We start from the raw sequence: 288,358 nt of genomic DNA, 5'->3' as shown, positions 1-288,358 counted from the left end.
AAACTTTTGCTAAGTTATTCAAAGAAAAATGAAGACTCAGAAAATAATATAAGAAATATAAAAAGCAATATATAGATGTATCAGAGATTTTTTAAAAAGATAATACTAGGAAAAATTTATGTCAATATAGTTTGAAAATTTAGGTGAAATATACATTTATTAGAAAATTATAACACCTTTTTAAAGATTTTACTTATTTATTCATGAGACACACAGAGAGAGAGCAGAGACACAGGCAGAGGGAGAAGCAGGCTCCATGCAGGGAGCCTGATGTGGGACTCGATCCCGGGACTCCAGGATCATGACCTGAGCCCAAGGCAGGCGCTAAACCACTGAGCCACCCAGGGATCCCAAGAAAATTATAACTTTTTTTAAAGGAGGAGGAAGGCAGAGAGAAAATCTTAAGCAGGCTCCATGGCCAGTGTGGAGCCTAACGAGGGGCTCAATCTCACGACCCTAAGATCCTGACAGGAGCCAAAATCAAGAGTCAGATGCTTAACCAACTAAATACCCAGGTGCCCCAGAAGATTATAACTTTTTTATTTTTTTTTAAAGATTGTTATTTATGTGAGGGAGGGAGAGAGAGCAAGTGAGAGTATAAGCTGCAGGGGAGGCAGATGGAGAGGGAGAGGCAGACTCCCTGCTGATCAGAGAACCTGATTGTGGGGCTCAATCCTAGGACCCTGAGATCATGACCTGAGCCAAAGGCAGACGCTTAATCAACTGAGCCACCCAGGTGCCTTGATTATAACTTTTTAAACCATCTTTCGAATAAAGAGAATATGAGTAAACCTGTAAGTATAGCAGATAAATAAAGGGAAACAACCCAGCATTTATCCTGCTTTCCCATACAGGTTTTACTTCAGATCTGAATAGAAGATGAAGGCAAGTCTGCCTACAGAAGTAGTCTAGGTGATCAATGAAAAAGGAATGCTAAAATTAGAACACCTGCATTTTGCAGCGCAAGCACATTGTTCATTAGGAGTGGCTAACATGACAAAAAAAAAAAAAAAGACAACTATTAACATTTGAAGGACACATTAAAAAGTGAAAAAGTATAAAAAAAGTCATCTTAACAAAGAAACGGGACCTGAAATTGAGCAAGTCACTTGATTCAAGCTCTTATTTGCATATAACAATTGAAGGACAAGCTGTGACAGAGAGATTTCTAGTGCGTAAGGTTCCCAAAGGTGCACATTTCAGAAAATGGTTCCTCCAAGGACTAGAGTCCTAGAAGCTGGCTAGAAGTCAGCCAGGTTCAGGCAGCCAACATAACCAACATAACCTGCTGAGGAGAAAGGCCTGATGCAGGACTGATGGGCAGTGGAGGCAGAGCTTGAGGGAAGCTAAGTGTCCAGCTGAGCAGTCTATTTTATTCTATTAAAAATGGTGATTGGACAGCCCCGGTGTTGCACTGGTTTAGCGCCGCCTGCAGCCCAGGGCGTGATCTGGAGAACCTGGATCAAGTCCCACGTCGGGCTCTCTGCATGGAGCCTGCTTCTCCCTCTGCCTGTGTCTCTGCCTCTCTCTCTCTCTGTGTCTCTCATGAATAAGTAAATAAAATCTTAAAAAAAATGGTGATGGAATGTCATTCAAGGATTTTCATCAGGAAAGTAACACAATCGTATCAGTATTTTAATGGGATCAGCCCACTGGCAGGATGGAGGATGTCTTCGAGCAAGACAAGACTGCAGGCAGGAAGGTCAATTAATTTTAATATCAATTGTATCTTTAAATTTAGGAAACACACCAATATCATCAGCCATATTCTGGGAGTGGAATAATTTCCTGGGGTGAAATATACTTAGGTCTAATTTTGCACTCCTTTTAAAAAATTAAGATAATTGCTGACCTTATCCCTAAATTATATGGACCTTTTAGAATCTTAAGCATCTACTATCGAATATAGAGTTGAAAAATGTGACATTAAATAAATACACATTAATAACTTCTAATAATAGGGGCTCCTGGGTGGTTCAGTCAGTTAAGCATCCAACTCCTGATTTCAGCTCAGGTCATGATTTCAGGGTTGTGAGATTGAGCTCTGTGTCAGATGCTATACTGGGTGTGGAGTCTGCTTAAGACTCTCTCTCTCTCCCTTCCCCATGCTCTCTCCCTATTTTAAAAAATATATACATAAAATAAAATTATATGAATGATATCTGTAAATACATAACATAATAAAAAGAATAAAAATACCATTTCTTGTGTTTCTGCCCTGGTCTTTTGACCAGGAAGATGTACAGTCTGGATCTACAACTCACTAGCAGTATGACTCTAAGAAAGCCACTGCTGGGCACCTCAGTTTCATCTGTAAAATAAGAGAGCAGGGATTATTTTATTCACTGATGTGTCTCTAACACTAGCATGGTGATTTACACATTGCTTCTGTCAATATTTATTGATTAAAGGCATTTATTGGTTAAAGGCATATCTACTCTACAGAGTTGCTTTGATAATGAAATGAGAAAAAACTGTGAATGTTCCTAATACAGTTCTTAACAGAGACATTATTTTAAAAAATATTTTGGGATCCCTGGGTGGCGCAGCGGTTTAGCGCCTGCCTTTGGCCCAGGGCGTCATCCTGGAGACCCGGGATTGAATCCCACGTCGGGCTCCCGGTGCATGGAGCCTGCTTCTCCCTCTGCCTGTGTCTCTGCCTCTCTCTCTCTCTCTCTCTGTGTGACTATCATAAATAAATAAAAATTTGAAAAAAAATATTTAAAAAATATTTTATTTATTTATTAATGGGGGGGTGCAGAGACACAGGCAAAGGGAGAAGCAGGCTCCGTGCAGGGACCCCGACGTGGGACTCGATCCCAGGTCTCCAGGATCAGGCCCTGGGCTGAAGGCGGCGCTAAACCGCTGAGCCACCAGGGCTGCCCTTAACAGAGACATTATTAAGTGGCTGCTTTGTGCCAGGCACTATGCCAGGTGCTCGGAACACGAATATGAATAAGACAGCATCCTTACTTCTGGGAGCTTCTGTCAAGAGGAGCTCTGTGAAGTATGTGTGATGGAGCCCATGGTACCATGAAATGCAGAGAAGGTGCTCAGTAAACACTGAATCTCAATTTTTATGATACTTTTCAGTTTATAAAGCACTCTCCACGAACATTATTCTGTTTGAAATAACAGGTACTCTCAGTCTTACAAGAATAGAGGCATTAGCAGGCATTTAGCAGTGGGGAGGATGATCTGTTGGGATAAACAGGCACAACTTCATTGGGAAGACAGAATTTGGAATGAGCTTCAAAATATGGATGGATTTTGACAGGAGTGAAAGATGGAAGGGTGGAAGTTTTTTTTTTGTTTGTTTGTTTGTTTGTTTGTTTGTTTGTTTTTAAGTAGGCTCCACACCCAAGGTAGGGCTTGAACTAACTACTCTGAGATTAGGAGTCATGAATTCTACAGGCTGAGCCAGCCAGGTACCCTGCAGATGGGAATTTTATAAGATGGGGAAATATATAGGCAGAAGCTTTTCCTTAGTAATTCTATACTGCTTTTTAAATCTGTGTTCAGGCATCACAAGTTTATAAATCCCCTCTGGAATACTGCTGAACTGATATTCGTAATCTTTGGAATCAACCCATAGCCATCTTTGAAAACCAGAGATCATTTTTTCCATTTCTAATTTTCATGTAACTGCTTCATGAATTGCCATGATTACTAACAGAAGTTACATGACGACATTAATTTATTCATAAATTTTTACTGACCACATGATATGCTCAAAGCTCTGTAATTAGTAGTATGGGGGCTACTAAGAAAGAAAAATGTATACAAACTACTCCACCAAGCACAAAGCTGGAAGCCCCATAACCCACCTGAAGTTGGATTTGTTGAGAGGAGAGAGAAGGTCTGCACTCCCATCCTTTCCCATTTTCTTCCTAGAATTCATCTCACTTTGAAGATTTGATCTCATATTAAAAAAAAGTAACTGTTCTTTTACAACTTCCTTTTTCCAAATACTTGTTAGGGTTTGTTGTGCCCTTTCTGGCCTGAAAGTCTTTCTCTTTATGGGAAAATTTAGGCAATCTGGGAGCCAAACGTCTGCCCTCTCTCTGTGAATCAGGTTCAATGCCCAGCACACACTGTCTCCAGAAACTACTCAGGCCTATACTTTCTTGCTCTGAATATTCTTCAAAAATCCATTTATTGTGTTTAGCAAATCTGCAATATTCACTTGACTTTGGCCTTTAGCATCTTTAAAGATGGCCTTAGGGAGGGGGCCCAGGAAGTCATTGCATTAATGTTTGTGACGCACTATGCCATTGTGCCTCTTTTTCTGTAACCCTCAGAATGGCCCTGGAGACTGGAACATCTTATCTGTACTGAAGTGTTTTGGAAACTCTGATCCTCGAGGAGAAGAATTTATCCAAGGTCTCAGAGTCAAGAGTGGTAGACCTTGGATTTGAACACTGATTGCTACTTCTGACCTTAAAGCCCATGCTCTTTCCACCATAATGTATCAATCAAGATAACATGTATTTCTAAATTCATCCTTCTTGGGTTTTGTAGAAGCCTTAAAAAAAAAAAAAAAAAACTCAGTTCATCAAAAAGTTTCCAAACTCATGGATTTCATGCACTGAACAAGCATTTATTTACCGTGGATTATTAGCTGTTTTCTCCAGTATCTTCGAGTTTGTTCATTATTGCCATCGTTTATAGTTTATGGTCATTATTGTTCCTCTGGGTATGGAGTCTGTTGGCACTGTGAGGTTTCCTACTGTCCTTTGCCAATGCCCAGATTTCCCTTTTACCCTAATTCCAACTCGGGGATGATAATCGCCTACCTTCGTTTTTGTTTGAAAGGGAGGAGGAGAGAGAAGTGCGTGTAACAGAAGTGGTGTTGTTCCCTGTGAGTCGTTTTATCTTATATTTCCTTTTTTTTTTTTTTTTTTGCGGGGAGGGGGTAGGGCTTTTTATTTGTTTATTCATGAGACACACACACACACTGAGGCAAAGACTTAGGCAGAGGGAGAAGCTGGGTTCCCGCCGGGATCCCGATGTAGGGCATGATCGCAGAACCCCAGGATCACGACCTGAGCTGAAAGCAGACGCTCAACCACTGAGCCACCCTGGTGCCCTCCCCGTATCTTTCTGTTGCACGTCGGGCTTTCACCATTCATTCCTCCCGCACGCCCACGAGCACGGAGGTGCACCGAGCTGCGCCGAGCTGCGCCGAGCTGCACCCAGCAGGTGAGTCGGGACCCCAGGCGCTTCGGCCCGCGCGCAGCCCCGCCCCCTCGAGGCCACGCCCACCCGGGAGGCGTGGGAACCGGCAGCGGGAGGCACCGCCCTGGGGGCGCCGCCGGGTTTATAGGTCACCCGGAAGGCGCGCGCAGCCCGCGGCCGCCGCACGAACAGGCCCCGCGGGACCCCGCCGCCGCCGCCGCCGCGCTCCTCCCCGCGGCCTCCCCGGGCGTCCGGCCCGCCCGCACCCGCCGAGCCTGTCGCGGCCGCTGCCGTGCGGCCTGCGTCGCTTCCGGGACTCACCCGACCTCCGGCCATGGCCGCCGCGGGAGTCGCCGGGCTCCTGCGCGCCGCCTTCCTGAGCGTCGGCGGCGCTGCCCGCCGCTGGGGGCTGCTGGCCGGACCCCGCGCCGTCCCCGGCCGGTGCGGCGGCGCGGGGGCGCCCCGGACGCACAGCGCGTCGGCGCCGGCGCGGAGCAGGTGAGCGCGGCCCTGCGTGCGCATGCGGGCGGCCGGGGGCGCGGGCGGGGGCGCGGGCGGGGGCGCGGGCGGGGGCGCGGGCGGGGGCGCGGGCGGGGGCGCGGGCGCGGGCTCGGCCGCCGCTTCCCGGCCGCCGGCGTCGCGGGTGCTGTCCGCGATCGCCCGGCCCTCGCCCGCGGCGGCCCTGGCGCTGCTCGGGGGCCGTGGCTCCCTTCGGGTCGCGCCGCGGCTTCCTTCCCCGGGGCCCGGCCCTCCCTTTCCCAGCGCCCCCGGGTCCTCCGCGCGCGGCCGCCGCCCAGCTCCGGGGATTGGCGCGGCGCCGACCTTTGCTTTGCCCGCAGGCTGCGGTGACCTTCGTAGGATGCTCCCCCCGGTGTCCCGGCCGGCAGCTTTCGTCCTGGACCTTTCCCCGGCCCCGTTAGGACATTGTGTGTACAGCTCCCTGGCAGGGGAACGCCTGTTTAGAATACACGCGCCCTGTGCCCTTCAGGCCCTGGACGCCCCTCCTTGAGCTCTAGCGGGTAAGAGCCTCGCCTTGGACTGGCAAGGCAGGGTTTTAAGCGGGATTCCCGCACTTGATGCCTAACTTCCTCCATCACTGTAGATCTGAGTTTCCCCATTTGCTGTTGTTTTTAAGACTGTTTGTTCATGGGAGACACACAGAGCGAGGCAGAGACGTGGGCAGAGGGAGAAGCAGGCTTCCTGTAGGGAGCCTGATGCGGGACTCCATCCCAGGACCTGGGATCACGACCTGAGCCAAAGGCAGCCACTCATCCGCTGAGCCACCCAGGTGCCCCTCAGTTTCCCCGTTTGTAACTGGAGCATAGCACTAGTATAGGCCTCAGAGGGTCATTTGAAGGAGTAGTCAGGTAATACAGGTAGCCTTGTGCCTGGCAAATGGGGTGGGCCCAGAAGATGCCACTGTTAGCAGTAGCTCCTTAAGCCCGCAGTGCTCTGTTTTGTGTTAAATGCTGCAAGAGATGTGAAAAAATTGCCCCCAGATGTCTTGAAGCTTTATAGTTTGGAGATATGTTTATTTTTCAAATACACGATCCCCTTCGATGTAACAAAGAAAATTTACTCATCCTTTCAGAGTGTGGCAGTGTGGCAGAGCCTCATGTAATGCAGGTCTCTGAACAGCTCTCTGATCTCTTGCTGTCATGTAGCAGGATAGAAGAACTGGAAGGAGAGAGTGTTGGGTTTGTATGCTGCCTTGTCTGGGTTCTTGATAAGTTCGCTGAGAACTTAATCTTACTATTAGGTAATGTGTTCTCAAGAAATTGTCGTTGAATGGACTATGAGGGAGATAATGGAGAAGGCAAGCCAGATTTATTTGTCCCTATTTCCCTGAGACTTCCCTGCCTTGACCTCTCTACATGCATGTCTTGCTTTCTACAGTTGATACATTCTTGAAAAATTGTGTATAAATTGGGACATATATCAAACATATTTAGAAGCTAGTATTTAAAGGGAATGTGGGGATGCCTGGTGGCTTAGCGGTTGACCGTCTGCCTTCAGCTCAGGGCCTGATCCCAGCTTCGGGGAACAAGTCCCGCATCAGGCTTCCTGCCAGGAGCCTGTTTCTCTCTCTGCCACTCTCCCTGTGTCTCTCATGAATAAATAAATAAAATCTTAAAAAAATAAAGGGAACGTGAATGCTTTTGTAAATGCGGGACTGTCTCCCCCAAATTTATTAAGTTTGAACTTGGATATACCAAATTGTTTTAAAGGGAATCACATCTGTTCTATTCCCTCATAACCTTGCTTTCGTCCTCATTGGCACAGTTTCAACGGATGGCCTTGTGCCTTGTATCACAGACTCTGGAGCTACCACTAGACTTTCCAGCTCTTACTATTGAGACTTGTGTTTTCGACTATGGTTAGTCGAAATGTGGCTATTTAAGATAATGTAAGTTAAATACAATGAAAAGATTCAGTATTCCAGTTGCACTGGACACATGTCAAGTACTCAGCAGCTACATGGAGTCATAGCAACTGTATTGAACGTTGCAGGTATAGAACATCTTTTTTTTAAGATTGTATTTATTTATTCATGAGAGACACAGGCAGAGGGAGAAGCAGGCTCCTCGCAGGGAGCGGGATGTGGGACTCCATCCCGGGTCTCCAGGATCATGCCTTGGACTGAAGGTGGCGCTAAACCACGGAGCCACCAGGCTGCCCAGTATAGAACATCTTTGATTTGCACAAAGTTCTGCCGGATGGAGAAGCCTGGAAGCTGTAGTTCCGTTTTGGGAAGTTCAGCATGTAGCTAAGTTATCAGTAACTGAGAGTTGAAGAAAATCCTTTTGCTCCAGAATACCCCGACACAATACTTTATATTTTGTAGTGATTTCAATTCCAAAGGCTTTTCACAAAAATTGTATTTCACTCTCAAGAAAATTCTGGGAGGTAGGTGGGGTAGGGAATACAAATTTCATATTAAGTAGCTGGCAGACTAGGAAACTACAACTCCCGTAGTTTTCACTTGCTTTCTTGAGTACCGTAATAGTTGACAATTCCTTAGCCCATAGGGTCATTTGGAAGAGTTATGGTGGCTCTGAAAGTAGGGACTCATGAAGGGGCCCTTTTCTTGGACCAACTACCCCCTGGGCCACTCTGTATGGTGAAAAGGTGGGTATCAGCAGCTATCACTCCCCCCCCCATGAGAGGTCTCTTACAAACTTAACCACCACAGTCCATGACACCTTTGTTAAAGTGTCTGCTGTGGTTGAGCAGAATAAATGGCAGTAGGAAAAGGTAGCAAGTGAAGGGAAGAGTTGCTTTGATGCTGACTGATTAGTTGATGATGGTAGAAGATTTAGAAGGATTGTATTTATTTCTCAGTGCATGAAGTCCTATTCTGGGGAACAGCTTTTTGCTTAGTTCTTAGAATTGGGGGAAAAATATAAAACCCACTAATGCCAATTGCTGATAGCAAATGGAGAATGTTTTTTGGGCAAAGTACCCGTGTATGATGCTTTAAGGAACAATGTTTCCCCAGACTTGACTTCCATTGTCTCAAGAGTGTGGTGAAGTCACTGTTGTCCCCATCTCATCCACTAGGCAGTAAGTGGCTTCCCATGGTCCTCTCATGCATGTGTCAGAACTGCAACTAGAATCCACATCTGATTCTTGCATTCCATACTGTCGACTGCAGGATTACCTTTCCTCTCTCGTTTCTGCTTCCTCTCGGATCCTTTGGCAAACCTTTTATTGCTCTTACTCTGCAGTATTTTTCTGGGGATGGTACACCTTTAATACATAGGTTAGGCTTTTTAGCAACAGCAGGATGGAGGCCTTAAAGTTCTTAATCAGCATTTGTTGAGTTCTCCTCTGCGTGAAGTACCTTGCCTCCACTGTCAAAACTAGAACCTAGATGTTACGCTGGTTTTACAGAAGAGGCGTCTGCTATAAAAGAGATTTCCATGCCGTAAACTTAACTGTATAGTGTTCCAGCGGTAAGACCTCTGGCTTTCAGTGGTACACATCAGTGATGGGATTCTCACAGCTTTAGCCACTGGCATTTGTCAGTGTCCGATCCCTAGACTGCAGTGCTGGACGCAGACCCCTATTTCCATCTGGCTTCCACACATTCTCATCTGTTTTTTATTTTTTTAATATATATTTTTTAACTCAATTAAAACAGATTTAGACCTGAACGCCTTTCCATCTTCCCCAGAGCTGTTCCGTCTCTGTTAAATCTAGGTTAAACCGGGGCCCTGGGATCCCTGGGTGGCGCAGCGGTTTGGCGCCTGCCTTTGGCCCAGGGCGTGATCCTGGAGACCCGGGATCGAATCCCACATCGGGCTCCCGGTGCATGGAGCCTGCTTCTCCCTCTGCCTGTGTCTCTGCCTCTCTCTCTTTCTCTCTGTGTGACTATCATAAATAAATAAAAATTAAAAAAAAAAAAAAAAAAAACCGGGGCCCTTTGTGCCAGAGCTGGAGATTTCAATGTTTTCTCCCTCTCTCAGTCTTCCTTATATAGTTGGTCACCAGAACCTCCTATTTCTGCCCCTTGCATGTCTCTGAGGTCAGTGTCTACTCCATTTTTAGTCTCTACTCTTCTAGTAACCACAAGAGTGGTCTGCCCCTGCCTCCAGAGTATCTTCATTCTCAGCCTTCGGCCGGGCAGAGATGCCACTTGTCTAGTTGGAAACCATGAATAATGTTCGGGAGTACTCACTTGTAAAGTATTTTTTGGCTGTGAAAACAAGTTGGAGAGCACAGGCCCTTTTGGAGGGGCATTCTCTCTCTCTCTCTCTCTCTCTCTCTCTCTCTCTCTCTCTCTCTCTCTCTCCCCTCACTCACTCACTCACACACACACACCACACACACATATGATCATTTCTAATTTGTAGAATTTTCTTTTTTCAGCATTGAATTACCAGGGAGGGCATTATTTGAAAGGGGCTTTCAGTTGCTTCATTTGTAAAATAAGATAATTGGACTTGATAATTTGGAATTATATAATTCTAGGCTTTTACTTACATTAAAGTTTCCTTTGATGGATTGTTACCATCTATTGGCTGTAGTGAAAATTGCAACTAATTATTTTAAGCTGAAGTACATCTTTTCAGTTACGAGGTAAAAATTAAAAATGACCAATGGTGGATGACAAGCATCTGGCTGTTTAATATTATTTCTTTTCCCAGATTTTGGAATGATACTTGTGAGAAGGGAAAGGAGTTTAAGTCCATTGGCTAACTCTGATGGATAATATGATATTCTATAATAAAACATGTAAGAGACGTTATATCTATCTTCCCATTGATTCAAACAAATACAAATCTAAGTTTCTTTGATTTTTGAGTACATGATGTGGACCAAAATGAGATACTTAAATGCTTAGAAAATAATCAGACTGCTGCCTCTCAGCAACAGTGCCTGTCAGATACTTGTACAACAGGTGTTGTATTGATAGCAGAGTGATTTGCTTTTTAAAAGCTCTCCATTACCATGGTCTCATCTTTTAGGGACACTACATAAAGAGATGTTACTTTTCAGAGGACTGTGTAAGAGCAACATAGATTTCATGATTGATGATTGCTAAATGTTTTCACGCGACTGATATGTGACCGTGACCCTTGGGGTGACACAACAGGTGGCCTTGATAGGAATGTAGTTGCTCTTTCTTTTAAGGTAGTAGGTAGAGCTTCCTCTTTGCTAGATTGGTACATAGACATCCCTCTGATTTGTGGTGTCTCCTCAAATGGAAAGGTAAGAAAATACTATAAAGAGCATATTTGCATATGTGCACCTATGTACACACCCTATTTTTTTGGCCTTACAAGTTCTGAAAACAATTATTTTCAAGTATCTTGAAATCACTAAAAATAAAAACGACTGCTTCCTTTTCCAGCTCAGAAGATAAAGTAACAGTCCACTTTGTAAACCGTGACGGTGAGACGTTAACAGCCAAAGGAAAAGTTGGTGACTCTCTACTAGATGTTGTGATTGAAAACAATCTAGATATTGATGGCTTTGGTGAGTATGAAACATTCCTTAAAATGTATAAGTGAAACCATTAAGTAGGCTTCAACTTTCTGGGTTTTTTTGCAGAATTTTAACTTAGCATGCTAAGTAAAACATTAAAATTCAAAATGTGTTAAAATTTTAAAATTCAGGATTGTTAGTGTTAAATTCTCATTTATAAAGAATATGAGTGATGCTGTGTTTCTCTTCTTTGTACATTTAATTAACCATGTGCCCCAAAGTCTGTTGCCTGATTACTGATGATGACTTGTGTGCCCTAAGCTGGGAGTGGAAAGTGGAGTTGAAAGCACCAGGTTAGGGCAGCCCCAGTGGCTCATCGGTTTAGCACCGCCTTCAGCCCAGGGCGTGATCCTGGCATCCTAGGATCGAGTCCCACGTCAGGCTCCCTGTGTGGAGCTTGCTTCTCCCTCTGCCTCTCTCTCTCTCTCTCTGTCTCATGAATAAATAAAATCTTTAAAAAGAAAAAAAAAAGAAAGCACCAGGTTAGAGATAATGAATGTTGTATCACAGAAGAGTAGTTAGTTTTGACTTAGATTTTTGGTTTTAACTTTATATTTGGAAATATCTTTGTTCAGAAAACAATTTTCCTATATAATCTTTGCTCACTTCTTCCGACTGTTAACAATTTATATTACTATGGTATAATAATCAAAACACAGAAATTAACATTAGTTGAATAACTCAAAAACTCTAGACTTAATAGAATTTTCCCACAAATGTTTTTTCTGTTTTAGGATTTGATCCAGGAGCCCATGTTGCATTTAGGTATTACATCTTCGGTCTGTGACACTTCCTTAGTCTTCTTTTGTTTTTTACAACCTAATAGTTTTGCTCAAGCACACTCTCTTTCTGGAGTGGTGGTTCTCAAAGGGGGTTCCCTTTACCATTAGCATTGGTGTCACTTGGGAAGTGCAGATCCTCAGGCCTCACACCAGGCCTATAGAATCAGAAAGTCTGCAGGAGGGCCCAGCAATGTTTTGACAGGTCCTCTGTATGATTATGATACGTGTTAAGTTTGAGAACCATTGGTCTGCAGTAAGGCCCAAGGAGTATATCTGATGTGCTTCTCTCAAAGCACTGTTCACATCGCATTTTTAAGAGAGCTTTCCAGACCAGAATTACTTCTCCTCCTCCTTTTTCCTGTCATATAATAAGCATGCCTGTCTATGTTAATGCTCATCACAGTGTTCCTTTTCAAGGAGAACGCCCCTCTCCGGTATGAGATGGTGAGCTCTTGCTTAGGTACCTCACAGAGCAGATTTTGTTCAGAGTTGATGGTGCATAATATTTGCTGAATTTCTAAATTTAACGTCAGTTTCAGGGTTAATTATAACAACTGCTCTTCAAGTGCATATGACGTTCCAGCATATGTCATCTGTTTTTGTAACAACTCTGAGAATTAGATTTGTTCTTTTAAACTTCTGTCTAGGGATCCCTGGGTGGCGCAGCGGTTTGGCGCCTGCCTTTGGCCCAGGGCGCGATCCTGGAGACCCGGGATCGAATCCCACGTCGGGCTTCCGGTGCATGGAGCCTGCTTCTCCCTCTGCCTGTGTCTCTGCCTCTCTCTCTCTCTCTCACTGTGTGCCTATCATAAATAAATAAAAAAAATTAAAAAAAAAAAAAAAAAAATAAACTTCTGTCTACAGATATGGAAAATAAGGCTCGGAGAAATTAATTTTCCCTGGGTCATACATGGAATCAGTGAAAGGATCTAGGACCCAAACCCAAGCTCTACCTCCCAAAGCTCCGCTTTTTCCTTTCTGCCATTTCTCCTAAGAAAAGTCTTTCCTGTGTGAACACCTGTCACAGAAATAGTTGAGAAAGTTCTAATTATAAGGAATTTTTTAGTCTAATGCAGTAGTTCTTGGTTGGGACTGAGTTTCAGAACCTCTATAAAAGTTTTTTTTTTTTTATTTTTTTTTTATTTTTTTATTTTTTTTTTATTTGTTTATGATAGTCACAGAGAGAGAGAGAGAGAGGCAGAGACAAAGGCAGAGGGAGAAGCAGGCTCCATGCACCGGGAGCCCGACGTGGGACTCGATCCCGGGTCTCCAGGATCGCGCCCCGGGCCAAAGGCAGGCGCCAAACCACTGCGCCACCCAGGGATCCCTATAAAAGTTTTAAAAATGCAGACATCTGTGTTCCAAGGCAGATGCTTAACTGACTGAGCCACCGAGGTGCCCCTGTAGTGACATACTTTAATATCTCTGACTTGACAAAATCACCAACCTTCCCTGTGTTTCAGTTTCATTATCTATCAAATAAGGATAATAATGGTACTAACTTCCTAGGACTTTCATGATTAAATTAATATGTGTCTTCAGAGTAATATCTGATATTAAGAAAGTGTTATAAATATTTGCATTAGTCTGTTCTATATAAAAATCTGTGTACATGATGAGATGCCACTTCACATCCATCAGGATGACTGTTGTCAGAAAAATGGGAGAATTACAAGAGTTAGCAGGGACGAGGAGAAATTGGAGCCCTGATGCCTTGCTGGTGGGAATGTAAAATGGTGCAGCTGCTGTGGAAGACAGTTTGGCAGGTCCTCAGATAGTTACACAGTTACCTTGTGATACAGGAGTTCCATTCTAGGTATATCCCCCAAAGAATTGAAAGCAGAGACTCAAACAGATACTTGGGATACTTGTAGGTACACGTAGGTACAGGAGTGTTCTTAGCAGCAGCATTCACAGTGCTCAGGTGAATGGATAAACAAAATGTGGTATATACATAAAGTGGAGTATTATTCAGCCATAAAAAGAAGTGAAATTCTGATACAATCTGCCACGTGGATGATCCCTGAGAACATTTGTGCTAAATGAAGTAAGCTAGACAAAACAGGACAAATACTCTGTGATTCCATGTACATGAGTTACCTAGAATGGGCAAATTCAGAGAGACAAAGTAGGTCACCAGAGACTAAGGGAAGAATCTGGGATGAAGAGTATCTTCTGGAAATAGACAGTGGTGATGGTTGTACAGCATAATTAACGTACTTACTGCCACTGACTCGTATACATAAAAATGGCAAAAGATGGTATATTTTATGTTATGTATATTTTACTACAATTAAAAAATTGGGGTAAGAAATAAAAATCTGTATAAACACAGAAAGTAACATTGTTTTATGATTAAAAAATCAATGTATATCCACTGTAGAAAAGTTTGAAAAATTTAATAAACATGTAAAATAAAATTCATCCATTATACTACTCTGTGACTACCAATAACATTTCTATGCTTTTTAAGACCTATATTGTGGTTACATTTTATGCAAACATGAATTACATAAAGTCAGGGTGATAGGAAAATATTGAAGTTTCATATTCTATGCAGTGTTTGAAATTGTGTGAATCTATCCCCATTTTTAAAATGTGAAGAGATTCACTTAATTTTAAAGCTGACAATCATGGTGAATTATAGACTGTTGTTTATGCTAATGCCATATGGTTGGAGCCACTTCAGCAGATAAATAGAAGTGTTTCCTGATCTTTGACAGGAGCAGGTGAACCATGCTGTTACTTGTGTGCATTGGAACTTGTAACTTTTATGCTGTTGAAAAACTTGAAATCTTGATATCCTGGCACAGTGTTCACTAACTCGTCAGGGGATGGTGTCATACTGGAACGCACTCCCAAACCAGTAACTCTGGAATGTCTCCCCTAACATTCTGTGCTGTTAATTTAGGAGTAGATGCTCTATAAGCAAAGGTGCTTAGAAAATAGGATTTTAGGAGAACCTGGGTGGCTCAGTGGTTGAGCATCTACCTTTGGCTCAGGTCATGATTCTGGCGTCCTGAGATTGAGTCCCTCGTGGGCTCCCTGCTCAGCGGAGAACCTGCTTCTCCCTCTCCCTCCACCCCTCCCCGTGCTCCTACACTCATGCACACTCTCTCTCAAATAGTCTTAAAAAAGAAGAAAAAAGGCTTCCCATCCCACCGAGGTAACCACTAGAAGAATCTTTTCCCCTTACCACCTAATATAGAAAATTTAATGCCACAATCTTGGGTAGTTTGATGAGAAGTCTGCACTCACTTATGTGGTCTCAGGAGAAAAGATTTAAGGATCAATGACCTGAACATGTCCAGAAATTTTGGCATTTAAGTACAAACTTGAGATAAACTAAACTGGCTTCACTACAGATAGAGTTAAGCTTAAGCCACTTTCTAGAATAAAGATGAAGGAAACGAGGTCAAGAAGCCTGGGGACAGCTGTTTGGTTAATTCCTGATGTTGAAAATGGAGACTCTTTCAGTGTTGCCCTTGTCGTAAGTCCTACAATAGCGAAGCTGACCACGTACAGAGTCCTTTTTATGTTTCTCCCCAGGTGATCGCATCCCTCTGTGACCCTAAATCCTGTGTAGATGTCCATAAAGTCGTCTTCCCTTTACATTGTTAGCTCACCTCTCCCCGAGCCCTGGACTTAAGATCCAACTTTCTACTTGACATCTCTTCTTGGAAATTACACAGGCATTTGAAAGTCAACATACCTAAAGAGCTTTTGATTTTGTTTCCTTCCCCCAAAACACATTCTTCCTCGGGGCTTTACTGTTGGCAAGGAGCATTGCTCAGTGGTTCAAGACCAAAACTGGAGAATCTTACTCCTCCTCCCCAATCCCCTACCTCCAGTGCCATCAGGAGCTCCTGTCACTTGTGCCCCCAAAATCTAAGTGGGTCCCACTTCCTGCATCCCTGCAGTCAGTGCCTGGGGCCAGCCAGCCACTGTATACCAGGACCTGTGCCGACCTTCCCTTCTGGAGCCCACCACTTGGGATTTGTCCTAAGGCACATCAGGCATGCTGTCCCCTGATTGAAGACCACAAATAACCTCCTGTGTCACTTAGGATAAGTCCACATTCCTTACTCCAGCCTACGAGGCCCCATGGGCCTTTTCTCAGGGGCTGTACTCACCAGAAGTTTTTTTTGAGACTTCATACACACTATACATACATTTTCTCTGCCTGGACACCCAGTCTCTCCTCCTGTACTTGGGGTTTTCATCCCTCCAGGCTCAGGTTATATGTTACTTCCTCAGTGAGGCCTGACCAACCATCCTTTCTGAAGTAGGACTCCTCTCACTGCCCTGAACCCATTATTCTCCATCACAGCATCCTATTTCTTTCACAGCTCTTATGTATTCCTTCATTTACTTGTGCCGCTTCCTCCTAAAAGGCAGTAATAGAGGAGAAAATCATTCCAGTTTTATTCCTCACTGTATATGAAGTAATGAACTATGGTATAAATGAGTAAAAAGGAAAAATGGTAAATTTTGGAAGCAACACATAAGCATGCTTATTTCCAACTATTTTTTTTTAACTTCAAACTTTTATATTGATCTAGATCTTTTGGAAGATTTTGTTTTCAGAGTGTATTGCAGTATTCCGTCACTAGGGGGCAGTTATACCTCTCTGATCAAATGTACCTAGTTTATTACTTCAGATCTTGTTTATTTCTGCTACATCATCTATTTCCTTCATGTCTCTTTTGAGGAAAATTATCCAAATTGGGAGATCCTGATAATGTTCACATAAATCTATATGCATTCCTATCATGTTTATCGATTCCCTATTGGTATACTGTATTATTGGCTGTGGTAGATTAAACTTTACTCTAGAAAATTAGATTTTCTATTTATATATAGTTTCACATTATTAATATATAATAATAGTTATACTCCGGATTTTTGGGAGGAAGGGATTAGGTCGATGTGGGCAATCTTTCTTGTTAGCATTATATCTGTACAAAGTAATATTAATATAAGATACACATGTGCACAGATAAACACAAAATTATCTTTTTCCTGTTGGCAAACACTCAAAAAACATGAAAGGAGCAATAGTCTGTAGATCTTTCTCTGGGAATTAATATTATGGCAAGAATTTCTGAGCATTTGCACAACAACTTAGTATCATTAGCCTTATTTAAAAAAAAAAACAAAACTAAATCCAGGGGTGCCTGGGTGATTCAGTTGGGTTAGTGTCTGACTCTTGATTTTGGCTCAGGTCATGATCTCGGAGTCATGGGATTGAGCCCTGAACTGGCTGTGGAGCCTGCTTAAGATTCTCTCCCTCTCCCTCTCCCTCTCCCTCTCCCTCTCCACCTCCCCCACTAAAAAACAAACAAAAACAAAACTTGATTTGGAGAAATTTTATTTACTACCAACCTTGAGATAAGGCAGTGATCATACTTACTTATTCTTGAGGTAATTTTTAAATTATGTGAATTTGAAATTTTGCAGATTAACAGTATTAAAGGTCTTATGCTAGCAAAATCCAAAATACCATGGAAACCAAAACTTTTGTCAAGAATCCCATAGGTTCCACATGACAGCCTGCGTGAACTATAAATTTTACATTTGTTTTTGCAGCTAAAGTGATACCACTTTAACTGGCAAACAGATACCTGCCATCCTTTGTCTCTGTCATATAGATTGCTATTTATAGAAATCTGAATGTGTGATTTTGTTGACTACAGTGTTGAGATATATATATATATATATATTTTTTTTTTTTTTAAGGTTTTATTCATGATAGAAAGAGGCAGAGATACAGGCAGAGGGAGAAGCAGGCTCCACGCAAGGAGCCTGACGCAGGACTCGATCCCAGGTCTCCAGGATCACGCCCTGGGCTGAAGGCTGGAGCTAAACCACTGAGCCACCCAGGGATCCCCTAATGCTGATATTTTAAACTCTGGTTATAATTTAGTATTTTTAAAGCCTGTAACTATTTCAGCCAAGCAGTCATTAAGTGCTAATGCTGAAAAATGCATCTGAAAATCAGTTATTTTGGATTAGAACTTAGATGTGACAAAAAGCTATGAAGAAAGCCAAAAATCTGTCATGATATGTATTACTGTTAATTTAGGAGGACTCTTAATCATTAGCCAGAGTGCCGACAAAATAAAAGCTGCACTAAAGCATGCATACCTTTAAGTTCATGAAAATTGTTGTGTAACCAAGCAAGGATGACAGATAAAATGCCAGCACCAGGGGCGAATACCAATGTGGCTGTAATATGTCCCTAAATCTGATTATTGTCTGTGCTAAGTAGTTTCACTTATTTGAAAGGTGGATATAGTAATGTAAAAGGTTTTACTTGAAATGTTTTTCTACCCAAGTCTATTTTATTTTATTATTTGTGTGCGTGTATGCGTGCATACACATAGGGGTGGGGTGGGGGACAGATGGATAGGGAGAGGAGAAATTCAAGTGGACTCCTTGCTGAGGAGGACCTGGAGGTGGGGCTCAATTCCAGGACCCTGAGGTCAAACCTGAGTTAAAACCAAGAGAACCTTGGGGGCAGCCTGGGTGGCTCAGCGGTTTAGTGCCACCTGCAGCCCGGGGCCTGATCCTAGAGACCTGGGATCGAGTTCCACATCCGGCTCCCTGGGTGGAGCCTGCTTCTCCATCTGCCGGTGTCTTTGCCTCTCTCTCTGTGTCTCTCATTAATACATAAAATCTTAAAAAAAAAAAAAAGAGAGAACCAAGAGTCCCATGCTTAACCCAACTGTGCCACCCACGTGCCCCAACATAAATGCATATTAAAATAAAAACGTGATAAGATTAGAGATTGATGAACTATTTGAACCCATCTCTCTATTTTACCTTTTCTTGAATTATGAGACCAACAATTTCCAAAACCTTTGAGAATACATCCTTCATAAAATGTGATCACTTTATGCTTACGTATATATACTTGTGTGTATCTATATATAAAAATGTAGAAGGTGTCTGGGTGGCTCAGTCAGTTAAGTGAGCCTTTGGCTCAGGTCATGATCCCGAGGTCCTGGAATGAGCCCCATATTGGGCTTCCTGCGCAGCGGAACCTGCTTCTCCCTCTTTCTCCACCTTTCCCCGTGCTTGTGGACTCTCTGTCAAATAAAATCTCAAAATACGTATATAGATATACATGTACATGCATATTTATATGTACATACACACACACTCCCCCATTAATTTACTCCTATATAACCAACCACTTAAAAAGACTAAAAGCTGGCAGCTACTGATATCGCTGTGGGGTTGTGTGAAAGCAGAGGTCACATAACTTTTGCCCCTTCAACCTTCTCTCCCCTTGTATCATTATATTAATGCTTCCATATTCTGATCAGCTATCAGTTTTAGATGGAAGGTACTATAGTTGTTCCTTCTGTATGCTTTTTCTTTTTATACATTGCCTCCCAGCTCTTGTTTTGTAGACTTGGTCTCTGTGTGTGTGATAAGAATAAGCAATAGGCACTCCCCATTTTATGAATAGGGTTTTGTTCTCCAGATCCATTTTCAGATCAACTATTTGGCATTTAGGATTTATTTTCCCATGAAAATAATAATATACATGGTAGCTAAATTTTCAAGCGAACCCGCAGAACCTATTTCTTCACAACTAATGTAATCACCATTTACAGGCTGGCTTCTATGAAAAAGTATGCATTGTGACTTCTGACTCTAGATAAAAAAAACTCCCTGGACCAACCTGCTGTGCACATGCACACACACACACACCATAACACACACATTCACTATAGGGACTCCTTTGTCCACTTTGCACCTCATTCTGGTAGTGGGAACATATGCACTGCTGATTTTCAATAAAGATGGTTTCCTGGAGGCCTAGAGCCTGGGAATTCCATGATGCTGGAAAGGAGTTAGAAGATAAAGGCCCAATAGGAATGTCATCCACTTTGTTCCTGTCCATAGCTGTTGTCAGTTTGGGTTGTGGCTCTAGTGGAGTTGGGAGCTACAGAAGTGTTCAGTAAGGATGAGAACTGTATGTCAAAGGGGGATATAGAGTTGATGGCAGCCTCCATGTTTTAACCTAAAACAAGTAGGCAGCACCAGATCAGCTCTAGTTGTACAAAATCAGGTGTTGATAAGGGGCAACTACAAAAGCCTACACCTGACATGCTTAATGGTGAAAGATGGAATGCCTGTCCCCTAAGATCAGGAACAAGGCAAGGATGTCTAGTTGTAGCATTCCTGTTTAACATCACACTGTAAGTCTTAGCCTGTGTGTGTGTTGGGGTGGGGGTGGGGGGACAAAAAGAAAAAAGGCATATAGATTGAAAAGGAAGAAATAAAATTGCCTCTGTTTTTGACAGTGATTGTTTACATAGAAAATCAAAAGGAGTGTATAAAAAATCTTAGAACTAGTGAATTTATTTTTTTCCTAATAGGTTTTAGCAAAGTCCGAGGATATAAGGTCAACACGCAAAAATCCATTATATTTCTATATACCAGCAATGAACAACTGGCAACCAAAAAAAAATTTTTAAAGAACATTTACAGTAGCTCACCAAATTGACATTTTTAGGTCTAAATCTAACAAAATATAGCATCTCTCTCTTGGAAATTATAAAAACTCTGAGGAGAGAAAATGAAGACCAAAGTAGCAAAAAAGCATACTCTGTGGATTAGATGACTTAACATAGTAAAGATGTCAGTTCTTGTCTGAAATTAGAGGAAAAGCTTTTAACCTTTAATCATTAGTTATGGGCTTGTCATTATATGGCCTTTATAATGTTGAGGTTTGTTCCCTTTGTCCTCCATACTTGTTGAGAGTTTTTATCATAAAAGGATGTAGAATTTTGTCACATGCTTTTTCTGCACCTATTTATTTTTTCAAGATTTTATGTATGAGAGACACAGAAAGAGAGAAGCAGAGACATAGGCAGAGGGAGAAAGAGTCCTCTGGGGAGCTCTATGTGAGACTCGATCCCAGGACCCCAGGACCCCAGGATCACGAGTTGAGCCAAAGTCAGATGCTCAACTACTGAGCCACTCAGGTGTCCCTGCATCTGTTTAGGTGATCATATGATTTTTATCTTTCTTTTTTTTTTTCTAAGTTTTATTTATTCATGAGAGACAGAGGGGGAGAGAGAGAGAGGCAGAGACAGGCAGAGGGAGAAGCAGGCTCCATGTAGGGAGCCTGACATGGGACTCAATCCTGGGTCTCCAGGATCAGGCCCTGGGCTGAAGGTGGTGCTAAACCACTGAGTCACAGGGGCTGCCCTTTATCTTACTTTCTATTAATGTGGTGTATCACATTTATTGATCTACATTTGTTGAACCATTCCTGCGTCCCCAAAATAAAATCCACTTGATCATGATGTAGGATCCTTTTAATGTGCTATTGAATATTTGCTAATATTTTGTTGAGAATTTTTACATCTGTAGTCATCAAAGATACTGCCCTGTAGTTATCTTTGCTTGCCCAGCTTTGGTATCAGGGAAATGCTGGCCTCATAAAATGAGTTTGGGAGTGTTCCTTCCTCTTTAGTTTTTCAGAAGAGTTTGAGAAGGATTGGCATTAATTCTTCTTTAAATGTTTGGTAGAATTCACCAGTTGAACCATTTGGTCCTGGGCTTTCCATTGATTACTAATTTAATCTCTTTACTAATATTGGTCTGTTCAAATTTTCTGTTTCTTCATGATTCAGTCTTGGTAGGTTGTATGTTTCAAGAAATTTTTCCATTTCTCTTAGGTTGTCCAATCTGTTGGTATATAATTGTTTCATAGTATTCTCTTAGGATCATTTGTATTTTTGTGGTGTCAGTTTTAATGTCTCTTCTTTGATCTGATATGCATTTTTTTTTAGTTTTCTCTCTTTATTAGTCTAGCTAAAGGTTTGTTAGTTTTATCTTTTAAAAAACAGCTTTTAGTTTCATTGATCTTTTCTATTATTTTCTGGTTTCTTTCATTTATTTCTGTCTGATCTTTGTTATTTCTTTCCTTCAGCTAACCTTGGGCTTAATTTGTTCTTTTTCTAGTTCCTTCATGTTTAAAGTTTATTTGAGATCTCTTTTTCTTAATGTAGGTATTTTTATCATTTTAAACTTCCCTCTTAGAACTGCTTTTGGTGCATTCCATAAATTTTGGGTTGTTGTATTTCCATTTTTGTTTGTTTCAAGATTTTCCTTTTTTAATTTATCTTTGGAGTTTTTCTTTGACCAATTGGTTATTCAGGAGTGTGTTTTATTTTCACATATTTGTGAATTTTCCAGGTTTTCTCCTGTTATTGATTTCTAGCTTCATACTATTGTAGTTGGAAGATACTTGATATGATTTCAGTCTTCTTAAATGTTTAAGACCAGTTTTATGACCTAACATAGGATCTATCCTGCAGAATGTTAGTGTGCACTTGAGAAGATTGTGTATTCTGTTGCTTTTGGGTGGAATGTCTGTTAGGTCCATTTGGTCTAAAGCATAGTTAAGGTCTAAGGTTTCCCAGTTGATTATCTGCCTGGATGATCTATCTATTGTTGAAATTGGGGTATTGAAGTCCCCTGCTATTGTGTATTGTTGTCTTTTAGATCTGTTAGTCTTTACTTAATATATTTTGGTGTTCCCATTTGAATGAATATATTTATACAACTATTACATCTTCTTGATGAATTGACTCTTTTATCATATAATTGCCTTCTTTATCTCTTATTATGGCTTTTGAGCTAAAGTCTATTTTGTCTGATATGAGTATATTTAACTCTGTTTTGGTTTCTACTTGTATGGAGTATTTTTCCATTGCTTCACTTTGAGCTTTTGTGTATCCTTGAAGCTGAAGTGAGTTTCTTGTTGGTAGCAAATAGTTGGGTCTTGTGTTTTTATCCATTCAGTTACACTATATCTGTGAATGGAGAATTTAATTTATTTACATTTAGTGTAATTATGATAGGTAAGAACTTAATAATGTGATCTTGTTCATTGTGTTCTGGCTGTTTTGTAGATCCCATATTCCTTTATTTCTTTCTTGCTGTCTTCCTTTGTAAATTGATGATTTTACATAGTAGCATGCTTTGATTCCCTTTATTCATCATGTATCTACTGAGGTTTTTGCTTTGTGGCTACCATGAGGCTTATATAAAACATCTGTAGTTATTACTGTCTTATCTATTCTGATAGTTTAACTTTGATCACATGCCAAAAAACTATACTTTTTACTCCCCCCTTTCGGTTTTTGATATCACAACTTTATATTGTGTATTTATTAACAAATTATTAAAGCTATAGCTATTTTTAATACATTTTTTCCTTTAACTTTTATCCTGGAATTAAGTGGTTAATACACCACCATATTATAGTATTAGAGTATGCTGAATGTGACTTTGTACTTACTTTTACCAGTGTGTTATATATTTCCATGTTACTAATTAGCATCCTTTCATTTTATTTAGTAATCTCTACACCCAGTGTGGGGCTCGAACTTACAACCCTGAGATCAAGAGTCACATGCTCTACTGACTGAACCAGCCAGGCACCCCATGTTCTTCCACTTTTTCTTTAAGGATTCCTTTCCTCAAGGCAGGTTTAGTGGTGAAGAACTTCCTTAGCTTCTGTTTGTCAGGAGGGTCCGTCTCTCTTTCAATTCCACAGGATGACTTTGTCAGAGTATTTGGCAGGGTGGTTTCCCTGCCAGCATGTTGTATATGTCATCCCAGTGTCTCCTGGCCTGTAATGTTTCTACTGACAGATCCACTGAGGGCGTTATGGGGATTCCCTTGTCAATCACCAGCTTCTTTTTTTTTACTCCTATGAAGATTCCTTTGTCTTTGGTTTTTGGCAGTTTTATTATAATCAAGAAGATCTCTTCAAGTTGAGTTTGGGGACCTCTGAGCTTCATGAATTTGCATGTCCAAATCTCTCCCAGATTTTGGAAGTTCTCAGCCATTATTTCTTTAAATAAGCATTTTACTGTCTTTTCCCTTTCTTCTCCATCTGGGATTCCAGGAATTTATGGATTGTTTGTTTTGATGGTCAGAACACCAGCAGATCACATAAACTTTCTTACTCTTTTCCATTCCTTTTTTTTTTTTTTCTTTCCTCTGACAGGATAATTTTAAAGGTCCAACCTTCTAATTTGCAGATTCTTCCTTCTGCCTGGTCCCTTGTGTTGTTGATAGTCTCTGTTGCATTTTCCATTTCATTCATTGTCCTCTCAGCTCCAGGATGTCTATTTGGTTTTCTTTTATGATTTCTAGCTCTTTGTTAAACTACTGTTAGACTACTATGTACTATTTTGTACATGCCTCATTTTCCTGATTTCATCGAATTGTCTCTGTGTTTTTTTGTAGCTTATTGAGTTTCCTTAAAACACCTATTTGGAATTCTTTATCAGGTAAGGAGCAGATCTTTGTGTCTTTAGGGTCAGTTATTGGAAGATTATTGTGTTCTTTTGGTGGTGCAGTGTTTTCTTGATTTTTCACATTCCTCAAAGTCTTGTGATGCTGCCTTCATATCTGCAGTGGCAGTCACCTCCTCTGGTCTTTGCAGACTGGGTAGGGAAATTTTTGTCAGGCCTTCAGTGGATTCACCTGCTGCATGCTTGCTCCCTCTTGTGGCACACTTCTTAAGCTTATGTGCTTTTTGAATTCTGCAGAGCAAGGATGTGTGCAAACAACCTCCCTTTTTACTTTTCCAAGGGCAGTCAGTCCTCCTGGGCTTGCAGATTCAGGCTGGTGTTGTGCACATGCCTACTAGTTGTCTGTATAAGCTCATTGCTGCTACCTTTGGGAGTGTACCTGGGGATTTGGCCACCAGGCCAGAGGGGAGATGTGTGGGTAAGATGTGTGGAATGCTTGGGGTATCCATAGGCCATTCCTGGTGCTCATAGGTGGGCCTCCCACTACAGTACATGACATGGTTAATAAAATTCATGTCCTGGGAAGCCCCAGTAGCTTAGTGGTTTAGTGCCGCCTTCGGCCCAGGGTGTGATCCTAGAGACCCGGGATCGAGTCCCACATGGGGCGCTCTGCATGGACCCTGCTTCTCCCTCTGCCTGTGTCTCTGCCTCTGTGTGTGTGTGTGTGTCTCTCATGAGTAAATAAATAAAATCTTTTTAAAAAAGAAATAAAATAAAATAAAATAAAATAAAATAAATAAAATAAAATAATAAAATAAAATTCGTGTCCCTTTGATAATATTGCAAGACCTGGCTGCAAATCTCTTAGCCACTCACCGCCCCCTAATCATTCAGCTCAAACCCACTACTCTGAATGAGGCAGGAGTGAATGGGCCTGTTTGGCAGTGTCTTCTCAAAACAGCTCTCCTCGTTCTGGGGCTGCACCGGAGTTTCAGTCTCCTGCCTGGATCCCACAGCTCCCACAGAGGCACTGTGTAAAGGGGTGCCAAGTTGTCATTGTTGAGGGTGGGATATGATCAAGGCACATCTTTGTTGTCTATCTTTCTGCTGTCACTCTCTCACCACAGTGAATTTTTAGACATTTTCATTACTCCAAATGGACATTCTCATTACTCCAAAGTGACATTCTTTACCTTTTAGCTATGTCTCCCCCCCATTCTGCACCCCTAAACAATCACATATTTACTTTTTATATCTATAGATTTGCCTATTCTGGATACTGCATGTGAATGGAATCATATTATAAATCGTCTTTTGTAACTGAGTTCTTCCATTTAGTATAATATTTTTTTTAAAGAGTATCCTTTTTTTCTTTCTTTTTTAAGATTTTATTTATTTATTCATGAGAGACAGAGAGACAGAGAGAGGCAGAGGGAGAAGCAGGCTCCATGCAGGGAGCCCGACGTGGGACTCGATCCAGGGTCTCCAAGATCACACACTGGGCTGAAGGTGTGCTAAACTGCTGAACCACCCAGGCTGCCCTAGTGTAATATTTTTAAGGTTCTTCTATGTTGTAGCATATATCAATACTTCATTCCTTTTTATGACCAAATAATATTAATATTCCATTTTAGGGATATACTGCTTTTTGTTTACACTTTCATCCTTTGATGGATATTTGGATTGTTTCCACTTCTTGGCTATGGCCAAGACACGAAGGCAATTAATAAAGGAAGGATACTCTTTTCAATAAAGGGTGTAACGTTGGAGCAATTGGACATCCATGTGGACAAATAAAAAGGAATCTTTTTTTTAATGAAAGGAATCTTGACCTATATCTGATACCTTATACAAAAATCAACTTAAAATTGATTTGGATCCAAATGTAAAATTTTTATTTTATTATTATTTTTTTCAAATGTAAAATTTTAAAACTATGACACCCTTAAAAGAAAACAGGAGAAAATCTTGGGACCCAGGTAGGCAAAGGGTTCTTAGATATGATGCTAAAAGCACAATCTGAAAAAGAAAAAATATATAAATTGGAATTCATTAAAATTAAAATTTACTCCACCAATGATATGGTCAAAAGAATGAAAAGACAAGCTACAAAGTGGGAGAAAATACTTGCAAATCACATGTCCAATAAAGGACTAGTATCCCTAATATGTAAGGAACTCTGAAAACTCAACATTAGGGCAGCCTGGGTGGCTCAGCAGTTTAGCGCCGCCTTCAGCCCAGGGCGTGATCCTGGAGACCCAGGATCGAGTCCCACGTCGGGCTCCCTGCATGGAGCCTGCTTCTCCCTCTGCCTATGTCTCTGCCTCTCTCTCTCTCTCTCTCTCTCTCTCTCTCTCTCTGTCTCTCATGAATAAATAAATAAAATATTTTAAAAAAACCGTCAACATTAGACAAGCAACAACCTTATTAAAGAATAGGTAACAAGGCAGCCCCAGTGGCTCAGCAGTTTAGTGCTGCCTTTGGCCCAGGACATGATCCTGGAAACCTGGGATCGAGTCCCATGTTGGGCTCCCTGCATGGAGCCTGCCTCTCCCTCTGCCTGTGTCTCTGCCTCTCTCTTTCTCTCTCTCTGTCTTTCATGAATAAATAAATAAAATCTTTAAAAAAAATAGTTAACAGATATGAACAGATACTTCACCACAGAGAATATAGAGATGACAAATAAGCACAGAAAAATATATTCAAGGGCAGCTGAACTTGAACTTGTACATATGTACAACTCTGGGCCATATAGAGCTTTCTCCTAGTAGTGCAAGAGACAGATGAGGCCATTCTCCCAATGGCTTTAGAAAAATTTATGGAAATCCCCTCATCTCCCCTCCCACCCCCTCGACCCCAGATATTCAACATCTTCAATTTTTGGAACAAATGCAAGTGAAAGCCACAATGCAATGCAAGAACATACCTGCTAGAAACAAACTGTGCTACATCCACACAGTGGAATACTTGTCAGCAGTAAATAGAAATGAATTGTGGATGCACAAGACAACTTAGATGAATCTCATAGGCATTATGCTGAGTGAAAGGAGCCAATCTCTAAAGGTCACGTACTGTATGTTTATATTTATACAACATCCTGAAAAGACTAAACTGTAGGATGGAGACCAGATCTTTGGTTGCCAGGGGTTAGGGATGGGGGAGGGTGTGACTCCAAAGGAGCAGTGCAAGGGGATTTTTTGGGGTGATGAAACTGTTGTGTTTTGTGATTGTGGTGGTAGTTACACAAACTTAACATGTGTGTTAAAATTCATACGACTATATCCCAAAAGGGCACAATTGGAGAACTATCTTTAACTACAAGACCCAGTAACATAATAAATAGGAGGAAATAGCCATCATGTGAAATAATCTTTTATTATATGAAAAAAGAACAAGAAAAGGAATAACTTTTTATTCTGAAATAGCCTCTTGTTCTTCTCACAGTTTTAGGCTCCTTTAAAAGATGTATTTTTTCCTCCTAAATACTTTTTTTCAGGGATATGTCTTCACTATTTTCTATAAGTCTTCCTGTTTTTTTTTTTTAATAAAACATATGGGTTAAATCTCAAAAGAAAAATACCATTCAGATTGTCATATTATCTTGGAGGTTTTGTAGGATTGTTTCTTCTAAGTCTGATTGATGAGATCTTATGAATCTTTGCTGCAGTTTTTTTCAGAAGTGACACTTATAGCACAATAAGACTGTTAGGTTAGTCTGGTGCCATGTTTGCCATCTTATACAGGTTGATTTGATTTCATGCCGAGTCTAAAAGTCTCTATTATATTTGATTTCTTCCTAGCACAAAGAATAGGAAAAGCACACCTGTTGACAGCTTATGGCAGACAGAGTTTGAAAGGGACCATGAAATAAGGGGTGATCATGAACATAGCATATTGATTTAAAGAGTAAATACAGGACTAGAATATATAATAGGAATTTAGCTTGTAGGAACCAAAAGTTAATCTTCTGTATATACTTAATATTTGTCAAATCCTTACTAGAATCCTCTTCAGCTCTGAGCTTGGCAACTTAAGCAAGATGTGGAAACAGTTGGCAAGTTTCCTGAGAGGGCAATGAAAATTATACTAGAGAATGAAAATAAAACCTTTAAGAGAAGGTTAAAAGAATTCAAGTTTCCTAGGGAAGAGAGTTGAAAGCATTATGAAGAGCTGGAACAGGGATGGTAACTCTTCATTTCATATGACCAGGTGGTGCAAAAAGGAATGTCCTAAATTTTTCCAGAGGGATTTATTGGGCATATGAACTTTTCTCTCCATTCCAAGATGATTGAGACCATATTGTATGCACTCTCCTCTTCCCTGGGCTTTTCTCACATCGCACCTTTCTGGCTCTCTCTCCACCATTTGGAACATTCTTATTTTGAATCCCTTTCTGGGAGGGGGTCTCTCCTTGGCTCTCTACTGGTAAAATCTCATGGTTTTTGCTTCTTTCTTATTCATCTCAAATCATTCTTTATACAGAGCCACAGGTGAGATCTATCCAAAATAAAACATGCCACATCACTTTCCTGCTCAGAATCCTTTAGCAGCTTCCCATAACCCATCCCAGAGGTTCACAAGCACCACCTCTCCACAGGCTGGATCTGGGAGAGGACAGCTGAAGGGACAGGTGTCCATAACCCTCTAGCCACCCTCATCTCTGCGGCATCCCATCATGAGAGACAGTTGGATACCTGAGCATGTGAGTTACCCACCCAATGTTTTAGGAGACAAGGTGGAGAATATTGGGTGTACAGAACAAGTTGGAGCTCCTCTGGAGGATAGGGAAGACCTTCCATATCAGATCCATTGTTCCTGCAGCCTCCACACACCCCATCTCGCCCAGAGATGTGAGTTCTGTCTCACACGGCCTGCAGTTGTCAGGATTTGGTTTTCTCAGTAACAGAACTCTGAAGGGAAGGATAATCTCTTTAACTTAAGAAGGTTGCTTGAGACATCTTACAAGGATTGTTTGACTTACGTTTTAAAGACAAAGGGAGGCTGGATTTCTTGATTTTTGTCCTACAGAATCTCTTGAGGGATTTGCCATTTTGGTGTTGAGTTTGTCTTGACTGGGTACTGGTGGAGTGAAAATAGGAATCAAGAGAAGTATATGGGGCAGCCCCGGTGGCTCAGCAGTTTAGCGCCGCCTTCAGCCTAGGGTGTGATCCTGGAGACCCGGGATCGAGTCCCACATCAGGCTCCCTGCATGGAGCCTGCTTCTCCCTCTGCTGGTGTCTCTGCCTCTCTCTCTCTCTCTCTCTCTCTCTCTCTCTCTCTCATGAATAAATAAATAAAATGTTAAAAAAAAAAAGAGAGAGGGAGAAGTATATGTTTATTGAACAATCCTGAACAAGCCCATTGAGAATTGTGGTTCTTCTCTGTGGGACCATAGAATACCAGAGCCACAAGGCCTTCGAGATCATCTGCCTTAGTCATTATATGAGGAAATTGCCTAGGACACAGGAGACAGTGTGGTAGGTCTTCAGGGTCACACTAGAACATTTTTCCTTTTAGTGCAGGAATTTTGAACGCAGGATATACATATGAAGCCCCCCTCCTTTAAGTAAAATATATCCATTTACCTTTTTGAGTGACATGTTTGACTTTGCACAAAAATAGAAAGGTCAGCTACTTGTTCAAACCAATTGACATGTGTATATATATTTGTATATCATATATGTGTGTGTTTTTTTTTTTAATGTACTCGTTTGAGAGAGACAGCATGTGGGGAAGAAGGACAGAGAGAGAGAGAAACTCAAGCAGACTCCACGCAGAGCATGGAGCCTAATAGAGCCTGACTCGAGGTTCAGTCCCAGGACTGTGAGATCATGACCTGAGCTGAAACCAAGAGTCGGATGCCCAACCAACTAAGCCACCCAGGCATCTCTATGTATAGATTTATTATATATGTTTAGATATATTTAAGTACAGTAACTTAGATTATGGAGTGGCAGGAACTAGTAATCTTCAATAGTGGGAAACTTAGCTGAAGCTATGACTCACCTTTAACTACCAGTATGATCTTCATTCATTCAACTTCTTGGCTTTGATTCCTGTTGTATTTAAAAAGAAAGTTGAGGGCAGCCCAAGTGGCTCAGCGGTTTAACACTGCCTTCAGCCCAGGACGTGGTCCTGGAGACCTGGGATCAAGTCCCATGTCAGGCTCCCTGCATGGAACTTGCTTTTCCCTCTGCCTGTGTCTCTGCCTCTCTCTCTCTTTTTGTATCTCTCATGAATAAATAAATAAAATCTTAAAAAAAAATAAAAAAGAAAAAGTTGAATTATTTTAAGATTCTTTATAACTTACAAATAATAGTATTGATATGTAACAATAACATTAATACATGATAAATAATAATAAACTTGTATCAGGCTTACTACCTATATGGTATGGTTGCAAATGCACATGTTAAGTAAACACTCATATGTAATTCTTGCAACTACCATGTGAGGCTGGTGCAGCTACTGCTGAGGGAGCCAAGGTGTGGGGGTAACGTACCTCAGGGTGATGCTGTTCATAAAAAGGAGCAGGGACTGAAGCCTGAGCATCTGGCTCTGGAGCCCACCTGTAATTCCTGTACTTCACTGTAGGGTCCCTATCCACTTCATCCTGTTACTGCTTTGAATTAGATTTAGAAAGAATGGACATTGAAGGAAGTCTCTTGTTTTTTCTTGATTTTTTTAGATAATAAAATGTGAATAACAAATATTTAAATTATGAAGAAACAACTCTTATCAAAATAATTACTTAATGCAGAGGATAATTAAGCAGATAATTAGTTATTGATAATAGTTATGTATTGTCTATTGACCAAAAGAGAATCTAAATCAAACTGAAGTTACACCTAGGACTCTGAATTATTTTTTTTAAGATTTTTAATTTATTTATTCATGAGAGACACACAGAGAGAGAGAGAGAGAGAGGCAGAGACACAAGGCAGAGGGAGAAGCAGGCTCCATGCAGGGAGCCCGATGAGGAACTCGATCCCAGGTCCCCAGGATCACACCCTGGGCCGAAGGCAGCACTAATCCACTGAGCCACCTGGACTGCCCAGGACTCTGAAATTTTTAAAGTTGTGTAGAAGCTTTAAAAATTATGAAGAGGAAAAAACAAGAATAACTTTTACAGGCAGAATTTAACCAGAACATGATTCTCCATGATCCTGTTTTGTCAGATCCCCCTTTAGATGCCCAGTTTCGACAAGCTCAACCAGGCTGGGGGTTAGGATTTCTGGCTGTTGTGTGAGACAAACTTGAGAGTTTGCCTGGAGAGGGAAGGGCAATCTCAAATGTATGTAAAGCTGCTGTTTAGAAGAGTCACTAAATAAGCAGTTAATAAAATTTTCAGAAAAACAGAATAGAAGAGGGACACCTGGGTGTCCCAGTGGTTGAGCATCTGCCTTCAGCTCAAGTCGTGATCCTGGGGTCCTGGGATTGAGTCCTGCATCAGGCTCCCTGCAGGGAGCCTGCTTCTCCCTTTGCCTATGTCTCTGCCTCTCTCTGTGTCTCTCATGAATAAATAAATAAAAATCTTTTAAAAAAGTAAAATAAGAAACAATAGAGTAATTGCTGGCAGGGGGAGAGAGGATAGGGAGAGGTTGGTAAAAGGATACAAACTTAAAGCTGTAAGATGAATAAGGTCTGAGGATTTAATGTGTAACATGGTGACTATAACTGATAACACTTTGTTGTATAACTGACATTTGCTAAGAGAGTAGAACTGAAGTCCTCACTAGAAGAAAACACAAAAAAGATAAATATATGAGGTGATAGTATATTAATGAATTAGGTGTCCGCAGAAGCCCAGTGCAGAACTGGCGGCTTATGCGGTGAGCTTTCTGAGGCTTAGGTGACCAACCGCTGGGATGGAGATGTTGCAGAGCAGATCTAGTCATGGTGTGGTTGGACTCAATGACTTTTCAGTTCCCTTTTTGCAGTACCTGGCATAGAATAGGCACTGTCAGTAAATAACTGTCAAATTAGTAACTTAAAAAAAACAGGGTGGGAGGAATATTCTTATTTCATTATTTTAAAACCAGTGTAACTCTTTCAATGACTTATTTGATTCTTTCTTTTTTTTAAGATTTTATTTATTTATTCATGAGAGATATACAGAGAGAGAGAGAGAGGCAGAGACCCAGGCGAGAGAGAAGCAGGCCCCATGCAGGGAGCCCGATGTGAGACTCGATCCCAGGTCTCCAGGATCAGGCCCTGGGCCTAAGGCGGCACTAAACCGCTGAGCCACCCGGGCTGCCCTGATTCTGTCTTGATTATGAGGAAGGAGAGAGAGAGAAGAATATTTGATTTAGACATATGTTTGGTTGCTTTCTGATTCCTGTCATATACCACAAGGCTTCATAAATTGTGTTGAGCTCTCCAGAATAAAGGTAAATAACTTATATAGCTATTATATGAATCATTACAGTGTAAGTTTAAAAATGCACACATTGTTATTATGTGTGCATGCCTGAGTTTATTGACTTGTAAACTCTTCGATATTAGGATTGTGTGTTTTTGTGTTTCCCTTCACAGCACCTAACCTAGAACCTTTTTGAGAATATGTGAAAGTGATTTCAAATTGTGTGTGTGTGTGTGTGCGAGGCAGGGGGGCCGGGAGGCAGGGGAGCAAGGGGGGGGGGCGTTGTCCCTAAGTTTCATTATTATTCAGAAACAAAGTCCTATCATCTCTGTTTGCTAATGCTGATTCTAAAATTTAGAAATACTTCACTTTGATTAATTCAAACTAGATTTGAATTGTATTTAATGTAGGGGAGAGTGTGTTCAATTTTTGTTGCTTTTGTAGGTGCGTGTGAGGGAACCTTGGCTTGCTCTACCTGTCACCTCATCTTTGAAGAGCACATATTTGAGAAGTTAGAAGCAATCACTGATGAGGAGAATGACATGCTCGATCTGGCGTATGGACTAACAGATAGGTAAGATGTCAGGACCACTTCAGCTTGACCAGCAATCTGGGAAGATAAAGTTTTTAGTAGTTCCTATCTGAGACCAGACACACACATGTGATAGTGGTCTCCTGGCAAAGATAGAGAACAGTCACAAACCTTGAATATCAAATATGTGACATTTCTTTTAGTTTTCACTCTTCTACAATTTTCACCCTTATGAGACTTTCCTTTTTGCTGAAGTTGAAAATCAATTGAAGTTATTGGCGGTGTAAGTTCTGGATCCTAATAAATCTTCTTTAATCTATATTTATTCCAGGGATTAATATTTATCACAGTTGGGATTCAATTTAATGCTTTTTATGATGTTCTTAAAGGACAGATTTGATAATTGGATGAAATTATCATGGGAAGTTTTACCTACTTGAAAGAATAGAATTTTTAAAGAAACTTAAGATATGATAATAACTATATTAAAATGAATAGTTTTGTTTCTAAGTGTACCTTATACCAACTTAATCAAAGCTTATTCTTGCTATTAATAATAGGTAGAATTACTCTTAAAACTAGTCAGATTTATAGTAATGAGTGATACTGAGTGATACTTTATTTTTAAAAATTTTTAAAGATTTTATTTATTTATTTGAGAGAACAAGTAGGGGGAGTGGCAGGCAGAGGGAGAGAGAGAAGCAGACTCCCCACTGAGCAGGGAGCCCTATGTGGGGCTCCATCCCAGGAACGTGGGATCACCACCTGAGCCACCCAGGTGCCTTGAATGATACTTTATTTTTAAAAATTACCTAGTCTTTGGTTGGAGTTAGAGGAGGTAGTTAGTTGAGTTACTATTTCAATGGAGCCAGATCATGAGGGCTTACTTAAGGTTGGCTCTGGTGTTTAACTTTAATTTCGTGACCCTCATGATAAATCAGTTTAAAAATAAAAATAATAGTAATAGTAGCTTGATGCATGTATATTATATAGTCATAATTTTGTTAAATCCTTGATATAAACCATCTTATTTAATCCTCACAAAAAAGTTTAGGTCATTAGTATTTAATTAGAGGTGAAGAATCATTTTATTCCCTTTTGTGGTTTATTTCCCCGTTGGTCACCGTGGGACTGATACCGGGGCAGAAGCTGGGAAAACAGTATCTCTTTAGGCTTCAGAGCAAAGTGGATTGTAGCTGCTATGTCCCCGTCCCCTTTACATGTTCAGGTGCCACATTCTCTGTCAATGCCTTTTTTTGCTGCAGAGTAGCACACAAAATGCACTCAATGAGTGGTTCAGGGAAAGAAATTAATGCTTCTCATGGGCAGCACTTATAAAACACTGGGGCATATCTGGAATGAAAATAACTTTGCTCAAAGCCAGGAACTACATGTAAATGATTTCAAGGGTACCACGTAGTCCGAAACAAGGAAATTCAGTCTTTGGTTTCTACGTTATTTAAAATTAAGCACTATGTAAATGTCTTTATTTTTAAGATAAAACATCATTGTTTTCATGTTTATTATAGGGTATTTTTTAACCCTGATTACTAAAGGACTGGTGATACACGGACTCATATGGCACTTACTCTAGAGGTTACTGGTCGGTTTGTACCTGTATTTCTGGGGCCTGATTCACAATAGGGCATCATCACCAACTATTTATGGAATTAATGATTGATAGAAGGAGAAATTCAGGAATTACCTGTGAATCTGTATCTGATGATAGTCATTGCCTGGTGCCAGCAATTTCCAGGAATAATATGTACAGAGGCCTCAGTTTCTGTAGTTGCAAGATGAGAATAATAATGACACCTGTCTTATAGGGTTGTTGTGTGAAGCTCTTAGAACAGTATCTGGTGGAGAAAGCATTCATTAAATAGTTTTTAGCATTGTGATGATAAAAATATCAATTTATATGCTGGATACTTACTATATTGCCTAGGTACTTGACAAAAATTATTTCTGACATTCAGGGTTAGGCAACATCATCACCATTTTGTAGGTGGGAAAATAAGGTTTAATTTTGAGATTTGCTCAAGGCTGCACAGCTAGAGAATGACAGAGCCTTGATTTGAATCAGTTGTGTTGGGCCCTAAAGTCCTTGGATCTTGTACTTCTCTGAATTGAAAACCAGCTCTTAGGAGTAAAATAAATACAACCGCAATGCGTTTCCACTGTAGGTAGATATGGCACAGGTGACTGGAGAAAATACCATCAAGATTTGTGATGTTGGAATTCTATGGAACTCATAGCGAAATCAAGGCCGCCTTGTGCTCTGTCTCCGTTTCTGGAGATAGAGTCACTTCTCCACTGGGTGGACTTGCAGCAAGGAGGGTATAAAAGAGCCAGAGGGCACCACTGCCTTGTCTTCCCTGAAGCCACCATCCCTGGGCTCCCATAACACACTTTCTGTTCTTCACTGTGCTTGCTGCCCCTTTTCAGTGACAGCTGTGCCATCTCTGTCCCTCTTTCTAAATTAAAAGTACCTTGGTAACTGGCATTGTTGAGTCTTTATGTGAACACCAGGAATAACAAGCAGTCTCTCTAGGACTCGCCACAGTCCAGATGCATTGGCCTAAATGAGCTTGCTGCATTTTCTCTCTTGCAGACAAAGATTAATGCATAATTGAGCACTGTTAAGCCTGTGTATAATCAACAAATAGGGATTATTGGTAGAAGGAAATTTTTTCTATCAGAAATCAGTATTTCTTGTGGTTATACTTTCTCTCCTACTCAAAAACTTCCCAGTGGTGCCTCATTGCTCCCCAGTTAAAGCCTAAACTCTTTCACTGGTGTTCCAAGCTGTCTGTGGCCTGGTGCCCATTCTAGCCCATCACCCTCCCTACATAGTAGCCAAGCCAAGCTGAAGTCCCATATTGTCTCAAATGTGCCTTGAATCCCTTTGCCTCAAATGCTTCTCTCCATTATCTTTTATTAAGTGTCATATCCTTCCCATCCTTTAAAGCCCACTCTAAGCACCATCTCCCCTGGCCAGAAGTAAGTGTTTTCTTCTCAGATCCTCTGGCTTTCTTTCTTTCTTTTTTTTTTTTCTTTAAGATTTTATTTATTTATTCATGAGAGACATACAGAGAGAGGCAGAGATACAGGCAGAGGGAGAAGCAGGTTCCTGGTGGACATGACCTGAGCTGAAGACAGACGCTCAACCATGGAACTACCCAGGCATCCCTCTCGCTTTCTCTCTGTGGTATTGGTCATGATCTCACATGTTAATTATGTGCAGATGTATCTCATTTCTTCTATTTGATTGAAACTTCTCTCCTTCATACTGATATTTGGTAATTAATTCCCACAGCAATCCTATGAGGAACGTGCTTATTCTTCATCTTTAGGATTAGGTGAGGAAACTAGTATGTGGTGGCAGGGTTAAGACAGTTGCCTGTGAATATGCCATGTTCAGTGCTGGATTCTGGACCATTGGTTGGTTGGCCCTGAGCCTGATGCTGCCTCCTTACTGCATCCCTGGCACCCAGCACATAAAAGTGTTCAGTGATGGAAGTGAGTTGCTGTTCTTTGCATACCCACTGACATTTAGTGCTGGGCCTTTAGATGCTCAGTAAATGCTTGATGGATACATTAATGAAACCAAGACCTGCATGCCATATTCCATCCAATTGTAGACAACTTGACTGTAACATTAATATATTTGGTTTTACGGGCCTCTAAGAAAGACAAAAGGACTGCTGATTAAAATACTGGTACCAAGTTATCACTTAACATTTTGTGCATATTAAAAGAGCTATTTATACTTGTCTGACAGATTTGCACATCACTGTTAAAAAAAGTAAAATATAAGTAAAATGGTAGTAATTCTGAAAAAAAAAAAAGAAAATGGAATTATAGTTCTTCTTCCAATGACAAATATCAGGTTTATGTCCTGCTATGTATATTTTGTATTCTTAATTTTCATAGGCTTTTTGGACTTATTTCACACATGTAGTATTAACATCCTTCCCATAACTCAGTTGGAGAGACATCTATCAAACATTGTCACTGAGTTCATGGCTCTGATGTGACCGCCACCTCCCAGTGCAGCTGGGATTGCAAGAAGCCATTGATTTTAAGATGCATCTCAATTTCAGAGACGTTAAAAAATGTGGCAAAAAATACGCATTTGATAATTGATGACTTAAGTCTCTGTATTTATTTCATATTTCTTGTTTTAAAAGCTTTAAAAAAGGGTAAGCTTTCTTCTATAGTCCATAGGTTTCAATGCTCTTGGGATTGATGAATCATTCTCTTGGTATTGCTCAAATCTCTCTTCTCTTCATTGTCATGCCTTCTGATTATTTCATTGCTTGTCAGCCCTTTCACCAAAAAACAGTAGTTGTAGTAGACGCTGGAAACTGAAGATGAGCTTTTTGTTGGTCACATTTACCTTCTGTTACCCTCTAGTTATGAAACTGTTGGGTGTATGTTTTTGATGTAATGGAAATTGAAAAGGTAAGTAAATCCCTAACTGCTTTGGGTAAGAAAATGTCCTATCATCAACTGCAGTGCCTTGTGAGTAACACATACTGAATCCTAAACCGTACTTCTCGCTTTTTTCTGCAGATCTCGATTGGGCTGCCAAGTCTGCTTGACAAAGGCTATGGACAACATGACGGTTCGGGTACCTGATGTTGTGGCTGATGCCAGACAATCTGTTGATGTGGGCAAGAACTCCTAAACTAGAATAAATCGGAATATTTTCACAAAATTTTACCTATTTTTTATAATTATTATTTCTTAATGTAATTACATGAGAACATGGGTGAAGGGGTTTATTATGATTATTAGCTGTACCACTTTAATCGACCTTACATTACTACTACATTTTATAGATTTCAAAGTATGCCATCTTTATTTTGGTTAAATTATAAAAAGCAAATCAAATATTAGAAAATAGTTACTATTCTAGAATCATACATATTATACCTTATGTTTGCTAGCAAGATGTTTTCACATAAGTCTTATGTCTAATTACCTGTAAGTTAGGTTAATAAAAGGTATTATTTTCCCTGTCAGATGTGGGTGAAGGCAGAGATCTAACATGGCTTGTCTGGAGCAATAGAGCAAATTAGAAGATAATGTACTAGAACTCGAATCTTCTTATTACAAGTTATATGTTCAAATTGAAACTAGAGAAATTATGAATATCTTATTTATAGCAATAATTAAATGGACATAACTAATTGCTCAAATTTCAAAGATTATTGTTGCCTTCTAAATAAATATTTCAGAGTTTTGATTCACTGAAAACTCTCTGGGCTTCCTCACAGCATGGTGGCTGGTTTCTGCAAGCCAGCACCGTGAGAGGGAGGCCTGTGCCAGGCGTGCCCTAGGTATAAAAGTCACACAGCATCATTTCTGCCTGTTCTTTTCATTAGGAGTGAGGTACTGAGTCTGGCCTATCACCTGAAGAGGGTGTCCGGGAACTTGCAGACATGATTTAAAACCACCACAGTAACCATTATTTTCAAGTTAGCTTATTGGCACATTATTGCCTGAGAAAACCAGCCTTTTAACTAAAGTGTTCTAAACTTTTCAAGAAGGGCTGGATTTTGCTCTTACATTGAATTTTGAAAGATTCTGTGTCTTCTTTATTATGATGGTTCATTGGTTTTATTCTGTAACTCCCAACAGTTTTCTTCCTGACAGTTGTTTAAAATGAGAGGGAATAATGGTAGGTTCCCTTTCAATGCTGTATAATTTTAGTTTACATTTCTCTGCATTTTGCCATCAAGAAAGGCAGCTTCCTTTGGTGTAATAGTATATATAATTGTTGGTTACATGCTAACATTTAATATTGTATTTGGTTTTCACAAATAAAACCAACCTGTAATTACGTAAGTAATTCAGAACTGCTGAATTAGTTTTTCAAATGAACAATTCTAAGAATTTTGAAAACCTTTTGCCTAACTTTTGCTGTGAAAATGTTGTCTAATTTGTCTTAAAGGACAGTTTTCTTATTTTCTTCATAACTATTTAAGTATCGTGGTGATCCATTTGGCTTCTATCATAGTCATTTAGCATTTACTAGAAGTTACATTTCGTTTGAAAAATTGTTTTCTAATGGGGAACTTAAATTCATTATATGTTTTTGCATCTTTTTCTTCTTTTTCTTTTTACCACTCTTTTAATTGCTTTTCTTGCTCTTAAACTCCCTGAAATTTTGTAGTAAACCACATTTTGGATCAGAATTTGTTAGATGGATTTCTTATTTATAGGTTAACTTATCACTCTATAAATTAAAAAGTAGAAATAATGTGTTGCATGTACATTTCTAAAAATAGTATATGAAACTTTATTTTAAGTGTAAACTATTCAAAGGTATTCAAACATACACAAACTTTGTTTCCTAATAGAAAAATATTTAAGAATAGAAATATGATCTTGGTTAAGCAACAACGGGATTCCTTTCATGTGTCAACACATCACATGATATCAAGTTGTTTTTATCGATAGATTTTCTTTTGTTTATAAGTTTCTAGAAACTTAAAAATTAGGAAACCAGCTGGCAGGAGGAAGGCATGATCACTTGCAGACATGGAGTGGCTATTTCAGAACAGAAACAGAGTTAAAAGATAATTTAAATCTACCAGAGGCCATTGAGTAGTGAGGTAGATGGGAAAGATCTCTGTAGTGAGCATTACTTCTGCAGAAACTGTTAGTAATAAATCATCTAATCAGTGCCTTCATTCCCATTTCCTCCTGACTCTCAGCTGCTCATCTTACTACCTGGATATATAATTTGTCTTTTAATTTTTAGAATTGATTTGATGTTATAAAATTAAGCAGACCCATCGTGCTTTTTTGGTTTTCTTTGTCTTTTAGGCATTGCTGACCATTCCGCTTGATTGAGTCTTTTTCCTCCTTCATATCTGCCCAAGTACTCTGCCTCAGACTGCCCTTTACAGCATTTACTACATATGGCTATTATTACATGTAGTGCCCTATTTGTCCCCTAATAAACTAAGCTTTTTTAAAAGTTTTTTTTCTTTTTTAAGATTTTTATTTATTTGACATAGAGCAAGCAAGTATGCACGCTTAGTTGAGGGAGGGGCAGAGGGAAAGCAGACTGCCAGCTGAGCAGGGAGCCTGACGTAAGACTCAATCCCAGGACCCTGGGAATCATGATCTAAGCCCAAGGCAGATACTTAATTGACTGAGCCACCCAGGTGCTTTAGACTAGGCTTTTTTTTTTTTTTTTAATTTTTATTTATTTATGATAGTCACAGAGAGAGAGAGAGGCAGAGACACAGGCAGAGGGAGAAGCAGGCTCCATGCACTGGGAGCCCGACGTGGGACTCGATCCCGGGTCTCCAGGATCGCGCCCTGGGCCAAAGGCAGGCGCCAAACCGCTGCGCCACCCAGGGATCCCTAGACTAAGCTTTTTAAGAATAAGGACTAGGTTGTGTTCTACTTTGTAACTGCAGTGTCTATAACGGTATTTATCCCACAATAGGTACATAATAAATACTTGAATTAAAACCTGTTATAAGGATTATGCTTCCAGCATTTTGCTCTGTGGCAGTCTTCTGTTAGGGATGAGACTCATGAGCTCAATATAGGCATGTATACTGAGCCTGCCTCTTCAACTTAACAGAAATCAGGACACAGGTTTTCCTGAGAAATCAGATAATTTCCACTGTATTAAAAAGGATTGTTCAACTTGTCTTCTTTTTTAAACATACCTTGAATGAAGTAGCTTTTTGGATGACCCAAAGCTGAGTCCCCCCTCTGCTGGTCTTAGATCTTATAGATAGTTGGTCCTGTAGGTGCTACATGGTTTCTGTCCCCTCTGTGACACTATCATGACCAAGCCTCCACATGGGCGGTCCTCCATCCTGTGAGTGTCCACCTGCCATCACGTAGTTCAGAAGGCCTCAGTGGTTTCTCATTAGTGTTAGGCTTCTCATTGGTCCTAATGAGCATTCCTTAAGGCAGCGAAAAAAGGGATAGGTAGTTAGTTTGAAGACTATTTTCCCAAACCAAGCAAACCAAAGACAGAAAAATTGAGAAACACACTCTTCCTAATAGTTTTAATGTCCTTTAAAAACTAGAGTCTTATTTTGTTTAACTGAACTCCAAAGACTGAGTGTGCCTCAGAGAGAAAACAGGGTGAGCTCTCCTTTGCAGTGAGGGAAAAGCATGGGGTTTATTGTTTGAAGATCTGGATATGTTTTATAAAATTATCTAAAATTTGGAAATAAAGCAAAAATTACTGCAGGTCACTTTAAAGTGGTACTTAGGGGCACCTGGGTGGCTCAGTGGTTGAGCATCTGCCTTTGGCTCAGGGCATGATCCGGGAGTCCTGGGATTAAGTCCCACATCGGCCTCCCCACAGGGAGCCTGCTTCTCCCTCTGCCTATGTCTCTGCCTCTCTGTTTGTCTCTCATGAATAAATAAACTCTTTAAAAATAAAAGTAAAGGGGTACTTAGAGGATTGTCTAATGGGGCACCCAAGGATCACCTGATGTTCTAAGACAGGAACATTAGCAAATTATGTCCTAGGGGTCAAATCCAGCCCCCCACCTGTTTCATGTCAGTCAGCCTTACTGGAATGCCCCATGCTCATCCAGTATTTATTGCCTATGGCTGCTTTCATTTGACAGAAACAGAGTTGAGTAGTTATGACAGAGACCAAATAGCTTGTGCCACCTGAAATACTTGCTATCTGGCCTTATATGGAAAAAGTTTGCTCATCCCACCTCCAGAGGAGGTAACTCTGACTTAGTACTTATTGGTCATTAGGACACAGCCCCACTAAAGTTAGACTTTTTTTTAAAAAAAAGATGCATTTTTTTATTTGAGAGCATGTGCTAGAGGGGGAGGGGCAAAGGGAAGGAGAAACAAACAGGCGCCCTGCTCAGTGGGGAGCGATCCCAGGACCCTAAGATCATGACCTGAGCCAAAATCAAAAGTTGGATGCTTCACCGATTGAGCCACTCCATCGCCCATTCTAAAGTTAGATGTTAAGTAACTTAGAGAAGATTAAGTTGCAAAGGTTTTCTTGTTGGTAGAAAAGGGAACTCTGAGAGTTATGGATTCCTGTCTTGTAGGGCATTATCATGTTTTTACAGTGACCTGTGTGGTCTCCATCCAGCGCTCTTTCCCACTGTGTGCATGTATGCATGTGTGTATTCGTTTCTCGTGTCATCTTTGAGCTGGGTTTGTCATTCTGCTGGCCTACACATTAATGAGCTAAATAAATCTTTGACATGTGCTCACTATGTATTTGTATGAGAGCCCTTTATAATTCATAGAAAATTATACAATGACCTCTTGACACCTATCTGTGCCTCCTCACAGATGTTCCATCTTGAGGTAGTCAAGCCTCTGGTTACCTATCTGGTAAGTAGAGATACTTTTACCCAGTACCTCAGCCAAACCACTCTCTCCTTCATGTAATAATAGCCACTGGACAACATTTTGTAGTACTTAAATTAAAAGATAATCTGTGTAAACACTTTTAACTATAAAGCACTATATAGTTGTTCACTGTTACTTCTTGACAAAAATCTCGACCTTAGGTAATAAAGTAGAGGTGGAATTCTTATGTAGGAATTGCAGACCGAGACTCGATTCTTTGACTTTCCCATTTAGAATAGTTATTTTTAAAAAGCAATGTACATAAGGGTTAATCTTAAGCCTAACTACCCACCTGATGAATGTGCTAAAAATGAAGGTGCTATATTATAATCTTTTTTGTTTGAAAAATAGTCCATCGATAACCACATATATTAAATCCTCAAGAAGTAGTGATGAGTTGAAAATTTCTAGCCTGTAATAACTACAAAAGGAAGCAGATAACAATGCAGCTGTGAGTGTGAGCTGGAAATAACTCATTGCCTTTTTATTGGAAGAAAAAAAAAGGAGCAATTCTAATAAAAGAAGTACCTGTGGCTGAAAATGGAAATATAAATTGTTTACTTTTTAGAGCAACATCAGTTCTTTCAAACCACACAGTTCCTTGTAATACTTCAAAACACATTGCCACATGGAAACCTGCTCCGAAAGGAAGACGAGCACTCTAGCATGATCAGCTTACTGTCTCCTACTAAATTGAGATTATACATAGGAGTTTAAGTATATTAAACTTAAAGCTCAGATTTTATTTTATTTTTTTTACATATTTCTTGATAGCCCAATCTGATTTTTTAAGAGTATGATCACTGGCTAGATATTGCATGATAGATAAACCACTTCTTGAGCATGAGTGAAAACATTTCGAAGAAAATTCTAACAATCCCATAAGGGTGCCATTTAACCTAACTCTGCTGTGGGGAAATACTATGCTCTGACTGCTCAGTTTTGAGCAGTGTCCTCTACAACCGAGTGAAACTGCAAAAAAGATTGCCATGTATACAGTAATTTCAACTGATATGGTCTACCTAAGATCAGGTTTGAATTATGAAACCAAAAGTGACAGTTCCTGTAGTCTTTTATTAAATTCCAGTCTCTTTTGTTCATGTTACATTCTAAATGCTTTGAGGAGTATCTGGCACATAGTAGGTGGTCAGTCAATATTAGTTGAATTTTTAAATGAATCTCCTATGAAGAGACCTACGGACCTGCCTACCACTGTTCCCTAAATGGCTTCTGGGGTAAATAGCAGGGGCTTGTGAGAGGAGAAAAATCTCAGGTTAGAGCTTTGGATTAATAAGTGTAATTACGTTAAATGAGTCACTAAACTAAAGAAAAGCAAAAAAAAGCTTCTATACCATTGACAGCTTCCAAGGTTAAAGTCTTGGGTTATAGCTCTTATCAGGATGATGAGGAGACAAACTTTCAAGTGTTTTTAAGTCTGTTACTTTTGCCAGACAGTTGAACTCTTCAGAAGGACAAAATGATTATTTCTTTTGAGAATGCTGCCAGATGTCCTGAAACTGAAAATAAAGTGCTCATTTGCTCGGCAGTGGGGTGGGCATACTTTGACCTGGCGCCCACCTCTGCCAGCTTCTGCTTGTGTGTCCTGCACAGCGCAGTGCTCAATGATCAGACTTTCGAGTATGGAGGTTTCTAGTATTGTAAAGGGCAAAGAGACGGTGGCCCTAGAAAGCTGACTTTTCTGGCTTTTTCTTACTCCACCAGAGACTAAAATGTTTGTCTAACTGTTGCACCAGCTCTCAGCCAACCAGCTGGTTGCATTTGTGCAGGAATCATGCACAGCCTTGGAACCCAGCCAGATGCCCTGTGAAACCCCATCCTTGGGGGTTCGGAGCCTCATCTTGATGTGGTTAATGCACACACCTCAAAATATCCACCATCAAGCCCAGAATACATGCCAAGCAGCAGGATAACAGAACTTACCACAAGGCATTAGATTATGAAACCACCTGTTGGCACTCATGTGTCTCCATTATTACACAACATTTTTATGCCACAAGTCCAACTTCGTGAACTGACTAGTCTTCCAAACCAAAAGTTGTTTGGAGAGAGAGCAAAGGAAAAGCTAAACAGGAAATAAGTAAGCCAACAGTCATCACCTAATGCAACTGCACAGAAAAGTTGAAAAATATTTTAAGTGTTTTCAAAATGTTTGTAGATATCAAAGAGCCAAACCATCTGGGTGAAACATTCCATTACCCTTAGCTCTTTTGTAGGGGACATTAGTTTTGAACTAGAAAAGCTCACCCCTGCCCAAGGTAACATACTTTGCACTTCACACCTCATTCAAAACTTCCAAGCATGTTAAGTTCTAATTAGTAATAAAATTTAGAAGTGCGTGGCTATTACTGTTTTTCTTTTAAACACTTGTCCATGAGGCTTAAAGAAGAAAGGAATCTCCCCTATCCCACTCCCGCCAGGATGTTAATTCTGCTCTCTCGCTCCTCCTGTCTGCCCTGCCCTCCCTCTTTCACATCCTTCCCTTGTGATATTCAGGAAGCTCCTTCAAGACTTGCAGCTTTGAAGGAGCCAGATCATATTAGAATTCTGATTCTCAGGGGTGCTCTGCCTCCTACTCCCCACCTGACCCTACCCTTCCTCTGTCTGCCCCTTTGTGTAGTACCTGTTGTGTCCCTCTCCTCCAAGACACCTTCCACATCCAACCAGGTACTAGCTCTGAGTAATTAGCAGGAGAGAGTTTACTGGTGGAACTGGTTAGTCTTGAAAGAATTTGCTTATTTGTTCACCTGATAAACCCAGGCTGGAGATGAGGGACCATGGTTTTGAACAAAGAGGATACATTCAGGACAAGTTAGGGTCAGCTTCTGAAGCCTCAGAGGTCACCTGTAAAAGCCCCACGTAGGGACTGGCATATGAAACCATGTCCCGTCTAGGGGAGGAGGGGACCAGGAGGATGGCAGTAGCTGTTGTTCCTCTCCGGCCAGTTTTGTTGCCAAATAGGAAGGCAGGCTGGTATTTTCAGATTTTTTTTTTCCCCAAGAGAAGCTGGGACCCAAATTTGTATGTGAAATCTCCTGATTGTTGTATGTTTGCAAGGATTTTAAGTTTGGTTTCTTTTTAATGTTATATGTAATGAGTAAAACAGCCATGAGCAGGAACATTGGACTGCCATCTTGCGACGTCTGGTCTACAGAACCCTGGATTGTTAGGACTGTATACTTAGAAGGCTCTGACATGTCCACATGGGTCTCCTTCCGTGAATTTCATTGTCACGGTACTTTAAAATTCATTCACCTGCTGAGGGATTCTTTGGGCTTTGGAGGCTGGCCAGACTGGAGGCGAGCCTGTAAGCCAACCGTGGACTGGAGCAGATGGCCCAGCCTCTCGCAGCTTCCAGGCTTCCTGGGTTCTAGGCTTCCTGAAGGGTCCACATCCTCTCCTGTCACCAAATGGAAAGAGCCCATTGTGTCATCCAAGATCTCACCAAGTCTTGCTGTAGTAGTTGTAAGAAACCTTTAACAAGCCTGGACTAAAACCATCCTCCATTAGGATGATCAATCTGAAAACAGATTGGATCTGTTTGGATCTGTTTGGATGATTGGATCATTTCACATTCCACAGGCGAAGTCCAAGCCCCTTGCTCTAGCACATGAGCTCCTGAGCCTCATGCCTTACAGTCTAGTAACACAAAAACCCCTGTAGTTCCCTGAATACATCATGCAGTTTCGTAACTCAGCGTTTGCTTAGCCTGATCCCTGGAGCATGCTCCTGCCTCTTGGCTCGGCTAACTCTTGATCCTCTTTTAGACGTCTCTGGGAAATGTCCTCTGGGCTCCCAGCTGGGGTGAAGTGCCCTCTTCCTGGGGCCCAGGATACGGTTCCCTCTTAGCATCTGCTATATCAGTGTGTACTGAGATTGGCTGTGGGCTTTGTCTCTGCCACCGAGCTGTGAGCACATGCTGTGTATCCCACTCAGAGCTCGGTGCCTGACACACCCGTCTATCACTAGATACTTGTACTGAAATGTTGGAAAGCAGGTGCATCATTTGTGTAAATCTCAATAAATGTTAATTTCCTTCTTTGTCCCAGGGTCACACACAAAATTAAGAAAAAAGGCAACACTAGGGGCGCCTGGATGGCCCAGCTGGTTATCGTCCAACTCTGATTTCGGCTCTGGTCGTGATCTCAGGATTGTGAGATCCAGCGCTGCATTGAGCTCCACACTGAGCAGGGAGTCTGCTTTCCTCTCTCTCTCTCTCCCTCTTCCTCCCTCCCTAAATCAATCAATCAATCAATCAATCAACCTAATGGGGAAAAATGGCAACACGGATAGACCTCCACCTAGCAGCACTTAACAGACTCCTCTCCTTTTCCCCCTCCTAGCTCTGGTTTCAGTTTCCTTATCTTTATTTATATGGAGCCTGTTGGACTGATCTCTAAGGCAATTTCCAGTTAGAAAGTTCCTTATTGGTTCTACTTTGACTTAGACATTTGTTTATACCCTCTTAATGACCCACAGAAGCTGTGCACACATGGGGCTTTCTTCGGTGCCCAATGGGTGATTTTGGAGGTTAAATGCCACTATGACATTCACTGTGACCAGGGCAGTGGTCTTGCCAAAGGGGCACAGTAAAGTGCATCCAGGAAGGTCTTCCAGTTTCTGAAGATGAATGTAAAATACAAAATGTCACCGCTTCCCAAGCGCTGCTGGAGTGATCCTGCCTCAAGTATGTCAGCCTTATTACTTTATAATTACCTTCTGACCTTTACTGACTCTGACAGTTGTGAATCTTTTAAAAAAGGATTCAAGAATATTACCATTATGCAGTTGCCTAGAAACAGGGCCTAAAATACATCTGGCTTTAATAGAAGAGCTAAAATGAGTTTTCATTTTTTGGCATTGTCTCTCTCTTTCCCTCCCCGCTCCTCCCCCCACCCCCCTTTTTTTTGTATCAACCATGAATTGCAGTCAAATTCCCCTCTAATCCTTTCTGAACTGTCTGAAGCCAAAATGCTTAACATAGGGAGCATTTTTTCATCATGGAAAGCTTTAGCAGCACTAACTCAGTATTAGGAAACCTAATCCTTAGTCCACTTACATACGACACATATAGAATCTGTGTTGTCAAATCACTCACCACTCTAGGAGGAAGCTTTGGCCAGCACTCCCGAGGAATGCCAAGAGGAGACAGCATTCATCTCTGCACCAGGGCATGTTCTAGTACAAGTCTCCAAATGGCCACAAACATACTTTTCTGACCCATATATATCTCTGTTCACCACTCCCAGCCTCCAGGACCCATCCTGTCTTCTCCTGGCCCTCTTACCGGGCTCAGTGGAGAGCTAGTGCATGGACCAAGAACAAGCCTATGTAACCTAATGAAAAGGAAAAAACAAACCGTGAAAAAGGAGGAGAAACAGAACACATTCCACTTCTTCCATCACCTCCAGGCTGTTTTTCCAAATTTGCTGAATCCTGAGAGCCATCTGAGGGCTTGTTGAAAGGACTCATTCGAAGCCTGTGCCCTGAGACCGAGGCTGTAGGCCTGGTGTAGAATGGGAAAGCAGTTTCGAACAGTCACCCTGTGTGTGATTTTTATCAGGAAAGCTGAAGAAGCACACAGGCCAGCGGGGTAGAGCCCACACCCATTAGAACTGCAGACGAAGGGCAGCCCCAGTGGCTCAGCGTTTTAGCGTCACCTGCAGCCCAGGGCGTGATCCCGGAGACCCGGGATCGAGTCCCACGTCAGGCACCCTGCATGGAGCCTGCTTCTCCCTCTGCCTGTGTCTCTGCCTCTCTCTCTCTCTCTCTCTCTCTCTCTCTGTGTCTCTCATGAATAAATTAACAAAATCTTAAAAAAAAAATTTGCAGACGAAGCTTCTGTGACTTGCTCCAGATTCCACCATTCCTTGCTCACGCTTCTGGCTCCTGATGTAAGGCCCCACAGGCACCGCCCTGCTGCGCAACGCCAAGCTGTGCACACTGCCCTGCAGGCCACACATCCTCTCCAGCAGGCTTCCTGTGCATTAAGACTCAGTCGAGGTATCCCTTCGTTGTGTTTCCAAACACCCTGCCCTGGCTTCTGACACAGGAACAGCACATTTCAGTTACCAGCTCACAGGCCACCATCCCAAGTCCTGCTTTCTCTAGTTCACGTCTACCTCAGACTCCTCAGTTGAAGGCAAGGGACCTTGCATGTTCTACGTTCGTGTATGCCCCTCTCTGGACACCTGGCAGAGAGCCTGGCACCTGGGGGGTGCCACCCCTGGGGGTTGCTCCATAACTCTTTGTAAGCCTCTGTGACTGTGATCCCCTCTGCAACCCTTGCACCTCATTCTGTGCCCATCACAGTTGAATAAATTATTGAGAAATCTGACCTTATAACCAGGCTCGGGTCCACTCAGGACTCTTAGAGGAGGGGGGATGAAAAAGATGCAACTTTGCAAGGGCAAAAAGGGGCCAGGTAGGGGTAAACCGCAGAAAGCTGTAGAAAAATAGAGGGGAAGGAGACATAGAGAGAAGAAAGGCTGAGAGCACAGGCTTTGGGATGAGATAGGTGTGGTTTGGAGATCCTGCTTTACTGCTTCTACATAGGTGACCTCAGGCAAGTTACTTAAGCTCTCTGCGCATCACATCCTCAAGGGTAAAGTGGGGACAATGGCTGTTGTTTATTGAGCATTGACTATATGCTGAGCACTTTGCACCCATTAGCTTGTTTGAGCCAGAAAGCCATCCTATAAGAATACCACCCATATACCCATCACCCCGTTTCAACAAATACCAGCTCCTAGTGATCACTATTTCATCTATAACCTCAAGCCCTGCCATGCCCCTACCGCCCCACACACACCCTACCCTGTATTTTGTCAAGCAAACCCCAGATACAGTATCACTTCATCTGTCAGTATTTTTAATAAGATTTTGGCAGCTTCACCTACACCTATTCTAATAATTAAACAAACTTGGTTCTGGAAAGAAACAGTGGAACACCTTGCCTGTTGTTGCCATTCTTGTCTTTCAGTTTCTGGACCACCTTTCTCAGCCCCCTAATGAGCCGATTCGGCCCTGGGGTTGGAGGGCCAGGCGAGGTGCCAGGTCAGCACGTGAGAGGGATGGGCCAGGGGACTGCATAATAGGACATTTTTTTGTCTTAGCCTCGTGAGGATTGACTGGATCTGAAGCCTGCGGTGATGACCCCGACCATAGCCAAGCCCGCTCTCCCTGAACACACTTGCCGCCGTACCTAAAACTGTCCACGTGCCACACTGCTACAGTTGCTTAGAAGAAAGCAGCGTGCTCTTCTGGGGGCTACTCTGAGGCCACCAAGACCCCCTTAGAACTGGTCTCCTTTTAGCAATAATGAACTTCAGCAGCTACGGAGGCAGAACCGCAAAACCATCTTGACTGAGTTGTCACTTAATCCTGTGACATCAGGCTATCATTCTGGCTAACTTGCCAAAAGTTCTTTGCAGCCTAAATCTGAAAGAATTCTAAAATACCTGAGCTCTAAGGTGAGCAGACAACTGTCCTGAATATTAATCTTTTTTTTAAAGATTATATTTATTTACTCACGAGAGACAAAGAGAGAGAAAGGCAGAGACACAGGCAGAGGGAGAAGCAGGCTCCATGCAGGGAGCCCGACGTGGGACCCGATCCCGGGTCTCCAGGATCACACCCGGGGCTGCAGGCGGCGCTAAACTGCTGAAAAAAGAAAGAAGACTTTCTTTTGGGCATGAATGCCTTTGCCATTCTGAGACTAAGGTGCAGTTTAAAAGTTCCTTTTCTCCTTTTCTCCCAGAGCTCATGTGGCTACTTAAGCAGTTGGTTATAAATAGATTGGATCACCGTTTCCCCCAGAAGAGATTAATCCTTGTTTAAAAGGAAACACGGTCAAGCTGCAACCTCCAAATTCTCTCTGTCGATGAATATCAGTTCCTCTTGAAGGGGACTCCGACCCTGATGGACTCTCCTAACATACTCTGCGATGGCTATGAGGCGGCAAATCTAGGTAAGCCTAGAGCCAGGGAGAGCTTTACTTATTTACTTATTTTTGGAGGCCTTGCTGATATTCCTATTACACTCTAATTTCTAAGGGAGACCTTGTTATGTAACCACACTTCAGATAAACACCACCTCCGGCCTTTCTGCTGAGGGAGGGCTGCTCTCTCCTCCTCGGTAATGAGCTGGCTGTTGTCCGTGATGGGCAGGCAACTACCACGCTGCTTTCTCCTCGTGGCAGAAAAGTTTTGATGTCACCCCCTCTCAGCATGAATGGGAAACCAGTATGCCTCCTTATCTGGGTCTGCCTGAGGACTCTCCAAGGTCTCCACGCCGCCACGCCTGCCCTTCAAAGCATGGTGAACTAGTAGGTGATAAAGTTTTCATTTAGAGGGATTTTGGACACTCCTGTTCTTTCTTTCTTTCTTTTTTTAATTCAGTTTGCCAACATATAGTATAACACCCAGTGCTCATCCCATCAAGTGCCCTACTCAGTGCCCATCACCCACCTACCCCATGCCCCCATCCACCTCCTCTTCCACAACCCTTTGTTCGTTTCCCAGAGTTAAGAGTCTCTCGTGGTTTGTCTCCCTCTCTAATTTTCCCCACTCAGTTCGCCTCCTTTCCCTTATATTCCCCTTCACTATTCCTTATATTCCACATATGAGGGAAACCATACAATGTTTGTCATTCTCCGACTGACTTACTTCACTCAGCATAATACCCTCCAGTTCCATCCATGTTGAAGCAAATGGTGGGTATTTGTCCTTTCTGGTGACTGAGTAATATTCCATTGTATATGTAGACCCCATCTTCTTTGTCCATTCATCTCTTGATGGACTTCGTGGCTCCTACCACAGTTTGGCTATTGTGGACACTGCTGCTATAAACATTGGGGTGCTGGCAGACATTCCTGTTTCAAGACATCATTCATCTTTTCACAGAAAGGCTGCATCCACTACCTATGGGTATAGTTTGGTGGTATCTGGAGTTCAGTTTCACTTGTACTTCAGACAAATAGAAGCACAGAGGTGGTCCTGGGGGCTCCCTCTACTAGTTAACAGCACCTGATGACCGACAGCCCTGCTTGTCCTGCTGGACTCAGCCTCACACCAAGGACTGATTCTCACCCGCACTAGGAGGTTTGGCTACACTGACAATATCAACAGTAGCTGCCCTGCCAGGGAAAACCTAAACCTCAGTGACTTAACACAAAAATATTTATTTCTCGTTTCCATGAAGAAAAATGTGGGTTGGGCTGCCCCCTCTATCCTGCAGTAGGACCACCTGAAACAAGATGCTCCAAGCAAAGAAGATGAGGAGGAGCTTGGCTCACAATCCATTGGCCCGAATTGGTTACATGACCCCTGCCTACCTTCAAGGGAGGCTGGAAAACAAGAAATGGTGAGCATTGGTTTTTTTTTTCCCCATCACATTGACTCTCTGACTCCATGATTTTCTATTTTCCAGCAAGTCACTGACACAAAGGTTGAATAAGTTGAAGTCAAGACAAGAGCCCTGAATATACCATGAAGCACTTTCCTTCATGTTTTTTGGTTCAGAAAACACCAACATTCATGCTCCGAATACCCAGCTCCACTGTGGGCTTCAGGGTAGGCTCTGGATCCCAACAGGGGGACTTTCAGGGGATGCTGGGGCACTTGTCCTAAAGGAATGCAATTCTGCACAAGAGTCAGGGCAAGAAGGATGCTTTCCTTTGCAAGTAACCAAAAACCATTCCTAGAAGGAAGGGACAAGGAAAAGAGGCTAGGCTAGTTCTCTTTTTGGTGGCTGAAGTGTATATGCTCATTTTGCTCCTCCATTGAGATAGGGTTCCCAGGGTACACCATTAGCTTGGAGGGATGATGGTTAGGGGGATGCAAGACTTTTACATCAATCAATGTATCAGAAAGGAACCTAAATTTAAAAAGAAGGAGGGGCACCTGGGTGGCTCAGTCAGTTTACACTCTTGATTTTGGCTCAGGTCATAATCTCAGGGTCATGAGATCAAGTCTCACATGGAGCCTGCTTATGGTTCTATCTCTCCCTCTCTCTCTCTCTCTGTCCCTTCCCCTGCTCATGTTCTCTCTCTCTCTCTTTCTCTCTCTCTCTCTCACAACAACAAAAAATTAAAAAGAAAGAAAGAAAAATGAGAGGAGGAAGAAAAAGAAAGACTTCTATAACTTCATAGTTAGCAATCTTTCAAACCTGAGTATGAATAGAAGGTGACCAAGTGCACATGTATCATTAGTTGCTAGGAAAATGAGTTGTGATCCAATGCTATAAAGCCTCACATATCACGTGGAATAGAGGTGAACAGATTTTCTGAAGTCTGGTGGCTGGACTTTTATCACTTTTATCATTCCAGATCTGAGGTGACATGGTCAGGGGGCTTTCTTTCTCCTGGAAGAGGTTTTCAGGCTATGACCCCAATGTCACTAGAAGCCTTTCTGGCCTTGAGATCTAAGTAATATCTTTCCAGAACATGTTAACATGCTAACGCAACATAATAACATCAGTTTTACTGCCTAGGGAGGTCCACTGAAAAATTTCTACCAATTCTTTGGGACTCACCTTCCCATAGTCCTGTGCTCTTGACTCCACACATGTTGCTTTGGCCCTTACTGTGTTGGTCAAAACATGAAACAGCCCTTTCAATAGTTTTCAAATACACACACACATACATGCACATCACAAAACATTTATGAGTATGTATTTACAACTTTAAGACTTTACTGAAAAACTGGGTACTAAAGTGAATGCACACCAAATAGCATTTAAAAATATGTTTTGTGGAGAGATTTGTTAAAATTGTTAAAATGCCAATTCTCCCTAAATTGATCCATGGATTCAAAACACTGCTAGTCAAAATTCTAGGCGGCTTTGGCTTTTTTTGTGTATAGAAATTCACAAGCTGATTCTAACATGCATATGGAAATGCAAAGGGTCTAGAATAGCCAAAATAATTTGAAGAACTTTGAGAACTTACAGTATCTTAGCTCAAGATGTATTATAAATATACAGTAATCAAGATGTTGTGATACTAAAGATAGAGATATGGATCAATGAAACAGAATACAGAGTCCAGAGACAGACTCACATGTATATGGTCAGTTGATCTTGACAAAAGTACAAAGGCAATTTGGTGGAAGAAAAATGATTTTTCAACCAATGGTGCTGGAACAATTGGTATCTATATGCAAAAACATGATCTGTGATCCATGCTTGCTCTGTGTGCAAAAAACGAATTCAAAATGAATTATAGATTTAAATGTAAAATATAGCCTTGAGTTAGGCACAAATTTTTCAGTTATGACACCAAAAGCATGATCCATAGAAGAAAATAATAAATTGTACTATATCAAAATTAAGAACTTCTGCTTCAAAAGATAAGGTAAATAGAATGAAAAGTCAAACCACGGGCTGGAAGAAAATATTTGTAAATCCATATCTGATAAATTACTTATATCCAAATTTATAAATAACCCAAAACTCAATAAAATAGCTCAGTAAGAAAAATAGGGAAATACATTAATGGACACTTCATCAAGGAAGTGGTAAATAAGTGCATGAAGAGAAGCTCAACTGATTTTATTAGAAAAACATTTATTTTCAAATGTTAAAAATTTAAAAGACTGACAATATATGTGTTGGCCATGACCAAGTAGGATTTATCCCCGGGATGCAAGGCTGGTTCACCACTCATAAAACAATCAATGTGATTCATCATATCAGCAAGAGAAAAAACAAGAACCATATGATCCTTTCAATAGATGCAGAGAAAGCATTTGACAAAATACAGCATCCATTCCTGATCAAAACTCTTCAGAGTGTAGGGATAGAGGGAACATTCCTCAACATCTTAAAAGCCATCTACGAAAAGCCCACAGCAAATATCATTCTCAATGGGGAAGCACTGGGAGCCTTTCCCCTAAGATCAGGAGCAAGACAGGGATGTCCACTCTCACCACTGCTATTCAACATAGTACTGGAAGTCCTAGCCTCAGCAATCAGGCAACAAAAAGAAATAAAAGGCATTCAAATTGGCAAAGAATAAGTCAAACTCTCCCTCTTCGCTGATGACATGATACTCTACATAGAAAACCCAAAAGAGGGGATCCCTGGGTGGCGCAGTGGTTTAGCGCCTGCCTTTGGCCCAGGGCGTGATCCTGGAGATCTGGGATCGAATCCCACATAGGGCTCCCAGTGCATGGAGCCTGCTTCTCCCTCTGCCTGTGTCTCTGCCTCTCTCTCTCTCACTGTGTGCCTATCATAAATAAATAAAATAAAAAAATTAAAAAAACAAAAGAGAACTTAAAAAAAATAAGAAAAAGAAAACCCAAAAGACTCCACCCCAAGATTGCTAGAACTCATACAGCAATTTGGCAGTGTGGCAGGATACAAAATCAGTGCACAGAAGTCAGTGGCATTTCTATACACTAACAATGAGACTGAAGAAAGAGAAATTAAGAAGTCAATCCCATTTACAATTGCATCCAAAAACATAAGATACCTAGGAATAAACCTAACCAAAGAGGTAAAGGAACTATAGAACTATAGAACTAAATATACCCTAAAACTATAGAACCCTAAAAACTATAGAACACTTCTGAAAGAAATTGAGGAAGACACAAAGAGATGGAAAAATATTCCATGCTCATGGATTGGAAGAATTAACATTGTGAAAATGTCAATGTTACCCAGGGCAATATACACGTTTAATGCAATCCCTATCAAAATACCATGGACTTTCTTCAGAGAGTTAGAACAAATTAAGTTTTGTGTGGAATCAGAAAAGACCCTGAATAGCCAGGGGAATTTTAAAAAAGAAAACCATAGCTGGGGGCATCACAATGCCAGATTTCAGGTTGTACTACAAAGCTGTGGTCATCAAGACAGTGTGGTACTGGCACAAAAACAGACACATAGATCAATGGAACAGAATAGAGAACCCAGAAGTGGACCCTCAACTTTATGGTGAACTAATATTTGACAAAGGAGGAAAGACGATCCACTGGAAGAAAGACAGTCTCTTCAATAAATGGTGCTGGGAAAATTGGACATCCACATGCAGAAGAATGAAACTAGACCACTCTCTTTCACCATACACAAAGATAAACTCATAATGGATGAAAGATCTAAATGTGAGACAAGATTCCATCAAAATCCTAGAGAAGAACACAGGCAACACCCTTTTTTAACTCGGCCACAGTAACTTCTTGCAAGATACATCCACGAAGGCAAAAGAAACAAAAGCAAAAATGAACTATTGGGACTTCATCAATATAAGAAGCTTTTGCACAGCAAAGGATACAGTCAACAAAACTAAAAGACAACCTACAGAATGGGAGGAGATATTTGCAAATGACGTATCAGATAAAGGGCTAGTTTCCAAGATCTATAAAGAACTTATTAAAGTCAACAGCAAAGAAACAAACAATCCAATCATGAAATGGGCAAAAGACATGAACAGAAATCTCACAGAGGAAGACATAGACATGGCCAAAAAGCACATGAGAAAATGCTCCACATCACTTGCCATCAGGGAAATACAAATCAAAACCACAATGAGATACCACCTCACACTAGTGAGAATGGGGAAAATTAACAAGACAGGAAACCACAAATGTTGGAGAGGATGTGGAGAAAGGGGAACAATCCTAAACTGTTGGTGGGAATGTGAACTGGTGCAGCCACTCTGGAAAACTGTGTGGAGGGGAACCCTGGGTGGCTCAGCGGTTTGGCGCCTGCCGTTGGCCCAGGGAGTGATCCTGGAGTCCCAGGATCGAGTCCCACGTCAGGTTCCTGGCATGGAGCCTGCTTCTCCTTCCTCCTGTGCCTCTCTCTGTCTAGAATAAATAAATAAATAAATAAATAAATAAATAAATAAATAAATAATCTTTAAAAAAAAAAGGAAGTTTAAAAATAAAAAAAGGAAAACTGTGTGGAGGTTCCTCAAAGAGTTAAAAATAGACCTGCCCTATGACCCAGCAATTGCACTGCTGGTGATTTACCCCAAAGATACAGATGCAATGAAACACTGGGACACCTGCACCCCGATGTTTCTAGCAGCAATGTCCACCATAGCCAAACTGTGGAAGGAGCCTCGGTGTCCATCGAAAGATGAATGGATAAAGAAGATGTGGTCTACGTATACAATGGAATATTACTCAGTCATTAGAAAAGACAAATACCCACCATTTGCTTCGACGTGGATGGAACTGGAGGGTATTATGCTGAGTGAAGTAAGTCAATCAGAGGACAAACATTAAATGGTCTCATTCATTTGGGGAATATAAATAATAGTGAAAGGGAATAAAGGGGAAAGGAGAAAAAATAAGTGGGAAATATCAGAAAGGGAGACAGAACATGAAAGACTCCTAACTCTGGGAAACGAACTAGGGGTGGTGGAAGGGGAGGTGGGCGGGCGGTGGGGGTGACTGGGTGGCGGGCACTGACATGGGCACTTGATGGGATGAGCACTGGGTGTTATTCTGTATGTTGACAAATTGAACACCAATAAAAAGAAATTTATTAAAAATATATATATGTGTTGGCAAGGATGTGGGAAGAATCAGAATTCTCTAACGGGTAACGGGCACTGAGGAGGACACTCCTCCCATGAGGAGGACACATGATGAGATGAGCACTGGGTGTTATACTATATGTTGGCAAATTGAATTTAAATAAAATATATTTTTTAAAAAGAATTTGAATTCTCATAGTTTCTGGTACAACCACTTTGGAAAACAATTTCTTAAAAAGTTAAACCTAAAATATGACCCAGCCATTCCACTACTAGTGGAATGAAAGCATATTTCCACACAAAGACTTGAAAAGGGATGTTCAGAGTAGCTTTATGTGTTATAATCTCAAACTGGAATCAACCTGAATGTTCATCAGCAAGTGAATGATAAAGAACTTTGAAATATCAATACAAGGCAATACTTCTCAGAAATAAAAATGACTATTGATGTGCATTAAAATGTGAATGAATCTCAAAATAATGACACTGAAAGACACCAGACAGAAAGAGTACGTACCGTATGATTTCATTTATATGAAATTCTAGAAAATACAAACTAATCCATAGTGATAGAAAGAAAATCTGTGGTTGCCTAAGGTGATGAGAGATTATAGAAAGGCATGACAAAAGTTTGGGGGTGATGGATCTGTTCCCCATCTTGATTGTGGTGACAGTTTCAACTTATCAAATGATACATTTTAAGGATATACAGTTTACATCAATTATCCCTCATTATAACTGTTGTTAAAACCCACTGTAGACATTCTTGTTCCCCAAAGTCCTATTTTAGGGTTCTCCACAATTGGAGAATCTTCTCTTGGCCTTTCTTACATCATTCTTTGACTCTTTTCTCCCTACCTTCTGTTCTTTCTCCCCATCCGCTTTCTTTTGCTTCAACCATGAATTTCTGAGCACTCTCCCCTCATTGCTGAACTCTGAACCTGTGACTCCAGCTCAGACCTAAGCCCTTGGCTTGGTCATCCAACTCATGGGAGGCTCAGACCTCATGTTCTGGAACCAGAGTGCATGGATTCACCAACTCTACTCTCCTGCTTCCTAGCTGGGAACTTAAGCAGATTATTCATCTTCTCTACATCCAACTGTTTGTATCTGCAAAATAGCAGTGACGTTAATGGTACTCTTCTTATCAAATTTGCTGTGAGGGTCATGTGAGTTAATAAATACAGAACACTTAGAAGAATACTTGGCATCTAGTCACTATTCAATGCATGTTAGCTGTTATTACTTCTAGGATTTAAAATCATTTTTCTAAGTTCAGACAATTCTTTCCTTAAGAGGAATTATGACAACAAAGAAGGAGTTAAATAAACTATGGTCGACCCACTCAATGGAATATTACATGTACCTTTAAAAATGATCTTTCCTATGAGTCTAGAACAATTTGGGGAAAATGCTCATTTAATAAAAATAAAGTAGGCTTCGTAACCCTTCCTGCAGTGTCATCTCAACTATACTCAAAAGTCCAAATGAAAATCATGCAAAGACTAAAGAATGTAAGGAATTACATTGAAATGTTAACAGTGTTATCTTTCATAACAGAAAAAAAGAGTTTTGTTTTGTTTTAGAGAATCTAAACTAGAATCTAGTTACTAGTGAATACCCGGGGTGGGGGGGGGCCCGATGTGCACATTATATACTTTTATTAGTTAACCTCTTATCTAGTCACACCTTGAGCCGGAAGCAGTGCCAGGCAACCCTGGGTGGAGGAATATGTTAGAATGGGAAGGGAGAGGGTAAGCGAAGAGATATGCGAAAGAGGGAAGAGGACACTGTAGGGAAGATGGAAAATGCCAAGGAAATGTTTGCTTTCCCATTGTGCCTGGAGCCAGAAGCATTCACTGCCATGCCCCACTGGCATGGTGGCATGTCCATCCAGCCTACTGCTGATAATTATTCTGCTACCATCTAATGGGGAGACCCAATTATACCATGATGCCCACTCCCATAGTTCTCTTAGGCTTGAGGACTCTGCCTATGGGAAAAGGTATTGCTCATTCATGATGATAATCACCGAGACCATGATTAAATTATTAATAAGCAGCTCAGATAATTTCCTGGTCTTCCATCCAGAACAGAAATTTAACTTTTGTCACGCTGACAAAATTTTGATCCTAGTTCATGGTTTAGTTATACATATTTAATTGCAGGGAGAACACAACCTTCCTCTTTTCTCCTTTCTGATTTTCTCTTACTTAAGCTGTGATTTTCTGGGGTGAGTAATTTGTTTTCGCAATCACATGGAACTCACAGGATGAGGCAATGCAAGGAGTTATCTAAGTTCTTGGGTGCTGGGTTCTTTGTCATCTGGATGGGCTGGTAATTTTAGCTGAATGCCTCTCTTCGTCATACTAATTAGACCCTCAGCACTGTGGGTGGGGAACAGGGGCCATGAACCCATGTCCACGAGTTCTGCCAGGGACTCTAGCTATCAAATTTCTGTCTGCTAAGTACACCTCCAAGGCTAGGGAACTAGAAACAACCCTAATGCCCATGGGCACCCAGTCACTTTTGCTCAAGAAATCAAGAAAATCGAGCTACTATTATATAGGCTGTAGGCTAGGAAATGTAGCCTCACTCTTTGAGGGAGCCAACTGATAAAAAAAAAAAAAAATATTTGGAGCATTCCCATGGGGGCAGCCTGGCTCTAAACCCTCCAAAGAACACTGGTGACCAGCCTGAGAGGCACCTACCCTGTCTGTTTGTGGGCAGCTTGGGTCCAGCTAGATGAGAAGGTCCAGGCTGGGGAGAGGGTTTTCCCGGTCCCCATTCTGCCACCTCACCTATGAGAAGTCTCCACTAAGGGCAATCTGAAACTGCACGCTTTTAAACAAAGTTATTTTAATTTTGCCTGATTATTAAACATGAAGTCACATGGAATTGGAAAATACAGAAAGAAAGAAGAAATCACAAAACAATTATTTTGGAGTATTTTAATATTTCATTGCCCTTTTTATATAGTTGAGCACATATGATGTATCTGACTCTTATGTCCTGCTTTTATTACTTTACATTAGTATTTTTTATAGTGTTGGAAATACTTTGCAACCATCAGTTTTAATGGTTATTTAGTATTCTCTCCTGTGGTTTCGTTAGCCATTCTTCTGTGGTTGGACATTCAGGTTGTTTACTATTTTTCACTTTTTTTTTAAGATTTTATTTATTTATTCATCAGAGACATGGGGAGGAGGGTGGGGAGAGAGACACAGAGACACAGGCAGAGGGAAAAGTGGGCTTCCCGCAAGGAGCCCGATGTGGGACTTGATCCCAGATCCTGGGATCATGCCCTGAGCCAAAGGCAGATGCTCAACCGCTGAGCCACCCAGGTGTCCCTTATTTTTCAGTATTTTTTCAGTGTTAAGAATTGTACAATAATGAACACATTTAATGATAAAACTTTTTCATATTTCAGGCTATTTTGTTTGCACAGAATACCAAAAGAGAATGCTAGGACTGTAGATAATAAAATGCATTAAGTGCCAGGCACTTTATATTCATTAGATAATTTCACTCTCATAATCCTGCAAGATCTCTATTATTATTTTCATTTTACAGATAAAGGAAGGCTTTGAGCATCACACACCTATTAAGTGGCAAAATTGGGACTCAAATGCTGGTTGATCTAGTTCTAAAATGTATTTGTGATGGTTAATTTTATGTGTCAGCTTGTCTGGGCCCCAGTGCCCAGATATTTGGTCAAGCATTTTTCTGGATGATTCTGTGGGAGTGTTTCTGCATAAGATTTATGTTTAAATTGATTGGTTGCTGAGTAAAGCAGACTGTCCTCCATAATGTGGGTGGGTCTCACCCAATCAGTTGAAGGCCTGAATGAGGAGGGAGGAAAAAAAGACTGACCTCCCCAAACAAGGCAGTTTTGCAGCAGATGGCTTCTGATTTGAATTGCAACCCCTGGCTCTTTCCTGGGTCTCCACACTGATAACCCTTGAACTTGAATTGCAGCATTGGCTCTTTTGTGGGTCTCCAGCCTGCTGGCCCACTCCATAGACTTTGGAGTTGCCAGCTTCCGTAATTGTATGAGTCAATCCTTAAGATAAATCTCTCTCTCTCTCTCTCTCTCTCTAAGAGAGATGGCCTCTCTATAAGAGAGAGAGAGAGAGGGAGAGAAATTACACATTCTATAAATATAGAGATATATATATAAATACACATTCTATCAATTGTGTTCCTCTGGAGAATTCTAACAAACATTCTTTCACTAGAATATGTTTTTGGTGGTTATTTTCAAATCGCTTCTAAAAAGGCTTAACAGTGAATACTGCCTCCAGCAATATACGAGAGGACATGAGCTGACAATTCCCAAAGAGGAAGAGTACAATGTGTGAGTACCTGTCTTACCCACACCATTGGCATTCATCTTTAAAAAATCTTTCCAAAAAAAAAAAAAAAAAAAAAAAAAAAATCTTTTCCATGTATTATATGAAAAAGGGCGTCTTGATGTTACTTGAATTCACATTTTCTTTCTTGACTAGTGTAGTCAAGCATTTCTTTATAAATTTTTGAACAGATGAATATTTACATACACCTTTTTTCTATTTTTCTTTTTTAAGGACTGAGTTTCTTACATTGAAAATGCTGGAGTTTATTTTGGTGTAGAGTGTATGATGAGGATTTGATCTGGTTTCTTGGTTCCAAAATGGTTCATATATGGATCTAATGCCTTTTACTGTCTCTTCCGTGGGCTGTGGTTTTCACATTTGTACAGTGAGAGATTGAGTCTAGAAGTGGTTCTCAACTCTTACTGCACATTAGAATCACCTGGGGATACTTTCCAAAATCATAGTTCTTGGGCAAGAGTTTTTGTGTCAACTGGTCTAGGTCTGAATTAGAGATTTTTTCCCCCCTCTTTTCTGGCCTTTTAAATTATTTAGTGTGTAGCCATGTTTTAGAATAACTAGCCACATGACTACTGAGGTCATACCACCTCTAAAATCCAGATATGATGTGAAACTACTGTGACACTAGGGGCCCCTGCTCTCTAGGCTGGTGGAATTTAGGGAACATGGCGGGGCCATGGGGATATCCCATTTCCCTCTGCCCTGCTCCCTGTGCACACTTTCCAGAGCCTGCTGGTCCATGAGGACATTGACCCAGCTCTGCTCCCTGTGAGGACTTTCAAGCATAGAACCCAATGATTCCTCAGACTTGCATTTCTATAAAAACTTTGCCAAAAAGAAGTCAGTAGCAGAGCAAAGAGCAAAGCCATGTATGTTTCCTGTAGGGAAAAATCAGGCTCCAGTTGATTTTGCTGCTGATTTTTGGCCCACTGCCTGTCCTTGCCCACTTCTAATCCAGGGATTGTCCCTGGTCCAGTATTTTTGCCAGAACTTTGCCCTCACTCATCCCAACCAAGACACAGTCTCCTTGGGAAGTGGTTTGCAAGCTTGGCTGCACATCAGACCCCCTTGGGAAGCTGTATAAAATACTGATGCTTGGGCCCCTTCTCTGTTGATTCTGAGTTAGTCTGTGGAGGGTTAAATGCATCAGTGTTTTTATAATATTATATAATATTTATAATATTTTATAATATCAAGTGTAGCCAGATTTGAGATCCACTGCCTAGTGTTTGAACTCAAGCTGCATTTAGAGAAATATTCTTGAGGAAGAATATCTTGGTCAAATTAATTTTTGTTTTTGGCAACAAGGGGCAAGGGAAGTGAAGTAGAGGCTCTTGTGTGGATAAACCATAATGAAGGGCCTCCTAAATCTGCAAGCAGCAGAGCATGGGCTCCACCCACCCCTGATGGCAGGAGGCATCCTCTCCATGCCTCTGTTCTGGGACTCAGGGGAGCAGTCCGGGGGTACAGATCAGGTCTGCTACTCATACTGCGGGAGTAGGGTCTGCAAGTGGTTAACGGTGGGACAATTTCTGCCAGATTACTACTGATCCCAGATTACTAATCTTCGTGGGTGGACAGAAAGCGGTATTCATTCCTCACTTCTCTCAGCCCCTCAGCTTCTACCCATGAGAGTGGCCCCTGAAAAGGGTTCCTGAAAGGGAACTGCCTGGTGTTACCTGCTTTGACATCCACAAGGTCAGCTAACCTTCAAAGAGGCAGGATTTTCCTTCAAATGCACATGAAAAGTTTTTCCAGTGCCTTGATAACAGTTTGCATCTTAGCCAACTACTTCAAGGATTGCTTTCCAACTTGGAAGAGGATTTCCTTAACTTTAGAAAAGCTGGAATGAGCTACTGCCAAAGCAACCAATAGGCAGCCATAATAGTTGGCCTCATCCATGTTAACTGTGCCCAAGTCAATTGGAGGGGGTTACAGGGAGGAGGGAACCAACCTTTCTAAGTAGCTAATCTCTGCTTCCATCTGACCACTTCCCTTCTGCTCTTCAGGTAAAGGCAATTTATTACATCTGACAGCTGGCTCTGCAGCTGTGGTGCAAACAGACCATTTCCTCTTTCATCTCACGGTCTGAGACTGCTCCCTTATGAACTACATGCACTGATTCAGAGAAATGGAGCTTTAAAACAGGCTTTCAGGGAAGTTCAGAGAAATCAGTCTTCCCCCATCAGCTCTTCTTGGATCATGGCAATAGCTCTTGACTGGCTTCTCTGTTGCCATCCTTACTCTCTTACATGCCAGGCTATTCAGAGCTCAGCCAGTGAACCTTTAAAACAATAATCATGTCATGTTACCCCTCCCGGCTTAATTTCCATTTGTGGGTTTAAAAATCTCAATCAGGATAAAATCCAAGCTCCTTATGAGAGAGGCCCATGAGACCCTGTGACCTCAGCCTCACTGGTCCTCAGCCTTAGCTCACACCATCACACCACCTCCCCCAACTAGCCCACTCATACCTTCCTTTCTGTTCCTTGTTTGACCATTTCATCCAGTCATTCCTGGCTCACCCTGATCTGAGTGTTGGTGATGCCGCTACAAACTTATACTCTTCTCTGAACCAATTAACTCATAAAGAAATTCTCAGGGGCTTCATTGAAAATTCCAACATTGACAGATATGCCTGAGTCTGTCAGATGACACAAAATCTGGCCTTTCCATGAGATCTTCTGGTACTGTGAAAGATGGGAAAAGAAAATGGGAAGATAAAATGGGAATCTTGGGGGACAGAAAATTGCAGAAACTGGATGCACAAAAGATATGATGGGATTTACTGATAATATAATATTGTAAGATTTAGTCATCATGTATGAAATGGTAGATTAATTCTGGGTAGACTGTGATAAGAAACAATATTGTATTCCCTACATCAATCACTTAAATACAGCAAAGAGATATAGGTAAAAACCAATAGAGGAAATGGAATACAAAAAAAAGATTATATTAATTAAAAAATTAAAAGACAGGAAAGGAGGAAAAAGAAATAAAGAACAGATGGGAAACAAACAAAAACCAAGATGGCAGACCCAAACACGATTATATCAGTAATTATAATAAATATTGTATTAGTTTATTAGCCCTACCATAACAAAGGACCACAAATTAAGTGACCTAAAACAAGAAAAATGTACTCTCTCACAGTTCAGGTGGCCAGAAGTACAAAATAAAGGTGCTGGGCAGCATTGGCTTGTTCAGAGGACTCTGAGGGAGAAGCTATCCTACGTGTCTCTCCCAGCTTCTGGTGATTCCTCAGCTTGTTTCTGCATCACTCTCATTTCTTCACAGTCTTCTCTCTGTGTCTCTGCATGTCCTCTCCTTTTCTTATAAGGATACCAGTCATTGGACTTAGGGTCTATTCTGATTTGGAATGATTTCATCTTCACTATCATCTGCAAAGTCACAATTTCCAAATAAGGTCACATTCTGAGGTTCTAGGTGGACATGAATTTTGTGGGGACACTATTCAACCCACTTAAATACTAATGGATTAAACACTCTGATTAAAAGGCAGAGATTATGGGATTAAAAAAAGCAAGACTTCACTATTTGGCATTTATAAGAGATATACTTTAAACATAAAGACATATTAAAAGTAAAAAAGAAAAAGAAAAAAATACCATGCAAATTGATGTGACTGTAATAATATAAAAAAAAGTATTCTTCAAAGTAAGGGATACAAGATAAAGAGATATATTTCATAATGATAAAAGTGCCAACTCATCAGGAATACATAAAAATACTAAAAGTGTGTGCACCTAATAACAAAGCTCCAAAATATGTAAAATAAAAATAGATGGACTGGAGAAAATAGACAAATCCATAATTGTAGTTGGATATTTCAGTGTTCCTCTCTTAGTACATTATGAGTAAACTAGTAATGATATGGAAGATTTGAACAACAGTATCAACCAACTTGTTCTAATTTTTATTTATAGAACATTATATTCAACAACTGAAAAATCCAAGTGCTTTTCAAGTACATATGGAACACTCACTAAAGTGGATCTGGGTGATAAAGCAAGTCTGTTTTTAATATGTATTTTTTGATGACTAATGAGACAACAGTTTTTAATATACCTTTGACTATATTCTCTGGAAAACTATTTTTGTGTCCTTTCACAAGTTATTTTTGGGGGTGGTGGTGGGTGTTTAAGCTGCATTAGCCATTCAACTTTGAGCTTGTTATTTTGTCTGAATCTCAATTATTTTTTCTATAAATTGTATGCTCGTTCTTTCATTCCTTCATTCCTGCATCTGGCAAATATTCATTGAGTACCAATATGTGTTTCTGTTCTAGATGCTGAAAATACAACAGTGAGCAAGACATAAACATCCTTTTTCTCATCAAGCTGACATTCTGATGGGAAAAATAACTGCCTATCTCACAGGGTGATGTCATGTCCATGAAAGTATTTCTGCACTATAGAGAAGAAATTATGAGTGGTTATGATTGTTACTGTTTTATCTTTCAACAATGGTGTGATTAGGAGGACACTAAAATATCCTCTGTGTCTCTAAGTAGCAACTCCAATGTTCCTGCCTTAGACTTTATATTACTGATCTCTTTATGACAAATCATTTTATATAAGAAGGATTAAAGACAAAATTTACTAAGATTACTAGCTTATTAAATGAACCATCATCCAACAGGACTCTTAACATACTTAGGTATTGGTCGAGTTTAATTTTTATGTCATGAAAAGGGTCCAAAAAAGGCAAGAACATGGGAATTGCCAGTGAAGACCAACCTGAGAATTAGGGTAACACACAACACCCTGATCAGGGAACTGGGATGGAAGAGGGAATAGAAGACAGAAGTCTTTACCCTAAAAGCCAAAAATCTCCACTGGACCCTTCAGTGAGACTGCAAGCCTAATGAAGGCATGAACAAGATGGAATTGGATATATCACTGTATTCCCAGCACCAGCCATGGTGCCTGGCATACAGCATAGCAGTCACTCAACAAATATTTGAAGCATTATTTAAGTGCCTCCAGTCCAGGTATTATAGTTCAGTGTTAGCAGAAATCCCCCTGTGGTGCTTATGGGGGGAGAACAGATAGGACTTCATATCTAACTACAGAAAACTGCACATGTGAACCAGATAACCAGTCTTTCTGGAAAAACACACAAACTACAAACTATCTTTAAAAGGACTTTCTATTTTAGGGTCAAGTGTTTTAAGAGGAACTAAATTCCGAGAGACACAGTAACATCAGAGATAGAATGAAGAAGGTCCCTAGGGCCCAGGAATTGAGTTTAAGGATGGATATCAGAGGATCGCAGTTTAGGGGGTTCAGTTCCATTAGGTTCCATTCACCACTATAAACATATACATCAGGAATACTCAGTGAGAGAGAACTCATGTTTTGTTGTTTGCATTTGAGTGAGAAAAATTGCCTTTCGAAAGTTGTTAGCCACTTTTCTGCATTAGTAAAGATATATTACCTTGGGAAGAAACCTTGAACACTGCCTTTAAATTATTCAGTTACAAATTATAATGGGTAAGAGGGCAAACTTTCTTATTAAGTTAGCAAAGTCTGTCCCCCAAGACTCTAGGGAGTGAGCAAATTTGCGTAAGAACCAAGGAGCCCTCTGGGAGAAATAATTAGAAAACTTCACCCCCCTCTTTTTTTATATAATAGCTTTATTGAGATATACTTCACATAACATCCATGCTTTTTTTTTTTTTTAAATGGTTATTTTTTTTTAAAGATTTTATTTATTCATGATAGTCACAGAGAGAGAGAGAGAGAGGCAGAGACACAGGCAGAGGGAGAAGCAGGCTCCATGCACCGGGAGCCCGATGCGGGATTCGATCCCGGGTCTCCAGGATCACGCCCTGGGCCAAAGGCAGGCGCCAAACCGCTGTGCCACCCAGGGATCCCACATCCATGCTTTTTAAGTATAAAATTCAGTGGCCTTTTTCTATATTCAGAGAGTTGTACAACCATCACCACAATCTAATTTTAGAGTATTTTCAATACCTCACCAAGAAACCCTAGACTATCAGCATTCACTCCTCATTCCCCTTTACCCTAGCACCAGGTAGTATGAATCTATTTTCTCTACCTATACTTTTGCCTGTTCTGGACATTTCATATAAATGGAATCATGCGCAACATGGCCTTTTGTTTTCATGCTTCTTCAACTTAGCATGCTTTCAAGGTTCATCCATGTTGTAGAAGGTATCAATACTTTTTCGTTTTTTATAATAATTTCTTTGCTTTTATTCATAGTCTTATCAATCAAGTAAGATAGGGACTACACTCCCTAGACAATACTGTTTTATTTTGCCTATATTTTTATTGTGGTAAAATATGCATAACTTAAAACGACCATTTTAAGTGTACAGTTCAGTGGCATTAAGTACATTCATGTTATTATGCAACCATCACCACTATTCATACCCTAGAACCTGTTTATCATCCCATACTGAAATTCTGTACACACTTTTTTGAGAGAGAGAGAGAGAGAAAGAGAGAGCTAGTGGGGGGTGGGGGGCAGCAGGAGAGGGAGATAAACAGTCCCAAGCAGGTGCCACACACAGTGCAGAGCCTGACACAGGACCCTGAGATCATGACCTGAACAGAAACTTGGATGCTTAATGACTGAGCTACCCAGATGCCCAAATTCTGCATCTATGTAAAAATAACTTCCCATTCTCCCTTCCCTCTATCCCCTGTGACCACTGTTCTACTTTCTGACTCAGTGTATTTAACTATTCTAGGTACCTCATATAAGTGGAATCATACAATATTTATCCATTTCTGTTGGGATTATTTCATTTAGCATAATGTCTTCAAGATTCATTTGTGTTGTAACATGTATAGAATTTCTTTCCTTTTTAAGGTTGAATAATATTCAATTATGTGAATACAATACATTTTGTTTACCATTTATCCATTGATAGACATTTGGATTAACTCCACATTTTGGCTATTATGAATAATGCTGTTATGAACATTGGTGTACAGATATCTGTTTGAGCCCCTGCTCTCAATTCCCTTGGATAGATATAGATGATATAGATATAGATATAGGTATATACAATGTCAATATATATATTGATATATATATATATTTATGCTTTAAGGTTAATCTTTTAATGTATTAACATTTTCACTTATAAACATACAATTTGCATATACAGAGAAAAACAAGTTCTGTGGACACAAGAGAATATGAGAGACAGGGAAGCAATCAGAAAATAGATCAATTCTAGGGGGTAGAAATGGAACTGCATGCCATGCCTGTGCCTACATAAACTTGGGAAGGAGAAAGAAAAATGAAACAGGATCATAACCAATGTAGAAAATATACTTGGGCCATTTGTCTCAACTGTGCAAACGTCTTGGGGGTCCTGGCCTGGCCAGGACCTATATGTATATACACATACATATAGGAGTGGAATTCCTGGGTAATATGGCAACTCTGTGCTCAACTTTTCGAGGAACCATCATACCATTTTCCATAGCTGCTGTACATTTTACATTTCTTTTTTTTTTTTTAAGATTTTATTCATTCGTGAGAGACAGAGAGAGAGAGAGAGAGAGGCAGAGACACAACACAGGCAGAGGGAGAAGTAGGCTCCTTGTGCAGGCTCCATGCAGGGAGCCCAACGTGGGACTCAATCCCAGGTCTCCAGGATCAGGCCCTGGGCTGAAGGTGGCGCTAAACCGCTGAGCCACCAGGGCTGCCCCCATTTTACATTTCCACCAGCAATGCACCAGGTTTCACTTTTTTCACATCTTCACCAATACTTGATACTTTCTTTTTTTTTTTTTTATAATAATCATACTAATGGGTATGAAGTAGTACCTCATTGTGGTTTTGATTTGCATTCTCCTAGTGATTGTTGCTGTTGAACATATTTTCATGTGATTATTGGCCATTCATATATCTTCTTTGGAGAAATGTCTATTCAAGTCTTTTTACCATTTTTGAATAAGGTTGTTTTGCTGTTGTTGAGTTGTAGGAAGGAAGTCTTTATGTATTCTGGATAGTAATCCTTTCTCAGATATGTGATTTGCAAATATTTTCTCACATTCTGCGGGTTGTCTTTTTGATAATGCCTCTAATGATAGTGCATAAAATTTTTAATTTTGATGAAGCACAATTTCTCCACTTTTTCTTTCATTTCCTTTGATGTCATAGCCAGGAAATCATTGCCAGATCAAATGTCATGAAATTTTTCCTGAGCTAATTTTGCAGAATCTTTGTTCTTTGTCACAAACAGTCCCTGGATACTCTGCACAGTTGCCTTAGTGTTCAGCTAATGACTGGGCAAGTGATTTCCTTAAGTGCCTCTTTGTTGAGTGGCTTTGCATGTATGTTGAGTCACACATTCAATGATTAGGCAGGAAATTTACAACTCTGCCTTAGCCTTTACTTCCTGCTTCACTAGGCCTCAAGGTCAGCCAACAGATTAGGGTTTTCTCAGATCTTTGTTGAGTATGCTCATAGCCCTGAACATGTGTATGGCCTTTTAGACTCTCAGGAGTTTGTTGGAGCTTTTCAGAGGCCCCTGTAGACATCTCATTCCCTGGTTTTACCTTTTGGGATTTTTGCTTAGGTTCTGGTTAGCCCCAACCAATATCAGCTCCTTAGGTAACTGCATTGTTAAACAACTGCTGCTGATTTTGGGGGGTGGGTGGAGTGGGGTGGGGGATAAATGGCAAGAGATATGACTGTTTGCAGAGAGAAGTCTGGGTTAGGTCAAATAAAGACAAGCTCTGAGAATGGAGTGTTTTAGGGAGGTGCTGGACAAGCCAAGTAGTGACAGTTCTCTGCAGATAGAGCTTTTGGGAAGTCCCAAACCCTCTCTTCCCTCTCAAGTGACCACAAGGTGGTTGCTTTTAACAACTATGGTAGTTGCAAGGGCATTGGTTTTCAAGCCTGAGTAGCTGGGAGGCAGAAAGTGGGAATAGGGCTAATTAGAATGCTATAAACCTCACTGTTCTTACCACAACCCAGCCTTTTTTTTTTTTTTTTTTTTCTGTAATAAATGCTCCTTGGTGTTTTGCAAAGCCTCCATTAATTTCTAGAATCCTGAAAAAGTTGGCTTTGCATAATTTTTGCCAGTGTTGTTTTTGTTTTTAATGGAGGAGCAGATTTACAGAGGCCCTTACTCTGCCCTTCTATGCATGCTTCAGCCCCTCTAATTTTTAGCTTTGATACAACCCTGAATGAAGAAAGGCATTATGAAATGACTCCAGGGTGCTTCCAGGGGGAGAAATTTTGAACCAGTGATAGAGACTTAACTCTAGGGTGTCACTGATGTTTGAATCTCTTCTGGCTCTGGGCACTCTTGAAGACAACTGGATGTGTAAACATTTGAGTCTGGTGCTATCAGAATTTCAAGTAATGGATCCCAGCCTGTGGTGAAGAAGTAAACCACCTAAAGTTCAATACACATAGGCCACGTTTAGCTCATTTCTGTAAAACTCAGGGAGCTGTTAATCCCTGAAGAGAATCAGGCCAAAGTAATAGGCCCGTAGAAACCCATCTACAGCTGAATCAGCCTTGTTAGGCAGGGGACCTGAGGATAGGAAAGGAGTCTTTTAATATGACCACTGAAAATGTAGAACTTAAGTCAATAATTCTAAACAGAAATACCAATAAATTTAAACAATTAATTTTAGTCAGAACCCTGCCAGTGAAGAATAAATAGACAAATAATCATAGTGCTTAGAAGACTATTGTTTCCTCTCTCACTGCATTTGCCTGATGACACTTTACAAAATCCTGGAGCCTCTCCAGGGTTGACTGACGCTGTGCATGTGCAGCGGCTGGTCTGAGCTTGAGCATGTACAAGGGGATGCATAATCATAGCAGTTAACACCTGCTCACCCTCACTCTGGGCCAGACGCTGTGCTTCTCAGAACAGGATCTGGGATTGGTGCTCATCCATGATCTGTTTGTTAATGATTCCTGGCAGTAAGTATAGATGTCAACAATATGTATTTAAACATTTTTGTAGCAATTTGACACTGCTGCCATTTCCAAGCATGTGATCATTGTTTAAACATTTTATTTTCATTTTATTTTACAGAAGTATAAGTCTAAGTTTGAAAGAAGAACAAACTCCAAAACTGGTCCTTCATTTCAGATAGCTGAGAAACAGTATTCTATGTCACTTGCATTTCATAGATGAGGAAATGGAGAAATACAGAGAGATGAATTACTTGCCCCAGGTGACACTGTGAGCAGGTGCTGGGATTTGAACCCTGTTGACTTGACTTCAAGGCTTTGGTCTCAGGGACGGTACTGTGAGCCCTAGGATGCTGTACTTCACCCCATGGACAATGGACCGTTTGGCCTCCCTCCCCCCTAAAGCCTAGGATAGAACTTGAGCTTACCTATCACTAGGCAGGAGGTAAGCAGGAGGCTGCCAGTGGGGCCCAGACACTAGGGTGAAAGGCTGGGGCATAGGTATTTGTGTTATTAATCACTTGTGGCCGGGAAGCCAGGGTTTCCAGCCACAGAAATGTGGGTCTGAGCACTTCACACTAATTACCGTGGTTTCACAGCTGTGATCAATTCACGTTTTCTCACTTTGTGCTCGAGCCTGGTCTATGGGGACTGATGTGAGGAGGTGTAAAAATAAGTTCTGTTTCCAGCCAGATTAATTATGGGCTCTGTTAAGGCCCCAGTGCAACTGCCTGGGGCTGTAAGATTGATTGACTCGGCCCCAGGTCCAGCTGCAGGAAGGCCACGCTGGCCTGTTACAGGCCTGTCCGAGGAGGGGCGACGGAAGCTGAGCCCGGCACCCAGTCTTGGCTCTCTTAATGCAGCCTCCCCATGAGGGCCTTTCCTGCCTTTCCCCACCCACTCAACCGAGTCATGTGCTGGGAAGATGAAAATGAGACAAGGTCTATAAAATGCCAAGGACAGGATGTGGGACATAGGGGATGCTCAGCAAAGGCGGTTTTTATTGTTATTAGTGTTACTTATTTTTATTGTTACTAATTTTTGTAAACATCTGTCTCTTACTAAACTGAGTTCCTTGAGGGCAGGACTGTTTCTTATTTTCTTTTATTGCTGAAACCTAGCATTGTGCTAGGTGTGCTGTGGATACTCTATACAAATGCTTGTTGAATGGATAAATTACTTGATTAAATTGACTCCAATTTGCATTATTTCCTCCTTATAACTAATCCATTTCATTTGTTACTGGCTTCCTTCCCCATAATATCCATATTCGGTAAATAACTAATTAATTCCCAGATGGGCTTGCCTCACAATTCATGGAAAGCCAGCCTCAAGTCTATTGGTTAAGTAAGACACTTTTCATTACAATGGTGCCCCAACCCTTTGAATTCATCCATATACTTAACTTAATTCAATCCATAATCATTGAGGTCCTGTTAGGATCGGGTGCTGAATTAACAGCGGGAAGGACACAGTCCCAGACATCAAGTTGTGTTCTGATTGGGGTGAGCACACAGGAGGGACCTGAACCATGGCTTGAGGGGCTGAGGAAGAGGATGGCTCTGCTGAGTGTTTCTGGATGAGCTAGAGGAGGTGGGGGCACCGGGGAGGTGAGCAGGAGCCAAACAACAGAAGCCTTTGTAAATCTTGATAGGGAAGTTGAACTTCATTTGGGGACAATATGGAAAGCCAGAGGGGTGGGGATGGGGCAGGGAGGAGGTGGGAGCTTTACACTCTTGGATTTGCAGTGTAGACAGCCCACTTTCACCACAAAATAAGGAATGGACTGGAAAGGAGAAGCCTGGAGGGCAGATACAAGTTTTGTGAGGTCAGCTTTAGTAGGCTGGGTTTGCTTCAATGGAAAGCCTGAAAATCCAGCACTCTTTGTTGCCATGGCCTGAATCCTGATGGACTCTTTTTACTGAACAAGCAGCTGCACAAACTCGGATCCAATCCACAAAAGGCTTAAATAAATTATGTATGTCAGTACTCCAAAACAAGCAATATGGCACCACGTATTTTATGAGGCGGTGAGTGAAGGGGGGGTTACAGGCGTCACACGTGTGTGTGTGTGTGTGTGTGTGTGTGTGTATACATGTATGTGCTTGTGTCCACAGAGGTGGGGAGGTCTCCTTTTATGAGGGAAGTAGAAAAATCTTGGAGACAGTGGAATTTACTGCGTGAAATTTGGAGAAAGGGTAGGCAAGAGTGGTGAGAGCTTATCGAGTTTTCTGAGGACGCATTGAAGACTGGAGCTTTCTGTGACATAGGGCTATGGCGTGCTGTGAAGTCAGGGGAGTAAGCAGGCACTGGGTGTGTGCTGGGGGCAGGGCACAAGTCAACGTGTACTCTTTGGATAAATGATTTTCAAGCTGCTAACTGAATTATGAAGTTAAGAAATGACACCTCTGAGAAACAGCTAATCAGAGTTGCTCACTTTGCCTAGACTCAGCAGAAGTCACAGGTGGTGGGTAGGGGTGAGTCTCCCGTGTAAAGGGACAGATGTAAATCATGTTCCCTATTCCTGCTGAAGACAGGGGATCAATACACTGAAAATGCAATTGTCGGGATGAGTTTTGCTGAAACAAAGTCTTCCTAGGGGTTGGTGAGGTTTTCCTCAGGGTGTCCCAAGTGAGCAGCTTTTTGAGAGCAGGGGTCCCTGCCCTGCTGGGAAGGAACCAAGCAGGTTGGGTGGCCACCGATCCTGTCCGAGTGGTCAGAATGGTTCAGATCGCCTTACAACAAGGTGGGTGTGGAAGCCACAGCCACAAGCCCACCTTTCCACCAGCCTTGACTCTAACTAGCCTGCCCACAGCCTCCTTCGGCTTCTTTGCTTTCTCCCACCCGCTCCTAGAAGGGCCGGATACGAGTCACACAAGCTGTGGTGAGGTACATCCATGCCCAGTGCTTTCTTCTCTACAGTTCATCCTGGAAGGAAAGGTTTCGTTTCCAGGTAAAGGAAGGTGAAGTTTCAGGAAGTAGGTGAGCGACACTGGGTAGGGCTGGGAGTGGCAATCCTGCTTGGATGTGAGGGTTTGGTCTTTGCCTCCCTCAGGATGACTGCCTCCAAGCAATTGTTTGGTACTTAGCTTCTCTGAGATAAGTACCCTGAAGATCGTCCTGCTTAATTGGCCAGATCTGCTGCATAGGCAAGCCAATTTGGTCAGGAAAATGCCAGCCTGATCATTTTCCAGTCTGGTGTGTTTCCTTGCCCAACCAGGGTTTCTTCCATCTGACTGCATTTTTTCCTATTTTTCCTGGCTTGTCCCATGGCTCTGTGGCCCATCTCTTGGGGAATCAGGCCTCCTGGAGTCCTACATTCAGCATCCTGGGAAGTCAGTGCGGGGCCCCAAGGAGAAAATGGGGCTTTTAAAAATATTTCTGTATTTGAAGAGAAAAAAACACATAGAATTTGTGATTCAGCGAACTTACTCAGCAATGTGGAAGAGATTAGTTTTTAATTACTTTAAACTTGAAAAGCAAAATAAATACGAATAGATTAAAGCAATCAATTCATTAATCTTATAATGCCATTTCTTTTCACTTGATACAATATAATTTATTACATTCTACTTAATTTTATTTCATTGTTGAATAGGTGACATATGTCATGGTTCACAAAGCTGTAAGTATAAAAACTTACACAGTGACACCTGGGTGGCTCAGCAGTTGAGCATCTGCCTTTGGCTCAGGTCATGATCCTGGGGTTCCAGGATTGAGTCCCGCATTGAGCTCCCTGTGAGGAGCTTGCTTCTCCCTCTGCCTATGTCTCTGCCTCTCTCTCTGTTTCTCATGAATGAATAAATAAATTCTTAAAAAAAAAAAAAAAAAAAACTTACACAGAGATAAGTTTCCTTCTTAACCTTGGTCCTTATGTGCCTTTCCCTATCAATAATCACTACTTTGAAGGATTTTAAATGACTGAAATCGATCTTGCAAACCAATATTTGTCCTCCCCTGGGCTTAGTTTTAGTTCTATCCCACAGATTTTGTTATATTTTTAGATGATCATTTCTTAAGAAAAAACAAAAAAAATACATGTTATATAATGAAGACTGTGTTGCCATCTTTAAAATTCTTGTCCCTGTTTTTTCTACAAGCCATTCTCCAATGACTTCAGATGATCTGATAAGAGGTTTTGTGTCTCAAAATCCCATAAAGATTTGTTGAATGTCAACCTGAATCTTTTTTTTTTTTTTTTTTTGTCAACCTGAATCTTAAGATACATGTAGTAAATGATTAATACCATGGAAAACCTTATCCATAGTGGCATTCAAATTTTAAAAACTCTAAAAAGATTTTTTGGCTGGGCATGCCCCTTGTCCACCCAGGGTCTCACACTCTCAATGTTCTGTTAAACCAAATAGAAAGATGTTAGGGGCAATGGTCTCCACACTCTGTACTCCAACAAGTATGGCCTGAATACTACCCCTATCAGCTGCTGTGCTAGGTGCTGTGGTAGGGGAAAAGATGATTTTGAGGTAGTTCTACACTTGGATATTTTTGGCTTGGGGGGCATGTTGAGAAAGAGAGAGAATGTTAGAACAAGAGCAACAGGAAAAGTAAAGCCCAACTCTGGCCACATATTAGGGTTGCTAAGAGTGCTTTTTATAAACCACTGGTCCCCAAGTTTCGCATCCTAGATTACTGATTTAGTTGATTTGGAGTGGAGCCCAGGTGTGACTGTGTTTTTTAAAGCTTCTCTCTTTTTCTTTTTTAAAAGATTTATTCATTTATTCATGAGAGACACAGAGAGAGACAGAGACATAGGCAGAGGGAGAAGCAGGCTCCATGCAGAGAGCCCGATGTGGGACTCAATCTGGGATCCCAGGATCATGCCCTGATCCCTGCTGAACTCCTGGTCTGAGCAGAAGGCAGACACTCAACCACTGAGCCACCCAGGCGTCCCTTTTAAAGCTTCTCTAGGTGACTCTATTGTGTATTCAGATGGCAAACCACTACTCTAAGGTCATCAGAGTCCAGAGTATTCACCTTGAATTGCATTGAGATACAAAAGCATGTATGATGCAAGCATCATATTAAATACATCAATTTACTTTGCTATCAGAGAGTAAAAGTGAACAATAAAAATGGTTTTCCCCTGATGTATCTGGATAAAGCCATCTACTATCTATTTGAACTTGACTGTGCACCCTGGAGCCATGGTTAAAGCTGAAACAAGCAGTGCAGCCTTCTTACAGTTTGGTGTAATAGCGGTACTCCTGAGCTTCATGGCTGGGTGTCTTGCCTCTGGACTTCTTTCCCTGCTCTTCTCTTTAAAATGATCACTACCTTCTTCTCTTTCCATCTGAAAACAAATTTTCTGTTCAGAGCTCCCAGCAGTACAGGCAGGATACTACTTCCTAAATTGGTCCAAAGGTTACATCACCCTACTCTATGCATGGTTCTGAGGAAATAAATAAAGTGTGTAACTTTGTTTAATGCAGTGTTTCCCAAGCTTATATGACCAAAGAACACTTTGTTTGTTCAAGAAGGTGAAGTGAGTTGTTCCAGAGCCCAAGTCTGCACCTTGAACGAAGCACTTACTAGGAGGTTAGCAGTCTCCAAGATGGCCCTCCATGATTCTCACTTGTGATATTTATGCCCTGCAGAGTCTCCTCCCATGCTGCATGACCAATGTAATATTGTGTGGGTAGTGGTGTGTGACTTCCCAGGCTAGCTAATAAAGGGGGCTGTGGCTTCTGCCTTGTTTGTTTGGGCAGCTCTCTCTGGAGGAAGCCAGTTGTCATGTTGTGAAGATATCCAAGCAGCTCTGTGAAGAGTCCACGTGGGAGGGAACTGAGGCCTCCCGTCACCAACAGCACCAACTCGTAGGTCAGCCACCTTGGAAGTGGGTCTTCTAGTCATAGTCAAGCCTCCAGCAGATGGTAGCCCTGACTGACATCTTGACTACAAGTCTCCCATGAGAGATGCTGAGCCAGAAATACCAGCTAAGGTGCCCCCAAATTCATGACTCACAAAACTGAGAGAGATAACAGATACTCATAATTGTGTTTTAAGCCACAATGTTTTGAGGTAATTTGTTATCCAGGATTGATAACTGATATATTGGGGGATTCTACTCTTGGGTCCCAGTTTCTTCATCCGTAAAGTGGAAATTACAGTACCTTCTTCCTACAGTTAATGTGCCAATTTTTAAAGGAGAAAATGCTTGACTAATAGTATGTGATCAATAATTGGGAGCTATTTTTATAAACACATTCAGAACATTATTTTTAGTTTCTATACCCTTTTTTTTAAAGATTTTATTTATTTATTTATGAGAAACATACAGAGACAGAGAGAGAGAGAGGCAGAGACACAGGCAGAGGGAGAAGCAGGCTCCATGCAGGGAGCCTGACGTGGGACTCGATCCGGGGACTCCAGGATCATGCCCTGGGCTGAAGGTGGCGCTAAACCACTGAGCCACCCAGGATGCCCAGTTTCTATCTCCTTTAAAATCTCATTCTATCATTTCATTTTGCTATTTATGCTCATATTAGCTGTTCCAAGTAGATGAAAAGGTCTTCATATTTTATTTCTTTTGTCTCTCCTGACCACATTTTGAAAATGGTCTTTCACATGCATAATATAAGCAATAATAGGTGGCCTCCAAAGGCTTGTGTTGTTGTGTCCTGGCTCCTTTAGAGATCTTGCTGTTAGCTGCTATCCTGCTACATTCACCCTACAGTCAAGTGTGGAGACTAGTCACCTGTATATGACCATTAGACCACAGGACAAACTGATTCATAGCTTTGGGATCCCATCTTGCCAGGTAGGATAGGTAGGTAGGATCCGGTAGGTAGATATCATAGTTGACAATGCTGACAAAGAGCTTTAGGAGCCTTACTACTCAAATACTATAGTTTCCATCTCCTCAAAAGCCCTTGAATCTCTCCACTTGTGTCTGTTCTCACAGCTACCACCCTAGACCAGGTAGTTACCTTGCCTGAACTATCATAATGGCTTCTTCCTACCTCATCTTCCAGCTGCCAGGACAGCCCCTCTCTTCTGCCCCAATCTTGCATTTAGAATAATCTTTCTAAAGTTTAAATTTGATTATGTCACTTTCCTGCTCCAAACTCTTTAACATGATTTATAAGACCTTGCAAGTTCTGGCTCCTATCTATCCTTCTTATCCCACCTCCTCACACACATCTATTTGCAGTTCTTGAGTATACTAGCTTATTTCTAGTCTACTGAGCTTTGTACATAAATTTCTGTCTGCTCCAGGTTGTGTGACACATTAAGTTCCAGAAGATACCCCTGAAACACCACCACCATCAAAAAACCATAACTCTTTCATTCCAGATATGCTGTAGCTACATAAAATCCTACCATTCACTGGTAGAGACACCCAAGAGCTTAAGAGATATTTCCTCTTGTTAGATGGCAGATAAGTGGCATGGGGTAAGTAGGTGAGGGTTGGAGAGTTTCACACAAGTTTGGTGTCTAGGTATTAAACGTATACTGTCAACAAAACAAAACAAAACAAAACAAAAAACAACAACAAAAATTAACATATACTGTCCACATGACTTCCCAGATCATTCCAACTGACTAGGTGGGTGAGAGTAGTTTGAAGTGAATGGAAAGAGGACCGGGTTAGATTCTGGGATGCATGGGCCAAGGCATGGACTGGACACTTTTTCCGAACTCTAGACTGAAAAAAAAACAAAACAAAAAACCATGTCCACTTACTTGTCCTACAGGCACCCCAACTGCACATGTCCATGACCAAACTTATCGTGGGCTTTCCCAAACCTTCTGCTCTTCTAGCATTTCCTATCTCTATGAATTAATGGTGCTATTAATTACCTGGCCCCTGAGCCAGAAAACCTGGGCATAACCATATCCTAACCTCAGATGCAGTCACTCATGATGGCCTGTGCATTCTGCATGTTAAATACCCCTTCTTAGTCGGTTTTCCCTTTTTACCCAAAATTGCTGAAGCCTTGGCCCTGAGGATCTTCATCTCTTTTTTGGACTATCGTTACAAGAGTTTCCCAAGAGATGCTCTGCTCCCAATAATGTCTTCCTCCATACATCTCTGAGAAATGTAAATCTCTCCTGATTAAAAATCCTCAATGATACCTTTATTCCATAAGACTGAGTCCCAGATCCTTGTCATTACACACAGGGACCTTGATGATGTGCCCTGGCTTCTTCTGCAGCCTCACCTTTGACCTGCGCCCCACTCCCATCCTACACTCTGGCATGATGAGCTCCATGCTATTCTGCTCCTGGACCAGACTATGAGATCTCATCTCTGCCCAAGACCTTTCTCACCCTCTCTGCCCAGAAAGTCTGTTTTCTCTCAGTCTACCCACCCCACAAACACTTCCCCCGAGTCACCTTAAAGCCTTAAAATAAAGTCCTGAAAGATCTCTTAAAACCCAGTACAAGCCCCAGAGGCTTGCTGAAGTCTTTCTCGACCCCCATTCTGTCTTCTCCCCCTCAGATGAGTAGTTAACATGGTGGGTGTTCCCCATTTTAGCAGCAACTGGCTGACTGGAGGAGGGTGTGTGGGGGATGGAGTTCAAGACTGTTAAGCAATGGTATGAAAAATTTGCTCAGCGGAAACCGTCAGTGGGAGGGAGGGTGATCTAGGATTAACTCTACTTTGGATTTGGCACCGTCACTTTGGCCCTCAGCCTACAAGAAACTGAAGTGGGCCTGGAGGATACGAGGCTGCTTGCTAGAAGAAATCAGTCTGTGAGACAGCAAAGGATGGCAGACATCCTCTCTGGGCCCCTCAAAACTTCCATGCTCGTTTTGGTGTTTGTAGAAATCTCAGTGTGAGTCTATGTAATGGGGAGGGGAGGAAGGGGCAGGGAACAGGTAGAAAGGGAGAAAGAACATATCCTAGCCAAAGGCTTGAAGGGGGTGGCCCTCAGAGGGAGAGGGGAGGGCTGGGACTCTGAGTGGGTAAGGGGGAGAGGGGGAAGGAGAGGGTCATCCCATATAAACAGCTCCTTACCAGGCCACTTGACATTAAGGTTTGTACCTGGCACCCCCAAACCAGACTCTTACTTCTAGGTTGCCTTAGAAAAGCCAAGGTGTGTGTATGGGGCGCACTCATGTAGCCTCCTGCCTCCAGCCATTTACCCCATACACTATGACCACAAGGACCATTTCTCTACAGCAGACAGCCACATTCTGATCTTGCAAATGGGAAAAAAGTGAGTGTACAAAATGCAAGCTACAGCGTGCAGCCCCGCTGCTGGTTTGGAGAGAGTCCAGTGGGGACCACGGGCAGGGACTGCCCTTGCCTCATTCCACCGGGCCTCGTTGGCGAAGCGATGGTGGTGCTTTCCCAGAGAACCCCACGTTTTTTATTTCACCATTCAAAAGGAAGTCAGCTTTTCCTGAAGCTTTGCATAATTGGAAACATGCATTCTGGCAAAGGGGGCTGGAGAAATTCTTGGTACAACTCCAGCAAAAAGGCCAATCTCTCACCCGCTGGGTCTGACAGGCTGGCCTGCTGGAGCCTGGTGAGGCTGGGCGGGAGATGAAGCCCAGCGCCCAGCTTGCCTGCTAGGTAGCTGCACAGGCAGGGCTGCACGACCACCGGCCACCGTATAGAAAGGCAGGAGAGAGCTTCAGAAGGAAAAGAAGGGGGAGGACTGACGGGATGGAGCCATCTCCCTTAAAGCCCTCGCACACTTTCCCACTGAGACGTCTAACTCACACTGGTGGCGTGTCAGCAACGAACAGAGTGCTCACTGTATTACAAGCAGGTAGGTAGTTGTACCGGGGTGCAGGGGACAGAAGGTGGGTTCGTCTGCTACCTCATCACACATCTCTCAGCTTCCTAAATCTGTTTCCTCGTAGGTAAATTGGGGGACACAGTCCTGACCATAGAGCTGTCATCAAGGTTAAAAATCTACTTATGAAATATGCACAGTACAGTCCCTAGCATAGTATTAATGAGAGCCTTGCAAGTGACTTGATGACTTGATTTCTTCCTCCTGTTTATAAGACCTTGTTGGCCAGCTCATGAAGGGAGAGGAGACACCACCAGAGCAAACCTGGAATGTGCTTGGATGTATTTTGGCTCTCAGCTGGTCACCTATCTCCCATGTGTGAGGCTCCCCGACCATGTCACCTCTGCTTGGCTTGGCCCTTTGCTATTCCAGACCTCACCCTCAGAGCTCTGGCCCAGCCTGCCCGGGACCCAGATCCCCACACCTGCACTCTCTGTGCTTCTCACCTGATCCTGATCAGACTGTCCTCGGCTCCCGAGGCCATAGATGGCTTTATCCTCCTTTTCCTGCTCCAAGAAACGTCCAGGAATCATGACAATGAGAGATCGCAGCCTGCCTTGTCCAGCACAACCTCATTCCTGGATTTGAGAGAAAGAGGTTCTCAGTGGTGAAGAGCCAGTCTTTGGAACACCTAGGCCTGAATTCTAGTTCTGGCTCAGTTATTAACCTGCTGTGTGACTTTGGGCAAGTCACCTAATGTCCCCGAACTTCAGTTTCTTAAACCGTAAAGTAAGAATAATAACAGCCTCACTGTGATATTATGAAGATTAAATTAGGATCTAGTACTTAGGAAATGTCTGATAAATGGTAGTTATAAAAACAGTTATGCTTATAGTTGTATGCAGGTGTATACACCTATACACACACACGCACACACACACATTATACATACTGTCTGTCCCTCCTCCAGGACTTGTCTCTATCTCTAGGATCCCACAGGAAAGGGGCACACACCCCACAGCTGGCTTACTCACATGGGGGACCTGACTTCTAATTATGGTACCGCCTCTAATGAACTGTGTGACTCCACAGAAGTCACCTCAGAGAGCATTTTCTCTGGGCATTTTGCTGAGGTCTGAGCATCAAGCAGGCTCTCCCTCCAAACTGAGACAAAAGAGATTGTCATATTGGTGGACTCACGGGCCAAGGAGCCAAGGTCCTCATTGGGTTTCGGAGCTGTCAGGACTGGGGGTTGGAGAGAATGGGGAGGAGATACTGGGCTCTGATTCTGTTTCTTCTCCAGCTTCTGCCCCAGACCCTCCTTTGGCTACAGCAACCATGCAGGCTGCAGGAAAGGAGCTTCTCCAGCCTGGGGCAACTTCTTCCCTCCCTGTGCCCCAAGTCCCTGAGCTTTTGCCTTTGTGGCAGATCACAGCAAGGTCCCCACGAGCTGTGAATCAGGCCCTTGGAGCTGTAATAATCCTGGTGTCAGATATGGGGACTCCTGTTCTGACACATGGGCAGAATGCTTGAAAATCCAGGTCCTGGAAATAAGGAATAAGATAAATCTGAGATGCAGGTACCGCAGCTCCACGAGCATAGGAACCAAGGAAGAGAAAGGAGCTCACAAATATCAAGATCCCCAGCATGTGTGGCACTACATTCGCATTTTACATGTATTTGTGCCTCATTTATATTTCTACAACAATTGTGAAATAGCCCTGTTACCAGTCCCATTTTAGAGATAAAGAAGTTCAGGCTGAGAGTTTGTGTGACTTGCCCCAAGGTCACCCAACTTGTTGGTCCTAGTGTCAGGATTTGAATCTAGGTCTTTCTCACTTAACAGCTTAAGTACTGAGCCCTGAGCCATACAGGATGTTAAAGGGACCTTCAGTCTTGTGAGGTATAGACACCAACATCTTTGTTTCAGAACTGAGACCCAGACTTCCCCAAAGATTCACAGCAGGGATCTGAACCCAGGTCCCTCTCATGCCATAGCCTGTCTGAGAACAGTACCCTCCCCAACTCCCCAGCTGATGAGGGAACCTGGTTTAGGGTCCCTTGGGACAGGGCAGGCACTAGTGGAATTTTGTGGTCCCTGCTCTACTGAAGACTTTAAATCATTTTCAAATACACTGACCACTTTTGCCAATTTAGTAAAAGAAGTTTAACATCAAGAGGAAGCATAAAATTTATGAGGGATTTGTTTAATCTGGTACCGAATTACAAGAGCCATTTCAACTCACTGAAAGTATGAAAAGCATTTTGCATTTAACCAAACAAAAGTCTTATGAGTCCACTGATAATTATGCAATCCCAAATTTATGGTTCCTAGGTCTCATTGGATGAAATGTGAAGTATAACAATAAACTTGTCAGATTATGACAAATTAAAAGAGGAATGTGAGATATTTATTAAAGCAACAGGCATGGATGAAATAGACAGCTTGGGGCCTGATACTTGAGGATGAGAATAAAAATTTTGAGAAAATATCAACACGTCTGCAAAAGCAATAATCATTAACATCTGCCACAAAAGGTCAAAGGACCCAGAAAATTTGCATAAAAACAATTAACAACCAGGGTGAGTTGAACAGGGAAACCGGGTGGCCAGAGAAGTGTGAGTGCCTTTAGAATGTCTGGAAGTCTTCCTTTTCAAGTGTAAGCCAGGAGTTTAGAGGTTTAGAGGTAACCTGGGGCTATTTCCCAAGCGAACCTCACAATATGCTGCTATGAAGACCCTGAAAAGATGGGTTTTTACCAGTGCCCCCTCTTGAGGGTGGTGGTGAATGGAATCACAAGACTGTGCTGTTGCCTTCACTGTATCCCCTTACCACTTAAAAAATACAATTCTGGGGATGCCTGGGAGGCTCAGTGGTTGAGCATCTGCCTTTGGCTCAGGGTGTGATCCCTGGGTTGTGGGATCAAGTCCTGCATCAGGGTCCCCGAGGGGAGTCTGCTTCTCCCTCTGCCTATGTCTCTGCCTCTTTCTGTGTGTCTCTCATGAATAAATAAATAAAATCTTTTAAAAAATAAAATAAATAAAAAATACAATTCTGGATCTTTTCTTAAACACTATCTTTCAATATATATTATATGTTTTAAATAAACTGGGGCTCACCTAGACTAATCCTGGGAACATGGGTGAGAGGATCACTCCAAGCTGCACTCTCAGCTGTTTGGGCCTCGCTTGCAGAAGCTCCAGACTTCAGGGAGCAGAGACCAACTCCCCTGAGCTGTGCCCTGTCCAAATTTCTGACCTGCATAAACATGACATGGTTGTGTGTTGTGCCACTAAGCTTGGGTGCTTTGTTATGTAGCAATAGGTAACCAGAACATGGCGGAGTCTCCTAAATTTTAAAGGCAACAGCTAATTCAAGATTTAAAAACAACACCAGCAATACAATCATGTAGGCCAATAGTGTGCAAGCCAAATGCAATTGCTCAATCCATTTCATGAGACAGTAATTTGAGATTTCAGCTTAGGAAATTATAAATGAAAAAAAAAAAAAAGAACTTATAAATGGTAGGTGGCTGGTGACAAGGGAAAACCAGGAGGGTGATGAGATGGCTCCAGGGAGAGGCAGCAGGCACAGTGCTTGGGGTGGGGGGGTGCCCAGCATTATAGCAGTTTCCAAACAGTTGATATTGTATAAATGAGAGCGCTCACTGAGAGACCAGAATCTACTGGAATACATTGGATAAACCTGGACACACTGGCTTCTCATGCACCGTATCCTCAGGTCTCTCAGAATCTACACAAGCAAACCACTAATGGCTATTTTTAAAGCAGAAATACCAAAAATTTTCTTCCTGCAGGGAACCTCAGTCTGGAGGATCTCATTTGTTTCTCCGGGGAGCAGCCAAGTGCTGTCTGTGTTTTCTTAGTTTGAGTTGGGAGAAAATGCTGCGCTGGACAAGGCATGGGCCAATGCTGTAAGGATACTGGGCCATTGCAAACAGAACCCATGTAAATAAGGCTGCTTGGACCCAGGACAAACTCCTGTATGCACCAGCTCCATTCAACTCATGAGTAGCTTTGTTGTCCATCACCCTGGAACTGGGAAATCCATTGATAGGAGCTTGCTGAGCAGTTACAGTTAGCAGAGTGAGAGCCACTCTTAGACACATGAAGTCCCAGAGTTAAGACAAGAGCTTACGACTCAGTCTTCTTATTTTATAGATTGGGCAATCAATACCCAGAGAGGAGAAAGACCTGCTCAAGTTGCTCAGCCAGTTAATTAAAAAAAATTGAGGCCCCCAGCTCCGCAGTGTCCACCATGGCCAAAGTCTACGACCACCTCTTCAAGTTGCTGCTCATCGGGGACTCGGGCATGCGCAAGACCTGTCTCATCATTTGCTTTGCTGAGGACAGCTTCAACAACACCTACATCTCCACCATTGGAATTGACTTCAAGATCTGCACTGTGGATATAGGAAGGAAGAAGATCAAGTTGCAGATCTGGGACACAGCTGGCCAGGAGGGATTCAAGACAATAACTACTGCATATTACCGTGGAGCCATGGGCATTATCCTCGTATATGACATCACAGATGAGAAATCCTTTGAGAATATTCAGAACTGGATGAAAAGCATCAAAGAGAATGCCTCAGCTGGGGTGGAGCACCTGCTTCTGGGGAACAAGTGTGATATGGAGGCCAAGAGGAAGGTACAGAAGGAGCAGGTCATCAAGCTGGCTCGAGAGCATGGAATCCGATTCTTTGAGACAAGTGCCAAATCCAGCACGAATGTGGATGAGGCTTTCAGTTCCCTGGCCTGGGACATCCTGCTCAAGTCAGGAGGCCAGAGATCAGGAAACAGCCACAGCTTCCCCCGCCCCCCCCCCACCCCCCCGGACTGACCTGAAACCCTATGATAAGAAGAACACCAGCAAGTGCTCCCTTGGCTGAGGACCCTAGGCCCAGAGGCTGAACCTCAGGGAGGCAGGGCTGTGGGTGGGCAGGGGAGAAACAGCAGGTGGGGCGGGGGGGGGGGTCTAGAGGAGGTAGATGGTGGAAGAGTAGGGAGCAAATGTAAAAGAAAATAGGAAGGGGAGAGGAGAGAAGATAGGACAGGGAAGGAGAGGCAAGGAGGAGAGAGAGGCAAACGAGCAGAAAGAGGTGAGGGGCAGGAAGAAGGGGAGGAGGAAACCACTGGTCCTGGGTGTCAGCCTTTCCCGGGACTTCAAGGGCAGACACAAATGTAAATAAAAAGTTGACTTGTTGTTGCTGAAAAAAAAAATTGAAACTTCAACTCAGCTTGCCTGACTTCCACTGAGCAACGTACTCCTTTCCCTAGGCTCTCACAATCTTTCTCTTTGACTTCATCTGAAGACCTTCAGTTTCGTTTGTTTCTTTCTTCATGATTTCAGGATTGGGTGAAGAAGAGTTTTCTAAAAAGCTTGAATTTTTCTAAGCCACAACTTCATGCTCACTTTCATAGTGTGTAGGAATGTCATAGAAGTATTTTATGTTGCCTTCCTAGCTCTAATGGCTACTGCTGAAGGGCTGAAGGGGGTGGGCTTATGTGGCCATATTTGGGCCACTGTACCCTATTTCCTACTCCCTTCTAATTCACAACTTCATGGACTAAAGAGAGCTGGCCTATCAGCTGGACAGCAAACTAGGACTCTGTCTCCTCCCTCAAAACTTGTTACCGCGAAACTCAGAAACCACAGATAGATGATAATGAGCATTTGAATTAAAAGGCTATATAGAGTAATAGCCATTACAGAGAAGTCTGTGCTGTGACATGGGAGTGGGGAGGGGAGACAAACCTGTGGGAAGAAGCAGAGGGAGAGATGTGCCGAGCAGGTGAAGGAGACCCAGCTTCCTGGGGCCTTGGGCAACCTGATGCCAATTCTGTGCCCACAGGGCCTAGCTGACCACTCTGTTCTTGTATCAGCTGGTCCTGAGAGTGAACGGACACATCAGACACAGCACCTTTCCTCAGTGGGCTCATAACATAACAGTGGAGATAGAATATACAGCTGAGTATCTGCAGATTCTACTCTGGTGAGTCTGGAAAGGAATGGGATGGTTTATTTTAGAAGATCCCCACAATTCTGAAGACCAGCTAAGATCAAGAACACTGATGTTCCTTGCAGGTCCTCATTCCCTTGTATGCCTTGGCCACTGTCTACCTCTTGACCCTCATCTCTTTCCCAGGCCTGGTTCAGAATTTCGGCTTAGAACCGAGACTTTGCTGCTAATAAACACTTCCCCTTTTGGAGAGAGACTTTCCCTAAAATACAGAGGTGGGGAGAGGGACTTTCTCTAAAGTGCAAGGGTGCACAGGGTGCCCACACTCAGGGGTGTCCTCAGGAGGAGACTCAGTCCTGCTGCCCCCCAGCACAGGTCCCTGCTCTCAGCACTGTTTCTCCCCACGGGACAAACCCCTCTCTTTCCACTAAGAGCCTGTCCTTTCAGTGCCCCAAGAGTACCTTCTGTCCTCTGTTAGCACAGATGAGTTTCCTCAAGGGGCTGGGACAACAGAAAAGGAACTCTAGCACAGAGGGCAGAGAAGGTCACCACCTGGTTTCCACACCCTGGACTTCCCTTGGGCCCCACAGGGACGGCATAGGAGTAATCAGGTCTTTCTCAGGGGCTGCCCCGGGTCTTCTCCTGCCCCCCTGCTCCCCCTGCCCCTCTGCTGTTCATCAGACTGCTTCTCTGAGAAGCTCCACCCCCCTCCGTCTGGAGTCCTCGCTCTTTCCCTCAGAGAGGACCTCAAGCCCCTCCTCTCCATGTGTCTCTGTGGATCTGGGCTGTTTAGGTTAGAGGAGCATCCTGGACCTCTGAAAGACACAGGACTCTTGCCAGAGCTGCGTGAGGCAGTAAGGAGGGGAGCCAGCGCTCCTGGATGTGCTCCTTCATATCCAGTTTTCTCTGTGGCTGCAGGCCACAGTCCAGGGTGTGGACTTATTTTTATTTCTGGGTTTGTTTTTTTTTTTTTTTTTTGAGCCTAATACTTAATGGGAACACCTACCTCAAGAATGGACACATTTTAGGGAAGCTGGCTAGTAGCATCTTAAGCTAAAATGAGCAAGTGTTTCCTTACTGAGCAAGACAATTTCTATGTCCTTGGAGCCGACAGCTCCTCTTAGGGTACAGACACCACTCAGCATGTGGTTTCTTCCTATTCACTGTGGCTTCCCTAACAATGAAGAAGCCAGAGCTTTTGGGTTGCTCTCTGTGACACCAGGAAAAGCATCCCACTCACATTTCTGATTCTTGGATTATCCCATTTTTCCAGACTCATTTCTTGCTCCTCCATCTTGCCTTTATTCTGTTCCTACTACCTTGAATGCTCTCGTCCTTTAACGCTTTACTATTCTGACTCCTGTCTAATCTCCTGAACATGACACAATATTTTCATTTCCCATACAGAACTCTGGTAGCCACTACCCAGCAAAAGAAAATTTGAATGTCTGCGGTAGCACCTCCCCCTGGAAACATCTCCTACCATCCTCCTCCCTCTAAGTGTCTCCCCTCTGCTTTTATAGATGCCACAACCACCTCCATGGTGCACGGACCACAAAGGGCCCGACGATGGAGGAGTTGTGCTTTAGCAGAGGCTTAGAGCAAAAAGGGTCAGGGCCAAAGAATAATACTGGGGAAACTCCAGCATGATTTTAGAAGTCCATATGGGAAGTGGTAGAGAATAGAGGATAATGGACTGAATGAGAGCTGAGAGAGAAGCCACATCCTGCACAGGTAGGCCAGATGGTGAAGGTGAAGGATTTCTCCATAGGGATAGAGCTGTCACAGAAACACTGAAGAGAGGAGGAGAAGGAGGGATGCCCAGTGGATGTCTTCAGTTCTACTGGGCCTGGGACTTCAAAATTTTTTTGAACTATAAGTTGTAAAAAGACCAACATTTTACTTTACAACATGGCAGACATATATCATACCTTCCTGGGGACAAGTTTTATAAAATATACATGAAGGGCACTGATATTTTCTGTTCTATTCTACTCCATTCTATTCTATTCTGTCCTACCCCATCACATCCCATCCCCATCCCACCTCACCCCATCCCCATCCCATCCCATCCCACCTCATCCTATCCCCATCCTACCCTAACCTAGTCCCATCCAGCCCCCCAACCCCCATCCCATCCCATTCCAACCCATCACATCCCCATCCCACCTCACCCCATCCTCATCCTATCTCATTCCACCCTGTCCCATCCCCACCCCATTCTACCTCAGCCAAGCCCAGCCCAGCTCATCTCACCTCATCCCATCCCCTTCCCACCCACACCCATCCCACCCATCCCATCCCATCCCATCCCATCCCATCCCATCCCATCCCACTCTCTTTCATTACAAAAATGCTGATAGACTCTATAAATTGATCCTATAAACCATTAACAGGTCAGAGCCACAGTTTGTGTGTGTGTATGTGTGTGTTCTTTTCCAACATTTTATTTTGAAAAAGTTAAGTCTGCAGAAAAATAAAAAGGAAAACAAGAACATAAATATACTCTTCATTTAGATTCACAAATTAACATTTTGCCACATCTGTGCACACTTACTGCATGTGAAAATAACACATACATGTATGTGCATAAATATATGTGTGTATTTATATACACACACAATATGTTTCCCTTAATCACGGTGGTTATATTCTATAAAGTTGCAGCAAACACTGAATAGGCAAATACTGAATCATTGCTCCGAGGGAAAATACAGGGCTAGGTTCCTGCAAGCCTCTGATCACGTTTTTGTTTACCTTGTTTTATGCATGTTTCTTTTTAAAGACACTTTACTAAGTATATGCTGTTGATTCATGAACATTGAACTCACAGTCATAAGCACTATATAACTCATGCCTGAACAAAGATTTTCTAACACATGAATTTTCTCTGGACAGCTCATTTACAGCCTTCTTGCACTTGGGATCACTAGACAGCATTTGAACACTAGGCTGGGCACCATTTTATTTTATTTATTCATTTTATTTTTGGGGGGGGGCACCATTTTAGAAAGCAAAATCCTCCTCCCAAAATAAACCCACAGAAGTATAGAAAACATGGCACTAAATAGACTGTGAAAGGGAAACTTGTTTTCAGCATGAGATAAGTGAAATGAAGGTAGAGGGTCACCTCTACAAATAAATTTTAACAAGCAGGCAGATTTACAAATATGGAATCTGCAAATGCTGTGGGTTGACTGTGTATATACTTGAGGGTTGCAGACATCATATCTCCTCACCCCTGAATGTGCCTCTTCAGAGTAAGGATGTTCTACAACGAAACTACATTTCCATTATGCATCCCAGGAAAGCTAACCTTCATCCAATATCATCTGGTATTCAGACTTCTCCAACTGTCCTCAAGGATTTTAAGGACAATTTTGGGGGGACCAGAATCCAGCCATGGTTTGCCCCCACATTGCAGTTAGTTATGTCTCTTTAGCCTCCTTTATCTAAACAGTCTCATACTCTTTCTTTAAATGGAACTGACACTTTTGCAGAGTTCAAATTGTCTCTCAGAATGTCCCACATCCTAGATTTGTCAGATCACATCCTCATGATTCCATCCTGGTGATCACTGTGTAGATGATTCTGTGTACTTCTTTTGGCACGCTAGGGGAGGGCTTCTGATGTCAATTCATCCCTCTGCTGATGAGGAGGAGTTGGACTCTATGGTTAAGGTGATGGCCCATGGTTCGAAAAGCACAGCTTTAGGTGAGGTAGAGGCAGTGTTGCAGGAGAGGGGAGGATGAAGGCTCAAAGAGAGGAGACAAGGGCCAGGAATTACTGTGTGATAAATGGCACAGGAAGGCCAGGGGCTGAGTCCTGGCCCTGAAGAGCCACAGTCTCCCTCTGAGTGCAGAGGGCCTGCATTTGCTGAGGAGCTTTTTGCCTGCCAAGAGCATGAAGAAACACAGTGTCAGTGTCTGGGGACTGAGTTTTAATTTCCAGTGAAATTGGGACAAAGTTCCTTTAGGCTAGATATAATTTCTTTTTAAGCCTTGGGTTCAAAGCCTTGGAGCATTCTAAATGCTTAGGAAATTGTTGGGGGTAGTAACAAAAGGCAGAATAGCTGGTGCCTGACATAGAGTTTTTCTATGGCAGTGCCACGAGATGATTTAATATTTAATATGATTGTGGTCAAACCAAGTCTGAATGGAGTGAGCCTGAAGCATTTCTAGCACTGCAGCCAAATGGCCAGGAGCCCAAAGTGATAGAACTGTGGTTTACTCACCAGCCTTGAGAGTAACCTTTGGGGCTGGTTGAACTCTCAGACACCACTTGGTATTTCCTAAGAATGATCTGTAATGCATTTGGGAAGCCTGTTTGAATCATCCAATTAGACCGTGTTTTCTGAGGGGCCCCCACGGCAGAGCTGAAGGGAGCTTCCCTCTCCTCGCAAGGCAGTTTCCATTCTCTATACCTCCTCTGATTCTCACAGCAGCCCTGTGCAGGACCCCAGGCCAACGTTACTGTCTCTGTGTGCACACAAGGAGACTGAAGCTCACAGAAGTCAAGTGACTTGGGCATATCACAAAATCACTGAATGGCTGCCATCTATAGAGGCCTTGACTTTCCCCAGCCAGGTGTCCATCCGACTGTGGCTTTGGGAGTTAAGCAGGAGCAACAGGTCATTCATTGGTTGGGAAATGCCCCCATGAGCTATTGCCAGCTTGTGTTCCTGTGTTGGACTCCAGCAGTCCTTGACTTATCAGAGAGAGGGTCTGTGCAGTCAGAACTGGTCAGAAGGCACCCACTAAAACCCCATCAATTTTCCATAAGGTCGGGAGGGCTTACTCCACTTGTTTCACTTAAAATAGTCCCATACCTTGGAGGTTAAGACCACAGGCTTCGAGTTGGACCAAGATTGGAACCCCAGCTCTGCCTTTTACTAATTTGTTAACTTGAACAGGTTATTTAATCTTGCTCACCATTAATCTTCTCCTCTGTAAAACATGGATAATAAGACCTCTCTCTAGGTCTTATTATTAATGAAGACTGAGTTATTATATGTAAAGCACTTAGATCAGTACTGAGTGCTCTATAGTTATTAACTGTTACTATGTAATGTATTTAGTAAGCACTCAAGCAATAGACAATGAGGTGGCACTGGGACATTTTCATAAATAATGGTTACTATCTGCAGATGTCATTGAGCACCACCAAGTAATGGTGGGTTGTGATGTGGGTTCAAAGAGGCTAAAGAAATTTCACCAAGCACAGAAGCCCACCATTTGCACTTGCTTATGATGTGCCTCATGAGATAACTTTCCATCTTGCCATCAACATGCACTGAGGTAAATGCTGGACAAACAGGGATAAGAGATGTGTTGCTTGCCCTCAGAGTTCTTCCAATTTGGCTGGTGGGGAAATAATGCAGAAATTTGTGCATAAAATATACAAACAAGGGAAGGTAATGTTGGCCACATGGAGAGGGTTGGGTCTCCTTGGGGTCCCCTTGGGAGAATGAGGGAGGCAAGAACCAGAGCAGCAGAGCAAGGTCTGGTAGAGGAAGTAGACTGGAGCAGTGGTTCTGGGTTTATATTAGCCATCCCCATACCCTCCTTACTGACCAGGGATGAGAGAGCCTAATCTTAGTGACAGGTCCCAAATTGATGTGTCCTCAGAGAACTCACAGGTGCAGTTACCCTCTGGTCAGCTCAGAGGGTCTAGGCCACTGGTGTGGGTTTCAGACAAAGTCAGACTACACATGGGTCAGGGCAGCTCTGCCCATCTATTTATCTGTCTGTCCATTTATTTTTTACCCATATGCTTGTCTATCTATCCACGTGTTTGTCCATTTGTCTGTTAGTCTTTTCATCCATGTGTCTGTGTGTGTTTATCCATCCACCCACCTAACAGTACAATCATCCATCTACTATCAACCTGTCATCCTTTCATAGTTCTATTTCCCATCTTGTTCTAGGAAAGATTTTTCAGAGGGTCACAAAGAACACATACCATGATAAAAAAAAAAAAAAAAGCAAATGCATGCACAGAGGTATAAAAATGTATAGAATGAGAATAGGGAAATACAACTCAGACTATGTTGGAAGGACATAACTGGTTGCTGCTACAATTGAGCTACAGATTTGTCTCCTATTTTTATGGTTATCTTCACTGGAGTAGAGACAATCTACCATGTGTTCAGGGGAATAAAGCCCGTTTTTCTTGTTCTCAGTTCAACAAATACTTTATCTCATGAAGTTTCCATCAGTTTCCAGGGAGAGGCAGCAGTCTGGTGGTTCCAAACAATGACTCAGGCCCGAATTCAAAGCCTGCATCCATCACTGAACAACTGTGTGACCTTAGGAAAATCACTGTGTTTCTCTGAGCCTTACTTTCCTCATCTGTAAAAATGGGTTAAGCATGGTGACTGCCCTCAAAGAACTGCATTCAGGTTTGAATAAGACTGTATAGATATAGATATAGATAGATATAGATATAGATATAGATATAGATAATTATAGATAATTTTTTTATAAATTTATATAATTTTTATATAAATTATATATATATATAATTTTTAAAACCATGGTATAGGACACATGGTCAGTCTTCAGTAGAAGGCAGCAATTGTTACTTGTGAACAATCAATCTGTTGAATGTGGTTGGGAACTGGCATTTACTCAGTTCTGCATGTAGAAACCATGAGGAGAATCAAGGCCAGAATATCTGTGACCAGGACAGTACCTGCTAGCCCTGGATGAGTGGGAAAGACTCTCATTCCCCACAGTTTCTCCTGTCTGTTAGCAATCAGCTTTTTCCCAGCCCCCAAGGTCCAGGCAAGGTAGTGGGCTTGGTCAAATTGCTCTGACCCCATTGCCCCAGCTGGAAAGCAGAGACTTAGCAAGCTGTTGAGACTCACCTAATCTTCCCAGCAGCCATTCCCTTTGCACTTACAGATGATTAATTGCATAAGAGAGAAGGTCTGCATCCCTCTCCTTGGCTGGGATTCCTTCTATCCCTCAAGCCCCTCATAGCTGATAGTAATTCACTCTTAACCTTGCAGTCTGCCTGGGCTTGATTTGCATCTACAAAGTCTGTATATCCAAAATATGATTTGAACCATCTCTCCTTAGAGACAAGGGGTGGGAGGCAGGGGCAAGCTGGAGGTAGTATGGGTTATTCTGTCTAATGGCAAAAGCCCATGACTTAGTTGTGAGTGTATTTGTATGCGAGGGAGGGTAGGGTGAGAGTAGAACCATTTCATTTTGTTTTTACTTCTAAGTATCATACAAATGGTCTCTGGAATCCTCTGGCAGCTGGTGGACTTTGATTCAGCAAGCAATGAATTATATCCTACAGTTGTGAGTAAAATTACAAATATCTTCAAGATGTTCCGTACTCTGGGAAAGGGCAGCCAAGCCTTGTTGGCTCTGTGGGTTGTCTCCTGTTGGAGGAGCAAAATGCAGCACCGCTCTCTCTGAAGAGGGGAAAGAGAAGAGTGGGAGGGATGTGGGAAGAGGCACAACAGAGAGACCAGAGAGGAGTATAGTTGAGGGACACAGCCAGGGCCCAGTATGGGGTAGGGATGGAAGGAAAAGCCTGAGTGAAGTACCATGGACTTCCTCCAGGCTCTGTGTGTCTGGGGAGCAGCTGTGTTCATCAGAACTTGGTAGAATGCATACTAATTGACAAAGCCTCCTTCATCTCAGCAGCAAATATTTACCAAGTCCCCCCATGTGGGAATAGATGGCTTAGGATTTGCAGTCATCAGAGCAAGACAAAGACATATAGTGGCTCCAAAATGATCAATTATTCACTCAACAAAGATTTGCTGAAAAAAGATACCTAATGGTATGCTAATACTGAATAATGCATTCAATTTCTATTACTTGAAAAACTAATAGAGCCAAGGCATATGCCACTGGGCTCCCAGAGACCTCTGCTGAATACCATTGTGCTGAGACTGCATGTAGTCTGACCATGAGGCTAGGTCTCCCCTACTAGCCTGTGAACAATACAAAGGCAAAGATTGGGTTTTATTTATCTGGCATTATAATGCCATCTCCTCTCTTCAACACTTTTCTTGGCTTGGCAACTAGTAGTATTTAGGAAAGTTTGTCAAATGATTGAGATAAAGTTAACTTTCTCTTGTCTCTGTTTTCGGGGTCAAGTAAAAAGCAAAGAGCTCTCACCTTTTAGATTGCTTCCCTGGAAGGGAGTTTTGGCCCTGTCCCAACTCATCATTGTGACAGTCTTGGCTGCACACTACTGAGCCCAGTGCTGAGGAGTTGAACGCTGGGATATGTTGTCTTCAAAAATATAGCTACTGAGTAACTATAAAGAACAGATACTGAGATTTGTCTGGGGATTTCAAAAACAATTCATTGACTTAATATCCAATTTCTAAAAGCAATGAAATTTCATCAAATGCATACTTAATATATGGAAATTCAATAATTTGCTAGATGAAAGTGAAAGAGGGAAAGTTTCCCAAGTGTGCAAGTACACATGCAAATACACACACAAACATACTTAAGTGAACTAGACCAGTCTCCCTGACAATCCACTCAGTGGTTGTAGACCTAGGAGTGTACGTGGGAAATTAAAATATATCCTTTTCTTCAGGTGGGACCTGTTTTTATGAACCTTACAAGCAGGAATGTTTTGTCACTTCAGTGTTGAAAGGATTTTTTTTTCCTTTTGTGTTGTTGTTGTTGTTTTAAACATGATACATCTATTCCCATTTCATACTCAGTTGAAGAAACCAATCTATTGTAACCATGAAGGAAACCATAGCTCTGTTGAACTCACTGAGAAATGTGGTCTCCAACATGGCACTCTCTTCAGGAATTTCCAAGAGTAGTTTTAATCATTTGTGATTGTATAAGTTCAGTTTTAGATGCATAAAATAGAAAACTCAAATGACATAAGCAAGAGAATTTCTTTCCAACCAAAAAAGTGTCTACAGATGAAAGTGGGCTGGTGACTCCATCCATGGCTGTTAGGAACCATTTTTTTTTTTTTTTTTTTTTGGCTGTATTAGGATTGGCACATATTTCCAACTCAAGGTCACCTCATGACCCAAGATACCCTCAGAAATGTTTCAGAGGCCACAATCCAGGCAAGAAGGAGGAAGGGAGGAAAGAACAAAAAGGTGACTTTCCCAGCCAGGTAAACCCATCTAAAATGCTTTCCAAGCAGCTCCATACAGTGACTATAACTTATAATATCACTGTTGACACAGTGATATTATACACAGATTATATTTCAAGAGAAATATAATCCTTTAGCTGTGCATACTACTACCCATAATAAAATTGGGGTTCTATTAATGTGAAAGAAGAGGAGAATGATTATAAGGGAGGCAAACAAGCTCTCTGCCACAGTGAGTTTCTGCTCATGAGTTGACTTCAAAATCCAACTCTCATGTAAGATAAATCTCCAGAGTTAACTCAGAGCCCTTCAGGTCCTCTTAGGTGGTTTCTGACTTGCTGGCTCCTGGAGGGCAGAGGTGCTGACATGGGCTAACCCAAAGGGTGTCAGTCTGATAAGGTGTGAGTTTGCTCTGCTCTTTGGATGAAGAGAAGCTAGCCTTGGGGGCAAAAAACAGGTTTCTTTATTCTCTTTGCATAGATGGAAAAACACATGTGGCACTGGTAGTTTCTCAGGGGAAAGGGGTAGAAACAGGGCGGGCAGGTTTGAGGGAAGGAAAGGCAGAACTTTGTTCACCGGGGGTGGGGGTAGAGGGAGGACCTGTAGCATCAGATAACCAGTGGTGAGTTTTGGGAGTCTTCTGTTGAGGGTGTGTGAGAGAACATCATAGGAGTGTCCACTTACAGGGTGGGCGTCGCACCAGTCAGGAACTGCTGTTGCTTGCCCATATACAAGATGTACCATTGTTGTGTCTGTGCTGGAGCTCATCAGCTTTCTTTTACCCAGTTTACAACCAAAGTCAAACTTTGGTCTGATATTCCCTCAGAATTATTTGAAAAAAATATAGCCTGAGAGGATAGCAAAAAGGTAGACAGGGCCAGATGTACAAGGATGTTCAATGCAGCATTGGTAAGAGTAAAAAATTAGATACAACCTAAATGTTCTAAGTGTTCATTAATAAGATATCAGTTAAATTATGAAACAATCATCTAAAGAATGTTATGTGCTCATTAAAAAAGATAATATTTATATGTTCATTGAGATAAGATGAACTCTGTGACACAGAGTGATAAAAAGATCACAAACCCCAGGTTGCCTGGGCGGCTCAGTTGGTTAGGCATCCGACTCTTGACTCAGTTCGGGGTCTTGATCTCAGGGTCATGAGTTGGGCCTCGCATTGGACTCCATGCTGGGCATAGAGCCTACTAAAAAAATAATAAATCACAAACCCACGCTTATAGTAGGATTCTACTTATATACATGTTACATATATAATATATAGAGCAATATCACAAAGGATGTTTTCTAAGATGTCTGAAGTGGTGACATTTTGAGTAATCTTTTACTTTTTTAAAAAGATTTTATTTATTCATGAGAGATACACAGAGAGAGGCAGAGACATAGGCAGAGGGAGAAGCAGCAGGTTCCCTGTGGGGAGCCTGATGTGAGACTCGATCCCAGGACCCCAGGATCACAACCTGAGCCAAAGGCAGATGCTCAACCACTGAGCCACCCAGGTGCCTCTCTTTTACTTCTTTTTAATGCTTTGCTATAGTGACTGAACATACCAACTGTGTGTTGTTTTTACAATCAGAAGAAATTAACTATCTTATGGAAAATGTACATCAGTAAAAAAATTGGAAGAAAACTCACAAATGGTCACATTTTTTGGTTAGGATTACAGATGCCTTTTTTCTCTTTTCTTTTCCCCAGATTTTCTGTGAGGTTATTATGATATTTATGATAGGAAAAATGAATGAATAATGTTATAAGAGGATAATACTAATAATTGTAAATGATTTTGCACATATAGTCTTATATCTATGTAACTCAACAACTGTCTGAACAAGCCAATGTGTGGGAAGGGGATGGGGAATGACTATAAGGGATGTTCCTTTCTAGCAAATAAATAGCTGCAAAGGTCTTACTTGAAATCACAAATCAAGGAGTTGAGAGGGACCCTCTAAGTGGTCTCATATATTTCCTATTAATTCATTAGTCCATTCCTTTATATTCTACCAGAGGAGATTTGGTCTTGCCTTGAGGAACTGCAGTGGCCAGTGAGCTTGTCACCATGGAGGTTTCTTAATCCATTGTTGAATGGCTCTATTTATTAGAAAGTCCCTGGTCATACTGATCTCAACTCTGCCTCTTGAACTCCTACTCAATGTCCCTAGTTCTAGTCTGTAGGGTAACAAGAGTCAGGGCTTGGCAATGGCTTTCAGACTGTCTTCTATGAAAGCTACGTTTCCCAAGGTTGCCTCTTCTAACTGTGCATGAAAAGCAAGGCAGGAACTGAGGAATTCAGCTCAGGTCTGGGCTGATCAGCTCTGATCTACTAGGAACAATGTTTCTCTTGCCCTAGACCTGCACCTTTGTGTACAGATGGGGTTCCTGCTGCCAGATCTCTTCTGTGGTTCCTACTGCCTAGATCATCCAGGTTTTTGCCCATTTTCGAATGTGGTTCTATGGCCTTCCTGCTGACTTTCTGAGCAGACATCATTTTCCAATAAACCTTTATTATTTGTAAGTTAGCTAAAATCAGTTTCTATTGTTGTGGTCAAGGAGCTCTGGTTAATATAGAGGTCATGCACCTCTTTATTACAAAAAGATATCCCACAGATGTTCACATTGAGATTCTGCTCATTCAAACTCATCCTTAACCCACTCCAGTGGACTCCTTTATCCCAAAGCTGCCCTTAAGCTAGATCTCTCCATCCTGTGCTTGTAAAAGTGATCTTTATCCTTTAACCAATTTCCATTAAACTTAATTTTGCTGGTTTGGCCAATTTCTCCTGAGGTTATTTTTAATGGGGATGCCTTTCTCAATTGGGGTATTCTGGGACCCAAATTTTCAATGTGTGTGTGTGTGTATGGTTTCCCTATTCTAACAAGCAATTCCTAGACACCCTGTTGGTATCTAAGAATTCAACTCATTCTGACCCTATCTACCCAGAGATAACATCAGATTCCACAGATTAAGGGCTCAGTCCTAGGAGACAACAGCTTCCATGCCCCCCACTTGAGACACCAAACTCAAGCTTAGGTTGCTACCTGTGCTTCTGACCAACCAGCTCTAGATTGGAGGTTCCCACAACCTTCTCCCTAGGTTCAGTTAACTTGCTAGAGTTACTGAATTTTGAGAAACATTTTACTTACCAGATTTCCAGTTTCTTATAAAAGGACAGAACAGCCAGATGGAAGAGATGCATCAGGCCAGGTATAGGGGGAGGCTGTGGAGCTTCCATGCCCTCTCTAGGAATGTCACTCTCAGAACCTCCATATGTTCACCAACCTAGAAGCTCTCCAAACACAATCTTTTTGGGTTTTCATGGAGGCTTCATTACATAAGCATAATTAATTAAATCATTGTACATTGGCAACTGATTTACTTTCCAGCCTCTCTACCCTTCCTAGAAGCCAAGGCTTGGAAGGATCCCTTATGTGAACTATTGGTTCTGGTTCCTGGCAACAAGTTCCCATCCTTAGGTCCAGGAGTCACTTCATTAACGTAATAAAAGACACCATCCTTACTCTCCTAGCTTAGGAAATTCCAAGAGTTTTAGGAGATCTGTGCCAGGAATGGGGTAGAAGGCCAAATACCTATTTCTTAGTATAAATCACAATATCACACTGGCATTCACGTGTCTTGCTTCTCTATGTTTTGTGTTACTGGCAGACACTATTACTAAGAATCCTAAGTCTTTGTCCAAGCCACTGTTGAAAGTAGGCAGTCATAATAACAATTTAAATTATGGAATATTTCACAAGGACAGAGGAGTATAGGAAATAACACAATACATCCATATATCTGCCATCCAGATTTTGCCATATTTGCCTCTGAATTTGATAGCAGCAAGTGATGGTGAGAATGTGGGATGCTGGAGGGAGAATCCAGAATAATCTGATACCACCACTCTGAGGAGAGATTGTAGGCAATTCAAATAGAGTTAAAGATGGAGGCATTCATACCCCAGAAATCTCATTTCTAGTTAAGTACCCTAACTAAAGTCTCTCACACAGCACACAGAGCTAAGTTCTGGAATGTACACTGTAATAACAAAAACTAGAAATGACTTAAACATCCATCAATCTAGTATATTCAGAAAATGAAATATTTTCTAGCATATTCATAAAATGAAATATTGTTATTAAAATAAGCAGGCAAAATTTATCAACATGGATAAATCTCAGATATATCATGTTGAATGAAAAATATAAATTGTAAAAGGATACACCTGGTATGCAATCATTCATGTGAGTTTTGAAAAAGAAAAAGAAAAAAATACCATCGTTATTAAGGTACTTAGTGCTGCAGATGACCTCTGGGTCACACCGACCTGGGTCAAATCCTGGCTTCAAACTTTACAACCACAGGCAAGTTGTATAAACTCCCTGAACATCAGTTTCCTCATCTAGTAGGTGGGAACAATAATAATAACTATTTTATAGACTTGCTGTGAGGATTGAATTCTATTATGTACGTAAATCGTTCAGCATGGTGACCGGTATGTAATAAGTGCTGAATAAATATTAAATTTTGGTTCCTCTTGCTGAGGCCAGTGAAACATAAATAGACATGGGTAGGAGTAGGAAATGGTAGGCAGGGGAGGGCAGGGAGGAAGCTAAATCAGAGCTGTATTCACAACTGAATAGCGTCACGGGAGAGAAGAACACCCCATGACTGGGAAAGTGCACAAAAGCAGAAGGCAGGGAGCTAAGCAGCTGGAAGCATTCAGGGGAAAACAACCCAACACAGCAGGTAACTCAATCCAGTGGAATGAGCTGGGTGCGTGGCAAACTGGTGACCAAGAGAAGAAAACACATTTGCATTCTTGGAAGGAAATGCAGTGGAAAAACAAACCCTAGGAACTTGGGAGTAAGCAGGCTTGCCCGGAATCCCTGCCTGGCCCCGGAGGGCTTCCCACCCGTGGTCCACCTTCTGTAGGTTTCATCTTAATGGTCTTCCACTTTACTAAGTTTCTGTCTGGAAACTGATGCAATGAAATGGAATAAAAGGAAGCATACTTCCTTCTCTGCAAACAGCCTGCACCTACCCTACTTGTACTTTCTGTGATGACCTTATAAAATCTTATACTGATTAAAACCCCTGAAATGATGGTGTTGAGTGCTTTCAAAGATAACTCACTGCTTCAGGTGGAAAAGAACTAAAGCTGGTCAAGGTAGCACTCGTTACTTTTTACCTTGAAAACTGCTTTTTATTCACCAAAAATACTTTTCTCATCTCCTATTCCTTCTCGCCCAGTGGCTCTCAGGGTTATTTTTCTGAGACAGAGTTCAAAATTTTGCCATTGCTCTGTTTATAACATTAAATAGCTTTCCCTTTGTTCTCAAAATGTAAGACCAGTTCCTTGGTTAAGCCTTTAAAGAACCACCATAATTTTACTTCGATCCATTTTTTCTAATAGTTCCAATTAATTTTCTCTTGTTTTCATTCACCAGCCATTCTCCCAGGCTGATTACTGCATCACTGTTCCCTGTTCCTCCTCTGTCCACATGGTTTTCCCATCTTTGTTTCTTTCATCAAGGTTATTTCCTCTGATTCCTACCTGTTCAAATTTTACCCATCCTTCACGGTCTACTTAAAATGTCATTTGTTGTTTAGAGTCCTCCTGGACTCACTTTTCTTCCTCCTATGCTGGACATCACTATTCAGTTCAATTTTATTTAAGAAACTAATGAGCTAGGTAGGCATGAGGGAGACAAAAAAAAAAAAAAAAAAGATGGTCTGTCTCTTCCATCAGCAACCATCTAGTCGGGAAGGCGAACACAGAAACCACAGACCCTAAACCAAGTAACAAATGCGACAACAGCAATGTCATCAAGCAGCTGCAGGGCTGCCAAGGAGTCCCATCATCTCTTGCCTCGTAACTTGTCTAATTATTCTCTTGCCCTGCTGCCCTTACCAAAGATTTCCTTCTCCCCCCAACTGATAGAACCATCACTTTAAAGGACCATCAGATATGCCTTCCCCCTACTTACAGCCCTCCAGAGCCTTGCTGTTCTACTTGGAATAAAATCCAAACTCCTTACTCTGGTTTTTAAAGTGATTAAAGTGACCTTCTTCCCCTTCCCACCTTTTCTCTGTTATCTGCCTCTCCCACTTTGCTGTACCAGCGCTAACCTTTCTGTTCCTTGCACAATGCAAAATGTTTCCCTAAGACTTTGCACAGCTTTCCTCATTCCTTGATCTGCACTATTATTCCTCCCTGCTCTTTCTTAGCATTTTAGGAATCAGTTTCAATCTGGCTGATGAGAACTTCCCTGACCCATCCAGCTTCAATCAGCTCTTCAACTGCTCTTATAGTTAATTGCTGCCATTTTTCCTGTTTGGCTGTTTATCAAATTAGTGGTCTCTCCCACTAATTTCAGCTGCAAGAGGGCAGAGGTTGGGATGGTTGCTCACAACGCAGCCTCAAAGTGTGGAGCAAGGCTTGGCGCAGAGATGGCATTCAGTAAATATTTGCTCAATGAATGAATGAGAAGATTTCATAGAAGCAGACAGTGGAAGTTCAGTAGCACAGGGAAGGGCATTTTGGGTAAAGGGCACAGCACATGTGAAGAGAAAGGAATGAGGAGAGTGGCTGAGACAGCTTTCTGTACTTCCCAGTTAGAGCACTTGCCCACATCAGTGGGGTTCCTTGCCTGATTGGCTGTTTTCCTCAAAGACTGTAAGTGTCTGAAGGCAGAGGCCTCATCTCTTTGCTGACCGTTGTATTTTCCATGTCCTAGCCCATGATGGTTCCCCATGATTACTGAAGGAATGAACAAAAGTTTAAAAGGAGGAACAATGGGAAATAAAGCTTGTTGTTAAGAATCTCAGATGTTGAGCAAAGGAGTTTGTATTTTGTTCTATGAAAAATGAGGAGCCATTGAAGTCTTTTATTTTTTTACTTAAAAAAATAATTTATCTATTTACTTTTTAACCTTTAATTTTGAAATAATATAGATTCCCATGAGGTTATAAAGAAAGGTCCAAGGAAATCCCATGTACCCTTCCCCTGGCCTCCCTCAATGTTAATATCTTATCCAATCATAGCACAATACCAAACTGAGGAATCCACATTCACACAATCCATAGAGCTTATTCAAGTTTCACCAGATTATATGCACTAATCTGTGTGTGTGCATGTGTGCAGCTCTATGCAATTTTATCATATGCAAAGCCTTGAGTCACTACTACCATAATCAAGATACTCAACTGTGTCATCGCCACAAGACTCTCCTGCATCGCTGCTTTATAGCCATACTCACACCCCCCATCCCTAACACTTGGCAACCACCAATCTACACTTAATATGTATTATTTCATGATTGTTACAAAAATGGAATCAAGCAGTACATAGCCTTTGAGATTGGCTTTCTTTTTCTAGTTAGCATTATTTCCTTCAGATTTATCCAAATTGTGCCATATATCAAGAGTCTCTTTTCATTGCTGGGTAGTATTCCATGGTATGTTTAACCACTCACCATTTAAAGGGCATTTGGATAATTTCCAGAGGCTTTTTTTTTTTTTTTTTTTTGCCCAGAGGTTTTTAACTAAGGGAATAGCATGCTGAAGTTTGTCTCTTAAAAGTTTATCTTTTGGAAGACAAAAATTGGACTGATATGGGGTTAGCATGAAGAAAAGGAGACAAATGGAGGGTTATTTCTTTTTCTTTTCTTTTTTTTTTTTTAAGATTTTATTTGAGAGAAAGAGAGAGCATGAACAGGGGAGAGGGCAGAGGGAGAGGGAGAAGCAGACTCCCCACTGAGCAGGGACCCCCCCCCCACCACCCCAGACTCTATCCTAGGACCCTGGGGATCATGATCTGAGCCAAAGGCCGATGCTAAATTGGCTGACCCACCCAGGCACCTGGGAGGTCATTTCAACAGCAGGAGAAAGATGACAGCTGGAACCAAGGAAGTGGTTGTGAGGATGGAAAGGAAGTAATGAACTCGAGAGACATTTCTGAGGTGGGGGTGACAGATAAGGGTTTGTGATGGATTTGAAGTATTAGGTAAAGGAGAGGAAGAGGTCAACAATCACTTCGACTCTTCTGCCTTGAGTGTTCACAAGATCAGCAATACTATAAACTGTGCAATGGTATTCAAGAGGGAGGAGCATTTAGAGAGAGGATAATGAGTCCTATTTTGGACACCAAGAGTGTGGATGCTCAGTAAGACCCAAGAGGAAATATGCAGTGCTCAGGAGAGCATTCTGCGCAGGAGACTGAATAGAGAGGCTATTAGAGCACAAGTGGCAGAAAGGTGAGCAGAGAGCCAAGGACATAACCTTGGGGAACAGCAATTGTTAATGCTACCAAGACATCCAACACAAGGGGGAAAGGTTTTATACTGGTGCTTAGGTAATTGTGGTGTGTTCTTTGCAGGAGCAGGTCTGTAGACAGAAGTATGGTGGGCAGGTGAGGTAATAAAAGAGAGGCGAAGCAATGGGGGAAAGAAGTATAACGAGCTTTTAAGAAGTTTGGCAATGAAGTTTGAAAGAGAGAGAGAGAGTCAGGGTGGGATAGAATCTGCAGATATCCATCAAGAAATCCAAGACACTGGAATGGCTGGGTGGCTCAATGATTGAGCATAAGCCTGTGGCTCAGGTTGTGATCCTGGGGTCCTGGGATAGAGTTCTGCATCAGGCTCTCTGCAGGGAGCCTGCTTCTCCTCCCTCTGCTTGTGTCTCTGCCTCTTTTTTGTGTCTCTCATGAGCAAAAAAAAAAAAAAAAAAAAAAGAAAAAAGAAAAAAGAAAAGAAACCCAAGATACCTGGTGCTTTCTGTGCCCATCAGATAGATCTTTTCTGCGAGTCCACACATGATCCTGGGAACTCCCCCTTACCACTGTGCTCAGGAAGGTTCTACCAGCAATGGATCCAACCAGCTCTTGTCTCAAACCCATTTGCCATTTTGGGGGTGGCCAAGGATTGCTTTAGGAATTTAAGGAATGAACAAATCTTTGCATTTCAAGCAGATGAATGAGGAGAGAAAAGGTAGGGAGCATAGGACTGGTATAGATGTCAGAGCAAGGCCTCTAAGGCAGGGGAAGAACAGAAGTGGAGAGGTCAGTCTCAGAGGAAGAATTTTTCTTTTCTCTGAGCCAGAAAGTAATCAGGTAAGAACAAAAAGAGGTGATGGTAGGTGGGATGTGCAGAAAGGGAGGCTGAGGCAAATTTTTTAGTGGGGTGGGAGTTCACTACAGTCAACAGTAGGGAAAAGGGACTGTCTGGGTGCTTGAAGGGAGAGCTAAAGATCCAGAGCCACCCTATTTCTCTGTAGTACCAGATACCAACTGACATACTGTATCTGTTTGCTTTTTGGCTGTCTTTTCTCAGTAGGATATATTCACCCTACATTCCCAGAGTTTGGAACAGTGCCTGACACACAGTAGAGCCTGATGAATATTTCAATGGATGAAAGAATAAAAGAAGAGGAGCAAAATGACTGGTAAGCATCATGGAGGGCCCAGCTGAGCTTGGAAATAATCCCTCCCTCTCTTGACATGGCCCTCTCACCTGTGCTTGTCTCCTGCTGCCCTGTATCTGTGCTATCATCACGCCCTGTCCTCTGTTCTGCGGAGAACACCTTTCAGAGCCACGTCTGCAACGGATCCAGTCTGGTGTGTCACAACACAAAAGGTACTCAGAAATTGTAGGCTCAATGAACGGATATGTGAATGGCATTCTAAGCAGCTTTGGCTGTTACAAAGGTCCTTTTTATGTTACATCAAAATCCAGCTTCTTGTGACTGCTATGCATTGGTTGAAGTTTTGCCATTTGGATACATAAAGCCTGTTTCTTCTTTCTTTAGACAGACCTTTAGGTATTTGAATGGCTATGGGATCTTCCCATACTCTCTCCAGGGTAAAGGCACATGATTCTTATATTTATTTATATATTTAGATTCAGTGAATTAGCCTATAGTGTATTATTAGTTTCAGAGGTAGAGTATAGTGATTCATCAGTAGGCACATGATTCTTGTGACTGTCCCTCACATGACTGGTTTCTAAGCCCCTTCCTGGTTTAGAAACTCCCTGGCTTGGCAACTCCCTGGCCCCCAGGGGTTGTTAAATACCATTAAACTATCCCTTTGAGTAGAAAGCTGCATCCTTGGTCTAAAGACATATAGGTATGCCCTGCGGCCCCTTTCTTATTATCCCTCCCTAAAAATTTAAAGTCTATCTCTGTGTGAGGTCTGGTGAATCCTAAAATTAGGAGTAAGCCTGTCACTGGAGCTGACTTCTGTGCCAACAATGAAGTATCCTCCCTGCCCAGTGTGACGGGTGACCCTAGGCCTATTAAACCAGCTGCACTCTGCAGAGAGTTGTCCTTTATTCCTTTTTGGACAACAGTGAGAAATGACTGGCAAGAGCCTCTGGTATTCGCCCTTTGAGTTTTAACAGATGAAGATAATAAATAAGGGGTCAGTATATCCCTGGGGTGAGGGACAGGGAGAAGCAGCTTTCTCAGCACCATGATGCAGAAAGGCCTTCTGGTTCGAGTTGTTTTGCTGAAACTCTTCATTGCCTTCACCCCTGAGGCCCAGGCTGCTGGGGGGAGTTCATTAGCTCAAATCTCAGGTTTCAGTAAGAGGGGAAGAAATTGGCCTCCAAGGATCAAGGCCATAATCCTTGTGGCTAACCCAGCAGGGGCCGTTAAAAAAAAAATTGAGAATTAATTAACATCCAATAAAATATATAGATCTAAGGGTTCAGTTAGAAGTTTCTATAGTTTTGAACACCTATTTAACCACTACCCTCCAAATTTCCCTTGTTTCACCATGTTGCTGCACAAGTCCATCATTTGCTCCTCTTTAGTGATGAGTTGTCTTCCATGTCGTGAATATGCCATAACGCCCATAACTTATTTATCCATTCTTCTATCACTGAACACTCAGGTTGTTTACTGGTGTGGGGTATTATAAATAAAAGCTGCCGTGAGTATTTGTGTATAACTCTTTGTAGGGACAAATATTTGTTTTCTTATTATTATTTGGTGAGTATCTGGAGTGAATGTGTGTCTAACTTTATAAGACACTGGCAGATTTCCAAGGGGTTTGTATCATTTTATACATGCCCCCAGCAACATAGGAGAGTTTCAGTTGCTCCATGTCCTTTAGTGATGTCACCTTTAAAAATTTTAGCCATTCTAGTAGGAATGTAGTGCTATGTCATTGTGGTTTTCATTTGCATTTTTTAAAAGATTTTATTTACTCATTCATGAGAGACACGGGGTGGGGCGGGGCGGAGGGGAGGCACAGGGGGAAGAAGCAGGCTCCACGCAGGGATCCCAATGTTGGACTCAATCCCAGGACTCTAGGATCATGTCCTGGGCTGAAGGTAGGGGCTAAACAGCTGAGCCACCCAGGGATCCCCTTATTTGCATTTTCTTAAGAATGATGCTGACAAGCACTTTTTTCAGGTGTTTATTGGCCATATGTGTATCTCCTTTGGTGAGACATCTTTTCAGGTATTTTGCCCATTTAATAAATGCACTGTCTTTTTACTCTTGATTTTTAAGTTTTCTTTATATGTCCTGGACTTGTCAGATCAGATATTCACTGTGTATGTTTTACCCCCCCTCAGTCTGTGGATATTTATTTTCTTAATGATGTCTTTTTATGAGAAATACTTAATTTTGATGTTATCCATTTTTTTTCTTTTATCATTAGTGCTGGGTAGTCTAATTTTCCTGTGAGAGATTGTTTTCAGCCATGAAACATAGTAGGTCTAGGAGCCCCAAAGCAATCTAGAATAATTGGGAGTGGGATGGGAGTGTTAGAACCTTTATCTTTTAAGTGTACAACAGCCCTGCAACTTGGTACTTTGAAAAGACACAAGGTTGGTTAGTAATCAGGAGGTCTACATTCAAGTCCTGGCTCAGCCTTTTATGAACTGAGTAATCAACTCATTCATCTGTAAAACGGGGGTAAGCATGCTTGCTTAGCTGACATCTTAATGGACTTTGGATAATGGGATTTAAATAAACCCTGAAGTCTACAGATACTCAACAAGCAATCAGGAATCTCATAGTAACTACCACGATTACCATCACTAGCCCTATTCCAGTCCATTATCCTGTTCATATTATCTTATCTCTCCTCCTTCCCTCCTCTATCTTCATTACTAAACATCTTTACATCTTTTTTTTTTTTTTTTAAGATTTTATTTATTTCTTCATGAGAGATACACAGAGGCAGAGACATAGGTGGAGGGAGAAGTGGGTTCCCTGCAGGAAGCCTGATGAGGGACTCGACCCCAGGACCCCGGGATCACAACCTGAGCCAAAGACAGATGCTCAACCACTGAGCCACCCAGTTGTCCCTCAACTTTACATCTTTCTTGGGGGGACAGGAAAGATTGTGAAACTAAAATCCATCTCTTCCTACTCGTGTTTCTGGAAAAAGTCCTTGAAGAGCATCAGTCCCCTAGGACTGTGCATGGGGCACAGAGCTCTGTGTAATGGGAGGGCCACATGAGAGCCCAAGAGGGTGACAGCTGGAAGGGCTTCCCACACAACAAATCTCTGAACAAGCTGCGATAAGTGTCTTGTCTTTTCTCCTCTAATGGCTCCTTTTATTATGATCCCCTGCATATCCCAGTTTTTAACATATTTTTCCACCAAAATAACCCCTCACTTATATGGTTTTAAGTAGTTTGTCAGGAGATGGGCCATATTTTCCCCACAAGTTAACATACTAGGTTTATAAGTGACAACTAAAATTAAGGATGCTGCTGGTATTGCCATTAGCCTGTGTATTTTATAATAAGCTTTTTTTTTTTAAAGATTTTATTTATTTATTCATGAGAGACACACACACACACACAGAGGCAGACACAGGCAGAGGGAGAAGCAGGCTCCATGCAGGAAGCCCGACGCAGGACTCGATCCCAGGTCTCTAGGATCATGCCCTGGGCTGAAGGCAGGTGCCAAACCGTTGAGCCACCCAGGGATCTCCTATAATAAGCTTTTCTTAATGTTGAAAATGATGTGGTTATGTCCATTCCTACCTCGGAGAGTCCCAAGCAGCCGGGGGCCCCTGATAAGGAGTTCCTGTTCATTGTAGTCAGAGTCTTTGAGAAAAGGTGTTGAGGGCAATTTTTCTCTTGCTTCAAAGCACAGTCCTCCTTCTTGGAAGGGGACTCTCTTTCCAAAGAAAACTGTCAACTGGTGATGGGAATTATCTGTTTCTAAGTGTGGGATACTTGGAAAACACCTACAGCTGGTAGCTTCGGACCCCTTAGATCCACAAGTGTCAAGATGGGTCATTCATGTCACAGCTTATCATGCAGTGACCCCACTGGCCGAAGCTGAGGGGTCCACCAGGCTGTGGTAACCCAGAAGCCGGCCGCCAACAAATGGAACATGCCACCTTTTCTGGGCTCGGCCTGAGAGTACAAGGCTCTTTGTTATCCTCCTCCACAAGAAGCTTACAAAGTATAAAAGCTACCGAAGGAAGTCAACAGTCTTGTTTTTTACACCTCCTGAGTTTACAGAGGAGCTTTTTCAGGCCAAGTATTCAATTCTACGTCCTGTCCCTATCTTGAGATGGGGCCTCCAGCATCTATTAGGGCATGTAGCCTACAGGCACGTGTAGCCCTGCTGAGTTAAGACATCTTACAAAGGCAGGTGTTGAGGGGTTGGTTTACAGTCCTCACCTGGCTATAGCTTCTCTGAACTAGGAGCGCAGCAAACAGGGTGTTAAGGGAAGTGACAGCGTCCTTCAGGTTTCAAAGCAGGAGTTGTCTGTGTTCTCTGTGTGGATCTAAGAGAGGAGGGTTGGGAGGTGAGGGGAGGCAGCAAAGATAAGAAGCAGCTGGGCGTCATATTACAAAGCTGAAAGGAAGAAGTGGAGAAACCAAGAACATGCAAAAGAAAGATCAGAGAGAGCTATTATTATGCAATATGCCCATTGCAGACAGACAGGCGGCACTGGCCTTTCATCTTTCTTAACCTCAGATTCCAGAAAGACTTTGCTGTAGCCTGGTCAGTCACACGCAGACACAGGCTTGGGGTGAACGTCAAAGTCCTGGCAAATTCCACTCTGGACAAGAGGGTGAACTTGGGAAACATCTGAGACTTTTTCAGGTGATGGACATGCCCGTCTCCATCCTAGCAATCAGCTTCCCAAACTTAGCTCCCTTCTGGTGCCCCCACCCTCTAAACCAAATGCTTCAGACCACTAACAGGCAGTGGGAAAATGGGTCTGTGGCCAGCACCACACAGAGCAACTCGTGCAGGGCCCCAACCTGCCCACATACTTGGCAGGCACCACCCTTGACTCATGCCAACTTGAGCGGAGTGAAGAGTGAAAACCCAATCCATCAAAGAGCTGTTTTGTCTACATGACACCACATCAACCAGTTGTTTATGTTGGCGCCACATGGCACCAAGGGCTACCCTGGCTGAAATCCGCCACTCTGACATCGTGCGTGGTCCACACTGCCTGCATCTGACACCCTGTGGAGGCAAGGCGGAGCCATATGTCCGACAATTCCTCAGACCCAGATGGAGTCAAACATGACCCACCTGAACAAGACCTGGGTCCTGTTTCTGTATGCTCTGCTCCTATGGGATCAAGGGCTGTCCTGTCCACTGCCACAACTCTGGGTGTGAGCATGGCATCGGTGCTTGTCCCTGAATGGAAAGTGTGGCTGCGGGCAAGGAGCTGAAGGACATTGTGCTTCGCTTGCCACTAAGAGAATTAGAAACCAGCGCTGAACTGAGACAGATCCTCAGCTGAGAGAGTGTCTGGCATTTGAGAAGCTAGTCTCCAGGTCACAACCTGGACTTGGCTTAACCCAGTTGTGGGTTGTAAGTGAGCCTCAAATGACCAGCTTCCCTGGTTGGCAAATGCAGGGATGAACGTGGACCATGGAGAGAGCACGGAGGAAAGTCCTGCCTCTTCCTGACTGTGGAACCTGTGCCAGACGTGGCCTCTCTGGGGGTCATCTGAGGTTGACCTGCTCATTTCTTAGGTCGCTTCAAATGGCTCTGATTCTAGGTCATAATCTTTGGATAAAAGCAAGAGAAAACAGAAGGGAAAAAGACCACAGAATACCTAAGACATCAGATTATTTCTCCTTCACCTGCATACACATATAATGCTTTGAACTTCTGAGCTTTCTCACTCACCACATTGCCAGTCAAGCTCTAGCCCTAGAAATCCTCAAAGCTCACTGCCTGCCACCCCTCACTCCTGTCAACTTGTTACCTAAATGTGCCTTCTCAGAGGCCTTCCCTGGACAGCTGATCAAAAATTTCACCTGCCACTTCTACCTCTCTGCTTCATTTTTCTCCTTAGTGCTTACCATCATATAATACACTAAATATTTCCTTATTTGTCTTGACAATTTGTTGATTGCCTTCAACACTAGAATGTAAACTCCACCAGGGCCAGAGATTTTTCCCTTTGAGCACTGCTTGCTCACTGTCCGCACCCTGCCAGGACAGCACCTGGCACATAGTGAGTGATTAGTATGTGACTTGCTGAATGAGTTAGCAATTGTTTTCTGTCCTTTAAGTAGAGCAAATACCTTTCATTAACAAATCAGGACACAGGCTGAGCGTTTCTGTGTTCTTGACTCCTAGCTTTTGAAAAAACACAACGTTTCTAGTGACTAGGCTTTTGCTTTTTTCCCCTCTCCCTCAGGTGAGACAGGAAGGCTGGGGAGGGGGGTAGTTTGGTACTTCCTCTCCTCCCACTTCCCAAGTATAGAGAACCAGAGTGGGCTGGAGTCACGTATAACCATTCCCATTTGTTGGTAAAATAGTTTTCCTTGAGGGCGAGCTTTGTTAAAAAGAACAGAATGCTGCAGGCATATTTTAAATGGCTGTTTTTCTCTTCTCCTTGCTGGAAGCATGAAATCTTTTTTCTTTCTTTTTTCCCCTACCTTCAGTCCTTTTCTTTCTTCTTTCTTTCTTTCTTTCTTTCTTTCTTTCTTTCTTTCTTTCTTTCTTTCTTTCTTTCTTTCTTTCTTTCTTTCTTTTCTTTCTTTCTTTTCTTTCTTTTTTCTTTCTTCTTTCTTTCTTTCTTTCTTTCTTTCTTTCTTTCTTTCTTTCTTTCTTTCCTTTCTTTCTTCCTCTTTCTTTCTTAAAGAAAGAATAAATTCTAGGGGTTTTTTAATGTTTGAATGACAGAACACACAAAACCAGGCAGAGAAGTTCCCAAGGAAATGATGGTTACATTTCATTGTTATTTGCCCTTTGGTCCTTTGTCTTCTAAGCATTTATTATAGTTTCTTATAAATATATTAAACATTTGTTTTTATGACAAATGCAATCCAAGTGTAAATAAATAAGTGTATTATCTTTTAACATCTGCCCTCCCCCCCCCCCCCATGTTCCTTTAAATAGAAAATGAGTTCAGAGTCTCCTTAGAGCCTATTTGGCCATAGCTGTCCCACCTATGGTTTTAAAAACAGGGTGTAACTTATCTTCTCTGATTCCTTCTTGAACTACAGCTCATTCTGTTAAAGAGATCCTGGGAAAGAAGTCCTACTGATATTCTTGATAGTCTCCAAAAGGGAAGGATAATTACTGGCCTGAAGGTTCTTCAGCAAACTGGGAAATTGTGCAGAGGCCATTCTTGTCAACAAGATACTAGCTTCTTCAATCAAGGCTAGGTGAAAGCCACCCATCGTGGCTGACTCAACCATGGTCACTGGTCCATTTCTAGCTGCCACTTGTGATGGAGTGCCAGGAATCTTCTTTCCCTCAGACTTGAACCATACAGTAGTCATTCATGGAAAATAAACTTCCCCAAACAGCAAAGCGACCTCCCAACTGCAGAGCCCTGCACTCCCTCATAGTCTGTGGTTTACTCCCACTGGAGAAATGCAAAAACCTTTGATTGCTTGAGAGATCCTACCACCTGTGGTACCCATCCTAAAGGCCCCACCACAAACATCTGCAGTTTGCCAAGGGCAGGGCTCTTGCGCACATTCCTCCATCTTTACTCCACCTGTGCGAGAGATCTTTTTCTTTCTTTCTTGCTTGCTTTTTTTTTTTTTAATATTTTATTTATTTATTCATGAGAGACACAGGGGAGAGAGAGAGAGAGAGAGAGAGAGGCAGAGACACAGGCAGAGGGAGAAGCAGGCTCCATGCAGGGAGCCCAACGCGGGACTCGATTCCGGGACTCCGGGATCATGCCCTGGGCCGATGGCAGGAGCCAAACCGCTGAGCCACCCAGGGATCCCTGAGAGATCTTTTTCTGACCTTTACCATGAGAACTTGGTAGGGCTCCTGTTAGTAAAACTCACAAAACTGTGGTGGTCTCCTAAGACTGGGCACCCTGGAGCTTTTAACTCTCAAACTTGCTTATTCTGAGCCTCCAATAATATGTTAATTACAATCTAAGTTTTCTTCTTCAGGATTGGTTCCTGCAAATGTTTGTTTCTGGGCTTCTGATCTGGTCAGCTGTCCTTCTCTGTATCTATTTGCCTATCTCTCTAAATTTTGGGGCAGCAGTTTTCCCAATGGTCTTTGTTTTTTGATGGATCTGAGAAGAACTGTTCATTTTGTTTGTTTGGCTTTCTTCTTGTGAAGAAAACTTTCAAATTCCTTAAGTGCCACACCAGACTTAACAAAAAAATTTACTGTTGAGAGGGATCCCTGGGTGGCTCAGTGGTTTAGCCCCTGCCTTTGGCCCAAGACATAATCCTGCAGTCCCAGGATTGAGTCCTGTGTGGGGCTCCCTGCATGGAGCCTGCTTCTCCCTCGGCCTGTGCCTCTGCCTCTCTCTCTCTCTCTCTCTCTGTGTCTCTCATGAATAAATAGAATCTTTAAAAAATTTTTTACTGTTGAGTTTTGAGAGTTTATAAATTCTAGATGCTAGTCCTTTGTCAAATACGGGGCTTGCAAATATTTTCTCCTAGCCTACAGCTTATATCCTCTTTACATGTACTTTTGGAGCAAAAGTTCTTAATTCTGGTGAGGTCCAATTTATTTTTATTTTTATGAGGTCCAATTTTTTCCTTTTATAGATCATGCTTTTAATGTCAAATATAAGAATTTTATACCTATCCTTAGACCCTAAAGATCTTTACCTGTTTTAGGTTTTATGGTTTAAAATTTACATTTAAGTCCATGATCCATTTTGAATTAATTTTTGTATAAGATGAGTAGTTTAGGTTGAAGTTCTACTTTTCCCTTTGGATGTCTAAATGCTCCAGTACTGTTTTGTAGAAAAGACTACCCTATCTCTATTGAATTCCTTTTGCACCTTTGTTGAAAATTAGTTGACCATATTTGTGTAGGTCTACTCTGTTCCACTGGCCTATTTGTCCATCTTTCCACCAATATCACACTGTCTTGATTGCTGTAGTTATATAATAAGTCTTAATATTGGATAGAGTGTTCCCTCTCGTTTTATTCTTTGTCAAAATTGTTTTAGCAATTCTATGGCCTCTGCCGTTTCATGTATTTTTGAAGAAGTTTGTCTATGTCTACAAAAGTCCTTCCTGCGATTTTGGTTGGGATTGCATTAAACCTATATATCAATTTGGGAAGAGATGACATTTTACTATGTCGAGTCTTCCAATCCATGAACACTACATCTCTCTCCATTTATTTATGTCTTATTTGATTTCTTTCATCAGAATTTCATCAACATTTTATAATTTTTAGAATACATATCTAATGCAAGTTTCATTAGATTTTTATCTATTTAAATTCATTTGGAGTAATTATAAATGGTACTGCTTTTAACTATATTTTCTATATATTTATAAGCGTATACAAGTGCAAATGACTTTTGTGTCTTGATCTTGTATCCTGTGACCCTGCAAAATTCAGTTATTACTTCTAGGAGAGTTTTTAAAATTTTTGTTTTGTTTTGTTTTTAGGTTCCTTGAAATTTTCTATGTGGACAGTCATGTCATTTGCAAATAGTTTTAATTCTTTTTCAATCTGGCTATCTTTTAAATTTTTTTTCTTGCCCTGTCCCAGTGACTACATCCTATGGTAGCATGATGAGCAAGAGGAGTGAAAGCAGACATCCTTGCTTTGTTCCTCATCTTAGGAAAAAGAAATCTTTCATCATTAAGTATGATGTCAGCTGTAGACGTTTTTGTAGATATTGAGATAATTTTCTTCTAATTTGCTGAATTTCAAAATATACAAATTTGGTGTTAAATTTTGTCAAATGTTTTTGTGTCAATTGATATATTGTGATTTTCCACTTTTACCTTGTTGATTGATACAGTAGATTCCATTGATTGATTTTCAAATGTTAAACTACTCATATCTGGAAAATAATTCTACTTGGTTATACCGTATAATTCTTTTCATACACTGTTGGATTTGGCTTGTTAATTCTTTTGTTTTTGGTCTCTAAATTCATAAGAGGTATTGGCCAGTAATACTGTTTTTGTATTGGCTTTGTTTGTTTCCCTTATCAGGGTAATGCTGGCCTCATAAATGAATTCAAAGTATTCCCTTCTTTCTATTTTCTGGAAGACATGATTGGTGTTAATTTTTCATTCAATGTTTGTTATTCTCCAGTGAAACCATCTAGGACTAGAGATTTTTCTTTAAGAGCTTGTGTATGTATTTATTTATCATTATTTTCAGGAGCTTTTAAATTGTGAGTTCAATATATTTAATGATTATAAGAATGTTCAGATTATTTGATCTTGGTTGAAGTTTGGTAATTTATGGTTTTTGAGGAATTTTTCCATCTAAGTTGCCAAATTTATGAATGTAAAAATTACTTGGGAGTATTCCATTTAATGACTACAGAATCTATGAAGATATCCTGTTTTAGTTCTGATACTGGTAATTTATGTTCTTTTTAAAACAATTTTTGCCATTAGTCTCAATAGAGGTTTATCAATTCTATTAATTTTTCCAATGAACTTGTTTTATTGATTTTCTCTATTGTTTTCCTATATTCAATCTTACAGATTTCTATTCTAATCCTTCTCACTTATTTTCTTCTGCTCCTCTTGGGTTTATTTTGTTCTTTTTCTATTTTCTTGAAATAGGAGTTAGCTTTTATGATGTAAGCACTCAGTGTTACGAATTTTTCTCAATACTGCCTTATCAGTATCCGACATATTTTTTTGATAGGCATTTTCATTTAGTTCTAGGATTTAGAAAAATTTCCTTTGAACTATCCCTTTAGACCAATAGGTTATTTAGAAGTGTGTTTTTTGGTTTCCAAGTGTTTGCAGATTTTCCTGTTACCTTTGTTATTGATTCCTAGTTTGATGCATTGTGCACAGAAAAATACTCTGCATAATTTTAGTTCTTTTAAAATACTTATTTTTCAAATGGTTTTAATTTATGTTCCATGGGCAGTTGCAGAAAATGTGTATTTTGCTGGTTGGATGAAGTGTTCTATAAATCCCGATTATAACTTTTTGGTTCACGGCATTGATGAGTTCTTTCTCATTGCTGGTGTTGTCTAGTTGCTCTATCAATTGTTAAGAGAGGAGCACTGAAGTCTTCAACTGTTTTTATTTCTGCTTTTAGTTATATCAGCTTTTGCTTTATACATTTTGAAGCTTTGTTGTTTGTGCATACATGTTTTAGGCTTATGATGTCTTCTTGGTGGATTAAGCCTTTATCGTTATATAATGTTCCTATCTCTGGTAATTTTTTTTGCTCTGAAGTCTACCTTATCCCAATTTTAATATAGCCACCCTTGCTTTCTTTTGATCAGTGTTTGCATGGTATATCTTTTTTATCCTTTTACTTTCAGCCTACATGTGTCATTGAATTTGAAGTAAGTTTCTTATAGATACGATTCAGCTAGGTAGTTTTTTTTTCTTCTTTTTTTTTTTAATCCATTCTGTCAGCCTTTGTCTTTTGATTGGTATATGTAGGTCATTTGTCGTCAAAGTCATTGTTTACATGTTAGACCCAAAGTATGCCATTTTGTTGTTTTTGTTTTCTTTTTGTTGAGGTTTCTCCCCCCACCCCTTTCTGGTTCTTGTCCCTCTTTTTTTTTTTTTTTTTAAAGATTTTATTTATTTATTCATGAGAGAGAGAGAGAAAGAGGCAGAGACACAGGCAGAGGGAGAAGCAGACTCCATGCAGGGAGGGAGCCCAATGTGGGACTCGATCCCGGGTCTCCAGGATTAGGCCCTGGGCTGAAGGCAGTGCTAAACCGCTGGGCCACTGAAGCTGCCCTGTTCCTCTCTTTTCATTTGCCTTCTTAATGGATTAAACATTTTTTAAGATTTTATCATGATTTACTTAAGGCGTTTTATCAAAATACACTTTCCAAATACATAGTTTCTGTAGTTTCTCTAAGTATTATAATATCACAGTTGTATCCCATTTCATTAGAATCTTAATATTCTGCCACTTTGAGTGAAGTATAAGAACATTTCCTTCCCAGTTTTTATTTTTCCCACTTTTAAATATTATTCTTTTATCAAATGATGCTCTAATTTTTGTTTCAAGCATTAAATATGACTTACAGACTCATGAGAAGAGTCTATCATTAAGTAATCTTATTTTTGCTTTTTGTTGTCCTTTCTTCCTTCCCGAAGCTCCAAATTTCCTTCTTTTAGGATTTACTTTTTGTTTAAAGAACTTTCCGTAGCTAACCTTTATTTATTTATTTTGAAAGATTTTATTTATTTATTCATGAGAGACACAGAGAGAGGCAGGGGGGAGAGGCAGAGACACAGGCAGAGGGAGAAGCAGGCTCCATGCAGGAACCCTGATGTAGGACTCGATCCCGGAACTCCAGGATCACACCCTGGGCTGAAGGTGGTGCTAAACTGCTGAGCCACCCGGGCTGCCGCATAGCTAAACTTTAAATAGTATACCTGTTAGTGACAAATTCTTAAAAATTTCCTTTCATTTGAGAATGTCCTTATTTCCCTTTAATTCATGAAGGATAGTTTTACTGGATATGGAATTCCCGGCTCACAGTTCTTTCAGCATTTGCAAAATGTGCTATGTTCTTCTGGTCTCTGTGGTTTTAAATGATAAATCTGAAAACTGGTGTTCCCTTATAGGTAAGGTATCATTTCTGTCTGCTTTCAAGACCCTTTCTCTTTGTCTTTGGTTTCTAAACAACTAGTTAAGATGTATTTTTCACTTTTACCTAGTTTGGGTTTTCACTCAGCCTCTTGAATGTGCAGACTTGTGTCTTTCATCAAATTTGAGCCATTTTCAGCCACCATTTCCCTGAATATTGTTTCAGCTTTACTCTCTCCCTTTTTGGAACTCTAATGATACAAATATTGGATCTTTTGTTATTTCCCCACTAGTCTTGGCCTACATTCCGGGGTTGTGGGCCCACAGACCATTTAATTTTCAGAGACTCTATGGTGCTATTTTGATCTGTTCTCAGTCAGAGAAGCCTCTGTCCCACAGGCCTTAGATCCCCTTGGCTCAGTGCTTTGTGTGGTAGAAGAGGCCTCATGTCTATGCCATCTGGCTGTCTGTGTCTTTGTGTGGGAGAAGAGAGCCTTACACCTGCTGGGGCAAAGATGTTTCCCAGATTAAGCAGTTTGCTTTGACTCGGTTCTTCTTTCTGTTGTTGCCTGGCCATTCTGTTATCTCCCAGTGGGGAAGAGGGGAGTTTCAGGCCTACCAGGAAAGGATAACTCTCCCCTTGGCCATTTATTATTAGTGCGGCATTCATCTATCCCACTTGGTGGTGGTATCTAGCTGACCTAAAGGTGTCAGAAGGACTCTGATTGGGGGGTAAATGAGCATATCTGGGCTGTCTTCTGTTGATAGGTTGAGAAGGGTCAGGCCCGAGTCTCCTGTTTCTATTGGATGAGGGGATGTAAGATGCTGTTATTGTACTGTTTCTCCAGTCCTAGAGTTCTGAACCAATTTGCCTTCCTCTTAATACCATTTAGAGTATCTTCCTTGTATTATTCTTAGGATTTGTAGTTGTACTTAGTGGGGAGGAGAAGGGAGACACAAGTCTATACCATTTTCTCTGGAACAAATTTTCAGTCTAATTGTTTTTATATTTCTTGTAGCTTTTTGAATTATTTCCAATACTGGGTTATTATTATTATTATTTTTTGTAGTAGAGATATCTAGCTGTTTCTGTAACTTTAGAGTTTGGATTGGTCCTAATGTATATAATTTTTATCCGCTTTATTATGAAGTTTTATTATCATCCCTATTTTAAGGTGAAAGGCTGAGAAAAAAGAGCCTCGGGTCAGAATGAGGCTCCAATTGAATGTACCCACCATATAGGGCTATTGTGAGCATTAAATGAAATAATACATATAATGCATCATTTACCAGAGCATGTAGACAATAGTAAGTGCCTACTGAATATTAATGTTTATTTTCTTCTACACATCACAATTTTTTTCCATGGTTGTTTAGAGTTCCTGGGGACAGAAACAATCTTTTGTTACCTTGTATCCCTAGAGTCTAGAACAGTACCTGGTAATAAAAATTGAACTGCCTGAATAGCATTTGTATCATTTGTGTAACACCTTCATCTCTCCCTAACCCATGCTCTAGCACTCTTGTTTTCTTTGAACAACTTGTGATTTCAGTTTCTTGCTTGAATTAGCTCATCTATAGCTATCCTCCTTCTCTATTCATTTGCTGTGCCTTCAAGCAGTAAGCTTCTCTGTATTCATGTATTTTGATAATTCTGCTTCTCAGTCATCTCATTCTTACAAAGATATAAAATGTTTTCTTTCCTCCTGAAAATCCTAGGCAACAGCACAGTCTCTGACCAGTATGAATAATTCTTTATTATACATTTTACTTGTGCAGAAATGGGTATACTTCCTAAGTACATGTTTGTAGCCAACTTACTCAACTCTTTATAGCAAGATCAAGATGCTGCAAGAAGTTCTAAATTTAATTCCAAGTTACTGTAATTTAAAATCAAACCTATATGTAAATAATATTTAAATCTTAATGTCTCAGAAACCTGCACTTTATATTGCTATGTAAAATAAAATCAAACTCCAGAAAATGTATTTACTTAACCCTAACAAATAGGTTGGGAAAATACTTTGAATTATCTAAATATGTATGTATGTTCTAGCGCATGATGCACAATGAGAACATGTACTGTGCAAAGTTAGAACAAGGTACATCCAATACTATCCTCTGTGTATGCTTTCTTGGGACTTCAAAATTTTCCCAATTACACACCTTCTGCCAATTCTACTATACAACTGACATTATGCAGAACTGAAACTCAAGGAGTTCGCTGTATTTTAAAAAGCCCACAAACAATAAAGATGAAGGATTTATACTCACAGGTGGCTCAGAAAATGAATAGGACTCATACTTGGGGCAGACAGCACAGAACTCAAGAGAACTCTTCCTTTCAGCAGGAAGCTTAGCTTATGAGATATCCTGATAACCAGAATAGATATTAAAGAAAGTTAACATTTTACCTAAGTTTATTATTCAATCTTTTTCTTTGTATTGAAATACGCAGTTTTCAAAGAATTCCTCTCAAGCCATTAAAACATGATCGGGTAGGAAAATATCAGTGAAACACTACCATAATTTTGATTAAGATATATAATATTCTTAGAGTTTCTTTTCCACAGACAAAATATGCCAGTGGTTCAAGGATACATTAGATCCTTTCAGTTCAATGTCATGCCATGAAAGGTAGAAAAATACAATGTGAGATAATTCCTTGAATCCAATGTTTTTAGTCAACTGAGACCTTTTTCAAAGCAAAATTATTTTTGTATTTCTGTAAAACTTAGATATTAACATCAGTGTCTCTGTACATTGCCCAAATATAATCAGTGACATTTCTGACAGTGGAGTTGGTAATCTTCAGTATTCCATTACAGCAAATCACTTTTTTTTTGGGTGGGGTGGGGGGAGACTAAGGTAGTTTATATTTTTGAATTTCTTTGCAATGGTAGTTAAACTTACACAGAATGAACCTCAGTGAATGTTGAGAAGGCAAAGATGCAGCAGCCATGAAAAACTAGTAACATTTAGTAAGTTTATATGATTTTAGAAATACTGATGTGTTGGAGTATCTGAATCCAAACATCCTGGATGTGTCCAGGGTCAAATGGGTACTCTGGTTGGAATGGTTCAAATTTAGAAAAGAAAATCTCACACAATCAACCAAACTGAGTTAATGGTTCTCTGGGTATGAAAACATAGACTATATCTGATTCTAGGAGCAAAATGAAATTGTAATGCCTAAGAAAATGAAGATTATGTGTCTAAAGCAGGACTTGTTTGGTAAATGATAAGATTAGGAAAATAACAAAAGAAAGAAAACCCTATTTTTCTAGAAAGACTGACCATGGTCTGTAACTAAAAGTCCAAAGTTCCAATTCAATATTAAATACATGTTATAAAATTTCCAAAGTTAAGAAGAAATTGGGTTCATTAACTAAAACAACTCTACAAAAGGGCAATATTGCTCTGATGGGATTTTTAACTCTACAGAATTTTTTTTTTATTTAATAGACAGCATGGACTTCATACATATCCATTATCAGTGCTTTGAAAACCAAACAACTTTAAAAGTTAGCAGCAGTTTCTGCAAGTACAAAAATACACATTTATTACATTACATATGGTAGTAAAATTTGTCAAGATATATTATACAAACTCAAAGCATTTTAGATAAAGCATCAGTCTAATATATTATAGATTGACAGAGTATAATAAAATGACATGTAGTCCGTCTTCCAATCATACAATATAATACTTTACAGCAATATTAACAAACTATTCACATTAAGTATTACAGGAGTATCTAAGGGAACACAAAGAATAGGAATGGTTATGGAAAACTTCAGTATCTATTTTCTTCTATGCTTCAAATTGGGGTGGATAATATTCTACCCACCCATATGAAAGGAAAAAGGATAGAGCTATTATTTTGTTAAGTGGAAAATGAGTTTCTTCCAGACACTCGAAGCCGTAATTACTTTTATTCACATCTTGCAGTTCCGACAGTAGTATGCCCTAAGGGTAAGGGGAGTGAATCCCTGTTGCCTTTATATATTATACCACAAAAGATGCATATGGACACTCAGGAGTCTAAATACAGGGGTGGCTGTTTATAAGGTAAAATCTACTTCACATCTGTGACTGAGATGGCCAGTGTCATGAAGGAGCTCTTTGGATACAGAGTTCTGAAAGTTAATTACAATGCTTAGGGCCAACAGGGCCATGTCCCATAGAGGTAGGTAGCACCTATAGCTAATACTGAAATGACCTCTACTTTATAGAAAACATTATTTTTTTTCCTATAACTGAAAAATGCAATTTTTAGGACAACAGGGAAAGAACATTTGACATGAAAGTTTCCTAGTAGCTAAGAAAAATAATTTGGCATCAGTTAATTTCTGGGAGAAAGGTCCATCTGATGGTGAACTAAAGAGGCCAAATGGATTCTGAGCAACTTCTTATAAATAAGTAGTTAAAACGAAGGAAGATGCACATCCATTCCTGATTCTATCCCTTTCTACTGGCTGGCAAGGCCTAATAATCCATGGAGATAATCCCAGGGATGTACTGGTATAATCTTTAAGGCAAGAGAGTGGAGAAGTATTCATGGATATGAGATAAACTAATGGGATATAAACCATGAATCATTTGGGACAAAAATGTGTAAAACTTCTGGAGATGAGAAAATCCAAAGCCAATGACTGTCTGAGAAGACCTCCTGCTTCTATGGTGGGTGTTCCATTCTATGACTGTTATAACCTGCCAACTTTAAAATTACTCTCTCAACTGCCAATGACAATCAGAAAAGGGATGATTTATCAGTAAATTTTTTTTTATGCTGGCTAATCTAAGAGGCAGGGCTCTAGAAAAACATTTTTCAGCAAAGAGAAGCCATGCTTTGATCACATGTTGGCAACAGCGTCCTATAACAAAGAAAGGACTGGTGTTGCAATCTTTCCCTCCACACTAGGATAGCGAATGCTGTAAGGAGGTCACTCTCTAACAAGACAAAGTGTAGTCCTGGAGAATGTTCCTAACACAGGCAACTTTGGAAAGGATACTGAAATGAGAAACCATTTCCTTCTTTCTCCTCACAGCTCTATGTCCTGGAGCCTTTGCAAAGCAGTGGAACACCAGTGAAAAAACAAATCAATGAACACAACCACCAAATAAAATATGGTACTCATGGCTCTTGAATCATTCTATTTATTCCATTCTAGCTCCATCGATGGGCTGATTCCTGGAATCTTCCTGTGAGGGCATGTGACTAGAGAATGTCACAGAAATGCCTACTGGCTTGGATTCAGGGAAACTTTTCACATGATTTCCCTCATTACTGGACATGCTTTCTTTTTTACTACTTTGATTAGTGGCATGTTTCTTGCTTAGTTATTAAAAACATTCTGTGGAATGTGGATGTTTCTCTGTACCCTCCCCCTCTTGCCACAGTCCTTATTCTTCACTTATGATATCCTGACCTCCTCAGGATACTAATCTCATGTAGGACATGTTTCCTCTACCCAGAATATGTTTTCTCTGGCCCTCTGCTAGTATCTCTAAAAAGACACGATAGGACCAATCCCATGCTCTATATAAGGAAAAGCCTCCCAAACAGGTGGTGAAATTTTTTAGTCTAAACTTTTTGCCAAATGGTCTCAATAGAGAGAATTCTTCTGTTGTCCTAAGTATTAGCAGTGATTATCCTTATGCTACCCATCCCATGTATTTATACAAAGGGGTCATAATAATCTTGTCTCTATGTCATTATTAGCAGTTTCTGTTCTTGCAGACATCAGATTCTTAGACTTGTTTCTGTTCTTGCACACATCACATCACATGTGGTTAAATGTCTTTGGCTAAATGTTGGTCCCCAGGATCAGAAACCATTGTAGGCCCCAAGTTTGGGCTGGATACATCATCCACAGACAAAGAGCTGGGGGAGGATCTTCTACAAGACAGAGAACCAGGAGAGCACTGCTCGTTATTCTCTTCATCCTTGTGTGACTTCACACAAAGCTTGAGTCCATCCTCCACGAGGCTGAATGGAGAGCTACAGTGTCTCTCTGAGTCCTGGCTGGGGTAAGAACTGTACCACTGGGCTGTTTGCACAGTTCCAAGCTCTTCAGGCGCCCTCTGAAGCATGTCTTTCTGTCTCTCTGGTAGTGGGCTGGCTTCTGAAATACCAGGAGCATGTGGAGGTTGCTCCGTGGGCCCTTTTAGAGAAATGACTTTCTTCTCCTCTGGTCTGCATACCCTTGTCTTCTTTTTGAGGGACCAGTTTTTCAAACTGGCCACACCATTTCTCAACCATGTGCTTGGGTGAAGAGTTACAGAATGTATTTGTGAATGCCATTCTACAGTATCCTTTTTCATATAAGCCAGGTGGCTGCTGGCCTGCCCTGATGAGGGACCAGGAGTTGCAGAAATGAGGCTAGAATTGCTAAAATCAGAAGAAAGCTCTTCCTGTTTTCTTTGAGCTTGAAAAGTGCAATCTATTGGAGAGGAAGTTTCAGTGGGGGTAAACACAGAGTGCTCAGAAATCTGAGAAAAAGCGCTGTCTTGGGAGCTCACCGATGAGCCAGATGGGGAAGTGCCTGGGGAGGACAAGCTGGAATAGCTAGTCCTTGGGCAGAGGTTTAATCTTGGGGGTAAACCCTTCTCAGGGTTCTGGTTTGTGCCACTACTCTTGCCCACCTCAATCCCCATGACCAAACTCTGATTAATGAGCTTTTGCCCCTCCATCTGCAATGACTTGTGCCGCTTGAGATAATCTTCCTCTCCATGAAAGAGACCAGCTTCATAGCTTGTTTTATGCTGTTTCTTTGAGTAAATTCCCCTGAGATAGGTCAGTTTGCAGTGCTGGTCATCCATGTTGGGCTCTGAGCAGCGCCGGTGCCTCCTTGAACCTTTGATGGCATCTGCTGCATGTGGTGGGGAGTATCCAGATGTATCTGCACCAAAAGGTTGGTTCCTGGGATGGTCCTGTGAGGACATGTGACTATAAGATGCCACAGAAATGGCCACCGGCTTGGATTTAGAAAAAAGTTTCATATGATTTCCTTCACCACCAGATAAACTTTTCTTCTTAACATTTTTATTAGTGGCATTTTTCTTGTTATCAGTGCCTGCGACTAAACTCTGTTTAAAATACGTCTTACCCTCTTCCTGGAGGGGTTGATTCTGCTTCAGATAATCTTCATCTTTTTGTGAGAGAATTGCATCACAGCTGGACTTGCGTAGCTTTTTCTGATAAAATTCCCTGAGATAGGAAAGCTTAGAATCTAAATAATCAATGCTGGGCTCTGAGCAGCGTCGGTGTCGCCTCAGGCTTTTGGGAACATCTGCTGCAGCTGTGGACAGGTAGCTGGGTGTGCTCATGCCAGACGGGGCCCTGGCATGATCTCGTAGTGGGACCTTTGTGTACACTACTGCAATGTTCACTGGCTTGGATTCAAGAGGCCTTTCCATTTGAATGTCTTCATCTTTAGAACGGTCCAAGTCAAAGTCGCTCAGGGTTAAAAGGCCTTCCACCTCAGGCTGGTCAAGGTCATAGTCACTGAGGGTTAATACAGAGTCCATGCTTCTGCTACCCTGACCAAGTTTCTTTACCAAGTCACTACAAGGAGCATCAACATCCTCATTTAGCTCATTTTCCAAGCTGTCATAGGAGGAGTCATTCAGTTGGAAGCAAGAGATATCTGTCAAAAAAGATCAAACCACAATTAACATTTTTACTTACCAAAAATACATTCTGCCTTACAAAAAAAAAATCTATGGTACTTAGTTTCATTTTATTCTTATATGGATTGTTCAGATTCCTACTCTTAAGAAAGGATCTTTCAGTCTTCCCAGAATAAAAAGAATATGTTGGATTATACTGAATTTATCTCAGTTCCCGAAGAAATAGGCTTTCTTAATTAAGATCTCCTCAAGGCAATGAGGACATGTTGTTAGTACCAAGAAATGGTACAAAATACAAAGGAATGAATGTCAGGTATATGCAGGTTCATGCCTGTAGGTGAGCGCACATGGTTTGGTCTCAGAGAAACCATTTATTAACCAACATTCTTCAATGTTCACTACTTCATTTAATCTTCCCAACAACTATAAAAGTTAGACATTATGGCTATCCAGATTTATAGATGAAGATACTGACGTTCAGTGGCACAGAATAACTGGTCAAAGGTAACATAACTAGTAACTGGTGGTCTTGGAATTCATATTCTGGAAGGTTGAATGGTTTCAACCACCCCCCGCCGCCCCAGCCCCCCAGCGCTAGCTGTTCCTAAACTGTCCACAGCATGCTGAAGTGTCTCAGGGGCCACTTGGAGGAAGAATGGGGAGAAGACCAGGCCCACCTCTACCCCTTCAGGGACTTTCTACCATAGTTTCAGCCACAGCAATTCTACATACATGTTAGGGACCCTTGTAAAGGGTTATTTACAAAAAGGTTAGAAACATACCATATGATGCTTCTGAAGTTCTGGACCTCATTTTATAAATTTCTTAACCCAACCACAATGTTAATATGACCTGACCTACTAGTAGGTCATCCAAGGAAGAGCAGAAACCCTAGGCTCACTGACCGAAGTCAGAGGCTTCCTTTGTGGAGCTGCAGCAGGCCCCAGGACACTGTCCCAACATTTTCACAGACATATGTCTGTTTCTCACAAAAAAAAAAAAACAATCCAGTTATTCACAATACCTGAGGCATTCTCTCTAGTATCACATCTCACTGAAACCTGTCCCAAGAGGGAAGTGATTTCTTCTCCAAATATCCTACAGCAATTTTCAATGAGAAATTGTATAAGCAAAGAAACCTGCACAAAAAAGGACAAAAACAAAGTGCTATTTTTCATATGACGTGCTTATAAATCAAATTTCATATAGAATCCTGAGAAAAATTCATGTCTGCTTTAAAAATATATAAAACAGTTCCCTCTAAAAAAACTACGCCACTTGCAAGAGTAGTTTGGATATAGAGATGAATTTTAATTGATGGACTAAAGTTCTTTGTGCCCTTAGCTCAATGTTAACGCTTTCATAGTAATGCTCTATCTTTAAAATGAGGGTAACCGTGGTGTCTGGGTGGCTCATTTTGCTAAGCTTCCAACTCTTTATTTAGGCTCAGGTCATGATCTCAGGGTCGTGAGACTGAGCCTCACATTGGGCTCCTCACCCAGCATGGAGTCTGCTTGAGATTCTCTTTCTCTCTATGTCCCTCCCCCGCTCTCTCAATAAATAAATAAAATCTATTAAAAAAATGAAATAAAATTAGGGTAAAGTATTCTCTTTAGGGCATTTGGGGTAAGTAAACAAATAAACTTCCTTATTAAAATTCATGAAGTATCATTTAGATAAAGATTTATGAAATGTATTTCATATGGAAAGGCAGTTGTCTGTCATAAGCATGGGAAGTGGGCAGCATCCGCTGTGGGTTTCCTGTGAAGCAGTGAGACAGCTAGAGAGAAAACTTGCATTTGCCTCACTGGTTTCCACCTATGGGATTCTTTCCCTTGGGCTCCCTGGAGGAGCCTGCGGAAGAGGTAAAATGTTATGAGGGGGCTCTGGGCCTCCAATGGGTTGTGCTGGAAGCCTTCCTTAGTCTCTTTACAATAGAAGTTGAGGTGGAGGAACAGGCAGTGTGTTGGAGCAATGGGAACTAACATCCCTAAGCCCCGTATTAACTACTAGGCACTGGAGGGGTGTGAGTTCAAGTAACTCCTGTGTGAACTAGGTATCATCACCACCTCTATTTTTGAGATGAGGAAACGGGATCAACAGAACTGATTTTATTTTAGACTGTGTGTCTGGAAGTGGCGGGGCTGAAGAATGAACCTTGGCTTGTCTAAATCCCAAGTCCTTTTTTTAAAAAAATTAATCCTATCAACTTCTTTCTTATAACTCTAAGGTTTAAGTCAGTCATAGTGTTTTGCCTCAAGGTTAAAAAGAAGTAACCCAACTGCTATCATTGCTTTGCTCAAGAAATTACCTTTCCATAATCTACCAGGATAGGATAAAACACTCAGTACATTCAAATGTATAAGGAGGTGTATTTAAGTTATTTAAGAAAATGTCTTTCAGAATTAATACCCTGAATTTTAGGTTCAAAATGGGGACTCAGTCCCCCAGGGTATAAAAATGAAAAACTTCATTACCTTTTTTGTAAATTCATTTTCTAGTTCTGGGCTGGAGGAAGTAGGAGGCCAAAGAATGCTTGGAGCAATACACACCGCTAGATTAAATGCAGTCATCTGATTGGATGAGGAACGCTGCTCAATGTTGTGTAATAGCCCGAAAAGATACCTTAGCAGAACAACATTGGCTCTCGGAAGCTGGTCTAATAGCCTGAAGACAGAAAAATGCACTCTTTAAGAAAGACATTTCATAAAAACCTTGTGTAGATAGGCAACCCTTGTTTTGCAACCATGCAAAGCAAGGACTCAGTCCAGATATGCAAGTTTTAGTTAACATGGTACATGCAAAGCAGGGACTCCCTGTACAGAAAGAATAAAATATGTACTGGGGATTTAATGATTTATTTTGTACACTGTCTTCACAATCCAATGAGGATGTAAAAGAATGCAGAAAAATGGCTTGTAAAAAAAATGCCGCCTGAAATATTGACTTGAAATTAGTGCAATGTGTTTTTACTTAGGCAAATCTTGTAACATTTCAGAATATTCTCAACCAAGACCCCTAAAAAAGCTTTTTTGATGAAATTAAATAACAATTAAATTTTAGTGGTTCTTTATTTCCAAGTAGCAACACAGGAATTCTGTCTCTTGGTGAGAACCCAAACTTTAACTATTAAGACTATAAGGTCCATTCTGAGAGCTTACTTTCTGCTCTACCAGCTTCCAAGGTCAATTTTGTCCCAAATTTCTTTTCCTCACTGGTATTACTTTCCTACTTACTTACCTGTAAGTCCAGCTTATAATAGTACATTTCCTACTGTTCCTATTTTGTAATTGATAAAGGATTTTAAAATTAGTCATTGAAAATTATATTGACTACCATCCAGAAAAAAGATATATATGTTTATATTCATGGTTGTTTCTTTTCAATGAGAGTCTGCAACCTGGGAGGGAAAATAAGGTATTCTGACTCTTGCTGCATAAATAGCTTAGAGGCATTTCATCAGTGTGATGGGCTGACAATGAGTGTAGTTTTGTAAGGACAAGTTATAAAAGATATTGAAATCACCAAGACATTACTGAGTGTATTCTATGGAAAGTAAGGTGCTGGCTACTCTTCTGTGTTATCTGTAAGTAACTTATGGAAAGTAAGGAGCATACTCTTCTGTGTTATCTGATTCTATAGGGGCCCTATGACTTTGAGTTATTTTACAACTCTCTAAATTGTAGATTACTGATAGCACTATGCCTAACACCTGTCCATAGACTTTAAAATTCTGTCTGGTGGAGAGATACAGAATTTATTTGCTCCTCTTTCATGCTCCAGCAGAAAAAGCCAGTTTTGTATCTATATATAAATTCATTTCAGCATTTGATTCAACTGTGTAAGTTGTGGTAGTTTGAAATCTCCTTTGAACTAGAGTAAACTCTAACCGGTTCTCTAAAGATTTAAGTAAAAATTTTCACATGTGTTCATTTTATATTTGTATGAGTCTTAATCTTTTAATTTTTTTAAATCATCCTTTAACAAGTTTGTATGATACACAGTTTTACACAATGAGCAACAAAGCAGAGAAGCTTTGTTCTTTATCTCTGAATGGCTTCCACCAAACCATAATGGAAGCATAGATAGCATTTCTGGTATCTTCAACAGTTGTACATGTTCTACTGATAAAAGATGTCTATCAATAGCAGTGTATAAATAATAATTCATATCTGGAAGTTTTCAAGAAAAAAAAGGTACTAAATAAGCATATATAAATAAGTGATATTAGGATTCTTGGGTTTTCACAGAACTGGGAGTGTTACCTTTTGTTAATGGACACTTCTTTCCAATTCTCTTATAATGCAGGAAACAGTCAGGAATATGGGCAGTAAATTCTGCTAGCAACCTCCCTTTGCATGAAAATAGACAATGCGTTTTTTGTGATAAGACTGAGACTTTGCAATTCCCTTTTTTCTTGACACGTTTCAATAGTTAACTGCCTCACTGCGGTGCCCCCACAACACCTTCCTCCATGGCTCTTTACTAGTACTGGTTGTGCTACACTCGAATTCTTGGTTTATCTATCTACTCTATTAAGGGAGTGAGTTCCTTGAGGGAAGGGAATTGCCTGTGTATGATTACAGCTGCTGAATGAGATATATAAGGAGTTGTCTGGTTAGCTAATTATTTACCAAAATTAAGATCATAAATTGTAGATTGAGTCTACAGTATTATTAGTTTATTATTATTATTATATAATAACATTATTATATATTATTATTATATATTATATTTATTATTATTATTATTATTATTATTATGTTTCCGCTCCTAGAGAGTCAGATCTACAGGAGGTATACAATGGTCAAGTATCCCATGTTAATAAGATTAAGTAAAAACAATAATAACAATGATAACAGCTAGCATAAATCTATTTTTAAACTAGTCCTCATGGATGACTTTGATCATTACTTGAATCGACAAGCTTAGAAAATACTTTTTTAAAAGTATTTTTGAGACATGACTAAATTAGAGTAATTACCTTTGAATCGTATTTATTCTCTCTTCATCATTTCCTTGATCCATGACACAGACCCACTGATCATAGAGATCTGATGAAAAAATACTTCCTGGAATATTTCGTAGAAAATCCTTACACAGAAGGAAAATAAATATTTTGTCATTATTCTCATGCTAAATATGCACTGGGAAAATCAAAAGGCAAACATTTCGTTGAAAAGTTAAGTCCTCCCTTTTTGGAGTACACGGAGCTTTGTGCCAACTCTCCATTGTCGCATACACATAGAGACACAGGCTTTGATTTTTTTTCTAACAAAAACCAGAGGAAAATTGGAATCTGGACTATAGTGAGCAAGATAAGGACAACGTGCTTGGGTTGGAATCTCATTTGTGTACATTTTAGCCAAGTAATACAACATGGCAGGGTCTGGCAAACCAACTTAAAGTCCTTTTCTCCCCAGCTCTCAAATCACCAGTTCAAATAAATGTACTCAGACATCTGTGAAGTGGGTAATATGGTAGTCAGTCATCTGATCATTCTACACATACTTGTGCATACGTGCTATGTACTGTTTGAGGGGTGAGGGATGGAGAACTGTGTAAAACAAAGTCCTTGTTATTTTGGAACTTTACATTCCAAAATAATGTGGCATTGGTCAACAACTCCATGCACAGGTAGAGTTTCTCCTGGCATTCCCCTCATATATTTGGGGATGGGGGAGAAAGAATTCCAGGCTATGTATGGCTGGGCTCTGGAGCCTGGGAGAGCACCCACATGCCTGATGGACACTCAACAACACGTCCCAGGTACATTACCCTCTCTGGCCTCTGAGACCCCAGTCTGCTGAGACTGCTGATGGGGCTGAGTGTGGTGAAACCAGGCTATATAACAAATAGGATATGATCAAGGGTATTTGTTGTTTGACTTGTTTATAAAAAGCTTAAAAATAAATTAAATTTGGTCCTGGTCCTATATTCATTTCTGTTCTAGGCCAACTCTCTCTGTTGCTTTTGGCATCGTATTAAAAAGACCAGGCTTGCAGAGTCTGATCTCCACCTCAGTAAACATTATGCAGAAAAAACTCAATTTTGTGTCTAAGCACTGTACCCATGGTCTAGCAAGTTCCTGCTTACAACATGGAGACGGGTCAAAGTCTGTAATTGAGTAGTTTTAACTCTTGCTAGAAAACCAAGTCAGCAACTTTACCTATGTGCCTTATAAAAGGCAATACATAACATGTTTCTCTTGTGTCATTTTTGTATTACTAATAGGGAAGCTGTGGCATCTAATTGTTACACTAATCTAGCTAGCTGTGGCATCTAATTGTTACATCTAATTGTTACACAAGATGCTGATGAGGTATGCATCTTCCCTCTGAGAAGGATGAGCTCTTCCAGGTCAGGGACAGACCTACTACCTTCTTTGTAGACCTCAATGCCACACATGGTCCTAGACACAGCAGAGGTTATTACTGAACTCTTGCTATCGTTCACATGGCCACATATTGATAAGGAACAAGGGAAGGCCAACTAACATAACTGAGATTCTAAGATAATTTAAGACTCCTCTTTGTAGTCATGTCACCTATTATCATATATTTTTTTAGAGCAGTTAACAAGTAAGAAGAGATCACTTCAAAGTCTTTCTCTGTTCTATTATATCTTCTGTACAAATGTACCTGGATTCTTTAATTCAAATGTGTCATCACAAAAGTCATCTCCTTTTGGGTAAAGCTATTGAATTTTCATAATTCCAAACTAATTTTAGTTACTGCACCTACTTTAAAAGTCAGATTTAGAAGAGGCAAAATTTGATATTTCAAAGTGGGGCAGTGACAATAGTTCCCTTCTTAAATCTCAGTGGAAAACATACTTATGATCTGTCTTGAAGAAAAACATCATTAAATCTTAAACCTACACTTGAAAGATAATAACTCGTAACATCTCAATGAACTCTCCACAGCTGGAATAACAAGTTACGAAATACAACCACCATCACAGCTGAGAAAGGATGTGAGAGCTGGTTCTGAATTACAATCACCAGCTCACAGTACTCAACTGACAGTCTCCTCCCCTCCCAGAGCAGAGACCAGGTCCTCAGCAGGACTCTCAAATTAATTTACAGGATTAAAAATGAACTTTTCCTCAAAGGTCCAATGGATCAAAGTCAAAGTGTCTCAAGTAATTTTCTTCTCATTACAGTTTAAAGAGTTAAGCTTGTATTTTATTTATTCATTCGTTCATTCATTCATTCATTCTTCATTCATTCATTCATTCATGATAGACACAGAGAGAGAGATAGAGACACAGGCCGAGGGAGAAGCAGGCTCCATGCAGGGAGCCCGATGTGGGACTTGATTCCGGGTCTCCAGGATCATGCCCTGGGCCGAAGACAGGCACTTAAACCACTGAGCCATTCAGGCTGCCCAAGTTAAGCTTGTATTTAAGCAAAACCAGCATAAGTAAAAAATTAAAGGAAAACTTAAGTACCACTTCTAGATAGTCTTAAACACAAAAAAACAAAACAAACCAAAAGCTCAAAAACTTTTGGCAGAAAGTATCTTCTTTCCTGCAACCACTTGGAAGAAATGAGAGTAACACACGGTTACATGATTACAAAATTTCAATTACTTGGAACCCATTTACCCAGATTTTTCAATCATTTGTCTTTTACTTATTTGTATTTTTGTACCAGTGATATTTCTGCAATCTGAAATATAATTTGACTCCTCTAAGTCCCATATTTCTTGATAATAGCCTCAAAAATTTAATACAGAATTTTAAGTGTGGTTCTGTGAAGAATAGCATAGTAAGAACATTTTCTAAAATGTAAGCTTTAACTTTTTAAATTAAGAGATGGGAGAAAGCCTAAATATATGAAGAAAAAAAGAAAAATTCATTGTGCTTATATAGCCCACACATATATCTGGCTAGGCATACCATGCATATCTTTACTATATTTCAAGATGGAAGAGTAGTCACAAACCCTGTGCAAAATCGATTAGATAACCCTAACTCCGCTCTCCATTTCTGTGAGTGATACTTTACTGTAAAAGTCTACAGCAGGGGTTAAGAGCAGAGGTGGCTCATTTGCCAGGAAACATTTGATTATTCTTCAAGTCATGGAGTAAGATTCTGTAGGCAGCTGACCAGGAGGAGGGACATGGAAGGGTTGTCTTCACCACGTTTTCCTCCACTCCTGGCTCAGGTGGATCCCACCTGGGCTGGGAGATGGGAGCCTGAGTCAGGTCTACAGAAGCTATGGCTGCGGTTGAAGTATCTGCTAGAAGCTGGTTCTGACTTTAGGTTTTCAAAACACGGGAGGCATTTTCAAGAATGTGGGGAGGAAAACATTTCAGAAGAGCTGTAACTCAACTATGGATGGGGTAAAGGGTAAGAACCACAAAAAATGCCAAATGTGGTCAGGGTTTTATAAAAGACCCAGATGCTGGAGTCATTCCTATTTTGCTTTTACTTTAAAAAGGCACTGGGGTGCAGGGGAAGGCATGAGGATTGTACAAGGGAATGGAATTTTCAGTGGTCTTGGTTAGCAAGTTTTTGTTTTAGTCGTTAGGCAAATGTTTATTATGGTAAATTCTGTTTCAAAGTTGGATACAAGTTTATTCTTGAAAATCTGCCTTTATTAGGAAGGTAATGAGACTGTGAAGAAGACATCATAATCAGGATGTTTATTTTGGTAAATATGCTGTGTGTGTTTTCTTTTTATTTTTTATATGGGGTGGCAGAGTGAAGATGAAAAAATTTAAAAAGCATATCTGACATGCCATATCTCTGGCAGAGGCTTTTAAAGGCCAATGTTGGCTTTGTGAAGTGGGTTTTGTTGTTGTTTGTTTGTTTTTAACACTTTTTAGATTCTAAATCTATTAGGGTTCTTTGCAGCTGGGAAAAATGTTGTAATGAGAGAAACCAGTTGTCTTCTTCTAGAGCTACACTGTGGGAGTAGATGGAGGGAGAACCTTTCCTACCTTGAAGACAGATGCTATCACAAAAACAGATTCACAGTCTAGATGTACTTCAACTCCAGAATTCAGTTTCTCTTTTAGCTCTCTGCAGGATTTCACATTGGCCGATTGTCTGAAGATCCCTTTTGTGAGGGGTCCTTTTTGATTAAGAAAGAAAAGCATATCCTATAAGGAAGCAAAGGAAAAAACCAAAGTGGCACTTCACCCATACAAGCAGGGGAACACATACTCACCCTCTCTGACTGCCAGAGGTTAGGGCGTCCCTGGGAAAACACGGAAGGAGGGGCTACTAGAAGTTCTAAGCCAGTTTATGTTCTGGTGTCTCTAAATCTCTCTCCCCTTCTCATTTTTCCTAAATTCAACATCTAAACATTTCATTTAATGAAACTGTCTTTTGTTCAATGAACAGCCACTATAAAATCAACTTTCTCTGACTGCTTCAAACTCCCTGCAAACTTGTCTCCCTTCTTCCATTACTCCTCTTTTCCTATTATTCTCTTATTCAGACTCTTTCCCCCAAATATGGAAATACTCTTGCTGGACTCATTCTTCACTTGGCTCGTTTTTTTTTTTTTTTTTTTTTTTTATATATATGACTCCATACCTCATTCTACTTTCTGTATTTTTACTCCATTCTTTTAAAATCAGGCTAAAAAAAAAATCACCTCTTCAGGAAGCTTTCTCCACTCTACTGCATTGTGATCAATCTTTCATTTTGCTTTCTTTCTAGCAAAGAAATGTCCTCTGCTTGTGGTGTTTGGAAGAAGAATGGGTGTTGGAGACAAGCAACTCACGGCATCTGAAACCTAGTAATGGCGCATATTTACTCTGTGCATTTCTGGTAAACTGAAGCTTTTTAAGTTTGTAAAGTAGGGGGAAACCCGGGTGGCTCAGTGGTTTAACGCTGCCTTCAGCCCAGGGCCTGATCCTGGACACCCGGGATCGAGTCCCACGTCGGGCTCCCTGCATGGAGCCTGCTTCTCCCTCTGCCTCTCTCTCTGTCTCTCATGAATAAATAAACAAAATCTTTAAAAAAAAAAAAAAGGTTGTAATGTAGGGATAATGATAATGATAATAAATGCTCAATCTGCTGTGCAGGGTGGGCAATAAAGGGGCAAGGCTCACGTGTGGCATGTATAAGTGCATGATACAGGATAAAGAACTGTACATCTAGTACGGTGCTTGTAGAATACGGGACACTCAATAAATGTCACTTGCCAGTGATTATTTAATATATCAAAGAGACAGTACAAACTCAGTGGTTTCATCTGGCTCATTCTATTCATGAAAGGTAACTAAATGCTGGAGGATATACATGTGTAAACACTTGAAATGTAAGTAAGACACACATTGGATTTTTAAAAAGTAAAAGAATGAGTAGTTTCTGCTTCTAAAGTGTTTAAAGGAGGCTTCGAGAACAATGCAGAGTTTCAGAAAGGCCATGTGAGAAATGTGAAAGATCAAAGGACTCTGGTGTAGACTCTGCCTACAGAGTAAACTCTAATTTATCTGAGCAGGCTGATATGGCTTCTTCCCGAAACCACCAGCCCTACACCATCTCTCCCCATTATGTTTCCCTTAGGATTCTGCAATAGCCTAATCAGATTTTTATTCCCTGAAGTAATAATAATATTCTCAGCCAAAGCTGAAACCGTGTTCTATAATTGTTCCATTTAAGAACAGATTTCCCTCCCAGGGTTCTCCTTTCCCATTGCTGTCACAGGCCAAAATGAGACTCACCAAGACATGTTTGGGCAGATTGTCATTTTCACAAATATTTGGCAGAGAGACTCCAAAGAGCTGTCCCGGCATAGGAGATGTTGGTGACACAGGCAAGTTATCCAGGTGAGTGCTAGAACCCCGCCAGAAAGCCCAATTTATGATAGATCTTCTCCTCTTAAATGTCTTCTGGCCTGAATCTAAGGAAGAAGTGAGATTATTAGGAAAACTATTTTAATTCACTTCGTCTTATTTTTACAATTTTCAATTTATATAATGTTCGTTACTATGGCTGAAAAAGAAAAATGCTTATAGATGTCCTTTGTTACTGACAATTCAAACTAGGAAGTTTCACTGTAATATTTTATAAATTAAGGAAAAAAAATCAAATGTTTGGGTTATTCTCCATCCCAGTTTTGGAACATCACTGGTTGGTTTATTTGATTTTTGGCACTGAATTTTCAAAGGCAAAGAAAAGGCTCTCTTTACTGAACTGTAACAGCTTAAAGCAAAAGATGTTTCATACTAACACCTATATTATCCCATTTTAAAATGAGAGTAGGCATACAAAGAAGTTGAAGATTAAATCAGACCACAATTAAATGGTGAGGAAAGGAAGGGTGGAGGGAGAAGGAAAGGAGAAAGGGAAGAGGAGGATGAGGAGGAGGAAGGAAAAAACCCAAGAGTTGTCTTAAGATGTTCTCTAGAAACAAATAATGCTTTATTAACTTGATGTACCTCTCTACTGCTAAAAACAAAGGCAGGAAGCTAATGTTCTACATTCCCCTCCTCCTTTCTTTCCAACTGCAAAGACCTTTTTTAGGTATCTTTTTAGTTCCTAACTTTAAAAAGCATATTCAAGGCAGCATGGATGGGTGCAAATGTGAGTGAGACTCGTCCTTGCCATGATGAACTTTACAATCTAATGGGAGAACAGGTCTGGTGGTGATGGGAAAAGAAGCAAGTGTATTAATAAATAAAATATCATAAGGGAAGGGCAGAGCACCAAAGGCATTCAGAAGAATGGTAAAGCACATCTACCCACACTAAGAGGGAGGGAGTAATCCTGGAGGCATTTGCATTTGATTTGGATTCTGAATGAACAAAATTTCAACAGAGCACCTGGCATCGTGGTTCACACCTTGTAATTACTCAATAAATCATTCTCAGGCAGTAAGTGAACTGAAGAGAGATTCAGATGGAAAGGGACAGCGTGAACAAAATAGGCAGAAAAAGGTCGACAGTGAATCATGATTTTGTGAGATCACACTGCTAAAAGCATTTTTTGTCATCTGTAGCTAATTTTAACATGAAAGTTGATGGATTTGCACAGGATTTGATTCTTAAAAAAGACAGCTCTATGTTTCCTTGGACCTGTCCACTGACGTCCCCCAGTTCCAAGAACATACATACAGAAAACAAACTCTAGACGAAATGTAAAAATACAAAAGCCTAAAGGCACCAAAGAGTAAAGAGAAGAAGGTGGGTACAGGAGGTAAAAGGTTCGGTACTTGCAAGGGGGAATGGCATGGTATAGGGCAAGTGTCCCATTTTTACAGTTTCCTGTTCTTACAGCTTTTAGCCTGAGGGTGGGCTCCAGGGTGGTAGGGCCACTAAAATCTGGAGGAACCTGCACTCTCGCTGTCTTGAAGAACTACAGAAGGGACACAGATACACCCACAGCAGCTAAAAAGAATGTGTGTGGCATCCCAGAAAGGAAAAAAAAATGAATAGTGGGAGCCCCAAATATCGTGTATAAATTTTGCCCGAATCTCTGGCTGGCCCAGCAGGCACACACAACATGTGAGATTGATTCAAAATGGCTTGAGATTAAGACCAACAGAATGGAGATTTGAGGCTGTGGTGCCTTCAGGTGCCCACATAAGATCTGCCACTATTTTCTCCAGTGAGAGCACATACGAATAGTCATCAAACTCTGTCGTGTGGCCCTGAGAGCCAAGCCAGCACAGGTGATGTTCAGCTGGTGAACACTCCCTAACAACGGGATGCTGAAGAGGTTATCTTTTCAGAGTGGGAATGGCCACACATGTCAAATGCTAATTTCAAATAAGAGTTTTATATAAATGTTTTATATTGTTTAGCTCTAATGTCCCTTAGCATTTTATTTCCTCAGAATAGCCAACTTAAAACAAATACTACAAAAACCAAGTTGTGAGGAGACAGTCAAATAAGTAACATCTAATCAAATGGCCTTCAGACCTTCATCCACCTTTAGCTTCCTTAGAGTACAGTAAGTGCATCATCAGTTCCTTACTTCTTGGTGTAAAAGTCTGCAGCTCTGGAGTCAGGAGCCCAGTTAGACTCCTGGTTCAGATATTTATTTGGGCAAGTTACTTAATGCCAATTTTAAAGACATTATAAGAATATGATCTATACCTTAAAGACTTATTAAGAGGATTAAGTAGGATAATGTACATTAAAATACTACTTTGCAAGGGTATGGGTCACAGCAGTCTTCATTAAAACTGCCAAGACACCAATCTCCTCTCCACAGTGTGTGTCCTCAAATCCATTCTCCATTTAGTGAAACACTCTTGGGAATTGTGTGGACAGAAAGGAATACCAGACTCTGCTTAATTAAAGCACTTCCTGCCCTGACATTCCCAAACTTAACCATTTTAAAAAACAGAGAAGGAAACAAAACCCATTCTTAAACCCAGAAGGGAGGTTCCTGTGTTTACCAATGTCAATCTGCAAATGTTTATTTAATACGTATGTTAAGCAGCTGTGCTCAGTCTAGTTTCCTTACATTTAACCTGGTTTCTTTATTTCTAAAACTATCAGATTTATTTGACTTTTTAGCTTTCAAACACTCCTTAGGAAAAATGCTTCATCATAAAGTTATATACCCAGCTATCCTATGAGTGTTGACAGAGGATAAAGTAGAAAATGGAGTCCTGTACTTCATTATAAATACTTTCAGCTGCAGCCATGCCTTTTGTTATGGACAAAATTCAAGTTTAGAGTTCATGTTCACTCTGGGACCAAGAGAAAAAAAATTTCATTAAAGTTTATTTTCTTGCAGAGCTTGCAATGCATAGCTCGTACTTTCTAAATGTCAAAGGTTGATGAAAAAACATGCTATTGTTTTTATAAAAACATAAAAAATATAAGGGATATGTAATTGTAGAGCAAACTAAATTTTTATAAATCAAACTTTACTAAACAATCCTGGAAAGATTCAAGTTAGTGTTTCTTCATGCTTAAATTAGGGATCTGAATACTAAGAGTTACAATTCTCAAAAGTTTGTGCTTATCAATTATTATGGAAAAAATAATTTAAAAAACCTAATTAGAAATTCTAGAAAGATGGAACTTAGCATCAGGAGAATACAAATCAAAACCACAATGAGATACTACCTCACACCAGCCAGAATGCCTAAAATTAACAAGTCAGGAAACAACAAATGTTGGTAAGGATGTGGAGAAAGGGGAACCCTCTTGCACTGCTGTTGGGAATGCAAGCTGATACAGCCACTATGGAAAACTGTGGAGGTTCCTCAAAAGGCTAAAAATAGAGGTACCCAGCACTGCACTATAGTTATTTATCCCAAAGACACAAATGTAGTGATCTGAAGGGGCACCTGTACCCCAATGTTTATACAGCAATGTCCACAACAGCCAAACTGTGGAAGGAGCTGAGATGTCCATCGACAGATGAATGGATAAAGAAGATGTGGTATATATATACAATGGAAGATTACTTGGCAATCAGAAAGGATGAATACCTACCATTTATGTTAACATAGATGAACTGGAGGGTATTGTGCTGGGCAAAGTCAGTCAGTCAGGGAAAGACAATGATCATATGGTTTCACTCACAGGAGGAAAATACAAAACAATGCAGAGGACCATATGGGAAGGGAGGGAAAAATCAATGGGAAGCAATCAGGACAAACCATGAGTAACTCTTAATCAAAGGAAACAAACTGAGGGTCCTTAGAGGGGAAGGGGGTAATTGGATGGAGGGCACTGGGTGTTATAGGCAATTGATGATTAACTGAACTCTACATCTGAATCTAATGATGTACTATATATTGGCTAACTGATTTTAAACTAAAAAAAAAAAAAATTCTAGCAGGATGGAAACGTAGGAAGATCCTGAACTCACTTCCTTTCATGGATGCACCTAGTCTACAGCTAGATATGGAAATACTTCCTCTAAAAACCCCTAAAAACTGGTGGAGCAACACCTTCATACTGGGCAAGTGAGAAGGAAACCACATCAAAGTGGGTAGGAAGAGCTGAGACACAATCTTACCATAAGGTCCACCCCTGACATGGTGATCTGCGATTGGGAGGAAATTCAAAACCTTAAGCTCCTCCATGAGGAGAGAATAGTTTTTTTTTTTACTCCACATTAGATAACTCAACTTCTAAGTCTGGCTGGCACCTGAGAAATGAGTCCCCAAACATATGGTTTTGAAGGCCACCAGGGCTTACACCCATGATGCCCACAGTGTTGTGCCAAACTGAGGAACGGTTCTTGAAAGGCCCATATGCAGATTCTCTGTCCCCACAGCCCAGTGCAGAGGCAGCTCTTTGAAAAGCACCCAGACTTTATGTAAAAGAGCCTCATTTCCTAGTTTTAAAGCATTGGTTTGAGGGGTATGGACTGGGATCCTCTCTGAGGATGGAAGCTTCCTGCTCTCCCTCTGCCTTGTTGATGCTAGGTACATCTCTCTCTCTCATCTCTCTCTGTCTCTCTCTCTCACACACACACACAAATCCCCTTCTAGCAAGTACTGTCTTTATGCTCCAGCTGATGGGTGCCATATTCTATGCTTTCCCTCTGCCTAACTAATGCTGGCATGTGTCATATTTTCCCTTCTTTTTAAATTTTTCTTTTAATTTCCCTTTCCTTTTTAAAATTCTTTTCTTATTTTTCCTTTTCCTCTCCACCCCCTCCTTTTTGGGTAGGTGCCATCTTTGCAGCTTTGCACTCTCCCCCTGCCTTGCTCTAGCCAGTGGACACCATCTGCTCTCCCTCTGCTTGCTCAATGATTGTCTGGCACTGGAGACCACAGGAACTTGCATTTCTGGGTTCCATGAAGCTGTAATAGTCAGAGATAGTTCCTGGCAGATTACCACACCTAGGGCACTCTGCAGACAGCAGACTGAAACACACCCCCATTCTTTCTGTGAAAGAGGCCTACTTGCCAGTCTTGGGGCTAGCTTCAGATATGACATATATCTAGAGGCTTTGAAGGTATTCTCAGGGAATATAGGATGGGAGACACCATCTTTGCCCTTCCCCTCTACTTCCCTATAGGTCACCAGTATCTCCCAGAAAGAAGCTTATTCATTCATCTGGAGCCCTGACCTTTGCCACTACTGCCTAGGGGACATCTCCAGATGGATTAGCTCTAGGAACCAGCAGGGTATATACTTGTGGTCCCACAAGACTGCATATATTTTCATTCTTTAAAAGCTGCTGCCTGGGAGTCTGGCTTCCAATCAGCTTACATCTAGTGCTGAAGGAGATTCCCCCCCACCCCCGCCCCCTTTGGAACACTGACTGCTCTCGGCATAGCCTCAATTACTGGGAGCCATTAACAATAAAATGGGCTGCTTGGACAATCACAGAGGTTGGGAAGACAACCAAGAGCCAGAGCAGGGGTAAATGTTAAGGTTCATCTCCTATACAAGGCCAACCCTTCAAGACTGGGAGAGGTAACTATTTCATTTAATGTATAGAAAGTTGTACAGAGAGTTAAGCAAAATGAAGAAACACAGGAATATTTTAAAAACAAAAGAAAACATAAAATCAAAAAAAAAAAACCCTTAATGAAATAGAAATAAGTAATGATTAAGAGTTCAAAGTAATGGCCATTAAGAAGCTCACTTAATTCAGGAGAAGAATGTATAAATACAGAACTTCAACAAAGAGAAAATACAAGAAAGTTCTAAGTGGAAATCACAGAGCTGAAGAGTACAGAAACTGAACTAAAAAACACAGTAGAAGGGTTCAATAGCAGACTAAAGGAAGTAGAAGAAAGGATCAGTGAACCTGAAAACTGGGCAGAGGAACTCACCTGATCTGAGCAGCAGAAAGAAACAGGGATGAAGAAAGAGAAAAGACAGCTAAAGGGACTTATGGGACAAATATGAAGCAGACTAACATTTGCATTTTAGGATTCCCAAAAGGAAAAGAAAGAGAGAAAGGGGCAGAAAACTTATGTGAAGAAATAAGGCTGAAAACTTCCCTTAAGCTGTGGAAAGAAAGAGACATCTAGATCCAGGAATTCCTGAGAGTTCCAGATAAGATGAATCCAAAAAGACCCATACCAAGACACATTAAACTTAAAATGCTAAAAGTTAAAGACTAGAAAGAATCTTAAAAGCATCAAGAGAGCGGGATGCCTAGGTGGCTCTGCAGTTGAGGGTCTGCTTTCAGCTCAGGGCATGATCCTGGAGTCCAGGGATCGAGTCCCACATTGGGCTCCCTGCATGGAGCACTTCTCCCTCTGCCTATATCTCCACCTCTCTCTCTCTCTCTGTGTCTCTCATGAATAAATAAATAAAATCTTAAAAAAAAGCATGAAGAGAAAAGCCACTTGTTACATACAAGGGAATCTCCATAAGACTATTTGATCTTTTAGTAAAACTCTGCAGCCTAGAAGGAGTAACATGATATTTGAAGTGCTGAAGGAAAAAAATTTCCAAAGGAGAATATGCTACATAGCAAAGTTATCATTCAGAATTAAAGAAGAAATAAAGTTTCCAGGAAAGCAAGAGCTAAAGGAGTTTATCATTACTAAACCAGCCTTACAAGAAATGTTAAAGGGACTTCTTTAAGATGAATAAAAGAGCACTAATTAGTGATAACTAATTAGTAACATAGAAAAATATAACTCTCAATGGTAATGGTAAACATATAATAAGATAATGGATTGATCACTTATAAAGTTAGTATAAAGGTTAAAAGACAAAAGTAGTAAAAATTAATACGATAATTAGTTAAGGGTTACACTTGGTGAAAATTTGATGTAAAATGTGACATCAAAAATGTGAAATACAGCAGGGGTAGAATAAAAATGGGGAGCTTCAGAAAGTGTCCAAACTTAGTATCAATTTTTTTTTCTTAGTATCAATTTAAAGTAGGAATGTTATAAATTTGTTATGTGTATGCCTCATGGTAACCATCAAACAAAAACCCAGAGAAGATACACAAAAGATAAATGAGAAATTAATCAAAGCATACCACTAAAAAAAATCATCAAACTACAAAGGAAGAGAACCTGAAAAGAAGGAACAGAGGAACTATAAAACTGCCAGAAAAAAAGAACAAAATGGCAATAAGCACATACCTATGAGTAATTACTTTAAATATAAATGGACTAAAAACTCGAATTAGAATGGAAAACATAATGTGGCTGAATGGACCAACAAAAACTTCATGACTCATCCATATGCTACCTCTGAGAGACTGACTTCAGATTTAAGGACATACATAGACTGAAAATGAAGAGACAGAAAAAGATATTCCATGCAAATGGGAAACCAAAAGACAGCTGGAGAAGCTATACTTATAACACACTGGACAAAACAGACTGTAAAGCAGAGTTTGTAATAAGAGGCAAAAAGAAGCTATACTTATATCACACTGGACAAAATAGACTGTAAAGCAGAGTCTGTAATAAGAGGCAAAGAAGGGCATCACACATAATGATAAAGAGGTCAATCCACAAAAGGATATAATGTTTGTAGATATTTATACATCCAAAATAGGAGTACATAAATATATAAAGCAAATACTAACAGACATAAAGGAATCAAATAGATGACAATATAATAATAGTAGAGGATTGTGATACTGCACTTTTATCAATGGATAGATCATCCAGACCAAAAAAAATCAATAAGGAAATACTGGCCTTAAATGACATGGTAGACTAGATGGACTTACCATACATACAGTGCGTGCACTCCACCCAAACAGAACAGAATATACATTCTTCTCAAATGCAAATGGAAAAATTCTCCAGGAGAGATCATATATTAGGCCACAAAAGTAGTTTTAACAAATTTAAGAAGGTGAAGTCATATCAAGTATGTTTTCTGACTATAATGGTTTGAAACTAGAAATTCATTACAAAAAGAAAACTGGAAAATATGTGGAGATTATTCATGAGCTACTGAAAAGCTCATGGGCCAAAAAAATTAAATCAAAATAAAAAATACCTTGACAAGGAATGGGGGCAAGATGGCAGAAGAGTAGGGTCCCCAAATCACCTGTCCCACCAAATTACCTAGATAACCTTCAAATCATCCTGAAAATCTACGAATTCGGCCTGAGATTTAAAGAGAGAACAACTGGAATGCTACAGTGAGAAGAGTTCGTGCTTCTATCAAGGTAGGAAGACGGGGAAAAAGAAATAAAGAAATAAAAGGCATCCAAGGGGGAGGGGCCACACGAGGAGCTGGGCTGAGGCCGGGGCGAGTGTCCCCAGGACAGGAGAGCCCCGTCCCGGAGAAGCAGGAGCTGCACCAACCTTTCCAGGCTGAAAGGGGCTTGCAGGGAGTTAGAGCAGGACCCCAGGAGGGCGGGGATGCCCTCGGGCTCCCTGGGACACTACAGACACCTGCGCCCCGGGAGAGTGCGCCACACCCCGCGGCCGAGCTCCCTAAAAGACTGCAGCACGCACGGCTGGACCTGGAGCAGCTCGGAGGGGCTCGGGCAGAGGAAGAGTCTCCGCGGAGGGGGCTGCGGGGCGGGAACGGGAATCCAACAGTGGAGCACAGGGCGCCGGACACAGCCCAGGATTCGGTCTCCCCCCCGGGACAGGCAGAGGCTGGGAGGGCCCAGGACCACAAGGACCCTCCTGCCCTGAGCTGAGCAGATCAGCAGCCCCGCCCGGAGCCTCCAGGCCCTGCAGATGGAGAGCTCCAGAGTTACTGCGGGAGCTGACTCCAGGGCTCCAGAGCTGGCCCCGCCACTGTGGTTGTTCCTCCTGGGGCCTCACGGGGTAAACAACCCCCACTAAACCCTGCACCAGGCAGGGGCAGAGCAGCTCCCCCAAGTGCTAACACCTGAAAATCAGCACAACAGGCCCCTCCCCCAGAAGACCAGCTAGACGGACAAGTTCCAGGGGAGTCAAGGGACTTAAAGTATACAGAATCAGAAGATACTCCCCCGTGTGTTATTTTTTTCTTTTTGATTTCTGATTGCTTCCCCCACCCCCTTTTTTTACCTTTCTTTCTTTTTCTTTCTCTTTTTCTTCTCTTTTTCCTTTTTTTCTTCCTTTTTTCTTTTTCTCTTTTCTTTCCTTCTCTCTCTTTTTCTCCTTTTCCCAATACAACTTGTTTTTGGCCACTCTGCACCGAGCAAAATGACTAGAAGGAAAACCTCACCTCAAAAGAAAGAATCAGAAACAGTCCTCTCTCCCACAGAGTTACAAAATCTGGATTACAATTCAATGTCAGAAAGCCAATTCAGAAGCACTATTATACAGCTACTGGTGGCTCTAGAAAAAAGCATAAAGGACTCAAGAGACTTCATGACTGCAGAATTTAGATCCAATCAGGCAGAAATTAAAAATCAATTGAATGAGATGCAATCCAAACTAGAAGTCCTAACAACGAGGGTTAACGAGGTGGAAGAACGAGTGAGTGACATAGAAGACAAGTTGATGGCAAAGAGGGAAACTGAGGAAAAAAGAGACAGACAATTAAAAGACCATGAAGACAGATTAAGGGAAATAAACGACGGCCTGAGGAAGAAAAACCTACATTTAATTGGGGTTCCCGAGGGCGCCGAAAGGGCCAGAGGGCCAGAATATGTATTTGAACAAATTCTAGCTGAAAACTTTCCTAATCTGGGAAGGGAAACAGGCATTCAGGTCCAGGAAATAGAGAGATCCCCCCCTAAAATCAATAAAAACCGTTCAACACCTCGACATTTAATAGTGAAGCTTGCAAATTCCAAAGATAAAGAGAAGATCCTTAAAGCAGCAAGAGACAAGAAATCCCTGACTTTTATGGGGAGGAGTATTAGGGTAACAGCAGACCTCTCCACAGAGACCTGGCAGGCCAGAAGAGCTGGCAGGATATATTCAGGGTCCTAAATGAGAAGAACATGCAACCAAGAATACTTTATCCAGCAAGGCTCTCATTCAAAATGGAAGGAGAGATAAAGAGCTTCCAAGACAGGCAGGAACTGAAAGAATATGTGACCTCCAAACCAGCTCTGCAAGAAATTTTAAGGGGGACTCTTAAAATTCCCCTTTAAGAAGAAGTTCAGTGAAACAATCCACAAAAACAAGGACTGAATAGATATCATGATGACACTAAACTCGTATCTGTCAATAGTAACTCTGAACGTGAACGGGCTTAATGACCCCATCAAAAGGGCACAGGGTTTCAGACTGGATAAAAAAGCAGGACCCATCTATTTGCTGTCTACAAGAGACTTATTTTAGACAGAAGGACACCTACAATCTGAAAATAAAAGGTTGGAGAACCATTTACCATTCAAATGGTCCTCAAAAGAAAGCAGGGGTAGCCATCCTTATATCAGATAAACTAAAATTTACCCCGAAGACTGTAGTGAGAGATGAAGAGGGACACTATATCATACATAAAAGATCTATCCAACAAGAGGACTTAACAATCCTCAATATATATGCCCCGAGTGTGGAAGCTGCCAAATATTTAAACCAATTAATAACCAAAGTGAAGAAATACTTAGATAATAATACACTTATACTTGGTGACTTCAATCTAGCTCTTTCTACCCTCGATAGGTCTTCTAAGCACAACATCTCCAAAGAAATGAGAGCTTGAAATGATACACTGGACGAGATGGATTTCACAGAAATCTACAGAACTTTACATCCAAACTCAACTGAATACACATTCTTCTCAAGTGCACATGGAGCTTTCTCCAGAATAGACCACATATTGGGTCACAAATCGGATCTGAACCGATACCAAAAGATTGGGATCGTCCCCTGCATATTCTCAGACCATAATGCCTTGAAATTAGAACTAAATCACAACAAGAAGTTTGGAAGGACCTCAAACATGTGGAGGTTAAGGACCATCCTGCTAAAAGATAAAAGGGTCAACCAGGAAATTAAGGAAGAATTAAAAAGATTCATGGAAACTAATGAGAATGAAGATACAACCGTTCAAAATCTTTGGGATGCAGCAAAAGCAGTCCTAAGGGGGAAATACATCGCAATACAAGCATCCATTCAAATACTGGAAATAACTCAAATACAAAAGCTAACCTTACACATAAAGGAGCTAGAGAAAAAACAGCAGATGGACCCTACGCCCAGCAGAAGAAGAGAGTTAATTAAAATTCGAGCAGAACTCAACGAAATCGAGACCAGAAGAACTGTGGAACAGATCAACAGAACCAGGAGTTGGTTCTTTGAAAGAATTAAGATAGATAAACCATTAGCCAACCTTATTAAAAAGAAGAGAGAGAAGACTCAAATTAATAAAATCATGAATGAGAAAGGAGAGATCACTACCACCACCAAGGAAATACAAACGATTTTAAAAACATATTATGAACAGCTATACGCCAATAAATTAGGCAATCTAGAAGAAATGGACGCATTCCTGGAAAGCCACAAACTACCAAAACTGGAACAGGAAGAAATAGAAAACCTGAACAGGCCAATAACCAGGGAGGAAATTGAAGCAGTCATCAAAAACCTCCCAAGACACAAGAGTCCAGGGCCAGATGGCTTCCCAGGGGAATTTTATCAAACGTTTAAAGAAGAAACCATACCTATTCTCCTAAAGCTGTTTGGAAAGATAGAAAGAAATGGAGTACTTCCAAATTCATTCTATGAGGCCAGCATCACCTTAATTCCAAAACCAAAGATCCCACCATAAAGGAGAATTACAGACCAATATCCCTGATGAACATGGATGCAAAAATTCTCAACAAGATAGTAGCCAATAGGATCCAAAAGCACATTAAGAAAATTATTCACCATGACCAAGTAGGATTTATCCCCGGGACACAAGGCTGGTTCAACACTCGTAAAACAATCAATGTGATCAATCATATCAGCAAGAGAAAAACCAAGAACCATATGATCCTCTCATTAGATGCAGAGAAAGCATTTGACAGAATACAGCATCCATTTCTGATCAAAACTCTTCAGAGTGTAGGGATAGAGGGAACTTTCCTTGAAATCTTAAAAACCATCTACGAAAAGCCCACAGCAAATATCATTCTCAATGGGGAAGCACTGGGAGCCTTTCCCCTAAGATCAGGAACAAGACAGGGATGTCCACTCTCACCACTGCTATTCAACATAGTACCGGAAGTCCTAGCCTCAGCAATCAGACAACAAAAAGATATTAAAGGCATTCAAATTGGCAAAGAAGAAGTCAAACTCTCCCTCTTTGCCGATGACATGATACTCTGCATAGAAAACCCAAAAGCCTCCACCCCAAGATTGCTAGAACTCATACAGCAATTTGGTAGCATGGCAGGATACAAAATCAATGCCTAGAAATCAATGGCATTTCTATACACTAACAATGAGACTGAAGAAAGAGAAATTAAGGAGTCAAACCCACTTACAATTGCACCCAAAAGCATAAGATACCTAGGAATAAACCTAACCATAGAGGTAAAGGATCTATACCCTAAAAACTATAGAACACTTCTGAAAGAAATTGAGGAAGACACAAAGATATGGACAAATATTCCATGCTCATGGATTGGCAGAATTAATATTGTGAAAATGTCAATGTTACCCAGGATAATTTACACGTTTAATGCAATCCCTATCAAAATACCATGGACTTTCTTCAGAGAGTTAGAACAAATTATTTTAAGATTTGTGTGGAATCAGAAAAGACCCTGAATAGCCAGGGGAATTTTAAAAAAGAAAACCATAGCTGGGGGCAACACAATGCCAGATTTCAGATTGTACTACAAAGCTGTGGTCATCAAGACAGTGTGGTACTGGCACAAAAACAGACACATAGATCAATGGAACAGAATAGAGAACCCAGAAGTGGACCCTGAACTTTATGGGCAACTAATATTCGATAAAGGAGGAAAGACTATCCATTGGAAGAAAGACAGTCTCTTCAATAAATGGTGCTGGGAAAATTGGACATCCACATGCAGAAGAATGAAACTAGACCACTCTCTTTCACCATACACAAAGATAAACTCAAAATGGATGAAAGATCTAAATGTGAGACAAGATTCCATCAAAATCCTAGAGGAGAACACAGGCAACACCCTTTTTGAACTCGGCCTCAGTAACTTCTTGCAAGATACATCCATGAAGGCAAAAGAAACAAAAGCAAAAATGAACTATTGGGACTTCATCAAGATAAGAAGCTTTTGCACAGCAAAGGATACAGTCAACAAAACTCAAAGACAACCTACAGAATGGGAGAAGATATTTGCAAATGACCTATCAGATAAAGGGCTAGTTTCCAAGATCTATAAAGAACTTATTAAAGTCAACACCAAAGAAACAAACAATCCAATCATGAAATGGGCAAAAGACATGAAGAGAAATCTCACAGAGGAAGACATCGACATGGCCAACATGCACATGAGAAAATGCTCTGCATCACTTGCCATCAGGGAAATACAAATCAAAACCACAATGAGATACCACCTCACACCAGTTAGAATGGGGAAAATTAACAAGGCAGGAAACAACAAATGTTGGAGAGGATGTGGAGTAAAGGGAACCCTCTTACACTGTTGGTGGGAATGTGAACTGGTGCAGCCACTCTGGAAAACTGTGTGGAGGTTCCTCAAAGAGTTAAAAATAGACCTGCCCTATGCCCCAGCAATTGCACTGTTGGGGATTTACCCCAAAGATTCAGATGCAATGAAACGCTGGGACACCTGCACTCCGATGTTTCTAGCAGCAATGTCCACAATAGCCAAACTGTGGAAGGACCCTCAGTGTCCATCGAAAGATGAAGGGATAAAGAAGATGTGGTCTATGTATACAATGGAATATTACTCAGGCATTAGAAACGACAAATACCCACCATTTGCTTCAACGTGGATGGAACTGGAGGGTATTATGCTGAGTGAAGTAAGTCAATTGGCGAAGGATAAACAGTGTATGTTCTCATTCATTTGGGGAATATAAATAATAGTGAAAGGGAATATAAGGGAAGGGAGAAGAAATGTGTGGGAAATATCAGAAAGGGAGACAGAACATAAAGACTCCTAACTCTGGGAATCGAACTAAGGGTAGTGGAAGGGGAGGAGGGCGGGGGGTGGGGGTCAGTGGGTGACGGGCACTGAGGGGGACACTTGATGGGATGAGCACTGGGTGTTATTGTGTATGTTGGTAAATTGAACACGAATAAAAAATTAATTTATTAAAAAAATACCTTGACACAAATAAAAATGTAAATACCACATACTAAATCTTAAGGGACACAGCAAAAGCAGTTAATTGTAATAGGAAAAGTTCATATAAATAAATGCCCATCCCAAGAAATGAGAAAAATCTGAAATAAACCACCTAAATTTACATTTCAAGGAACTAGAAAAAGAATAAACAAAGCCCAAAGTTAGTAGAAGGAAGGAAATTGCAAAGATTAGAGCAGCAATAAATGAAACAGAGACTAAAGTAATAAGTGATAAATCAATGAAAACAAGAGCTGCTTCTTTGAAAAGATAAAGAAAATTGTCAAATCTTTAGCTAGCTCACTGAGAAAAAGAAGGCTCAAATAAAATCAGAAAGGAAAGAGGAGACAATACAGGTGATACTACAGAAATATAAAAGATAGTAAGAGACTACTATGAATAATTATACACCAACAAATTGGACAATGTAGGAGAAATGAATAAATTCCTAGAAATATACAACCTTACAAACCTGAAAAATGGAAGAAGTAGAAAATCTAAACAGACCAATTACTCATAAGGAAATTGAATCAGTAAAGTCCTCTCTACAAACAAAACACCAGGACCAAATGGCTTAACCTGGGGAATTCTACCAAATAGGCAAAGAGGATTAATACAAATCCTTCTCAAACTCTTCCACAAAATAGAAGAAGGAACACTGTGAAATTCATTTTAAAAGGCCAGCACTGCCCTGATACCAAAACCAAAGACAGAGGAAAGGAAATTACGGGCCAATATCCCTAATGAACACAGATGCAAAAGTCTCAAGAATCTATTAGCAAACCAAATTCAGCAATACATTAGAAGGATCATCTGCCAGGTTCAATTTATTCTGGGGATGAAAGGATGGTTCAACACTGGCAAATCAATCAATGTGGTGCAACACATTACCAAAGTAAAGGATAAAAATCATACAATCATTTCAATAGACACAGGAAAAGCATTTGACTATGAGCATGGCTGCTCAATACAGCAAACTACAGTGACATATTTATATCTGGATGGTGTTTTGGGTGGCTTGTATATCCTGATACTGTAAAATTTTAATTTTTCATTACCTGTCATGTCTAGTGTTGAGCTTTTAAGGCACAGAGAGAGCTGTGTGGATGACTTTATTATTATAATAAATAACAGGATCCCTGGGTGGTGCAGCGGTTTAGTGCCTGCCTTTGGCCCAGGGCGTGATCCTGGAGACCCGAGATCGAATCCCACATCGGGCTCCTGGTGCATGGAGCCTGCTTCTCCCTCTGCCTATGTCTCTGCCTCTCTCTCTTTCTCTCTCTGTGACTATCATAAATAAATAAAAAAAAGAAATATAATAAATAGCAAAGTATTGTGCTAATCATGCAATGATGTAACAGTTGTGGTAGAAGAACACAATATATGTTGATATTATACCAGGAACTCATCACAATATTCCCAACTTGGAAAAAGTAAGGATTATAAGAATTCAGAATATTTTTTAAAAAGATTTTTATTCATTTATTTGAAAGAAAGAGACAATACAAGCAGGGGATAGAGGCACAGGGAGAAGCAGAGTCCCCACTGAGCAGGAGCCCAATGTAAGACTTGACCCTGGACCCCAGGATCATGACCTGAGCTGAAGGCAGACAGTTAGCCCACTGAGCCACCCAGGTGCCCCAAGAATTCATAATATTTAAAATGAAATATTTCAGCACTGTAGAATTTCTTCCCCAAAATAAAAACAAAAAACAAAAAATGAGGTTCCAACAAAAGTCAGTCTCTGAGTAGCTCATTGTTAGTAATAGAAGGAAAACTATTTACCAACAGGGAGCTACTTAAATTTTCTGTGTTTGCAGTAGATGAAGATGTGTACAGAGAAACTAGACTTAAGACTATTAGCCTTATGGTGAGAACAGCTCCTTGAATAGTTGACATTCCCAGCAATAAGAAACTAAAAAACAGGACAAATTATTTCGGGCCACTATCCTTTGTTCTTGAATAGTTGGCAGATGCTACCAATACTGCTCAGTTGTTTATTCAAGAAGTCAGTGCTTTGTTTGAAGTGACTGAGTTATTAGCCTTGAATAGTCTTGCATGGGACAACCATAGGTGAGAATATTTTCAAAGAATTTAAGAAATTAAGAATACTTCACTACAACCTAAAGTGCAATCTGCTTTGGTGGTAAAAGTGTGTGGAGCAGAAAAAGATGTAATTTGACAAATTTACAAAGCTCATGAAAATGCAGTGTTTACTGCCTATAATGGTTGTTCATTATGTTATTCATCAGTAGTATTGTGTGGGAAATATACGCATCTATCATGTGTTACTGCATCAGCAGTGTCAACAGTAAACTTCATCCACTGGGCTTACCTACTGCCATTTCTGTGAATTTCTGTGAGTAGCCTGCATGCTATTACATGGCATCTGAATGGCTTAGTAGGGATAAAGCTGTACAGTGATTTTTGAACTTATAGCTGAGACTGAAATTTTTATGAATGAGAAAAATTTTCCTAGTGGTGAATGGCTTTGGAAATTAGTTTTTATTGAAAATTTGATGATGTTTCTTAATGAATTTAACCTAAATTACAAGGCAAAAAATGCTTACATATAAAACCTTTGAAAGTTTCATTTTGAGACAAGTGACATTTAATCACAACTGACAACGTTGAGCTGTTTTTACACTTCTCATGCTGTGAAAAGTTAAAAGAACCAAGATCTCCATTCTTAAATTTGTAGCAGATATATTTTCTGAGCTCAGAGTATAGTTCCAGGGGTATTTAACCCTCAATGCAAGTACAAAGGAAATTTCCATATTTCAAGATCCTTTAAATGTGTAATCAAGGAGCTTCTAATTTTCAAAAGTAAGTGATTAATGCGCAATGACGTGCTAAAAGGCAAATATCAAAAGAATAACAAATTCGACAAATGTCTCAGAAGAGGGGAATATGCTCAATTAAAATTATATGCTTTTAGAATGAAATCTGTATTTGGCACTACCTATCTATGTGAAAAGATATTTTCAAAGATGATAAAACATATAAAATCTTATTACAGATCAGAACATTTTGCATTCAATTATTAACTTAGTACTCCAATTAAGCAATATGTTATTCCCCCAGAAGAATTTAATTCATCTTATTACTAGACCTGTATTACATGAAATTATACTCAATTACTATATATTAAACATCATCAATAAAAAAAATGAGTGGAAACTTGTTTTCTCTTTTGTCATATAAGTACCTACATAATTTACTTGATTTTGTGTTTTGACATGCAAAGTTTACCATCTGACCCTTTACAGAAAAAGTCTGCTGATCCCTGATTTAAATTAGTGGTTTCCAAAACAGCTATTCATCAAAATCTTATGTGTTAAAATAACACAGAACTGGTTCACCTGTAATAGGTGATTCTGATGCCCAGCTATGTTGGCACCACTGGTCTGTGATTACTCCATCCCTGATACTATTTACTATGAATCACCTTATAGTTGCGACCACTACTATCCTAACTTCCAAGAGGGAGAATCAGGATTAATAAACAGAGAGTGCAAGTCATTGGCAAAATTGGGTAAAACCCTTAGGATTTCTGACTCCCAGTTATTGGTCAAATTACTTAAAATTGAAAAGGGACACAGAGAAATAGTTTTAAAAACTGAATATAAAGGGAGAAGAGTAAGATACTCTCCTCAGCTTAGTTATAAAGGCAACATTCCGTTTATATCTTTAAAGAATAACAGCATACCTATTAATAAATAAATTCATTTGACAAATATTTATTGAGTACTTACTTATATATGCCAACCACTGTTCCAGGTGCTGGGAATATAGTGGTGAACAAGACATACCAAAGTACCTGCCTTCACAGAGCCCACATATTAGTGGATGCAAAACTATAATGTGTCTATCATACCCCTACAGAATGGCCCAAAGATGTGAGGAAACAGGCTTGGAGTCCCCAGGACTCAGTCTGCCATCCTAAGAGAGAAGGTGACTGGTGCATGTACAGCTTCTATAGCTGTGTTACAATCCTGAGTGGAGGACTTCAGTGAACTATGAAGTCTGAGGCTAGGTTATCACCACTGAGTGACAGGTGGGAGTGTGCCTGCGTGGAGGAATGCAGATGAAAAGAGCTGCCATGTTCATCGGATCCCCCAGCAGGTTCGAACTGACAAAGGTTGCAACATCAGTTTTCTGCTACCCCACTCACATTTAAGCCTGTATGACACGTTTTATTCTGTTCCCTACTCAATCTCACTTTCAGACTGAGGGCTTAAAGTTCAAATTTGGGTTAGGGTAAATAATGGTCCTCTTACTGTTGAGTATCATTTTTATCATTCTAGAATCTTTATTATGGGGTGGGAACAAGCAATGGCTAGATTCATAGGGAATTTAGATTAGATTAGTAGACCAAGGAGACATTTCTGTGGAAATATCTTAGTTTTCACACACTTATCCATACAAGACCCATCACAGTCTCCTGACACCCATCATCCACAGGCTGGGGAACACATAGTGTGACAACGTGTTACAGTACAGAAAGGGCCTTTGACGGGTCTGTAGTATGGCACAGGGCCTTGGACACTGCGGTGAGCATAAGGCTAAAGGGGAAAGAATAGTGAAGAGGCAAGGAATGGACGGTGCTGCTACTTGCTGCTGATTCCAAGTCCATCACACCTACTGCTGATTTATAAAATTATCCATATTTTCCTTCAAAACACATAGGAAGTTAAAAAGAAAAAATATCTCAACGGGCTAGAAGTTTGGGCCTTTGCCTTTGTACTAACTTTGTTTTTAAGAATAAAAACTTTTGCTAAACAAAGTCTCCACAAAGGAAGAGAAGCAACTTACCACTTAGTTGCTGGGCTGCAGCCAGGCGGCTGGGCTTCAGGATGAACTGACACTGTGCCTCCCGAGGCAGCTGCTCCGTGAGGAGGGACTCCTGAAGGCTGGACGGTGCACTGGAGCCTTTTGACCCCTGTGTCAGGACCATCGTGTCTCGAAGATGGCTCATTTTAATTCCATAGGGATATTCGTGCCCTACACAGAGAAAAATCTCAATGTAGACTTTAGGCTGACAGGCACCATGAGCATGTGTGCTATCTACTAGAATGCACTGCAATTTGCGGCTGGGACTTCTGGAATAAAGAATCCTTTTGTCAACTGAATGATCACTATGCATGCTCTTAGACTTGGAGACTACTGCATAATGCAGGTGGCCCTATCAAAGTAGTTTTAAGCAGGTGGTGGGAAGAGGGCAGAAAAAAGCAAAAAGCAAAAAACAACTTTAGAGAGTATCTTCTTTGGAGTGCACAGATTAGTTTGTGAGCTGCAGGATGCTGATTTTTACTATGTTTGCATCCAAGACTATTTAAAGGTATTTGAGTTCTCCTTTGACACTAACTGTATCTGTAAATCTTCAGCAAATCCTTGACATCTCTCAGCCTTAAATTCACGGTTTAAGATATTTACCCTACTTATCACACAGTGATAAGGATCAAATAAGTAAACTTTAATGGTTAGTATTATCTAAATAGTAAGGGCAAAGAACTATGTATTTTGAGCATCACTATTACTGCTATAATTCAACACAAGACATGTGTCTGAAAAAGATATTTCATTACTTCTTATCAGTTATATAATCAGAGTTACTCCAGAGCATCAGGACTAGTTTGTTTGATTTATGCTTCCCTCCCACTGTTGCCCTCTGAGGGTGTGTTCACAGGCAATAATCAGAAGGAAGACTGCAGGGCATTAGAAACACAGAAACAGGATTCAAAAAGGAATCTGCGAACTACAAAAACTAAACTCTGGACATTTAACTGCAACAAGACTTTTTGCTCTTTAGTTTTTTCAGTGATTGCATTTTCTTAACTTACAGCTTCAAGTACCACTGTGCTGTAGATTTGCCTTTTTAAATATAGAGAATAAGTTCTCTTCTTTTTTTTAAAATAAGTTCTCTTCTATTCCTAATTTAACACTGAATCTAACTCTGAACTCTTCCTTTTCCTTTCCATCTAGCATAAGTATACAATATCAATGTTCCAATAATATCGAGGATTACAGCTGCTTCCAGGGATTAAGGGCCAAAAAAAAAAATAGCCAGCAGCTAAACTACAATTGAAGTTTCCAAGGCACACTGAAATATACAGTGGAGAATTTTTGCTAAATCATGTTATTTTCTTTTTTCAGTGAGAATTAACAGTGAAGTTTGAAGCTGTTTTAAGCTCAAAAGCTACCACCTAAAGAATTTTAATTATTTTATGAAAACAATTATTTAAGTATTTGCTTTTATTTTATTTTTTTAAACATTTTATTTATTTATTCACGAGAGACACACAGAGAGAGAGACAGAGACACAGGCAGAGGGAGAAGCAGGTTCCCTGCAGGGAGCCAAATGCAGGACCCGACCCTAGGGCCCCTGGGATCACTTCCTGAGCCAAAGGCAGACCCTAGGACCCCTGGGATCACTCCCTGAGCCAAAGGCAGACGTTCAACCACTGAGACATCCAGGTGCCCCTGAGCATTTGATTTTAATCACAACTTGGTTGCTCACTTGGTTTTCACAAAAATGACAACTTAAAAAAGAAACCAGAAATGCAGTGAATTTTGGCCTCCAACATGTGCATGACATATATAAAATATATATTTTAAGTCTGAGTATATATATTTTATGAAAAGTTTGGTTTTTGATTACTCAGATCCCTTGAAACATCCTGAATTACACAGTAGTGATCTCTCATGTAAATGAAAGGATTACATGAGATATCACATATAGTATGCTTTTCACAGTACATGGCTGATAGTGAGCATTTAAAAATTGTTAGCAGAAATCATCATCTTCATTTTTATTACTATCATCATCTCAAGATCTACTACAGATACTGTCCCTTATTTTAATTGCTATATTTCTATTAACCACATGGAGTGACCTTACTGATCAAGAAGTATTTTTTAGCTGAACGATTTAAACAAGGTGAGATGCAATCTATTTAACCAATAATTCCTTAAAACAAATTCTGGGAAATCTGTCTAGAGAAATAGCAGTTTTGAAGTGATAACTGGTAAGTCAGTGAATATTTTTAAGGACTCTAAATGGGTTAATCTCATTTTCATTCTGATGCCTTGGGCAGGTTTTGAATATGCATTAATCAATTAAGAGGTATGACGGGATTATAGATAATCTTACAGAGGCAATGTAATATGAAGAAAAGGGAACAGGAAATTCAAGACTTGAATGTGAAAAATAAATATGCAGGGAAAAGGAATACCAGTACATATTGTTTTTTTATAGAAAAAAAATTTAAAAAGGTTTGCAAAATACCTCTGTTTTTAAGGTAAAAGAGCAAAAAGGGAAATTTACATTTCTCTTCCCAACTAACTCTACCATTAGTTGCTTGAGTGAAGAGACAGTTATTTGCCTAGCACTTAGGAAATGGTTGATAGGTATGTATCGAATGAATAAATAAATACGAGATTTAATATTTGATGGTACTTACATTTAGGACCACATGACCAATTCTCTGAGACATTTAGTCATAATTAAAATACAACTCCATCTTAGATTTTTGAAGAAACTTACCAATAAGTGGGTATGGTGCCTCTTCTTTGCCAGAATTGACCCATAATTGGTAATCTCTCTCAGACCCCTTGGGGATAAAAGAAGTAATAATAAATAATAATAATAATAATAATAATAATAATAATAATAATAATTCTTTCATGTTTGGTAATTGACTAAGAACACTTTTTAAAATTTTTTGCATTATTATGTTTTGTTAAAAAGTAGGACAATATAAACACTATTCAGGTTCATGGGGGTGGATATGGTTTTTAAAGATGGCAATGCTGATTGCTACAACCTATCTTCCCTTGTCTCATCCTTAGCAGAGGACTCAGGAGTCCTGCTCTTTTTCCCTAGTGATGACAGGGGATCCACAGACTGCAATGGAAACAGGCCCTCATGATGACAGGTAGCCCACAGAACATAAAATTATAAGCCTCTTTACAAAACAGAAAGAATGTCCTGGTTTTCTATAAGGTTAATCTCTTCTTTAGAATCCTGACTTCTGCTATATCTCTGGACTTCTCAGAGAATACTGGACTTAATCTCCAACAGGCCCCTGCAAAGACACCTTGTTATCCAGAAAGCCAAAACACTGCTGTGTCTGATGAAAAAGTAAAATCTCAAAGGCTAATTACTTATGCAGCTATTTCTGGGCAGAAAAGAAAATGACCAAGAGGCTCTGAGGAGATAGGTAGCTGGCATCTACACTGATTTTATTTTGGGCAAGTCCAGTCCTGGGGACAGAAGGGACAAGAATTCAGTCTAGAGAATATGCCCACTCATAGAAAACAATGAGATTGTTCACCAGCAGAATTACAGCCCAGCAATACTAAAAATTTCACTTCAAAGAAGTAATACTAAATTATGTAGACTTTGCTGCATCATCTAGGAGAGGATAAAGAAAAATGTTTTAATTGGCAATATTCAATATTCTTGCCTTTATTTTTTGATGAAAAATCATGGTCCTGACCTTATAATGGAAGGTCCTGGCTGTGGAGAGTAACCTCTGGCTCCCTCCCCTACACTGTCACTTCTTTCCCCATCCTTGACTCAAAAAATTTTATTGCAAATAGGGAGTGCAAGCAATCTAATGAAAATCCTTTATTTTTTGTCATATCTGAAAACTATAATAATCCATTAGAATAGAACAGTATAACCAAATAGCCTCAATTCTTAATTATAATGAATAGAAATATTTTTGGTCTCAGGAGATGGATCACTCTTTCATAGGAAAAGCATAAATGAGTCATGTCATTAATCTCCCTTCCTTTTCCTCAAACTACTTACTTTCTTCCAAGATATAAACACATAAGCTTAGAAGTCAATGCAGAAGTGCCTCTTTTATCAGTGTATATAAATCTAATTATACCTTAAATGTATTATTAAATTTAACTAAAAGAAGCTAGATTTCTTAAAAAAAATCAGATTTCTTACTCTGAAGTCTGATTTCTCTGAGTACTTACTTAAGGGCTTATGATAACACTGTGTACAAGTAAATCTAAATACAACTTATGAGACTGCAGCATATCTAAACATCTGCTATGTTACATCAAAGTAATACTGTCCACATTTACAGAGAACCTTACTCAGAAAATGGTGTTATTCGAGTGCTTCCTTTAGCTTCCAACCCTCAGAAGGTCATTCCTGTTAATATGAGGCCCACCATGTGGTGTTTATTTACTAGTAGGGAGGAAATAAGGAGAACTTTCCAGTGTTCTTCCTACCTCATCTTCAAATATGCCAATCTTTTCCATTAATAAAATCTGAACTTAATAAAATTTCAAAAACTCACCTTTGCCCAACAAAACAGAAGGAAGAAGAAGCTAAATGCAAAATGGGGGGAAATGTGGTATGCACACTAAAGCTCTTTAACTCCACAACTGAATTCAAAGCTTGTTTTTTAATTTACCAAACCGTTAGAGGTACCAGCCATCTCATCTCCTGGATCTATAGCATATGGATGTTAGCTATGTGTTCTTCATGTATAAATCCTACTACAGAGCAAATCCTTCAGAATTTATCATCTTAAAACTGATGAAATCTTGGGATAATAGGAAAACAATTAGGTGAAGGAGAAGAATCAGAAAAGGAGATAGGGAAAAGAGAAGAACAGTCATAGAGTGACAAGTGGGAAGGAGTTTAGAACATTCTCATTAGAATCTTACACCAAGAACCTCCCCCCCATATAGTATATGTATATAGCATATACAATAAAAATACATTATCATCATTCTAAAACTATAGCCTTATTTTATTACACTTTCTAGTTCACATAGGTCTTACAATGTCAGTAGAAGAGTAGCATCTAATAAGCTTTACTGTCCTTTTTTTCTCCATTTTTGGGACTAAAAACCAAGAATTTGGTATCACTAATAATAAGCCATCTTATGATAAAAGGGATAATATTTATATGACTCTAAAGTATCAAAGTTTGTTTTTAATTAAGAATATTTAGTAGAGTAACTTACAGTTATCCCTAGCATTGGTAGTGACATGTTGATAACTTCATTTGCTGTATCTGAATTTGTTACTGTTATAGTTTTAGACTGCAGAAAAAAAATAAGAAATATAGTTTGAATAGATAATTATTATGAAATGATTACCTAAAAGCAAATTTTGATTTCAAGTGTTAACAGCATAAAGCATATGACTTAAGTGGAACAACATATCCTTGATGATAATTTACTTTCATTCCATTATATCTTATGCCTTTTGATAAAACATCTATATCTCTTAATATAAAGAATATGTAGCACGCAAAATATGAGACCTTAAGCAAGAAACAAGAAGATTAACTACATATGAGAGTACATGGACTACCTTTCCAACAACCCCACTCCTGCCAAATCTAGTGAAGTTGGTCCCCTATAACATCTTCATAATTATATTTCTATAATGCAAAGTGTAATAAAAAAGGGAGAGCACTGGATCACCTTCTACTTCTTCCTGAGGACTGTTTTCACAGTGTGGGTTTCACAGTCATTTCTTTGCATGGTAAAAAGTTGAGGTTAAATCAGAATAAAAACAGGCTACGAAAAGACATTGAAAGTTTAGAATTTTTAAAAACCACTATGTATTGAGCACTATGTCAAACACTGTGGCTACTGAGATTTTCAGTGTTGAAATCTGCAGACACCTTAAAACCAATGAGTCAGGCAAACAGGATTGAGAATTTTAGAAAGCTCAATTGTACTGCCAACTCTATTAAATAGGAGATCTCTGATAGCTCTGTGCTTAAACTACATTTAGAAATTACTACTTAAAAATAGACAGTTTGGGGATCCCTGGGTGGCTCAGGGGTTTAGCGCCTGCCTTTGGCCCAGGGCATGATCCTGGAATCCCGGGATCAAGTCCCACATCGGGCTCCCTGCAGAGAGCCTGCTTCTCTCTCTGCCTGTGTCTCTGCCTCTCTGTCTGTCTGTCTGCCATGAATGAATAAACAAAATATTTTAAAAAAATAGTTTGCAATAAACAGAAAAGGAATTAAAATAATTTTGAGATATCTATATAGAGTTCACTGAGTTCCAAGACATTTAAATGTAAGACAATGCTATGCTATCAAAAAAGAAATATTTACTATGCACACAGGTTTTATATACTATAATCATCAGGTGAATCAGCAATTAGGGCTGTGTGCCTGATAGGGCTTAAATGGTATAAATAAGTAGTGTAAGCAGAAACAAAATGATATAAAAACAAAAATGATACAAAAATAACATTAAGTGAAATCTGCTGATAATTCACCACTTATCCTTCCATTATAGCATTTTTTTCTCTATGAGCCGATTACTTGACATGACAAATTACCTCTTAAAGTTGTTTGTTAATTGATTTCAAATTGTGCTCTTGAACTCCAAAGATTATGTAAAAGTGTCTCAGAACCCAACAGGCAGGGCTTAGAACACCCATCCTAGTGTTTGTCTTCTACCAGAGTAGATAGATGTTTTACACTGGGCTTTAACTTGAGATATAATTTTATGAAAGGCATCTGCTTTTTATTCTTTTAAGTCTGAAAACCTATCCTTAAATTAAATTTTAAAGAAATTCTCTTATGAAGTCTTTTGTAAAGTGAAGAATCTATCCTGTAATACTATCTCCCAATGTACCTGATTTCTAAGATAATGATTTTTCTTAATATTTGATACATTCATTCAAAACAGTAATTATAGGTTGTGTGTTTTTCCTTGTATGCTTTTCTGGCAGACGAAACAAATGAATTTCAGCAGACAGTCCTCTTTGGTTAGTAAACAAAGAAAACAAACAGACAAAAATGAAAATGTGGCTTTCTTTTTTCCACGTTAGCAGAATTCACTGACAGGTTGTATATTAACTAAAGGCCAAGAATGTTTTCCATACCAACATTTCTATTTTGGGGGGCATCACTCTTTCTGGAAGCAGGGCTTCCTGAAAGGAGACTCTTGCTATGAAGCAACGTCAGAGAGCCAAGGACAGGGTGTCATATCATTGTTGGGTTAACCAGGGTACTAGTGATAAAAACAGCACTTAACCTAACTACATCTCTTGTTTTCTCTTTCAAAGACAGTGGGACTCTGGTCCTTTCTCAAGCACAAGCTTTCCAAACACTGAAAATGTTAAAAAAAAAAAAAAATTCGAGGGATTTTCCATGAAAATCCTAATTATAACCCAATTACAACAACTGAATCAAAGCTGGCAGAAAAACAGAGGTAGGTTTTTGTTTGTTTTTTGCTACTTTGCAACAATAGATCTTTGTAGTTTCAAACCATAAAAATTTCAGTATTTCCCTCAAGCAGTGACATCTGGCACTCATGTCAGAACTTCTATATAACTTTTGCTTTTGACCAAAACATACTGTTTTGTACTACATCGTTTTCCTGTGTGAACCAGAGCTGTTGTAAAGTATGGCAATGCATAGTATCATAAAAATATCCATAAGTTTTCATTTTGTTCATCACTGATGACATCCTTGGCATTTATTCTATTTTTCCGGTCATCAAATTATAAATAATAACTAGGGCTAAGTGGGTTTAATTTTAATTTGACCAGTATGATAAAAATTGTGAGGTAGTAACATGCTGATGCCTTAAAAATGTCATCTCTCCTAGCTCATCCATTTCATTAACTCAAGGGAGTCAATCCCTAAGAGCTCAGAGAATGAAGAACTATCTAAAACCAGGGATCCCTGGGATTCCTGGGTGGTGCAGTGGTTTGGCGCCAGCCTTTGGCCCAGGGCGCGATCCTGGAGACCGGGGATCGAATCCGATCCTGGAGACCTGGGATCGAATCCCACGTTGGGCTCCCGGTGCATGGAGCCTGCTTCTCCCTCTGCCTATGTCTCTGACTGTCTCTCTCTCTCTCTCTCTCTCTGTGTGACTATCATAAATAAATTTTTAAAAAATTAAAAAAAAATAAAACCACCTTCTACTTAGGAAGTGACAAGTTGGAATTAAAATTGCTTAATACTAATAGGAAATATATCCTTGTGAAAATGACTTTACTAGGAGCCGCTACAGCTGCTATTGAAAGGATCCAGAGAAACATTAATGCCAGAGGGAAGAAAGAGACATCTGACAAGCAATATTCTTTCCAAGTGTAAATGTGAGATACTGTAGTTAATATGTTTCTCTTGCTTCATTTTCTCTAGAGTTTACTTTTCACATTTACAAAGACATACATACATCCAGCAAAATGCATTTTCCCACAATGGTATTTCTAAATGCATGCCTTCCACAGCACACACACAGCCACATGTCTGTCTGCCTGCCTGCCTGTCTTTTCATCCATGGTGCTCTGCTTTACACAGGGGCTTGGAATTTAATTCACTTACATAGGCACAATTCCCAATGTCCTTGGCGAAGATTTTGAGGGGAATGCTCTTCGGGTAGTCCTTCTCTTTCTCTAGATTGATGTATCTAATCAAATGCAACAACAACCCAAAAGAACACTGAGTCAGATGGATTTTGCTAATGGTTTCTTTGAAAATCAATCTATTTTGGTAATATTTTCAATATACTTGTATGCTAAGTTTTAAAAGGCAGATGGAAAGACTCAGCAAAATCTGATTATATATTATGTTGGAAGAGAATTAAAAAAATTCTCAGGACATGAGGTATATGGGCACAAAAAAGAGTGGCAGACCCACTTCAAGTGAGGTCTGAGCACCACAGTCTGCTTTAGGCACCTCTGAGTGGTGTTTCATCTTCCAAGTTCCCTACCTTCTCTGGACAGGAGACAGTACAGGAGCAGATAGGATACTTTATTACGCCAAACCAAGACAGTGGTTTTTTACTTCTCATTTAGCTCTGGGTAAAGCATGAATCTTCCCTTAGGAAGGCAGTGAGGGGAGGAAGAAGGTTATGGAAATAAGACATGAACCTAAATTGACCAGTTAGTCTGTACACTCAAAGGTGAGGTAATAATTGATCTTTGAGGTGGTTGGCAGAAAACCTTCCATATACAGAAACTTAGTACATGCTCTGAGGAAACTGCTCCAAATGCTGGGTTGGAGACATGGAGGTAGGAGAGATTATTGACTAATTTCTGTCTAGAATGCTATAACTAGGCCTCCATGTTCTCTTTCCTAGAAAGTAAGGGATACATGTAATGAAGAGAACATTGTTTACAGCAAGTAGTAGCCAGTGTACAGTTCAAACAGTAATTTATTTTGAGGATAAATGAATAATTTCTACTAAGGAAAAGATGAATAGTTTGGGGGCATAATTCTGCAGAGAAGAATTTAATTCTTTTAAACTACAGGTTAAAGATAAAGAATATGTACATTGAAAAAAATACCTCTGAAGGAGAGAGAGCCATTTGTCCTTTTGTTCCGGAGAACTGCAATCAAAGAAAATAGGAGAAAAATTAAACATGTAACACATTTATGCTAACATATCTGAGACTGTCAATCCAGACAAAATATCAACAGCCTGTTAAGAGGCAGCCGCATGCCATGGCAACTCTGGTCTAACTGAGCTCTGGGGAATCTGCAGGGGGAAAATCTCCAATAGGAAAAACTATATGGTCAAGTATAGTTCTGTTAAAACCTCCTGAATGGATCTAAGATAGGGCCATTTTCTTACTTTATGGCTCTTTTACAAGTATAGCTCTCATGGTGGAATGAATATTTGATCTGGAGTCTAAACACCTGGTTTCAAAAACACATGCAAGCTTCGTGATGATGAGTGGATCACTTCACATCTCTAAGCTTGCTTCCATATCTGAAAAACTGGGCTAATTGTCTCAGAGTGTTTTTGTGGCTTTAAGTACCATACAAACAGAGAGTATGCTCAATTTGAGATTAAAGAGAAATTTGGCATATTAACAAAAACATCTTGGCCCAGAAACCAGTTTCTTGTAAGGAAAAGAAACATTTATACATATAGCAGGATTTTAACTGAGTAAATTATTTCATAGAAAACCTATTCTTAATTATGACAATCTTCTTAGACCAATTCATTTAGGACTAAATCATTATTAATAATTTTTCTGAAGCTACTGCTACATTTAATTCTTAAACTTAAAAGTAATTCAGTGTTTATTTCTATATGGTCTTGTTACTCACTAGCTTTTAAAGTCATACTTCAAATCTTCTTAATGAAGCTGGAAACCCTTGCTGTTTTTTTGTTACAGAAAAATACACTTAAGTATTTGTAATCTGTTTCTAACTGTTGCTTACCAATTTCTCTATATAGAATCTCCCAGGATTGGGCATTAGAAAGTGCACTACATCTCCTTTACCACTGACCATACAATTTTCATCTTCCATTGTTCCTTAGAACACTTTGGTGTATTCACCCTTCTTGAACAGAGTATTTTCTAGGTTCATTTGTGTCAAATCTTGATTTAGCAAAAAACTTGAAAAATAGGTGTTTTCTTTGGACCTGTGCAGTTTTTTCAAAGCAGCTAAAGAAAATTACCCCTTTAAAACACTTTGTATTTTTTTTAACTTTTACTTTTTATTGACATGTACGATACACAGAAAAAATTGTATAATGCTTACATGTACAGCTTGAACACTTTTCACAAACTGAACACATCCATGTGACTGAAACTTAGATTATGAAATAGAAAATCACCTTGAGAGAATGGTTTTTGTTCCTTTTCAGGCATGAGTTACCACTATCCTGACTTCTAATAGAACTGGATAGTTATTGTTATTATAAATGTAACCATACAGTATGTACTATTTTGTATCTGGCTTCTTTCATTCAACATTATATTCATGAGACTTATCCGTATCACTGCAGGTGGTGTTAGTCTGTTCCTCCTCATTGCTGCACAATGTTCCACTGTTTAATATACAGCATACATTACTTCAAAACTAAGTGATTCATGAAGTGTGTCAGGTTAACTCACTGAGATTAACTTATGTAGTCTTATGTTTTCCCCTTTCTCCTACTCTCTGCAAAAAGAATCTAGAACTCCTCTTTCTTTAGTGATTCTTAATCTCAGGCATCTTTACCAAATTAAAAACAAAAGTACTCCAAAATCAAGGTGATCTCAGAGTTTCATCAAGACCTAAGCTCGTGTGATAAGAGCAAGAGAAGGAGAAAGCAGTATATTTTCAAGAAAGAGAAAAGGCAAGGCAGATTGGAAAGAGACCCTCAAAACTGGGAAGGTCTGTTACCCTGAGAGTGAGCAGGGAACCCGATGATCATCAGCTGAGGCGTGTCTGGAGAGACAAAGACCCCACAGCCAATGACTGTGAGCAGCAACCAAGTATCAGCACCATACCCTACAGGTGGCAAGGCATCAGAGAACATCTCTGAATGTAAAGGACACAGAAGAAGGTAATGTCAGTAGTGATTACCACAGACTGAAGGTCAGAGCCTTTCCCCTGTTTGGAAGACATCACGGAGATCTGCTGGCACCATGGAGGCTCAACATGGGTTTGCATTTCATCCATAAATAGACTTTTCTTGCCTTTCTGAGTTTATGAATAAAATTCCTGCTAGGTTCTTAAGTTAAAAATTTCATTCTTCTGATTCCTCTTATAGACTGTTCCGTCAGATTTCAGCACTTCTTATGTCTTTGGACAATGTTCTCATTTTGTAGCGTAGTTATCTGTAGTATCAAGAGCATCTTGATACTGTTCTTCAGGCAGTGTCTGTTCTTCAGGCAGACAGAGATCCCAAGTCTGAGAATCAGATATGAGCTGTAGGACTCCTTCTGGCCATTTCTTAGATGTGACAATCTATTTGTGCGCTAAGGGAAAGCACGAGAAGTTCACATTTATGATTTGCTCCTCCTTAACTTGACACAGCTGGGAATTTCTCACTATAGTGGCAGCTGTCAGTCTTAGATCTCAAAGCTATTAGTCTTTACATTTTTGGTTTCTTTGCAGTATTACAGTGTCTGGCTAGGAGAGCCTGCTTCTCAAGCTGCTAGACTGATGGTATTTTCAACTGATCATGACCTAGATTTTTAATATTGACTGACATATACCATTTCTGATGTTCTTCAATCCTTCCTAAAGATCCAAGCTTCTTTTTGATAAAATTTCACTTTAGGCTGAAAAATTTCTGTCAGTGTTGTTCTTTTCTTTCTTTCTTTCTTTCTTTCTTTCTTTCTTTCTTTCTTTCTTTCTTTCTTTCTTTCTTTCTTCCTTCCTTCCTTCCTTCCTTCCTTCCTTCCTTCCTTTCTTTCTTTCTTCCTTCCTTCCTTCCTTCCTTTCTTTCTTTCTTTCCTTTCTCTTTCTCTCTTTCTTCTTTCTTTCTTTCTTTCTTTCTTTCTTTCTTTCTTTCTTTCTTTCTTTCTTTCTTCTTTTCTTCTTTCTTTCTTTCTTTCTTTCTTTCTTTCTTTCTTTCTTTCTAGCAAAGTTCTGCTGGAATAAGTTCTTAGAGTTAAAAGAGGTTTTTCACTTTCATTTTTGAAGGGCATTTTTGCTGGATATAGTATTCTAGGTTGGAAGTTTTCTCCTCCAATGCTTTATTTTTTTATTTTTAATTTTTTTTCCTCCAATGCTTTAAAGATGTCATTCCATTGTCCTGAAATTTTCATAGTTTCTGATGAAAAAGCCACAGTGATGCAAATTCTTGTTCTCCTATATGCAAGGTGTTGTTTTTCTCTGGATGTTTAAAAGATTTTCTCTTACCTTTGGCTTATAGCAGTTTGTCTATAACATGACCAGGTGAGATTTTCTTCATACTTCTATTTGGGGTTCACTGAGCTTACTAAATCTCTACATTTACATCTTTACTGAACTTGGGAGATTTCCAAATTAGTATTTCTCCAAATACTCCATCCATTCCCTCTCTCTCCTCTTCTGGAGTTCCAATTACATGTATATTGTATCTTTTAGTATTTTCTAACAAGTCCAATGCATTTTGAATTAAAAAATGTTTGCTTGTAGGTTTAGTCAGTTAAGTGTCTGACTCTTAATTTCAGCTCAGGTTGTGATCTCAGAATCCTGAGATCAAGCCCTGCACTGGGGTCTGTGCTAAGTGTGGAGTTTGCTTAAGATTCTCTCTTTCCCTCTTTCTCTGCCCCACCTCAAGTAGATAAAAACATAATTTTTTTAAAAGGTCTGTTTTCTTTTCTTTTTTTTTAAAGATTTTATTTATTTATTCATTAGAGACACAGAGAGAGAGGGAGTCAGAGACATAGGCAGAGGGAGAAGCAGGCTCTATGCAGGGAGCCTGATGTGAAGCTCTGTTTTCTCTATTCTTCAGACTGGACAATTTGTATTGATGTATCTTCAAATTTACTGACTCTTTCCTCTTTCATTTCCATTCTGAAACTAAGGCTACATAGGGAATATTTATATATGTAGATATATAATATTTAAGATATTGCAGTTTTCAGTTCTAAAATTTTCACTTGGCTCTTTTTAAAATTTTCTATTTCTCTGCTGAGAAATCTTTTCATTCATTTCAATTGGCTTTTCTTTTTACCTAGTGAGCACAATTATAGAAGTTGGTTTAAAGTTCTTTTCTTTAGGATTGGGCTCTACTGATTATCTTTTCCCTTTTCTGGTTCTTTGTATGTCAAGAATTTTAGATTATACTCTGGATATTATGAATATTTTGTTTTGGAGACTCTGAATCCTGTTATATTTGCAAAACAGTGATGTTTTTGTCATTAACAGTCAACTCACTTGATTAGACTCAAGCTGTCATTAACAGATACCTAACTTCATTAGACTTAACAGCACCTTGGCCCAATTCTTTTAGCCTTAGCTTCAAGTTGCTCTGAGTCTGCTCCATGCATGTCACCAATCAGTCCATCTACAGAATTTGAGATTTCCCTCCTCTGACATCCTCCTTTATGAGACTTCCTCCCTCACTCTCCTGTGGCTATGGCTGACTCAGACTCTGTACTCTTGTGGTTTGGCCAGAAAGACTGGGGGCTTCTGTAGGTTTAGTTCCTGATCCATGATATGACTATAGCCTGCCCTTACGCCAATGCCTCAAACCCAGGAAACTCACCCAATGATGGTGCCTCCTTCCAAGTTTCAATTCCTCTCACAAATATGCCAGCTTCACTCTGTAGAACCCTTATGTGGTTGTTGTTTGTATTTTGCTCAGAGTTTATAGTTGTTATCTGTAGGGTGGTCAATCTGCTAAGACCTCACTCTGCCATACCAGAGCCAGAACTCTTCTTTTTACCTTTTTTTTTTTAAAGATTTATTTGAGAGAGAGAGAGAGAGAGAGAGAGAGAGAGAGAGAGAGAGAGAGAGATCACAAGCAGAGGGGAGGGGTTGAGGGAGAAGCAGACTCCCCGATGAGCAAGAAGCCTGATGTGGGGCTCAATCCCAGGACTCTGGGATCATGACCTGAAATAGAGGCAGAAGCTTAACTGACTGAGCCATCCAGATGCCCAACACAGCATTTTTTCTTGAAATACTCTTTTAGTTTTGAAAGAAGTTTAAACTTTCAGGAAAGCTGCTAAGATAGTAGAGTCCTTGGATACCTCTCACCTTTCAGTTTCCTAAAGTTATCCTCTTATATGGCACACCTGTAAAACCACAAAACCAATATTGGTACATTACTATTAACTAAATTCTTGACTCTTCAGATTTTGCCAGGCTTTTTTTTTTGTTTATTTTTTTATTGGAGTTCAATTTTCCCAGTGCTCATCCTGTCAAGTGCCCTCCTCAGTGCCTGTCATCCAGTCACCCCAACCCCCTGCCCACCTCCCTTTCCACCACCCCTTGTTTGTTTCCTGGAGTTATGTGTCTCTCATGTTCTGTCATCCTCATTGATATTTCCCACTCATTTTCTCTCCTTTTGCCTTTATTCCCTTTCACTATTTTTTATATTCCCCAAATGAATGAGATTTTACCAGTTTTTCCATTAATGTACTTTCTCTGTTCTTGGACCCAATCCTGGATAACACATTGCATTTAGTTATCATGTCTCCCTAGTGACTGGTCTATGGCAGTTGCTATATCTTTTCCTGTTTCTTGTTTGTTTAACCATGATAATCTGGAGGAGTGCTTGTCAATTTAACCTATAGAATATCCCTCAGTTTGTGCTTGTGTGAGGTTCCTCTCATGTTTGGGTTTTGAAGAAGAATAATACAAATGTGAATTGCTCTTATCATCACATTATATCGTGGGGTACATGGCATCATTCGTGATGTTAACCTTAATCATTTGGTTTAAGTACTCTACTTTTTGAAGAATACAATGTATATAAAACTTGTTTCCATATATTTACATCTTCTTAAAACAAGTTTCATGGAAACTCCTTATTAAAGACATCATGTATGGGGCACCTCAGGTGGCTCAGTTGAGAATCGCCAATTTAGCATGTTCAGGATACGATACAGAGATTTATCTAATCCCATCCCAGTCAGGAGGTGAGTCTTAGGAAACTAACTTTCACTTCTTGATTCATAAATTTGCTTTTGATGGTCACATCTCTATGTCAAATAAGAACCTGATGTTCAGTTCAGGCACCCCATTACTTCATGACATTAATTTTATTTGTATCATAAAAAAACTGTTTCTTTAGAAAATCTGGGAGTATGGAGGTGCCTGGGTGGCTTGGTCAGTTAAGCATCTGACTCTTGATTTCGACTTAGGTCATGATCTCAGGATTGTGAGATTCAGCCCAGCATCGGCCTCTGCGCTTAGTGGGGAGTCAGCTTGGGAGTCTCCCTTTCCCTCTCCCTCTGCTCCTCCCTCTGCTTGCTCTCTCTCTAAAATAAATAAATAAAAAATCTTAAAAAAAAAGAAAATTTGGAATATAAACCAGTTATTCAAACTTAACTATTATATAAAATTTTTCAGTAGAAGTTTCTTTCAGTGGGTTGAAAAAGACCAACTCGAAAGCCCACGCTGTAAAACAATACTTGAACATGAGGGATAGAGAGACTGGAGAGGGGCGGTCCTAGAGCTCTGACCACTCTAATCCTCTCCCACAGTCCCTAGGTGTTTCAGCAGAGCCCCCGTAAAAATTACTGGTCAATTCAAGCTAAATGCCTCCATGGTTCTCAATATTTACCATTACTCTCCACATAATTGAATAAGAAACTCCGGGGGAGAAGTGAAAGGTATTCAAGTGTCTTTACTGGGGGTATGTCAAAAGAAGAGTCACTAACTTCAGAATAACTTAATCAGAATAAAATATTTTCAAAAATCAGAACAAAATCTGATTAGCTTTTTCTTGCCATCCTAGAAACTATCTCATTGACAGTGTTATACATGTAAATATAGGAGAAGCTATGGTTCTTACCTGAAAGTGGCCACAAAGTTCACTGTGGGCCAGCCCAAGACAAAGGACTTCGTGGCATTGGTGTTGCCTTCTCCCACTTCATCCACACAGCTTGCTGTCCACATGTCACATAATTTAATTTTATTTTTTATCTTAAAGTTGTTGTTGTATCTAGAAAGATACAAACCAGACAACACTTATTTTATTTCTTAAATTTTATGAGAGCTTCTTTACTTGTGATAACAGGACAGTTTTCAGTAATCATGGTTAAAGAATATCTTATTCATTGTTGGTAACTTCAGTGCCTACCACAGGAAACTGTTAAGATGCTTGGCTACCTTTGGCCCAACAAGGCCTTTGGAACATTTGGTGTATAAGGCCTCATGCTTACATTTATGGGCAGCAAATAGCCATGAACTGCCTACTTTATTTTTCTATGTTGAACATTGAGTCTGGATTAAAAATCTAATTTTAAATCTACTGCTGTTCTAAAAAATTTATTATTTATAACTTGCCTACTCCAAAAAAAGTTGAGTGGCTGAATAAAAGATTAAAATACACATTATTTATGAAAATATTTATAAAATTTTCACATTAAGAGAGATAGATGCACTTAAAATCTATTATCCAGAATTAATTAGAGGAATTTTTAATATATTTCCAACTAAATGGTTACAAGATTTCCTAGTCTTTACAAGCAAAGTTTAGTTTACGTTTCCTTTCTTAAGATTTTGTTTATATCTTTTCGTGCCTAGCGCAACCATAGCTCGTGGTCCCAAGAAGCATCTGAAGTGTGTAGCAACTCCAAAGCACTGGATGCTGGATAAACTGACTGGTGTGTTTGCCCCTCGCCCATCTACTGGCTCCCATAAGCTGAGAGAATGTCTTCCTCTCATCATTTTTCTAAGGAAAAGACTTAAGTATGCCCTAACAGGGATGAAGTAACGAAGATCTGTATGCAGCGTTTTATTAAGATTGATGGCAAAGTCCGAACTGTTATCACCTACCCTGCTGGTTTTATGGATGTCATCAGCATTGACAAGACTGGGGAGAATTTCCGTCTAATCTATGACACCAAGGGTCGCTTTGCTGTTCATCGGATTACACCTGAGGAGGCCAAGTATAAGTTGTGCAAAGTGAGAAAGATCTTTGTGGGAACAAAAGGAATCCCTCATCTGGTGACTCATGATGCTCGCACCGTCCGCTATCCTGATCCCCTCGTTAAGGTGAATGACACCATTCAGATTGATTTGGAGACTGGAAAGATTACGGATTTCATCAAGTTTGATACTGGTAATCTGTGTATGGTGACTGGAGGTGCCAACCTGGGAAGAATTGGTGTGATCACCAACCGAGAGAGACACCCTGGTTTTTTTGATGTAGTTCACGTGAAAGATGCCAATGGCAACAGCTTTGCCACCCAACTCTCCAACATTTTTGTTATTGGCAAAGGCATCAAACCATGGATTTCTCTTCCCTGTGGAAAGGGTATCTGCCTCACCATTGCTGAGGAAAGAGACAAGAGACTGGCAGCCAAACAGAGCAGTGGGTAAAATGGTCCCTAGGTGACGTGATTGGAAGTCTTTATACTTAAAGATTCTACGGCACGAAAAAAAAAAAGATTTTGTTTATATCATCTCCCCTTACATTCTGGCTAAAATGAAAAAACTATAGACTAAAAACAGACCCTAAACCAAACTGGAAAAAAAAAAAGAGGCAGGAAGTACTATACTTAAGTGGAGTTAACACTTACTATTTATCTCCAAGGACTCAGAAGGTGATCTACTTCAAGTTGGCAACAATATTGCTTTTTGGCAATTTCTACCTAATTTCCCTTAGAACCTGATACTGAAACCACCATTATCTCTTGACCTAAATTCACAGATTTAATGCTCATAATGGACCCAAGACTTAGTATGAAGGCACTGGGAAAGGTAAGGAGAATGCTCAGGGAAACCTGCAGACTTCCTACCATTCAGAACCATTTGTGGAAACAGTAAAAGGTAACATGAAATCAAAGATACTTCATATGGCAGTATTCCTAAAACTCCTTCATGGAATATTAAAGCCAGAACTCTTCAGTAGGATTTATAAAATGAAAAAGGATCCTGCAGGAACTATACATGTAGGATAGTCTAGATTCTAAGCTTCATTTATACTTCCCCTAGAGCACACTTAATGTAAGTGTAATAGGAAAGAGACTTGTGACATAATGATGTCTTTCTATGTTTCATTTGAATATTTTTCATCCTGTTGCTACGAATCTTTAGATTTTTAAAAATGACACAGACTCAACTGAAGATAAAATCTTATTTCTTTTTATTTCCTCGTTAAAAAAACTTATTTTTTGATAGCAAGTATTTAGGAAATATAAAACTGAAACTATAAATCTTTTGGAAAGAAAGGTATATTTTCATTTCTCTTTTCCTAATGCAGGTCTCTCTCTTTATCAGATACTTCAGATACCAGGTGAGAACTTTTGACATTTACTGCCCTGGAAGAAAGTCATTGCAATGATTCTTTCCCTAGATCAATAAAGTGTCAAGATTATCCACCTTTGGATACAAAAACCAAAAAGTTGTCTGAAAGTGTAAACAATCATTTCTGTTCTACTGGCTTGTATTTACTGAGAACTTCCCATGTGCCAGTCACTGTGGTAAACACTTTGCACATATTATTTAGTTTAACCTCATTTCATAGATGGAGAAATGGAGCCATAGACAGATTTAGCTAAATAACTTGGCAAAAATCAAACAGCTTAACTAGTGCAGCTAGAATCTGAACTTGAGCAGTGTTGACTTCTGAATTTATCTAATACCTTTAACTAAAAATCCCTGGACATTGTTGGTCTTATAAGTATCTGGATGGATATCTTACCATGAAGTTCCCTTCAGCTTTTCTATTTTGAGCCTCATTTTTTAAAAGTTTTATTTATTTAAGTAATTTCTACACCCCACCTGGAGCTTGAACTCTTGCATGACCCTGGAGATAAGAGTCAGATGCTCTTCTGACTGAGCCAGCCAGGTCCTTCGAGTGTTACTTTTGTCTTTCTATGTACCTATAAGGCTTTCTTTTTTTTTTTTAATTTTTATTTATTTATGATAGTCACAGAGAGAGAGAGAGAGGTGCAGAGACACAGGCAGAGGGAGAAGCAGGCTCCATGCACCAGGAGCCCGGTGTGGGATTCGATCCCGGGTCTCCAGGATCGCGCCCTGGGCCAAAGGCAGGCGCCAAACCGCTGCGCCACCCAGGGATCCCTCCTATAAGGCTTTCTGATGAGACTGTTTACTATGGAGGTAGAGAGGAATCTCATAAACACTTATGTCCACAAAAATAAATGGATGAGTTCCAAAATACTTAAAACTAGTATTAAATAAAATTTTGTATTTAGTCCTCGAGTCATAGTATGCTTCTTCATATTTTTCATACTCAATTTCCAAAAGTATTAGTCTATTCTAATAAATATCTAAAAGCATAAATCTAATGTAAACTGGCTGAAAAAAACAAATTAAAAACCTAACTAACTATTTCCACAGAGTAGTCCCTTACTACAAATTTATTAAGATGAGGAATCTATTTCCTTGTTTTCCTGTGTTCCAATCTTTATACTGGAAGCAATCCCAGTAACTGTTGAAATATACAGGATTCTAAGGAGATCTCCCTCCATTTGAAGATGGAAATGTTTTACTAAGTATGTTCGGGGTAGAGAGCATGGTGTATTCCACAAGTATCTGATGGTAAATTCTCCTGATAATGAATAATAATCAGAACTCCATTTTTCTCTTCATCTTTTTGACCTAAATAAAACTCATCATATTTCCCTACTTGCTCAGAAAATAAAATAGGAGTATCTGTGAATGCATCAAATGTAATTTATGAGAATGACCAGATAGTGATAAATTCTGGTCAACATTTTTTTTAAGGCAGCAGTATTCAATACTAATGATTACCTTCTCAAATCTAGATGTCTTCTCTATCTTGAGAGTCTTGGGCTCATGCCACCCATTCCCCAAATTAACTTAGATCACTCATACTTCTTAATGTCCCTAGTAAATGTAGAAAGTACTTAAAATAATCTTTCATGGATTGACTCTCTTAAATAAAAACACAATTAAATCCATTGTTAATAGGTTTTGTCATTTCATAAAAACATTTAAGTAGACACAGAGTTCTTTTAAAAGCAGCATATGAAAAAAAAGGTATATATCTTATGTGAGGAAGGGGACTGTCAAAATAAAAAATCAGCTATAAAAGCAGGTGAGGGGCACAGATTTGACAGTATATTTAAAACAGCAATTTTCTAGTGGTAAAGAAACTATCTTTATATAAAAGGTTTTTCAACAAAACACTATATGGGTTACATAAAACAACTTGGACATTAGCAAAATACAAAACAATAAATGACAGGTAAGAAAATGAAAATCTTCTACTCCAAATATTATCATAATTTCTGAGGGAAAAACACCTAAAAAGGGTGAAGGAAAATACTTTCCTTCCTAAGAACTGAATATATGTTACAAGTAAAAAGTCTCTAAGGTCCTAACGCACAGGAAATGGATTATTAAAGCAAGTTTTTGTTGTTTGCTTATCTACCTGCAGACTGAGTGTAAAACTATACACATAATGGGTACAAGGGGGAACAGTACGTCAGGTCAGCCACTGGGAATATGGCCTAGATCAAACCCTAGCTCAGCCACCTTCTGTCTGAAGGACTGTGGACGAACCCCCATGAGTCTCAGTATTCATTACCTAAAACAACTCATCTTGGAGGATTGTTAGGAAAATGTAGTAGGATCTTTGCGATTCTCTTATCATAATACCTAGTATACAGAATCCATCCAATACATTTGAAGAAAAGAAATGACACCTAATCTACACTAAAAGAATGATTTGTTCCTCTATTAATAGCATATCACTTTAAATGGACCTAGTACAGAGGTGTGGATGGGAGACTTTTCTTTCTCTATATTCCTTATAACATCAAATCCACTTCCAAAATCACATCATAGGCATTACTTACATTCAAAACATGTTTTAAGCTTTGCTGATAGTGAGTTTCATTCTATTATGGTTGGAAAAGATAAGTCGTAAGATTTCAGTCTTGCAAATTTTAAGACCTGAGATATGACCTCACAATGTCAGAATGGCTATTAAAAAAAAAAAAAAAAAGAATCCAAAAAAACCAAAAACCAAACAAACAAGCCAAAAAGACAACCAGTACTGGTAAAGGACATGGAGAAATCGGAGCCCTTGTACACTGTTGAATGTAAAATGGTTCAGCCACATTGGAAAGCAATATGGAGGTTTCTCAAAAAATTAAAAACAGAACTATTATATGATCTAGAAATCCCACTTCTGGGCATTTATCAAAGAACTAAAATCAGGATCTTGAAGACATATTAACACTCAAGTTCAATGCAGCATTATTTATAATAGCCAAGGTGTGGAGAGAACCTAAGTGTCCACTGATGAATGAATGGGTAAAGATAATATGGAATATTATTCAGTCTTAAAAAGATGGAAATATAATGTCTAATAACACAGATTAACCCGGAGGACGTTATGCTAATGAAATACATCAGTATTTATAAGAGGTATCTAAAATAGTCCAACTTAGAGATATCTAAAATAGTCCAACTTAGAGAATCAGAGTGCAATGTTGGTTGCCAAGGGCTGGGGGAGGGAGAAAAAGAGGAGTTGCTCATTAACAACCATAAAGTTTCTGTTATGCAAGATGAATACATTCTAGAAATCTTGCCTATTAGTTAACAATATTGTATTGTACACTTAGAGATTTGTTAAGAGGGTAGATCTCATGTTAAGTGTTCTTATCATAATGAGAAAAAAGAAGACATTTTTTTCTTAAGGAAAAAACCCAACAGATTCTGAAACCATTTCCTTATTTTTATATTGCCTCTAACTTAAAAAAAAAGTATCAATGGTTCACTAAGCTTTTCTATACAGTTTCTTACTAGATGAGTGTTTAGTTAGATCCTTTTACTCAACACAATCTTAAGAAAGACCTGATTTAATGCTCAAAAAACAAAACAAAAACTTTCTACGGGGGAATTTTCTAATAAAATCCATAAGAAAAGGGGTAAGTACCAGAGATAGCAGACCTCATATTGTTTAAAAGCACAGACTCTGATGTAAGATGGACCAGGGTTCAAATGTAAGCTCAACTAATGACTACCTTTGGGATCTTGGTGAAGTCGCTTAACTTCTCTGAGTATCAATTTTTTCTGTAAAAAGAGAAAAATAATATCTGCCTGACAGAACAGTTCTGCAAGTTTAAGTCTCTAGAAAAATACTTAACATATAATATGATCCAAATAAATGTGAGGTCTCTATTGCTATTAATACTAAATAAACTGCTTTGCAAAATTAGAATTTAGCTCTGCCCATGTCTTATTTACGACATGATATGACTGAGGTGAGAGTGAGGGTAAGCTGAAAAAAGTCTTTACTTTTCTCTAGTGACTAAAAATCTCTTTGATGGTAATGGATTTATTAAAATACTCTTAACTTTTATTAGGTTTGATAAACAAGACTGAGGGATGGAGCAAGTAGCAACCACCATACTCTGGGCTGAGTGTTAAATGCATGGGTATTTAGTATTTGGCAGAAAGTAAATCCTTTTGGTTACCTCTAAAGCATATTCCAAATATGTGTGCCTCCTTCATTTAACTGCCACCTCCCCAGATAAAGCCCTCACTGAGTTTCTTCAGGACTACTGTAGCCGCCCGTCCAGGCTCCTTGCTTCTCTACTCTTGCCTACTCTCTGGTCCATTACCTATCCTAGCCAGAAACAAGACCTTAAAAACATGAACCACATTGTGGTACACACCTAATTAAAATCTCTTTGAATAAAATCCAAATTCCTTATCACAGCCTATGTTGCACCTGGCTTCTCAGGCAAGCCCCCAACTACTTTTGCTTCCTGATACTCCCACCCTTGCGTGGTTGTCCTCCATGCACTCAGGCTGGTCTGTGTGGCCAACTGCATACATCAGAAATGATGATATGCCACCTCCAAAGTTAGGTCATGAAAGACTGTGGCTTCTATTTGGGGTGTTCTCTTGCTTGCCTACACTCTACCTCATACTCTTGGATCTTCCACTTCAAAGGAAGCAATGCCATATTATGAGCAGCCCTGTGGAGACACCCACATGGAGAAGAACAGTCAGGGAGGAACCAAGGGCTGCTGGCGTCCACATGAGTGAGCAGGGAGGTGATCCACAAGCTTTAGTCAAGCTGGAAGACGATTACAACCTGGTCCACAGCTTGACTGCAATCTCATGAGGATGTCTGTGCCAGAACCACCAGCTAAGCCACTCCTCAGTATGAGATTGTTCAGTATGAGATGAATGTTCCTGAGTATGAGATGTCTGTAGTTATAAACTGTTGTTTTGGGATAGTTTGTTACTTGGGAATAGATAATACGTTACTTGGGAATAGATAATACGGCCAACAAAGGTCCTGATGACCTGATCCTTGTCTATTTCTCCAACCTCATTTCATATTCTTCTCCTGCTCATTATGCACCACTTACAGAGGCTTTCCTTTAGCTCCCTCCAAGCACCAAACTTTTCCCATTATCTTTGGACCTGCTCTTCCCTCTGCCTAGAATGCTCATCCTCCAATATCTGAATGGCTTCAATGATTTCCCCCCCAACTCCCAACGTTGCCTACTTAACATATACCCCACATTTTTACTTCACGCTGCACCCTATTCTCTTCATAGCACTAATTACAATCTGTAATTTCTCCCACACATTCCATCACATTCTGCACTGTATCCCCTATATGTATTCAGAACGTGGCAAAGAATGGGACTAAGTGAACACCTGTTGAATGAATAAAGCAATTGAAATGTTTTGTTTTCAAAAGTCAAACAAAACAACATAAAACTCACTTCAGATATTAGTTATGGTAACAGAGGCCAGACATTCTTTACAGTAAGCACTGAACAGAAAGGTTATCTTTGTTAGTGGAAATGCAATTTTATAATGGTAACTGAGAGGGTTTACAGTGTACTCACTTGATTTTGGCCACAACAAACAGATCATTGAACAGGAAAAGATGCCGCTCCTGCCTCTGCAGGCCTCTTTTGAGTTCTACCCTGCCATCAATGAGCAGAGTCCTGCTGGAGCATACAAATGATGAGAGAAATGTACATGTATCCACACTGGCAGAAGGACTCTCCCTGTAATAGATCAAACACCACAAATCTTTAGTCAGATGATCAAATATAGGAATGAGTTCTATAACATTATAACTTCTAGTTGGTCAAGGAATATAAAGCTCTCCACATCTTTTTAATGCAATGGCATAGTTTCTTAATTGGTCCCTCAGTCTCCCTCTACTCGGTGGCCTTTTTACATTTCATTATGAAATTTTTTTCAAACACAAAGCAAGGTTGTAAATTTTATAATAAACACATGTATATCCTAACCTAAATTTTACCATTAAAATTTTATTGCACCTCAGTATCTAATCATATATCTCCCCAACTACCTATCCTTCTATCTGTTCAATAATCCATTCCATTTTTGGCATTTCTGTGTAAACAACATAACAGCAGTACCTCTCCCCTTAATATCATTAACTAGAGTTCAATATTTACTTATAACTTAAAAAAATGAATGCACAATGAAATGCTCAAATCTTAGGTATATGCTCACCAAGTTTTAATGGATATATTCACTTGTGTAGTCTAAAACTTCATCAAGATAGGAACATTGTCATCACACCGAAGTATTTCCTCTTGTCCCTTCTCAGTTGTTATATATACTAGCTTCGGCTTCTAGGTATTGGCCTATGGGTGGTTTATTTCTTCACTGCAGGCTGAGACCACCAACTCAAAAGTATAATAGCATCAAACTTATATTTTTACCTACCCGATTATTTAAAAAATAGCCCAAACCAGATTTTTAGCCATTTGTGGCTTGATTGTTTTGCATATGCCACATAATTACACCCAATATCTGCTAGCCTTGATAAAATAGAGCTTAGTGATGGTAAGACTCCACGTCACTCCTGCCCTTCAGAATTCTCTGACCCAGAGATTCCCTGCTGTGCTGCTGAGACGTGTAATCTTCAGAGACATCCTCTTCGATCCCCCTCACTTCCAATCCCCCTCACCTCCAATCCCCCTCACCTCCCTTGTCCTTTTCCTCTTCTGGATGTTGGTCCTTTGATCATAAGCCCCAAGACAGTCTCACGCTATGAGGAGCTTCCTTTCTCCTGCAACCCTGCCCAATGGTATCTTTTTCCTTGTTCAGTCCCTAAATCCCTCAAATTCCTAACAACAGTCAATCCCAACTCCATCACCATCAAGGCAATCAGTATTCTGACTTTTTTTTCCTACCAAAGATTAGTTTTGCCTGCTCTACAGTTTCACATAAATGCAGCTGCCATGCGTACTTCTTTGTATAAGATATTTTTAGTCAGCATGCTTTATTACATTTATCAGCAATCCATTCCTTTATGCTGTTCAAGAGTATTCCATGACATAAATATACTAAAGTTTGATTATTTCTTCTCCTATTGATGGACCTGGGCTCTTTCCAGTTTTTAGCTATTATGAATAAAACTAACTATTAAACATTGGACTAGTCTTTTTATGACCTATGCTTTAATTTCTTCTGAATAAATATCTAAGAATGGAACTGCTGGGTCACAGAGTAGGTAGATGTTTAATTTTAGGAAAAACAGTTTTCCAAAACAGTTGTACCAATTTTTATTCCCAAAAACACTGTAGGAGAGTGCCAGCTGCTCCACAACCTTGCCAACATTTGGTGTTGTCAATCTTTTAAATTTTGGCCATTCCAGTGGCTATATAGTAGCACCTCATATGATTTTAAGTTACATTTCTCTGACGACTAAGGATATTGAACACTTGTATATCTTCATTTGTGAATCATCTTCTAAATCTTTTGCCTACTTAGAAAAATTAGGTTATATATTTTTATACTGAGTTATAGGAATTTTTTATATATCTTGTATACTCATCCTTTGTCAGATGTTTTAAAAATATTTTTTCCTTATCTGCTGCCTGTACATTTTCTTGATTCTGTTTTTGATGAACTTTATAAATTTTGAAGAAGTTTAATTTATCATTTGTTGACCTAAGAAATCTTTACCCATCCCCAAGTCATAAAAGATATTCTCTAATGTTTTCCACTAAAATCTGTATAGCTTTACTTTTTGCACATCTAAGTATGTGATCTATCTCAAATTAACTACAGCTTATAGTATAAGGCAGGGGCTAGGGTTCATTTTGCTTTTCCATATGGATACCTTATTATTCAGCACCATGTTCACAGAAGACTTTCCCTTCTTCAATGGATTGCTTTGGCACCTTTGTTAAAAATCACATGAGTATAGAGCATGGGTCTATTTCTGGGCTCTCTGCTGTGCTCCACTAACCTATTTGTTAATCCTTATGTCAGATACACATTGTCTTATAATTTTACCCTTACAGTAAACCATGAAATTAGGTACTATATGCCTACCAGCCTTTTTCCTTTTTGAGACTGCTTTGGATAATCTAAGTCCTGTATATGGAAATGTGTATTTCCATATGCATTTCAGCGATTAATAAAGATAAAGATGAATAAAGATTAATAAAGAACACAAACAGAGAAATGTTACTGTGGCAGAGGAAGGAGATGAGCACAGTTTCAAATATACTTTGTTTGGATTAGGTGGTGTGGGGAAACCAGGCAGGCAGCTAACACTTAGAAGAGATGTCAGAAGAGATGTAGATTTGGTGATCATACAAAGACAGGTGTATAAATACTATAGGAATGGCTAGAACAGCACAGAGAAGGAGCATAGAACACACACAAAAAGAAGGCAGAAACACTTCCTTGAGAAAAGATGTGATTTGAAGGGGTGAGGAAAGAAGAATCTGTGAACAAGATGGAGGCAGGTGAAAAAGTAGCAGAAAAAGAATGAAAAGCAGTGGTGGTCTGGGGTGCTGAAATTGGTAGAGGGGTAACAAGTTGAAGCCTGAAAAGATGTCTGGGAAAAAAAATCAGTTGGTCATTAAGACCTTCAAGAAAACAATGACAGGAGATTGGAGAGGTTCTGAAGAACTCAAACAGCCTGAGGCTTGAGGAGTAAAGAATGAGAAGGAAGAATTAAAGGCTGGTTCTGGTTATTTTTTAGCAGCTTCACACTACTAGGTGACTTTAAGAGGAAAGGCAGGAAGAGGAGAGAAACAATCAGCCCTGAAGGTAGGTGTTATAACCCCTCATTTTGCAGATTTGGAAGCTGATTTTCAGAGCAATTAAAATACACAATGACTTACAAGTAAGTATGGTTTCAAAACATGTATTTAGAAAAATTCCATGTAGCTTTTCACAAGGACAAGCATTTCATTCACATTGACTCATCCCTCATCCACCCATGGTAAATGAGCTCAGTAGCTTAGGACTTCATGGGGGTAGGTAGGAGAAGAAGTGGGCTCTGGATGGGCTTTTTTGCTAAGCAGTGTGACACGGTGACTTTGGCTGCCTCAGTTTCCCCATCGTAAAGTAAAGGCAGTTGGAGTGGAAGATCATTAAACGGTTTTTATAATTTGTATATGGGAATAAGTATAAAAACATGTACTCAAAAGATGGAATTAAGATTACTAAGGTCAGAGAAAAAGATAATGGATATGGTTAGCAAGCAACCCTAACCTATAGTTTACAAACATAGAGATAAGCATACTTGAGAATCACCTCAAGGAAACAAGTCAGAGTTCAAATAAAATTAAAACCAAGAAACAGTCGTGACAAAAATAGCAGTAAGAATGTAGAAATATTTATTAGTCTAATTTTAAAAGGAGCTCAAATAACAAGAATTTGTCGGAGTCTCCATCAAAGGTTAGGGTATAAGAGGCCATGTCCTGGCATCTCAAGCATCTGGTTCACATGGTAGCCACAATAAGTGGAGATTTTGGGTTATCTGTTTCCTGGGTTGGAACAGTATGGGTCACAGGGTCTCATCTCCCCTGGATTTACTACACCACTGAGTGCTCTCTGAGATATTGTCTTAGTAGTTAGCCCTCCCTTCCTCTGTTACTGCTGTCCTTAAAGTATGGTCCCCAACAAGCAGCATCAGCATCAACTGGAAACTTCTCAAAAATGCAAATTCTCAGGACCACCTCAGACTTACTGAATAAGAAACTCTGGAGGGTTGGCATAGCATTCTGTATTATTTTACAAACTCTTCAGATGATTCTAATGCACGCTGAATTTTGAGAACCACTGCTGTCCCAGACTCTGTAACACCCTTGGCTCTAACATTCTAAAATTCTACAACTCTGTATTTGAAGTAAATATTAGTAGCATATATTTCTACTTCAAGTGAACTTGTGAGAGCTGTTCCTCCATTTCCTGTAGTTCTGGGGCTATAGCTACCTTTCCTAGGAAATGAATTCCATTCTGCTCACTAATTGCTAATTACACACATACTATGTGTGATTTAAAGAGATGTGGGCAGCCCAGGTGGCTCAGTGATTTAGGGCTGCCTTCAGCCCAGGGTGTGATCCTGGAGACCTAGGATCGAGTCCCATGTCAGGCTACCTGCATGGAGCCTGCTTCTCCCTCTGCCTGTAATAAATAATAAATAAATAAAATCTTAAAAAAAAAAAAGAGAGATGTATAAGTGAGGAACAAAGACAATAAACCAATCAGAGCTGTCTGAAAGGGAAAAGTTTCTCTATTTAATATTGTAGACTGAAGTTCCGCACTGATAAAAGGCCTATCATAGAGAAAAATCCCTTCTATTTCAAATTTTTTTTTGAGATGAGATGTGGGAGGAGGCATAATGGCATCTTTTATCATGTAGTGATTTTCAAATATTTAGAAAAAAAAGAATGAAATTTCACTTGCTGTTATGGAAAATGAGTAGGGACAAGGCTAGTAAGCAAATAGATGAAGAATAACACAGTATTTTACACAGCTTTAGTTTCTTAATCTCTGGACAGAAAAACTTTGTAAGGAGAAAAGCCATCTTTTCATTTTGGTTTTAGGTTCAGTAAGTAACTGCTTTTTAATTTTAAGCTGTCAGATAGTAGTATGGCTTAAACTAGGGATCCTCAAACTCAAGGGTTCCAAGAGTAAATAGTTTAGGCTTTGTGGGCTATATGGTCCCTGCTGTCAACTACTCAGCACTGCCACAGTTTCACAAAATCAGCCACAGACAATACCTAAATGAACAGGTGTGGCTATGAGCCAATCAAACTCTATTTGCAAAAACAGGCTGCTTGTCTGGGCCATAGTTTGATGACCCTTGGCTTAAACAAGTTCTAAAACATTTAAGTACTCATAAATAAAGGCTAATCTGGAATAATAGGAATTAGAATTTTTTGTTTGTTTGTTTGAGGTTAGTACAGGCCAAAATTTAATTAAGTTATTTTTTAAAAAAATGTTTTGCACTTTAAAGCAACTCCAAAGGAATTTCATACATAATAATTCATTTTCCACCTCACAATAATAGTTTCAAATAAGTAAATTTGATGGTGGTGTAGGGGAGAATCCACAAAGAGGTTAAAATATTTTTCTTTTTCATTGTGGATTTTTCAATGTACATGTCTGCAGTCTGTCATTTTGAGGATCTATATGTAAGTATGGATTTATATTCATACGATTTCAGCAAGCTAAGCACTGGTTAAAAAAAAAACACAACCAACATTCATGTAGTAGTCTAAAGATAAACATCTCAGTACTCACATAATTTAAAATGAAAAAAATCTGTCCTAGAAGGAAACAAAAGCACAAATAACCTTTGTGTTTTTAAAACTACAATCTTAATCAGTGTTTCCTACTTAAAAATGTATTTCTCAATTATGTGACTCTGAAGTGTTTATTTTTATTCTGAGTGCATGTAGATGTGTTTATTTTAGTCTTTTAGAGTATGGATAGGGGGAGCAAGGCAAGATTGTAACCTTCTATTTAGCCTCTTAATATAGCCTGATTAGGATTTACAAGTTATAATTAACAAAGCTCTAAAATGATCTAACAAATACAAGCTGAGTCTAAGAATTAACCTGCTGCTGGCTTCTTATGTATTAACATTCCATTTTCAAATAGGTTTGTGAAGCCATTTCTAAAAGGCAAAAAGGAATTTTATAACCTTAGTAATTTTTTGCTAAAATAAGATAATAGTTTTTATGAAACCTGGCCATAGTAATGCCTCTTAATATTTTTTACTAAGGCTCATTGTAAAAGTGAGTTTACTTTTAGGTAACAATTTTACAATTTTAGAGGTGGTGTTACTTCATCATCTTAAATCAGAGAAGAAAAGACACTAAAATTCAGAACAGTTTTTGAAAGTTTGTTTATAAGTGATAATTAGTAATTATGACAGCAAGTACTAGATAGGATCTTGATAACCTCAAAGCCTAGCACATGGTCACTGCTCATTTCAAATGCCATCTATCTATTCCATGAAAATTTTCTTTCAGTTGAATTCTTGATGTTATCTTCTATCTGATATCTAGCACTTATATCCTGCCTTGTACCTCTGAAATATTCTCATTCAACACGTATTGGGTATATGATTGCTGTGTAATAAGTTAATTATTTGCTAGAGTGATATGGATTGCATTTGCCTGTTGTGTACCAGTGTTAGAGAGAGTCATGGTCCCCATGGTCCCTGGGGTCGAGGAATTACTGTGATAGATCCATCAGACAGTAAACACAATGACAAAGTAGTGAGGTAAGTGTGATAAGAACTTCAGCAGACTCGGACACAAGAGAGAAGCAAAAACAGGAGCCCCTATCTGGGCCTGCATGGGTCAGAAAAGTGTCTTGGAGAAACCAAAGTCTTAAAGGATGGACTGGCCAGTGAAGGCTGAAGGCAGTCTGAGTGGAAGGAAGAGCAGAGCGACCAGGCCTGTTGTGCTGCAGTAAGTGGTGAAGTTCAGAAGATGGGAGTGACACAGGCCTGAGGAGGGAGTGACACAGACAGCAGATGAGGAAGGGGCCATGTTATGGAGGTTTCTCCCATCACATTTAGACTGTATGTGAAAGCCCTAAAAGATTTTAAGAAACACACTGTTTTGTAACTTGTTGAAGAAAACAGATGAGGGCAAGCTTAGAGGAAAAGAGGAATTTACTGCAATAATCTTAGGCAACAAATGTCATGAACCCAAGCTGGCAATGAGAAAAGGACAGAAGATATAGAAAAAAAAAATTATCAATGTTATTAAAAATACAAATTGTTAAAATTTGCAAATTGATTAGTTATGGGAGAGATATAGGACAAAGAAGAAGAATATAAACCCAGCGCCCAGCCTCTATTTATTTACTTATTTTTAATTTTCATCCAACATATATCTGTTAAGCATCTCCATGTGTCGGTGCAGCATCGAGCTAGATGGTGAAGAAGATACGGGGTAAGCAGCTCAGATTTATCCTCTACTCGTGAAACTCTGAGTGTAGCTCTACTGTCAGCTATGTTCTTGACATCACCCATCATTTTTGCTCAGTTCCATTTGTAGCAGAGGTTGAAAACCACAACCCACAATCATATTTTATTTGGCCCACCCAGAGGTTTCAAAAACATTTGGTTTTGAATATCCAGTTCACCACATTCCCTCTCTTGCCACGTTTTTTTTTTTTCTGTTTACTGCACCTCCCTGCGACCTGAAAGCATTTAAGTCTGTGATTCAAGCCTTAGTGTTAGTCTTTTAAACTACCTTAATTTTTACTTTTAAAATGTATTTTATCTTTATTTTTAAAGATCTTATTTATTGATTCTTGAGAGACACAGAGAGACAGAGACATAGGCAGAGGGAGAAGCAGACTCCCTCTAGGTAGCCTGATGCAGGACTTGATACTAGGATCCCGGGATCATGCCCTGAGCCAAAGAAAGGCAGATGTCCAACCGCTGAGCCACCCAGGTGCCCCAATTTTTATTTTTGAAAAATTCATGATAAAATATACACAAAATAAAATTTACCACTTGAACTATTCTAAAATATATAATTCAGTGGCATTTAGTATATTGACAATGCTGTGCAACCATCACCACTATCTAGTTCCCAACATTCTCACCATTCCCAAAGGAACACTTGCATCATTAAGCAATTACTACCTGTTCCCCATTCTACCCAGTCCCTGGCAATGACAAACTTCTTCCTATCTCTACGGATTTGCCTATTCCAGATATTTCAGACCACATTATAGGTGGCCTTTTGTGTCTGATTACTTTCACCTGGCATCATGTTTTGTAGGTTCATCTATATTGTAGTATCTGTCAGTACTTTATTCCTTTTCATTGCTGAATAATATTCTATTGTATGGATGGACCACATTTGTTGATCTATTCATTAGTTGATGGTCATTTGGGCTTTTCCACCTTATGACCATTGTGAATGGTGCTGCTTTAAAAATTCATGTACCGGGCAGCCCGGTGGCTCAGTGGTTTAGCACCACCTTCAGTCCAGGGCCTGATCCTGGAGACCTGGGATCAAGTCCCCATGTCAGGCTCCCTGCATGGAGCCTGCTTCTCCCTCTGCCTATGTCTCTGCCTGTCTCTTTTTCTCTGTGTCTCTCATGAATAAATAAATAAAATCTTTAAAAAAATAAATAAAAATTCATGTACATATTATTTATTTGAACAATTGTTTTGTTTTGTTTTGAGCATATACCCAGGAATGGAATTTCTGGATCATATTATAATTCTATGTTTAAGTTAATGACAAACTACAAAACTGTCTTCCACAATGACTAAATTATTATACATTCCCACTAGCAATATATGAGGGCCCATACTTTTGACTCTTCTCTCTGGTCTCCACACATAATCACATTTTATCTTTTAAGGATATTCAAACAAAAAAAATAAAATCTCCTGAGTCTAGACATTTACAACCTCTCCTATGGTTTGTCATGAACTCCTAATTGGACTCTCTACTTCCTTTCTCCCTTCTTCAATCTATACTACTCATATCTTACTTCTATTAAATCAATCTTCCTGATGCACATGTCAATGATCATGGCACGTACACTGTCTAAAGAGTCAGCCCAACTCATTTACCTAGCTTTCAAATTCTACCATCTGTTTGTCCTAACCAGTTGATGACATCTCAGGTTGAAATTCTCCATATTGCCTGTGTAAAGGTAACCCTTGTGAGTCTTAAGAGAATAAATTAGTCCAGATGTAGTTTAGAACAAAAAGAGATGACTACTGAAATGAAGCCATAAAAACCATCAACATCAAAATTTAGCTTATTCAGCAATAAAAATCTGTCCATTAGGTATTCACGACTATCTCAAACAGTCAACATTCAAAGCACATTTTCAGAAAATCTGGTCTAAAGCAATTATCTGTCTTATTGACATGGGAAAGCCTGTTACATTTCAACAGTCATCATCCAGAAAAAAATACATTCAAATTACCAAATAAAACTGTACATACATGATAACATGATGTGGCTGCGTGTAGTAGGTGCTATCATGTCCACCTCAAATTCACATCAATGCTGCATCATGCAGCTCATATTATAGCTCTGACTTGGTGGAACAGAGCCTAGTCATAGATAATGTTGATAATCAAGATCAAAATGAATGAAGCTAGCACAAGGGTTTTTAGAGTAAACAGGAAAATGGCTGGATAAATAGTGTGAGCAAGGCCTTAGAAGCAAAAAATACAAAAAGGAGAACTTTTAAATTATCAAAATTCTAATTGGAACATGCAGCATAAGTGACATAATGAGACCCAACAATCTTATGTTAACAATCCTAATATTTAAAGAGCCAGGAAAATATAAACACTACAAAAGCAGAGACAGAATAGCAATAGGGAAAGATAGTGATAAACAGTTACACTAACAGTGCACAATCATATACAGAGAGATACTACTTCCAAAAAAGGGACTAAACTACATCACTTCTTTATAGCCTTGACACAGAAGTTGTTCAACAACATCTATTAGGAATTCACTTAGTACAAAGCACTTGGAAGTTACAAGGAGAAAACAAGATCACAAAAGCACTACATCTGAGAGCTTAAAAAAAAACCCACAACCCAGTCTACATATAAATGAAACACAATGATGTAAGGCTAAGTGAAGAAAAACCTGAGCTTTACAACTCTAAACACTCCAGTGAAAATGGCAACTCTATGAGAACAACCTTATTTGATTATGAAATAATCAACAGGAACAGAGACTCCAACAAGGACTGGAGAAACCTTTAAACCACTTTAGACACTGTGTGGCCTGTTGACCTAAAAATACTGTATTATCATAATTATCAACTAACATTGGTTTGGGTCATCATCTTGACTCAGTTAAGAATGCTAACTATATTCAAGCTACTCAAGGAAATTTATATGTGTAGTGATTACAATGTGGTATAGTTCTATGTTAGCTTGTTTACTGACTCAGCAACAAACTAAGTCATCAACATGCTGGTTGGGCACTCCAGTACTCTAATTAGTTTGGTTCAGGTAATAACTATATAACAGTACACTGGAAGGAACAAAAGAATCATACCTGATTAAAGATAGTTCCATCTACAGTTTCTGGATCTGCTGAAGTTAAAAACTATCATTGGATAAACTTCTAGTTAGAAAATTAAAAAATATCATATACCTGTGAACTAGAAAGTCCTCAAGGCAGTACATTAATGGCAGGGACTTAAGTTATCTGCTACTTCTACCTCATTTAGGCCAAAATGTTAATATTCAGGTTGATCAATAAATGTGCTGATTCAATTGGTTGATTTGTAACTAATAGAGAAGGGTTACCTTTGATTGGGAACTTTACTATTTTACCAAAATACCTACAAAATGTATTTCACAGTAAGAAAAAACTGTAGAATAGATACTTAAAGGCTTTTTTAAAAATATATTTTTTTAATTTATTCATGAGAGACACACAGAGAGAGGCAGAAACCTAGGCAGAGTCAGAGAAAAGCTGGCTTCCTGTGAAGAGCCTAATGTGGGACTTGATCCCAGGACACAGGATCATGCCCTAAGCCAAAGGCAGATGCTCAACCACTGAGCCACCCAGGCATCCTGACTTTTTTATTTTTTTTAAGAAAATCACAGCAATGGGGATCCCTGGGTGGCGCAGCGGTTTGGCACCTGCCTTTGGCCCAGGCCGCGATCCTGGAGTCCCTGGATCGAATCCCATGTCGGGCTCCCGGTGCATAGAGTCTGCTTCTCCCTCTGCCTGTGTCTCTGCCTCTCTCTCTCTCTCTCTCTGTGACTATCATAAATAAAAAAAAATAAAAAAAATAAAAAAAAAAGAAAATCACAGCAATGAGTTAAGTCTCTTAAAGAAAAAAAAAACTCTTGGGGTGCTGGGTAGCTCAGTTGATTAAGCGTCTTTCAACTCAGGTCATGATCTCAGGGTCCCGGGATTAAGTGCCATGTCAGGAGCCTGCTTCTCCCTCTTCCTCTGCCCCTCCCTCCTTATGTGTTCTCTCTCTTCTGAAAAATAACATCTTAAAAAAAGAAAAATCCAGGATCCCTGGGTGGCTCAGCGGTTTAGCGCCTGCCTTTGGCCCAGGTTGCGATCCTGGAGACCCGGGATCGGGTCCCACGTAGGGCCCCCGGTGCATGGAGCCTGCCTCTCTCTCTCTCTCTCTGTGTGACTATCATAAATAAATTTAAAAAAATAAAATTAAAAAAAAAGAAAAAAATTCTCCAGAGGTTTTGAAACAGATTTTGAGCACATTCCTGGCCTTGATATATTTATTTCAAATTAAGTGAATTTGGGAAATAGAAAATAATTTTTTAGTGGATGCTAAATAGAAAGTTCTATTAAAGGAATATTTTAATCCAATGTGTTGTTTTTCTATATTGAGATGATTAAACTATTTGATGAAGTTTAACCTTTATTTTTAGAATCCCAAAACATATTCCATATTTACAAATAATTTGCTCAGTCACATATTAATGATTGACTACAGTGCATTAAGCCCTATTCAACACACTAAGGATATAAACCAGTTTAGTAGCCAGAGGTCATGAAAGAATTTCACCTTTCATTCTAAGTGAGTCAAGAAGAGGGGATGGTAAACAGTATGGAGGAAGACAAAAGTGGAAAAATGTAATACTTGCTTAAAGAAAATTTAAAAGAAAATCATAGTAATTAGATGGCTAGAGCTTCTTAAGTAAGAATTCATTAGAGGCTTTTTGAAAAGTAGTAACTCAGGAGAAAAATAATGGTGGTTTGGTAGTTGTGGAAATGGTAAGACATAGTTCTATTTTGGATATATTTCAAAGGTAGACCTTAAGAGGATTAGATGATACACTGATTTCTGATGTAAGCAACTGGAGGAGGGGCGGGGATAAGAAATCTGGCTTTGGAGATGCTAAGTTTGAAATACCTATTAGATGTCAAAGTGGAGATTTTTTTTTTTTTAAGATTTTATTTATTTATGAGGGACACAGAGAGAGAGAAGAGAGAGAGGCAGAGAAGAGACACAGGCAGAGGGAGAAGCAGGCTCCATACAGGGAGCCCGATGTGGGATTCAATCCCTGGGCTCCAGAATCACACTCTGGGCTGAAGGCGGCGCTAAACTGCTGAGCTACCTGGGCTGCCCCCAAAGTGGAGATTTTAAAGCTATGAAAGAGATCAAGCCATCTAGGGAATTAATATAGAGAACTTCCTCAAGTACTGAGGCCTGAAGCCATCAACATTTAGAGGTTTTTCAAGGAAGGAGAAACTGACAAAGGAGAATGATCTGGCTGTCAGTAAACAGAACCAAGAAACCCAGAGAAGAAGGGACAGATTGGAATGTCCAATGCCAATGCCAAGGAAGGTGATTTGACCATTGGACCTAGCATTATGGCATTCACCAGTGACCCTGTCAAGAACAATTCTGGCGGGCATTCATGAAGAAATGATTCCAATTTGGTTAACATCAAATTTTTGGTAATTGATGATTTTGGAGAGTCATCCTTTAACTTTTCCAAAAACATGTTCAACTTTTGGAAAGAAAATTGTTAAGAAGATACCAAATAAAACTGGAAACACACAAAAGTAGTATCTAAACCCAAGGAAGTACTAATAAAATGGCCTTGGTCATTAGTTGGGAACTATTACAAAGCTCCAACATTATTCCCTCACTATAAGAGACAAAATAACTAAGCTGAATAGAACCTAAATGCTATCTCATAATTTCATATGTTCCAGAAGTTTCTCCCTCACAGTGCTAAGATATATTTTCCCTCAGAGAATACAAAGCATATTTTCTTGTGCTTATTGGCAGTCACTTCTATCAAACACTAGCAGCTTTTCATAAAATTGGTGTTTAAATCAAGAATCAGTTAATATGTTATAAAGAAAAGATGTCTGAACTTTCTTTGACAGACATTTCAATTTTTGAAAAGAATATGTTTTAAAACTACTATGTGCACAGAAGGTACTTGAATAGCTTACCAAAAAGCCTGGGATGCTGTCTCATTCAACCTTTGGGACTGAACAACCTTTCTATCCACCAAACTCAGTCATACAGATGACTGAATTCTTGAAAATAGGACTTAGAAATTGTTAAGGACACCAGTAATTATAATTCCGGAAATGGTCTCATAAGTCCCATGCCATAACATGAAACACTTTAAATTATTTTTATTTATTCAATTTTATTTTTTCAGAGAGAGGGTGTATGGTGGGGGAGAGGGGCAGACAGGAAGAGAGAGAATCTTAAGCAGGCATCATGCTCAGTGTGAGAGCAACGTAGGGCTCAATCCCACAACCTGGAGATCATGACCTGAGCTAAAATCAAAAATTGGATGCTTTTCTGATTGAGTCACCCAGGCAACCCTGAAATGCTTTTTTTAAAAAAGTAAATCTCTGTTTTTGGCTTGCAATAAAATATTCATTTGTCTCCTTTTGATAAAAAAATACCCAAAATTCAAGTAACTGAGCTTTCCAGATAGCCTGGTTGTTTATTTTACTATACTAAAACTCACTTATTGTAGAATAAAAACAATAACATATTTAAAAGATGCTGCAGTTTGTTTGAGTCAAAGCTGACTTAATACTCTTCAAGTGTTCATGCAAGCCTATGCTGGGAAATCCAACGTTGACACTCTTAACCTTTCAAAGCATTCAAATTCTAACATACCTTCCAATTTCACACAAAAGTAAACCCAAGCCATAAAATAAAAGCTTTACGTAAAGCATATACAATATATACTGTCAACAAATGTTGTGTTGACACTTTTTTTTTATAAATTTATTTTTTATTGGTGTTCAATTTGCCAACATATAGAATAACACCCAGTGCTCATTCCATCAAGTGCCCCCTTCAGTGCCCATCACCCAGTCACCCCCACCCCCCGCCCACCTCCCCTTCCACCACCCCTAGTTCGTTTCCCAGAGTTAGGAGTCTCTCATGTTCTGTCCCTTTCTGATATTTCCCACTCATTTTTCTCCTTTCCCCTTTATTCCCTTTCACTATTTTGGAAAAGCAAGTTTTAATTTACTACTGCCTAAGAAACTGTTTTCCAGTTACTAATTCTTTTCACCTGGGACTGTCACCATTGGTGCAAGTATCTGAATGAAATGATGATGTAACACAGCACTTCAAAAGCCTGGTATTTTAAGTAACTCCTTTTATCTGGTACAATTTTAATATCTGTCACCAAAACAAGAAACACAAAAAAATCCTCTAAATTGACCAGGCACATATGTTGACTGGCATCTAAAGGTGTTGAAGACAGTGTAATTAGATATAAAAAAGATATAATAAAAGGTCACAGAAAAGGGATGTGCCCTCAAATATTGAGGGAGTTTACGAGTTGGAAAGTATCCTTCTTCCCGTGTGGCCAGGAAGAAGACAAGAGGCCAGAAGAAGCTTCTCAGGGGCATCAGCACTTGACCTGAGTCCTTCGGAGACTTACGCTTTGGACCATAGAGAAAAACTTAAAGCACAAAAAGATCAGGTGATTTGCTAAAGGTCACCAAACTACTCCCTGCACAGTCAAGTCTGGAACGATGGCTTCTCCATGCCCAAAGCAAGGAGGCTTCAGATCAGGCCCTACACTTGGGATAGAAGCAGCAGTTCTGGCAGCACTTTTCATACAGTTTTTCTCCTAATAAGTGACCTTTGTCTATTTTTCCATTTTTCTGGCTAAAATAGGTCACAACAAAAAGGACACTGAAGGGCAGCCTGGATGGCTCAGTGGTTTAGGGCTGCCTTCAGCCCATGCTGTGATCCTGGAGACCCTGGATTGAGTCCCGCATCGGGCTCCCTGCATGGGCCTGCTTCTCCCTCTGCTTGTGTCTGTGCCTCTCTCTTTCTCTGTGTCCCTCATGAATAAATAAATAAAATCTTTAAAAAAAAAAAAAAAAGGACACTAAGAACAGGAAAAATTCAGTTTTTGTTTAAATAACTTACAGGATATTCTTTATCTCTAAACAGAAAATATATGAAATCTTTTTAAAGAATGTCAGTATCCTGGTTTACGAGCAGTATCTGACCCATGATAGGTATTGTAACTACTTGCTGACAGAATGTACTACAAAGAAGTTCCATTATCATATCATATCATATCATTATCATATTTTTTTTGTTCTCTACTTATTTTGTATCTGTATGCCATGTTTTCCAGTGAGCACTCTACAATGCACATCAAGATAGGATCCATGCCTTATTTCTAATCCTGTTTCTAGAACCGTGGCTAGTATAGAGGACTCAGATGTTTGCAGAATAAACTGCTAAACAAAACATCCTTAGTTTCTTCTCCACCCACAAAAAAAGTAAAATGGAGAAATCACTTCATTTAGCTGGATCATTCAGAAACCAGAACCAAACTCCAAAGCCACTCTGTGTTGGTATGAATACTTTTTAGCTGGAGTAGGGCAGGGGTGGCTTCTGATTGATGATCCTCATGGTTTCAACAACAACCCAGGGGAGCAGTGTGCAAAGAACAGAATGAACTCTCTTGAGGGGAGGCAGACCTGTTTGATAATTTGCTCCCATTCTCTACCTCACTTTATGATTTTGGTCTCACTTTACACCCATGCCACTGTATTTCTAAAATTATTTTCCCTCACTGCTCTTAAATAAAAATAAAAATGAGGGGAGAAGAATCCCAGAAAGATGAATATTTGACTTCACACAATTTAGTTCATAGTGGCAGGGCTTTTTTTCAAAGGATCAAAGCATTCCAAAAAGTGAGAAAAAGCTAAAAGCTATTAGAAATAAACTAAGCCAACTGTCTCTCTTGCCCAAGTTAATAGACTCTAACTCACCCCCTCAAAGACTTGGGCTGCAGGCACATGTACACAAGCATGCACTAGGATGCCCAGCATGGTTTTGAAATTCTAACCCCTGACACAAGGGCAAATCTTTTAATTTTGTTCCTTACAAAATACAAAGCTTGGCATATACTCAACAACATTTGTTGAACTGAAACCCAAACTAAAGAAACACAAGAAGCATTAAAATACTTTCCAAACAGATCCTAGGCATGGGGAACCATCTTACCAAAATTATATTAAAAATTCTTTTATCATTCTCAAAAAAATTCTTTCCCTCATGTTCAAGTTATCAAGAGAGTAATCAAAATGATCATAAATTAATGCTAAATAACAAATGTTTTAATTTCTATTTCTCCTCTAAGTCTCTAAAAATGTTAGTAATAAATGAAATACTTTTACAAATAACCACTGGTGCACGTTAAAGTGTGAAACCCACATATTTATAACTAGACAAAATAAAAATTGACAGCTCAACTAAAACCAAACCACATTTTAAGTCATTTTTCACATAGCTAAAATGACATCATTGCCTTAACAAAGCAAAAAGCACGCATTGCATCTGTGTTGGTAGAGCTGAGCAAACACACATGTGGCCTGATTTATTTCCAGACTGAAAATTTTAATGCACTGCTCTGAGGTGGTTTCCCTGACCATTCAGCACAGTGCTAAAGCAATATGCCCTGTCATAGAAGCCTTGCTGGAAAGAGATTAGTGAGAAAATGCTCTACTGTTTCTATCATTCCCAATAAAATTATATTGGAATTAAATTCCAAAGGTTTCTGAATCTTGGGGTTCAGAGAAGATCTGAGAATAAATCTTTAAAGCAGAACATGATTAAATTCTAATGGAAGTGTCATTCTCCTGATTCTTCTCCACTCACCTCACCTATAGTTACATGAAGTGTTAGCATTCCACAAAAGCAGAGTTGAAGTAACTACACTTGAGCTGCCAAGACTCTATCCTTTTTATATCAGGAAGCTAAGTAGACTTAACCTTTGGAAACAGAAGAAAACAAAAGGGTGGTGATGGTAGTGGGGGAGGAGAAGGGACAAGACTTTTCTTTCAGAACCAGACCTTTTTTTTTAAGATTTTATTTTTATTTATTCATGAGAGACACACAGAGAGAAGAGAGGCAGAGACATAGGCAGAGGGAGAAGCCAGCTCCCTGCAGGGAGCCCGATATGGGACTCGATCCCAGGACACTGGTGCCTCCAGAACCAGACCTTAATGTGTTCCAAAATTTCAGAACAAAATAAGACCCCCTGCTTTCCTTGAGGGCAAGGGTTTCTGACTGTCTTGCTCACTGCTGTGTTACCAGGAGTACCTGCCACAGGAAATACTCAAGAAAATATCTGCTAAATGCCTTATGATGATGAATGTTTATCTTGCTATGACTGTTACAGTCATGGGTCTTTTTCTGAAGGTGGCGGATTTCATCAGGGTTAGTGACATGGGAAGAGACAAGTCTCCGAAGAGGGTGAGAGTGCCCAGCTCTGCCTTCTCACTCTTTCTTTGATCTGGTGCCTCCTGAAAGAGCTCCTTGGGGTTGGCACTGAGATGACTAGAAGAAAAGGAGCAAAGAAAAAAAGGAGCAAAAGAAATGTACAAATGATATTTTCTAATGATATGTTATTGTCTTTATTCCCCATATGGCTCCTCAGTTCTCTGAGTATCTTCTCTGGGATGTTAACAGGTGCTCAGCCCTGACTATCCTCCCTAGTCACACCCTGTCTAACTGCCCTATTTTATCTTCTCATACTACATACATTTTTTTTGTTTCTTTTTTCCTTTTTCATTATTTATTTTCTTTAGTAACCTTGACACCCAACATGGGGCTTGAACTCATGACGAGATCGAAAGTCACACGCTTTACCGACTAAGCCAGCCAGGCACCCGTAGGTACGACTTCTAATACTCACATTTGTTGGTGTGTTCTGCTATCCACATCCCCTCACCACACTGTAAACTTCATGTGAGCCAGGGACCTTACAGCTATCTACCAAAATGCTAGATAATATCTGATATATAGTTGTCAATATATTTGTGGAATAAACTAACAATTGCTAGGCAATGTTCTAAGCAATGAGACCAACAAAATGCCTTCCCTTCTACAGTTTATGTTCCATAATGACATAACATATATCAGGAAAAAGAAACCTGAGGCAAACACTAGATTGAAGGGCTTTCTCCACTTTCCTATTTATCTATAAACACAGTGAAAATTGATGAAAAACCTTTCTTTCCCCCAGCTAAACATCTGATGGGAGTAATGTTTCTCATTTACACTGATACACTGAGAAATGTAGTCTTGTGTCTTCCTTAGGCAATCCCATTTTGTTTTCCCTGGCTGTAATGCTGGCACTACATATAGGATGATCCCTATACTGACACTTGGGCCAGAATCTTCAATTGTCACTGTAGTGATATCAGTGATACCTGGGAAGAGATCCTCCACGGTATTCAGAAGACACAGAATAAGGCTGAATTGAGAACTCTAGCCTTCCCTTCTTGCTTGGATATTCTCCCTCCACCACCAGTGTAGGACAATCTGGGTTTTATTCATTCAGCTTGCAAGTTTCTGGGTACCCTCATTAATTTTGTAAAATTCTTGGCCATAATCTTCAAATATTTTTTCTGACTCATTTTTCTCTGTTTCTTGAACCCAATTTACATGTATGTTAGACCACTGGATATTGTTCCACAGTTCCTGGATGCTTCACATTTTTCTCCATTGTGTTTTACTTTGTAAAATTCCTATTAATCAATCTTTATGTTTACTTCTTTCCTTAGCTGTATCAAGTCTGCACATAAGCCTATTGAAAAAAATTCTTCATCTTTGATATCACAGGTTTACCTCTAAGATTTCCAATGACTCCTTTTTAGTTTCTATCTCTCTGCTAAAATTTCCCATCTGTTCATGAATGCTGTTCATCTTTTCCACTATATCCTCCTTTACACATTTAAAAAATATTTTTTGTACATTTTTTTAAGTTGGAGTTTGATTCGCCAACATACAGCATAACACCCAGTGCTCATCCCGACAAGTGCCCCCCTCAGTGCCTGTCACTCAGTACCCCATCCCCCATCCACCTCCCCTTCCACTACCCCTTGTACATTTCCCAGAGTTAGGAGTCTTCCATGTTCTGTCTCCCTCTCTGATATTTCCCACTCACTTTCTCTCCTTTCCCCTTTAATCCTTTTCACTATTTTTTATATTCTCCAAAGGAATGAAACCATATAATGTTTGTCCTTCTCTGACTTACTTCACTCAGCATAATACCCTCCAGTTTCATCCACGTTGAAGCAAATGGTAGGTATTTGTCATTCCTAATGGCTGAGTAATATTTCGTATACACACACACACACACACACCTCAAATCTTCTTTATCCATTCATCTTTCGATGGACACTACATCTGTATCTTTGGGGTAAATCCCCAGGAGTGCAATTGCTGGGTGGTAGAGGAGCTCTGTTTTTATGAGGAACCTCTACACAGTTTTCCAGAGTGGCTGCACCAGTTCACATTCCCACCAACCGTGCAAGAGGGTTCCCCTTTCTCTACATCCTCTCCAACATTTGTTGTTTCCTGTCTTGTTAATTTTCACCATTCTCATTGGTGTGAGGTGGTTTCTCATTGTGGTTTTGATTTGTATTTCCCTGATGGCAAGTGATGTGGAGCATTTTCTCATGTGCTTATTGACTATGTGTATGTCTTCTTTGGTGAAATTTCTGTTCATGTCTTTTGCCCATTTCATGATTGGATTGTTTGTTTCCTTGCTGTTGAGTTTAATAAGTTCTTTACAGATCTTGGAAACTAGCCCTTTATCTGATACATCATTTGCAAATATCTTCTCCCATTCTGTAGGTTGTCTTTTAGTTTTGTTGACTCTTTTCTGTGCATAAGTTTTTTTTATCTTGATTAAGTCCCAATAGTTCATTTTTGCTTTTGTTTTCCTTGCCTTCATAGATGTATCTTGCAAGACGTTCCTGTGGCCAAGCTCAAAAAGGGTGTTGCCTGTGTTCTCCTCTAGGATTTTGATGGATTCTTGTCTCACAGTTAGATCTTAAATCCATTTTGAGTTTATCTTTGTGTATGGTGTAAGAGAGTGGTCTAGTTTCATTCTTCTGCATGTGGCTGTCCAATTTTCCCAGCACCATTTATTGAAAAGACTGTCCTTTTTCCAGTGCATAGTCTTTCCTGCTTTGTCGACTATTAGTTGACCATAGAGTTGAGGGCCCATTTCTGGGTTCTCTATTCTGTTCCATTGACCTATGTGTCTGTTTTTGTGCCAGTACCACACTGTCTTGATGATCACAGCTTTGTAGTACAACCTGAAATCCTGGCATTGTGATGCCCCTGGCTGTTTTTTTTTTTAAATAATAAATTTATTTTTTATTGGTGTTCAATTTGCCAACACACAGAATAACACCCCGTGCTCATCCTGTCAAGTGCCCACCTCACTGCCCGCCACCCAGTCACCCCCACCCCATTCCCTCCTCCCCTTCCACCACCCCTAGTTCATTTCCCAGAGTTAGGAGTCTTCCACGTTCTGTCTCCCTTTCTGATATTTCCTACCCATTTCTTCTCCCTTCCCCTCTATTCCCTTTCACTATTATTTATATTCCCCAAATGAATGAGACCATATAATGTTTGTACTTCTCCGATTGACTTATTTCACTCAGAATAATACCCTCCAGTTCCATCCACGTCGAAGCAAATGGTGGGTATTTGTCACTTCTAATGGCTGAGTAATATTCCATTGTATACATAGACCACATCTTCTTTATCCAAACATCTTTTGATGGACACTGAGGCTCCTTCCACAGTTTGGCTATTGTGGACATTGCTGCTAGAAACATCGGGGTGCAGGTGTCCTGGTGTTTCATTGCATCTGTATCTTTGGGGTAAATCCCCAGCAGTGCAATTGCTGGGTCGTAGGGCAGAACTATTTTTTAACTCTTTGAGGAACCTCCACACAGTTTTCCAGAGTGGCTGCACCAGTTCACATTCCCACCAACCGTGCAAGAGGGTTCCCTTTTCTCCACATCCTCTCCAACATTTGTGGTTTCCTGTCTTGTTAATGTTCCCCATTCTCACTGGTATGAGGTGGTATCTCATTGTGGTTTTGATTTGTATTTCCCTGATGGCAAGTGATGTGGAGCATTTTCTCATGTGCTTTTTGGCCATGTCTATGTCTTCCTCTGTGAGATTTCTGTTCATGTCTTTTGCCCATTTCATGATTAGATTGTTTGTTTCTTTGCTGTTGACTTTAATAAGTTCTTTATAGATCTTGGAAACTAGCCCTTTATCTGATACGTCATTTGCAAATATCTTCTCCCATTCTGTAGGTTGTCTTTTAGTTTTGTTGACTGTATCCTTTGCTGTGCAAAAGCTTCTTATCTTGATGAAGTCCCAATAGTTCATTTTTGCTTTTGTTTCTTTTGTCTTCGTGGATGTATCTTGCAAGAAGTTACTGTGGCCAAGTTCCAAAAGGGTGTTGTCTGTGTTCTCCTCTAGGATTTTGATGGAATCTTGTCTCACATTTAGATCTTTCATCCATTATGAGTTTATCTTTGTGTATGGTGCAAGAGAGTGGTCTAGTTTCATTCTTCTGCATGTGGATGTCCAATTTTCCCAGCACCATTTATTGAAGAGACTGTCTTTTTTCCAGTAGATAGTCTTTCCTCCTTTGTTGAATATTAGTTGACCATAAAGTTGAGGGCCCACTTCTGGGTTCTCTATTCTGTTCCATTGATCTATGTGTCTGGTTTTGTGCCAGTACCACACTGTCTTGATGACCACAGCTTTGTAGTACAACCTGAAATCTGGCATTGTGATGCCCCCAGCTATGGTTTTCTTTTTTAAAATTCCCCTGGCTATTTGGGGTCTTTTCCGATTCCACACAAATCTTAAAATAATTTGTTCTAACTCTCTGAAGAAAGTCCATGGTATTTTGATAGGGATTGCATTAAATGTGTAAATTGCTGTGAGTAGAACAGAAATTTTCACAATATTATTTCTTCTAATCCATGAGCATGGAATATTTTTCCATCTCTTTGTGTCTTCCTCAATTTCTTTCAGAAGTGTTCTGTAGTTTTTAGGGTATAGATCCTTTACCTCTTTAGTTAGGTTCATTCCTAGGTATCTTATCGTTTGGGTGCAATTGTAAGTGGGACTGACTCCTTAATTTCTCTTTCTTCAGTTTCATTGTTAGTGTATAGAAATGCCACTGATTCTGGGCATTGATTTTGTATCCTGTTACATTGCCGAATTGCAGTATGAGTTCTAGCAATCTTGGGGTGGAGTCTTTTGGGTTTTCCATGTATAGTATCATGTCATCTGCAAAGAGGGAGAGCCTGACTTCTTCTTTGCCAGTTTGAATGCCTTTTATTTCTTTTGTTGTCTGATTGTTGAGGCTAGGACTTCTAGTACTATGTCGAATAGCAGTGGTGAAAGTGGACATCCCTGTTGTGTTCCTGATCTTAGGGGAAAGGGTCTCAGTGTTTCCCCATCGAGAATGATATTTTCTGTGGGCTTTTTGTAGATGGCTTTTAAGATGCTGAGGAATGTCCCCCTCTATCCCTACACTCTGAAGAGTTTTGATCAGGAATGGATGCTGTATTTTTTGTCAAATGCTTTCTCTGCATCTATTGAGAGGATCATATGGTTCTTGGTTTTTTCTCTTGTTGATAATGATCTATCATGTTGATTGCTTTACGAGTGTTGAATCAGCCTTGTTCCCAGGGATACATCCCACTTCGTCATGGTGAATAATCTTCTTAAAGCACTGTTGGATCCTATGGGCTGGTTCTTGTTAAGAATTTTTACATCTGTATTCATCAGGGATATTGGTCTATAATTCTCCTTTTTGGTGGGGTCTTTGGTTTTGGAATTAAGGTGATTCTGGCCTCATAAAACAAGTTTGGAAGTATTCCATTCCTTTCCATCTTTCGGAAAAACTTTAGTAGAGTAGGTATTATTTCTTCTTTAAACGTTTGATAGAATTCCCCTGGGAAGCCATCTGGCCCTGAACTTTTGTGTCTTGGGAGGCTTTTGATGACTACTTCAATTTCCTCCCTGTTTATTGGCCTGTTCAGGTTTTCTATTTCTTCCTGTTCCAGTCTTGGTAATTTGTGGTTTACCAGAAATGTGTCCATTTCTTCTAGATTGCCTAATTTATTGGCATATAGCTGCTCATAATACATTTTTAAAATCGTTTGTATTTCCTTGGTGTTGGTTGTGATCTCTCCTTTTTTGTTCATGATTTTGTTAATTTGAGTCTTTTTCCTTTTTAATAAGGCTGGCTATTGGTTTATCTATCTTATTCTTTCGAAGAACCAACTCCTGATTTTGTTGCTCTCTTCTACAGTTCTTCTGGTCTCTATTTCATTGAGTTCTGCTCTAATCTTTATTAACTCTCTTCTTCTGCTTGGTGTAGGTTTTATTAGCTGTTCTTTTTCCTTCAGGTGCAAGGTGAGCTTGTGTATTTGAATTTTTTCCAATTTTTTGGTGGATGCTTGTATTGCGATGTATTTCCCTCTCAGGACTGCTTTTGCTGTATCCCAAAGATTTTGAATGGTTGTATCTTCGTTTTCATTAGTTTCCATGAATCTTTAATTCTTCTCTAATTTCCTGGTTGACCCTTTCATCTTTTAGCAGGATGCTCTTTAACCTCCACGTGCTTGAGTTTCTTCCAAATTTCTTCTTGTGATTGAGTTCTAGTTTCAAAGCATTGTGGTCTGAAAATATGCAGGGGACAATCCCAATCTCTTGGTATAGGTTGAGACCTGATTTGTGACCCAGTATGTGGTCTATTCTGGAGAAAGTTCCATGTGCATTTGAGAAGAATGTGTATTCAGTTGCGTTTGGATGCAAAGTTCTGTATATACCTGTGAAATCCATCTGGTCCAGTGTATCACTTAAAGCCCTTGTTTCCTTGGTGATGTTGTGCTTAGAAGATCTGTCATTTGCAGAAAGCACCGTGTTGAAGTCTCCTACTATTAGTGTATTATTATCGAAGTATGTCTTTACTTTGGTTATTAATTGGTATACTTGGCAGCTCCCACATTAGGGGCATTAATATTCATGATTGTTAGGTCTTCTTGTTGGATAGACCCTTTGAGTATGATATAATGTCCCTCTTCATCTCTTACTATAGTCTTTGGGATAAACTTTAATTTATCTGATATGAGGATGGCTACCCTAGCTTTCTTTTGAGGACCATTTGAATGGTAAATGGTTCTCCACCTTTTCATTTTTGGCTGGAGGTGTCCTTAGGTCTCAACTGAGTCTTTTGTAGACAGCAAATAGATGAGTCTTGCTTTTTTATCCAGTCTGAAACCCTGTGTCTTTTGATGGGATCATTTAGCCCATTCACGTTCAGAGTTACTATTGAAATATATTAATTTGGTGTCATTGTAATACCTATTCAGTCCCTGTTTTTGTGGATTATTTCTTTGGGCTTCCTCTTTCTTTTACAGGATCCTCCTTAGTATCTCTTGCAGAGCTGGTTTGGTGGTCAAATATTCTTTCAGTTTCTGCCTATCTTGGAAGCTCTTTATCTCTCCTTCTATTCTGAATGAAAGCCTTGCTGGATAGAGTATTCTTGGCTGAATGTTCTTCTTATTTAGGACACTGAATATATCCTGCCAGCCTTTTCTGGCCTGCTAGGTCTCTGTGGAGAGGTCTGCTGTTAATCTAATATTTCTCCCCACATAAGTTAGCGATCTCTTGTCTCTTGCTGCTTTAAGGATTTTCTCTTTATCTTTGGAATTTGCAAGTTTCACTATTAAATGTCGAGGTGTTGAACAGTTTTTATTGATTTTGGTGGGGGCGGGGGAGAACCTCTCTATCTCCTGGACCTGAATGCCTGTTTCCCCTCCCCAAATTAGGGAAGTTCTCAGGTATGACTTGTTCAAATATGCTTTCTGGCTCTCTGGCCCTCTTGGCATTCTCTGGAACCCCAATTATATGTAGATTTTTCCTTCTGAGACTATCATTTATTTCAGTGCAGATTGGCTATGTGAGTGTGCTGAGTCAAGAATATCAACCACAATCTAAGTAAATTTCACCCTAGATGAGTCTGAGGAGGTCAGAGACCAGAAATTGAAAACAAAGATCAGAATGAAATAAAACAAAAGGACCACTAAAGTGAAAAACAAATTTTAAAACAAAGTAGTAAAAAGTAAAAGGCCAAGAATCTCAAAGAAGAAGAAAAAAAAGGGAAAAAAAGAAAAGGAAAAGGAAAAGCAAATGTAAAGAGAGAGAGAGAGAGAGAGAGAGAAAAGAAAAACCAAAAACAAAAGGGGCGGGGGACTGGGAGATGGTGGTGATGAGGTTGTAGGGGACGGAGAATGTAGTCTACCTGAAGGGTCCTAGAGGGTGATCCTCTTGGTTCTGAGTTATTAAGTTCTGTATGTTAGAAGATGCTCAGTCCCAAATTTATATAAACCAGAAATACTTGTAGAAAGCCCCAACACTGACCATCAAAATATAAATGACATAAAAGAGAGGGGCAGAATGGGAATGAGGAATTTCACAGAATGAATCAGCACGGTATATCACTTGGTTCTGGGTGCATGCTGTTCATGTTTTAGAAGGTATTTACTTCCGCCATTGTAGTACAAAATGAGGCGGAGAAAACAAAAAACAAAAAAACACAAAACAAAACAAAAAAACATATCTTGTATATCTTCCTAAATTGAGTTGAGTATGTTGAAGGTAATCTAGAAGTGGAAAATATATCTGAGACCTATAATTGTAGAAATATGAAACTCAAAAAGGAAGAAACTTAAAAATGAAGAGGTGGTAAAATATTGTAGTTAAGGTGGGAAAAGAAAAAAATTGGAAATTTACAATCTGAAATAAAAATGAGTTGTACTGGAAAAACGAAGAAAAACAAATATGAGGGGTACCCTCTAGTTCTATATACTATAAATCCCTCTGACTTCCCCTGGAGCTTTCCAGCACTGCTTGGTCAAGAACTTGCTCTTCCCCTGTCCTTCCAGCTGGTCTTCAGGGGGAGCGGCCTGCTGTGCTGATTCTCAGGTGTGTGCACCTTGGGAAGCTACCCCGCCCCCCTGCCCAGGTGCCAGGCTCAGTAGGAGCTATTTACCCTGTGAGGCCTCTGTTCCCTGGCGGCCCCACCCCTCCCAGGCACAAGGTGACAAAAGGAAGGAGAACCCCACTGGCGGTAGCCAGGTCTCCAGCCTTGGAGTCAGCTCCCCGCAGTAACTACCGCAGTCTCCCAGTCCACACTGGCCTAGATGCTCCCGGGGTGAGGGGCACTGACCTGCACAGCTTGGAGGCACAAGGCAGTGGGAAAGTCCTCACTGTCCTGTGCCCTCCCCGCCTCCGTCTGTTCCAGGGGGAGCGCAGGATCCTGGGCTGTGTTCCCCAGCGCTCTGGAATCCAGGGCCTGTGGCTGCTGGAATCCTGCTCCTGGGCCGCTGCTCCTGAAGGCAGCAGAGTGCAGACCCCTTCCCCGGAGCCCCTGTCTGACCTATTGGCTTCTCCCCGAGGCCCCTCCTCCAGCCCTTTACCGAGCTTGGCCTACAGTCTGTGGTCAGGTTTCACATTTAGGTCTGTTAGCCATTTTGAAGTTATTTTTGTGTATGGTGTAAGAAAGTGGTCCAGTTTCACTCTTTTGTATGTTGCTATCCAGTTTTCCTAACACCATTTTCCTAACACCATAAGTTTTCCTAACATATCCAGTTTTCCTAACACCTAACATCCAATGAGTCTTTTTCTCATTGGATATTCTTTCCTGCTTTGTTGAAGAGTAATTGGCCATATAACTGGGTTTGTTTCTGGGTTTTCTATTCCATCTACTGATCTATGTGTCTGTTTCTGTTCCAGTACCACACTGTTTTGATCACTACAATTTTCTAATATAAGTTGAAGTCTGGAATTGTGATGCCTTCAGCTTTGCTTTTCTTTTTCAAGATTGCTCTGGCTATTCGAGGTCTTTTGTATTCCATACAAGCTGCAGAATTGTTTGTTCTAGTTCTATGAATAATGTTGTTGGCATTTTGATAGGGGTTGCATTAAACTGCTTTGAGTAGTATAGGCATTCTAGCAATATTGTTATTTTTTTAGAGTTTATTTATTTGAGAGAGTAAGCAAGAGAGAGAGCATGAGCAGGGGCAGAGGAAGAGGAGAAGCAGACTCTGAGCTGAGCAAGAAGCCTGGTGCAGGGCTTGATCCCAGGATCCTGGGGATCATGACCTGAGCTGAAGGCAGATGCTTAGCTGACAGGGCCACCCAGGTGCCCCCTCCTTTTTTTTTTTTTTTAGTTTCTATATCATTTATTTCTGCTCTAATCTTTATTGTTTCCTTCCTTCTGCTAGTTTTAGGTTTTGTTTGTTCTTTTTCTAGCTCCTTTAGGTTGTTTATTTGGGATTGTTCTTGCTTCTTCAGGTAGGCCTGTATTGGTATAAACTTCCCTCTTAGAACCACTTTTGTTGCATCCCAAAGGTTTTGGACCACTGTGTTTCCTTTGTTCCCATACACTTTATTTCTCTTTTATTTCCTGGTTGACCTATTGTTTAGTAGCATGTTATTTAACCTCCATTATTTAAGTCTCCAGACTTTTTCTGGTGGTTGACATCTAGTTTCATATCACTGTGGTCAGAAAAGATGCATGGTATGACTTCAATCCCCTTGAATTCGTTGAGGCTTGTTTTGTGATCTAGTAAGTGATCTATTCTGGAGAATGTTCCATATGCACTTGAAGAAAATGTGCATTCTGTGGTTTCAGGATGGAATGTTCTGAATATGTCTGCTATACCCATCTGTTCCAGCATGTCATTCAAAGCCATTGTTTCCTTGCTGATTTTGTTTAGATGATCTGTCCACTGATGTTAAAGTTTCCTCATTACTGTATTATTATCCATCAGTTCCTTTATGTTTGTTGTTTTATGTATTTGTTGCTCCTATGTTGGGTGCATAAACATTTATAATTGTTTTATCTTCTTGTTGGACTTCATTATTATATAGTATCCTTCTTTGTTTGTTACAGTCTGTTTTAAAGTTCATTTTGTCTGATAGAAGTATTGCTACTCTAGCTTTCTTTTCACATCCATTTGCATTATAGATGTTTCTTCATACCCTGCCTTGCTTTCAAGCCTAAAATATGTCTTCCGTAGGCAGAATATAGATGGGTCTTTCTTTTTTTTTATTTTTTTATTTTTTTTTAATTTTTTATTTATTTATTTATTTTTTTTGGGGGGGGTCTTTCTTTTTTAAAGGATTTGGCCATCCTATGCCTTTTGGTTGGAGCGTTTAGTTGATTTACATTCAAAATAATGTGATAGATATGTATTTATTTTATTATATGTTTTGTGGTTGTGTCTGAAGTTTTCTTCTGATCCTATCTTCTTTCTTTTATGCTGTGTTTTTTAGTGATATATTTGAAATTTTTTCTCTTTATCGTTTGCAATATTAGTGATTTTTGATATATGGTTACCATTTGGTTTGTAAATAGTATCTTCTGTATATATCAGTCCATATTAAGTTGATGGTTAAGTTTGAACCCATTATTTATTCTGCTATTCCCCATGTTTTATATATATGTTGTCATAATTTTCTAAAGATTGGTTATTTGAGAGAGAAAGAGATAGGCAAAGAGAGAGAGAGAATATGCATGGGTGTACGAGGTGGGGCAGGGGGAGAGGAGCAGAGGGAGAGGGAGAGCATTAATCAGACACCTCACTGAGCATGGAGTCTGAGGCAGGGCTTGATCTCATGACCCTGAGATCACAACCTGAGCTGAAACCAAGAGTTGGATGTTAACTGATTGTGCCATCAGGCGCCCCTATGTTGTCATATCTTACATCATTTTATCTTGTGAATTCCTTGACTGATTTTTTTTTACAGAAATATTCATTTTTACTGCTTTTTTGTTTCTTACCTTTTTTGTTTCCTACCTTTAGTCTTTCCTTTCCACTCAAAGAGTTCCCTTTAATATTTCTTGCAGGGCTGGTTTAACGGTCATGAACTCCTTTAGTTTTTGTCTGGAAAACTCTTTATCTTTCCTTCTATTCTGAATGATAGCCTTGCTGGCTAGAGTACTCTTAGCATCAGGTTTTTTCCATTCAGCATTTTGAATATATCATGGCCATTCTCTTCTGGCTTACAAAATTTCTGCTGAAGAATCCCCTGCTAGCTTTATGGATTTTCCCTTGTATGTTACTGTCTTGTTTTTCTGCTTTTAAGTTTTCTTCTTCATTATTGTATTTTGCCAATTTAATTACAATATGTCCTAGTGTGTATCTGTTTTAGTTGACTTTGATGGGAGTTCTCTATGCCTCTGGATCTGGATACCTGTTTCCTTCCCCAGATAAGAAAGTTTTCAGCTACATAAAATAAATTTTCTGCTGCCCTCTTTATCTCTCTTCTTTTGGGACTCCTATAATATGAATGTTATTATGTGGGATGGACTCACTGAGTTCCCTAAATAGATTCTTGTTTTGCATAATTCTTTTTTTTTTCTCTTTTGTTCAGCTTGATTACTTTACATTACTCTGTCTCTTAGGTCATTAATTTGTTCTTCTTCTTCTAGCCTGCTGTTCATTCTGTCAAGCATGTTTCTCATTACATTTACTGAGCCTTTTATTTCTACTATGCTGTTTACCTCTCTGTTATGGGTCTTGCCTGTATCTCAGGTCCAATGAATATCCTTATGATCATTGCTTTAAATTCTCTATCAGGCATAACATGTCTGTTTTGCATAAATCTCTTGCCATGGCCTTGTCCTGTTCTTTTATTTGGGTTCAATTTTTCTGTCTTACTTTGTCTGCCTGTCTGTGTCTGTTTCTCTGTGTTAGGAGGGCCAGCTATGTCTTCTTTTTCTTTTTTTAATGTCTTCTCTTGAAAACAGTGACTTTATGAAGAGATCCTGGAGTGCCCTGCAGTATCCCCTTTCCATCAGGACCTGGTACTTATGTGTGCCACTTACACCCTGCTATTTTGTCTGAGTCACTTTTCCTTTCAATGCAGTCATCTGTACTGACTCTCTGTCGTTGTGGGCTGTGTTTGCTCTCTATGGTGTTAGTGGGACCCAGGCAGACCAGCTCTGGGGGGGGGGTGGTGTGCTTGCCAAGGAACTTGGGGGTTGGCAGTGGTGTTAGTGAAATTTGCACTGTGCCACTAGTCTTAGGCCAGATCCCCTGAAGTGCTGCAGCAGGTAGGGGCTAGGCACCAGGCCAGCTGGGGGTGTGAGGCTGGGGGCTGTGGCTGGGCATTGCAAGTGCATGGTTTTAACAAAATCAGCCTTGGGCCCAGGGTAGATGCTGGAAGGCTTGGGAATGGGTGAATCCTCAGGAGAACTGGAGGGCCTGGCTCACTGCTACCAGGTTAGGTAACAAGTGTCTATGTAGTCCTGCCTCCCACAGATGGCCTTGTGTTTATGCTGGGAGCTGGGGGAAGAAAATAGCACCTGCCAGCTCCCTTGTTTTCACAGAAGTCTCCCAACACACTCCAAAATCAGGATGAAGAGATCTGTCTCCCATTTGTCCCTGGCATTGTAAAAACTGCCATTTTTATATTGTTTCTCCAAGCAGGCTGCTGTCTCTTTAAGGATAGCAGCCCAGTTGTCACTGGCCTTCCCAGCCTGCCCAGTTGGCTGACTTTTAAAGCTCCAAGCCCCACTGGTTATACAAACTCACCAAATTCAGCCCTTGTGGTTTTCAAAACCAATCTTTATGGAAATTAGTCTTCCCTGTGTCAGTTTCCCCACATGAGGGGCTGTTTTTCTGCCCTCTCTGTGTGCACTGCTTCCTCCCCACTGCAAACAGCCTCCCTCACTTTCTGACCTTCCTAATCTCTCAGATACTGCTTCTTCTCTATATTTAGTTGTGGAGTTTGTTCTGCCAGTCTCTGGATAGCTCTCTGATTTATTTATTTTGAATGTGGATACCTAGTTGTAAATGTGGGACAGGGTGAGCTTGGGGTCCTCATACTTTGCCATCTTCCAAAACTCTTCCTGACTGCTATATCTTTTAACAGTGGGGTTTCTTCTTATTACATGATGTGTTGTGAAATTTTTGATTGAACACTGGACATTGTGATAGAGGAACAATAGAGACTGCTATAAACAGTATTTACTCATGGAAATGGGCAGGTCTCTTCTTCTGCTAGGACATTAACAAGAGAGGTTGAGTCAATTTAGTCAGTCTTTGACCTGGGCTTGCATTTAGTGGTTGCTATCTTTAACATCAGTGTACTACAGGCTTCTGATTCTTCCAGTGATCGACTACTGCTGCCCTGTGTGTGCTTAGTGTGAGGCCTGGAGCTTTTCTCACTGCTCTACTTTCAGCTTTTAGCTGTCCCTGAAAGCCTGTATTATGCATGGGAGAGGGGGGGGGGGTCTCTTGCCAGCTCTTGCTCTAGCAGTAGAATCCTAGTGCTTGTTACTTAGCATTAGGCTCTTGGGGGGGAAGACATGTGGGATTCTCAGTCCCTTTGGTCTGTCTCAATTTTAGGCAGAGCCTATGTACTCAGACATGTGCAGTGGGGTTTTATATTTCTGCCCCTCCTCAATCTTCATGACAGCCAAATTCTGCTTTGAATCTGCTACAGCTCTTAGGTAGAAGAGAGTTTCCAGCTTCTCCCCAGCAATAGCACACCTCTAGCTTTCACTGGTGCAGAATCCTCGGACCAAGAGGATTTTCTGTCCTTTCCATAAGGGCAGAGGGTCCAGAAGCAGTAGGTATCTGTGAGCTGTGTAGGTGAGGAAGAAGCTTCTCTCCAAGAAGCAGATAGGTTTTGCTTCTTCCCCTTCTTAGGAAGCCCTGGAATTTCACTTGGGTTCTGGGAGTGAGAGGATTTGCTGAGTCCTTCCTTGGTGGCTTAAGGCTTTTGCTTAATAAGAAAGAAGATTCTGGGGCAGCCCGGGTGGCTCAGCGGTTTAGCACTGCCTTCAGCCCAGCGTGTGATCCTGGGGTCCCGGGATTGAGTCCCACGTTGGGCTCTCCGCATAGAGCCTGCTTCTCCCTCTGCCTGTGTCTCTCTGCCTCTCTCTCTCTCTCTCCTCTCATAAATAAATAAATAAATAAATAAATAAATAAATAAATAAATAAATAAATAAATATCTAAAAAAAAAAAAAGAAAAGAAAAGAAAGAAAGAAGATTCTGACAAAAAAGGCAGAGTTTCATGTTTCACCCTGGTCTCCTGGAGGTAACCAATCAACTTTTGCATGCCTGTGCCACTCAGGTGGGCTCTCTTCCTTGTCTACCTCCAGTCTTTCTTGTGAGAAACCCAATGGAGGCCCATGAAAAAGAGCCTGCAAATGAATCTAAACTCTTTGTGTTCTGAAAGTGAAACAATCTGTGTGCCCCACCTCTTTGTAGAGAGACTTGTTAGTCTCTTGAATTTAGTTAGTTGGTTGTCTTATAAACTCAGTTTTCACCAGTAGGTTCAAAAACAGTTATAATTTTGAAGATTATATGGCCTTTACTCATTGTTATGATGGGAATGATGGTCTCCTGAGTATTTATTTTACCAAGGAAAGCAGGAGATATCAGATATTTAGTATTTTTTCAACCTTTAGTCCTTGAGGATATGAATGAAGTCTTCTTTTTTCTTTGTTGTTAAGTCCATTCCAGTTCTAATTTTGTAAGGTTCTGAGAATATCATAGAAGGGAAGTATAAATGTAGGCTGGAGCTATAGCGAAAGAGAGTAAGATACTAAATTTGGCTATGAGGTAGTCACTGGCCATTGATACAACAACAGATACCTAGGAAATGATCATGTTACAATGAGTAGTGAGAAAGATACAACATAACTTAAACGAAAAATCATTATGGGAATTTAGTGTGAGGAGTCGGGAGGGGTTGGAGAGGAAAGACAGGACAATCTGGCCAGGAAAGCAATCATAAGGTATAAATTGAACATCTTGAAGTAGTTCTCTAGGTAGAGGAGCAGAAGAGAAGTACATTCAAGGCAGAGAGGTAAATAAACCACAGCAGGGTTTAGGGCTGATGGTGTGGGAAGGGAGTTTTAGTAGGTAAGCATAAGACAGAAATCGTGGACTCACACAGACCTGAGTTTGAAACCTGGTTTGCTGCTTCAAGACTGTGTGACTCTGGACAGGTGGTTAAGCCCTAAAACTGCCTTTTAACAGCCTGTCAAATGAAAGTATTAATGCTTATCTCTCAGGGTTGTTACAAGGATTAAATGAGATAATGCACCTAACATCTAGCTAAGCACATCTGGAAAACGTCCGCCCTCAATACACATGGCTGTCACAACTGATAGCGGTGGTTCTCCATCACAGAGGGAGGTACCACACATTCTCTGCAGCAGTAGTCACCTGGGACTTTTTGAGAAACCTTAAGAAGCCCAGAGGGTCACCTGCTTTAGGAAAACAACTGCCTCCGTATGGCCTGAGTATAATCCTCTTCTCCCTTAAGACACTGCAGTGCCTATCTCCTCCTTGGCACAAAAACCAGAATACATATTTTGAAGTAGCTCAGGGACCCTCCTACTAGAAGCAGCAAGTAGCAATTTATGCCTGGCAAGTAGGAAGAACTACTAATTTCATCTGTTTCACTATGTCTCTGTAGGAGGGAAACAGATTTAAAAAAAGTATGTGCTCAAAAACCATTCTTATTTATAGGGCAGAGTTAAACTCAGGTTCACATAATGCAAATATAGTGAAACACAGATAATATCGTTCAGCAACAACTCCATTTCTATTCTGAGAACTAAGGGTTAGAGCCCATGTCTACAACATCCAAGACTCAGGCTGTTGTTTATTGTTTGCTTGCTTTTGTCTTGGGCTACCAGAACCTGGCAGCTCTCTCCAGACATTTAGTAATCCTGAAGAGGCCTGGAAATTGCCTCTGTAATGTTGCCAGAAATTAACTATATTACATGAATTTCATTCCCTGGGCTATGCTACCTGGCTATGGCTTAATTACTTCTGAGACTCAGATTTCACCTAGAGAAAGCCCTAGGATTGCACTTTTCAAATTTTAGGCTGTATCTGAATTATATGTAGCACTTGTTAAAACACAGAATGCTGGGCCCTAGTCCTGGAATTTTTTATTTGCTACGTGGTTGGGCCTCTACTCAGTATTTCTAACATATTCCTATGTGATGCTGATGCTCTGGGTCCCAGGATCACCCTTGGAGAACCACTAGCCTCAGGGGTTTCTGTTTTCAGAGTGGTGTACTGTCTACTTACCTGAGGTATGTGTTAGAAGAACCCACTGTCACTGGCTCATAATTGTGAGAACAGGAGGCAGTGAATAAATAACAACAAAATAAGACAAAAGATGAAAGAAAAGAGGAATAAACAGTTCTTCCATCAGTTTTTAAAAGGGGCTGAAGCCTGAAGCTTAACTTGGGGGTGAGTGGAGTGTTAGCAGGTCGACCTTTTTTTTCTCATACGATTTTCATTAGATCTAGGAGCACAGAGCCAATTTATCCAAGCCCATCAACATTAGCTCCATCCTACTTATATCAACATTCAGCGGACAGTCTCAGGAACACAACTGCTAAGGACAATTATCCCAATCTTTCCCCAAAGGTCATTTGTTTCAGAACTAAGAGAATTTACTCACATTTCTGGTTACCTATTTTCTTTTTAAAAAAAGATTTTATTTATTTACTCATGAGAGACACAGAGAGAAGCAGAGACATAGGTAGAGGGAGAAGCAGGCTCCCTGTGGAGAGCCCGATGTGGATTCAATCCCAGGACCCCAGGATCACGATCTGCGCCGAAGGCAATGCTTTATCACTGAACCACGCAGGCACCTGTCTGGGTACCTATTTTCAATGCCTTAGAAAACAGGCATTTTTGTTTTTCTCTTTATGACTGTCCTGTGTTTGAAGACATGGGTCTCTTCTATAACCCTTTCCTATTTCTAAGGCTAGATAGGAAAGAAAAATTAAGGCTAGAGTGGGGACAATGCAAGCCTGGGTCCTAGCCCTAGCCCTCCTCCTAACACCCCCTTGAGGGGTAACCTGAAGCATGCAACGTCTCTCACTCTCAAGCTCCAAGACTACTGGAAAGAGCTACATGATTATCTTAGAAAAGTCTTTCCAATTTGAAAACCCCATGGTTCCTCAGATTCCACGTTTCTTTCCTAGTACAAAAAGAGGAATATTTGTAACCAAAATGAGACACAACAAAGGAACACTGAATTCTATGTGACTTTGTAATGACCCTTTAAAGTTGCCTAGTTCAATGCAGTAGCTTCTGGCTACAAATAGAACACTTTCACTTCACAAAAAGCACTATTTGTCAGCACTGCTTCAGAAGTATAATCATAAAAGAGTAAATGGTTTTCTTTCCTTTTCCACTGATGTACATTTCTTCCCTCTTTCTCTATTCTCTCACCCCCACCAATAAAAAACTCGGTCTGGAATCATTTAAGCATTTGCCTTAATCTTAACTTTATGTTATAGTTGTAATCACAACTGTGCATCATATATATGTAACTTCACAATAAAATTCTACTTCTAGAATAGAAAATGACTAGAAATGAGCTCTTTAATAGTACAATAGCTTCGAGAAATCCTTAACATAGCACAGCTTCTCAACTGCCTAGAATAGTTTAGGTATGTTTCTGCTTTTAAGCTAGGGATTTTGCCTGTCATGTCATGTAGCTGAAGCCTAGATAACAACTTTTAGAGCTTACCCCTCGTACTTTTGGGTTCCCACCTGTATTTTCAACAGACTTCCTTTTTGCATAATGTATAAAGTTCTCTGTGTAAGTTCTCCCTTTCTTTCTAAAAGCAGTACTGTCAGTAACGTAGGTTCTGGAGTCAGACATACCTGAGCTTTAACACTGGCATTTACTAGTTATGTGCCTTAACATTGATATTCTAGGAGCTTAAATTTTTCTATAAATGGTGATAACTAAGAATAACAAACAGCACTGGGGAAGTTAAAATGAAGAAATGTATTTGAAAGCACTCAGCAGATAACAAATGCACAAAAAAGTTAGCTACTGCTATTAAAGATCACGCGAAATTCATATTCTTCCCAAAAGAACAAGACCTCTGATCAATCACAGGTTACTTGCACCGAATTGCAACTTTACAAAGGATTATCAGATTACCTTGGCTGTATATGTCAACCTGAAGTGATGCAATATGAAATACCTATGAAGCTGTCTGGCACACAGTGATGATTTGAGTACAATCAAGCAGTTAGACACAACTTCCAATTTATAAGAAATATGGGCGTAATAAAGGAATAAATTATTATTTTTTAAAATTTTATTTACTTATTCATGAGAGACACGGGGGGAGAGAGAGAGAGAGAGAGAGACAGAGAGACAGAGATACAGGCAGAGGGAGAAGCAGGCTCCATGCAGGGAGCCCAATGCAGGACTTGATCCCAGGGCCTCCAGGGATCTGGACTGAAGGCGGCACTAAGCTACTGAGCCACCTGGGATGCCCAAAGGAATAAATTAAATGATAACACAAAAAAAATGAGACAAATCCAGAACATGGGCTACTGTGGCCAGCCTCTGAGTTGGCATGCCATGATAGCAGCCTGCTGGTATTCTTACCCCTTTATCCCCTCCCACACTATATTAGTGCTAGTCCTTATGACCAAGACCAATATGGTGGCAGAGATGGCATACATCACTTCCAAGATTATGTTATAAAAAATAATCTAGATTTCATCTTGGTCAGTGTGTATGTGCACACGTATGTGTGTATGTGTGTGTATCTTTCTCTTGGATTGCTTGCTGTGACTGAAGTGGGTTGCTGTATCATTAGCAAGCCTATAGAAAGATCCACTTGGCAAAAAATGAGGCTTCTCGGCAATAGTCTACTGAGTGAATGTTACTAGTAGTGGATCCTACAGTATTAGTCAAGCCATCAGATGACTGCAGGGCCAGCTGACATCTTGATTACAACCTCATGAGAGATTCTGAACCAGACCCACCCAGCTAAACTGTTTCTAGATTTTTCACGCTCAAAACCTGTGTGAAATAATGTTTGTAGTTTGACGATTCTAAGTTTGGAATAACCTGTTACATAGAAACAGAGAGTATGTTAGCTATTCCATAGACAAAAACCGGGATTTAGGACAAGTTTCTTTAAAAAGTTAATAAATAAAAATTTAGGGGCACCTGGGTGGATCAGTTAAGCAACTGACTCTTGATTTTGGCTCAGGTCATGATCTTCATATCCTGATATTGAGCCCCACATCAGGCTCCGCACTCAGTGGGGAGTATGCTTGAAATTCTCTCTCTCTCCCTCTCCCTCTGCCCCTCACCTCCCCGCCCCTTTTGAAAATAAATAAATAAATAAATAAATAAATAAATAAATAAATAAATAAATCTTTAAAAAAATAAGAAATTGAAAAAATTTTCAGGGACTGTTCTATATTACAAGAGGCTAAAGAACTATAACCAAATTGTGAACTCTGATTTTAATCCTGTTTTAAAAAATGATAGCTATTAAAAAATGCAGGGACTGTTAGGACAATTTGAATATGAATATGTATGTATGTATTAGATGACATTAAGGAATTTTAATTTCCTCGGGTGTGATACTGATTTTTTTTTTTTTAAGATTTTATTTATTTATTCATGAAAGGCACAGAGAGAGACAGAGAGAGAGGCAGAGACATAGGCAGAGGAGAAGCAGGCTCCCCATGGGAATGGGAAACCTGATGTGGGACTTGATCCTGGGATTGCGGGATCACACCCTGAACCAAAGGCAGACGCTCAACCACCGAGCCATCCAGGTGTTCCTGATTTTGTTGTATAGGAGAGTGTTCTATCTTTAAGTATGTTATGCTGAAGTATTTTGCTGAAATCACTGTCTGAATTTAATTTCAAATACTTCAGAAAAAATATAGATACAGATATAACTAGATGAATAGAGATGAAAAAACGGGATTAATGTCAACAATTACAGATAAAATACAGGTGATGGGTAGGTCAGTGTTCACTGTGCTAGTCTATAAACTTTAATGTTTACAATTTTTCTCTTTTAAAAATGTTACAGAAAAGTGGAATGTACCCCTCCCCCCAAATTAGAGCTATCTATAATTGTCATTAAATTAAAAAAAGATTTCAGCCCAATGAGAACCGAGTCCAGATTTCTACACTGTTGATATTCAGTTCAGAAGTTTGCACAATTCCCACACAAACATATCAGAGGACTATTGTTGAATCAGTAATTCCACTTAAAAGTTATCCTATCTGTCCAATGTTTGCTAATGGTTAAAAAACACAAAGTTGGTACTGATTCCTCTTCTTTTCCTGTTTTCATAAAAAGCAGACAATTACTAAATCCAGAAGGAATTAGTCCATTTCAGTACCCAGGTGCACAAACATAACCAGAAGCTCATTTTTATATAATAAAGAACTTTTGTGCTTATCCAAAACACAGGGGAAAGAAACACAGTGGGGGGAGGAAAATAGGCAGGAATTCACATTTAGAAGTTAACTGAAAAAGGTACTTTAAAACCAATGAGTTAATTTGCAAGTTAAGTAAAATTTTACTTCTTTCTATAATACTGATATGAAAATTCTATCTGGGTCTAAATTCTCAGCTTAAGAAAAATTCACTGACACTCTCATCACGAGCACATCCAAATTACGCTTTAAAAAAACCTGACATAGCCGACTTATAGTCAAAACAATAATTCAGCATTTATTGTTATGTAAAGAACATTTTATATTTCTACATGGAACTGGTAAATTTTGTTTTTATGTCATGCATTTCCAATTATGCTCACATAACAGAGTAAATATTTTAAAATTTACATTTATTTAGTATAACATATAATTTAAAATATATAAGTTTTATTTCACACCAATAGATAATTAAATTAAAGCTACTCAGATACATCACATCAACATAATCTGTTAGTGAGGCTGTGGTGAGAACAGGAACTCTTCTGCATCAGTGAGGTGAAAAACAATGGCACAGCTTTTACAAAGGGAAAATGTGGCACTATCTAGCAAAGTTATGGCTATCCTACTTCTTTTTTTTTTTTTAATTTTTATTTATTTATGATAGGCACACAGTGAGAGAGAGAGAGAGGCAGAGACACAGGCAGAGGGAGAAGCAGGCTCCATGCACCGGGAGCCTGACGTGGGATTTGATCCTGGGTCTCCAGGATCGCGCCCTGGGCCAAAGGCAGGCGCTAAACCGCTGCGCCACCCAGGGATCCCTATCCTACTTCTGATAAGTACAAGATTTTCACTGAAATTCATTCACAGCAAAAGAATGGAAACAGAGTAATCAATCATACATCAGTGGGATCCCTGGGTGGCTCAGCAGTTTAGCACCTGCCTTCGGCCCAGGGCATGATTCTGGAGTTCTGGGATCGAGTCCCACATCGGGCTCCCTGCATGGAGTCTGCTTCTCCCTCTGCCTGTGCCTCTGCCTCTCTCTGTGTCTCTCATGAATAAATAAATAAAACCTTTAAAAAAAATCATACATCAGTAAGGGACTGCCTTATGGTACATGTAAGCAATGGTTTACCAGGGACTGCCTTATGGTACATGTAAGCAATGGTTTACCAGGAAGCTATAAAAAAAAAAATGGTTTACCAGGAAGAAAAGTATCTCTATATACAAGAACTAAGTGATCACACAGATATATTGCTATGTAGAGGAAGTGCGGTAGAAAGCATATAGTGTGTTTTGTTTCAGAAAGAGAGTGACTACATATATTCATATCTGCTTATATAAGAAACTGAGTTTTTTCAAAATTACTAATGGCAAAGAGAAAAAAGTTGAGATGGAAATAGAAACTGAACTTATTTGAATATATTTTAAGAGATTCAACTTGTACTATATAAATACATAACTATAAAATTTTATAAAGCTATAAAAATTGTTTTTATACAAAACTATAAAATTACAAATTATAAAATCATATTTTATAAAATTTTATAGTTTTATTCACACAATAGAATTGTATGAAATCAGAAAAAAGTAAAATTAAAACAAATTAGCCAAAATTATCACCTAGAGAAAAACTATTCCAAGTGACTTTATAAGAAAACTGTAATCACTGCTGGAATATGCCATAAAGATAAGGATAATTGCTTAAAAAAATCAAACTATTTTTAGTAATCATTTGTGGTAGTAATGTTGATAATGCTATTCTGAAAGTGTTATGTATGTATTTCAAGATAATGTAATTATTTGATATTCTACTTCCTACATTCCCAGAGTCACTGGGAGTGGTATTCTCGGCATGAAAGAAAGGAAACATAAATATTAACATAGATTATGTTAAGTAAAATACCTGTAGTCTGAATCTGAGTTGGAAATCAATTTATATTCAGTTATGACATATTTTGTCACTAAAGAAGTTATAGTCTCTTTATGATATCCATTGAAAAGACCTAAAACTGATGACCAACCTAGAAGCAATAAATGTATCAAGTGCCCAGATTATAGTCTTGAGGAAACACCTGATCTGAGGCAGGAAATACACAAGATGTACCACGAACATCTTGTCATACTGAAAATCACATTTTTAAGCAACCCATTTTCATAGAGAAAATAAATCAAAAGGAAAATTAGAAAGTATTTTCAACTGTAAAGGAAAACATTGCATATCAGAATTTGTGATATGGAAGTAGCACTTAGGGAGAAGTTTTTGCTGTTCAATGCATATGTTAGAAGAAAGATCTTAAAACAACTATTTCAACTCTACCTTAAGAAACTTAAAAACAATAGCAAATTAAACCCAAAAGAAGAAAAAAGGAATATTCAAGATCAAAGCAGAAATCCTTGAAATGGAAAACAGAAAATGGAAAATTAAGAGAAACAAAAGCTGGTTCTTTGACAAATTGGTAAAAATTGTCAAAGCTTTGATAGATTGATCAAGCATAAAAGATAATCACTAACATCATTATTATGTAATACACTAATAATAGAATTACTAATATCAGAGATTTGAGACAAAATATCACTACAGACTCTACAGGTATTTACAGGACAATAGGAAGTATTATGAAAAACTATATGGCTATAAATTTGACAACGTATATGAAATGGAAAAAAATCTTTAAACTATGTCATCAGTCACAGTTTACTCAAAAAGAAAGAAATAATCTGAATAGTCCTGAAATTGAGTATGTAGTTAAAGCCTTTCCATGAAACAAAACTCTATGTCCATTCAGCTTCACAGGTGAATTCTCAAATATCTAAGAAAGAGAGAAAGAAAGAAAGACTAGTCCTCCACAAACTCTTCTAGAAAACTAAAGGGAAAAAACATCCCAATTCATTCAAAAAGGTTAGCATTACCCTGATACCAGAGCTAGACAAAGACATTATAAGAAAACTACAGACCAGTATCCCTCATGAACACAGATGCCAAAATTCTAAAAATACTCTTTGGCAAACTGAATTCATAAATATATGAAAAGAATATTATATCATGACCAAGTGGGGTTGTTCTCAAGAACGAAGAGTTGCTTTAACAACTCTAAAATCAATCAACATAATTCACATATTAACAAATTAAAAATTTTAACATTATATGGTTATCTCAAAAGATACTGAAAAAACATTTGACAAAATAGAAGGGAATTTCCTCTTTCCTCCTAATGTCAAGAGTAAGATGTCTACCATCACTGCCTATTTTCAACAATATACTCAGGCTTTGGCCAGATAAATCAGGAAACAGACAAACAAACAAAAAAGAAAAAGACAAAAGAAAAGAAAGAGCACCTAGATTGGAACAAAGAAGTAGAACTATCCTTGCTTATAGACAACATGATCATTTGTGTAGAAAGTTCAATAGAACAAAAAAATCTACTAAAACTAGTCTGTGAGTTTAGCAAAGTTGCAGGAAAATGTACAATGTGCAATAATCAACTGTATTTCTACATACAGGCAGAAAATACTTAAAAAAAACCTACTATTTACAAATAGCAGTAAATATGAAATACTTAGGGGAAAATATGACAAAATATATAAAATATGAATACACCAAAAGAGATAAAACACTGCTGAGAATCATTAAAGAAGACCTAAATAAATGAGAAAAACATTTTGTTCATGTTGAGTTGGAAGATTCAATATTATTAAGATATCAGTTCTACCCTGATTGGTCTATAGATTCAGAATCCTAGTAAGTAATATGAAGAAATCATACAGGATATGTTATCCAATTACAAGCGAATTGAAATAGCAATTAATAAAAAAATGGGAAAAGTCCAGAAATATTTGGAAATTAAATAGCACAGTATGATGATCATGGATATATGAAGAAATTATAGGAAAAATTGAAAAACATTTTGATCTACAGACAATGAAAATATAGTATATCTGAACTTTGTGAAATGAAGCTAAAACAGTGCTTAGAAAAAACTCATGTTAGAAAAGATGAAAGGTTTAAAATCACTAATCCAAGTTTCCATTTTGAGAAGTTCGGAAAAGAACAAATAAAATACAAAATAAGTGAAAAGAAGGAAATAATAAATATAAGAGCAAAAGTCATTAAAATGAGAGATTTCTGTTCTCAACCATGCTAGAAATACTCAAACAACGGAAAAAAGAAAAGAGACAAAAATAAATAGAGAAAGAGAGAGAGAGAGGAAGGAATGAACAACCAACCAACCAACCAATCATTTCAGAACTGGACAACAGAAGCATAGAATAGTAATTCCTAAGAGAAGAGAAACAAATGAAGTGAGCTCCAAGATTGCCCCAGATCACCGTGTAGATACTCTACAATTCAGGGAAGAGGAAGCCAAACAACCCAGCTTCAGGAGATAGTTAAGAATCTGAGGAGGCCGGAGTGTCTAGAATTCACAAAGTAGAGTAAGCAAGAAGGAAACAGTCCAGAGTCAGAGCTCAGAGATCTGCTAAGGGTTCTGCTCAGGTTTTCATCTGACAACTGATAAATTCATGTGTGTGAGGAAGCGACCAAAGGCCAGGGAAATAATCATCAGGAAAAAAGCAGGTAAAACTAATACAGGAGTGGAAGTAGTACATGTTCCCAATGGCCAGAATGGAGAAACTCCATTAATATTCACAGTATTGACTGAAAGATGACTCTTAATGCAGAAAGCCCTAAAGAATCTATCAAAAAATGTTATTGGAACTAATAGGACACTTAGTAAGGTTGCCAGATACAAATACTATGTGATTTTTCTCTATATTAGCAGAGAACAATTGGAAATTAAAAATTTTAAACTGTACCACTTATAGTAGCATCAAACAACCCAGATACTCAGGTGTAAATTTGACAAAACATATGCAAGACACTAAAAACTGTAATATATTATTAAGAGAAATAAAAGCAGACTGAAATAAATGAAGAAATATGGTGTTCACGGATGGCAATACTCAATATTGCTAAAATAGCAATTTTACTCACAGTAATGTCAATGAAATTGCGATCATCATTAAAATCCCAGCAATTTCTTAAATTGCCAAAGTGATTAAAAAATTTCTATGGAAGCTTATAGGACCTAATACCAAAATGATTTTGAAAAATAAGAACAAAGCTGAAGAACCCTCACAACCTGATTTAAAAACATATTTTAAAGCCACAGTTATCAAGACATGATACTAGCATGAACAACAGAATAGTGCCCAGAAGTAGACATACACGTACATAGACAAGTGATACAAAGATAATTAAGTGGGAAAAGAAAAATCTTTTTGAAAACAGTGCTGAAACAATTGGATAGCCATATGCAGTTCTAAGTATTAATGCTGATCTCATATGAGATACAAACATTAACTCAAAATGGATCATAGCCCTAAATGTAAAATCTGAAACTATAAAAATTCTACCATCATTCACAGGAGAGAGGCTGACCTTGGGTCTAGAAAAAAATTTTAGTAGTATATAGAATGCACAAAAATGTAAAAGAAAAACAATGATGGATTTCATAGTAATTTAAAACTAGGCTCTTGGAAAGACATTGTTATTGGAATGAAAAGGCAAGCTACACATTGGAAAAAATATTCACAAAACACATGACTCAGTAAGAGACTTCTATTTAGAACTCTACTGCCAACTGAATTTTCTGAGATTATGGAAATATTTTCTATCTGCACTAACAGGTAGCCACTATTCACATGTGACTAAATGAGCACTTGAAATGTAGCTACTATGACTAAGAAAGTGCATTTACAGTATTCAGTTTAAATTAATTTAAATTTAAAGTGCCAGTGGTTTGTGGCTACCATACTGTGCAGCATAGATCCGGAACTTATAAAGAATACTTAAAATTCAACAGTAAGACAAACTCTGCCCCCACCCAACCAATACGTGATATGAACTGACACTTTACCAAAGATGATATATGGATGCCAAATAAACCTATGAAAAGATGCTCAATTTATTAGCAATCAGGAAAATACAAATTAAAACCAAAAGTGGCATAACACACATACCAGAATGACTAAAAATTTTAAAAGACGACCATACTAAGTGCTGGTGCATTTTAGGAGGCAATACTGGAATTCACTTATATCCTTCTGGAAGGAGGAGGTGACAATCTCAGCTCATTTTATGGGGCCACCACTATCCTGGTGCCAAAACCACACAAAGAAAAGAGAGGAAAGCTACAGCTCTATCCCTAATGTGTATGGACTGAAGGTACTTTATAAATCCACACATAACCCCTTTCTAACCATAAGAAAACATCACATGAACCCAAATTGAAGGACATTCTACAAAATGTCTCAAAATTGCCATGTCATCAAAAATAAGAAAGGTCTAAGAAACTGTCATAGCCTAGAGGAGCTTAAGGAAGATATAATGACTAAATCTAATATTGTACTTGGGATGAGAACTGGGATAGAAAAAGGACATTAGGTAAAAATCTGATAAATATAGCTTTTAGTTAATAATAATGTATTAATATTGGTTCATTATTTGTGACAAATATATGTACAACAGTATTTTAAGATGTTAACACAAGGTACACTAGTTGAGGGTACCCAGAAACTCAGTAATTCCCATAATTTTTTTGTAAATCTAAATCTATTCTAAAATAAAAGTTTATTTTAAAAAAATCACTGTAATTCACTATATTAAGACTAAAAAGGAAAGCAACAACAACAGTATGATCATTTCAAAGTTTCAGGATAAGTGTTCAACAAAATTCAACACCCATACATGACAAAATACTAAAAAACCACAATTAAAGGATAATTCCTTAATTTAAGGACAGGACATCTACAAAAAGACTTGATAGCTAGCTAAAATCATATGTCATGGTGAAGGGCTGAATATTTTCCTGACTAAAATGAGAAACAGAAAAAGTTAAGTCTGCTCACACCATTTCTACTAATATACCAGAGGTTCTAGCTAGTACATTAAGGTAAGAAAATAAAATAAAAACTGAACAGATCAGAATGGAAGAAGTAAAACTGTCTTTATTCACAAGAGAAATGAATGTGTATATAGAATATCCTGAGAAACCTACATTAAAGCTAACAGAATTTTTTTCAAAAAGCTAACAATTAATAAGTGAATTTAGTAAGATCAAAGGATTAAAGGTCAATAAATACTCAACTGTATTTCTATATTTTAGCACTGATCAAATGGAACACACAATAAAAAGTTACAGTTATCAACAAAAATCATGAACAAGTTATAAGAAAGTTCAGTAATGAGGATATTATGCTATTGGCAAGGACAGACATATAGACTGATGGAAAAGAATGGAGTTTAGAAGTGGACCTACACAAATATGGTGAGTTGGTTTTTGACAAAGTTTTGAGAAGGAAAACATAGGTCTTATTTTCCCAATTGGCAAAAGAAAATTCTTTTCAATCATTGGTATTGTAACAACTGAATATCTGTAAAGTAAAACAATAAACCTCTATCCTTTATACCATATGCAAAAATTAAATCAACTTGATCATAGGCCTAACATAGAAGAAAACACAGGATATTAGGAGACTTTCAAATATTCAAATATTTCTTAGATAAGGCATATATGTATAAGCTATGAAAGAGAAAACTTGTTAAATTAGACTTCATCATAACTAAAAATTTTTGCTCTTCAAAATTTTTGCACTATTAAGAAAATGAAAAGACACGACAGATTTAGAGGAAATATTTTCATTATATACATTTGACAAAGGACCTATATATCCAGAATAAATAAAGAACTCTTATAATTCCTTAGGTTTACAAATAAAGAAATGCATAAAAGTTCACTCACAAAGGAAAATGGGCAATGATTACATGAAATGATGCACAGTATCTTAGTCTTCAGGAAAATACAAATGAAAACCACAATGAGATACCACTACATACCCACTAGAATGGCTAAAAAAAATTAAACTGTCATTTGCTAAGGTTTGGCCAGGATGTGGAACAACTGGAGCTCTCTTGCATTGTTGGTATGTAAACCAATAGTACAAACACTTTAGAAAACTGCCTGACAGTTTATTTTAAAGGTAAAGAAACACTTAGTATATGATCCAGTAATTTCACTCTTTGGTATTTACCCAACAGAATGAAAACAGAAAAGACCTGCATATAAATGTTCCCAGCAGTTTTCTTCATAATAGTCCCAAACTGCAAACAACTCAAATGTCTATCAACTGGCGAATGAAGACACTAACTGTGGTATTTCCACAAATGGAATACTGCTTGGCACTAAAAAGGAACAAACGTCTGATAGATGTAATACAGATGAATCTCAAACATATTCTGCTGAGCCAAAGGAGACAGACAAAAGAAATAAACAGGACAAAAGAAAAATATTTATACTTGATAAAATATTTAACTATCTTAAGTTTTATATATCTCATAATAGAGGTTTAAAACATATAAAGAAACTAATAGAATAACAAGGAGAAATTTACATGTCCACAACTGAAGTGAAACCACAGTGAACTTACATAGCTCTCTTAATGAGCGGCAGAACAAGAGAATAAAATATTAGAAAGAGACTAATGATTTACATAAGTAGTAACATACTTTTCCACATATAGGTCTTCCTTCTAAAAATCTGACTATGTAACAAGTCATAAAGAAAAGTTAGAAATCATATATAACACAGTCATATAGAGGCCAGAAACTTAGATACTGACATCAAAAATTACAATAAAAAGTGAAAACAAACACAAGTAATATAAAATGCAATATATAACATTTCAACTTTCTTACTTTATACTAGAAAATACCTACAGTCAAGTAAATAATTACATTAAACAATGTCATTTACAGGAAATTTTAGCTTCTTTGAGATGGAGATAAAAGTAGAATCATTTCAGAGCCATTCTATCATTTTCATTTAAAGTGATCTCTCATCTCTTCGTATGGAACTACAATAGACAGAACGTAATGGCCACAAAGAAATTATAATAGTAACAATGAAGTTTCATAAATCTAGCTTCTAGAAATGTTCTTTATCTTATGAGATAGGAAATTCTCAAAATTGAAATGATTTTACTAAGGCAGTACAATATGTTGGGTAAGGTCACAAATTGTAACATCATAGAGAACAAATTTAAATTTCCACTTCTTTACTTATTAATAGCTGTGAGACTTAAGCTAAATCATTTTAAATTTCTAAGATTAAGTATCTTTACTGTAAAATGAGAAAGTCACTTAATAACGTATACAGAAAATACTTAATGAGGAATCTGGTAAATGGTAAACATTCAATTTAAATGATAGCTTTTATTAGTACTGCTAACACTAACACTTGTCCTATACACCATTATAATTGATGATGAAGATGTGCCCAATTAGCCAATCTGTTAGTGTCACCATATTTATCCAGTCTTCAAAAGCTAGGAACTTCATTCTTAGGTCCTTCCACTCCCTTGTATACAAGTCTGATTCTCACTCTCTAAATTTCACTCCTTTATCGTATAAGCTCTTCATTACCATTTGCCTTATTATTTTCATCTATCTCCTAAACAGTCTACCTGTCTCACCATCTCTCTTCCAATCAATTCTTTGATAGAGCTGTCTTTCAAAAACAAAAATTAAATCACATCTTTAACTCTGATTTTCTTAGATTATTGCTATATTACCTAGAAATCCAAAGTCCTCAGCCTGACAAAGGCCATTCCCAATATGGTCTTTGTCACCTGTCACTCTTTTCTACAAACTTTGAGCTCTAATTTACATTCTAATTAGTAGAACATTATACCACTGTTCCCTCTGTTAAGACACTCCCACTCATCCATCAAACCCCAGGATAAAACAGTACTACCTCTAGGATGCTTTCTCTCAAGGCCTAAGGCAGTTGCTTTGTTCTTTTATTTCTACCTTCATTATAGCACTTATAGTCTATTAAAGTAATTTATGTTTGACAGTTTTTCCTTATCTACTTGATTATGAGCTCCTTGAAGGTTAGTATGGAAAAACTCTAGTTTTTATTTTTATTTATTTATTTATTTATTTTTTATGATAGTCACACAGAGAGAGAGAGAGAGAGGCAGAGACAGGCAGAGGGAGAAGCAGGCTCCATGCACCGGGAGCCCGACGTGGGATTTGATCCCGGGTCTCCAGGATCACGCCCTGGGCCAAAGGCAGGCGCCACACCGCTGCGCCACCCAGGGATCCCAAAACTCTAGTTTTTAAAAAGATTTTATTTATTTGAGAGAGAGCATCCATATGCATGTATAAGCAGGGGGGAGGGGCAGAGGAAGAGGGAGAAGCAGACTCCCTGCTCAGCAGGGAGCCTGAGATGTGGGACTCAATTTCAAGACCCTGAGATCATGATCTCAGCTGAAGGTGGCCACTTAACCAACCGACTGAACCACCCAGGCACCCCTGGAAAAACTTATTTAGTAGGAGTGCCTCCCTCATGGTGGGCAGTCTTTGAATAAATGAGAACATTTTTGTAGGAAAAAGCTGAGATGTCAGAAATAAAACATAAATGTTGTTACGATTTCCAAAAGCTTAGCATATTTATTCCTTAACTCCCTACTTCATGTTAGAAGTTAAAGCAAATCCATAGAATTTTATTTATTTTCAACATGACATTTTATATATGATACATAAATACAGTTAAGTAGGGACCATACACAGCATCATCTATGATCATGCTGATGATTCAGTCATAAAATTATGTACATAAACTTTGAAGCCAAATGACAGAAAAAGGTATCAAGATGGATAGCCATGAATACAGACCAACATTTCGTTTTTACCTCCCTGAATTTTTCAGATTTTCTAAAACGCAAATATATAACTTTCTATGTTTTTGAAGAACAAACAAGAAAATACATATTCCAGAAAACCATAATTATTAAAAAAGTTAAGTTTATTAAATCTCTAAAAGTTAATTTGTAAGAGTATGCATCATAGCAATCTGCCAAAGGACTATGCTTGTAGAAATTATTTTTTCCCAAAAACAGAAAGTAAGTTTCAATGAAGAAAAAAGAAAGCAATCCAAAACAAAGGTATGTAAGTATAAAATGAAGTGGACAACTGAAGCTTGGTTGGCTTTCAATTATCCAGATGTTTCAGGCTCAAGGGCTTTGGGGGCCTCAGAAGCCTCAAATTAGTGCCACAATACTGAGCTCTGCTTTGTATACATGCACATAAAATTAATCATACTGTTTGGCAATACATAAAGAATTCTAACAACTCATTAATTAAAAGACAACCCAATTGAAAATGCTTTAAGTTTTAAATAGAACATTTCCCCAAAAAGATACAAATGGCAAGTAAACACATGAAAAGATGTTCAACAATCATAAGGGAAATGCAAATGAGAACCAGGAAGAAGTGCCTCTTTGAGCTGGCTGAGAGAACTACAGTCAAAAAGCCAGAAAACAAGAGTTGATACGGGTATGGAAAAAGCAGAGCCCTTACATGTTGCTGGTGGGAGTGTACAATGGTGCAGCTGCACTGGAAAAGTCTGGCAGTTCCTTAAAAAGCTAAAAACAGAGTTATCACAGGACCCAACAATTCCACCCTAGGTATATATACAAGAGAAATGAAACACACACAAAAACTTGTATGTGAATTTTCACAGCAGCATTATTCATAGTATCTGAAAAGTAGAAAATACCCCAATGTCCATCAACTGATGAGTAAATAAACAAAATGTGGTGTATCTATCCATCTAATGCAATATTATTTCACAATTAGAAGTAATGAACTACTGATACCAGGTGCAACATGGATAAACCCTGAAAATGTTACACTACCTGGAAGAAACTAGTCAAAAAAGACCACATATGCATGACTGCATTTATATGAAATGTCCACAAGAGGCAAAGTTATAGGAACAGAAAAGAGATGAGTGGTTCCTTAGGACGAGAAATGGTAAGAAAGGACATGGGAGATGAATAGGAGGGACAACTAATGGTTATGGGTTTCCTTCTAGAAGGAATGAGAATGCTTTAAGTCTGTGGTAATAGGGGGCATGCCTGCGTGGCTCAGTTGGTTAAGCATCCAACTCTTGGTTTCAGCTCAGGTCATCATCTCACAGTTGTGGAATGGAGTCCGTGTCAGGCTCCCTGCGGTTCAGATTCTCTCTCCCTCTCCCCTGCTCCTCTCATCACTTTTGCACATGTTCACTCTCTCTCTCCTCACTCATAAATAAATAAATAAATAAATAAATAAATAAATAAATAAATCTTAAAAAAGAATGGTAATTAATAGCTGCACAATTCTGTGAATATATTAAAAACAACTAAATTGTATACTTTAAATGGATGAATTATATGGTATGAACTGTACCTCAACAAAGCTATTTAAAGAAAGAATGTCATCAGTCCCTTTTCAAACAAATTACATGGTCTGGAAAATGAGCATTTTCATTTATAAACAGAAATAGTATCTGTTTCCATCTTTCTACCTTTAGCTTTAAGAATACATAAAAGGTACATGGAGAAACAATCTAGAAATCTAGTTTCATAAACTAGATGACTACTGGTTATCTATTGCTGCATAATAGGTTACCCCAAACATAGCAGCTTAAAACAAACATTTATTATCTCACAGTTTCTAATGGTCAAGGAACCAGGGAGTGGCTTAGCTCGCTGGGTCTGGCTCAGATAGCTTACGAGGTTGCCATGAGGCTGGGGCTGCAATCTGAAAATTTGGGGTTGGGAAATCCAATTCCAGTCTCATTCATATGGCTGTCAGTTGGGAGGCTTCAGTTCCTCTATAGGCCCCTCTACAGGATTGCTCAGGACATGGTTTCCCGCAGAGCAAGTGATCAGAGAGAGTGTGAAAGCAATTAAGACAGAAGTTCGTATGTTTATAATCTCATCTTAAAAGTGATATACCATAATTTTTGCAATATTCTACTGGTTACACAGATCAATTCTGATACAATTCTGATGCACAATTCTGATACTGGGAGGGTATCAGACAAGAGTGTGAATACCAGGAGATGGGGATCACTAGAGCCATTATGGTGGCTGGCTACCAAAACATTATAACAACAAAGATCTTAGACCAAAGATCCCACATAAGTAAATGCTTGACCTTTGCAATTAAAAAGGACAGAGGGGATATGTAGTCCTCAGTAGTGTGACCAACACACTCCTAGGTGTGTAAGAGCTGTGATAAAAAGGTTTGCAAGGTGCATTCATACTATTTTCTGTTCTCCATGTGACAAAGCTACAATTAGCATAAAGAAACAAAACTGTGGAGTTGGGCATTGGTGGAGGAAGCACATAAAAGACACTGAGTCCATCTCACTCTCCCCTCTCCCTACCATAGTCAGATGAAGAAACAGTTCTAGCTGCAGAAAGGCTAGGTGACTCTACCAAGGTCATACTTGGACTCTACCAAGTGATAGAGCAAGAACCAGACTCCACTCTCTGTGTCTTCTCAGTACACCAGGGGCTCTACATCAGAGAACCAATGGCAGTGACTCACAGTGCAGATGATATGGTAAACATGTGAGCATTACATCACATACATCAAACAGTTGGTCACTCCAAAATTGGTATTTCTTTTTGTGGTTTTCTGACGCTGGATGCATTACTTTCTCAGGCAGTAGTGGACACTTACCCTTTTTCCACTCCAACTGGGAGCTGCCCTACTTAGCTGGGGAAGGAAGGAATCACTCATTCAGCTCAGCTAATATTACAGAGTATCATTCCATACCCAGCACTGAACATGTCGATGTGAAGAGCAGAAAACACGGTCCCTTCACGCAAAAAGCAGACAGTCAAGGTGAGAAAATGAGACTTATACATGGAGCACTAAGAAGTTATACATCAAGTGACAGGGCAGAGCAGGAAAAAAACGTAATACTTAGTGTGCCAGATATTTTATAGTATCAACTCTCTGAATCCCCTACGAGGTTATCCTCATTTTATAGATGAGGAAAGTGATGCCTTAACGGGTTAAGGAACTTGTCGAAATTTTTTTTCCTGGTAAGAAATTGGCCTAGAGGCTACCAGGGAAGATGGCAGCAGGGCCCGCACTTTCTTAGCCACAACTGTCAAATACGGTTTTCTTCTGCCACCCTCTGAAGTTCTTTTTTTCTGGGTTCTGATAGAAGTTGATTATGGAACTCTAAAGCTCCTCTGAGAAATTCTAGGTTTCCAGCTGCACAGGGGAGGGAGAACCTAGCCTAGTATGGTATGGATGTCTCAGGATGTGGCTCAGCCTATGGGGAGGGGTGAGGAGTGGGGGAAACATTCACTAAGGCAGTACTGCCTTTCTGGTGCCAGTATGAAAGATAAATTGAATCATAACTGCAATTAGTAAATGAGGCCATAGTTGGAAAGAGGAAATTAAATGCATGCACTGTTCTGCAAGTGCAAAAATAAATTAATTTGACTCTGTCAAAGCCCACTAGAATGTGGAGAGACTTAACACAATCTTCTAATGAGTCCTCCCAGCATTATGTCATAGAATCAGCACAATACCCTGGAACAGATGCATTTGATCATTTTTTTTAAAGATTTTATTTATTTATTCATGAGAGACAGAGAGAGAGAGAGAGAGAAAGAGAGAGAGGGGCAGAGACACAGGCAGAGGGAGAAGCAGGCTCCATGCAGGGAGCCCGACGTGGGACTTGATCCCAGGTCTCCAGGATCACGCCCTGTGCTGAAGGCGGCACTAAACTGCTGAGCCACCCAGGCTGCCCACATTTGAGCATTTTTAAAGAATATGAAAAGTAGTTTGAAAAGATTAAGGTCATCTTTGGGTCTGGAGAGCCTTTTGCTTAACAAAGCAACAAATTCCATTTTAAAAAAATTTTTTTTTCTTTATTTATGATAGCCACACACAGAGAGAGAGAGAGAGAGGCAGAGACACACAGGCAGAGGGAGAAGCAGGCTCCATGCACTGGAGCCCGACGTGGGATTCAATCCCGGGTCTCCAGGATCGTGCCCTGGGCCAAAGGCAGGCACCAAACCGCTGCGCCACCCAGGGATCCCAACAAATTCCATTTTGGTAAAAATCTGCCAACTTTGCCACCTTTGACACCTTTTGGCTGTCTCTTTCCTTTACAGCCAAATTTTACAGCTTTGGGAAATGTTCCTCACAAGGAAAGAGAGGACCTTGCAGGCTGTTGGCAATCTTGATGTGTCAAATTTCTACTGTGTATTCTTCTGATCACACACCTTCAATAATCTATGGGTCTCTCAATTAAGACCTACGAACACATTGTCCCAAACTGTAGGAACAGGCTTTGTGCAGAACCAACTGGCATTCAGTGCAAGGCAGCACAACAGTACTTGGCATGGGTTTTTTCCTAAGATAACATGTCTATATAGTTTATTGTGATTTTGAAAAGGTGTTGATGTTTTAAAAATTCCTCTCAAATTCAAAATTTTATTTCAAAGTCTTATACCAAGGAACTGTATCTAGATATGATAGGTTTACAGAATTCCAAAAGAAAGTCTATGATCACCTTTTTTAAAAAAATCAAGATTATATCTGTTTATTCATAAGAGACACAGAGAGAGAGGCAGAGACATAGGCAGAAGGAGAAGCAGACTCCTTGTGAGGAGCCTGACGCAGGACTCGATCCCAGGACCCCGGGATCACAACCTGAGCCAAAGGCAGATGCTCAACCACTGAGCCACCCAGGTACCCCTAGTAACTTCTCTTTTAGACTGATCTTTTCTTTAAATTATATCAAACTGTTGCCATGACTATCTTATTAGAGTCTTCAGTATGAGAATGGCTTTTATGAGGTCATTCACTTCATTCCAGTTACTCTATCTGGAAAGTTCACACTCAACAATCACAGGTGGAGGTGGTTTTTCATTCTGTTGTGAAAGGAGATTTGACCACAATCCCCAGTAAACTATTCCAGAGTATAAATGTACTCCTTGCATATGAAAGGACGATGTGTTTTCATTTAGATGAGTATTAAAATTACAATGCTAACGTAACAGAGAAAAAAGGAAATGGGGTAATGTGAAATTTGTACAACACATGTGGGATAGCCTAAGTAAGGCAATGTTAGTGTGTGTGTGTGTGTGTGTGTGTGTAGTTAGGCACAACAGGAGTGAACTGACCAAAAGGAACCAGAAGCCAGTCAGCAAACAGCTGCTGTCCTAGTTCTCTAACACCTTCTGATGTGGCTCTCTCATCCTAGCATCCTTACCCCAAACTGGCTAATTCTATATGTGTCTCATTTTGATTCATAGATTTGGCACATACAGATTTCCTAGACTCTTCGTCTGGAGAGGCCAAGCAAACCAGGTCAATTCTCTGTGTCTCTGGACCTTATTTCCCAGAGTCATTCTAAGTATACTTCGAACTTCGGCCTAGGGAGACCTCAACAGTTGTAAGGGTCTACCAAGAGTAAGTCCAAGGTGTTCTGAGCTAATCTTGCATCAGGCCAGACCTAGAAATATAATTGTCTTGCTAAAATGAATTTAATATTAGAATCCAGCTGGCTTCTAGACTGCAACTTTCATCCACTTTATTTCTAACCTGTGGTGGCCCTCAAAGAGTCTTTTTATGAGGATTCTGTGTCCTATTTCTACTGTTACTATTGATACTACTACTACTGATAATAATAATAATAGTTTTCACACATAGAGTACGGATTATGTGCTGGTAATTACAGTAAGGACTTTACATATATAAGACCCATTTGTCTTCCTTACAATCTTATGAGATAGGTTATTAACCCTGGTTTAAAAACTTACCCAACATCATACAGCTAGTAAGGACCAGTATCAGGATTTCGAACCTGGCAATCTGGCTCCAGAATCTATGCTCTTAGTATATCATAGGACTTTGGTTTGAATAATATACCATGCAAACCAGAGGCCTGTGTTTGCAGTCCCATCTCTAAGGCTATAATCAATTATGTGACCTAGGGTAAGTCTTTGACTCAATTTCCACTATTCAATGAGATAGGCTCAATGATTTGCTTCTGGTTATACAATGGTATGTATAAAGTAGGAGCTTTTCATTAACAAACTTGATTTTGCTAGATGAGTCAGGAGGTTTAAAGCTTGGAAATGAAATACATCTAAGTGAAAGAAGCAACTAATCTAAGAATTTTCATACTTCATAGTTCGTGATACAAGCATTAGATTCATATTTTACAGAGGAAAACACTGAGACTCAGAGATGAGGTGATTTTTCCAAGGCCACATAGAAAGTCAGGATGGACAGCTGGCATGTGAATGCAGTTAGAGCTCAAGCACTTCCTATAGTACTCAACACTTCCCTGGCAGGCTGCCTTTCCTCTCAGTAGCAGTAAGCAGAGATTGAAAAGTAACCTAGATAAAGTCCCTAGCGTGAGGTCCTGCAAAGAGCACATATGCAATAAGTTAATTTGGACATGGGGATGGCAATAGGTGAATATCACCTTAAAAGTGTTAACAGATGGTAATTTATAACAAAAGTGGGCACATTTTTGTGCAACTTCTACAAGGTGGGCTGAGTACCTATCAAAACAAGAGAATTTCTGGAGGGAAAGTCTGTATGACTTGAATCTATCCCTGAGTAAACAATGAAGAAATACCATGAGAATGCCAATATATGTGTAGTATTTCCAGATTATATACATGAGTTTGTGGGTTATTTTGCTGCATGAAATAACTTCCTAACAATAACTCAGAATCAAAAGCAATCTGCCTTTCTTCTAGCCAGAATTTCACCAATAATGCTGATGATTAGGGCAATTCTCTCATGTGTTGGCTATCTAAAGGAGGGCAGGAAAGGCAGAAACTTACGAAATTACTAACCTGTACAACAAATTTACTAAGTTCCTGTTTTGGTTTGGAAATGGAGTCACTTGTTCACTCACCAATTTATCCAACAAATAACACCAGAAATGTACAAAACATTACTTTATCAATAAATGGCAAGGGCATTCAAGACAACAGGACATAAATGGTGACACCAATGCAGTGGGATGAGCGCGTACAGTGAAAAGCTCCAGAAGCATGAATGTTATCTATGATAGGTTAGAGGAGTGCCTGAAGGAAGTGACATCTGAGCCAAGGGGAGAGCAGAATGTACTTCGGAAACTGCAAGTGGTTAAGAATGATTAGAATTCAGAGTAAGCAAAAGGAAGTCTTTTGACTGATTGAATTTCTCAAATCATAATTATGTAACCACTGAACTAGAGGTAGAAGGGTTTTATTAGATAATAATTTTGATGCTCTCATTTCAAGATCAAGGAAACTAAGCCCTCTAATTAGGAGCCCTGAGTCTCACCACGAGGACAACTACTACATGAGGTGGTGTTGTTCTTAACACAGAACTGAACGCTGTTGTGTTTGAGAGTCAATACAGCTGAATGCAGCCACGTTGGAAAACCACTAATCTTAGTGTGAAGGCTTAGCATCTGCTACAACACACGCTAAAATAATTGCTTAGAGAAATCACCTCTAGCTCATCTGAATGGTATCCATGTACAAAAAAGAAAAGTTAAAATCTATAAACCACCTCTCCTTAGGTACTGTAGGAGCTGATCCAAGAACACTAGAGATAAAACTGTTTGACACATACAGTTAACTCACCAATTAACCTAAGTCTTCCCTCTCTTTTAAATTAAAGCTCTTGTTCATTAAATTCAATAAAAATTGAGGTGCAACAGCTGTTAAATGAAGAGATTCTTTTAAATCTCTTGTTTGGGGATGTTTGCTAAATGTTGGACAAAAAACTTTATCATCATTAATTACTAAGCAACACCTTACCAGGAAGCCACAGCAGAAACAGTGACATTCTGTCACAAAGTCAAAATCAAGTAAGGGTACAATTCAAGAAATATGCAGGGCTATGATGACTGTGTATTTAATTCAAGAATATGAAGTGCTAAAGTACTCTATTTCTTTTACAGGTTAGTTTTAGTTCCCATCATATTACATGTAAAGAAATAGTAAAGATTATTTTTGGGTACTAGAATTTTATTGTACAAAGTTCTACCTGAAACAATGTGCTATCAGCTTGGCCTTTAGAAGTTTTTCATGTTTCCTGGGTGCAACTGATTGTGAAGCAAAGCAAAATTCTTTTTTTTTTAAAGGTTGATATTTACTTATTTTAGAGACAGAGGAAGAGAGCACATGTGCATGAGCACATGTGCATAGGCACACGTGTAAGGCAGTGGGGAGGCGGAGAGGGAGGAGGAGAGACAGAACCTCTAGCAGACACGGTGTTGAGCATGAAGCCTAACATGGGGCTCGATCTCACAATCCTGAGATCATGACCTGAGCTGAAATCAAGAGTCTGACCCTTTTTTATGTTTTAAAGATTTTATTTATTCATTCATAAGAGACTCAGGAGAGGGGCAGAGACACAGGCAGAGGGAGAAGCAGGCTCCATGCAGGGAGCCTGATGTGGGTCTCCAGGACCACGCTCTGGGCTGAAGGCAGCACTAAACCACTGAGCCACCCAGGCTGCCTAAGAGTCTGACACTTAATTGACTAAGCCACTCAGGTGGCTTAGCATTCTTTTAAGAAAAGGATTCTTTTGTAGCTTGCCATAGTGGTTCTCCACCAAGAGGGCATTAGAATCGACCATGAAGAGTTTCTGACAATTATGCAGCTGCCTGGATTCCACTGCAGGTCACTAACCAGGAAGTTCTAGAGACCACCAGGCTAGATGACCTTCATGGTTCTTTCCAATCTGGAGATTACATTACCTATAAATACCTTGTACACATTAAGTGCCCAACACTATACACACTAAAAGCACTAGTTCCACACCACAGGTACTCACTTTACTGATCTGGAGAAACTCATAAGAAATAAACTGAAAATTAAAATATACACAACCTTCAACTTAAATATACCTTTTTCCTGTGGTTATTTTGACACAAGTCCACCATATTTCATTATTTCTGAGGCAGAAATTTGTGGAACTGGCTCTACTGTAAGTACTAATTACTGCAGAGGGATAAGACGGCAAGAATAGGAAGGACATGGCTGTATATTATCACACTGGTTGTCTACCTCACCACAATCCCAGTAAGGTGGACAAGTGTTGCCAGTGTCACTGATCTGGCGCTTCCTCTACCATCCTTCTCAACATTATTAGACCCAATTCCCCTATGGGATACTAATGCCTACACATATGTATTGATTTCCATTCCTCCTTTTCTACCCTGAAATTCATAGATATTTAACTGAATTTCAAAAGTATCAAAAGTAATACAAAGGAAAATGAAATAAAAGTAATTAATAACTATACTAAAAGACAATGAAGTAGTCAGGTGCTTACACTACTTAAAATTCATGTATTTAAATTTAAGAGAAGTTGGATGGTAAGAAATTGTAACACACAAGTACAGGAAAATGAAGTAAAGACATTTTATTGAGATTTTCTGAAACAGTCCCAAACAATAGAAATTATCTTTTGATATGCACGCTGGTGGCATATTTGGGGAATTTAGTGTTTATTAAAATAAAAGTATACAAAAATACTTTGTATATAAGACAGAGTTAGGTTATAAGCAGAGATAATCATACCAAGTTTTTTTAGCCTCCTTCACAAACGTCCAGGCACAGGACACTCAAAGCCATGTAGATATGCCACAATTCTCTGATGTGCAGGGTGCCCTGAGCATTATCTGATGTCTACCATCTCTGGCCACTGCCCACTGAATCAGTGAGATAAACTCAAATGCTGTAAAAAAATTCCAAAATGCCCTCTAGAAGTTAGTACTACTCCACTGAGACCCACTGGTCTTCATGAACTTTAAGTATCTGCATGCATAGTATCATAGATTCTCACACCGGCTTAGGGAGTAAGTGGGCCACCAGACCTCTCATCTTGGGCCTAAGATTCTCTGATATAAGGACTACTTATTGAAAAGCCTAGGGCATGTCTATCCCAGAAACTTCCAGTAAGAAATTATACCTAAAACTGTTTTTAAAAAAGTAAATAAAGCTATTTTTTACATAGGTAATATATCCATATATACAATTATGCTAAAAATTCTGCCTCCTCTTACTACCTCCCCTGAAAAATACTCCTGAGTTTTCTAGGTAATCAAGGTCAAATTGTGAAAATGTTACCATTCTCTTTTTTCTACAAACGCAAAGATACATTAATGTAAATAATCCAAAAGTCATTTATATATGGCACAAAAATGTATTATTCATTTGGAAGACGGGTATCTTCCTAAATAAGTTTTGCTTAGGCGTCTATTAAAAGTAATTTACATTTCCTGGTCTACCCAATGCCTAAGCATGTATCTTCTAGGAACAGGTTAGGGGTGCCTGAGCCTGAGAACATGTTGCTACTAAGAGAGCAACCAAAGTGTTGAAAGTTTCACTAATTGGGGGTTGGCTCTATAATTTATTTTTGACACTGAAAAAAAAAAACACATGCCTTCACACAAATTTTATGTTAAATTAGCACATCATTCATAGGAATATTAGATATACCCTCACTGTAAGTAAAGGTAATAAGGACTTCACTTTATATAGAAAGATACACAGATTAGAGCAAAATCATCACAGGGTTCCTTTAAAGATAAAAACTCGTCCTGGTTAAAATGCCATTTAAAAATTAATGAATAACTTAATGACTGAATATTCATTCAATTTCTACATATTATGAAAGATTTGCATAAAATATCTATTGAAATGGTATTTAGTCTCAGTAGGTGAAATGGTCATTTACATAGTGAGTTTGCCTGTTTTTACACTTCAAATTCTGCTGATTAGTTCATTAATTTTTTAAAAAGATTTTATTTATTTATTCATGACAGAGAGAGAGAGAGACAGCCTGCAGAGAAGCAGGCTCCATGCAGGGAGGGAGAAGCAGGCTCCATGCAGGGAGCCCAACATGGGACTCGATTCCGGGTCTTCAGGATCACACCCTGGGCCAAAGGCGGCGCTAAACCGCTGGGCCACCGGGGCTGCCCTTTATTAATTAATTTAATAATGGATTTAAGAATATTTTTCCATCTCTTTGTGTCTTCCTCAATTTCTTTCAGAAGCGTTCTATAGTTTTTAAGGTATAGATCCTTTACCTCTTTGGTTAGGTTTATTCCTAGGTATCTTATGCTTTTGGGTGCAATTGTAAATGGGATGGACTCCTTAATTTCTCTTTCTTCAGTCTCATTGTTAGTGTATAGAAATGCCACTGACTTTCTGGGCATTGATTTTGTATCCTGCCATGCTACCAAATTGCTGTATGAGTTCTAGCAATCTTGGGGTGGAGACTTTTGGGTTTTCTATGTAGAGTATCATGTCATTGGTGAAGAGGGAGAGTTTGACTTCTTCATTGCCAATTTGAATGCCTTTAATGTCTTTTTGTTGTCTGATTTCTGAGGCTAGGACTTCCAGTACTATGTTGAATAGCAGTGGTGAGAGTGGACATCTCTGTCTTGTTCCTGATCTTAGGGGAAAGGCTCCCAGTGCTTCCCCATTGAGAATCTTATTTGCTGTGGGTTTTTCGTAGATGGCTTTTAAGATGTTGAGGAATGTTCCCTCTATCCCACCTCACACCAGTGAGAATGGGGAAAATTAACAAGGCAGGAAACCACAAATGTTGGAGAGGATGCGGAGAAAAGGGAACCCTCTTGCACTGTTTGCACTGTTGGTGGGAATGTGAACTGGTGCAGCCACTCTGGAAAACTGTGTGGAGGTTCCTCAAAGAGTTAAAAATAGACCTGCCCTACAACCCAGCAATTGCACTGTTGGGGATATACCCCAAAGATACAGATGCAATGACATGCCGGGACACCTGCGCCCCAATGTTTATGGCAGCAATGTCCACAACTGCCAAACTGTGGAAGGAGCCTCGGTGTCCATCGAAAGATGAATGGATAAAGAAGATGTGGTGTATGTATACAATGGAATATTACTCAGCCATTAGAAATGACAAATACCCACCATTTGCTTCAATGTGGATGGAACTGGAGGGTATTATGCTGAGTGAAGTAAGTCAATCGGAGAAGGACAAACATTATATGTTCTCATTCATTTGGGGAATATAAATAATAGTGAAAGGGAATATAAGGGAAGGGAGAAGAAATGTGTGGGAAATATCAGAAAGGGAGACAGAACATAAAGACTGCTAACTCTGGGAAACGAACTAGGGGTGGTGGAAGGGGTGGAGGGCGGGGGGTGGGGGTGAATGGGTGACGGGCACTGGGGGGGCACTTGACGGGATGAGCACTGGGTGTTATTCTGTATGTTGGTAAATTGAACACCAATAAAAAATAAATTTATTAAAAAAATAATAATGCATTTAAGAAATCAGCATTCCATTTTTATAATCTCAATTTGTTTATCTTCATACCTAAAATTGGTAAAAATTTGCCTCATGCCAACATAGGTATCACTTTATGATAAAAAACAAGCTAAAGTTTGTGCATAACCAAGACATATGGTGATTAAAATAGCTCATCTTTTAGTATTCTGATTGTTTTTATAAATAAAGTTTAGCAATATGTGGAGCATGTACATTTGTGTACTAAGTGATATGAGATTTTTGAATCAGTTTTAAAGCAAGTGACCACACAGATCAGGCTTTATGATTCACATAAAATACAGACCTTATTAAGTAACATCAGAACAGAAGTCAGATTTTCTATTATTAAACAGAAAATTTTGGTGCTGATATAAAAACAAAAAAACCCCTCACACACACAGATAAACAGCGTATTCCAACTGTGTAATACAAAGCTATTCACTTACTTGGTACTGGGCCTTTTTTGCAGGGCTTTATCCAAGATAAGAGATGGGGCACTCCTCCTCCTTTCTGCTAGTGTTTTCATCTTCTGTTGAGACAAAAAAAAAAAATCCAAATGAAGACCACGTGACTTGTAAAGCCAGTAAATGCCAACTTTCAAACCAATTCAGCAAGTTTTGTATTACTAATCTTTGCCTCTCAAAGAGTTTGCAATCTCACTGTAGAGATAAAATAATAACATCTAAACTAGAATATTAAGTGTCAAATAGTAGTATAGGCTTTAAATATTTTTTTATGGCCAGAGAATAAGGAGGTTAAATGTTGATCAGAGTATTTGGGAAAAGCATTATCACAACCATTATCATCAACTGTAGCTAACAGATATATTGCTTATTGTGTTCCAGCCCCTCTGCTAAAGGCAGGGCTGGAGTACCTTATTTACACTGCAATTTACATTGCATAAAATGTCATCTGCGTAGTTCTACTGTCTCTCTTTCATAGGCAGGACAGGCCCCAATTGGGCATCAAGGAAAGTCAGGATTTGAAGAGATCAAGTAAAGGGAGGTGAAAAAAAAGAAGAAAGGAAAAAAAAAAACAGTTAAAGCAAAACACATTTAATAGACCTTTAAGCTTAAGTATTTACACATTTGGATCCCTTCTTCCAAACAGATTTTTTTTTTTTTTTTTGCTGTAACTTAAAAAAAAGACCAGTTTTTTCTTTTCTAAGTGGTATATAAACATAGGATTAACTGGATAATTCAAGTTCTCTGTTTCAGAGGACCTACAATTTTTGGTAAATGAGGATTTGCTTAACTTAGATTATCCAGATAATCACTCTCTAAATTCAATCTTGCATATTTAATAATTCTAGGTAGAGTCAGTGGGCCTGCCCCTGGGTATGGATGAGTAAAATTACCAATATACTCATCAACAGCCATGAGTGAAGTTCAGGCTGTGGCCACTCTTCTCGCTCCTTTCTCACCCTTTCCTGGCCACAGGTCTTACCTATGGCTGGAAAGAAGTTCCCAGCTATCCTGGGAACCGGGTGCTGCTCTAGGAGGAACCATAGAAAACTAACTGGCTCAGTGTTAGTCCCTCATTACATTATTCATAAAGGAACTGTTTCTTAGCTGGTAAAATAAAACCTAGATCCTGGCATAGGAACAGAGGAAGAATAATCCAGTGACAAAGGGATACTGGACGGCTTTGGTACAATTCATATCCCCCCAAATTTGTCATGTCCTCAGGACCTCTCCACAGTTCCTGTCACCAGCATCATCGTGCCTCAGTATTGCTGTTCCTCCCATTAATAGTTTGGCTCACATGTGGAAACTATATGTCTAAACCTCCTTAGTATAGCTTAGACAGCAACTGAAACAATTACATAAACCATGAATAAAAGACAGGAAACCAAGAGGTAAGAAATCTAGAATACCATATTTCTCAATCAGGAATTATTATTAACTAGGAAGGAGTTTCAGGGAAGGCTAAATTGTATCATTTTCTTGTTTACATGATATGTATTTAGTGCCTACCTTCTGGAGAGGAAGCCCACAGTTTTCAACAGATTCCCAGAAAAATCTATGATTTTGATAACCTACATTATAACCTCCAGCTTGTCAGCCGATCCCACTGTTTCCATTACTCACATCTTGCCGGAACAGAACTCTCCTGAAGCCACCATTCTGAGGCTAGTGTGCTTGTAGGGGTGGCAGGGAGAAGGAAAATCTGGGACACAGTGTCTGTATTGCGAGGTTCAGTGGCCTGTCCCCACATGAAGAGTCTCAAGAATAAAAGGTTAATTTTACTAAGAAAAGTGGCTATTTGTTTACATGCACATTTCTGAGGATTCCGTTTCACCTTCCGGTCTGGGCTAGATTGCTGCCCCCAATCCTCCTGACTTCCTTTCTTTATTCAGCATCTATTTTCTATGCTTTGAACTGTGAAATGCGCCCAATCCTTTAAGCTTTACCTGGGCTCCTTACCCTTAGTTTTGACCTAGACCAGGTCTCCCTAATCTTCCTTAGTGGGAACCGACATTCCCGGATCTATTTTACCAATCTTGCTTCCGTGGCCCCTAACCCTCTGACACCATGGTCAGCAGGCCCAAGCTCCTCAAGGAATCTTCATCAGACAAGATTTCTAATTTGGAGCTCCTTGCCTTTCAGGTTTACAAAAGACTCAGAAAGTGTTCAAAAGACACCCATAAATATGATTTAAAATGTTGGGGGAGGGATCCCTGGGTGGCGCAGTGGTTTGGCGCCTGCCTTTGGCCCAGGGCTTGATCCTGGAGACCCGGGATCGAATCCCACGTCAGGCTCCAGGTGCATGGAGCCTGCTTCTCCCTCTGCCTATGTCTCTGCCTCTCTCTCTCCCTCTATATGACTATCATAAATAAATTAAAAAATATATATAAAAAAATAAATAAAAAAAATAAAATGGGGGAAGAAGACTCTGTGAGAAAAGCTAAAATGATCTGAAGTTCTTCATTTGGAGGGAGAAATAATCTAAAATGAATGCAGAGTAATATGGAGGATAGAAAAGTGTCTTCCAAGGAAGACAACACAAAAAAGAAAATGCTGCTAGCCTGTAGACTGAGAAAACAGGTTATCTTGGTTAGTGGTTCCCTGAAAAAATTTACAAAAGCTGTGAATTAAATTGTGCACATAATTTCAAGGGGTCAGAGACCTGCATAATATGGATTCCTTAGGGATTCATGGACCCCAAATTTGAAATCTTCTGACATAAGAAAATTTTCCGGTGATGGCTGTTAAATATGAGAATGAATAATCAAATAAGGGTGACAAATTTTCTTCTGTAAAAGGGCTTTTTTTAAAAAAAAAGATTTTATTTATTTATTCATGAGAGACAGAGAGAGAGAGGCAGAGACACAGGCAGAGGGAGAAGCAGGCTCCATGCAGGAAGCCCGATATGGGACTCGATCCCGGGTCTCCAAGATCACACCCTGGGCTGAAGGTGGCGCTTAATCGCTGAGCCACCCAGGCTGCCCTGTAAAAGGACTTTAATGGGTTGTCTGTCTTTCTGATTTTGTCTGGTTTTATTTTTTCCTCTCTTCCCTTATGATGAAACCATAAGAGACTCTTAATCATAGGAAACAAACTGAGGGTTGTTGGAGGGGAGGTGGATGTGGGGACGGGGATACTGGGGGGATGGACATTAAGGGAGGCATCTGATGTAACAAGCAGTGGGGATCATACAAGACCCGATGAATCACTGACCTCTACCTCTGAACCAATAATATATGTTTTTTTAAAAAAAGAAACAAAAGTGCTTTTAAAATATAAGTTTTTCATGGACACCTAATGTAGAGGACCACTGACATACATAGTAATTAATTAGACTGTGTTTTCTTAGTTATAAAATTATCAGATGTATGAGTTATCAAATGCAGAGTGTATCCACCTCATCCAGTGGATTCATATGCAAGAGAATGTAATCAAACTACAGCAAGAATATTATTTTTATTTGAGATCCTACTGTTTGTAGTGAGACTCTCTCATCACTAATGAGATATGCAACCCAAAGCAATTCAGTCACTTGTCTCGGGTTTCATTTCCTAATCTAGAAAATCAGAAAATGTGGACTAGACGGTATCTTAGGTCCCTTCTATTTTTGATATCCTCATGTTAAATGTCCACCAAAGATTTATTCTGGATATACAATACAAGGAAATAAGCATTATATATGCCAATTTAAGACTCACAGGATTCATTCCTCTTATAAATAATTAAAAGTCTTGGGGGCACCTGAGCGGCTCAGGGTTAAGTATCTGGCTTTTGATTTCAGCTCATGACTCAGTGTTGTGAGATCAAGCCCTATGTTGGGCTCCATGCTGGGTGTGGAGTCTGTTGAAGATTCTCTGCCTGCCTCCTGCCTCTAGTCCTCCCCACAGCTCACTCTCTTTCTAAAAAAAACCCATGAAACATAAGAATAGATAAGCTCCAATATAATAGGAGCTTAATAACTAGATTTAGGTGTCAATTCACTAAAAATACACAGATCTCTTTCTTTTGCTCCCAAAGTATAGTAAAACAGAGGGCCAATGGTGATTCCAAAACAAATTCACTTATCTATCAAAGAATCTGTTCTCAGGCAATAAGGACTTAGATTTTCTTTTTTGTTTATAACAACTGTGTGAAATACAATACATGGAAATAGAAAGAGACTATTGATTCATCTACAAATAGATACCCTGCAAGCTTGTCAGGGCAAGTTGTGACTATGCCTATATTAGCACTAACAAATTTCAATTGTTCAAGGACAGGAAAAACTAAGATTTTTTGCCTCACAGAGAACAGAGGGTAGGCTTAAAGCAGTCCTTTTTGTTGTTGTTAGCTTAAAAATCACAACTGTACAGCATGATTTTTCAGAATGCCCACATGTTTGATATTCATATCTAAATGACCTCATAAATACTGGATGCCATTCTGAAGCAGGATATTTTTAAAAAGGTAATCTGTTTTTTCTTTTTTTTTTAAGAGAGGGAGAGAGGGAGGGAGAGAGGGAGAGAGGAGGGAGGAAAGGAGAAGGCGGAGGGGCAGAAGGAGGAGAGAGAGCCCAAAGCAGGGACTGATCTCACAATCCTGAGACCATGACCTGAGACGAAATTAAAAGTCCAACATGTAACTGACAGAGCTACCCAGGCGCCCTGATAATTTTTTTTCTAAACTGACAAACTATATATTAGGTTAAAAAATCAACTGCATTAATCTTTTGGGAATGATTTTCTTGATACTGTACCACTTCCCTAGTCTTCAAGACCCCAAAAACTAAACAAGAATTTTATATGAGCTAAAAAAACAAACCAACCATGAAGTAGCATTTATTTATTTATTCCTCCACCTCCAAATTGGGAAAGAGAAAGAGGAACTTGGAAGAAGTTGTAAAAGGGAATAAATGTGATTGCTTTAAAGACGGCTGTGTTTTTACTAACAGTAATTTATTACAGAAGTCTAACATGAATAGAAAAAAGTCATTAGATCTTTGATTTTCTAAGTTGTCTCTTTTGCAGTTATATTCAGCGATAAAGGCAAAACAAAACCTATTCTGCCAAAAAGTAAAATAGAGACCATAATTGAAAATAAGAACCAGGTGCTTATAATTCATTTTTAAAAATATTTCAATCATAGCAGAACTGCAGCAATATCACCAGCTAACCTGCAAACTGCTTTCCACTTTCTTAATCAGCTGGATTCAATATATGCTCAATTCCCTGTGCTTCCATCTTCCTTCACATATTACGCCTTTGTTACAGAATTTCATGTTATATTATTTCTCTTTCTGTCCCTTTCTAGAGAGTAGGAACTGTAATTCTTTCCAACTTCCTCCAGTTCTTCAACAACTATTTACTGAAATTCTGCTCTGTAGCAGGCCTCTCTCTGCATTCCCAAAGCCTCTTACAATGCCTGGCACAAACTATGTACTCAATAAATGAAGGTTTTGTGTGAATTTTAAAATCCACTATCCTCCATATCTATTTCACTATCCCCAAACATACACACAGAAAAACAAACAAACCTTTAAGGGGCTTGCTGGAATGCTGTCATTAAGAAAATGTAAGCTTTTGCTATGGAACTGAATGGTGAAGAGTCAAACTTGTACACTGCCAACTATATCTGACACAGGGTTGACATTTACCACTTTGCTTTTTAAAGATTTTATTTATCTATTCATGAGAGACACAGAGAGAAGGCAGAGACACAGGCAGAGGGAGAAGCAGGCTCCCTACTGGGAACCGACATAGGACTCGATCCTGAAACTCCAGGATTACGCCCTGAGCTGATGGCAGATGCCCAACCGCTGAGCCACCCAGGTGTCCCGACATGTACCACTTTGAACTACAGGGTAAACATCAGATGATTAAAGTTAATTACCTGCCAACAAATGGTGCAGGGACACCTGGATATCCACACGCAAAAAGATTAGGTTGGACCCCTATCTCAAACCATATATAAAAATTAACTCAAAATGAATCAAAGATCTAAAAGTAAGAGCTGAAATTACAAAAAAATAGTTAGAAGAAATATTTGTGACCTTGGATTAGGCAATGGTTTCTTAGATATGACACCAAAAGCACAAGAACAAAAGAGAAAGAATAGATAAACTGGACATTTGTGTCAAGATTAAAAACTTCTATGCTTCAAGGGGCACTATTAAGAAAGCATAAAGAAAACCCACAGAATTCAAGAAAATTTTTGCAAATCATATATTTATTATGGGATTTATATATAAAGAACTATTGAATTGTCACAATTAAATAAAGATAAATAAGCCAATTTTAAAATGGGCAAAAGGATCTGAATGGACAATTCTGTAAAGAAGATATACAAATGTCCAATAAGCACATAAAAAAATGTTCAACATCATTAGCCATGAGGGAAATGCAGATCAAAACCATTAAATATCACTTTATACTCATCAAGATGGCTTTAATAAAGAAGACATAAAAAGTGCCAGTGAAGATGTGGATAAACTCAACTCTCATAAACTGTTGGTGGGAATGTAAAATGGTGCTGTTACTTTGGAAACTAGTTAAGAAGTTCTGCCAAAGGCTAAACACAGAGTTACAGAGGATCCTGCATTTCCTCCTGGGTACATAAACAAGAAAAATGAAAACATGTCCACACAAAAACATGCATGTGAATGGTCACAGTAGCATTATTTATAATAGTTAAAAAGTGGAAAAAAATGTTCATCAACTGATGAGTGAATAAACACAATGTGGTATATCCATATAACAGAATATTACTTGGCAATAAGACACACTGACATGTATAACAACATAGATGAATCTTGAAAATCTTATGCTAATTAAAAAGCAGTCCCAAAGGGCCACATAATATATGATTCCATTTATATGAAAAATCCAGAATAAATAAATCTACAGAAACTTAAAGTGGATTAGTGTTTGCTCAGAGGTTGGGATGAGACGACGAAGGGGTGTGGTGTTTCTTTCTGGGATAATGAAAATGTTCTGAAACTGTGACAACAGATGCACAGTTCTCTGAATATACTATGGTATGTGAATTATATCTCAATAAAGCTATGAAAAAGAAAAACAAAGAGCTAAACATCAAACTGCTAAGCCACTGGGTTCCACCCCAGCAAAATGGCTTATAGCCAAGAGCCATAATTTCCTTTATTTGTATAACAATCACCTATAGTACAAATAAGAAAATGAAAATTATTTGCTTTTTGTCCAACATGTTTTTGTACAAAATGTGTGACTCTCCGAATTCCTCAGAGATCTAAGGAATAATGCTCACCTTTTTACTGCAGTTCGTCCCCGCTCTTCCCCTAACTCTCCAGTGCCCTCACCTTACCATTTTCACACAGTACACTTTCAGTAGCAGTATACAAGTCAGTGAATTAATATTGCTCGTATCTGAGAGTTTAAGCTGGTGAAACAAATGTGCCTATGTAGGAAAAGGAAACTGTAAACAGATAACTGAAGAAAAAAATTTTTGGTTTTTTATTTTCAACAACTCAGAAAACACTGCTATTTTTGGAACCTCTAAATCACTCTGAATCTGGTCATTCTTAGTTCTCAGAGAGATTATAGGAAAAGAATGCCTATCAAAAGAAAGAAACAGGAAGAAAGATTTTAAGTCAGGTGAAGTACAATTTTTCATACTTTCTTCTGTTACAGTCACTTTAGGAAGAAAAACATCTAAGCATTTCAGCAGAATTTAAGTCAAATGTGATGAAGTCACTTCTAAACATTTAAAATTAGCATAGCATTAAAATGAGGGCTTTGAGTGTTTGCTTCAGCAGCAGATATATTAAAATGAGAGCTTTGAGGAAAGCTTTTAAAGAATTCAGGTTTCAAGGCTAGAAAAAAATTAATCAAATTTACAAATTAGCTTATTCATATTTGATCATGAATCCTTCTGTAGCTGGTCTATACAATTTTGCAAGCAATAAGCTGTTTCTTATTTGTTTTCCTGACATACCTGCAGCATTTAATTTGTGGAGACATACCTCAGAGACACTGGCTATGCAAGGAAACAAGAAAATTATTTTTAACCATACACCTTGCTTCTATGTCCTGTTATCACAACCAGGTTCTGACCACTGGGTAAGCTAAAGCTTCTCACTATTGTCAGTGTGATCTGTGATGTGTGTGATCTTTTATTAATGAATCATCTCATCCAGAACCCATTTGAGCATTTAATTAACACAAATGTCATCACAATAGACTACTGTGAAAGGATAAAAGTTCTTTTCTGAGATTAAGAAAGAAATACTTTTACTTTTCGCTGTCTTTTCTCCTTCTATGAGAAAACCAATTTGAAATAAAACAATAAAGATGAGAATTTATGCCTTGTAGGACAATGGGCACTGGGCTAGGAGACACTGGACCTAAATTCTGCACCCTGGTTCTAGCACTTAACTTTTGAGTCCTCGAAGATGACATAACTATCCTACCTACCACAAAGAATAAGGTAAGATTATATGCGAAAGTCCTCTGACACGGAAAACACTGTGATAGTGTAACATATAAAGTAAGGCTTTAGCCTGCATAAGTACTGTATATAAATAAATACGAGGGTAGTAGAATTCCTCTTAGACATGATTTTTTGTTCTTCTGCCTCTACCTGACCCATGCAGGCTTCTGGAGTATCACTGTGGGCCTTGAAGTTGGTGGACTTTCCTCTTTGGCAAAGTCACCAGTTTCAGCCTCTGGTCATGATTCATTTTTAGTGGCACCCTGGAGTAGACAAGATCAATCACCAATCACCCTAATATTCCCTTAAAGGGGGCTTCACTACATTTTTCATATCATGGCCCACACAATGCGATATGATTTACACATCCACGGCACACTGTGATAACAAAGAGGGTCTCCGGCTGCCCTGTACCCATCTACCTGCCTAGTGGCTGGGGGGCTGGCTGTAGCAGCCACATCTCTAACGGTTGGGAAGCTCTGACTTGCAGCAACCTCTCACTTTCCTTATGCAGAGGGGAAGGGCATAGTCATCAAATCCAGAAACCATAATGGTAATAACCAGAATGTTTAAAATAAGAATAGAAAGCAGGCCCAGGTCTATCCAGATTCAGATGCAGTATAACTTAGTGATGACTACTGCCAAAGCAGAGGTTGAAGAGTTTGAATGTAGGGGTAGAAGAGGAAATACAGACTCTCTCCTAGGTGTCCATTAAGACCCAGGTAAACAAGGAAAGTAAAAGGCCACAGAGTAGCTGTGAAACGTGAGCTGATGTGGACACACATACATTCCATTTTCAGAGTCCACACACCAGTGACCAAACATCCAGAAATAGGTTTTACCTTTCACTTGTGCCATGTGACAGCTGTCTGTCAAAATGAGGTCAAGGCTGCTCAGCACAGCACTGACACACAGTACTGATAAGACTATTTCTGCTCTTGGTCGGATGTTTCTAATCTAAACTTGTCCTAGATAAAGAAAATAAGACTGAAACAAAATTATAAAATAAAATGGGCTGTGTTGCCTGCAAGCCTCATTATTGGTGGATGACAGGAAGCAGTTTCCTCTGCTCCCTTTGCAGCCTCTCCCACTGTAGCTAAGTCCTCCATAAGTCAACAAAGGCTAGCCCTCATCCCCATCCAAGGCTGCTTCAGGAACTGCTGCAGTTGCCAACACCACACTGAATACCCAGCCTGCAGGGCTCTGTGCACACACCAGGGCCCGCAGAGTCCCTATCATCCACAGCACCTGGGACATCAACATAAAAATGGAGAGCACACTTTCCTGCGGATGAACATTCATTTCAGAGGTAGTGTGCACAGGCTACTATAACAAAATAACACAGACTGGGTGGCCTCAACACACATCTATTTTTCATAGCTTTGGAAGCTGGGAAGTTGAGTCAAGGTGCCAGCAGATTCAGTTCCTGGTGAGACCCTCTTCCTCATGTGCAGCGGCCTTCCAGCTGTACTTCTTCATACGGGGGACAGAGCCAGAGGGGGTACAAGCTCTCTGGTCTCTTCTAAGGGTACTAATCCCATCATGGGGATTCTGTCCTCATGACCTCATCCAACCCATGGGGATTAGGACCTCAACATGAGTTTAGGGGAGGGCACATTCAGTCTGTAACAGAGGTTCTTGCCAAATGCTCTGGAGATATGAGAGGCAGGAGTCATAAAATCTAGCAAATCACAGTAACAAAACATACATGTTTCTTCAGAGCCCATGTATACAAGTGCGTGTAGGCATAAGTATGTCTACATATGCATACAGAACCTTGGTGGTAGTTACATACCCATTTATTTCTATGAAACTTCATAGTTTACAACATGTGTTAGTGGCGATTTACTTTGAAATCTAGTATATTTTTAACTACTCACAACTTCTAGGAAGGCCAGCTTCGTAATCACATACATATCTTTGTTGTTATGTGGTTCTTTAAGGCACAAGATGTCTTTACTTTGAAAAGAACTACCAACAAGTCCTGGATAACAGGAAAAGAACTTTGAAAGAATTCGGACACCTCGATTACTGAAGTCTCCTTTTTTCTAGGTGCCTTCAGTTATGTCACCTCTCCCAGTTGATGGAACATATCCACCTTTTGTTCTGCAGACTTTTCTCCGACTCATAATCTGGGACAACTGTGAAATCATAGAGTAACCGATTGCTTCACAACCATCTTTACTTGGGAACCAAGAGCGACAACTACACTATTTAGGAATCTGTGACTTGTGAATTTTCGGTCTTTAAGCTGCAACTCCCTATTTTAACTATTTCACTTCAAGTTGATAATTACTTCTTATGCAAATGCATAAAAATAAGATAGCCCTTAAGTTTTGTTTTATAAAAAATACAATTTATTCTGTTCTAACATATGAATGTTAGAGTCACAAAGAATTAATTTTTCTTTTGCCATGTTAAAATGCACTATTGTGTTTACATTGTAAGTAAAAATAACTATGCAAGCAAGTTTTTTCCTACACACAAGATTCATGGCATAAAATGTTTTCTGAATTGAGAGTTTCAACTGGGTTTGCCAAACACATGACTGTCCATAGTGGAATCATCTGTACACCCACATGTAACTTTGAAATACAGTTCTATAAGTTTGGGGCCTATGCCAAACTTTCCAGCAGCAAGCAAGACTGAGATATTGGCCTGGAAAGCAGGCCTGGCTAAGGAACTCCAGAGAAACAATGAATGCCTTATATAAAACTTCTGAAAATGACAGATACCAAGGCATAAAAGTCATACATTTCCAAGGTAATCAGATCAATAATTGTGTCATTTATTGTCACTATTAGTTAATATTTACTGTAATGATTAATTTTACTGGTCAACTTGACTGTTCATAGGGTGCCCAGATTAAACATTTCTAGGTGTGTCTGTGACGTATTTCTGGATGAGATTACCATTTATATCACTGGATTTAAGAAGACAGATGGCCCTCCCCACAGTGAGTGGGCATCAGTCAATCTCTCGGGGGCCTTCACAGAACAAAGAGTAGAGGAAAGAGAAATTCGCCCCCTTTTTCCTGCCTCACTGGTGAGCTGGGACATCTCATCTCATCTTGCCTCAGGAAAAGATGGCAGACTATGGGACTGTTTTTAATCTGTTTCTCTGGAGAACCCTGACTAATGCATTTACCTGACATTTACCTAATGGCAGCAGTGAACATAACCTTCAATGGCAGATAGAGAAAGTAGAGCTTCTGATTCCCAGAGAAGGGAATTACCTCTCAGGAGAAAAATCTCTCAAATGTGCTTTTCTCAGCTGGTTATACAGAATTCAGATTTACTCTCTCCTATAGCTTATGCTACAAATAGTAACAAAAGCATCTATAATCTAGTTAGAAAAAGAAATAGAGTTGGAAGATCTGGTTCAAATTCCAGCTTTGCTGCTTGTGGCCTTGGCAGGGCTCAGATTCCTTCTTCTGTAGAAATAAGCTAATAAAACATCTCATATAATTGATGTGTATTATATATATATAGCGAGGCATTCACTTAAAGAGTCTTTAAAATTTCCTTTTATTATCCCATAAATTATAAACATTAAATTCTTATCTTTCTGCTCAGGTTTCTACTTTATATATTTATGACCTTCAAGGATGACTACTTTCAAGGGTAAGGTTATGGACTGAATGTCTATGTCCTACCCCCCCCCCCCCATATTCATATGTTGAAGCCCTAATTTCCAATGTGATGGTATTAGGAGGCAGGGGTCTTCGGGAGATGATTAGGTTTAGATGAGGTCATGAAAATGAGGCCCCTATGATGAGATTAGTGCCCTTAAAAGAAGAGACCAGAGATAACTAGTTCCATCTCCATCTCTCTCCCTCTCTCCTCCTTTCCCTACTTCTCCTCACCCTCCCATGAAGTCAAAGAAGATGGTCAACCACAAGCCAAGAAGTGAACTTCCAACCAGAAACTGAATTGGCTGACACCCAGGTCATAGGAATTCAGAGCCTCCAGAACTGTAAGAACTATAAGAACTGTAAAAAAAATCAATGTCTGATGTTTAAACTACTCAACTTATGGTATTTTGTTATGGTAGCCTGAGCCTAATGAGACAGATAGCATTCTTCACTCATTTGCATGTAAATGTTCTTGTTTCTTGTTTTCAAAGAAATAAAACTCTTTTTATTGCTTTACACCTCCTTTTTATTGCTTTACACCTGGGAAAAGATACTAATTGGCTTCTTTTTTTTTCAAAAGTACAGAATATACTTTCTTCTTTTGACCCACATATGGGTCAAAAGATATACAAGATATGGATTATCACCACCATTTTTACAGACAAAGAAACAAAGTACAGTAACAATTTTGGAGATCTCACCAGGGATAACAGAAGCCATTTCTGATTAATCTAACTTAGATTTTGATAATTTCAGACTCCTCTCAGCTAAAACAACTTTATGGACCTGATTTTATCCATTGATTTTGTGAATAACACCAGAAAGGGATTCAGCAAGATACTGGTTTAACCACAGGCAAAGTATTTTTTCAGTATTATAGGGTAAAACTTAAAGTTTACTCTCCAAGATGTTTCATTCAAACTCCAGCACTTAAGGCCAAAGTTGGCTCTTGGGGGTGTTCTACCAAGACCCAGAGAATGCAGAAAGATAAGACAGAATGAAGTGTACAACAACAGCTGCCACATTTTAACATGTTGGAGCTATTTTAAAATCCTATTGCTTCGATTGACTTTCTGTGCATATAGGTCTGTTTTCCCTATCCCAACATCCATCTTATTCAAGGAGTTTTCAATTAGTACATGAAACCAAAGGGTCAGAGTGCTTGAGGAGGATACAAATGATCTCTAACCGAAATTACTCTAATTGGTGCTTCCATTGCATTTCATAAAAACTGTTCTATCCAAATAGGGATATCCTCAAGGATGCATTATCCAGAAGATTTATCTAGAATTCTATCCAGAATGCATATCCAGAAGCATTATCTATATATGTTCCCACTACCTTTTATTTTTTTTTTTAATTTTTATTTATTTATGATAGTCACACAGAGACACAGGCAGAGGGAGAAGCAGGCTCCATGCACTGGGAGCCCGACGTGGGACTCGATCCCGGGTCTCCAGGATCACGCCCTGGGCCAAAGGCAGGCGCTAAACCGCTGCGCCACCCAGGGATCCCCCTACTACCTTTTAAAATCACACTTTTAGAAAGTACTATACAAATCTACTGTGTCTTATTCTGGAGAGCCTAGGTGACAGAAAATCTTTGATTTCTAGAAATAGTCAAATCCTCTGACTAGTGAATAAAAGTTGATGAGCCAGGTAGGTAATTCTGCTTCAGATTAAAATAATAAATGTGGCTATAAGATAAAAACAATAATTCTTACATGGCATCTACACACTGACTCCTCAAATGCATCATGTTCTTTCCTACCTCAGGATTCCTGAATAATTGTTCCTACTTCTTGAAATCTTTTTATAGCATCTTGTTTTCACTCATAAAAGAGTAAAGCCACACTGAAAAGAGGCCTTCCTTGAAACCTTAATGCCAGAGTGGCCTAGCTCCACATCCATGTTTGTTTTTTCAGTAATAGTTGGCATGGTTTATTAATTTTTTGTTATTACTGCTTTTGTCTCTTTGTCTCAACCTGTGCTGTCCAGTATGGTATCCATTAGACACATGTGGCAACTTAAATTTAAATTCAAATAAATTACAGAAAAAAATGATGAATTGGATATCATCAAAATTAAAACTCTGTTCCTTGAAAAACACTGTTGAAAGAATAAAATGACCAGCCACAGAATGGGAGAAAATGTCTGCAAATCACATGTATGATAAAGAACTTGAATCAGAATATACAAGTAACTCTAAAAATCAGTAATACAAAAACTAAGAATCCAACTAAAATTGGGCAAAATATCTGTTAGCACTTCACTAACGATAACACATGGATGACAAGTTAGCACATAAAAAGATGCTCAACAACAACAACAACAAAAAGATGCTCAACATCACTAGTCATTAGGGAAATGGAGATCAAGACCACAGTGAAATACCATATTATACCCTCTAAAAGGGGGTAATCAAAAAGTGTGGGTGAAGATGTGGAGAAATGAGACTCATGCACTGTTGGTGGGAATGTAAAACCACTTTGGTAAACAATTTGACAGTTTCTTAAAATGTTAAACATACATCTAAAATCTGACCCAGCCATTCAATGCTTGAGTGTTTACTCAAAAGAAGTGAAAGCAGAGGTCCACACGAAGGCTTGTAAATGAATGTTCACTGCAGTTTTATTTGGAGTAGCCAAAACCTACTAACAGGTGAATGGATAAACAAACTGTGGCTTCTCTACATGATGAAATACTACTCAGCAATGAAATGAACTACTGGTATATGCAAAAACATTAATGAATCCTAAAATAATTATACTGAATTAAAGAAGCCAAAAAAATACATAGTATGATTCCATTTACATGTAATTCTTGAAAATGCAAATTAATCTACAGTGACAGAAAACAGACCAATGGTTGCCTAAGAATGGGGAGCAAACCAAGGGATTAGAAAGGGACATAAACTTTGGGGTTTATGATAAATATGTTCATTATCGTAACTGTTGTGATGGTTTCACAATTATATGCATGTACCAAAGCTTACAGATTTATATACTTCAAATACGTAGTTTCCTGTATTATGCCTCAGTATCCTGTATTATGTATCCTGTATTATGCCTCAGTGAGACTGTTAAAAAATTTTGTTCCTCGGTTGCACTAATCACATGTCAAGTGTTCAACAGCCACATGTAGCTAGTGGCCATCAAACTCGACATTGTAGATAAACAGCAGTTCCATCAGCACAGAAAGTTTTAGTCAACAGCAAAGCTCCAAACCAGAGGGTGAGCAAACTATACGCCAGGGACCCACCACCTGTTTTTCTAAACACAGTTTTACAGGAAGACAATTATGCCCAGTTATTTACATACTGCCTATGCTGTTTTATCACTACAACAGCAAAGTGCGTAGCTGCAACAGAGACCTCATGGTCGACAAACCTAAATTATTTACTATCTGGACCGTTAAGAAAAGGTTTGCTGATTCTGGTCTAAATCAAACACTCTGGGGATCCCTGGGTGGCGCAGCGGTTTGGCGCCTGCCTTTGGCCCAGGGCGCGATCCTGGAGACCCGGGATCGAATCCCACATCGGGCTCCCGGTGCATGGAGCCTGCTTCTCCCTCTGCCTGTGTCTCTGCCTCTCTCTCTCTCTCTCTCTCTGTGACTATCATAAATAAATAAAAATTAAAAAAAAAAAACACTCTGAATACAGGGGCTCTATCTGTCCTGTCACTGCTGTATTACCCAACTAGTGCTTACTGAGTACCTCGTATGTAGCACTGTCCTAGGCACTGGAGAGGCAGCCTTGAACAGTACAGATAAGATCCCTATTCTCATGGTTTTCACAATCTGGTGAAGGGTTCAGATAACATAAGAAGTAAATAAGAAGCAAGGATGAATGCTACGATGAATATAAAACAGAGATATAGAGCAAGAGTGAGGGTGGCAACTTCCATTTGGTAGTCAGGACAGGCATCTGAGAAGCCCTAACATCTGAACACCATGGGAGAGTCAACACTGCAAAGTCCTATGGCAGAAGCAGAGAGAAGAGCACCACCCAAGGCCTCAGAAGAGGAATGAATCTGAATACCTGATGTGTAAAAAAGAAGGCCTGTGTGGCTGGAGAATACACAAGGTAGAAAAGGGAATGAGATGGGAGAGATAGAGAAGGCTATTTTATCCTAAATATGATGGAAAGCCACTACAGGATTTTAAGCAAGTGAGCAATGTGATCAACTTACACTTTTAAAGATCACTCTGGTGCTAACTGGAAACTGGGTCAGGAAAGAGCAAGCGAGATGTTAGACAAGTGAGGGAGTCTCTGTAAACGTACAAGGGAGAGATGGTGGTGGTCAGGCTTGGGCTACAGTGATAGCCCTGAGATGAAGTGGAGAAATTCAAGATATGTTTTGAAGTAATAGTTGACTGGCCTTTCTGATGGTTGCTGTAGAGTAAGGAAATAACAGGAGTCAAAAATGAATCCCAGAGTTTGGCTTGAACAAGTGGGACACAGTATGTACCACAAATATGGGAGAAACTATAAACAATCAGAGCTAATACTTACTGAGTGCTTATTATAGGACAGTAGTCACTCAATTTCACATTTCATATTCCTAACAATCTTGAATAGTAGGTAGTACTGTCGTGTTCATTTTATAAATAGAAAACTATAGGTTACAGTTAAGGTCAGAAAGATAGGACCAACTCAGCGGAGACTTGAACCTGGGTCTTCACATTCCAAATTTCACTACATTGTATGAAACTGCCCCCTTAACAGTAACATTCTAGGCAATGGCAGGACCACAGGATTAACAGCGGTCTCTCTAGGATGACTAGCTTGAAAGACACTATTGTTTTGCTTCTTTCCATTATTTAAGATCACCTTGTTTTCATAGAATAAAAGATGCTTTTATTTCAAAGCACTTTCTGCAGAATTATCCCTTTGATTCCCATTTTATAAATGAGGAAGCTGAAACAAGTCAAGTGATTTCCTCAAGATCATTAAGATATCAACAGAACAAGAAGTAAAAGCCAGATGAACTGATTCCATGCAGTGATCTGGCCAATAAACTTGTCTTTAAAAATATGGACCATTCAGAAAGAAAACCACACAACTGTTTTACATCAATACCCAAAATACACATACATATATGAAATAAAGAATACAAACCTGCACTCACTAATTTGCTAGGATTTTTCTATTTAATTTTTTATAATGTTGATTATAACTGGCAGTTAAAAAAAACATTGATCTAAGCCTTGATAATTAACACTACAACCACATGGTAGACTTTTTTAGAAATAAGTCTCGTGACTCACTAAAACTACCAAACACCAAAGAACGCAAGATGAAACATTAAAAAAGATCAATCTGTCGAGTATTTGGGTTACATGACGACTGGAGTCTATGAGAGTATGGACTCCAGAGAATGACAATGATACCATGAACCATCCTTTGGAAGTATTTTTTATTACGATTACCTTCTATTGCTAATATGGAGGCCTGAAATCAAGGCGTGCCTGCTAATGTTTAAGATAAGCAAGGATGTACTTTTATGGGGGGGGGAAAAAAACCACATTAAAAGCAAAAGAAAAGATTTCTTCAATCTCGTCTTTGCTCCAAAGGAAGTAAAAAGCTACAGAATGACCAGGATTAGCAAAATCTATTTCCAAAAGAAAGACACACTGCTGGTAATGTGACAGCCCATTATGATGTATAAGGAAGGTTAGCATCTTAAGGACAATGGTTCAAGATGTGAGGCTATCTTTCATTTAATGGACAAGTACTACTTGATAAATGATCAAGCTACTCCAGTGTTCTTTGCCAGGATGTTTCATTTCCCTTAGTAAAGGAAGACAGCTGTCCGGGAATATAAATCTTTGATTATTCCCAATTCCTTAAGTTTACAAGAATTAAAAAAAAAATGCTTTCAGATCTGTGTCAATTACTTTGAACATTCATTTACCTTCCTGAATGTGGCGCTAGCCTGGTAAATTCTCACACACACACACACACACACACACACACACGCACACGCAGGCGCGCGCCACCCTGCATCTCATCTAAGAAGAAGAAAAGCAACAAGGACAAACCACAGCCTCCATACATCAAAGGCTGCCAGCACTTCAGCGCACGGTCACCAAGCTCGCAGGCACTCCCAGGTGGTCCCGCACACACTCGGGCGCTCTCAGCTCTGCTCCACCGACCTCCATCCACCAGGCTCCTGGTGCGCGCAGCCTCACGGAAGACTGTGGGGTCCCGGCCACCCGAAGGCCGGCACAGCCGCTGGGGGAAACGCGGTGCCTCCGGACATCTCTTAAGGACGGTCATCCCTCTAAGCCCAAGTTGTTTCCAGAGACGCTGGAAGGGCACCCTCAGGGCACAGGGCAAAAAGGGGCCAATACCAGAAGGTGGGGGGGGGGGGGGCGGAGGAAGAGCAGACACGGCCCGAAACGCCCCAGTTCGGTCCGCGGGGAGCGGGGCAGCCGAGGCCGGCGGCTCGGGGCCACGTGCCCTTGCCCAGGGGCCCCTCTCCCCGGCGCCAGCTGCACGGGTGCCCGGGGTGCCCGGGGTGCCCGGGAGCCGCACGCCACAAGTTGCCGCCCGTCCCCGCTCCCGGCGCCCACGGGGCCCACGCGCGCCGCCCCACGCCCCGCCGCCTGGGGGGCCTGGGGGGCCAGGGGGGCCAGGGGACCCCGCGGGGCGAAGGCCGCCGGGCCGGCCCCGAGCCCCCAGCCCCTCCGCCGCAGCCCACGGGCCCCGCCCCGCCCGCGTCCAGGCCCAACTAAGCCTCCGCGCCCCTGCGGTCTGGACCGTTAGCATCCCAGGCATACCTGCGCGTCCGAGCGCCGCCGCCGAGCCCGGGTCGCCGTGGGGGCGCCGCGCCGGGCGCAGGAAGCACCCCCTCCCCACCACGACCCCCCCCCCCCCGCCGAGCGTCGGTGTCCAGGTGAGGGGCTGAGCGCCGCAGCCGCCCGCCTACCTTCCTGGCGCGGGGGGCCGCCGCCGCGGGCCCTGACCCCTCGGAGCTGACCTCGTCCGCAGGCGGTGAGCGCCCGGGGGACCCGGGGGCGCCCCCAGGGCACCCGGCGGGGCGGGGAGAGGCGAGGCCCCGGTGGCCGCCCGCGCGCCCCGACCGGAGGAGGAGCCCGGCCGCCGGTCCCGCGGCGGGTGGAAACGGGGAGGGAGGCTGCGGGGGCCGCTCCCGGAGCGGTTACGACTCTAGACGCCAAGGGCCCCGGGGTCTCGGGCTGACTCGGGGCACGGCGGCGCCGGAGGGCGGGGACGGCGGGAACGTCCCGGGACTCACGCAGCGGGCCGCGAGCCTCGAGCGTTAAGTCCCCGCGGCGGCGCGGAGGGAGCGCGGGGGGAGCGCGGGGGGCGCGCGCCGGGAGTGGGGCGGCGGCGGCGGCGGGCGCGGGGCGCCGCTCCGTGTCCTCACCTTCTTGGTGCCGGGGCCTCCGGCGAGCCGAGACACGCCTGTCAGCGAAGAGGAGCGCCCCGGCTGCCCCCCTAGAGTCTCCTGCTGGGGGGACATCGCTTCCATGAAGAAGACTTTCCCGCAAACCCCAGCCAGGAGGAGGCTACGCGGTCATGGCCGCGGGGCCGCGGCCGGAGGGGCGAGGACGCGCGGGCCCGAGCGGCTGCCGCGCTAGGCAGGGCGCCGGGCTCCGGGCTCCGGGTGCGGGCGGCGCGCCTCCCGTCGGGGCCATGCACCGCCGCTGCGCTCGGCACCGCGGGCTGCAGGCGATTGCGGCGGCGACCGCCCGCCCGCGCCGCAGCCCGCCCCGCCTCGGGCCCGCCCCCTCCGCGCCAGGCGCCCCGCGCGGGGACCCGCCCCCGGCCGCCGTCCTCGGGCCGCGGCGCTCCCAGCGGCTGCCTCGCTCTGCGGCGCACGGGCCGGGCGCGTCCCTGAAGGCACGGGTCTGCGAGGGTCCGGGCGACCGACTGACCTTGCCAGCCCGCGGCGGCTCCCCGGCCCGTGTCACGAACCGGAGCCTCTGAGCGCGGACGCGCGCCCCTCCCGCCCTCCCGCCGCTCCCGCCGCTCCCGCCGCCTGCCCACGCGCGCCCGACCCCAGCTCGGCCCGCGCTGCGCCCGCGGGGAACGGCGACGCGGCAGCGCGTGCGGCGGCGCAGTCGAACCGAGGACTTGCGGTGATTTCGGCCTCCCTTCCACCGGGTTGCGGAGGGGTCCCCCCCACCCGAACCCGCACGCCCACCCCCGCCCCCGAGGCCTGGGGCGGGGGCTGCGCGTCGCAGGGTGCCGCGGCTGCGCACATTGGGAAGCCCCCAGCATCGCCTGACCTCTGGAGCAATCCCGAACGTTAGTTAGCCTGTTTGGGGAGCCCTCGTTGGCTTCTGCAGCGGGGCTCTGCAGCCCCAGCACAATTTGCACCAGCGGTTTCCGCTGTCTGCGGCTGCAAGGACCTGGGCATTCCAAACGTCAAAGCGCAATTAAGGAAAATGCAGGCAAGAGAGAGGACTCTGAAATTTGGCTTAGCCATTGAGAAGGCTACAATATGTGGAAGTGTTTATCAGATATCTGCGCCGAGAGCATAACTTCCTGACAGCCCAAATAGTGGCAAATTTTTTTAAGGCCAAAGAATAATCAGAGGGAGGGGTTTTGGAGCCAACCCCGGTCTAGTTGAGCGTTGCTGCACTTTGCAGGACCAGCTGACTGGTGCAGATGATTCGGTAGGTGGCATTCTTCCCTTGGAGTCAGGACTACATAAAGGGCGGATTAGAGATGAAGGACACCACTCCATGATACTATGTTGTATGTTGTAGAAGGGGGTTTGTTTGTTTTTGTTATTTAAAAAAAAAAAAAGAACTGAGGTTCCTGTGGGATTGGGCAGTTATCAGGACAGGTTGTAGAAGAATAGGGCTCTGGCCGGCTCTGTTCCAAGCAGGAGATGCTATCCAAAACACACACACACACACACACACACACACACAGACATTTGCATACCCCCCCTCCAAACTCCAGCATTGTTTATCGTGGAAGTAACGGGGAGAAAATGTTCCAGCCCATATTAAGCCTTGTCCACATTACATTGTTCAAAGTAGATTTACATAGGCTGTAAAAATCTTGATTTATAAATGTATATACATATATATAAAAATCATTCTGGTGTATGTGTGTATATTTTTATATATGTACACAGGCGCAGTTTTTCAGGAGTGACTCTTTCTGCTGCTTAGACCCATGTGTAGTGACAGGATTTGTACCCACTATAAAGTTTATCATGAAGTTTACACTGCAGATGGCTTTGCAGTTCTTTCATTCCTTGTCGAAATCCTACCATTATGCCTCCTATCATTAATGGACAATCCCAGTTTTCCTTACTCTGCTTCATTTTAAAAATTTCAATAATGCTTATCTCCTTTTAATATTTCATGTAATTTACTTATTATGCTTAATGTTTGTTATCTGTCTCCCAGCGATCAGCAATCTTTTTGTTATTGTTGTTTACTGTTGTATCTCAAGTGTCTGGCACAGTAAATGTTTGTTGATTAAATGAGTGAGACACAAAAAGGATATGAGATAGATCCAGAAGGGGCAGGCCTGAGTTATTTTATGCAGAGTCTCATGTATTATCAGGTGTTTCTTTTTGAGCTAATACCTCATGCTCCAAAGTATTACTTACATTGCACATGTGGGAAACTCACTTTCACTTCAGAATTTGTGAGTGCTTTTATTTCAAATTCCATTAGTCTTGATTTGCATAAAAAACCACCCCACTCCTCTCTTATAAGGAGCTTTGGAGGAGATCTCACTTCCTGAAGAACTTTGCTCAGATTAATATCATCACCAGGGTAATGAAGTAAGAACACAAATAAGATCAGTCACTCCCCAGGATGCCTGGGTGGCTTAGTGGTTGAGCATCTACCTTTGGCTCAGGTCATGATCCCGGAGTCCTGGGATCAAGTCCTGCATCAGGCTCTCCATGTGGAGCCTGTTTTCCCTCTGCCTCTCTGTGTCTCTCATGAATAAATAATTTTCTTTTTTTAAAGATCAGTCACTCCCCAATGTAAAACCTTCCTTGGCTCCTACGTCTATAGAATAAATAGCAAATGCTACAGTGTGATATACAAGGCTGTCTACAATCTGACACCTCATTGCCACTTCTTTGTCTTATCTCCTGCTCTGCTTCAACTCTAGCCCTGTTTTCCCTCACATTAGACTATTCGCACTTCCAAGAGCTCCTTGACCTCTCACTTCTTCATGGTTTTGGACCTGGTGTTGTTGCCTAGGAGGTTTTCCTTCTGTATGTTCCAAGCCCTATTGTTTTGCTTGTGTTCATCTAATGCCTGGTGCATAGCAAATAACTGATTAGTATTTGTCAAGGAAAGAAAGCTTCAAGACTTACATGAATAATTACCCCAGGAAAATCTTTCTTCCTCTTTATCTAGCTACCTCCACACCTCAACCACAAGGTTAAGTGCACCTTCTGTGGTAGTAACATAACATTTGTTATTTTATACCAGGTACTATTTTATGTATTTTGCACATACTAATTTACTTACATCTTAATAATAATCTTCCCTACACCCCATTTTACAGATGGGAAAGCCAAGTCATGAAGATGTTAAACAACTTGTTCAAGCAGCTGGTAAGTGGTGGAGCCAAACTTGGAACCTGGACATCTGCTCCAGAACCAGTGCTCTTAACCGCTTGTCGATAGTACCTCTCCTATGTGCTTCCTTTTCTTTATAGCACACATTACACTGTTATTATCTGTTTTACTTGACTGTGAGCTCTTTGAAATAAAGGTGATGTTTTGTCTTCTCTTTTTTTGTGCAAGTACAGAGTTATACTCTTCAGTGATGTTTTTCAATGACTTAGCTTTGAATGAATGGTGAAGTAGCAAAAAATAGCCATTTTCATTCTGCTACACAGTTTAAGGAAGATGCTCTGATGGGGGAGAAATAATTCGTGGGCTAGTCTCTTATTCCTTAAAACAGTGAAAGCATTTTCCATGCACTAGGAATGATACGCTGTAGAAAGTGTGATGCCAGAAAACAATAGTGATGACAAGGCAATTGAAGGAGTGTGATGACCATGTCTGACACAAGCAGGATGCATCCAGAATATTTTGAAACAAACTGTAAAGCAGAGTACTGAGAAAAGGATAGTTTAGCAGCTGGGAAACACCAATAGCAGACCTTTAACAGGAACTAGTCTAAGAATGAAACCAGAATGTTTGGCCAACCATTAGATTGAGTAACAGTGAATAAATTTAACTATGAAAGGGGATGTCTGCACAACTCATTCATCCCATGTATATTTATTGTGTGTCTGCTATGTGCCAGACACTGTGCCAGGCACTTTAAGTATAGTCAAATTGAGTCCACAGGTGTCATCCTTGTAAGCCCCAAGACATGCACAAGAATCATTGGCAGTGCTATCTGAATATTCTAGAGCAGAGACTGCAAACTGATGGGCAACAGAGTGAATTCAGGCGTGTTTTTCAACATAGACACTTTTTTTTCCCCAAACCTGTTGCCAACCTTAAAAATCAAGATATTTCACATAGAAATCTGGGCTAAATTTCTCCAAGGCAATAACAGCTAAAACTAAGTTGTAGCTGTGGTATTACATTTAATGCTCGTGACAACTCTGGTTGTCATAATCACCACTGTCTCATGCTGGGGAACTACTAACAGGGAAGATAGTAGAAGATGAAAAACGGGCAAGAGAGCTAAGGAGGTCAGAGAAGAATGACAAATACCAAATGTGTGACTGTATGTGTGTTGAATTAGTAGAATTTTTCAGAAAGAGAAAAAGTTGACAGTGTCTTACTGTTGTAAAAGATCAAGCCGTCCCAGGATGACTGTGAGCCTTGATATAAGTGAGGTTTTGACTTAGTTAATTGTCAAGATCTGACATGGGGACTTTCTCATCCTTGGTTAGAATCTCAAAAGGGGCTATTTCCTTAAAGAACAAAATTCCAGTTTTAAGAGTAGAAATTTATGAAGTAAGAGGGTAGTTAGGAAAAGCAGAGGAGGAAGGAAGGAAGAAGGGGGAGTATAGAAGGAGGATGCTAAAAGCTGAGGCTGGAAAAAGAGCTTAGTCAGACTGTGAAGGACCTTGGATTCTATGGTAAAAATTTGAACATTATTCCCCAGGGAAAGTTGTAAAAATGACTGGTGTCTGTTGAATGCCTACCATGTGTTAGATATACATTATATGCATCATTTCATTTAACCTCTATCATCACTAAAGATGTCGGTATTATTATACTCATTTTTAAATATGAAGATGAGGGGTACCTGGGTTCTCAGTCTGTTAAGTGTCTGACTCTTGATTTCAGCTGAGGTCTTGATGTCAGGTTATGAGATTGAGCCCCTCATTGGGCTCTACACTGGGTGGGGAGCCTGCTTAAGATTCTGTCTCTGCCTCTTCTTTCTCTGTCTCTCAAAAAAATAAAAAAGAAAGTTTAAAAAAGAATAAATAAGAAGTTGAAGCTCAGGGAAGTTAAGCAGCTTTCTGAGGTCGTTAATCAAAAAATGGTGGGTTTGAACCTTGATCTGATTGAGTTCAAAAGCCATACACTTATGATGTCAGAGTATTATAATATTAATAATAGCTATCACTTATTGAGAGGTTGAAGATGATACGGAGAAAAGGATTTGGTAGTCAAAACACTAAGCTAATCACTTTACACACTATCATAATCTTTGAAACAACCCTAATATTTTGTATTTTTATGCCCAATATACAAGTGAAGAGCTCAGAGCTATTAAAGTACTTATCAAAGATTATACAGGTATGAGTTGAAGAGCCAAGATCAACTCAGGACACTCAAAACTCACACTCTTAACCACTACACCTGATGATATGGTCTAATTTTTGTTCCTTGCCACTGAAGAACATCATAAATTGCGTTCCATTCATTTTGTGTGAGATAAAGCTACATATGCCCCTAAACCCTTCTGCTTAGTCCATGATACGCTTGCTTTCTGGTCAGAGGCTTAGCTTAATTATTTTTAAAGTGTATTTTGCAAAGCAACTTGATATTTTATATTTTGTAAAGATTTTATTTATTTATGTGAGAGACAGGGAGAGAGAGAGGAAGAAGCAGACTCCCTGCTGAGCCAGGAGCCTGATGTGGGGCTCCATCCCAGGACCCTGGGATCATGACCTGAGCTGAAGGCAGATGCTTAACCAACTGAGTCACCCAGGTGCCCTGCAGCTTGATATTTTAATAAGAAACAGCAAAAAGGAGAAATTTCTATTTTCCATCAAAGTTTAGGTTGCTCTGTCAGCCAGATTAAATTAATTAACTGATTATCATTTGTGGTCTATCACATGCTTTATGTTCTTGCCCATTATTCAAGGGTGAGCACAATCTGTGACACCTCTCCCCACAAAGCACTTCAGGTTTCTTTTCTGTTTCTAGACATTTCTTGTCTGTTTCTAGACATTTCAATTGACTGCATGTTTTTAGCTCTGTCTACATGTTTGTGTTAGAATCCTCCCGAGGCATTTGTGGAAATTAGCCCTTTTAACTATACTGCTATTTCATGGTTATATCTGCAGCACACAGGTGATTATTGTCTGTGCTGATACAGTAGAGCTTAGGGAGCTCAGTACATGAGTGAGTTCAGTAAGTTGTGCAAGATTGCTCAGCTGATAAGTAGTGCCACAGCATTCCAGTCCAGTTCTGATTCTCAAAAGTATGAAACTTAAATCCTTTCTCTTAAATCCTATTTAAAAAATGAAAATCAACTGTTGCATATTTGCAATGGGAACTAACAGAAGATGTTATGGTAATAGAACAAAAAATATGTTTATTGCAGCATTATTTAGAATAGCCAAATTATGGAAACAACTCAAGTTTCCATCAAAAGATGAATGGATAAAGAAGATGTGGGATATGTATGCAATAGAATATTACTCAGCTGTAAAAAAGATTGAAGTCTTGCCTTTAGCAGCAACGTGAGTAGATTAGAGAGTACAAAACTAAGCAAAATAAGTCAGAGAAAGACCATCTGATTTCACTAAGATGTGGAACTTAAGAAATAAAACAAATGATCAAAGAAAAAAGAGAAGAACCCCCAGAACTCTCAAACACAGAGAAAAAACTTGTGGCTGCCAGAGGAGAGGTGGATGGAGGAATGGGTGAAATAAATGAAGGGGATTGAGAGTACACTTATCATGAAGAGCACTGAGTAACATATAGAATTATTGTATCATTATATTGTACACATGAAACTAACATTGTATGTTAACTATACCTGAATTAAAAAAAATAAAACAACAAAACCAAAACAGATTTCTTTTTTAATAGTGCTTATGTCAACTAAAAAAAGTCAGATATAGAAATTCTGAAAGAATTTTTACTTTAAAGCATATTTTCTGAAGCATGTTATTTGCAACACTAGTCCATTAGAATACTCTTTTTAAAAAGGAGGGGTTCCATAGTTAAGGGTTCCATGGAAAATACCACTAATGTGATAATGTACATTATAAAATGTATATATTAATGTGCATAGTAAATCTTTGATAAATTCTGTAGTTAAATAAAAACCCCAACCAAACCCTGCTTAATCTCTGCTTAACCTTTTTCTGTCCCTATATGTATAACATGTTAATCGAGTCCTATTAGAACATTGCTGTGTATGCAATGAATTTTAATGCAATGGTGATGGGAGAATGAGGCATGTTCTCCTTTAGTCACTTCCCCTCCATTGTTTCTTTCTTACATCCTTACAGTATTAAAAGTTCTTCCAACATGCTTCCTTTTTGAGTTATCACTATGCCGCCCCCCTCCCCCCACACCAACTTTCTTTTTTTTGCTTATTGCCAACTTTTGGAGTAAGAATCTATATAAACTGCCTCTACTTTTTCATTGCCTTCCCTTTTTCCTTTTTTTTTTTTTTTTGCCTTCCCTTTTTCCAAATATGAGATTCCTTTTGTGATTTCCCAGTAAGCAAATGCAATAACTTCTATAATCAAAGATGATGCTTTATAGCATGTGTCCTGCCACTCTTCTTTTAGCAGCCATGACACTAGTCCTTTTTTTTTTTTAAGATTTTATTGATTTATTCATGAGAGACAGGGAGAGAGAGAGAGAGAGAGGCAGAGACACAAGCAGAGGGAGAAGCAGGCTCCACGCAGGGAGCCTGATGTGGGACTCGATCCTGGGTCTCCAGGATCACGTCCTGGGCTGAAGGCGGCACTAAACCGCTGAGCCACCCAGGTGTCCCACTAGTCTTGCATTCATTCATTAATTTTACAAATATATATCCACTACCCAGTTGCGCTAACCACTGAAGATACAAAATGAACAAATTAGACATGCTTTCTATTTCTACTTTCTAAAGCTTATATTTTAGTTGCTCTATTTCTCTGAATTCTCTAAATGATCTTTGCTGGATCCTCTTTTCCTCCCCACATGTTTAATATATGCATCTCTCAAGGCCCTGTCATTTCTCTTTTCCCAACATACACTTGTGTGTACAGACACATGCACACACATGCACACACTCAAGGTGTTGAGAAAAATCATGACTTTTGATCCCACAAATGTTGAATAAGTGAATTTATGATTTTCCTAATATTGGATATAACTATAGCACCTGTACTGTCATTTTTATTCAAAATGAGGATTGTTACATGAATGAAATGGGAAATTATTGTTTTTTTCCTATGATAGAAAGGTGTATGTTGAATGAGGGAAAGGCAGAAGTGGACTTCAGAGGGCTGTATCATACATGTGAAAAAGACACATAAGCAACTAGCACATAGTTACTGAGAACTTCTTGATTTTCTGTTAAGAAGTGACTAGGAAGATGTCAGACAAAAATTTTATCATACCATGAAATTTGTCTGGAAGTGCATACCCACAAAATAAACAAAAAGAGCTTTTAAAAATCACTTACTGCCTCCAAAGAAGGAAAGGAACATAACCTCAGCCTGCAGTTCTCAAGGTCAGATCTGAAGCATCGAAACCACCTTGGGAACTTTTGAAAGTAATATTTGGGCCCCTTCTCCAGAAATTCTAATTTAATTGGTTTTGAGTGCAGCCTAAATGTAGAATTTTTTTAAAGCTCCATACCTGTGTCTAAGGTTAAAAAACATTGGTCCAGGTTAAACATTCCAAAACATGGTTATCGAGGGGGTGAAAAGATTTCAGAGAGTAGTAAAGAAGAGTAGTGATGCTATTGTTTGTTTGTTTGTTTTCACTTCACTCCAAATCTAGGGGGCAAACTTCTGAATTGGCCAAATATCATTCTTGCTAATATCACTAAGTCTAGAAAGAAACACAATAAATAAGTATCTTTATTTTTCTCTTTTCCTCAGGATCAATGATTAGTAGAAACTGCTGCTAGAAAGAAACTGATGATAATGAAAAATGAACATTGAGGCTGCCTTTCTCTTATGGAAGGGAGGACTTCAAAGCTAATTCAAGAAATAATCTAAAACTTGAAAGTCCTCATCCATTGAATGGTGTACCACCCTCCACCCCAACTATAAGCAGAGAGAAGCAGAGAGTCCTAGTACAGACTATATAATAGAATCTCAGAAGAGATAGCAGAGAATAAGCAAGATGAAACAAAATGATGTGGCAGTGGTGCAAAAATATAATAGCACAACATGAAATCATGCATTGGATGCAAAAGATAGAGTCCAACCTAAATGAAATGAATTGAGAATATAAAGGAACATAAAATAATTCATAAATGCTGCACTTAATGAAAACCAGTATTTAATGAATAAAAGCTCAAAGAGGCAATGACAGATGAAAAGAGAAGTCACAAGTTTTAAATAAAATGAGGACTCGAATCAATGTCATTACAGAACAAATAAGTAAACTAGATGCAAAAACTTAACTTTAAGATCCAAAGAACATCCTGTGTTTTTGGTAAATTAAAAACAGAATACTTAGCATCAGGATATATCCTTATTAAACTATTAAACTTCAAGGTTCCACTATAATGCAAGTTCCATAAAGGTAAGAGTGTTTTGTTCACTGCTATATGGTTAGTGCCTAGAATGCTGTTGAGCAAGTCAGAGGTGCCCAGTAAGTATTCGTTGAATGAATGAAAGAATGAAGAAAGATTTCTTCACTTATTCAGACATAAAAACCAACTTATCTAATCTCTGGTTCCACTTATAGGGAGATTGGAAGTCATCACTAGAACTTAAATACAAGTAAAAATCTGAACAGACTGAAAAATTAACTGCTCTTCTTGGATCCATAGGAGGGGAACACACAGGGAAAAGTGCTACACACAAGACTGGGGAGATAGGGAAATACAGGGAGCCAGGGCTTACTGATGGAGATACTCACAAAAGGAAGCTGCTGCTGTGCCAGGATAGGAAAACCTGAACTGTAATTGATGAGTAGCTAGAGGCTCAGTGTGGACAACTCTGAAAGTTAAAATCTCCAGGGGGACCTAGACATGGTAGAGTGATGGGCAGGGGGCAGGGTGTCCCATATCATTGTAAGATTTCCAGGGTACTAAGTATCAGAAGAAAAATCCCTGGCAGTTTCCAACTGAGAGAGGGGGAAAAGAACCAGTTTGTTTGTTTGTTTTTTTAAAGATTTTATTTATTTATTCATGAGAGACACACACAGAGAGAGAGGCAGAGACACAAGGCAGAGAGAGAAGCAGGCTCCACGCAGGGAGCCCGACACGGGACTCAATCCCAGGACTCCAGAATCGCGCCTTGGGCAAAGGCAGGCGCCAAACTGCTGAGCCACCCAGGGATCCCAAAAGAACCAGTTTGAAATACACCAGAGCATTCTGTTTTCTTAAAAACACCTGCCCTTCATGGAAAACTTGTTAACCAGAGCCTAACCGGATGTATTACCAGAACCTAAGATACCTGGGGAAAGGAAATACCTCATTCCAACCCTCCTTAGCCATCATGTCCCATGTAAGGGAGAGAAAAAAAAAACAAAAACAAAAAAACAACTGAGAAACACTTGTAAAGTTCACAGTCCAGAGGCATAAACTCACTGAAACATAGACCTAATCATAGGACTGTAGAATGTTTTCCCTCCCCAGCACCTCACCAGCACGTTATTAAAGGCCTACTTACTGCAGTTCCTTTTACCTAGTACAGCATGTCTAGCTATCAAGATAGAGTTATAAGGCATAACAAAAAGGAAACAGAGCACAATGAATCCCCTCCACAATTTGAGAAACAGAGTATGTATCAGATCCAGACATGGCAGGGACATTGGGATTTTCATATTGGAGTTTAAAACAGCTATGAGTAATATACTAAGGGCTCTACTGCATAAAGTAGTCAGCATGCAAGAATAGTTAGGCTATGTAAGCAGAAAGATGGAAATTCTAAGAAAGAACTAAAAAGAAATGCTAGAGATCAACAACAACAATGACACAGTAACAGAAATTAAGGAAGTCTTTGATGGGCTCATTAGTAGATTAGACATGCCTGAAGAAAGTATCTCTGAGCTAGAGGATGTACCAACAGAATATCTGAAAACCAAAAAAGAAAGAAAACAAAGCCTGAAGACAGAATGTAGTATCTAAGGACTACGGGGTAACTATAAAAAGTGTAACATACACATAATGAAAATACCTATTAGAATACCCAGTGGGTATTTTCTTCTCTTTAGAAGAAAAAGGGAAAAGAACAGAAGAAATGTTTTGAAACAATAATGACTGAGAATTTACCCAAATTAATATTACATGTGAAATCACAGATCCAGGAAGCTTAAGAACATAAGGTAGGATAAATACAAAAAAACCACACCTAAGTGTATCATTTTTAAATTATGGAAAAATCAAAGATGAAGAAAAAATGGTTAAAGAAGCCAGAGGCAAAGACATCTTACCTAAAGAGGAGCAAAGATAATTTTATGTGACTTCTCAGAAACCATGCTAACAAAAAGACAGTGGATGAAATATTTAAGGTATTGATTGAAAAAAAACCCCACCTACCTAGAATTCTGTACCCTGCAAAATTATTAAAAAGTGAAGGGGAAATAAAAACTTAGACAAACAAAAATTGAGGGAATTTCTTGCCAATAGACCTGCTTTGCAAGAAATGTTAAAAGAAATTCTTTAGAGAGAAGGAATATAATATATATCAGAAACTCAGAGCTACATAAAAAAGGCAAAGCATCAAAGAGAACTAGTGAAGATAAAAACTTTTTTATTTCTTTTTTTAAACTTTTTTCTTATTCTTAACCAATCTAACAGTTAAGTCTGTTAGAAACAATAATAGTAGTTATGTATTCAGTTATGTATGCTTATGTATGTCATATATATATACATATATATATGCACACACACATATACAGCTAACATCATACTTAATGATGAGAAACTCAAAGCTCCCATAAGATCAGATAAAAGACAAGTATGCTCCTTCTCACCACTCCTTTTTCAACATCATACTGGAAGTCTTTGCTAATGCAGTAAGGCAAGAAGAGAAAATAAAAGGTATACAAATTGGAAGACATAAAACTTTCTTTCTTTCTTTCTTTCTTTCTTTCTTTCTTTCTTTCTTTCTTTCTTTCTTTCTTTCTTTCTTTCTTTCTTTTTTTCTCTTTCTTTCCTTTCTCAAATGGCATAGTTGTCTATGTAGAACATTGAAAAAAAATCAGTCAAATAACTCCTGGACCCAATAAGTGATTATAGCAAGGATGCAGAATCCAAAGTTAATATACAAAAGCCAATTGCGGGATCCCTGGGTGGCGCAGCGGTTTGGCGCCTGCCTTTGGCCCAGGGCGCGATCCTGGAGACCCGGGATCGAATCCCACATCGGGCTCCCGGTGCATGGACCCTGCTTCTCCCTCTGCCTGTGTCTCTGTGCCTCTCTCTCTCTCTGTGACTATCATAAATAAATAAAAATTAAAAAAAAAAGTCAATTGCTTTCATGTGTGTCAACAATGAACATGTGGAATTTGAAACTAGAAACACATTTCCATTACCATTACCAAAAAGTGAAATACTTAGGTATATCGAAATATGCACAAGATCCATATAAGGAAAACTAAATTTTTGATAAATGGTATTAAAGGAAAACTAAATAAATGAAATGATAGTCCATGTTAACTGATAGGAAGTCTTAATATTGTCAAGGTGTCAGTTATCCCCAACTTGATCTATAGATTCAGTGCAATCCCAATAAAAATCTCAGTAAGTTATTTTATGAATATTGACAAAGTTTATACAGGGAGACAAAAGATCCAGAATACCCAACACAATATTGAAGATGAAGAATAAAGTTGGAGGACTGATGCTACCCAATTCGAAGACTTACTATAAAGATTCAGTAATCAAGTAGGGTTATATTGGTGAAAAAATAGATTAATGGAACAGAATACAGAGCCCAGAAATAGAACCTTATGAACATAGTCGACTGATACTTAATCAAAGTGCAAAGCCAATATAGTGGAGCAGATAGTGTATTAGGCAAATGGAATGACTGTGCATCCATATCCCTCTCACCCACTGGCCCCCACCACTCTAGACACAGGCATTAATTCCTTCACAAAAACTAACTCAAAATGGATTATAAACCTAAATGTGGTATGCAAAGGGCATAGGATGACATAGGAGAAAATCTGGAGGACTTTGGGTGTGTTGATACCTTTTTTAGATACAACACCAAAGACATGATCCATAAAAAATGATAAATGTAAAACTTGAGCACAAAAAACAATATCATGAGAATGAGAGAGAATACACAAATTTGGAGAAAATATTTGCAAAAGACACATCTGATAGAAGACTGTTATCCAAAATATACAAAGAACTCTTAAAACTCAACAATAAGAAAACATATTGATTGAAAAAATGGGCCAGTGAACCTTAAAGATACCTACCAAAGAAGATATACAGATGGAAAGTAAGCATAAGAAGAGATGATTCATATCACATGTCATCAGGGGAATGTGAATTAAAATGAGATGCTATAACACATCTATTAGAATGGCCAAAATTCAGAATAGTGAGAACACCAAAAGCTGAGGAGGATATAGAACAGGAACTTTTCATTCATTGCTGAGTGTAAGTTTTCTTACAGAATTAGATATACTTACCATTGGATCCAGTAATGTTTTGTTGGTATTTACTTAAAGGAGTTAAAACCATATATCCACATAAAAATTTGCATTTTTATGCAAATTTTTGACATTGAGATAATGGAATATTATTCAGCACTAAAAGATAATGAGGTATCAGGCCATGGAAAGACATGGAGGCACTTAAGTGCATAGTACTAAGTGAAAAGCCAATCTGAGAAAGCTATGTACTGTGATCCAACTATATGATATTCTGGAAAATACTATGGACACAATGAAAGATCAGTGATTGCTAGTGGGGGTGGGGGAGAGGAGATGAATAGGCAGAGCATAGAGGATCTTTAGGGCAGTGAAAACACCTTGTATGATACAAAGATGGATATATGTCATTATTTGTCTAAATCCGTTCAATGTATAACATTAAGAGTGAAACCTTAGGCAAACTTTGGACTTTGTATGATTATAATATGTCAATATAGGTTCATTTTTGGTTAAAAAAATGTACTGTTTTAGTGAATGATGTAGATATCGGGGGAGCCTATGTATGTATGTTGGGAGGCAGAAAGTATATGGAAAATCTCTGTACCTTCCTCTCAATTTTACTGTAAACCTAAAATTGCTCTAAAGAAATAAAACCTTAAAAAAAAAGCAAATTACATACAAGAGGAAAAGAGTTGAGACTGCCTTCAGGCTTCTCTACAGCTAGAAGAAAACACACTAATATCTACAAAGTTTTGAGAGGAAAAGTGGCTTGAGAATTATACCCAGCCAAACTGGCACTCTGCTGTAAATATACATTATCTCATTTAGTCTTAGCAACAAACCTGTGAAAGGGTCACTCTTATGATTCCTGTTTTTTTTTTTTTAAGATTTTATTTATTCACGAGAGACATAGAGGGAGAGAGGCAGAGACATAGGCAGAGAGAGAAGCAGGTTCCATGCAGGAAGCCTGATGTGGGGCTTGATCCCAGGACTCCAGGATCATGCCCTGGGCCTACGGCAAATGCTCAACCACTGAGCCACCAAGGTGTCCTGATGATTCCTGTTTTTAAAAAGGAGGAGTGTGAGGTTCTGCAACATTAAATCACTTGCCAGGATTATATGAGCCAGGAATCTAGGTAGTATGACTTCAAGTTCTTTATATCAATTTTTATTTAATTATCATAATAATTCTGTGAATTTTCCCCCCTCAGATTAAAAAAAGAAAAACAATCTACATATTAAAAGATAAAATAATTTTCCCAAAGACATTGCAATGCTGGGATTCAATTCAGCCCTATATACTTTCACCAATCATGGGCTTTCCAGGGCACCAACCTTTAGAATTGTGTGTGTGTGTGTGTGTGTGCGCGCGCGTGTGTGTATAGGTTTAATTACTAATTTCATCTGATTCTATCTATTTTCACCCTCTCTTCACCTTTTCTTGGAAAACATGATATATGGAGAAGTCGTAATTCCTCAGACTTTTGCTTAAACCAATTTTATGATCTAGTAAACATGCCCTTGGCAATTTTTATTCAAGATCAGAACTGAACTTTGTGACCACAGAGCTTATGGTTCTGGATGTGCTTCAGAAGCCAAAGAAATTGCAAAAGGGCAGAAAGTGGTGAGATTCTCACAATATAATTCAATACTATATTGTTCTATGTAATTCCTTTAGCCTGGAAACAAATTTTTCCTGGGGAAAACAGAACAAGTCTATAAGCTCAGATTTCTCTGCCTGTTGAGATAGTTCCTTTCTTGTCCTTTCTTTTCTTTTCTTTTTTCTTCTTTTTTCTCCTTTTCAGTCAAATTGCTTCAGGGATGAGCAAATCAATGAATATAGATTTTATTTTTGTGTTATAGACCAACATATCTATTAGTAATTTATGTCCTAATTTTATTCTACTGTGTTATGAACTCTCACTCTGAGGTAGTAGGCTGTGGACAGAAACTTCTACCAAGCTTTGAATTGAGTTTTTAGTTTCTTAGACTGTATGGTATGCCCTGTAAGAATTCTAGAATCCTAGATGAAAAGAAATTCATAGATGATGCTGCTCTGAAAATTTAAAAACAAGACTTTAAGCAGAATAAAAATTTAGAACTTTAAAAAAAGTTCTTTAAGCAGAATAGTAAATTATATATATATATATATATATATATATATATATATATATATATTTAAAAAGACTTTATTTATTTGACAGAGAGAGAGCTCGAGTATAAGCAGGGGAAGCAGGAGGGGGAGAAGCAGGCTCCCAGGGCCCTGGGATCATGACGTGAGCTGAAGGCAGACCCTTAACTGACTGAGCCACTTAGGCACCCCACAAAATAGTAAGGTTTAGATGATCAAGTAATAGATCCAAAATGTAGATAATCCGAAACCACAAATGAGCCAAAAAATAATTTATAATTAGTTTAAGAATGTGTTAACTTGGGATCCCTGGGTGGCGCAGCGGTTTAGCGCCTGCCTTTGGCCCAGGGCGTGATCCTGGAGACCCGGGATCGAATCCCATATCAGGCTCCCGGTGCATGGAGCCTGCTTCTCCCTCTGCCTGTGTCTCTGCCTCTCTCTCTCTCTCTGTGACTATCATACATAAATAAATAAATATTAAAAAAAAAATTTAAAAAAAATAAAGAAAAAAAAAAAAGAATGTGTTAACTTTGGTAATTCTAGTAGAGTTTTTTTTGTGTGTGTGTGTGCCAATTGTACCACATTTGGGTTAATAGTAAGATTGATCTGGTTTCCTAGAATAGTGAATGTCGACTGGTTGATTCAGGGAGGCAACTGGTCTAGGATTATAGCTTTGTAAATATATCTGTCACTTAAATAGCAATTAACCTTGAATCTGTTCACTTCATTCCTTTCATACCTAGGGTGGTCTAACAAAATCATTTTATGATGTGGCCATTTGAAGGGACCTTTTATAGTTTATTTAAAGTATGAATCCTTAAAGCTGTTTTATTCCAAAAAAAAAAATCGAGAAGACCTACAATATTTATTCTAGGGAAGAACAAGTAGCTGGTGCATAAAATTTTTTTTAATCTCCCCAAGCATATTTACATTATTTTTTGTACTCACTGGATGTTCCTGGAATTTTCATGTGCAATGTGGACATCCAATAACTTGACTGGCCTTTTATTTAAACTAGAAACTAATTTATTCTTAAAAATAGGGATTAAAGAAACACCTAAGAAGGGTGAAAGTGTTCAAAAGGTACAAATAACTAGTTACAAAGTATTAAAACCTGGGGTGTAATATATAGCATGGTGGTTATAGTTAATACTATAATGTATATTTGAAAGTTGCTAAGACAATCCTAACAGTTACCATCACAAGAAAAAAAATATGTCTATGTGTGGTGATGGATACTAACTACACTTGTTGTGATGACCATTTTGCAATATACACACATATTGTATTCTTCTGTTGTATACCTGAAACACCTGAAATGTCAATTATATCTCAATTTAAAAATAACAAAAAAATCTTACCTAATCTTATGAATTTGCTGCTAGTACTTTCTTTAAGAATCATGAAGCATGGAATTAAGCAGAGAAATTCCATTTGGAGTTAGATCTAAGTTTGTTTCCTGGCTCCACATCCCAACTGTGTAAACACAAGCAAACTCTGAACTTTGGTTCAGATAAATTTAACCCTTACCTCAAGGGTTTGTGGGCTTGGCATATATGAGATATAGGTAAAAGGATGTTGAATAATGCAAAGCACTGCAGAAGTGATATTTGTTGTTCTCTTCAGTTTAATCCAGACATGGGTTTCCCTGAACCTTTGCTGTAAGGTGAGAGCCTCAGGTTAATTCTGGAGTTTCCTGACTTTCTAAGCCTTGTGACAGGCACTGTCTGTGTCCCTGAGAGGACAAAGGAGAGGGAAGGGAAGACATGTGCCTTCCATTCTTCTTTCCCAAGCCATATGAAAAGGCCTTATGAGCCAGAGACTATGCGAATAAGAGTGAAACAATTAAGAATCACTTCCCTGTAAATTAAACTTGAGAAGTTTTCTTTTCTATGTGAGCTGATCATGAAGACACTGAAAGCTGTGTCCATAGTCCCTGTGTTAAAATACTTCAGTGTTAAATTACTGAATGATTCCATACTCAGAGAACAGAGCAGGAAGAGGAAAGTGATGAGAAAAGAGAATGCTTATGCTGACACACAGAAATTAGTAATCAGCAAGAAATGGAAGGGAGGAAAGTGCACATGAATGTTTAATGGAGTTTTTAGGCAATTAAATTTTACAGAAATGTGCTTTAAGCATGTGGCATTGCTTAAGGGCTAGCCCCATCAGATCAGGCCATCAGACAGTCTTTTGTTTGCACACTGTGTAGCAGGAGAAGGAGAGAAATACATATTTGTATATTTTAGGAGCATGTGATGGCTACATTAGAACAGCAATACATCTTTTAAGTCTTTTGGTTACCAGAAATCACTAGGCACCCCTACATTAGATCCAAGGACAAGGTGAGAAAATAATGCTTTCTAGAAAAAAAAACACCAAGTAAAGATATCTCCAATGTATCACAGACTGTGTTGCTAAAGGCATACTGTTGCTCTGTAGGGTGATATCAAGAGGGGACAAGATAAAATTACAGCTGATACTGCATTTTTATGTTATCTTGGCAAGAACAGCGGCAAGGCTTAGCTTAACAAAATATTAACACTCTTCCCAAATGCTAATGAAATACAACTAGAGAAATTGGGGGAATTCTGAATTTAAGTGTTTTATGGGCTAATGCTTTTACACATTTGTCTTGTGTCTCATTTACACAGCCACAGCCACAGAATTGGAGATCAGTGTCTCCCTGGCCTACACAATCACATTTCATTAACTGTCATCGTCAACTCACTGACCTTCAAACATCCAGATCTATGGCTTGGGAAAGAAGGGGATGGAGGGAGAGTGGGAAGGAGAGAAAGAGAAAAGAAAGAGGAAGGAGGAAGGAGGGAGAAAGAAAAGAAGGAAGGGAAGGAAAGAAAAGAAAAAAGATAAATTACATGTAAACCAACACTGATTTACCAAACCTCTAAGACGTTTTTTAAAGACTTACGTATGACTGGGAGGTAGAAAGATATTAGGCCTTTACCTGCATTGGTTAGAAATAGCCTGTGGTGAAGGAACACACCCAAGCTCTTATAACTCCTCTGCAGGACGTTGCGTGAACTGATTAGAATACCTTTTGTAACTACTGTGGCCACGTTTCCTACAGAAGGAAATCTATCGCAGAAAAGCAGCTTAATGTCCTAAAAGAGCATATAAGAGAGGGGCTTAGCATAATTAAATTTCAAAAATAGGCTTTTCTCAAACTGTGGATGGACTGAGGAAAGTAATTCATACCAGAATAGACTGACTTGCTCCAACTGTCTTATAGAGTCTTTTCCACATAGACTGATCTGTTTGTATGCCTCCAATAGTTCTGTGCTATTGAAAAGTCTATTTTTTTCTTCTACCAAATATAGATATTCTACTTTGACTTCAGAGAAATATTTTTTTATGAATCCATTGAAGTTATGGTCTTACTCATTTTTGTGTGTTTCTCTATCAGTAGGTTGTACAGATAGTTACCAGCCCATTTATTTTTTAATTTTTATTTATTTTTAAAAATATTTATTTATTTGTTTGAGAGAGAGAGTGTGTGTGTGTGAGTGGAGGAAGGAGCAGAAGGAAATAATCTCAGGGCGACCTCTCCGACCTCCACACCACAAATCATGGAGTCCAACACAGGGCTCAATCTCATGACCCTGAGATGATGAGCTGAGCCAAAATCAAGAATTGGGCCCTTAACTGACTGAGCCACCCAGGAACCCAGCCCACTTGATTTTTTGAAAGAAAAGAAATGTTATAAAAATGAATTATCTTTCAGAGCATTCCTGCTCACAGACCTCAAATATGGAGGTTGGAGCAATGAAGAGAAGAAACCTCTGGCATTCCATTATCATTCCAGTTGTAGTCTGGTGAAACTCAACCCTTTGTGACTTACTGGACTTGTGTAGGAAAAAGCCTATTAACAAGGATTTCCAAGGGGGCTCACTCTACTCTCTCAATTTAGATGTTTTCCATTAAATACGTTGTAGTAACTACATTTCCTTGAGGTGTACACTCAACAACATTAAATACATTAGATACAACATGTCTAATTGGGGCCCTTCCTCTTCCCCATTACACTGGTTCCCTTTCTTTTTTCAGTCTGCCAGCTGCCAAAGGTCAAAACATGACTTGTATCCAGAACATGTAAGTCTCTTTCTCCATATGGGATTTCTGTATGGGATTGAAGGAGGTCCACCCTGATTAGGAGGGCAATTAGCTTTAGTCTATAGATTTCAATGTAATTAATTGTCAACCAAAATACCTTCACAGAAATATACAGAATAATGCCTCACCAAATATTCACGCACCCCATGGCCCAGTCAAGTAGACACACAAAATGAACAATCACATCAAATTTTGCATGATTTAAATTTGGACTGTTTATCTTTTTAATTATTCACTTGTTTTTTATATGTTCTGGATAAAAGTTCTTCATGTATAATATATCTCAACTGAAGTATATGGCTTATTTTAAAATTCTCTAATAATGTTTATTTAGAGCAAAAGTTTTATATTTTCATGAATTTTTAAAAAAGATTTTATTTATTCATGAAAGACACACACAGAGAGGCAGAGAGACATAGGCAGAGGGAAAAGCAGGCTCCCTGTGGGGAGCCTGATGCAAGACTCCATCCCAGGACCCCAAGATCACGACTTGAGCCAAAGACAGATGCTCAACCACTGAGCCACCCAGGCGTCCCAATTTTCATGAATTTTTTAAAAAAAATTTTGTTACAGTTAGTACTTTTGCATTTTATCTAAGAACTCTGGTTACATCAAGTTGCAAAAATAATGTCCTATGTTTTCTTCTGGAAGCTTTGTAGTTTTAGCTTTTAGATTTAGGTATATCATCTATCTTTTTTTTTTTTTTTTTTTAAGATTTACTTATTTAGTGAGAGAGAGAGAAAGAGAGAGCACACACAAATCAGACAGAGGCAAAGAGAGAGTCTTCAAGGAGACTCCCTGCTGAGTGTGGAACCCATCGCAGGGCTTGATCTCATGACCCATGAGATCATGACCTGAGCAGAAACCAAGAGTTGGATGCTTAACCAACTGAGCCACCCAGGAATCTCTCAAATTAATTCTGTATGTTGTGTAAGGTAGAGGAATTAAGGTGTTTTTTTTTTAAATATATGGTTATCTAATTTGTGAAAGGTTTCCCCCATTTAAACTGCATTAATGTTTTTGCTAAAAATCAATCTTTAAAAAAATCAAATATATTTTTTAAAATAAATAAAAATTTTTTAAAAAGTCGGCTCATAACTATTTGTACAACCTACCAGGTAGAGAGACTTAGAAAGTGAGTAAGACCATGGCTTCAGTGGATTCATAAAAAAGTATTTCTCAATTATATAGCTTGTTGTAGCCCTATTTGTGGATTCTTTAATCTGTTACATTGATCTATTTCTCTATATTTATGCCAATAGAACACTGTCTTGATTACTGTGTCTTTATAGCAGTTTTGAAATCTTGTAGATAAGTCTGTCAGTGTTTATTTTTAATATTTTAAAATTTTTTATTTATTTTTTTAGAGAGAGAGCAAGTGAGCAAGTGCATGTATATGAGAGTTGGGGGAGGAGCAGGAGGAGAAAGGCTTCAGGCGGATTCCCCACTGAGCTGGGAGCCCAACTGTGGGTCTCAATCCCATGACCCATGAGATTATGATCTGAGCTGAAACCAAGAGTTGGAGGCCTAAGCAACTGGGCTACCCACTCACCCACTTTTCAAGATTGTTTCGACTATTCAAAAGTCTTTTGAATTTCCACAAAATTTAAGAATTAGCTTTTCATTTTCTAACAAGCAAACAAACCAACAAAAAAACTCTGCATGGATTTTAATTCAGATTGCATTGGACTGATTTAATTAAGGAGACTAGAATTGATCTTTTAATTATCTCGATTCTTTCAGTCCATGAACATGGTATAATCTTTACCTTTATATAGGTCTTATTTAATTTTTCCCAGAACAGGTAGTTGTTTTTTCTTTTTAATTTCAGTATAGTTAACATACAGCATTATTTTAGATTTAGGTATACAACATAGTGATTCAACATTTTTTAAAGACTTATTTATTTATTTTAGAGAGAGAGAGAGCACATATGAGCACAAGGGAGAATATGAAGCAGACTCCATGCTGAGCTTGGAACTTGATGTGGGGCTCGGTCTTACAACCTTGAGATCACAACCTGAGCCAAAACCAAGAGGCAGACATTTATCTGGCTGTGCCACCCAGGCACCTGGTGATTCAACAATTTTATGCATTATTCAGTGCTCATCATGGTAAGTGTACTCTTAATCCTTATCACCTATTTCATTCATTGCCACCCCTTTTGGTGTGCTTCAGTTTGTTCTCAATAATTAAGGGTCTGTTGCTTGGTTTGTCACTCTCTCTCCTTTTTTTAAAAAAAAAAAAAACTTTGTTTCTTAAATTCCACATATGAGTGAAACCATAGGATATTTATATTTCTCTGACTGACTTATTTTGCTTAGCATTATACCCTCTAGCTCTATCCATGTTGTTGCAAATGGCAAGATTTTGTTCTTTTTTATGATTGAACAATATTTTTATGATTAAATAATATTCCATTGTGTGTGTGTGTGTGTGTATATATTCTTCCTTGTTCATTTTTTTTTTTTTTTAATTTTTTTAAATTTTTATTTATTTATGATAGTCACACAGAGAGAGAGAGAGGCAGAGACATAGGCAGAGGGAGAAGCAGGCTCCATGCACCGGGAGCCTGATGTGGGATTCGATCCCGGGTCTCCAGGATCGCGCCCTGGGCCAAAGGCAGGCGCCAAACCGCTGCGCCACCCAGGGGTCCCCTCTTCCTTGTTCATTCATCTATCCATGGACACTTGGGTTACTTCCATAATTTGGCTATTGTAAATAATGCTACTATAAATATAAACATAGAGGTGCGTGTATCCCTTTGAATTAATGGTTTTGTATTTTTTGGGTAAATATCCAGTAGTGTAATTACTAGATAATTCTATTTTTAACTTTTTGAGTAACCTCTATTCTGTTTTCCAGAGTAGCTGCTCCAATTTGCATTCCTCCCAACACTGTAAGAGGGTTCCTTTTTCTCCACATCCTCACCAACACCTGTTGTTTCTTGTGTTGTTGATACTAGCCATTCTGACAGGTGTGAGGTGGTATCTCATTGTGGTTTTGATTTGCATTTCCCGATGATGAGTGATGTTCAATATCTTTTCATGTGTCTGTTGGCCATCTGGATGTCTTTGGAGAAATGTCTTCTACCCATTTTTAATTGGATCATTTGGTTTTTTGGTGTTGAATTGTACAGATTCTTTATACATTTTGGATACTAAACTTTTATCAGATATTTGTAAATATTTTTCCCCATTCTGTAGGTTGCCTTTTAGTTTTGTTGATTATTTCCTTCGCTGTGTAGAAGCTTCTTATTTTGATGTAGTTCCAATAGTTTATTTTTGCTTTTGTTTCCCTTGCCTCAGGAGACGTATCTAGAAAAATGTTGCTATAGCCAGTGTCAGAGAAATTATTACCTGTGCTCTCTTCTAATATTTTTATGCTTCCATGTCTCACACTTGAGTCCTTAATCCATTTTGAGTTTATTTTTGTGTATGGTGCAAGAAAGTGGTCCAGTTTCATCCCTCTGCATGTTGCTGTCCAGGTTTTTTTGATACTATTTATTGAATGAGACTGTGTTTTTCCTATTGCATATTCTTTCCTCCCTTGTTGAAGATTATTGACCATATAATTGTGGTTTTATTTCTTGGCTTTCTAATCTGACCCATTGACCTATGTGTCTATTTCTGTGCCAGTACCATACTGTTTTGATTACTACAGCTTTGTAATATATCTTGAAATCTGAGATTGTGATACCTCCAGCTTCATCCTTCTTTTTCAAGATTGCTTTGGCTACTTAGGGTCTTTGTGGTTACATACACATTTTAGGATTGTTTGTTCTAGTTCTGTGAAAAATGTTGACATTTTGATAAGGATTGCATTAAATGTGTAGATAGCTTTGGGCAGTATAGACATTTTAACAATATTTCGTCTTTCAATCCATGAGCATGGAATGTTTTTCCATTTCTTTGTGTTGTCTTCAGTTTCTTTCATCAGTGTTTTATAGTTTTCAGAGTACACCTTTCTAGGTATCTTACTGGTTTAGGTGCAATTGTAAATGTTTTCTTAATTTCTCTTTCTGCTGCTTCATTATTGGTGTATACAAATGGAACAGATTCCTGTACGTTGATTTTGTATCCTGTTATTTTACTGAATTCATTTCTGGCAGTTCTTTGGTGGAATCTTTCAGGTTTTCTATAAAGAGTATCATGTCATCTGCAAAATAGAAGTTTGACTTCTTCCTTTGGATGCCTTTTATTTCTTTTTGTTGTGTGATTGCTGTGGCTAGGACTTCCAGTACTGTGTTGAATAAAAGTGGTGAATCCTTGTCCTGTTCCTGACCTTAGGAGAGAAGCTCTCAGTTTTTTTCCCATTAAGCTTGATATTAGCTATGGTTTTTTCACAAAAAAAAACCATATTTATTATGTTGAGGTATGTTCCCTCTACACCTACTATGTTGAGGATTTTTATCATGAATGGATATTGTACTTTGTCAAATGCTTTTTTAGTGTCTATTGAAATGACAATATTGTTTTTATCCTTTCTCTTACTGATATATCACGTCAATTGATTTGTGAATATTGAACCACTCTTTCAACTCAGGGATAAATCCTATTTGATTGTGGTGGATGATTTTTTTAATGTATTGTTGGATTCGGTTTGCTAGTATTTTGTTGATGGTTGTTCTGTATATGTTCATCAGGGATATTGACATGTAGTTCTCTTTTTTAGTGGTGTCTTTATCTGGTATTGGTATCAGGGTAATGCTGGCTTTATAGAATTGAATTTGGAAGTTTTTCTTCCTTTGCTATTTTTTGAAACAGTTTGAGAAAAATAGGTACTAACTCTTCTTTAACTGTTTGGTAGATTTCACCTATGAGTCTATCTGGTCCTGGGCTTTGTTTGTTGGTTTTTTTATTATTATTTTTTTTAAATTACTGGTTCAATTTCTTTCCTGGTTATCAGTCTAAGTTTTTAATTTCTTCCTGCTTCAGTTTTAGTAGGTTATATGTGTCTAGGAGTTTATCCGTTTCTTCCAGGTTGTCCAATTTATTAGCTTATAGTTTTTCATAATATTCTCTTACAATTGTTTGTATTTCTGTGGTGTGGACTATTATTCTTCCTCTTGTTAGTAATTTTGTTTATTTGAGTCCTCTGTCTCTCTCTTTCCCTTTTCTTTCTTTCTTTCTTTCTTTCTTTCTTTCTTTCTTTCTTTCTTTCTTTCTTTCTTTCTTCTTTCTTTCTTTCTTTCTTTCTTTCTTTCTTTCTTTCTTTTTTTATGAGTCTGGATAGCGGTTTATCAATTTTGTTGATCTTTTTAAAAAACCAGCTCCTGGTTTCATTGATCTACTTTTTTTTTTTTTAAGTTTATGTATCATTTATTTCTGCTCCAATCTTTATTATTTCCTTCCTTTTGCTGGATTTGGGATTGTTTGTTGTTGTGTGTGTGTGGTTTTTTTTTTTTTTGTTTTGTTTTTTTTTTTTCCCCTAGCTCCTTTAGATGGTAAGGTTAGGTTGTTTATTTGAGATTTTTCTTACTTCTTGAGATAGGCCTGTATTGTTACAAACTTCCCTCTTAGAACCACTTTTGCTGCATCCCAAAGATTTTGGACTGCTTTTGAAAAGAGTTTCGTTTTCATTTGTTTCCATGTAATTTTTAGATTCTTTTTTGATTTCTTTATTGACCCATTCATTGTTTAGTAGCATGTTATTTAACCTCCATGTATTTTTATGCTTTTTCCAGATTTTTTTTTTCTGGTGGTTGATTTCTAGTTTCATGGCACTGTGTTCAGAAAAGATGCATGGTATAACTTTGATCTTTTTGAATTTGTTGACATTTATTTTGTGGTCTACTGTGTGATCTGTTCTGGAGAATGTTCCACGTACACTTGGAAAGAATGTATACTCCACTGTTTTAGGATGTAGTGTTCTGAATATGCCTAGTAAATCAACCTGGTCCAGTGTGTCATTCAAGGCTATTTCTCCTTGTTGATTTATTGTCTAGATGATCTATTCATTGATATAAATGGGGTGTTAAAGTCCCCTACTATTATCTATTAGTTCCTTTATGTTTGTTATTAACTGTTTTATGTATTTAGTGCTCCTATACTGAGCACATAAATATTTATAATTGTTATATCTTTTTGTTGGATTGTCCCCTTTATTATCATATAATGTCCTTCTTTGTCTCTTAATATAGTCTTTGTTTTAAAGTCTGCTTATTAAAAAAATAAAAAATAAAAAATAAAAAAGTCTGCTTATATCTATATCTATATCTATCTATACCTATCTGTCTATCTATCTATCTATCTATCTATCTAGGTATCTCTGCTTTCTTTTGATATCCATTTGCATGACAAATGTTTTCCCATCCCCTCACTTTCTTTTTTTTTTTTTTTAATTTTTTTTTTCATCCCCTCACTTTCAGTCTCTTGGTGTCTTTTGGTCTGAGATGAGTCTCTTGTAGGAAGCATGTAGATCGATCTTATTTTTTTAAATCTACTTTGTCACCCTTTGTCTTTTGATTGGAGCATTTAGTCTATTTATATTCAAAGTAATTATTGATAGGTATATATTTATTGCCATTTTATTACTTTTTTGTGGCTGTTTTTGTAGTTTTACCCTGATCCTTTTTTTCTCTTTCTCCATTTCATGGTTTACTGGCTTTCTTTAGTGATATACTTGAATTCTTTTCTCTTTATTGTTTGCATGTCTATTCCTGGTTTTTGATTTGTGATTACTATTTGGTTTGTATATCACATATTTTGAATATAGCAGTGTATATGAAGTTGATGTTCACTTAAGTTTGAACCCTTTTTTTATTCTTCTCCTCCCCACTTTTTAGGTATATGGTGTTATATCTTACCTCTTTTCATTTTGTGAATGCCTTGACTAATTTTTACACGTATACTTATTTTTACTACTTTTGTGTTTCCTACTTTTTATATGCTTATCATCTTTCCCTTCCA

General features: G+C 39.6%; 4 protein-coding genes across 8 annotated transcripts; 3 read left to right on the top strand and 1 right to left on the bottom strand.

The window, feature by feature from the left end:
• Positions 1-5,331: 5,331 nt before the first annotated feature.
• FDX1 (ferredoxin 1) lies at positions 5,332-38,995 on the top strand. Its single transcript, XM_025465605.3, has 4 exons — positions 5,332-5,676; positions 11,036-11,160; positions 33,051-33,180; positions 37,714-38,995. Exons 1-4 carry the CDS (start codon positions 5,513-5,515, stop codon positions 37,826-37,828), a joined length of 534 nt encoding a protein of 177 aa, XP_025321390.1. The 5' UTR covers positions 5,332-5,512; the 3' UTR covers positions 37,829-38,995.
• A 45,604-nt stretch (positions 38,996-84,599) lies between these two features.
• Positions 84,600-85,942, top strand: LOC112671370 (ras-related protein Rab-13-like). The gene has a single exon (XM_025465596.3). It carries the CDS (start codon positions 85,324-85,326, stop codon positions 85,903-85,905), a length of 582 nt encoding a protein of 193 aa, XP_025321381.3. The 5' UTR covers positions 84,600-85,323; the 3' UTR covers positions 85,906-85,942.
• A 35,563-nt stretch (positions 85,943-121,505) lies between these two features.
• ARHGAP20 (Rho GTPase activating protein 20) lies at positions 121,506-261,842 on the bottom strand. 5 transcript variants are annotated; one of them, XM_025465590.3, is made up of 15 exons: positions 261,626-261,842; positions 242,139-242,221; positions 179,974-180,138; positions 171,954-172,103; positions 165,067-165,108; positions 164,102-164,186; positions 160,764-160,841; positions 158,311-158,377; positions 155,580-155,768; positions 136,397-136,575; positions 134,660-134,821; positions 130,696-130,805; positions 128,189-128,378; positions 126,736-126,850; positions 121,506-125,728 (listed from the first exon to the last, which is right to left on the bottom strand). In XM_025465590.3, the coding sequence occupies exons 1-15, from the start codon at positions 261,728-261,730 to the stop codon at positions 123,873-123,875; spliced, it is 3,576 nt and encodes a 1,191-aa protein (XP_025321375.1). In that variant the 5' UTR covers positions 261,731-261,842; the 3' UTR covers positions 121,506-123,872. The 5 variants fall into 5 exon arrangements, with proteins under 5 accessions (XP_025321375.1, XP_025321380.1, XP_025321376.3 ...); XM_025465595.3 differs by lacking the exon at positions 261,626-261,842 and adding an exon at positions 261,167-261,315; XM_025465591.3 differs by lacking the exon at positions 261,626-261,842 and adding an exon at positions 260,391-260,540.
• Positions 172,345-173,526, top strand: LOC112671551 (40S ribosomal protein S4-like). The gene is given in 3 exon segments (XM_035716707.2): positions 172,345-172,382; positions 172,661-172,863; positions 172,866-173,526. Coding segments are annotated over 3 exon segments (861 nt in total). The 3' UTR covers positions 173,486-173,526.
• Positions 261,843-288,358: the final 26,516 nt, after the last annotated feature.

The sequence above is a fragment of the Canis lupus genome, chromosome 5, assembly GCF_003254725.2.
Source record: "Canis lupus dingo isolate Sandy chromosome 5, ASM325472v2, whole genome shotgun sequence".
Taxonomy (NCBI): domain Eukaryota; kingdom Metazoa; phylum Chordata; class Mammalia; order Carnivora; family Canidae; genus Canis; species Canis lupus.
Note: the sequence above shows the minus strand (reverse complement) of the source record. Positions and strands in the feature narration are given on the sequence as shown.

Excerpts from the sequence above, each read along its gene's own strand:
- LOC112671370 (XM_025465596.3), top strand. The coding sequence starts at position 85,324 with ATGGCCAAAGTCTACGACCACCTCTTCAAGTTGCTGCTCATCGGGGAC.
- FDX1 (XM_025465605.3), top strand. The coding sequence starts at position 5,513 with ATGGCCGCCGCGGGAGTCGCCGGGCTCCTGCGCGCCGCCTTCCTGAGC. Across the intron at positions 5,677-11,035 it reads TCGGCGCCGGCGCGGAGCAG|CTCAGAAGATAAAGTAACAG; the intron begins GTGAGCGCGGCC and ends TTCCTTTTCCAG. Across the intron at positions 11,161-33,050 it reads TCTAGATATTGATGGCTTTG|GTGCGTGTGAGGGAACCTTG; the intron begins GTGAGTATGAAA and ends TTGCTTTTGTAG.
- ARHGAP20 (XM_025465590.3), bottom strand. The coding sequence starts at position 261,730 with ATGGAAGCGATGTCCCCCCAGCAGGAGACTCTAGGGGGGCAGCCGGGG. Across the intron at positions 180,139-242,138 it reads CAAAAAAGGCCCAGTACCAA|GGAGAGTCCTTCTGCCAGTG; the intron begins GTAAGTGAATAG and ends GATCTATTACAG. Across the intron at positions 128,379-130,695 it reads AGAATAAATACGATTCAAAG|GCTATTAGACCAGCTTCCGA; the intron begins GTAATTACTCTA and ends TTCTGTCTTCAG.